Consider the following 288358-nt stretch of genomic DNA (forward strand, 5'->3'; position numbering starts at 1 on the left):
AACAAGAGAAGCCACTGCAATGAGAAGTCCGTGCACCGCTACGAAGAGTAGCCCCCGCTTGCCACAACTAGAAAAAGCCTACGTGCACAACAAAGACCCAATGCAGCCAAAAAAAAAAAAAAAGTCTAGCTAAACTAAGTAGTGCTTTAGTGATACATCTGATTTACATTCTTGCCCCACTTTAAGCCAAACACTTGAAAGTTAGACAAAGACATTTCCATAAAGAAAAGATGCTGAGGAATGGATGGTTAAAATTAACTTTAGGGTCTTCATCTATTTTTATAAGCATACATATATTTACAGATACCAAAAAAGATTAAAAATAAAGGCATCTATTTTCACTGGTAAAAAAAATAAAATAAAATAAAGACACAGGGCACTTAAAAAAATTTCTTTTAACGCCAAGACGCATTTAAAAAAAAAAACCTAATAAATTTTTAATTAGAATTTTTTCCTTTTTTTAAACAGGACAAGTAACAGATTACATCAAAATTCAGAACTTTTCAAATATCTAGTTATTATACACATTCCCATCTGTCTTGCAGGGAGGGATCTTGGTCGGCTTAACAGTTTCAGGTAAAATAAGCTGCATAAAAGTATATATTACAATAATAAATGTACAATGTTTACATGGAATATGTTTTAGAAGCAAGAAAAAGATGCATCTGCATCAAAAGGCGACCTCTTAAAATGCCACAACTTTTTTACATTCACTCCTGTAACAGGTCACAAGATGGGGTCACTAAGCACAGATAAATCACTGTGATGCACATAAAATATAGAAAGATTGGTTATTTTATATATTATATATATATTTATATTTTCACACTTTAGCATCTGAGACATAAACTGAGAATTTAAAATTTATTCTCTTCAGATAACAAATCATTTTTTATTCTTCATAAACATGGTGCCCACAAAAGCACATAGGTAAGGCACAATAGGGTTTTCTGTTACAGAACAGTGTGCATCATGTTTACTTAACCAGAAAACGTGCATTAACTGTGCAAGTTCATGCTGCAAACCCAACACATATACAATTAAAAAAAAAAAAAAAGAAAGAAAACTGAGCTTTAAACAAAATCAAAATTGGTACAATTCCAGCTGTTTCACATATTCATTTGGAGTGACAACGACATATCAACAGGTTATTTTTAAAAAGCCAATTGTTACAAGTAAACTTTGCTCCATAACTATTTTAATCTGAAATCATAAACAGTAATAAGGTAACTTCACTGAAACAAAGTAAATACTGAGGCACAAAGCAACCATCACTCCTGCATTTACTGTACTGCAAACTTTCATGACCCAAAATTGCAAATATAATTTCTCAAATACACATTTTGCTGCAACAATGTGCCCTGCTTTAAACTTGACATACAACAGGGAAGCTAACATCTCATTAAATTATAAATAGATTGGGAAAATGACTTAATCCCAATGGTACTATGTCATAGCCCTAGTATTTATAATAAATACAGCTTTTCACAAAATACTTTTCCAATATCTGCCAATTGCTTTTTTATTGCTCACATAAATTTGAATCCATTACAACTGGTATCGGAACTTTCACACAATATCATACTCAGACATTTTTATATAAAACCTATAAAAGATATTTTAAACTTTTATCTAATACTTCCAGGTGTTTGGCTGTTTGATCTATATGATAGTACAGCCATATGTATATATGTGTGTGTATATATACACATATACACATACATATATATATACATACACACATATATACACATACATATATATACACATTAGATTATGAATAAAATAGGAAGCTTATTTTACTGCTTTAATGCAGACATCCTCACAAAACAAGACTACTTTCGCCATCACCAGCATTTATACATATATACAAAAGCCAGTTTAAGTACATGTACATCCACTTATACTTATATGTAACCACTAAACCCAAATTGATTTTCCCATATTCCAGCTATAGCAAATGAATCTCTTACAAGCAATAGAAACCTAAGATTAAATTGGGAAATTAACAGTTTTACCACATTAGCCTGTAAGGAACTATGTAGGTGACTGTATACAAAAATTCACAACATTAGTTTACAGGAAATTATGGAAATACAAGAAGCCTTTTCACCATGCTTTTGTGTGGTTATCCAAACACTTCTTGGTGCAAAAATAACAACCACCACATCTGAAAATGCTTAATAAGGTCAATGTTCCTCATGCAAAACTTTAAGTGCATTGGCTTAACTGAGCTCCAAAAACTGAATGAAACAATTATTCTATCTACTCAGCATTGCTGCTTCACTGCTAAGTCCCTTTGGAACCTTAAGATTTCTGGAACGTTCAAACAGATCTGTACTCAATAAAAATATTACATACAAAAAGCATTTAAAAAGGGAGACGAAGCCAAACAGGAATTTTCCTATTGTAAATAACAGTCCTAGGAGTGGAAGAAAGTCTTTTCAGGAACCTCCTTGAGAATTGGCTAGGCCAGTCCGAAGACGAAGATGAGACATAGAGTTCATATGTTTATTTGATGGCTTCAAGGGAGTGTTGCAAGTAAGAGCTTGGGGAAAGCGATGGTGATATCTATCTAGTCGTAAATATTTTACTGTAACCAATTTCCCTGTTGTAAGATAAAAATAATATTTTAGATCTGTATGAATGTGCTTAATAGAAAACAAACTGTGGTAAAAGATATATGGACACAAAACACAAATAAAATAATCTAAAATTATTACTCTAAAAATGCTAACCTAAGATTCTTTAATTTAAAATCTGGTATAGTTTAACAGTAAACCATAATTTATCTTTTCAAAATGTTTGTCATACTCAAATTTCTTACCATCAAACCAAGAGCCATGCAATGCCTTAAAAGCTTTCCCAGCATATTCTGGAGACAGACATTTAACATATACACAACCCTGTGGTATTTTTTAAAAAAATAAAAAGGGAAGAAAGAAAATAAATAGTCTTAGTTTAGTAGTAACGAATCCAAAACGTAGAATTCAATAGTAAAAGTTACTTTACCTCACGTGAATTTTTGTCTACTGCAATGTGAACAATGCCATCATTATCACTGCATTTTTCTAAAATTGCTTCTTGAATTGCCAAATGCCACTGATCCCCTATTTCCCTAAAAAATTAATGAAAACAAAAATCAACAGCCATCATCAAAAAGTCTACAAGTAATAAATGCTGAAGAGGGTGTGGAGGAAAAGGAACTCTCCTACACTGTTGGTGAGAATGTAAATTGGTACAGTCACTATAGAGAACAGTATGGAGGTTCCTTGAAAACTAAAAATAGAGTTACCATGTAAACCTGCAATCCCATTCCTGGGCATATATCCAGAGAAAACCATAATTCAAAAAGATACATGCACCCCAATATTCATAGCAGCACTATTAATAGCCAAGACATGGAAGTAACCTAAATGTCCATCGACAGATGAACGGATAAAGATGTTGTATATATACATAAATGGAATATTAGTCAGCCACAAAAAAGAATGAAATAATGCCATTTGCAGCAACATGGATGGACCTAGAGATTATCATACTAAGTGAAGTAAACCAAACAGAGAAAGACAAATATCATACGATATTGCTTATATGTGGAATCTAAAAAAATGATACAAATGAACTTATTTACAAACAGAAAGAGACCCACAGACAAAGAAAACAGTTATGGTTACCAAAGGGGAAAAGGGCGGAGGGATAAATTAGGATTTGGGGATTAATTTACACACACTATATACACTATATACTTATAACATTATTTTATATATATAATGTATACATAAAATAAATATAAAATAGATGTAAAATAGATAAACAACAAGGATCTACTGCACAGCACAGGGAACTACACTCAGTATTTTGTAATGACCTATAAGGGAAAAGAATCTGAAAAGGAATATATATATACATATATATACACACACATATATATGTATAACTGGATCACAGTGCTGTATACCTGAAATTAACATGATATTGTAAATCAACTATACTTCAATAAAAAGAAATATTTTTAAAGAATGAGCAAAAAAAAAAACCCCAAAACACAAAAGATCTGTTGTACAACATAAAACTTTTACTTTTCAATCATACCTCAATACAGCTGGGGGAAAAAAGAAAAAAAAATCAACAGCTATATTCCTACTCAGAAGAAGTCTTTTGTTTCTTACAATATATATACCCAACTAGAATGGGGATAGTTTAAAAACCATATATTGTTAAAATTAACAGTATATAAATGCTTGTTACTAACAGTAGGTAGATTAAAAAATAATTTGCATTCAGAAGTCCCAGCCCTGCTCTCACTTTCCAGTCTAAGAACGCACACGCTGAGGCACTGAAGGATCAGCCTACTATAGCAGAATAAATGCGCTGTCATTTTTATGTTTAAAATCCTACGTACTTAAAGTCATTTCTCTTTTCTATCTAGACAAATGTTAATAAGCACTTTAATGAGTTATAGTAAACTTGTAAAGTATTAGTTTTTAATGACATTTTCAAATCCTAAACTTAAGGAAAATTCTTAGTATATAGTGTATTCTGCACTTCTTTTTTTCCAAAATAATAGACGTGTGAATATAGGACAAACATTTTGTACAAATAAGTCACCTTACTATTATGAAAGAGTTCTCGCTACAGTAACGCACATTTGTTTTTCTTGTGAGATATAGATGGTGGGTCCAAGGAAAAGGCTGTTACACTTCAAATTGTAAATCTTTATCTCAGGTAATAAAATACTGGACTGGCATAGACTTCCTAATCCCTAAGGTATGAGGTAAGATTCCAAATAGAGGGATCACCACACCGTTAATTGTTTCTACCTCTGCAAAATGGAGGGGATGCGTGTGTGTGTGTGTATACTGACAGTGCTTTGTCGCATTTACAATTTTGCTGTCACTTATTTGGAATCTTACCATATCAACTATTTCTTGAAATAAATGAGCTATCAGATGGGACTTATGGGTATTTTAAATGTAATACAATTTCTACTGTCAGCTTTTTTTAAAAAACAGAATTTGACTTGTCCTATCATTGGACAGATAAGTAGTCACCTCTAGGAAGCAAGTTCTAAAGATTATTACAGCTTATATGTGAAATATTATGGATTCTAAGGCAATAACTTTTGACTGTGCTATTTTCTGGATGCATGTGTTGTTGTAATTACATAGACAGAAAAGTTTCTCAAACAGTAAATGGACAAGTCTTGTAGAGGGGAAGGTATGTACATTTTTGTAGAAAACTTTTTACGAGTAGGATTTGGAAATTTTAAAAGAGCAGATGTTTCCATCTATATTGCCTATTGAGGCAAAGAACGGTGGCAGACATGACTTATACATCTAATAAAGGGTACTGTTGTTTGTCATCATATCTGTCATTAATTTGACTCGAGCATTTATCTGCTATGGGGATTCCCAGTGAATGCAAAGATTTATAAAAGTTTTACAAATCATTATACATCTGTGTCTTTTGGTGAAACCTTTGCTTGAAATTTAACAAAAAAGAAGAAATGAGAAAAACAGAACATTTCGGTAGTTAGAGATTCAGAAGTAAAAGATTTTTCAATTACAGACGTAGCGTTATAAGAGTATCATGCATTTTTCAGCCAAATATTCCAAATAAAAATTACATGTACCTTTCGTCATAATACTTACATAACTGGATCAAACATATTTCGAATCTTTAGACATGGCGTCAAACTATTTGGTGGTGAATTTCTTCTATCTAAATGAAATGCTATAAAAAACAAATTAGTTTTACTATTTTCCATTGTTCCATTTTGTTGAAAAGTATTCAGCCATTCAGTTTATTCAAAAAGTATTCACTGCATACTTTTATTATGAGCCAGACCCCTGGATCAAGGTGAATAAGACAGACACAGTCATTGTTCTCACAGACTTTAGTTTAGTGGGGGAGACAGATGAAAAACAGTGTCACCCAAGAAATCATAATTGTTGTAAATCCTAAGAAAGAAGAGTACAGAAAGCTCTCAGTGTAAGTTAAGCTAATCTGTGAATATCAGGTAACACTTCAAGGAGAAAGTATAATTTATGCTGGGACCTAAAGAATAAATACAATATAAATAGGCACAGTAAAGAGAGGTGTAAAGGACACCTCAAGCAAAGGTGACAGCTTGTACAAAGCCCAAGGCAAGAAGGAACTTGGTATATTCGAGTAACTAAAAGATAGTCACTGTGACTAGAGTGGGGACAATAGAAAGATAAACCTGAAGAAGGGGATGTTGGATTACGGAAGACCATGTAGGCCACATTAAAGCACTTAGACATTACCATAAAAGCGATGGGAAGCCACTCAAATGTTTTAAGGAGAGGAATAGTATGATGAGATCTCTTAAAATTATAAAATTTTTAAATAGAGTGTTATGTGGAGAATCAATTAGACGGAAGCAAAAGTGAATGCAAGGACACCAGTTAGGAGGTTATTATAGTTGTCAAAGAGGGAGATGATAGTAACGTGGATAAGACAGGCCAGCAATGCAGATGGAAATAACTGGACAGAATCAGGACATATTATAGAACAGATTTGACATGACTTGTTTAAAGACTGCACATGTGGGGGCTAAGGGAGAGATTAAGGATGACTCCCAGGTTTATGACAGAACCAACTGAGGAGGGGTAGGTATCATTAAGTAGACAGGAACACTGGAGGAAAGGTCAGTTTGGAGAGAGAAGACATTAGGTTCATGCACATGTTGAATTTCCAGTGCTTCTTAGTAAAGAACACAAGTATACAGCTGGGTATAAAAATCTGAAAACAAGAACAGAAGACTTAGTGCAAGATATAAATTTGAAAGTTATCAACATATATATAAAAAATGAAGTTGCAGCATAAGATCATCTGGGAAGACAGGGAGAATGATGAAAGATGGCCTGGAAAAACCCCAACACCTAGAGGACCAGGAAAATCTAGAAAAGAAGATTTAAGAAAGGGTAAGAGGTAGGATGAATACCAGAAGAAAGTGGCAACCACAAAGCCAAAACAAGAAATTTCCAAGGCAGGCTCCATTGTTAATACTGTTCAGTAAAATAAGGACAGGAAAGAAAAATGCCCACTGACTTTAGCAATATTGAAATCTGAGAGCTGTTTCCTTGAAATGATGGGGATGGAAAACAGATTGGAGTCAGTTGAAGAATAAATGGGAGGTGAAAAAGTAAAGACAGTGAGTAAATTGTTTAATGCCATCTGGCTATAAATAGGTAGACAGCTATAGGACAATGTATAGTGCAACAGTGTGTTTTAAAGATGAGACTACAGTATGTTTAAGTGCTGATGAAAAGATCCAGGAGAGGCAGGGATTTAAAACACAGTAAGGGAAGACACTTGAGAAGACCAGAGGGAATGGGATCCAGAGGGATCCTCTGAAGAGAAGGGCTCGGATCTTTGTTAAGTGAGACGGCTCCTCAATTGCAAGAGGAGGTGAGGATGAGTGTAGATTTTGGTAATTCTATGGATTTGGTGGTGGAAATTTGAGGCAGGTACAATCTGATTGCTTCTATTTGAGTCATCACCTGAGAATTAGAAGACAGAGAAGAAGGGCAAAAGGTTTGAAAAGAGGGGAAGAAATCTAAAATTGTTATTGAGTAGAGTAGGTAAGTGAAGTGACTAGTAAAACATGGTAAGAATAAGAAAGGCAGGTAGTACTGAAGACCTAATTGAGGTTGATTAGTTATAAAGGTACTAGTATGCCAAGTTGCATGATTTTCTCCTGCTATGCTCAGCCATTTGCATATAGACAGGCACAGATAAACAGTTTCATCCTTGGTTGGAATATACCAGGGTAAGATGAAGGACAAGTGATGACTTAAGGGTACTAGCAAGAGTGATTGAAAAGATGGATCATGAAAACTAAGATGCACAGGAAAAGAAGTAAAGATAGGAGAAATGCTGAAGAACTGGAGAAAGTAGGTGCATTGAAGAATCAGATTCTGGAGTTCCCAAATACATAAAGCAGGAAAGTTGAAAGGATGAGTTTATGATAAAGACCAGAGCGTATCAATTAAAGATTTCAGAACTGTCAGTGATAAGAAACATCTGGAGCATAAACGTCCGAACAGTGCCTGATACGGGGTGGAGGAATGGTCACTAGACATGAAAAATCTTTGCCAAATCTCAGATCAAGAAGGTTTGTGAACATCTAGTACCTTCCGAACTTCTCTACCAGTGTACAGATTCTGTTCTTAGATGACCTTTTAGCTGCAGACAATCTGACTTCCTTGAAATTCCAATAATGGCCTGGGCCAGCAGGGGATGAACCAGAGAAAACAGAAGCATTCATACCACCTTATCCTAGCCTAGACCCAAGTTTCCACAAAATAACAGACCTGGGAGAAATTATCCTTGGCCAACTCTAGTCACAAAGTAGTCCAAAAGATCAAATTGATTTTTAAGATATAAGCTTTATCTCCCTAACTAAACGCTAATTACCATGGCCATGTAAAGATACAGTAGTTACTGAATGATACATTTCAAATACCTCAGGAACTACCTTTGGGTCCTTCAAATGAATGTTGTTTATACCAAACACTACATTTGTCAGAAGCATAAATAATTCTCTGGCTCCCCAGCAAACTGGTACTTTAAAATAACTTTAGGGACTTCCCTGGTGGCGCACTGGTTAAGAATCCGCCTGCCAGTGCAGGGGACACGGGTTAGAGCCCTGATCCGGGAAGATCCCACATGCCACGGAGCAACTAAGCCCGTGCGCCACAACTACTGAGCCTGCGCTCTACAGCTCGCGAGCCAGAACTATTGAGACCGTGTGCCACAACTACTAAAGCCTGCACGCCTAAAGCCTGTGCTCCGCGGCAAGAGAAGCCACCGCAGTGAGAAGCCCGCGCACCGCAACAAGGAGTAGCCCCCCGCTCGCCACAACTAGAGAAAGCCCGCGCACAGCAACGAAGACCCAACGCAGCCAAAAATAAAATAAAATTAAAATTTTTAAAAATAAAAATAAATAAATTAAATAAAATACCTTTAGAGATACTAATGTTATATTATCACTGAATTTATATTTAACTACTTTTTAGAAATTGAACTAAAAATTCAATAAGGCTGATTATTTAACAGTTACTTGGGAAAAGTATCATTAAATGACAACAGCTTGTAGTGGTAGTGAACTCAAAAGACTACTGTAATTACCAACCCTCCAGATATGTACCATTTATTTATTTGGCCATGCCGCGCAGCTATGGGATCTCAGTTCCCTGACCAGGGATTGAAATCCAGTGAAAGCTCGGAATCCTAACCACTAGGCCACCAGGGAACTCCCCAGACATGTACCTTTTAAACCACTGCATTTATGAGGGGAGAAACATTAAGCTTGTTAGTAAGTTAAACTATCTGTTCACATAAAAAACCATCAGAACCCTCTAGTATATACCCATTTTTATACAGTACAACATTTGTGCTCAGATATATTTAAATGAAAGCAAAATTTATTTTATGTATTAATCATTTTAAAAAGCTAGGTCAGAGTCATTTAGTTACATTTAAATAGACTATATATTTAATAGCATAAAAATGTAAGTAATATTAAAACTAAATTCTCTCTGTATTAGAGCTATATGTTCTTAAATGAGGCAAAAAGATGTATAACTATCATTAAGAAAATTCCAACAACTTCTCATTATCAGCTTCTTGTAACAATTCTTCTTATGATGAAATTCTTAAAAGAGCTCAAGTCTTTCTTGCTATAAATCTAAAGACTTCCATTTTATCACCACAACCATCCAAAAATTGAATTGGTATACTTCAAGTAAATAGTTACCAAGTGTTCTATCTCAGGATTTTCTGCCTTCAGGCTAAAATTATCTCAGCCATTACACCTTTTTTTCTATTTGCTAAGTAGCAGGTGTCTTACTTTACTCTCAATTCCTTTCTAGGTCCAGGAACCCCTAATCACTGTAACTGTTTAGCAAAGACTGTCAAGAAAAGAGAGATTAAATTTACAATTCTTTACATGGCCCATTTAGAAATATGCAAATTAAGGTAGCTCAGTACTTGGCATATAGTTTCCAAACATTTAATACACTGAAACCTGGATAAAACACTTAATACGTAAAAAGTAGCTAGAGGGCTTCCCTGGTGGCGCAGTGGTTGAGAATCTGCCTGCCAATGCAGGGGACACGGGTTTGAGCCCTGATCCGGGAAGATCCCACATGCCACGGAGCAACTAAGCCCGTGCACCACAACTACTGGGCCTGCTCTCTAGAGCCCGTGAGCCACAACTATTGAGCCTGTGTGCTACAACTACTGAAACCCGCACACCTAGAGCCCGTGCTCCGCAACAAGAGAAGCCACTGCAATGAGAAGCCCGTGCACCACAACGAAGAGTAGTCCCCGCTTGACACAACTAGAGAAAGCCCGCACGCAGCAACAAAGACCCAACGCAGCCGAAAATAAATGAATGAATAAATTAAAAAATAAAACTATAAAACTTCTAAAAAATGTATTAAAAAAAAGTAGCTGGAGATTTTAAAAATATTGTATTAATTCAGGTTGAGTTTTAACTACTACTATAACTGACCTAAAGTTGTATTTTATCATTTTTGCACAGTCTTTTCCTAGCTAAAGATAATGATAAAGTGAAAATAATAGTCTGAGGTTTTAAATCCTAGAGATTATAAAGTGTCCAATTTAACACACTTAAATAAATCATACCACTACTAATTTTTAAGAACATGGATTATCTAGTTGAAAATTGCCTTTGGATTCATCTTGAAAATCTCACTTATTTTAAATATCTTATTTTAAAATAAGACAACTATAATGATAAAAAAAATTCATATGAACAAAAACAATGGCCTAGAACTTCAGACGCATACATGAGCACCAATTGTTAGCTCTATGATGAAATTAGGCTGAGACTCCACATGCATCATTATAAGGCACTAAGGTAATCAGATCTGACTGACAGCCTATGGTTTCATAGGACCCTTCTGCATGTACCCTAAAGCACATAGTTTATGGTTTAGTGTCATTTTGGCAACATAAAAACTTTATTTTTATGCCACGATTATAGAACCTATCACTCAAGCTCTTTGAAAGTGAAAATCAATTACAGAAAATCAGGAAGAGATTGGATTTTATTTTATTTCAATTTCAAAACAATTAACCTACCTTTCCCATATAGTCTATGTTTAGCAAGCATTGATAAATATGCTTTTTATCCAACAAGATTAAAAGAAACTCAACTCATTACTAGTTCTGAAATACAAATTAAACTAGCCATGAGATTTCTTTTTGTAAATAACCATTAAGATACAAAAAATTCAAATGAGGTAACAGTTATCACTTTGGGTACATAAGGCAACCAAACACCAAACCCTCTTATAAACTTATAAATACCTGTTTTTGCAACTATGCAAGCATTAAGAAAAATATGGAACGATACCCACAAAAGCTACTTGGCATGGGATATGCAGGTGGAAGACTCTTAACGAAAAAGAGAAAGGCAAGCAAAAATTGAAAAAAGAGCAGTTAAAAGTTATGATTCCACTTACACATGTTTTAAATACAGAACAAATTACATGTGTCTTATTTGCACAAAAAATCAGGGAAAAAGAATGCAGTTAGATCTTTAATATACTAAGTTGCTTTGGTAAGTGAAAGAGGAAAAAAAATCAAAGTAATGTATCTAGAATTCTATCACAGTGAAGACAAACCATGTTGTTTATATTAGCAAGGAGAAAAGTGGGAGGACATGTAAGAAGCTAACACTGATTCCTTCTATGGGATGGAACTGGAAGGGAGCTCTGCCTTCATACATCTTTCAGTTGTACTATTTTACTTTAAACACGTAAGACTTTTATATTTGAAAAAATTACATTTATATTTTTTTGTTGTCTAAAAATACATACCTTGACCTTGCCACACTTTAGAAGGTATTACTAATATTTTGTCACAGGATGCAGAAGGCTGGATCCACCGCCAAACTAGAAAATCTGCACCACCTATTCTTCGTGTTTCCGTGCGAACTCTAGACTCATTAGCAGCAAGGAAGTCAACAGCTCTATCCCAGACTTTACTCATTTTTCTCCTATCATTTGAAGGAAAATGACAACTTTACTATCATCTTGGCTTGTCATCTTTTTCAAATATTAGTCATTGAAGGTAGTAGTTACTCTTAACGCGGGCTGTTCTTATCACTGCTTATGGAGAAGTTTTTTCCAAAAAGATTTAGATGACTGAACCTCACCTCAGATTGACTATATTTGGAACAATGCACTGGTATCCCCCCCACTCCCCCACCCCCCCGCACAAAAGCTCCACTGGTGATTCTGATGTGTTGCTAGGGTAAGAATGTTGCTTTAGAATGTGACATCATCTTTTATTTTCAAGATGTTATTGCTTAATTCTTTTATTTAAAAAGCTTCATTAACAACAAAAGGAAGTATTCTAAAACATTATTAATAAAACATCTCTGGCTATTCTCTGTCTCTGTTTCCTTATCAAGACAGAATTAAAGGAAATAAGGTAGAGACTGACAACAAAGAATCAAAAGTGTATATTTTGAAATCCAGTTGTCTATTATGCCACTCAAAATCAGGAAGATAATAGATGAAAATTTAGAAAAGAGTTTAAAGTACGAAAATAAAGCCTGTACAATAAAACAGGTCTAGCTGAGAAGGGTCACAACTCTCAGTGTAATTTTCATGACTACAGAAGATACCAACATTCTGATTTACTTCAACTCATAATGTGTTGAACACACCTGTCGTGAGGCTGTATTAAGGAATTTCGCACATGGGGAATAGGCATGTATGGCTGTAAATCTTTATTTTCCTGGCAAGCTTCATTATGACTTCGTAAAACATCTGAAAGTAAATCAAACAAATTTACAAATGAAGCAGTCACTGGACATCATGTCGTTTATCACATAACGACTATCCTAGAAGTAGTTTAGATTTTTACGAATACTATACCTATAATCTTTACCACCATATCATACATCTGCCTTGTTTCTTCTTCCTCTTTTGTCCAGCGATATTTCATGTAACGTAGAACAACGCAAACCATCACTACACCTGCAATATTTATATATTGTGTTTTTAAAACAGTGGTCAATGGCATTCAATAATATTCACTGCAACTTGAAGTTATTTTGTCAGTTGTTAAATGTGGTATTAACAAAATAAAGCAAAAAAAAGCCATTTTGACAGTGACTATTTTAACTGCCATAATGGGATAATGGAATAAGCCTTCAAGACAGTGGTCTGAATTACCTACATGATCAAATTACACAGAAAAATTTAATATTAAACATTTCCCAGAGTGTCACTTAGTATCTCCAGAAAAACCATTTCTTCATGACGCTGACAACTGAACATTTAAATTCTATTATTTTTTTTGAAAACAAAGTAACGTAACTATGTGTCACAAACTTTTTTCTTTCAGCATTAAGCTATGAGAAAAGTGAGTCTTATGAGACTGTAAACAAACTACCTCTAACTTTAAGTAACCTGAATTATTTTTACAGGACTTGGGCAGAAAAAAGAAAAAAAATGAGTATCTCCCAAACTCCTATTATGAATCAAAATAGTCACATAAAATCTAGGAATCTGAATGAAAATTTTAATTCATTTAATGGTATTTTTTTAATTAAAAATAATTTTAATGACGTTAATTTCTAATATAGTATTTTAAAAATAAGCTTAATTTTTGTATCTTCCTGTTCTACTTCCTAAAGTAGATTTCTATCTATGCACTAAATTTGCTTTTTCTGTGACATTCACATGACAAAGTTTGATTCCCACCTCTCCTCACAGCACTGTTTTCTAAACCCTTAGATTGATAAGGACATTATAGAAACCCTCAATATTATTATACCTTACTGAAGACTTCTGGATGTGATTTATAATGACAACTATCACAGAAGTATATTCTCAACCCTGGCATTTGGTGAAATACAGACACAAAAATTCTAGACTACAATGTATCTGCTTTCTCATCCTCACAACTTACCTAAGCATAACAACAATAACCTGTGGGTGACAGTAATAAAAGCACGTCGAAAACGACACCAGAAGGACATCTGTGGTCTTGTGGATTGTAAAAACTGTATATCAGCTATATCTGTCAATTCTTCCTCAGGGCCATAACCAACACATCTATTTAAAAATAATTAAGGGAGAGTTTAGAGTCAAAATCACTTCTTAGACTACAAAATGGACAAAGTGGAAACCAAATCCTTTACCTTATTCCAACATCTTTTCCATTTTCAAAAATCCACTGCAATGAGATGTTAAATATATCTTCATATTCAGGACCTAAATCCTAATAAGAAAAATAGAGAAAATAACTAACTATTCTTAATAATTCACATCCACTTGTTATGGGTAAGCTGTCCTATAAATAACATACTTTAAATAACACTTTAAACTATATAACATAATAAAAATGTATTATTCATTACAGAAAAATGAAAGGAGAAAAAAGAAAAAAGTCACCATTTCCCCACCACCCTAAGATAACCACTGAACATTCTGCTATGTTTTCTTTTCATTTTTTTATTTACAGATTTAAAAAAAAATAATTTTCTTTTCAAGTATCATTGTGATTAAGAGTAAATTAGTCCCCCCCCTTTTTAATGGAACACTATCTGTAGATGAACAAATGACAAATTATTCAGACTTGGATGTTTAACAGCCGTTTTCTCAACAAGTGAATGAAGTTAAGCCCATCAACTCCAGAAAAACAACTGATTGTGTTATCAATGATAAAATTCCAGCTTTCAAGTGAAAAGTAGAATTTCAAGAAATGCGCATCCATTACTATGAGCCTAACAACTTCACAATACTTGAAAACCTTTGCAATGAGACTATGCTGTGATATTAACAAATGTGACTTTTGAGCATGGCATAATAAAATGTGTCAACATTTGGAAGATCTGCATAACCAGTGAACCAATATTTTCCAAATGAACAATCATGAGCTATAAAATCTTGCATGGGTAAAAGATCCATTCTAACTGCAAAACAGACCAAAGGGCTTTAGTATGAAAAGTATGAGTACAAAAAGTTCGCTGACATAGTTTTAAATTCTACATTGCCGCTAATCTTTAAGAAACTACTACTTGTAGAGCTTTGGTATTGAAGAATATCTACAATTATCGGAATAGAGAATTAAAATACTCTTCCCTGTTTTGACTACGTATCTGTGTGAGGCTAGATTTTCTTGAGGTACTTCAACCAAAACAGCATCACGATGGATTAAATGAAGAAGCAGATATAAGAAGTCGGTTATTTTTAATTAAGATAGACATTAAAGAGATTTGCAAAAATATAAAACAATGCCACTTCTCACTAAATGTTTTTATTTTGGAAAATATAGTTATTTTTCATAAAAATACAGTATTTATGTTAACGTAATAAATTCATTATTCTTATTTTAAATGAATAAGTAAATTTTTAAATGTTGTCTTAACTTTAACATGGCAAATATATATCTAAGTATAAATAAATACATATCTAGCCCACAAACAGATGTCATTTAGAATCATCAGTAATTTTAGGAGTGCAAAAAGTTTAAGAATTGCTGAGCATAATGGATTATGTATTTTTTAAATCAAAATATTAAAAACAAAAGTGGTATTACATTACACATACTGTTTTTCTACTTGCTTTTTTCACAGAATGAGGTGGCATGAATGTCAATGTCAGTACACATGGAACAACCTCAATTTTTTCCAGCAAGATAATATTCCATTGTGTGGTTATTTTACACTAATCACCCCCTTATTAATGAACATGAAGTGTTTCCAATTTTAGTATACTAAATAATACTGTAAATAAACATCCTTGAAAATTCTTTCATTCAAAATATTTATTGAGGGCTCACTATGTGGCAGGTACTGTTCTAGGACCTAGAGATGTAGCGCTAAACAAAAAGCCAAAATTCCCTGTGCTCATGGAGCTTGCATTCTATTCAAAAAGTATGTCTTCATGTACTTTTGGAAGTGCAAAAAATGAATTTCTAAAAGTAGAAATAAGAAATCACTTTTTAAAATCCCTTAAAAATGTTTATAAGTAATAGCTATTGAATTTTAACAACATATTCTTCAACAGCTTTGGAAATTACAAGGTTCTCATTTGATCAGTTTACTTCCTAATATGAAACTGGCAGTTATTTTAATATATCAAATTTGAAAGTATAGTAAAGAATTTTATGAAGCAGAACTAATCTTGCTAGGCATCATTACTTATGTGTAACTACTACCAGGATTTTCAGATGCTGAAGATAACTATAGGCTATCTGTTACTTTTTTAAGTGTGATAATTTTGGCAATATTTATAAATATCAAAAAATTGCAGCCAATGTTAGTATTTAATTATTGAGAAATGGTCTATATGTGAGATCACTTCAGTGGGATATTATGAATTTAGAAATGATCATGATGAGAGCTAAATAGCTATATGCTTTAAAAAGTAAAATACAACATTCAACTTATTTATAACTATAAAAGATATATACTCATTTGAGTAAGAACTAGAAAATAACGAAGAAAAAGTGAATTTTGTTTAATATTGCCCCAAGATGTTATGCGACTATACAAAACAATTTCAGGCAATTACTGTTTTAATTGTTATAAAATTAGAAATCACTTTGTATGTAACTAAAAATCAAACAGAATGCACATTCACATACTCTAAAATTAGAGCAGATTCAAGCTTTGATAAAGGAACACCAACAGAACATACTTCTGGTTACACTGCATGGATCAGGATTAGATAAAGCACAAGTTATACAGGATTTTGAAAATCCATAAAGCAATATTAATATGGGTTATTAATATGGGAGCTGAAGACCTTGCGTTGATTCCTCTTTGTAATATATTGGTTTTTAAAAATGATTTTGTACTCATTTAGTTCCTTTCAAAGACTTTATCTTTCAAAGACAAAGACATGAAGCACCCTTGAAAGACGTGGATATTTTTAAAAAATCAATGAAATACATACATTGTATTTAACCTGTATTTACATATATGCTCTTCAGTTTGTATTAATACCTTATGCAGAATATTATGACATGTTTGCATTATTACACAGAACTTAGAAGGCTAGACTATAAACATATGTCAAACAATGTAAAAACAAATAATTTTCCAAGTTTACTAGTTATATAATATAAATATAAAAATTTTAGGAAGCTAAAAACATTATAAACAGCATTACTACCCTCATTAATTATCCTTAAAAATGTACATAATGGTTCAAATTAACAAGGACACCTACTCTAATAAGTTAAGTATGTGGAGGAACAAAGAGCTTAACACTTCTAGTTATAAAATACTAAGGATAGAAAAGGGCATCCGTTGTTATTTTCCCATTTTCTGTTTTCCTTTCCTATGTTAATACCCCTGGATATCCAATGACTACCTGGAATACAACAGAACCATGGAATGTTCCTTTATGAATACAGATTTTCAAAAAACAAATGATAATTTATTTAAAACTTCATTGAAGATTAAAAGGGTGTTGAGTTCTTAAATAAGCTATTACTTCCACAAGTATTCTACATAGTGCTTAGACTTCTACAGTATCATAAAATGGAATTTTTATAGACATAGAAGTTGAATTTTTTTCTGGCTTATGCTAATTAAATAGCTCATGCTAACACTGTAGCATACACAGCATCTACCTGATCTTAAGAGTCTGAAGTGTTTTACTGTTCACTTTTTGGAGCTACCTGGAAAGCTGTAAGGCAGGGGTAGGCCAACTTTTTTGTAAAGGGCCAGAGAGTAAATATTTTAAGCTTTGCAGCAGTATACACTTCTGGTCTCTGTCACTTTTTTTTTTTAAGCAACCTTTAAAAATGTTGTAAAAACACAGCTAGCAGGCCATACCAAAAAATGGCTCATAGGCTGCAGTTTGCCAGCTCTTGAGGTAAGGCATTCCTGTATCATAAAACACCCATTTTCTAATAACTGATGACAAAACTCAGGAGGAAACTAAGTTTTTAATTTTTAAAGCAGGTCTACTATTAACATAATTGCTTATTACTAGTTACTTATAGGCAATAGTTCTAACACACTGCTGATTGCTTCATAGAAATCTTTCTAAATTCAAAGCATGTTTTCCCAAATCTTTAACAAATCTATTTTAATACACTATATGTGTACACACACACACCCCCATGATTCCCAATTACTAATTTACTTATTTTCAAAATAACTAGCCAAAAATGTGTATTTAAAAACCTGTATCAGATGCTTCAAACTTGGTTTACAAAGTACAAAAATAATACTGTTTCATGTAAAAGATTCCGTTCATTAAATAAAGCAACAAAACATTTGTAAGGAGGGAAAATGATACTGGTACAGGGAGAAGTCAAGCAAAGATTAAAAATCTATTGGATATAGTTCACAAATGGATAATTTACATGGTGATAATAGCTACGTGGCTTTCTAGTTAGTGAATATTCTGCCTAATTGTGAGATGATATATGCCATACATTAGATGCTACCTTTAAATTAAGTAAAATATGACACACAGAAATCAATAGTGAGTATGACTTAATTGTTGATGATTCAGTGGAAACTTGATCTTTCACCTGCAAGAATAATGGAAAGAACATGGTCCTTAGAATCAAAGAGGCCTGGAATCAGATCATGACTCCACTACTGAATAGCTATGTGTATAACCTTAAGCGGAAATAAGAGAAAGTAAGTCATTTATGCAGATGCATATACTTTGATCAATTCTTCAGATTCTAAACCCTATTCAGGGTCAGTCCCTTGACCACTCAATAGATGAGGGTAGGGGCTATAAACCCAGGCCTTCCATCTAAGAGGCAGAACAATACAGTGAAAAGAGCAAATACTTTGATTCTATTCACAGTTCCATCACTTACTAGCTGGATGACCTAGTTATTAAACCTCTCTGAGCTTTAGTTCCTTTATAAAGTGGGTCTGATACCACCTACCTTTCCGGATCATTGTGAAATCAAAGGTAACATACAGAAAGTACTAAGATAAATTATACTTGAAATATTATAATTATTATGAAATGTATCCCTCACTCCATTTCTTAGAATACTTATTTTTCCACAAAGACACAATTTTATTAACAGTGATTAGCATTCCAAGCTAGTTCATAAAAAATCTATCCAGCCCATAATTTGGCACATTTGCAGCTATCTTCTTTCCTACTATATTCTTCACAAACCTTAAACATATTGGGTTAAAAATTAAACAGGTCTTGAAAGTGACCTAGGAAATGAACCACCATCCATTACATCATTCTATTGTTAAGTTATCATACAAAGCTCCCACCATTTAACTTAAAAAGCAATCTATGTCTTTTCATGAAAATATAGTGCCATGTACTTCCTAAATGTTCCACCAGAGGGACCTCTTAACTTTTTACAAATCAAAACAAGCTTTCAATCTCAAAAATGATGAATAAAAAGTTCGAGAAAAACACTGGAGAAGTAAGAAAAAGTGTTTAAGTTATTTAAATTAACTGTCACATTTATTTAAATTTCCTTTGAAGGAGAAAGTGGGAGCAATAAAATAAAAATAGAATGTAAAGAATCAAATTGAAGAAAAATTTTAAACATTTTTACTGAGGCTTATTCACTCATTTTACTCCATCAAACATTTACTAATACTGTGCTTAAAATGCACTAGAAGTTGGGAAAAAAATTAGCTTATACTGTAGGAGTGCTACATATTCTCTGGTTCATTTACTCCTGAATGCAAAAACTTAATTGTGTTGCAGGTGAAACCATAGTACAAATAAATAAAAGGTACAATAGGTCTCTCTCCACAAGCAGAAAGCCTACAATATATATATGGTCATCATTATTTGATACCAGCTTCATAGTGGGGTTCTTCCATACTTATTCTAGAACTTGGGTAAAATAAAATATCAATTTTGGATAGATTGTGCTAAAATTATCATTAAAAATTAGAAATTAATTTGGCAACATATATCAAAAGCATTAACAAAAGTTCTTTGAACAAGTAATTTCATTTCCAGGACTATTTCCTAAGGAAATGATCACAAAATCAAGTACTATAATGCAAAAATTAAGGTGCTTTCATAATACCAAAAAAACCACAAACCAGTACAATACAATCATGTAAAGAAATATTATCCAGTGATAAAAAGAAACAATTTTTAAAAACCTGAACAATGACATGGGAAAACACTAACAACTTTAAGGAAAAAAATATGTAAATATTTATAATATGACATATTTATAATATTTATAGTGATACTAATTTTGGGGAAAAAAATATAAGACTAGAGAAACATGGACCAAAATGAGTGGCTAACCTTAGGTGGTGAATTTGAAATGCAATTTTCCTTTTATTTTCTGTATGAGTTAAATCATAAGCATGGGTTAATGTTATACTGAAAAAATAAGCATTATTAAAAACAGCACCTAAAAGCTTTTATCTAAACCTTAAAACTTTATTTTTTTGGAAAAAACCCTGTTTAATGCTTTTCTTCCTTTTAGTAGCAGTCCAAACTGCATCTTTGGTGGTAACAAGCCATACCAGATTTCACAGCATTTGAAAAGCTAAAAATGGGACTCCAAAAAGAAAAGAAAAGGTTAACACTAACACACACACACACACACACACACACACATATACACACACACCCCTAAATGTATAAGGATATTACCTACATAAAATAACTTCACTTAACTAATTAAGAAATTAATCCAAAATCTTTTGTAAAAATATACGTTAGAAATTCTACTGAATTAAAAAAAAAAAAAAAGGGGCAAAACCCAATCTGAAACATAAAATAGTCCCAGAGAAAAGATATTAAAATCTTTTAAGACCGGAATTCGTTAACATCACTTTTTTTTTTTTTAAACTCAATACCGGCAGTTCCCAACTAACTCATGCATGGGTGTATCCATTAACTCCTTTGCTGCCAGTCTTTAATCGAACTAATCTCTTGTACCCTACTGCTGCCTGGCTTAGACTCCAACTTGTCCCAACCCTGGTTCTGTGTCCTTCTTTTTACCTTATCCAATCAAATGGCTGGGGACGGGAAAGAGAGGCAGTTAATCATCCTTCCACACCAACCCGACTCTTCTTCAGCTCCAGCTTAACTACTGATCAAGCCCTATCCTGTTCCCAAGCCCTATCCCATCCAACCCTTTAGTCCTTCCTTCAAATACAATTCAGTAGATTTTAAGAGTCTTGAGGTTTGTCTGAAATGTAAATTAATCCTGCTCCAGGAATTTATGACCAATGATAACAGATATCTGATATCTGTGCCATTACCTCTCTGAGAGATTCAACTGGGAAAAAAAAGAAGAGAAAGCAGGAGGGAATCACTGGTTGGGATCAGTTTTTCCCACTGCTAAAAGTAAAAACACTTTCAAATCATAACGAATGGCTTGCTGGCTTTGGATTCCCACATGCTATGCCCTCTTCCTGGAATATTTGATTCTATGTTCCCTTTAGCCTACTCAATCCAATCCCTTCTTTGCCCCCACCCCCATAATCCATCTAGCAATTTTTCCATCCCTTAAGACAAAGTCCCATAATCGTAAGCCCTCCTTATTTAGACCTTTTTGGATCCTAGTCCTTTAGGTATCCAATCTATTAACTATTACGCTATCCACGAATCTGCCTGTCATCAATGTTCTCATCTAGGTCAAAACTGAAAATGAAGAAAAGAACAAGGTTGAGAGACAAATCCTGCAGCATGTTATTAGAAAACTCTCTTCAGAGTGACACTGGTTTAATTAGTTAGGAAACACACAAAAAAAGATATAAAATTTATTGGAAGTTATTATAATCATCAGGCACTGACCTAGGTACTTTATATTCTCACAAGTCTCCCAACAACTCTGACAGGCATTAATAAGAACAGTCCCACTTTCACACTGAGATACAGGTACAGAAACGTGAAGGGACTTTACCAAGACACACGGCTTCTATGAGCCAGTGCTAGAATTGGAATCAACGTCAAATCTCCATCATATTATTCTGTCTCAACATCTTTTAAGTATCTACATATAAGTTATGAATTAAGTATCTACATATAAGTTATGAATTAAGTATCTACATATAAGTTATGAATTAAGTTAAAAACTGAGTCCATATTTCTCTTTTTTGACGAGCATATCATGGCAGATTGTCACTAAAACCTCGCTGAAAGCCTTAGAACTATACTACATTCTAAATTAAAAAAAAAAAGAGGGGGTGACGTCAGCAAGATGACAGAATAGGAAGCCCCAGACCCTCCTTCCCCCATGGAGACACAAATTCAACAATACGCAGCCCAGTTCCCATTGTAAGAAATCTAGAAACCGGTTAAGAGCCTCCTGCACCCCAAGCATGTGCAAAACTAGCTGCATGAAAGTAGGAAAATTCATAACACTCACTCACCGGAGCCCCTTCCCCTGGCATACCATAATGTGATCTGGAGAAAATTCCCAACTCCTGGCTTATCTTTGAGGAGGGAAAGAGAAGACTGGAACATATGCCCAATGTTCAGACTTTTCAGGGGCTGCCAGAGGGACTGGCTTCTGTCTTGCTTGAATTTTAGCACTAATAGCTAAGGGCACCAGGTTGGGGGCTGCCAAGAACAAAGGCAATGAACGAATACACACTCACTTGCCACTGCCCCTCCCTGCAGCTCAGTGAAGAATAAGTGGCAGAAAACCCCCAACTCCTGGTTTCTCCCCGAGGAGGGAAAGAGTTGGAACATGTGTCCAATGTTTCAGTTTCTCAGGGAGCTGCCCAAGGGACTGGTTTCTGTATCACCTGTTTCAGAGCCCTGAGATCTAACATAGTCTAGATGCCTGGGGGTTGCTGAAAATAAAAAAGAGCTGGACAGCTTCGTGCTGTTCCAGAGGACCCGCAGTATAGCAGACAGACACCAGAGGGAGCAAGAGATTACAAGCTCCAATAAAAAGAAACCTGCAAAATCTCTCTAGTTGGGAATATACACCCACAAGTCCAGAAAAGATGCATCCACAAAAAAGGTTTGAGGGGACCCCAGAATCTCTATCTGAGCTCAGTGGTAAAGGTCTTCCCCTGCATGAAGGCAGTCTGTAAAGACTGGGAGATGTGGCTGTGTTTTCAAATGGTAGATCCCAACACAAGGTAACAAGGCACACAAAGGAAACAAGGAAACACGGCCCAACTAAAAGAACAAAATAAATCTCCAGGAACTGACCCTAAAGAAACTGAGCTATGTGAATTAATAAAAATCTAAAAATAACTGTCTTAAAGATGTTCAACAAGCTCAGGAAAACAATGCATAAATAAAATGAGAATATCAATAAAGAGAAAACACTAAAAAGAACCAAACAGGAATTTTGAAGCTGAAGAATACAATTACTGAATTGAAAAATTCACAAGATGGGTTCAAAAGCAGTCTTAAATCAAGCAGAACAAAGAATCAAGGAACTCAAAGATAAGTTGTTTGAAATTATCCAGAAGAACAGAAAGAAAAGAAAATGAAGAAAGGCTTAAGGGACTTATGGGACATTATCAGTTAGATCAATACATGCATTATGGAAGTCCCAGAAGGAGAGGAGTGAAAGGAGCAGAAAGCTTATTTGAAGAAATAATGACCCAAAACTCCCAAATCTGGGGAAAGAAATGGACATTCAGATTCAAGAAGTCCAACAGCTTCTTATGGGATACAGCAAGGGCAGTTCTAACAGGGAATTTCATAGTGGTAAATGCATTACCATTACTACATTAAAAAAGAAGAGACTCTCAAATAAACCACCCATCTTTACACCTCAAAGAACTAGAAAAAGAAGAATAAATTAAACCCAAAGTTAACAGAAGGAAATGATAAGGATTAGAGCAGAAATAAAATAGAAAAAAATCAACAAAACAAAGAGGTGGTTTTTAGAAAAGATCAGCAAAATTGACAAACCCTTAGTTAATAAAAAGAGAGAGAAGCCTCAAACAAAATCAGAAATGAAAGAGTAAGTATTAAAATTGATGTCAGAGAAATACAAAGGATCATAACAGACTACCATGGACAATTACTCACCAACAAACTGGATAACCTAGAAAAAAAATGGATAAATTCCTAGAAACATATAACCTATCAAGACTAAATAATGAAGAAATAGAAAATCTGAACAGACCTATAACTAGTACAGAAACTGAATCAGTAATCAAAAACCTCCCAACAAAGAAAAGTCTAGGATTCAATGGTTTCACTGGAGGATGCTACTAAACATTTAAAAAAGAATTAACACTTAAGCTTCTCAAATTCTTCCAAAAAATTTTAAGAGGAGGGAACACTTCCACACTCATTTTATGAGGACAGCATTACTCTGACACCAAAGCTGAACGAAGACACTACAAGAAAGGAAATACAGACCAATATCCCTGATGAATACAGATGCAAATCCTCAACAAAATATTAGCAAACTGAGTTCAACAGTTTTAACAACACATTAAAAGGATCAGACACCATGACCAAGTGGGATTTATTCCAAGAATGCAAGGATGGTCCAACATACAAAAGCCAATCAATGTGATACACCACATTAAAAGAATAAAAAATTAAAAATCACATGATCATTTCAATAAATACAGAAAAAGTATTTGACAAAATTCAACACCTTAAATTATTAAAAACACTTGACAGATCAGGAACAGAAGCAAATTACCTCAAAATAATAAAGGCCACATATGAAAAGCCAATGTCTAGTATATACTTAACTGTGAAAAACTGCAAGTTTTTCCTTGGAGACTAGGAATAAGGCAAAGATGTCCATTGTTACCATTTCTACTCAATATAGTACTAGAAGTCCTAGCTAGGGCAATTAGGTGAGAAAAGAAAACGCATACAAATTGGAAAGGAGGAAGTAAAATTATCTGTTTGCAGAAACACGATCTTATACGTAGAAGACGCTACAGACTCCACAAAAAAACCATTACAATTTAAGCAAATTCAGCAAACTTGCAGGATAAAAAAATTAATATAAAAAAGAAGTTGCATTTCTATACACAAAAATGAACAATCAGAAACGAAAATTAAGAAAATGTTATTTACAAGAGCATCAGAAAGAATAAAATACTTAGGAATAAACATTACCAAGAATGTGATAGACTTATACACTGAAAACTACAAAGCACTGCTTAAAGAAATTCAAGACACAAATAAATGAAAAGGCATCCTGTGTTCATGACTGGAAGCCTTAATATTGTTAAAATGTCCATACTACCCAAAGCAATCTACAGATTCAATGCAATTCCCATCAAAATCTCAGTAGCACTTTTTTGAGAAACAGAAAGATCAATTCTAAAATTCATATGGAACCACAAAGGATCCTGAATAGCCAAAACAATTTTAAGCAAGAAGAACAAAGCTAGAGGCCCCATACTTCCTGACTTCAAAACATATCACAAAGGTACAGTAATCAAAACAGTACGGTACTGATGTAAAGAGAGACACATAGAACAATGGAAGAAAACAGAGAAAGTCTCACATATATGGTCAACTGATCTTCAACAAGTGTGCTAAGAACACACAATGGGAAAAGGATAGTTTCTTCAACAAATGGTGTTGAGAAAACTGGATTTCCACATGCAAATGAATGAAACTGAAGCCTTATCTTACACTACACAAAAATCAACTCAAAATGGATTGAAGACTTAAACAAGACATGAAACTATAAAACTCTTAGAAGAAAATACAGGGGAAAAGCTTCATGATATTGGTCTTAGCAATGATTTTTTAAATATGACTTGGCAATGATTTTCTGGATATGACACCAAAAGCACAGGCAACATAAGCAAAAAGAGACAAGTGGGACTACATCAAACTAAAAAGCTTCTGCAGGGCAAAGGAAACAATCAACAGAGTAAAAAGGTGATCTGTGGAATAGGAGAAAATATTTGCAAACCAAATATCTGATAAGGGTTAACATCCAAAAGTAAATAAGGAACTCCTACAAGTCAATAACAAAAAAATCAGATAACCTGATTTAAAAAATGGGTAAGGGACCTGAATAAACATTTCTCCAAAGAAGACATACAAATGTCCAATAGGTATATGAAAAGATGTTTGAAATCACTAATCATCAGAGAAATGCAAATCAAAACCACTGTGAGATATCACCTTACACCTGTTAGCATGGCCATTATTAAAAAACAAACCAGAACCAAAAGAAAACAAAATAAGAGTTTTCAAGGATATGCAGAAAAGGGTACCCTTGTAAATGTTGGTGGGAATGTAAAATGGTGCGGCCACTATGGAGACCAGTATGGAAGTTCATCAAATTACTAAAAATAGAACTATTATATGTTCCAGCAATCTCACTTCTGGGTATTTATCAAAAGAATTGAAAACAGGATCTAAGAGATATTTGCACTCCTATGTTCACTGCAGTATTATTCACAATAGCCAAGAAGTGGAAACACCTAAATATTCACCAGCATATCAATGGATAAATAAAATGTGGGGTATATACAGTGGAATATTATTCAGCCTTAAAAAAGGAAGGAAATCCTGTCATATAGTACAATATGGATGAACCTTGAGGGCACTGTGCTAAGAGACATTAACCAGTCACAGAAGGACAAATACTGCATGATTCCATTTTTACGAGGTATCTGCTGTAGTCAAACTCACAGAAGCAGAAAGTGGCATGGTGGTGGTCAGGGGCTGGGAGGAGGAGGAAAGGGGGAGTTGCTGTGCAATGGGTACAGAGATTCAGTAATGCAAGATGAGAAAGTTTGAGAGATCTGCTGCACAATGATGCATATATAGTTAATAATACTGTACACTTTAGGGTAGATCTCATGTTACGTGTTTTTTTACCACAAAAAGGGGGGAAATGAAGTTTGTATGACATCACTTGTTCACAGTGAATGGATGCTAACTTCTAGGGATCAGCATTTCCATCTGCAAGTACTCACATCTTTATGGAATTATCTTTATGGAACTGGATTAACATCAAGCTCCCCAATATGGTTTTCAAAATCCACTATCCCCTTTTTGGAAATCAGAGTGACACCTGTCCATCTTAACCTTCTAGTACCTTTCCTTTTATCTAGGATTTCCTAGATTACTTACAGTGGTATAGAAAATACATCTGCAAGTTCTCTTAGAACCCTGAAATAAAATTATCCCGGGGCAGAAGAACTGAAATAAATGACAATGGTTAGATGCTTACTTGCTTTCTTATATGCTACTTACTTATCTCAATTTCTCTCTCATCAATGGTGTTTGCACCCTTTCCAAACTAATGTGCATTCTCTCACAGAGAATGTTCTAAAACAAACTAAAACAGAAAATGTTGAGTAATTTTGCTTTCTCTATCTGCTCACATTACACCAAACAGCAGGCCCAAGCTTGTAACAGTACAATTAAAGTAATCAAATGCATGGCACTGTAGATATAAGTTGTGATGATTTACATAAACTTTAAGAATAGAGCTATTAAAATTCTAATTTCACTGCTTACTTTCAAATATGCAGCTGCCTCTTGGACAGAAAGTGTTCTCTGACTAGAACTGCCACATTCATGATCTCCTGGAAAGATTAGCATATTATTAATTTTGAATCAGTACTATGTTAAACAGAAGAAAACAAATATGATTAATCAAACTAGTTTTACAAATTACACAATTATAGATTATATTATTATAATCAGTAAAGAAAGAAGATAAACACTCAATTTTATTTTCTAGAAATAAATTCCAATAGGCAATATAAACAAATATTTTTATATCAACCACAACCTTTAAATGTATTTCAGTCTAGATAGAAACATACATTCCTCTTACATTCCCAATGAAATTGTTAGCCAGGGGTAGGAACCGTGTCATGCTGATGCCTATCCATAGATCTTGGCACAAAGAAAGCCCTCTATAGATGTATTATTTTTCAAGGGGGAAAATTCATTGTGCTAACTCATACATCTATTAACTAAAGCTAATAATTCAAGAGTTCAAGTAAGTTTGAATTAAAATGTGCATTTTCGGAGTATTACTAAGCCTATCTTTAGCAAGGAGTATGCATAACTTAAAAAATTATTATAACACAAGTCAACAGGGAAATTAGAAGCTTCTACCTATAATCCGGTTTCTACAAATACGTGTACTACATACAAAAGTTTGGAAAACTACATTTTCCTTTTCTTGTACCTATTTATAAAAGAATCCAAAGCCTTTTTTTTTTCAGGCTATCTGTGGTTATTAGAGATCAATTATCCTTACATTGAACTTCAATTTTAAGTTTCTCCTACTTGTTTCTTTCAAGTACTTTTTAAAAAAAAATTTAACATAAAAGTACAATAATTAAAGTAAAATCCTTGGCAAATTTTTCTATCATAAAAGCAACCACGTTCCTATTTATCAGTTTTGTTCAAGTAGCCAGATTTTAATGGTCATGGTTGTAAAACAGGTAGAAATACCTATTAGATATGTAAGTCTTCAAAATTTATCATCCATCCTCACAGATTCTGATTCCACAGATCTACAGCAGAGGTTGGCAAACCCACAGACCAAATCTGGCCTACCACAGGTTTTTATAAATGAAGTTTTATTGCAACACAGCCACGCTCATTCATGTATTATCTATGGCTGCTTTCAGGCTCTAACAGCAGAAATGAGTAGTTGTGACAGAGACAGTCTAGCCCGCAAAGCCTAAAAAATCTACTATCTGGCTCCTTCACAGAAAAAAGTTTGCAGACCCCTGCTGTAGAGGAAGGAATCTATATCTTTAAAAGCACCCCAGACTATGCTGATCTAACACACTTCATAAAACACTGCTATAGAGACAGCTATAGAAGCTTGTAGCAGCAACATGAGGAATTCCATGTAGATTATATACTTCATTTCTGGGTGCTACAGCATACCAAATAAATGTCATCAGTTTGCAGCATATGTATATAACAGTCTGTCAGTCAATGCAAAGAAGACTTTTAGTGATATACACATAATTATTAGCCCAAAAAAACTGACCAGAATTAAGGACCCCCCCCAAAAAAACAAAAACAAAGATTGGTGAGAGCATGGGGAACTGTCAGGATTCTCAACGCTTCCATTCGACCAGAGAAGTTCCACATTCACCTACTAGGTTTCTACCAATGATCTAGTTTCTACAAAAGGATCTGCTACAAACAAAAGTTTGGAACACTACATTTTTCTTTTCTTGTAACTGTTTATATGAAGAGAATCCAAAGTCTCTTCTTTCAGATTATATGTGAAATAACTGAAAAAAGTTAAAAGGTAATAAACAGATAAGGTGCTACTACAGCTTTTATAGATGCTAAACTTCATGCCAATTCACCTATATTATTCTAATTGCAGATATGTTGCATACCTGAGAACTCCCAAAGTCTTACTAAGACCAGAATATGAGGAAAATGCGATGTTTCAGGAGAAAAAAATTCTGTAATATATTTACTTTATCCAAGGAAATGACACCTATACAATCACCAAAGGAAAATCTGCACTTTTATATTTAATCGAGGATTTTAGTTAATCCACTGCTTACCCAATTTAACTGATATATAAGCTTTCAGAATTTTGTTATTATCAATGCAATAAAAGAATGTGATGACTTTTACTATAGAGTATATATCTATATTTCATCGTATACATATGGCAGGCAGGAAAAAGGGCTTGATTAAACGTATCTATACAGATAAAAACCCACTCCATATAAGGACTAAAAACTTCTAAAGAGAAAACACCCCACAAATATAACATAACAACACTGAACTTGGGAAAAACCATTTCTACTGATACTGCATGCTATATATGCAAATTAATTTTCAAAACAATTTTAGAGACTATGAATGTTAAAACAATTACCTGCAAGCTGTGCCAATCGATCATGAAGCTTGTATAAAGTGTTCATCATAAGATTTTTCTCACTTTCCTAAATTTAAAAGAAATTATTATAAAATATCCGATTCCGGGGGGAAAAATGCACCAATTAATAATTTTTATTCAAAAAGAAAAACAGTGAATGAATTTAAAAACCATAGAAGCTACATAATCTGAAAGACAAATTCATATTTAAGCAACAGCTACCATATTTTAAAGAAACCTTAATCTAAGAATCTAAACTATCACTCTAAATATTTTACCTTCTTGAGGATGATTGGGAAACTGGCACTAAGGTTAGTGCTAGAAAAGGTCTCATATACAACAAACTCCCCCAGCCACCAAAACAATGCTCCCAATCCCCCTCTATACAATGCAAGCTCATGTGTATTTTTTTTTTTTTTTTTTTTTTTTTTTTTTTTTTAAATTAATTTATTTATTCATGGCTGTGTTGGGTCCTCGTTTCTGTGCGAGGGCTTTCTCTAGCTGCGGCAAGCGGGGGCCACTCCTCATCGCGGTGCGCGGGCCCCTCACTATCGCGGAGCACAGGCTCCAGGCGCGCAGGCTCAGCAACCGTGGCTCGAGGGCCCAGTTGCTCCGCGGCATGTGGGATCCTCCCAGACCAGGGCTCGAACCCGTGTACCCTGCATTGGCAGGCAGACTCTCAACCACTGCGCCACCAGGGAAGCCCCTCATGTGTATTTTTATGAGACTGTTTTCTTCATGTTTTGTTTTAACCTGCCTCAACCACATAATAAGGGAATGAGTAGTGACACTTCAATTAAATTAACCCTCAACCCCTCCTAGGTCCCAAAGTGGCCCTGTATAAATTTAAGAACCATTAAAGTGAAACAAACATTTAATGAGCATCTACTAGGAGTTAAGAACTGTTCTCAGCAAAGCGAGAAACCCAGGGAACAAGATGGTTCCTGTTCTCAAGGGCCAAAAACATACTAAATGTTATATTATAGTTGCAAACAAGGTACAATGTAAATACAGAAGATGGAGGGGAGGGAAGATCCATTTATGGAAGAGGGAATATCTGAATCAGGCTTCACAGAAAGAACAGAATTGACCAGCATTCCAGGCAGAAGGAACAGCATGGGCCTGAAGGAATAAAAGCTTTGGTTATATTTCTTACATAACCAGAGCCTACTTTAACTCAGCAAACTACTAGAAAAGTAGTTTGGAATCAATGGCTAGAGAGCTCTAGATACCAAGACAAAGAGTTTGACTTCATTCTGAACATTTAGGAGAAGAAAAGTAAAACAGAACTGTGCATCAGGAATATTATTCTGACCATATGAAAGGAAACCAGAGTGGAGACTACTGCAATGTCTAAGCACCCTGACAAGTAGTCTAAAGCAATGAGACCTCAATTTAAGAGCAATCACAATTAAGAGAAACTGATATAAGCAACGGGGGAGGGTAGGTTAGGAGAGCGGGTAAGAATAGCTTATCACACTATTTGAAATAAATTCATGATTTATGAGGGGGCTATGTCTTTATTATTTCCTTTCTCCTTAGGTTTCTGACAAAATAGGATTACTGTATGAATATGACCAGGAACAAATTCAGACAGGATAGTAAAAAAGCTGGGAAAGTAAGATTCATATGCCCAATGACATGTAATCTCATCCATTTGTTTTCACGCTATATGTTCAAGGACAGAAGAGACAAGTCTGCACACTATGGATGGCATGCTTCTATCAATGCAGCTTTAATGAGTGGTACTAGGAAGAGAAAAACTCATCAAAGGCTCCACAATCCTACCACCAGAGTCCCTGGCTTTATGTGAGATGGTTGATAGAGGTAAGTGACATTCCTTCAGCTGACTACTTGCCTTCCAACCCATTTGCTTTTTACCCCCTCAACTCTATCTCAACCTGATTCAGAATCAAGCCAGTCCTTATCACATAAACTTAAAAATCCAAACTGCAAAAATTAGACATCAAAAAGTAACTGCAGGGGTTGAAATTCAAGATTCTGAAAGCTATGCATCTGTGATAGATTAAACCACAAAATCGTTTTTTAATAAATATGATCAATATAACAAGATGAGGAGTTCCAATGATAGTGTAGGTTGTGGACTTGACATATAAAACCAAGGTAAATCTGATTAAGCTTCAGGACTAAAGTAGTTGAGAGTTTTGAAGTTTGTTTCCTTCCTTAACTGGAAAAGAGACCGATTCCCTTTTCGTTTTGCATGTCCTGATCATGCCTATCCCCACACCCCTTTCAAAACCAAAACTAAATCCAAAAATTTGACACTGTCCTCTGTGATTACATCTTTAATGAACGTCAGAGGCCTGGGAATAAACTTCATCTTTTGATTCACATATATCAACCCTGGACTAGGACTTCCCTGGTGGTGCAGTGGTTAAGAATCTCCCTGCCAATGCAGGGGACATGGGTTCGATCCCTGGTCTGGGAAGATCCGACATGCCATGGAGCAACTAAGCCCGTGCACCACAACTACTGAGCCTACGCTCTAGAGCCCACGAGCCACAACTACTGAGCCCGCGCACCACAACTACTGAAGCCCGGGCACCCTAGAGCCCGCGTGCCACAACTACTGAGCCCACGCGCTCTAGGGCTTGCGTGCTGCAACTACTGAGCCCACATGCTGCAACTACTGAACCCGTGCGACTAGAACCCATGCTCCGCAACAAGAGAAGCCACCGCACTGCAACGAAGAGTAGCCACCGCACGGCAACGAAGAGTAGACCCTGCTCACCACAACTAGAAAAAGCCTGTGTGCAGCACGAAGACCCAATGCAGCCAAAAAATAAATAATAAATAAATACATTAAAAACAACAACAACAAAAACACTGGACTAGACAAGTAGAAGAAATAACAAAACCTAATCATATGTAACTGGATCTCATACTGGATAACATACATGCTATTACATTCGCATACAATGCGTTTAAACGCCCCAAAAGCTCAGCTATAATTTTTTCAAGAATTATTTTTCCAATGGCAACTCATTCAAAATGACCATCTATATATTACAAGGGTGTCAAGTGCCATCCAAATGATCAACTAAATTATGATCTAAATAGTTTTTATGGACATTTTATTAATGGGAACAAACCAATTTTGAGAAATAGAAAGGTTCAATAATCTTTAGCACCAATATGCTAAACTAGAAGTAAATCTGAAAAGGGTGTAAATCAAATGTTAAAGTTACTTTCTTACAGAAACTTATATTGGCTTATAGTTTCATTACAAACTTCTTCCATTCTGTCTGCTTTCCAGATTGCCTCCTAATATTCAGCTTGAAATGTGTCTACTGATCACCCTGAAAACAAGTTAAAGATCTACAAATAAATCCATATTTAAGGTAAGTTTTCAAGTAACCTTCCATTAAACAAAAATAATTTTTTAATTTGAAATAGCTACCTTCTAACTGCATGTTTTGGTAAGCTCCAGATTTTCTTTTACTAACACAAATCATTCTCTGAAGCAAAGTTCTCATTCTTGGGGGGAAAAACCAAACTGTAGGGTGACCCTACCAAATTTTCTCACACATTATCACCTTTAAATATTTCCTTCTTGTATCTCAGCCAATTTCCTCCTCAAGGATATTTTCAATTTTTGTATCAAGTCCCTGATTAAATGATACTAATGGATTTTAAACACTTAGCATAGTGCCTGGCACAGAATAAACACTTAACGTAAGTTAATTGCCATTATCTTCATTACAATTATTATTATTATTTAGAGATTAGGAACTTCAGGTTCCCCCAAGGGGAAAATTATACAGAAGAAAATAAAGTCTTGTCTTTTCAATGTTCAGTGAGTATACTGTGCAAATTTAAATTATGATGCCAGCAGCAATGTTATACTTAATATGATAAAGTCAACTTTTTTAAAAAAACAAGTATCACCACAATAGAATACTACAGAAAATAATCATTACTAACAATCTAAAGTAACAGTCTATGGATCTGATTACACATTATTACATATCGTTTAGTACAACAAATAATGTTTTCCGTACAGGTCTGTATTACTGTCAGTTCCTATAATAAAAAAAAAAAAATTTAACAACTAATTGTGTATTATAATATAAACTCAAATATCATAATCTTTGGAGTGCCTATGATGATGAATGGTAAGTGAAAAATATTTTCATGTGAGTAAAACTTAGGTTAAAATTAATATTATAAATCCTTTAAAAATAAAAGGAATCATAAATAAGTTGCATAAGACTCTAAATCCTTTGCCTTCCTAACAGTTGAAAAGGCATGCCAATGAGCAAAAAATTGAAAGAGAACAAAAGGAGGGCAAAAAAGACAAAAGCTGCTAGGGTACCCAACAATTAAGGAAACAGGCATACTTTTAAAGGTAAGACCAGATCCCCAGATGACATGCCACTGCCATTTTACTTGGCAGTGGCTTTTACCTCAAAGTGATAAACAGGTCAGCTCTTAGGTGGAAATCGGTGTCAGATTTAATTATACTGTGGTCAAGGAATACTCAAAAATAAGAAAATCTATTGCCTTTAAAATTACTACTTTTTAGGTGATAGTCATCCTACTACCTTTATCATATAAAACATGAGACAAAGTATCAGTATTAAGATTTTTTACTTACTTTTATGTTTCCAAATGTTTCATCAAAGGGGTTTTTTACTATCAAGGAAAGAAAAAGAGAGAACTATTAGCATCATTTAAGAATGAGAATTAGAATCCCCCTAAACAAGCCCTCGGAAATGCCAACATGTACTATGCTAAAACTGAATGTAAACATGCAAACAATATATAAACAAACTGATGATAATAAAGGTTGGGGAACTAATTTTTCAGACTTACTATATTTACCATTCTCACTATGATTTTGTGGTTTGCTCTATAATACTTAGAGTGACTTGGTTCAAGTCCTAGCTCCACTACTTACTAGCAACGTGACCTTGAACTACTATCTACTTAGCCACTCTAAGTTGTAGTTTCCTCTTCTGTAATGGAAGGATGTAATGATGATACCTACCTTATACAGTTGTGAGGATTAAATAGATAAACCATATAAAATGCTTGGCATAGTGTCAAACACTTAATATATGTTACCTATTATCGTTACTATTAATGACTATCATTTCTTCACCTTAACTTGGTTTCTCTTCAAAATATAGACTAAAGGCAGTTACTACTTGAGGAAATCTATAAGATGCTTTAAAACTGAATAATTCATTTAGAATTCTTACTTCCAATGATTAAAAAACAAAACTTCCTAGTCCTTGCTAACATCTGGAAAAGTGGCAAGAAACAAATATACACATCAAAGTAGCTAAGAATAAAGTCTCAGTATTAAACAACTTCTTACTTCTAATAAATATTATAAAGAAAGGATTTACCACTTTCCATCCAACCTCCATACACCCACCCTCCCCCAAAAGATACAAACAAGTTCATGGCTGATTATGTAGCATCTCTCTGGTTATTACTTAGACTCTCCTCCTTTTCCTCTATTTTAAAATTGCATGCAAAAATATTCAAAGCTTTCAGATACCTGGATCTCTATAAGCCAGGTCACAACTAAGACTAACTGAGCCTACAAAGTAGTTCACACTGACCAGGTTTCCTTTCTGAGGTGCTTTTCTATTTTTATTTGAGAAAACAGGAAGTCCCATAGGAACCAGGAACTGCCTGATTCTAAGAAAGTTCATGTGTGAGACCATTTAAAGTTAAAAGGTACAATAAAAAAACAAGGCAAAAATGTATTCTGCTATCATCTAAAGGGATTTGGTAATGAATTTTCAGACATCAGTTTTCTATAAAGCAATAGGGTTTTCATGCTGAGAAAGAAAAAATTTTGAAAAACAGAAGATCAAAAGTACTCAGTAGGGGACTAGGAAGAGGAATATAGCTTAAATAAAATGTTAAGAATCAGAACATGCTTAGACTAAAAAGATACTTTTTAATAACACTAATTTTAATTAATGTAAAATGTGAACAATTTAAAATAAAGCCATATTTAGTTCAATCTACTACCAAAAATGCTTTTGTCAATCTACTTAAAATAAATTGGTCAAACAATACTAAACAATGAGTATTTTATTTGCCCTCTATAAGAGTAATTCTAAAAAATATTAAAACATGCAATCCTAAAAACAGGTTTTAATATCTATGAAGAAAGGCCATGAGAGGACCATTTTTTGACTGCTTACAAATTTGTTTCTGTCAAAATTATTAAATGGAAAACTAGCTCTTCAAATATCTCTATGAAAGTATTACTGTAGATTGTGGATGCTCTGCCACTAGACTGCTCTACTATGAGTTTCTCACGACAAGGGATCACGTGTATTCACGTTTGTATGCTTGGAGCCAAGCATAGTACTGAACATACAGTCAGTGCTTGAAAAGTACTATTTGAGCTGTCTAGGCTAAATCTGCCCTTCTTTACTCTACTCTATGTGTTAACACTGAAGCAAAAGTGTTAAACTCTGCAGGAAGCTGGAGAAGGGTATGTTCTGAGTAACTGGGAAGGGAGAGGAATAGGATAACAAAGAGAAAGCCAAAGAGCAGAACAGTAATTCTATTGAAAAACACTGCTCTGCCATTTGTATCTTTCTAAGTTTCTGCCTCTTGTCTAATAGGCTTAGATACCCGAGAGTGTACCATATCTGAAAGCCAACAATATACATACCTACTGATAAAAAAATGTTCCCCAACTTCCTGTGACAACTGTCACCTATTAAATTCACAGACGGACCTATTAAATTAACAAAAGTAAATGTAGTCTTGAGGTTAAGTTTAGAAAGGAAATTCCATCTAAAAACAGCAATTTTAGCAAACCAAAAGCATTTTTATGCATCTAACTTTTATTCCCCTAAATCATTTCAGTATTTCTAAAACTACATCAGTACTTTTTATCTCATCCACATTACCTACAATTTTTAATGGATACAACAAATATTGTTACCCCTAGTGAAAACATTCCTCCCTCCCCCTGCTAACTAGGCAATTGTAGAGAAGAAACCATATTCCAAAAGCAATCTACAGCAAATGCCACCTCATTTTTTAGCCTCTTTTCTAGGGATGGAAACTGAGAGTAAATTACAGTTCTTATCTCTTATACTAAAGCAATGATAATGCCAAGTTGGTATTTCAAACTTATTGTCCTCCTATATCCCCTACACCCCGAACAGATTCTCATTACTGCTTTTTCGCAAATTCTCTTGGTGTGGCCATTTCTCCTTCATTTTTCTTGTTCAGATTATTTCAAACCTCAAATATACCAAACTTTTTTTTATAAATGTCCTTAAATTTTGACTTCTCTTCTTTGGACTATCCTAATAATTGTAAAAATCAAAGTCCTAAAAATATTTCTTTAATTATACTACTAGACCCCTCAAAATCGTCCAATGATTTCTCATCACATTTTGCTTCAAGGAACTAATTCTAATCTTGTGATACTTTCCTACTTACTTTCAAGACACATTGTTTCCTCTCCTTCTCTAAGCCTCTTTCTCTCACATAAATTGCAAAAAAAATGTTACTAGTTTTACTGATCCTTTCTATCAAGTGTAAACTTTTTTCCATTCTCTTAGGCTGAGATCAAATTGTCAACCATTATGAATTCCCAGATAAAAAGGAAAAAAATGAAGTATATTATAAATGTACGTACATTGTTTTTTTAGACATAATGCTATTGCACGCTTAATGGACAGTATAGTGTAAGCATAACTTTTACAGGCACTGGGAAACCAAAAAACTCTTGTGACTCCCTTTATTGCAATATTCACTTTATTACAGTGTCAGGAACCAAACCTGTAATATCTCCGAGGTATGCCTGTATTCGCAAAGTATATGTTTAATGTTGACCAAATGAACTGATGTCCTCCTCAGGAAGGCCCCATTTTGGTCACTCAGTGGCAATAAAGGGAAGAAAAGTCTGTGGTGACCAAAGTTCTTTTACAGCGCAGAAAGAAAGATAAAGTTTATTCATTTAATAAGTATTTATTGAATAGTTTGTGCTAGGCACTGGAAATGTGGCTGTGAATAAAATAAATAATATCTCTGCCCTCAAGGAGCTTATATTGTAGAGGAGTTAGAAAAGGCAATGAGCAAATACACTTTTAAAATATATAGTATGTCAAATGGTTCTAAATGCTTTGGAAATAAAACAGCAGGAATGGTGCTAGACATGTGAGGGAACTTCTATACTGTTTTCCATAGTGACTGTACCAATTTACATTCCCACCAACAGTGTACAAGGGTTCCCTTTTCTCCCCTTTTCTCAGATTGCATTTGAATAGAAACCTGAGAGAGCTGAGAGAACAAGCCATGGACTGTGAAGGAAGAGATTTACAGACAGAAAGAACAGGAAGTGTATGGGCTGTGAAGTGGCAGCATGCCTGCCATACTACTGGAAATAGAGCAGTGTGGATGAGAGGGCAAGTAGCAAGAAATGAAGTCAAACTGGTAAAATTATTTAAGGGAGTTGGTAGGTAAGATAATGTAGAACCTTGAAGACTTTTTATATATTACTCTGAGCAAGAAACCTCAGAGAATTGGAAACATGTTATCCGGCTTATGCTTTAAAAGAAAGACACATGTAATAAGTGACAGGCCACTCTCTGGATTAAGTTTAAGAGTCCTAAACATTTAGATAATGAATGATCTGCTATTCATGAACCAGGAAAACTGAGGAAATAGTACATTCAGGGTACTTTCCTCCTGCTTTCTCTACATCAGCACAGCCAACTGCAGACAGCCTCAACATTTTTCTGTTCTGAATACTTGAAACTACTATTAGCAGTCATATAAAAATATTCTGTCAGAAAGAACTGAATAGACATTTTTCTAAAGAAGATATACCTGGCCAACAGGTACATGAAAAGGTGCTCAACATCACTAATCATTAGGGAATTGGAAATCAAAACCACAGTGAATTATCACCTCATACTTGTTAAAATGGCTATCCTCAAAAAGATGAGATAACAAGTTTGGTGAGGGTGGGGAGAAAAGGGAACCCTTGTACACTGTTGGTGGGAATGTAAATTGGTACAGTCACTATGGAAAACAGTATAGAAGTTCCTCAAAAAATTAAAAATAGAACTACCATATGATCCAGTAAAATCCCACTTCTGGGTATACATCCAAAGGAAATGAAAACAGGATCTCAAAGAGAGATCTGCATCCCCATATTCATCGCAGCGTTATTTACAACAGCCAAGATATGGGAACAACCTAACTGTCGATGGGTGAATGGATAAAGATGATGCAGTACGTATATACAATTCAGCCAGGAGACAGAAGGAAATCCTGCCATTGGCAATAACACGGATGGACCTTAAGGGCATCGTGCTAAGTGAAATAATTCAGACAGAGAAAGACAAATACGGTATGACATCACTTATATGTGGAATCTAAAAAGTCAAACTCAGAGAAACAGAGAGTAGAGTAGTGGTTACCAGGGGCTGGGCAGTGGAGGTAATGGGGAAATACTGGTCAAACGGTACAAACTTCCAGTTGTAAGATTAACAAATTCTGGGGATTTAATGTACAGCATGGTGATTATAGCTAATAATACTGTATTATAAACTTGCAAGTTGTTAAAGAGTATTTCTTAGATGTTCTCACCACAAAAAAGAAATGATAATTATGTGACAGGATGGAGGTGGTAGCTAATGCTATGGTGGTAATCATTTTGCAGTACATAAATTTACCAAATCAACATGCTGTACACCTTAAACTTACACAATGTTATATGTCAATTATATCTCAAAAAGCTGGAAAAAAATTTCTGCCAGAAAGGCTCTGAGCTTTTGATCTTTCTGATCTTCTTCAAGCCTCAATGTTTTTCCTTCTCCTTCATTCTGTCTTTAAGGTCCAGTTTGCAGCTCTCCTGCAGTCATGAAGGATGCCTAACCACTGCAGCTTATCAGGACCTTCCTCTTCTCAGAACGTCCATGTATTTACTCTCAGTATCCCACTACCTTAACTATTTGTTGTTGTTTCCTCCACCAACAAGACTGCAAAATCTCTACCTGCTTTGCAGATACTGGGTGCTAAATATATGCCGAAAGAATAGAAGCTTGAAGTCACAGTGCAGTCTCCTAGAATACCAGCTTCACCAATGCCAGAGGGGTACTATAGTCCTGCTTACTCTACAAGATTCTCCTTTGAATAAAAAGGAAATAATATTTCTTGAGCTCTTGATATGTTCCAGGAATACTGATGCCACGCTTTTAGAAGGTAGCTCATTTCATCCTTACACCACTATTTTACAGCAGGTATTACCCCTATTTTTATGGACAGAGAAACTGATGCATGATCCTTCAGGTAAATGCAGTTTAAAGAGCTGGGATTCAAAAAGATGGGATTCAAACCTATGTCTGACTCCAAAGCCTGCATTCTTTTCATTATAGAAAAAACTACAGAAAAGAAAATATTTATTCTATTTGGTTTAAGGAAAACATTCTTCTCTAGAACTTTCAGGTTTGGAATCATTAAACTTTAATCTCCTTATGATGTAATGCATGAAAAATGCCCAAAATCGGGATAAGGAGGAAAAGACACTGCTTTTGGGAAAATACACTGATGTCTCTTAGATGAGGAAAACTCTTCAAAACCAAGTTCTCTAATTGTAGTCTAGAAAAGATTTTCCATGACCTATCAAAACGTAAAGTGTCTGATGACCACCACGGGCAGCATTAATCATTGCCCTTCTCTCTGCTGCCATGGCACTTTGTTCTTAACACTGCTATAAAACTTACCACAAGGCATCGGCTTTAAAAAAAAATCATAATTTTCTAATTTAGTACCATACCACATCTAAACAATATTTTGGCTTCATCTGGTAACGTAAGATACTCACAAACATATATAAAGTTGCCTACTAAGTGTCAGGCGTTATGCTGGTTGCAGGATATTAAAAAATGAAAATATATAAGCCCTGAACTCAAGAGGTTCAGTCTGGAGGGCAGTAACTCTGCAGATATGTTCTTTCAAAGGCAGTCTCTTGTAATTCTAAAAGTCTATGACCTTAAGGCTAGGTTTTAGTCTTTGGAAACTTCAAGTCATCTAGTCAATTAAATTGAGTTGCCTAAATGACCAATTATCTCTCTGAGTTGTACCTTTTTGTAAACAGACATTCAAATTCTCAAATCCCATCTTCTAGCATTAATGGTTTAAACAGAGCATAATTATATGTGAAGAAGTGGGGGGTAAGGGGGAGGGCAAATGTTTCCAACAGCTGCAGAACACTGCACCTGTATGGCCAACACTTCTGCATTTCACTGCCAGCCAGACTGATCTAAATATGGACAGGGTGAACAAGGCAGTACATTCTTTTGCAACACAGCACGCTGCCCATTTGTTCTCTGAAAGTTCACCTATTGTTTCATGGCTCTGCCAAATATGTGGTCATTCTAAAGCACAGGAACAGTTCACTTGAAGTGTACTTATTAGTAAACTACTGTGAATATTGAGATTAAAACAGCAATCAAAATAGACAAAATTATATGGACAAGCACTGTCTACTACAAAACTTGCCTAAGGTAAACTCTTTGTTTTTTTGTTTTTTGGTTTTTTATTATTTATTTATTTATTTATGGCTGTGTTGGGTCTTCGTTTCTGTGCGAGGGCTTTCTCTAGTTGTGGCAAGTGGGGGCCACTCTTCATCGCGGTGCGCGGGCCTCTCACTATCGCGGCCTCTCCCGTTGTGGAGCACAGGCTCCAGACGCGCAGGCTCAGTAATTGTGGCTCATGGGCCTAGTTGCTCCGCGGCATGTGGGATCTTCCCAGACCAGGGCTCGAACCCGTGTCCCCTGCATTGGCAGGCAGATTCTCAACCACTGCGCCACCAGGGAAGCCCCTAAGGTAAACTCTTATACCACCTTGTTCTACTCATAAATAACCTTTCCGGGGTCTGGGCAAGATGGCGGAAGAGTAAGACACGGAGATCACCTTCCTTCCCACAGATACAGTAGAAATACATCTACACGTGGAACTGCTCCTACAGAACACCCACTGAATGCTGGCAGAAAACGTCAGACCTCCCAAAAGGCAAGAAAATCCCCACGTACCTGGGTAGGGCAAAAGAAAAAAGAAATAACAGAGACAAAAGAATAGGGACGGGACCTGCACCTGTGGGAGGGAGCTGTGAAGGAGGAAAGGTTTCCACACACTAGGAAGCCCCTTCGCGGGCGGAGGCTGCGGGTGGCGGAGGAGGTAAGCTTCGGAGCCACGGAGGACAGCGCAGCCACAGGGGTGCGGAGGGCAAAGCGGAGAGATTCCCGCACAGAGGATCGGTGCCGACCAGCACTCACCAGCCCGAGAGGCTTGTCTGCTCACCCGCCGGAGCAGGCGGGGCTGGGAGCTGAGGCTCGGGCTTCGGTCGGACTGCAGGGAGAGGACTGGGGTTGGCTGCGTGAACACAGCCTGAAGGGGCTAGTGCGCCACAGCTAGCCGGGAGGGAGTCCGGGAAAAAGTCTGCAGCTGCCGAAGAGGCAAGAGACTTTTCCTTGCCCCTTTATTTCGCGGCGCGCAAGGAGAGGGGATTCAGAGCGCCGCCTAAACGAACTCCAGAGACGGGCGCGAGCCCAGGCTATCAGCGCGGATCCCACAGCAACAGGGGTGCAGAGGGAAAAACGGAGAGATTCCCGCACAGAGGCTCGGCGCCGAGCAGCACTCACCAGCCCGAGAGGCTTGTCTGCTCACCCGCCGGGGCGGGCGGGGGCTGGGAGCTGAGGCTCGGGCTTCGGTCGGGTCGCAGGGAGAGGACTGGGGTGGGCGGTGTGAACACAGCCTGAAGGGGTTAGCGCACCACAGCTAGCCGGGAGGGAGCCCGGGAAAAAGTCTGCAGCTGCCGGAAGAGGCAAGAGACTTTTTCTTGCCTCATTGTTTCGCGGCGCGCAAGGAGAGGGGATTCAGAGCGCCACCTAAACGAACTCCAGAGATGGGCGCGAGCCGCGGCTATCAGCGTGGACCGCAGAGATGGGCGCGAGCCGCGGTTATCAGCGCGGACCCCAGAGACAGGCATGAGACGCTAAGGTTGCTGCTGCCGCCACCAAGAAGCCTGTGTGCGAGCACAGGTCACTCTCCACACTGCCCCTCCCGGGAGCCGGTGCAGCCCGCCACGGCCAGGCTCCCGTGATCTGGGGACAACTTCCCCGGGAGAACACACGGCGCGGCTCAGGCTGCTGCAACGTCACGCCGGCCTCTGCCGCCGCAGGCTCGCCCCGCATCCGTACCCCTCCCTCCCCCCGGCCTGTGTGAGCCAGACCCCCCCTAGTCAGCTGCTCCTTTAACCCCGTTCTGTCTGGGCGGGGAACAGACGCCCTCAGGCGACCTACATGCAGAGGCGGGTCCAAATCCAAAGCTGAACCCCGGGAGCTGTACGAACAAAGAAGAGAAAGGGAAATCTCTCCCAGCAGCCTCAGAAGCAGCGGATTAAAGCTCCACAAACAACTTGATGTGCCTGCATCTGTTGAATACCTGAATAGACAACGAATCATCCCAAATTCAGGAGGTGGACTTTGGGAGCAGGATATATTAATTTTTCCCCTTTTCCTTTTTTTGTGAGTGTATATGTGTATGCTTCTGGGTGCGATTTTGTCTGTATAGCTTTGTTTTCACCATTGGTCCTAGGGTTAGGTCCGTCCGTTTTTTTTTTTTACTTAAAAAAATTTTTTTTCCTAATAAATATATTCTTAATAATTTTTTCCTTATTTTCTATTTTTAAAAAATTAAAAAAATTTTTTTAATAAGTTTTTTCATATTATTCATTTTAAAAAATTAAAAATTTTTTCTTAATAATTTTTTTCTTATTTTTTATTAAAAAAATTAATAAATCTATTTTTTAAAATTAAAAAAATTTTTTTCTTAATAAATTTATTCTTAATAATTTTTTTCTTATTTTTTTATTATAATAGCTTTATTTTATTTTATTTTATCCTCTTTCTTTCTTTCTATTTTTTCTCCCTTTTATTCTGAGCCGTGTGGATGAAAGGCTCTTGGTGCTCCAGCCAGGCATCAGGGCTGTGCCTCTGAGGTGGGAGAGCCAACTTCAGGACACTGGTCCACAAGAGACCTCCCAGCTCCACGTAATACCAAATAGCGAAAATCGCTGAGATCTCCATCTCAACATCAAGACCCAGTTTCATTCAACAACCAGCAAGCTACAGTGCTGGACACCCTATGCCAAACAACTAGCAAGACAGGAACACAGCCCCATCCATTAGCAGAGAGGCTGCCTAAAATTATAATAAGGCCACAGACACCCCAAAACACACCACCAGACGTGGACGTGCCCACCAGAAAGACAAAATCCAACCTCATCCACCAGAACACAGGCACTAGTTCCCTCCACCAGGAAGCCTACACAACCCACTGAACCAACCTTAGCCACTGGGGACAGATACCAAAAACAACGGGAACTATGAACCTGCACTCTGTGAAAAGGAGACCCCAAACACAGTAAGATAAGCAAAATGAGAAGACAAAAAAACACACAGCAGGTGAAGGAGCAGGGTCAAAACACACCAGACCTAACAAATGAAGAGGAAATAGGTAGTCTACCTGAAAAAGAATTCAGAATGATAGTAAAGATGATCCAAAATCTTGGAAATAGAATAGACAAAATGCAAGAAACATTTAACAAGGACGTAGAAGAACTAAAGAGGAACCAAGCAATGATGAAAAACACAATAAATGAAATTAAAAGTACTCTAGATGGGATCAATAGCAGAATAACTGAGGCAGAAGAACGGATAAGTGACCTGGAAGATAAAATAGTGGAAATAACTACTGCAGAGCAGAATAAAGAAAAAAGAATGAAAAGAACTGAGGACAGTCTCAGAGACCTCTGGGACAACATTAAACGCACCAACATTCGAATTATAGGGGTCCCAGAAGAAGAAGAGAAAAAGAAAGGGACTGAGAAAATATTTGAAGAGATTATAGTTGAAAACTTCCCTAATATGGGAAAGGAAATAGTTAACCAAGTCCTGGAAGCACAGAGAGTCCCATACAGGATAAATCCAAGGAGAAACACGCCAAGACACATATTAATCAAACTATCAAAAATTAAATATAAAGAAAACATATTAAAAGCAGCAAGGGAAAAACAACAAATAACACACAAGGGAATCCCCATAAGGTTAACAGCTGATCTTTCAGCAGAAACTCTGCAAGCCAGAAGGGAGTGGCAGGATATACTTAAAGTGATGAAGGAGAAAAACCTACAACCAACGTTACTCTACCCAGCAAGGATCTCATTCAGATTTGAAGGAGAAATTAAAACCTTTACAGACAAGCAAAAGCTGAGAGAGTTCAGCACCACCAAACCAGCTCTACAGCAAATGCTAAAGGAACTTCTCTAGGCAAGAAACACAAGAGAAAGAAAACACCTACAATAACAAACCCAAAATATTTAAGAAAATGGGAATAGGAACATACATATCGATAATTACCTTAAATGTAAATGGATTAAATGCTCCCACCAAAAGACGCAGACTGGCTGAATGGATACAAAAACAAGACCCATATATATGCTGTCTACAAGAGACCCACTTCAGACCTAGAGACACATACAGACTGAAAGTGAGGGGATGGAAAAAGATATTCCATGCAAATGGAAATCAAAAGAAAGCTGGAGTAGCAATTCTCATATCAGACAAAATAGACTTTAAAATAAAGACTATTACAAGAGACAAAGAAGGACACTATATAATGATCAAGGGATCGATCCAAGAGGAAGGTATAACAATTGTAAATATTTATGCACCCAACATAGGAGCACCTCAGTACATAAGGCAAATAATAACAGCCACAAAAGGGGAAATCGACAGTAACACAATCATAGTAGGGGACTTTAACACCCCACTTTCACCAATGGACAGATCATCCAAAATGAAAATAAATAAGGAAACACAAGCTTTAAATGATACATTAAACAAGATGGACTTAATTGATATTTATAGGACATTCCACCCAAAAACAACAGAATACACATTTTTCTCAAGTGCTCATGGAACATTCTCCAGGAGAGATCATATCTTGGGTCGCAAATCAAGCCTTGGTAAATTTAAGAAAACTGAAATCGTATCAAGTATGTTTTCCGACCACAACGCTATGAGACTAGATATCAATTACAGGAAAAGATCTGTACAAAATACAAACACATGGAGGCTACACAATACACTACTTAATAACGAAGCGATCACTGAAGAAATCAAAGGGGAAATCAAAAAATACCTAGAAACAAATGACAATGGAGACACGACGACCCAAAACCTATGGGATGCAGCAAAAGCAGTGCTAAGAGGGAAGTTTATAGCAATACAAGCCTACATCAAGAAACAGGAAACATCTCGAATAAACAACCTAACCTTGCACCTAAAGCAATTAGAGAAAGAAGAGCAAAAAACCCCAAAGCTAGCAGAAGGAAAGAAATCATAAAGATCCGATCAGAAATAAATGAAAAAGAAATGAAGGAAACAATAGCAAAAATCAATGAAACCAAAAGCTGCTTCTTCGAGAAGATAAACAAAATTGATAAACCATTAGCCAGACTCATCAAGAGAAAAAGGGAGAAGACTCAAATCAGTAGAATTAGAAATGAAAAAGAAGAAGTAACCACTGACACTGCAGAAATACAAACGATCATGAGAGATTACTACAAGCAACTCTATGCCAATAAAATGGACAACCTGGAAGAAATGGACAGATTCTTAGAAATGCACAACGTGCCGAGACTGAACCAGGAAGAAATAGAAAATATGAACAGACCAATCACAAGCACTGAAATTGAAACTGTGATTAAAAATCTTCCAACAAACAAAAGCCCAGGACCAGATGGCTTCACAGGCGAATTCTATCAAACACTTAGAGAAGAGCTAACACCTATCCTTCTCAAACTCTTCCAAAATACTGCAGAGGGAGGAACACTCCCAAACTCATTCTACGAGGCCACCATCACCCTGATACCAAAACCAGACAAAGATGTCACAAAGAAAGAAAACTACAGGCCAATATCACTGATGAACATAGATGCAAAAATCCTCAACAAAATACTAGCAAACAGAATCCAACAGCACATTAAAAGGATTATACACCATGATCAAGTGGGGTTTATTCCAGGAATGCAAGGATTCTTCAATATACGCAAATCAAGCAACGTGATACATCATATTAACAAATTGAAGGAGAAAAACCATATGATCATCTCAATAGATGCAGAGAAAGCTTTCGACAAAATTCAACACCCATTTATGATAAAAACCCTCCAGAAAGTAGGCATAGAGGGAACTTACCCTAACATAATAAAGGCCATGTATGACAAACCCACAGCCAACATTGTTCTCAATGATGAAAAACTGAAACCATTTCCTCTAAGATCAGGAATAAGACAAGGTTGTCCACTCTCACCACTATTATTCAACATAGTCTTGGAAGTTTTAGCCACAGCAATCAGAGAAGAAAAAGAAATAAAGGGAATCCAAATTGGAAAAGAAGACGTAAAGCTGTCACTGTTTGCAGATGACATGATACTATACATAGAGAATCCTAAAGATGCTACCAGGAAACTACTAGAGCTAATCAATGAATTTGGTAAAGTAGCAGGATACAAAATTAATGCACAGAAATCTCTTGCATTCCTATACACTTACGATGAAAAATCGGAAAGAGAAATTAAGGAAACACTCCCATTTACCACTGCAACAAAAAGAATAAAATACCTAGGAATAAACCTACCCAAGGAGACAAAAGACCTGTATACAGAAAACTATAAGACACTGATGAAAGAAATTAAAGATGATAGAAACAGATGGAGAGATATACCATGTTCTTGGATTGGAAGAATCAACATTGTGAAAATGACTCTAGTACCCAAAGCAATCTACAGATTCAATGCAATCCCTATCAAACTACCAATGGCATTTTTCACAGAACTAGAACAAAAAATTTCACAATTTGTATGGAAACACAAAAGGCCCCGAATAGCCAAAGCAATCTTGAGAAAGAAAAAAGGAGCTGGAGGAACAGACACATGAAAGAATGCTCAACATCATTAATCATTAGAGAAAGGCAAATCAAAACTACAATGAGGTATCATCTCACACCGGTCAGAATGGCCATCATCAAAAAATCTAGAAACAATAAATGCTGGAGAGGGTGTGGAGAAAAGGGAACACTCTTGCACTGTTGGTGGGAATGTAAATTGATACAGCCACTATGGAGAACAGTATGGAGGTTCCTTAAAAAACTAAAAATAGAACTACCATACGACCCAGCAATCCCACTACTGGGCATATACCCTGAGAAAACCATAATTCAGAAAGAGTCATGTACCAAAATATTCATTGCAGCTCTGTTTACAATAGCCAGGACATGGAAGCAACCTAGGTGTCCATCATCGGATGAATGGATAAAGAAGATGTGGCACATATAGACAATGGAATATTACTCAGCCATAAAAAGAAATGAAATGGAGGTGTTTGTAATGAGGTGGATGGAGTTAGAGTCTGTCATACAGAGTGAAGTAAGTCAGAAAGAGAAAAAGAAATACAGTATGCTAACACATATATATGGAATCCAAGGAAAAAAAAAGGTCATGAAGAACCTAGTGGCAAGATGGGAATAAAGACACAGACCTACTAGAGAATGGACTTGAGGATATGGGGAGGGGGAGGGGTGAGATGTGACAGGGTGAGAGAGTGGCATGGACATATATACACTACCAAATGTAAAATAGATAGCTAGTGGGAAGCAGCCGCATAGCACAGGGAGATCAGCTCGGTGCTTTGTGACCACCTAGAGGGGTGGGATAGGGAGGGTGGGAGGGAGGGAGATGCAAGAGGGAAGAGATATGGGAACATATGTATATGTATAACTGATTCACTTTGTTATAAAGCAGAAACTAACACACCATTGTAAAGCAATTATACTCCAATAAAGATGTTAAAAATAAATAAATAAATAAATAAATAAACAAATAACCTTTCCATGTTTACCCCACTTACCTATCTGGATTTACAGAGGTACAGACCTAGATGGGGATAATCAGTGCAAGAGAAGGGAAGGAGGGCAAAAACGCAAATACTTCTTTACTTCTCATATCCTACAGGACTCCCAACTTTTCACTGGCGCTATTTTGAGAGGCAACAATCCTGTGCTGCTTCCAAATAAGCTTTCTTAAAGAATAACAGAATATACAGAGTGATTTTATAAAATAAAAATAAAAAGGGCTTTAAATGTGGTTATCAAAGTACTAAGAATATAGTGAAAACTGAAATAATGTATCCAAGGAAATAAAAGGTCAAAACTCATAATTAAATTGGCAATAGCCTTATTATTTGATTGGTTCTTATCCTTCATCTCTATATGATAAGGAACATTATGGTCTCTTTCAACCTTGTGGTCATTTGAAAGTCTCACATTTGCTCACCATAAAAATGAAGACTTCCTTGGAAAAAACTGATAACAGACTGTAATTGAAATTGTTATTAAATTTTTGTTTAATCTTCATTCAAGCACTAATTTCACATTATAATTGTACCCCAAGTTTGGGATCTCTGTAACAAAAGCTGTAAGAAAGACTTCTAACCATAGACTGTTCAACAAGTATTAATGGAGCATATTCTATACTCCATGTTCTGAGAACATGCTGCATACGGAGTAGTGGAGATAAACGAGTAGCTATGATATAACAGCTATATATACATGGCTATAATATATATAATAAAAATAGCTATAATATAATCAATACCTTAGAGTTTAGAATAGAGTGCTTTAAGAATTCAGAAGGGGATAAATAATTTCTGTGTAAAATAGATCTGAGCCTTAAAAATAAACCAAGAGTAATAAAATGGAATGTACTAGAAAATGCAACATTAATATATCTCAAAAATATCATGCTGAGTGAAAAAAGCCTCACAAAAGAGTATTCTATGAATCCATTTATATGAAGTTATAAAACAGGCAAAGCAAATCTATGGTGAAAATGATCAAAACAGTGATGGAGTATTGACTGGGCAGGAGGAAACTTACAGAGGTGACGGTAATGTTCTATATCTGTAGGGATTTAAGTTACACAGCTCGAAGCGTTTGTCAAAATCATCTGATGGTACGTTAAAGATTTGTGCATTTGACTGCATGCAAATCTTACCTAAAAAGAAAAAAACATCTCACTCTAGTTAATAATATACACGAAGTATGTAAGGGTGGAATATCCTAGTATCTTCAATTTACTCAAATATATTTTTTAAAAAAACAGAATGGTGGATGGAGTGATGAATAAGATATATAATAAAGCGAATATAGGAAGTGTGTAAACTGTAGACTAGGTGTGGGTATGAGTGTTCACAGCACAATTCTTTCAATTTTCTGTTTGAAATGTTTCATAATAAAATGGTAGGGGAGGAAAAGTATAAAAAAACAAAACGATGAATATTCGTTGATGGTGCTAAAATCATATCAGAGAACTGGTAAAAGGTCACTTCAATTCCTAGATACATTAGGTTAAACCCCAATTTTAAAAGCTGCAGCTTATTGTACAAGAAAAAAAATTTTTCTTCCTTACAAATCAGTCTAAATTCTTAACAAATTGAAAACTGAAAAAGAAAATTTCCTCTTCTTTTGCAAAAAACTAGAAGAGTTACTGTAACATAAGGGGTTTTTTGTTTTGTTTTGTTTTAGAAAGACCTGGCTATTATAGTCTTAGTTTTAAAAATTCATATAATTCACATTTACAAATATGCGTTTATCTTTTTTACTAAAATAGTGTCATAAAGTTGGCAGATAGGGAAGTAGCCAAAATGTAGGAGCCTGTGTCTAGTAATTTTTAAAAAGTAAATGTTTGACAAACATTCACGATTATTTTCTAACATGCTTAACCTACTGAGTTGGAGATAATTCATCTACCAATGATTTTACAAGACTGGCTTCATTTACCTAAAATAAAATTAATACTATCGGGTTGGCCAAAAGGTTCGTTCAGTTTTCCCATACGATGGCTCTAGCGGCACTTAGCTGTCTTTAACTTCATTCAAAACAATTTTGTTAGATTGCATTGTGACAGCTGTCATATCAGCGTGCATTTAAAAAGAAACTTATCAAAATTGATGAATTTCTGTGTAGCCATGTTTTTAATATCGAAGATGGAAGAAAAAAGCAACATTTCCTGCATATTATGCTTTATTATTTCAAGAAAGGTAAAAACGCAACTGAAACGCAAAAAAAAAGATTTGTGCAGTGTATGGAGAAGGTGCTGTGACTGATCGAACGTGGCAAAAGTGGTTTGCAAAGTTCTGAGCTGGAGATTTCTCGCTGGACGATGCTCCATGGTCGGGCAGACCAGTTGAAGTTGATAGTGATCAAATCGAGACATTAACTAAGAACAATCAATGTTACACCATGCGGGAGATAGCCCACATACTCAAAATATCCAAATCAAGCGTTGAAAATCATTTGCACCAGCTTGGTTACATTAATCTCTTTGATGTTTGGGTTCCACATAAGTTAAATCAAAAAAATCTTCTTGACCGAATTTCCGCATGCAATTCTCTACTGAGTAATGAAAACATTCTGTTTTTAAAACAAATTGTGGTGGGCGATGAAAAGTGGATACTGTACAATAATGTGGAACGGAAGACATCATGGGGCAGGCGAAATGAACCACCACCAACCACACCAAAGGCCGGTCTTCATCCAAAGAAGGTGATGTTGTGTATACGGTGGGCTTGGAAGGGAGTCCTCTATTATGAGCTCCTTCCGGAAAAACCAAACGATTAATTCTAACAAGTACTGCTCCCAGTTGGACCAACACGATGAAAAGCAGCAAGAATTAGTCAACAGAAAATGCATAATCTTCCATCAGGATAACGCAAGACCACATGTTTCTAGATGACCAGACAAAACTGTTACAGCTTGGCTGGGAAGTTCTGATTCATCCGCCTATTCACCAGACATTGCACCCTCGGATTTCCATTTATTTCAGTCTTTACAAAATTCTCTTAATGGAAAAAATTTCAATTCCCCAGAAGACTGTAAAAGGCACCTGGAACAGTTCTTTGCTCAAAAAGATAAAAAGTTTTGGGAAGATGGAATTATGAAGATGCCTGAAAAATGGCAGAAGGTAGTGGAACAGAAGGGTGAATACGTTGTTCAATAAAGTTCTTGGTGAAAATGAAAAATGTGTCTCTTATTTCCACTTAAAAACTGAAGGAACAAACTCAAAATGGATTAAAGACCTAAATGTACGGCCGGACACTATAAAACTCTTAGAGGAAAACACAGGCAGAACACTCTCTGACATAAATCACAGCAAGATCCTTTTTGACCCACCTCCTAGAGTAATAGAAATAAAATCAAAAATAAACAAATGGGACCTAATGAAACTTAAAAGCTTTTGCACAGCAAAGGAACCCTTAAACAAGACGAAAAGGCAACCCTCAGAATGGGAGAAAATATTTGCAAACGAAGCAACTGACAAAGGATTAATCTCCAAAATATACAAGCAGCTCATGCAGCTCAATATCAAAAAAACAAACAACCTAATCCAAAAATGGGCAGAAGACCTAAATAGACACTTCTCCAAAGAAGACATACAGATTGCCAACAAACACATGAAAAGATGCTCAACATCACTAATCATTAGAGAAATGCAAATCAAAACTACAATGAGGTATCACCTCACACTGGTCAGAATGGCCATCATCAAAAAATCTAGAAACAATAGATGTTGGAGAGGGTGTGGAGAAAAGGGAACCTTCCTGCACCGTTGGTGGGAATGTCAATTGATACAGCCACTATGGAGAACAGTATGGAGGTTCCTTAAAAACTAAAAAATAGAACTACCATATGACCCAGCAATCCCACTACTGGGCATATACCCTGAGAAAACCATAGTTCAAAAAAGATACATGTGCCGCAATGTTCACTGCAGCACTATTTAAAATAGCCAGGACATGGAAGCAACCTAAATGTCCATTGACAGATGAATGGATAAAGAAGATGTGGCACATATATACAAAGGAATACTACTCAGCCATAAAAAGGAACGAAATTGAGTTATTTGTAATGAGGTGGATGGACCTAGAGTCTGTCATACAGAGTGAAGTAAGTCAGAAAGAGAAAAACAAATACTGTATGCTAACGCACATATATGGAATCTAAAAAAACCGGTACTGATGAACCTAGTGTCAGGGCATGAATAAAGACGCAGACATAGACAACGGACTTGAGGACACAGGTCGGGAAGGGGAAGCTGGGATGAAGTGAGAGAGTAGCCCTGACACTACCAAACGTAAAATGGATGGCTAGTGGGAAGTTGCTGCATAGCACAGGGAGATCAGCCCGATGCTTTGTGACGACCCAGAGAGGTGGGATAGGGAGGGTGGGAGGGAGGCTCATGAGGGAGGTGATATGGGGATAGATGTCTACATATAGCTGATTCACTTTGTTGTACAGCAGAAGCTAACACAACATTGTAAAGCAATTATACTCCAATAAAGATATTAAAAAAAAAACCTGAAGGGACTTTTTGGCCAATCCAATAAATTAGCAAATTAGATCACTAGCAAATCAAAATATCAAAATATTACATTTAAAAGACTTTAATGAGTCAGTCTATTCCTTCTAAAAATTAATTCTGATATCTTAATAGAGCATCCATAACTCAAAGAATATCTGATAGAGTTACTGATTCCTGAATCTGACTAGCAAATAAAAGTGAAGTTCCCATTCAAAAAATGTTTAATCCAAAAGAAGACTTAGACTTTAAGAAAATATCAACAGCTTACTCTAAAATAAACTATGAAGATAATAATGAATTTCTCCCCACATCAACAAACATACATACACACACACCCCTAGTCTCAAAACCAGAGGGAAATGATTAGGCTGCTGATCATTCATCATCCTCCATCTAATTTCATCAGCTAAAGACACTCCTGCAGTTTACCCAATATTGGGAGGAAAGACAGTATAAGAACACATTCAAATAAAGACAAAGCAATATGTCTACTTAAATTATGGGAGCTTTATACTGCCCAAGATCCAAAAGTTTGAGTGATCTGCTTTTTCAGTACTTTCATAGTTTCTTCTTGAAAACTCTTTTGCATATACGTCAGTTAAAGAATTATGCTACTGCATGGTGACAAATGAATAGAAAAATAAAAGTAAGTCAACCCACAAAGGTTAGAAACAAACCTATAAATAATAGCAAGCATCTGTGCAACAGATATCTTGGCACCCAAAGGAATTTATGCTAATGCAATACTGCAATTTATTAAACATGGTGACAGCTCACTGTATTAAGAGATTTTAAACATTAACTGTTATACACTAGAGACTGGCTATAACACTTCCTCAAGGTTTACATTGCCAAGAATACAAAAGAAACTGTGTTATAAAGAGGGCTGTTCTGAAAGAATATTGCTAAAAGAGAATTTAGAGATCCAAAAGGGATCTGTGATACATCGTGCAACCCATCTCCAGCACAATACAATAAAGAAACATGCATTTCCCAGAGAATTAAATTCATGAGGTCTTCTACTTAGTAACATTCTCAATTACAATGTGTGTGTTTACCATTTTAAATGACTAGGGATAAACACTACCACCACTTTAGTTTTGTGTAGCAGAGACATTATGCAAATAAGAAAACTGGAGAGAGAAAAGCTACAGTGCAATGAAAAGGTGAATAGAAATGAAAAAAAAAAAAGACAGTAGTTCTTATTCCATTCATCAAACAGGGATAAGGAGCATAGCTCTGATAAAAGGGAAGAAGGCATTATATGCATAGACAAAGAACAGAGATTAAAGTATGACCAAAACTAACATATAAACTGAATATGGAGCTAAAAGAAAAAAATATATATATATCCCTAACATTGACTTTATGAGCAACAAGCTTAAAAGTTACATCTTGACTTTTAGCTATGGAAGAAACCAGACAGAAATGAAAAGTCATTTGGGGAATAGAGGAATTTATCATCATTAGGTTAAAAAAAAACAAAAAACAACACATTGGGTAAAACAAATATAAGCAGTTATGACACGTGGTAAACTAGGCTAAATGAGACTTTTTTGTTGGTTAAAATATATTATATGAAACCTTAAGAGTAAAACCCATGCTTCCACATGAACACAATGAACAGAAAGTACAACATATGCTGGAATCATCAGATTTTCACCTAACGTCTACTTCTAAAGTAGCAGAAAGAGACAATAGGAATAAATGTGTGTGAACAAATACTTAAGGGGAAAAAAAAAAGGCATGCACTTCCCCACAACTGTAACTGTTACAGTCAATAGGCATGTGCCCTAGACAAAGCCTGAGATGGGAGATGCGATATTGCCATTCCCTCAGCTGCTCTCAATTTCCATGTGGCTCATAACTAAGAATACTTAAAACACCGAGTATGATTCTAATGTTTAAAGATGTACTATGTTCCTTAGTGCTCCATCAGGTACTAAAATGGTCTATTCTTACACTGGAATGGGGTGGGGGGGAAAAACTGGCCTTCTTGAGAGATCACACGGCAGCCTCTAAATCTAGGGGACTTTTCAACAGCAGTTTTGAACACACAAATTTTCCTTTATGCTCTGATTTCAAAAACCTAACTTCATAGAACTACTATATACTAGAGCTGGAAATTTGAAACTGTCAGTAACAAAACAATTTTCTGAACCAAGTAAATAAAACTGATGCTCTCATACCCATCTAGTAAACATTCAAGGTATCTTAAGACTCCCATATTATGACTAATTTTAAGCTTATTTCCCCACACACCATCTCTTATTTGTTAAATTCTCTTCAACAAATATTTTTGAACAATCAAAAACCAGGTGCTAAGGAATACAAAGATGAAAACTCATACTACCTTCCCCAGAGCAGCTGACAATGCAGTGATTCTCACTATTTTGGAGGGTCAGAGACCCTTGAGAAATGGATAAAATCTATGGACCCTATCCCCAGAAAAGTGAATACACTTTCAAAAATTTGCATAAAATTTCAAGGAGTTACTGTTCACCTGGAGGCCATTTATGGCTTCTTTAAGATTCAGGGACCACTGGGGTTAAGAACTCCTGGTCTAGTAGACTTTTTTGTAAGACTTTTTTAGGGGGTGGTGAGGATAATTCCAAAGGAAATCAAAAAAAAAAAAAAAACAGGAGATGATACAGAATCATGTAAAGAGTATAGTACAGGGAAAAAGATCCCATACCAGAAGTCAGATTATCGGTATTCAAATCTTGGTTCTACTACTTACTGACTTTAGACAAGTTTCTCCTAAACCTCAGTTTCCTCATCTAAAGGGAATGCTAATAATACCTGGCTCTTAGGATTGTTTAAGAATTAAGTGCAATAATTGCATGCAAAATTTAGGACAGTGCCAAGACAGAGGCACACACACAAGTACAGACCCAGAGCCCTTTGAGTTGAATTGATTTCCTAAAGTCTTTACAGTCCTAGCCCACATACATCCTCAGAGTAAACCCTGTTTCTTAAGACTGTCTTTATGACCAAAAGAGCCCAACTAAAACATCATCTTCTCTCAAACGCCACTGCACAAAGTAGCTAGTGACTTCTAAAAGTCCTTTAAACTCTAAGGTGATCGTATATGGCAAAAATGTTGACTTTAAGTTTATCTACTTTTATTTATTCAGTGTAACCTTCCTTCTTCCTTCCCCCAGAACCAGAATTTATTAACAAAAATAGCCAAAAAAAAAAAAAAGTATGGCAACAACCCTGTAGTAAACTGGTAGAAAAAAAGTCTTGTAAATTAAAGCACAAGATAACATATTTACATTCATATTGTGTCTGCTCTAGTTAGCAAACTGACTTGCCAGAATTTTGATTTACTACTTTAAGCTGTTTTTTTTCCCCAAATTGTACACCCTACTATAGGCTATTTAATCTTGCTTTTTAAACATCAAAATCCGTACACCATGGATTTACAAAATCCATTACAAAATTTATTACCAAAAGAGAATTTTAAAGAAGATAGGAAGTGTTTGCTTAAAAAAATAAAATAAGCAATCTAAACCAACCCAACAGAATGTTGTATTCCTATTTTTTTTTAATGTATTTGGACTGATATTCTGCCTACAACAAAATTCAGGCAAGGACACTAAATCACTCTAGTTTCTCTCATTTTCTAACTCAAATATTACAGAATTTTTTTAAAAGGTACTAAATATTTTCAAAGTAATTGGATGATTATCTTTATCCTTTTTCCTTCTTGGATGACACAGTATTAATATAATTTATAACTTTAATATATTAATTTCAACCTAGTATAATTTTTAAACTTTAAAATACAAATTAAATTTTTTTAATTTAAATAAAAATTTCCACTAAGTAATGTTTACTTCTGAAGTTAAGTCATTTAGATGAATGAAAAATATCTTTTCACACTGAAAGGCAGTGAGGTAAAATGGAAAAAAAAACTCTCTGGAGCAAGGAATACTTGTTCCAAAATTTATGACTTGTGACCTTAGGCAAGTCACCCTCTCTGAGACTCTATCTAGTAAACTAACATAAAATGGGATGTTTTGTGACTATGCATACCAATATGGGGAGAAAAGAGATTAATAAATCTTAGCTTTTTTTTTCTTTTCCCAATCCTTGCATGAAATTAAAAAATAGACGGCACTCAGTTTACAAAATAACACAACATACCACTACTCCATTCCTCATTCGTCTATGCCATGGAGCTACTGGGAAGAAATGACAGAGTTCTCAGAAAATCTGTGAGTTAGAAAGAGACGAAATGGAAGACCCCAAGGCAAGGCTCCCTGCCAAAAACCTTCTTATAATACCTGAATTTTACACTAAATGCCAAAAATTTCACTAATCAGAGAGAGAAGCTGGGTTAACTAAGATCTTGTATTTAAAGTGCAATCACCTCTGAGACGATTAAAGGGCTTTTACCAGTTGATAGGTTGGTCAGTCAGTCATTTAAACATTACAACTGATTTCCCAACATTCACTATGATTGTCTTGAAAACAAATTCTAAAATATAACCAGTATATACAATTTCCTTATAGCATGCTTTAAGCAGTGTTTCTTCACTTTTTAAGTAAAAGGACTTCTTCATTTATATCAAGATGTTCAGATCCCCAAAGTAGTATTTTTAGTATTCACATACTAAGAAAATATGACAAAATTCTACCATGAATATATAATTTTTTTGTATTCTAATCATAGCAGTATTGATACGTAGTTGAAAAATAATAGAACAATATGAGAAGGGCAAATCATTTGTTAGGTCCTCAGACAATACCTTGTAATGCGTGGTGTTCCCAAAATGTTTTTCAGCGCATAAGTTGAGCACTATGGACCTAACTTCTAACTGAAAAATGTAGGCAACCCAACTAACTATACATATAAGGATGAAGGATGATTTAGGGAAGCTGGGTTAATTTCTGATTCCATATTGGCTCAATCCTCACTAAAGATAATCACATTATCAAATTTTATCATAAAATCACATCATTTTTATTATCAGAATTCTATAATATTGTGAATTAATTCAATCGAATGGGTTTCTCTATCATTTAGCTAAAAGTACCTGAACTGAGAAAATAAAGAGTTCCAATTTGGTAAAAGGGTAAGAGGGAATGCAAGAGAGAAATGCAGTATAGTACAATGGTTAGGGGATGAGCTTTCAAGTCATACTGCCACAGTTCAACCAACAAAAAAACGCCACAACTCCCCTTTCTGACCTATAACCTTGGACAGAGTGATTAGCCTAATCTTCCATTACAGATTCTTCATTTATCAAATCATGTAAAAAATGCTTAAGACTTAAATGCTTAAGTGTAAACATTTATGTTTATACTTGCCAAGCACCCAGTAAGTAGACCTACTATTTATTACAGAACATTATACTACATGAAGTCAGTCAGACAGAGAAAGACAAATTCTGTACGATCTCACTTGTATGTGGAATCTAAAAAAAAAAACAAACTTGTAGAAACAGAGCAGACTGGTGGCAGCCAGAGGTGGGGGGTAGGGAGGTGGGTGAAATGGGTGAAGGTGGTCAAAAGGTACAAATTTCCAGTTATAAGATGAATAAGTCCTGGGGATGTAATGTACGGTGTGGTGACTATATTTAACAATACTGTACTGTATAAATGAAAGCTGCTAAGAGAGTAGGTCTTAAAAGTTCTCATTACAAGAATATAACTATATATGGTGACGGATGTTAACTAAACTTATTGTGGTAATCATTTCACAAAACATACATATATCAAATCATTACGTAGTACACCTTAAACTAACACAATGTTATATGTCAATTATATCTCAATTTTTTTAAAAAAAGAAAAAATTTGTAGTACTGAGCACTTAGATGTTTAACCAAGATCACAGTAGAATGCCAAGTAGCTTAGGCCAGCATAAGAACAGGAATTAAGAGACAGAAAAGTATAAGAAGAGAAAACATAAAAAGCCAAAAATAAACTTGCTTCCTCCTAATCCAACTCCCACAGAACATGACCCACACTCTGAGGACCTAAAACTTACACCAATACTATACTAGTACTAAGACAGGATATGTTTTTTTTAATTGAAGTATGGTTGCTATACAATATAAGCTACAGGTGTACAATACAGTGATTCACAATTTTTAAAGGCTATACTCCATTCACAGTTATAAAACACTGGCTATGTTCCCTGTGTTGTACAATATATCCTTGTGGCTTATTTTATACATAATAGTTTGTACCTCTTAATCCCCCACCTCTATGTTGCCCCTCTTCCCTTTCCTCTCCACTGGTAACCATTAGTTTGTTCACTATAACTGTGAGTCTGCTTCTTTTTTCTTATATTCACTAGTTTGTTGTATTTTTTAGATTTCACATATAAGTAATATCATAGAGTATTTGTCTTTCTCTGACTTATTTCACTTAGCATAATACCCTCCAAGTCCATTTATGTTGTTGCAAATGTCAAAATTTCATTATTGTTTATGGCTGAGTAGTATTCCATTGTATATATACATATACGCCACATCCTCTTTATCCATTTATCTGTTGATGGACACTTAGGTTGCTTATATTGGCAACTGTAAATAATGCTGCTGTGAACACTAGAGTGCATGTATCTTTTTGAATTAGTGTTTTTAAAATAGGATATGGTTTTAAATAGGCTTCTATGGGCTAGCCTGGGAACTTAGAAACAGTGTAGTTAGATATGTTCCAAGTTCAAACAACTATTTTACACATGATCTGGAAGATAACCATTCAAAAATTAAGGACTGTCCATTTTTTTCTTTTAGAAGTAAACAGCTTGTCTTTGTGAGCAAACATTCTCTATGAATCTAAACATAATTCAAAGAAATTACTCAAATTCATTAATGTTGCTAAGTATAAATCCATCATAAAATAACACCATGCAAAAGAACTGAGATAATTTTTATAATTCAAAGAGCATGATGAATAAGACCATCCCAAAATCTTTCTCAAAGTGAGGTACTGAAACCTTTAAAATTTTTTTTACTACAACAAAAGTTTTATTAGTCATCCTGTTTTCATTTTTCTCAATAGTAGCTGACTTTCCCCTTATCTCCCAAAACAGTCATGTGCCAGAATCAAAAGGTCATCCCTCCCTCCTACGTGTCTACTTTGAAGAGCTATACAAAGCAGTTTACAACAGGACACGGTGAAAAGAATATAAAGGAATATTCCCAATTAGAAATATAAGTAAGAATTTAGGGGATACCTCTTCCACTTTAACCTAAAAATGCTCTGTATTTATATTTTAAAACAAGGACTAATTAAATCAAAAGTCACTGCAGTGAATCAAAAATAACTGAGCAGTGAAGAACTAAATCTCATTCACCAACCTGCCTTAGGTAAGTGGCCATGCTTTAAAACAGTGCAATACAATGAAAAGGACAAGAATTTTGGGGTCAGACTTGGTTTTAAATCCCTGCTCTCCTACAGACTACCTGTTTGACCTTAGACCTTAAACAAATTAACATCTCTTATACCTCACTGTATTTATAAAAGGAGAAGAGTAAAATCTGCATCATGGAGTTATTATAAAGATTAACTGAAAATATTATAGAGAACACAATGCAAAGCACATTGTAAGATTCAAAAATTAGTAGCTGTTAGATCTCATTAAACCAACAATATAACTCCATAACTCAGGGCAGTCTAGAGCTGCGCTATCCTATATAGCAGCCACTAGCCACATGTGGCCACTGAGCACTTGAAATTTAGCTAGTCTGATTTGAGACAGGCTGTAGGTATAAAATAGGCTGTTAGTACAAAAAAAGAATATAAAATATCCCAATAATTTTTAAACTGATTATGTTGAAATGATAATATTCTAGATTACCAGATTAAGTAAAATCTATTATTAAAGTTAACTTCACCTGTTTCTTTTTACATTTCAATATGGCTACTGGAAAAACTAAAATTACACATGTGGTTTATATTTCTATTAGACAGCTCTGGTCTGAAACCACATCTTTGATACAATTTCAAATGCAAAATGAGATGAAAATTTCATTATGTGCTTCATATGAATTATCTAGGAGACTGAAGATCCTAACGTACTTTAAATTCCTTATAATTTAATTAGCATGATTTTAATGTTTATCAAATTCATTTTATTATTTCATCCCCCCCCAATTTCTTGATCACCCCCACTCAATCTATTGCCTATTCATGGGGACACACCTCACCTTCCCACTTTACCAATAATAGTACTCATGGTATCTTACAAACGGGATGAAGAACAGCATGTGACAGGCCATTCTTCTCTACCAGCTGCAAGTACTTTCTGTCCTTCAGATAATGTTAACAGAAGACTCATCCATATTCCTAAGAAATGTTTTTCTGTCTCAAATTCACTACTATATTTTGGATTAAAGCAGTGTATCCCATCTCTGTCTTTCCTATCAGCAAGTCTACCTTCTAGCGGTCCAGGAGGCTAAAATCTAGTTTCAAATTGTGCTTCACAATCTATTACATTAATATAACTGCAAAGATAGAAAATTCTTTTTCAGCACCTAGAGATAAGGCACTAACTAGGTAATGTAAAAAGATGATTCCTTTTATCTGCTCAGACAACTTGAGAGAAAGCTTAAAAAAATACTGATAAGAACTATAAATTTAACCAACTCTTCCATTACTTATTAACATTACCAACAGGACATGTCATAGTGCTGAACACGTGCTGTTTAAATTAAACTACTATAGCTGGGAAATTCTAACTTACAGCATTAAAAATATACATTTATACATCACTTCTAATTTCTCCAAAGCATTTCCATAGACATTATCACATCAGTTCCCTACAAAAGTCACTGGTTGGAAGTAGAGCTGATTTTACTATCCCCTCATTTGACAGATGCAAAAACCAAAGCCCAGAGGTCACAAGCGATTTACCTGCCGAAATAAAGTTAGTAGGTGAGAAAAGATACCTAAGAAAATCTATGGCTTCCCAGTGGCTAAGACTGTGGACCCTTAGTCAGATCATGGGTTCAAATGCTGGCTTTAAAACTTAGTAGCTGTGGGATCTTAAGTCACACCTAACCCTATTCCCTCTATATTTCAGTTTTCTCATGGAGATAACATTGATAGTTTCCCTCATGGAAATTAATATAAAGGTGCTCACACACAGAAAGTTCTCAATAAATGCTTTTATCATTTAAGGCTTTAGAATCTAAAAGAAGGGACATTTAAAGGTGATTTTCTTATTTTAAAAAACAAAGTAAGACTTTTGTCATAAGCATAAGAACATTTCTAGAACATCTTAAACCACAATCATAAACATTTCAAATTGATAATATTTTCATTTTTGACAAATTCATTCTTCATGTCTCTTCCTTTTTTACTCCTTAAATTACTTCTAAAATCCTGTAAGAAAAGAAACTATTTCTTTTGTAGTAAACTTTATCATAGGGCATACTCAAATTTGCAGAAACTAATTTTTAAAGTCATGTTTCCCGAGTCACAATGGACAAATCTGAAACAATGTTGCACAGTAACCAAATCTCAGTTCTGAAGGCTAGCTAGTGCATTTTAGGAAAAAGAAGAGAATGTTGGGGCTGGGAGGGGGAGGGAGGCCGCGTGCTGGGGAAAGAGTATCCCTCCTACAGTTCTAGAAAGTATATACTCATCTTCCGGTATCACATAGTAGGCGCTCAATAAATAATTTATGAGTGAGTAAATGGATGAATGAACAGGAGAACTAAATCAAGCAAGAAAGCATTTGTGTTACCAAAGTAGGTGTCCTTCTAAACCCAGAAGTCATTACCAAGGTTGACCAAGGTTCTAAGCCATAGCCCAGGGACTGGAAGAAACAAATATTCTAAGATTTCCTCCTGCTAATTAATTTCAATGACCCTCTTTATATGTGTTTAAAAAATTATACCTAGGTTGACATGTATACACTGATGTGTATGAAACGGATGACTAATAAGAAAAAATAAATAAAAAATAAATAAACATTAAAAAAAAATTATACCTAGGTGAATTCCTACAGAGCAAAAGCTTCCTTTATAAGTATAACGTGCTTTCAGGAATTAGCCACAATCAGCAAATTCCTTTTGTACATATATACACACATAAAAGGGGTCTCTAACTGCAAAACAAAATTGATGTTCTATGTGTTAAAATGCCCATTGCTCCTAAAGGATTTTTTTCCATTCATGTATATTCAGGACAGGAGAGCAATTGTTGGTGTATACTTAATCACTTATCACTCAACTTGCAGTTTTGCACCCAGCCTTATTTTAAATGTTAGCTTGCCATTTGATATCAACATAGCTATAAAGATGAATTTAGAAGTCATCTTGCAAAAACATTTTAAGCAAAAAACTATGACATAGAGCAATAACTCTGCTACCCAGGCAAAACAAGTGGTATAATTTTAAACTCTATACCTCTAGAAATAAAGAAAAATAATTAAGACCTTGTAAAAATAATAATGATGGCTTCAATGTGACAGACTTGTTATCCTAGTTTCAGATATTACCTGTTAGTATAAATTTTCACAATCTTTTTAAAAGCTAATTTCCTTAGAAATATATTTTCAAAAGAATGATGTAAAACATGTAAAATTTAACTATAAAATGTTAGATAAATATTAAAACCTAAACACTTCCTTCCTAGTCAACTCTCGTTTTGTTTTGTTTTTTAAAGATTTTATTTATTTATTTGGCTGTGTTGGGTCTTCGTTGTTGTGCACGGGCTTTCTCTAGTTGTGGCGAGTGGGGGCTACTCTTCATTATGGTGCATGGGCTTCTTATTGCGGTGGCTTCTCTTGTCGCGGAGCACGGGCTCTAGGAGTGCGGGCTTCAGTAGTTGCAGCACGCAGGCCCTAGAGCGCGCAAGCTTCAGTAGTTGCGGCACATGGGCTCAGTAGTTGCAGTGTGTGGGCCCTAGGGAACATGGGCTTCAGTAGTTGTGGCACTCGGGCTCAGTAGTTGCAGCGCACGGGCTGAGTTGCTCCGCGGCACGTTCAACTCTTATTTAAAAAATATTTTTGACAGTGATGTTAATAAAGAATATTAATTAGATCAAATTTTACATATTTTTTTTAACTATCACTTGTGTGATTCAGGTTAAAAGATGCATTATTAAAACAGCAAAATCCAAATATACTGCTACTGGTTCACTTTAAAATCTGTTAAAAATAAATTCTGAGTATGAAAGTCAAAATATAAAGTTATGAGACAATACATGTTATAATAATTTCTACAATTAGTATTGTGCTGGATTCCCAAACTCAATAGTAGCAATTTTTAGTGTATAATAAATTAATACAGGATTAGAATAAAGATATACCATTAGTAATATGCTTTTCATAAAGAAGTTACTACTACTTGCTTACCATATATTTTACAGATTTCCAAAAGTTTAAGGTATACTTCATTTTTTATTTATTTATTTACTTATTTAATTTTTGGCTGCGTTGGATCTTCATTGCTGCGCACAGCCTTTCTCTGGTTGCAGCAAGCGGGGGCTACTCTTTGGTGCAGTGCGCAGGCTTCTCACTGTGGTGGCTTCTCCTGTTGTGGAGCATGGGCTCTAGGCTCGCGGGCTTCAGTAGTTGCAGCACGTGGGCTCAGTAGTTGTGGCGCACTGGCTTAGTTGCTCCGCAGCATGTGGGATTTTCCCAGACCAGGGCTCAAACCCATGTCCCCTGCATTGGCTGGCGGATTCTTAACCACTGCGCCACCAGGGAAGTCCAAGGTATACTTCATTTTTAAACTCTTATAAACTAAATATCTCTTTGCACTGACGTTATAACCTCTTTGCTCTGAGGTTCCTTTTATTTATATAAAATATTTTTCAGATAGGTAAATATACAGAATGATTAGTGAGCGAGGAGAAGCTATTTTAAAACTTCATAACTCTACTGAGTAATCATAAAATTATCTAATTTTTTAAAACATCCCTGAAATTACAGAATGCTTCATTCCCATTGAAACAAATATACGCATAGGGAAAATACATTCAAAGCTTTTTTAAAAGGTGCAAAAAAAGGGAGAACAAATGTACTAAAAGATTTTTACATCTTGAAAATGAACAATGGAAAACCTAAGTTTTAAAGTGGTAATGCAGGGGACTCCCCTCCCCTGGTGGTCCAGTGGTTAAGACTCCGTGCTTCCAACGCAGGGGGCGTGGGTTCGATCCCTAGTCAGGGAACGCCACGTGGCCAAAAAATAAAAATAAAATAATTTTTAAAAATTAAAAAAAAAAAAAGTGGTAATGCAAATCAGAGGACCACTATCCCCACCAGTCTGAGACTATGCAAATCTTTTAAAAATTAGAAATAGTATCATATGCCTTATAGTTTTACATGCTATATAATTTGTATTATATTATAGCAGACTGTCCTCCTCATATATCAATGAATTAATTAATCTAAAACCTTATAGAAGGATAAACAGTTCCACATGATTCCTAATCGTCAAGTAAGTACAAATTTGTACTTTCTTGTACTAACGTTAGGTTTCAAAGATTATCCTTGGCAATTCTAGGATTTCATGCATTAAGCAGCTTCACCCATCCACATCTTTCATAATTTCCTGGATAATAATAATAGTGGAGAACATATACAGAGCCCTTATGTACTTGCACATATTAAAAGGCAATCTAGCAGGGTGGTTAAGTGCCACTATCTGAGTCCAAATACTGCCTCTGCACGCATGACCCTAGGCAAGTTATGTAACTTCTCTGTGTCTCAGTTTCTTTATCTATAAAATGGGATAAATACCTGCCTCATGAAGATTACTTGACAATTATAATTGTTTAGGCTCAGTGCCTGGCACAAAGTGCTACATAAGGGTTAGCTGCTGTTATTATTATTCCTATGTGTCATGTGCTGAGTCGAGTACTTTACATGCATTATTTCATTTAATTCTGACTTAACTCTATTTTACAGATGAGAATATTGAGGTTTACAGGGGTTCAGCAACTTGCCTTTAATAAAAAAGCTAACAAGAGGAAGGGCCCAAATTCAAACCCAGGTTGCCTCTTTAATGATCCAAGCCCTGATATCTATGCCAATGTTTCAAACTAGGCTCCATGAATACACTCATAGGGAACTTACAAGTTTTTACTCTGATGATTTTTATTTTAAATTATGCTAGAGATAATTTTCAGATGAAAGACATTTTTACATAGTAGATTTTAATTTCTCAAATCATTAGACTGGGATATGCAATCCCCTGGTATTCCCAGGAATATTCTGAGAGGTCTAAGAATTTTTTTGTTCTTACAAAGTAGTCAACTTCTCACTCAGCTTTCATTCTTCAAGAATGAGGGCAACAACTACTTTTCAAAATCCTTATGCCCATTTCATTACAGATTCAAAGTTTTGACCTTTTGGCTAGTCTACTTGAAAAAGTAAAAATACAATTTTTTAAAAACTATGGTACCTTTTGCAGCACTCAGTCTTGTCTTTAAGAACGAAACACCCACACGAAAAGAAGAAACAAATATTAAAAAGGTATCTATTCCTTTAGTAAACAGTACTTTACTTTCACATTAAGCATCAGTTTCTCATCTTTAATCCAATTATATAACTACAATAGCCTACAGGATATTGCTACTTGAATAACTCAAAAAATAAGCCCCAAATAAACTCATTTTCTCTATGCAGCCTTTCCCCCAAAAAGACCCCTTTTCAACATCTCTAATTCCTGTCAATGGTATTACTGTTCTCTCAGTCATCCAGGCTCATGACCCTGTGGTCAAGAGAGAGAAATGAAAGAGCCTGTGCTCTTTTCCAGTGTACTCAATTCCTCCTGTAGGAACATTACCTCAAGGAGCTGTAATCTATCTGGCACAGTGGACATACACAATTATAAACATGAAATAAATGCTGTGAAGGATGCATAAGATCTTCTTTGAGTAGAGAATGATGGGCCAAACTCTAGGGTAAAGAGGATAGGGAGACAGAGAAGACATCCAGAGGTGAGACTTTTAAGAACGAATAGCAGTTAGTAGAGAGGAAGAAACAACCTGCACATGCACAAAGGCACAAAAATCTCAGTGACATATTCAGTGAACACCAAGTAGTGTTCCAGAAAGTTCCAGTTTTCCAGAAAGTAAAGTGTGATAACAGGGACTGCTAAGAAATGAAGCTAGAAAGAGCAGGCATACTTAGATCATGAACAGTTTAGCCAAGGAGTTTACATTCTATCCAATGAGTAAGGGAAAGCCACTGAGTAATTTTAAGCATGAATGAATTACTGCATTCTTGTTTTAGAAATATTGCTCTGACACTGAAAAACAGACGGGAAGAGCTACAGCCGAGAAGCACGGACAACTGTTAGAAGACTGCTAAATCAGTTCAGGCAAGAGACTAGCCTAAAGCAGTGGGGAATGGAGAGAAATAGACTGAGTCAAAAGATAGGTAGCAGGTAAAACTACAGAATTTGGTAACAAGATAGACTGTGCTTTGAGGTTTGGTAGGAAGATGGAGGAAAGGAAGGAATCAAGGCAAATTCAAGGTTTTTAGCTTCAGCTCTGGGTGGATGGAAATGCCATTAACTAAAACAGGGAACAAAACAGGAGAAACAAGGTAAAAGGAAGTAAAGCTGATGAGTACAGATGGTGTTAGTACTTCTGGTACCTCCAGAAGAAATTGTCTAACAAATGGTTAAGTCTAGAACCCAAGAGAGAAAAATTTAAGATGAAAATATAAAATTGGGAGGTATTAGCCAGTAGAGTGGATGAAACTGCCTAGGAAAACTGTACGAAAGGATAAGAGTTCCAGAGACCATCAATATTTAAAACACAGGCAGACAAATAAATGAAAAGTAGAAGAGAGTGGTGATACAGAAGTTTGGAAAGGAGAGAGTTTCACAAAGAAGGGAACTGTCAGTGTACTGAATGTATCAAAGAGGTGAAGAGAACTTTAAAGCTTCTCTCGGTTGGCAATTAAGTAACTGGTGACAGAGAGGTTACAGAGGAATGGATGGTAAAAAAAAAAAAAAAAGCTAAACAGACAGGGGTTGAGTGAATGGCAGGGGAGGAAAGAGTAATCTTGGCTGAGATGAGACTAAGAGCTAGAGGAGAACAGAGGGTTAAAGAACATTTTCAGGATGGCAGAGATTTTAGCATTTTTATCGGACTAGAAAGGGACCAGTGAAATGTGAGATTTTTAAATTATGCCTTTGTACTTAAACTTACTATAAGGAAAGCTACCCATTATACAATACTAAGTGAAAAAAGAAACTGAAGAATATATATAGTAGGATGTTACTTAAAATAAAATTCAGACTCTGTTTTATGCCTTTCAAGTTACTACCATTACCATGTGTTAGCAACTATCTGAAATTCTTATTTGTTTAGTTGTCTATCTTCCCCCCTAGAATGTAAGCTCCATGAGAAGAGAGATTTCATCTGCCTTGTTCTCCACATATTCCTGCTGCTTAAAATAGTGCTTGGCACATAGTAGGCACTCTACTGTTGAATGAAAATGTGTATGTGCACACACACATACATATATATGAATGCATGTATTTACATGAAAAGCATAAAGAAAGTTCTAATTTATTATTTGAACTTATTTATGCCAGGGGTGAGTGTGAGACTAGGAGGAGAGGTAAACAATACTGATTCATTTTTTGCTTCATAGATCTCTATTCAAATTTTCTACAAAAATCACGTCTTTTGTAACTGAAAAACAACTTTTAATAATGATCAGATGAGCCTAAGAAAGTTAATCTATTCTGCCTCTCTATGTTCTTTTGGTGGGTTGTCTTGATCTAATCTGACTGCAAGCTGATCCTTGAGCTGTTTTGGTAGGGCGGTTCAAAGTTAGAATCTTAAACCTTAGAGCTGGAAAGAACGTAGACATCATCTAAGCCAACTCCCTAGTTTTACAGATGAGAAAGCAGACACTCATAGTAATTTAATAAAAGTAACTTAATTAATAAAATTAGGGTACTGATGAGAAGTTTTTAAAGAACAAATGATTAGGAACTATTTAAAAAGCTAATCTATTACATGCTATACATAATTTAAATGGTAACTAATGAAAGCTTATGAAAGCTTACTCTCACATATAACCTACAATCTTCTGGTGAAATTATTACTCAAAGTAAAACTATTTCCTTAAGCACACTATTTGACCAATGAACCCTACAGTTAAGCACTGGCTAACCATTATAATATGACAAAGGATTCAGAATACATAAATATAGGGAGTGAAGTTATTCACCGTTAGGTGTGCAAACTAACTGAACTAACAGGCACTTCTTTCTACCAGGATACACAATAGGTCGAGTATATAATACATTTAAGGATTCATCACACTTTGACTCAAATTTCTGTATTAATGTCTACAATGTGTATTTAATAGAATTTAATAAAAATTAAATGTTGAATAGGTAAGAAATACACTACTAAATATTTACAGAAATGACTTAACTATTTCTCTTTACATATATACTGTAGTTTACCAGGAATACAACAAATTTTATCTAAACTTCTGAATATCACTTTAAGCTTGTTTACAAACTATCTCATTTGATCCTCACAACAACCCCATAGACAGCAGAAATTATTACTCCCATTTAATATGTAAGAATGAGGCTCAGAAGTTAACTTGACTAAGGTCATTTTGACAAGTCCTAGGACCCAGATCCTCTACCTCTTAGCCACTGTTATTTCCATCACCCAAGCTACCTCATATTTACCATTTATTAAAGTGCAAACCACTTTATAATTTCCTTCCTTCCACAATGGTGGAGGTGGGGGGGGAGGCAGGTACCTAAGCCCTAGCAATCCTATCCCTTTCTATTCCATTTGAAAGTTTAGTACTTAAGAGAATATTAGCCATTCATCTTAATAGTGACAAGAAAGATGTGACAAGTCACCTTAGTTGAGAATTGTGCACATCAGTAATTCTGTATGAAATCCTACCAAGTACTCAATTATTTTCTTAATTCTAATAAAAGTATCCTCTTATTTAGAAAGCTCTCTATAAACAACACCCAAAGTAGTATAGGCTTAATAGCTGAAAAAAATCTGAAACCAAATCTTAGTCCTATCACTCACTAGCTGTTCAACTGTGGGTACATTTCTTAACTTCTTTGAGTCTCACTGTCCTCATCTCTAGAGTGACGATGACACCATCTGCCTCTGTGAGTTGTTGGGCAGATTGAGTGACAATATGTGCAAAGCCTTTAGTTCTTAGAAAAGGGCCAGAACAGACCAGGTTCTGTTGGAGAAACAAACATGCAGGAAGGCACTACTCATGGGTAATGTCATTTATGCGAACTTTACTAGTATAACTTCTAGTGTGACCTTATTTCTTGTCTCTCTCTAATATCTGGGGCAGGATACAATATATCACTCTTGCTCCCAGGGTACCAATTTACAGTGAGTGCTGGATTTCAGCCCTCTTCTACATCCTCTAGTTAAGGAATATCATAATCTATTATTTGACTATCTTAGAATTGGCTATACCAAACCAAAGCTTACACTATTTTCACTCCACTCTTTATGTCTGCTAACTGCATCATTCACTATTTTGAAATAAAGTAAGAGTAAGCCAATTTTATAAATACAAATCATGATACAGCGAATTCATGTTGGGTGAAAAGGGCAGGAAGTTTCAGGGGGCAGGGGGAGGGGAGAAGGACCTAACACTGAGAAATTATGTATTCAGCAGTCCATCATGCACTAAATTTACTTTCTCTCTTTTAATCTTCCCAGGCATCATTCTAATCAAGATTAGCATCGTTTTACAGATTTTGCAAGGGAAGCTTAAACTCTGGCTCACTCCCCCTTGCTCAAGGTACTATAACCTACAGGAAGGCCCTTGCTCAACTCAAGGCCTTTCCTCCTCCTCTTGTAATCTCTGCCCAGAATGCTCTCCTGTCTCCTACAAGGCCGTCGCCTTCTCCTGCTTCAGGTCTCACTTCAAATAGTTCCTACTCTCTCTATCTCTAAAGTAGAATACACCAGTTACTCCATCCTTATTTCCTTCATAGAACACAAAGCCATCAGTATTCATCTTCCTGTGCTGAAGGACAGCATAGATGATGCTGGCTTAATGAATGAGTGAACACACCTGCCTACAGACATTTAGCAAGTAAAAGGCAGGGCCTGGAGACCAATCCAGATTAATCTGACTGCAAACCCCTGCAGTTCCCTACCACTATTTTTTTTCACTGGTGGAAGGGGAGGTGCTTCGGGCTGGGAAATCAATGTAGAGGTATGCCTTCCTACTTTCTATCTGTATTCATTCACTGTAAAGAAATTACAAAACTACCTACACATATACTTAATACTACAAAACATTTAACCAGAATTTCAAGAGATCTTACATTGCCTTTTAGAACCACAACTCAATTTGGGAAAACAAAAACAAACCAACAAAAAACCCACTGCATTTATGATGCCCCTGAACAAAATACCTCCAAACTGTTGAGTAATTGGATTGGCATCTCCACATATGGTTATTTAAGGCCAAAAGAAAATTTAACAGACTTGCTTGTAATATTTTGTTCTTTTATAAGAGGTTCTGAATTTCCCCGTACTTCATACAGAAAAATCTTAAAACCAGCCATGGGATTATCATTCTTATCATGGTAATCACGTTCTTTCTTAAAGAAAGATGATACGAATGCACTCCATCTGTTGTGTTTCACTATCAAACCATGTTCTTGCAGACAGAAGTCACCTCGGGTAAAACGCCCAGTGCGGTGAGAGCCGACCACTAACACCATTCCCTTTGTTGCCTTCCCCACGGGGTTTAATACTTACTGCTGAGTCCTCCATCCTCGGAGACTCCTGTCCCTCTCATTCCTAGGTAAGTCAGTCCCAATATGAGGAAAAATAGGCAGGCAGCAGTTAAGAGAAACATCGACAAGTAGTGGGCACTGAAACCCCCAGTTGGGGACACCTCCTCCCGTTTAAATTGCTGGAGAAGTTCCTCCTCAGGTTCGGAAAGCTTCGGTTTGTTATATGTATTCTTCAGGTAGGTATGATTGGAGCCCGTATGATTGGAGTGATTGATCCTGAGTGAACTAGAGGCGGCCACCGCCGCACTGGGAGGGAGGCTGTTGGAAAAAATCCTGGGGGAGTCCACGCCGAAGGCCACACCGCCGATATGATTATTGGTTTTAAGAAGGGAGCCTGCGGACGAATCCAAGGTTGAGTCCACGTCCGCGAGCGGTGGCTGCAGGAGAGGGGCCAGTTTCTTAGCGTTAGCGCGGTATCTAGGAATGGGGCTGGAGTCCAGGGGATCAAACCCTCCTCCCTGCTCCGCCGCCGCCGCCGCCGCCGCCGCCGCCGCCGCCGACTCTTCGACGTTTCGGCTCCTGTCTAGACTCCCGGCGGCCGCCGCCCTGTCATTCATCGAGATTCCTCCCCCTCCCTGAACTGAGGTCTCCAGTCGGCCGCCGGCCGATTTCGCAGGCAGCGGAGAGAGAGGCTTACTATGGCCCCGCCTGGGCCGATGCCGGGAAAGGGAGTCGTCCTTCAATACCTGTCTGCTGGAGGCCACGTCGTCGTCCTCCTCTTCTTCCGAGTCCGAATAGTTCTCCCGGCAGCTGTAGGGGAGAAGCCGGCTGCCATTCACGGTCCGGCCGGACCACAGCGGCTCCTCGGCCTCCGGGTCCCTGTCCTCGCCGTCTTCTCCCTCCTGCTCCTCGTCGTCCGCCGCCCCATCTCTCCCCGACGGGCTCGGCAGCTCGGCAGCCGCCGGCCTCCTGGCCCCCCACCACGAGTGGGGCTTCCTCCGCTCGACCGAGTTGCTGTTAGTCACCTCGCTGGAGGCCAGGGGCGCCGACGTCGGTTTGAGCCCGCGATACTGGAGCGGAGCCCGGTCTTTCCTCCCGCCGCCGCCGCCGCCGCCGCCGCCGCCGCCGCCGCCGGCCTGGTCCCGGGGACTGGCCTCCACGTCCGACTCGTCCGAGCTGAAGCCCAGCAATACTTTGCTGCCAGCCGTGGGGGCGGCCGAGGCGCCCCCGGGCCCTCCCAAGGGGCTCTCCGGGCCAGAAGCCGAGATCCGGCCCAAGCCCCCAGGAGTCCGTAAGTAGGAGAGGTCGCCTGAGACCTGCCGGACCCCCATCCCCACGGCCGCCGCCGCTGCTCCCGCGGCGGCGACCGTGGCGGTTGCCGTGTTATTGTTATTACTGTTCCGTGTCTTGGTGCCGCGGCCCCCGGACCGGTGCTGCTGCTGCTCTTCCTCTCGAAGCTTCTTCAGCTTCTTGAGGTAGACCGGGCGGGTGCTCTCCGTCACTGGGCCAGGAGATAGGCCGTAACGGCGGAGCTGAGAGAAAAGCTCCTCATCCGAGAGCTGTTGAGGCGCCGAAGCCGCTGCTGCCGCCATTTTCTCTCCAGGGTGTTTTACAAGCTCCGCGCTACCGGAAGTGACGCGCCGCCCTAGACCCTGAACTAGACCGGACTGCGTCGCCCTCCCAGCGCCACTGGCGCCTTGGCCAATGGGAGGCGCGGGAGGAGCTCACCTGAGCGGGAAAGGGCCACCTGAGTCGCGCGCGGCAGAGACTTATGCGCTTTCACCTCGGGGTGCCAGCGCCTTCTTCCCCTCCCTTTCTGTCACCTTCTCCGGCTGTTCTCCGCCCTGCCCTTCCCAGCGCCTCTCCCGGGAACTGCCTCTCGCCAAACCACACCTTGACCTCTTCTTCCCAGGTTCCTGCCACCGGGCAGTAATATTGAAGGGAAAACTGAAGTTCATGGCAGTAGTTTTCTTTCATCTTGATTACCGCTGCCAAGGGGAGCTTAGAGACTTAAAGGAATCTTGATGGCCAGACGATTGGTAATTTCCCTGCCTGACTCCTGGTACTCTCTTTTCGCTTTGTCTTTCCGACTGACTTACCAAAAAAAAAAGTGAGTTACTCTCGCTTCTCATTTTGAGAAGCCTCTCCTCTAACATTCCAAGGAAAAGATAGAGTAAACCAGCCCCAATACAGTTTTCTTCAAGAGTAATGGCTATTCGTTCCCTAGTTAGTTGTAAGGTATTATCGTTTTTCCCCTTTTAAAATCTGATAACCTTGGTAGGTCGTCGTTTTCGGAATTGAAAGAGCCAATCACATTATATGACTGAAAAAAAGAGAACGTGCCATCCTGCTTATTTCCTTCTTAAGACCTTTCCAACCTATAGTTATTTATTTATTTATTGCTAATGAGTATTTTTATGCATTTGTTTTCCTATTTTTAAATTTATTTATTGTCTTATCCCTTTGAACTGTAAGCTTTATGAGCAGAGGAACCTTGCTTCACCGCTTTAGTGCCTGACACTTCAGGCACGTTCAGTAAACGTTTGTTGAACTAATTAATGAATTGCAAAGCTAGGATAGTGTGAGATGAGTATTTTGACATGGGAGTGGTGACAGATGAAGAGGAGAAACCTTCACACACAGTCAAAAAAACAGAAACGATTAAGACCTGGATATCCAACCCCCTCATTTATAGACTGGGAAATGAATCTCAGAGAGATGAAATTTTCCCAGTTTGGTAAAGATCGCTTCCCTTTTCCTCCAACACTGGCAGAGCTGACACTTCTTGAATACTTAAACCCTAGCAGGTACATGGCAGCACCTAGCACAATATCTGGCACACTATGATAATTTTTGTCAAATAAATTATTTTGCCCTATTACATTATACACATCTGAACGGAAAAATATGTTAGTCAAAAGTATAGATACTAGCTTTTCAACATCCTGAATCCAACAGCAGAATAATACTCAGTAAGCTGAACTTTTGACTTTTCTTAGCAAAAGCTTGCCGTCTCCTCAAAAATACTCTTACGTGGACGGGCACTTCCTTGTCCTTTATCAGCGGACTTTAAAATCTACAAATATTCCTGAATTCTAAGAATGTTAAGTACTTGAAAAAGCACTTGACATAGAGAATTTTAGCCACTATGATGATAATGACCCCAAATTTATTACCATAATTGTCTGGGTGGGGAATCAAATGATTACAAACGTATTAGACCTGTGTCTCAGGATAGCAGAGGAGTTAAGCTGTGAGTCTGAAGTTAAGCAATACTGGATGGGGACCCAGCCCTGTCGCTTACTTTCAACATTTGTTCCATACCCTACTGGCTCTCCAGGTAGGAATCATAGAAGTCAGCCTCTGATTTTCAGGAATCTTTTGATCTCCTATAAGGATTTGCAGACCATTTTTATTTCTGCCTGTGACTTAGGGCAAGTTATTTAATCTTTCTGAGCCTTAGTTTCTATATAAACAAAATAGAGATGATGAACCTTCCTCAGAAGGCTATTTTAAGGATTAAATGAGAATATGTCTGCATAATTCCTAGCACCACACCTAACACACAACGTACGTTCAAATGTTAGCCAGTAATGTACAGCCAAGCATTGTGTGTGTGTTTGGTAGCATGGCTTCTGAGAGAGAACTCCATGTAACAGCAGTTAAGGAAAATACCACTGCACAGACAAAAGTAGAAATGGTGAACCTTTGCCCAAGGCATCAAATAATCACATTTAGTAATTAATGAAGACAAAGGTGTTTGGCACCCATGGTCCTTGGTCGTTTTAGCCCTTGGGGGCAGAAAGATTTGGAATGAACTAGGAACCAAAGGTCTGGAGTCTCCAAGTTATGGGACTTAGGGAAAATCTTAGGTTCTCAGAACCTCAATTTATTCTTTTCTAAAATGCTGATAATATTGTCTATCCTTCTTGGGCACACAATTAATATTCAATAAGTATCTGTTAAGAATAATGAATGAATACTGTATGTCAAAATTCTGTTCAAATACATTGTTTACATGCTAGGTATTATAGCCAGATATTCACAACGATGAAAGCTACAATTGGTATAAACTTTATACTTTACAAAGAGATTTTATATACATGGTCTCATGGAGTCTACAAGAAACCTTTCCTCCTTAAAGATACTGAGGGCATGATTTGTTGCATGGAACTATGTGGGGTTATAATTACCCTTTGAGTGTTTGAGCAGATCTTATACTTTCTCAGGAGAACCTTCACTGACTCAGCACTGTCACTACCTGCTTCCAAACTTCTCCTTATTTACCAATGGATCTTACTCCTGCTTCCAGATTGGCTAACTTTTAAAACACAAGCCCCTAAATTAGCAACCTGCACCCATGGTCTACAGGGAATGCAATCTCAAACTCATTCCTGCTCTACAGCTTTCAAAATTTTGACTAAGGGAAACATTTATGAAGGATTATAGAAGGATAGGCAGTCTATCTCTTCCTCTGTATGTTTTTTTTTTATAAACCACTTTATTGAGATAATATATCACACAATTCTCCCATTTAAAGTACACAATTCAGTGGTTTTTAGTATATTCACAGACTTGTGCAACCAACACCAGAACCAATTTTAGAACATTTTCATCAACACAAGAGATAATCCCACCCCCCCATAAGCAGTCATTCCTCATTCCTGTCACCCCAGTCCCTGGTCACCACTGCTCTGCTTTCTGTCTCCATGGATTTACCTCTTTGGGTCATTTCATAGAAATGGAATCATTCAATACGTGGCCTGTCGTGTCTGGCTTCTTTCAGTGAGACCATGCTTTAAAGGTTCAGCCATGCTGTAGTGTGTGTCAGTATTTCATTCCTTTTTTTTTTTTTTTTTTTAGTATTAGTTTTGTTTCTTTGTTTCTTTGTTTGTACTGCAGGTTCGTATCAGTCATCAATTTTATACACATCAGTGTATACATGTCAATCCCAATCGCCCAATTCAACACAGCACCATCCCCACCCCACCGTGATTTTCCCTCCTTGCTGTCCATACGTTTGTTCTCTACATCTGTGTCTCAACTTCTGCCTTGCAAACCGGTTCATCTGTACCATTTTTCTAGGTTCCACATACATGCGTTAATATACGATATTTGTTTTTCTCTTTCTGACTTACTTCACTCTGTATGACAGTCTCTAGATCCATCCACGTCTCAACAAATGACTCAATTTCGTTCCTTTTTATGGCTGAGCAATATTCCATTGTATATATATACCACATCTTCTTTATCCATTCGTCTGTCGATGGGCATTTAGGTTGCTTCCATGACCTGGCTATTGTAAATAGTGCTGCAGTGAACATTGGGGTGCATGGGTCTTTTTGAATTACGGTTTTCTCAGGGTATATGCCCAGTAGTGGGATTGCTGCACCATATGGTAATTCTATTTTTAGTTTTTTAAGGAACCTCCATATTGTTCTCCATAGTGGCTGTATCAATTTACATTCCCACCAACAGTGCAAGAGGGTTCCCTTTTCTCCACACCCTCTCCAGCATTTGTTGTTTGTAGATTTTCTGATGATGCCCACTCTAACTGGTGTGAGGTGATACCTCATTGTACTTTTGATTTGCATTTCTCTAATCAGTAGTGATGTTGAGCATCTTTTCATGTGCTTCTTGGCCATCTGTATGTCTTCTTTGGAGAAATGTCTATTTAGGTCTTCTGCCCATTTTTGGATTGGGTTGTTTGTTTCTTTAATATTGAGCTGAATGAGCTGTTTATATATTTTGGAGATTAATCCTTTGTCCATTGATTCATTTGCAAATATTTTCTCCCATTCTGAGGGTTGTCTTTTCGTCTTGTTTATGGTTTCCTTTGCTGTGCAAAAGCTTTGAAGTTTCATTAGGTCCCATTTGTTTATTTTTGTTTTTATTTCCATTACTCTAGGAGGTGGATCAAAAAAGATCTTGCTGTGATTTATGTCAAAGAGTGTTCTTCCTATGTTTTCCTCTAAGAGTTTTATAGTGTCTGGCCTTACATTTAGGTCTCTAATCCATTTTGAGTCTATTTTTGAGTATGGTGTTAGGGAGTATTCTAATTTCATTCTTTTACATGTAGCTGTCCAGTTTTCCCAGCACCACTTATTGAAGAGACTGTCTTTTCTCCATTGTATATCTTTGCCTCCTTTGTCATAGATTAGTTGACCATAGGTGCGTGGGTTTATCTCTGGGCTTTCTATCCTGTTCCATTGATCTATGTTTCTGTTTTTGTGCCAGTACCATATTGTCTTGATTACTGTAGCTTTGTAGTATAGTCTGAAGTTAGGGAGTCTGATTCCTCCAGCTCCGTTTTTTTCCCTCAAGACTGCTTTGGCTATTCGGGGTCTTTTGTGTCTCCGTACAAATTTTAAGATGATTTGTTCTAGTTCCGTAAAAAATGCCATTGGTAATTTGATAGGGATTGCATTGAATCTGTAGATTGCTTTGGGTAGTGTAGTCATTTTCACAATATTGATTCTTCCAATCCAAGAACATGGTATATCTCTCCATCTGTTGGTATCATCTTTAATTTCTTTCATCAGTGTCTTATAGTTTTCTGCACACAGGTCTTTTGTCTCCCTAGGTAGGTTTATTCCTAGGTATTTTATTCTTTTTGTTGCAATGGTAAATGGGAGTGTTTCCATAATTTCTCTTTCAGATTTTTCATCATTAGTGTATAGGAATGCAAGAGATTTCTGTGCATTGATTTTGTATCCTGCAACTTTACCAAATTCATTGATTAGCTCCAGGAGTTTTCTGGTGGCATTTTTAGGATTCTCTATGTATAGTATCATGTCATCTGCAAACAGTGACAGTTTTACTTCTTCTTTTCTGATTTGGATTCCTTTTATTTCTTTTTCTTCTCTGATTGCCGTGGCTAGGACTTCCAAAACTATGTTGAATAATAGTGGTGAGAGTGGACATCCTTGTCTCGTTCCTGATCTTAGAGGAAATGCTTTCAGTTTTTCACCATTGAGAATGATGTTTGCTGTGGGTTTGTCGTATATGGCGTTTATTATGTTGAGGTAGGTTCCCTCTATGCCCACTTTCTGGAGAGTTTTTATCATAAATGGGTGTTGAATTTTGTCAAAAGCTTTTTCTGCATTTATTGAGATGATCATATGGTTTTTCATCTTCAATTTGTTATTATGGTGTATCACATTGATTGATTTGCCTATATTGAAGAATCGTTGCATCCCTGGGATAAATCCCACTTGATCGTGGTGTATGATCCTTTTACTGTGTTGTTGGATTCTGTTTGCTAGTATTTTGTTGAGGATTTTTGCATCTATATTCATCAGTGATATTGGTCTGTAATTTTCTTTTTTTGTAGTATCTTTGTCTGGTTTTGGTATCAGGGTGATGGTGGCCTCATAGAATGAGTTTGGGAGTGTTCCTTCCTCTGCAATTTTTTGGAAGAGTTTGAGAAGGATGGGTGTTAGCTCTTCTCTAAATGTTTGATAGAATTCACCTGTGAAGCCATCTGGTCCTGGACTTTTGTTTGTTGGAAGATTTTTAATCACAGTTTCAATTTCATTGCTTGTGATTGGTCTGTTCATATTTTCTATTTCTTCCTGGTTCAGTCTTGGAAGGTTATACCTTTCTAAGAATTTGTCCATTTCTTCCAGGTTGTCCATTTTATTGGCATAGAGTTGCTTGTAGTAGTCTCTTAGGATGCTTTGTATTTCTGCGGTGTCAGTTGTTACTTCTCCTTTTTCATTTCTAATTCTGTTGATTTGAGTCCTCTCCCTCTTTTTCTTGATGAGTCTGGCTAATGGCTTATCAATTTTGTTTATCTTCTCAAAGAACCAGCTTTTGGTTTTATTGATCTTTGCTATTGTTTTCTTTGTTTCTATTTCATTTATTTCCGCTCTGATCTTTATGATTTCTTTCCTTCTGCTAACTTTGGGTTTTGTTTGTTCTTCTTTCTCTAGTTCCTTTAGGTGTAAGGTTAGATTGTTTACTAGAGATTTTTCTTGGTTCTTGAGGTAGGCTTGTATAGCTATAAACTTCCCTCTTAGAACTGCTTTTGCTGCATCCCATAGGTTTTGGATCGTCGTGTGTTCATTGTCATTTGTCTCTAGGTATTTTATCAATATGTATGTTCCTATTACCATGTTCTTAATTGTTTTGGGTTTGTTTTTGTAGGTCCTTTTCTTCTCTTGTGTTTCCCACTTAGAGAAGTTCCTTTAGCATTTGTTGTAGAGCTGGTTTGGTGGTGCTGAATTCTCTTAGCTTTTGCTTGTCTGTAAAGCTTTTGATTTCTCCATCAAATCTAAATGAGATCCTTGCCGGGTAGAGTAATCTTGGTTGTAGGTTCTTCCCTTTCATCACTTTAAGTATATCATGCCACTCCCTTCTGGCTTGTAGAGTTTCTGCTGAGAAATCAGCTGTTAACCTTATGGGAGTTCCCTTGTATGTTATTTGTCGTTTTTCCCTTGCTGCTTTCAATAATTTTTCTTTGTCTTTAATTTTTGCCAATTTGATTACTATGTGTCTCGGCGTGTTTCTCCTTGGGTTTATCCTGTATGGGACTCTCTGCGCTTCCTGGACCTGGGTGGCTATTTCCTTTCCCATGTTAGGGAAGTTTTCGACTATAATCTCTTCAAATATTTTCTCTGGTCCTTTCTGTCTCTCTTCTCCTTCTGGGACCCCTATAATGCGAATGTTGTTGTGTTTAATGTTGTCCCAGAGGTCTCTTAGGCTGTCTTCATTTCTTTTCATTCTTTTTTCTTTATTCTGTTCTGCAGCAGTGAATTCCACCATTCTGTCTTCCAGGTCACTTATCCGTTCTTCTGCCTCAGTTATTCTGCTATTGATTCCTTCTAGTGTATTTTTCATTTCAGTTATTGTATTGTTCATCTCTGTTTGTTTGTTCTTTAATTCTTGTAGGTCTTTGTTAAACATTTCTTGCATCTTCTCGATCTTTGCCTCCATTATTTTTCCGAGGTCCTGGATCATCTTCACGATCATTATTCTGAATTCTTTTTCTGGAAGGTTGCCTATCTCCACTTCATTTAGTTTTTTTTCTGGGGTTTTATCTTGCTCCTTCATCTGGTATATAGCCCTCTGCCTTTTCATCTTGTCTATCTTTCTGTGAATCCCTCTGTATGTTTTTAATATTATCTCTGCCTTAAGCCTGCTGGTCAGAGACCAGTGAAGCTTGAACCACATTGCTAATACCATACTCCCCCTGGTTCCCAGTTAAAATACCTATTGCCATATTTCCCTTCATAGTCATGACATCAGCCTTTATTGAAGGACCTTCTAAAGAATGATATGACATTCAGCATTATGTTCAGAGATATTGTTAAGGGTTTATTTCCTTAGAGAATGTCCTTTCAGGCCTCAGTATTAGAAATAGTTGTACTTTTCCAGACAACTCATTTGTTTGGGTTTTGGATTGGTTTTGCTTTGTTTAATGTATTTATTATTATTTTTTTTTATTGAGGTAAAATTCACATAGCATAAAATTAACCATTTAAATTAAACCATTTAACCATTGGTTAAAAAATTAACCAATGCACGATTGGTGGCATTTCGTACATTTACAAAGTTGTGCAACCATCACCTCTAGTTCCAAAACATTTTCAACATTCCCAAAGGAGACCCCATACCCATTATGCAGGCATTCCCTATTTCTCCCCCTCTTCAGCCCCTGGCAACCTAATCTGCTTCTTGTCTCTATGGATTTGACTATTCTGGATATTTCATATAAATGGACTCATACAATAATGTGACCTTTTGTGTCTGACTCCTTTCACTTAGCATTTTGAAGTCATCAGGATGTAGCATGTGTCAGTACTTCATTTCTTTTTATGGCTGCATAGTATTTCCTAGTATGGATATACTACATTTTATAGATAATTCATCCATTGATGGAAATTTTGGTTGTTTCTACCTTTTGCTATTGTGAATAATGCTGCTATGATGTACAAGATGTACAAGTATCTGTTTGAATACCTGTTTTCAATCATTTTGGGTGTGTACCTAGGAATTTCAGTTCATATGGTAATTGTATATTTCACTTTTTGAGGAATCACAAAACTACTAATTTGTTTTTAACCTTATGGATGGATGCTGTTGGTTTGCTGACTTGCCATGTTTCCCTGTTTGAGATGACAGCTAGGAAATTCATACTCAAATTTGTGTCCCAACTATAGCAAGTGTTTAGGGCTCCATAGCATATATTTAAAAAATTAATCCCATTGCTAATGCCATCTACATTTTCTGACTTTATATTCATGTGCCTCATTTTAAAAAAGTGATTGCAATTTTATTTTCTCTTCCAAAGATGATATGCATCTTTTTAGCTGTCTTTTAATTATTTGGGGAATACCATATAATTCCTTTGACAATCCAAAGGGTAGGTTTTATTAGTTTTCATCTTTTACAAGTAAAGAAACTGAGATTAGAAAAGTTACTTGATTCAAGTCTCAAGAACCAGATGGAAAACTGAAACCCATGACCTCAGAGTCCAAATTTCATGTTCTTTCCACTACAGCACACCACTTCTTGAATACCTTTCTTAATTCATACAGTAATATGTGTAAAAATAAACTTAGTTCCCTCTTTTCTCACCCATCCTAAAGAGGGAGTAGTCTGTAATGAGGTGAGGAAGAGGACAAAAGCTTTTACAGTTGACCTATTTCTTAGTTTTATTTCTACATGCAACAACTAGAAAGAAAACTCAGAAATATAAACTGATTATTTCACTTAACTTTTTAGCAGATCAAAGAAGTAACACAGTATCATAATGATGGTATCACTTAACTTCTCTTAAAGTGCCTCAAGGATGTCTTCACTGGTTCGATCTACAAAGTTCCTGATGTTTATTTTTCTTTTTAATTGCTTAACTTTTATTCAACACCAACAGTGATTCTAAGGAAGAAGCCAGAATAAACAGGCTGAAAATACAACATGGTATTGAGAAATGTTAGATAAAATTCTTATCCTATATTGCTGTGAGAATTAGCCAAGAAAGTTTCATAGCAAAAGCATCTGTTTTATTTTTATAATATAATTATAATATATAATATATATAATTATAATATAATTATATATAATATATAATATATTATTAATAATAATAATATATTACTATATATAATAATAATATATTACTATATATAATATATATATAATAATTATCAAAATATATAATATTTTGATAATTATAATCTACTCTGTGCAAGAAGGTGAATTGCTAAATCATATACTGGGAGTCGTAGAGAGTATTTCACATTAATATGTGAGGGACAAGGGTCTAAAAGTTATGAGATTTGAGTTCTATTTCCAGTTCTGCTCTTAATTAATTGTAGTAATATTTTACATTTTTTAAATTGCCTCATAATCAGTAGCGCCTTTTCATGATCTCATTTGATCTTTCCACCAACCCTAATAGGCAAGCAATTATAATCCTTGTTCTGTAGAGGAGAAAACTAAGGCTTAAGAAAGTTTGATCATTTGTTCTTTATGAGAGCTTACTAGATGAGATCCAAAACCATTCCTAGATTGTCTCACCCTAAGTTCACTGTTCTTTCCAGCCCACCACAATGCCTCACATGAGTTGATTGTACTTCACAGAATGAGTCATTTAACCTTTTCTCTTTTAGTTTCTTCATCTGTAAAATGAAAAAGTACGAATACTTGACCATTAAGGTCTCTTACAAATTCAAAACTTTCTGAAAGTACTTTCTTAAAATACTTCTTATTGTACATTTTTATTAGACTTATTTATATACTTGACTTATTTTTCCATGTTCTTTGAGATAAGGATCTGTGTCTGATTGAAATTTGCATCCTTCCAAGCTCCTGGCTTATTAAGTGATACCACATGTCACAAAATAGTATTAGAAAGACGTTGAGGTGACACACAAAGAAGAAATACATTAGGGATAAGACTCGTATAGGATTATCTAGAAATAGTAGAGAAATGTGAGTCTACAAATTCAGCATGAAGTTTAAGGAATACACCTGTAAAGAGGCTCATGACCCAGGCTGCTCTAGAGATTTGGTTTCCTTAAGCAGCAAAAGGCATCTTAACGCCGAAGTTTTCTGTCCCACATCATATAAGCAATGGTGTAAAGAGATCTGAACGCCTCAGTTTATGATTATCTATTCTTTTCAGTGCAATCCTTTAAGTGTTGTTTTATTTGTTATACAGGAACTTCATAGGAGATAGGCATAGAGAATCATCAGGTTTGTGTTTTATAATACTTTCAAACTTTGGGTTATGTATCCTTTGATGTTTCTTATCCATCCTTCCCAGAAGCTTAAGCATGGAGAGAAGGGATAACAGGGGAAGAGGACCACTTTTAGTTTTTGTTGATGGGATGGAAAGCTTTGTCTCCCATCACTCATGACTGAAACTTGTTCCTGACCCCTGCTTGCCTCTAAATAAGATCATTTCTGGCCACCCATACAAGAGGAACATTTCTTCTTCTTCTTCTTTTTTTTTTTTTTTCTTGGCTGCATTGGGTCTTTGTTGCTGCGCACAGGCTTTCTCTAGTTGCGATGAGCGGGGGCTACTCTTCATTGCGGTAGGCAGCCTTCTCATTGTGGTGGCTTCTCTTGTTGTGGAGCATGGGCTCTAGGCGCATGGGCTTCAGTAGTTGTGGCACGTGGGCTCAGTAGTTGTGGCTCGCGGGCTCTAGAGCGCAGGCTCAGTAGTTGTGGCGCACGGGCTTAGTTGCTCCGTGGCACGTGGGATCCTCCCGGACCAGGGCTTGAACCCGTGTCCCCTGCATTGGCAGGCGGTTTCTTTACCACTGCGCCATCAGGGAAGCCCTGCAACTTACATTTTTGGTCAATACTTTATTTGTGCAATTCAGATGTATGTAACTCCAATTCAGGCATTTTCCCTATATCAAATCAATGAATGTCATGCCGACTTTTCAGTTGCTCATGTGTATTTTGTCAGGTCTCTAATTAAGACTACAGGGTTTGTTCATTCACTTGTTCAACAAATATTTATTGAGTGCTTATTGTGGGCCAAACATTGTTCTAGGTGATGGAGATACTACAGTGAACAAAATAACATCATAGACCTTACATTTTAGCTCAAGAAGATAGACATTAACAAATAACATGTAATGGGTCAGTTAATGATAGGTGCTAAGAAGAAAAACAAAACAAGGTAAATGGGATAGGGCGTAAAGGTGACAGGTGGATGATGCTATCTCATGTGGATGGTTAGGAAGACCTTTCTGATAAAGGGCCATTTGTGTAGGCATCTGAAGGGAATGGTAAGTACAAAAACCCAGAGTGAGAATGTGCAAGGTGGGATCCTGCTTTCACAGAAAGGAGACCAGCATGGCTGGTGAAGAGGGGTGGGGTGGGGCATGAGCCATGGAAGATGAGGTCAGATCAGCGGTGGAGAAAGAATGGAGATCTTGTAAGGCCTTTTAGGCGATGGTAAGGACTTTGGATTTCACTCTGGGTGAGATGAGAAGCCAAAGTAGGGTTTTGAGGAACAGAGCAAAGTGCTCTAATTTACTTGTAAGACCTGTTGTGTTGAGAATAGACTTTAGGAGGGGAAAGGGAAAGAAAAGAGATAAGTTAGGAGGCTATTGCAAAAATCCAGGTGAACAAGATTACGGGTTGGAACATAGTAGTAGGGGGTGGAAGTAAGAAGCATTGGGATTCTGAATATATTTTAAAGGTAGAACTAAGCAGGATTTACTTACAGATTGGATGTTGGATATGATAGAAAGGAGTCAAGAATGACTCCAAGTTTTGGGGGCTGAGTATCCAGAAGAAAGGAGCTGTTATTTACTGAGATGTAGCAGCTTGGAGATACAATATTTTTCGGGGGGAGTCAAGAGATTCATTTGGATATGTTATGTTTGGGATTTCCAAGTAGAAGAGTCTGATAAACAGATGTATTATATGAGTCTGGGCTAAAGTTATAAATATGGGTATCAGCAGCATATGGATGGAATTTAAAGCCATGGAAAATAACTAGATAGAAAAGAGGAAATGTAAGGGAACTGAGCCCTGAATTACTGCAACATTTAGGGGATGAGAAGATAACACGAAACCTGCAGAGGAGACTAAAAACAAGCTGGTGGTGTGTGAGATAGAGAAAAACTAAGAAAGTGATGTCTTCGAAGGTGCTAAGCCAAATTTCCGAAGATTCTCCTCATCTACTCTCGCTGTGGATAATGGACTCTTCCCATGAAGTCCTAAAGTTGATTATTGCCCCAAAGTTAAGGAACTCAAATATAAACCTGAGTAAATTTATAAGTAATTAAACTAAATTAAGTAAAACTAAATTAAAAACTAATAAATGTTTATAAAGTTTCATACAGTAGTGAGATTATGAATAATATAATATGAATTTTGCTTTAATCATTTTAAATGTTTAATCACGTTTTTAATAAAAATTAGCTTTGTAAAAGAATCTGAGGTAATGTCCCAACTCATCTTTCTCTTCTTCGTTCATATTAACTTATGTTCCCTTCTTAGCATTTTGACATTTTTGTGTAAAAGTCCAAGTGGTGCATTTTTTCTAAAGGAAAGAAGAAGTAATTGATGGCTAATGTCTGAATCATTTAAACTTCTTATAAAAAGATTAACTATTTTTATTTAAACAAGATGCATTATTGTTATTAAAGTCTTTAGTACCCATGGGTTTTGGGTGGGGTCTGAGCTACAAAACTTATATTCAGTAAGTAGAAAATTCTTTCTAGTTTAGCCCAAGTGGTTCTTTAATTACTTACCTAAACTTCTTGGTTTCAATTTGGTGTTTTAGGACTCTTTTAAAAGGCTTTAGCTCTTACAGGCCCTGCACCTCTGCTCCTATTTGAAATGCAGCATGAATATCTTAGTCATTATAAAAGCCACCAGACATGTACCTTAATGAAGACAAATGTGCAAGTAAGATTTGTGTTATTCTTGAGTGTGGGCCAGCATGACAGCTTTTCAAAAATTCAAAAGCTGAGAGGGATCTTAGAAAGTATGTAGGCAAATCCTATTGTTTTTAGGTTAAAAAAATAAAGCCTATATTGTTTGTCCAAGGTGCCTGAACTAGTTAGTGAGAAAATGAAGGTTAGAACGCAGGCATCCTAACTTCAGACCAGCTCTCTATACTATGGAGCTATATTTTAAGGGGAAAAAAAAGTAACAGGATAAGAGAAGAAGCTTAGGAGTTCCCTGGTGGTGCAGTGGTTAAGAATCCACCTGCCAGTGCAGGGGACACGGGTTCGAGCCCTAGTCCGGGAAGATCCCACATGCCGCGGAGTAACTAAGCCCGTGCGCCACAACTACTGAGCCTGTGCTCTAGAGCCTGCGAGCCACAACTACTGAGCCCGTGTGCCACAACTACTGAAACCCGCGTGCCTAGAGCCCGTGCTCCGCAGTAAGAGAAGCCACCGCAATGAGAAGCCCACACACCTCAACGAAGAGTAGCTCCTGCTTGCAGCAACTAGAGAAAGCCCGCTCACAGCAACGAAGACCCAACGCAGCCAAAAATAAAATATAAATAAATAAATAAATTTATATTAAATAAAAAAGAGAAGATGCTTGTCTGATGGTAACTTGGTTAAGGGTCTCTGGCCATTTTTCTTATTTTATATCAATACTCCTTTGTCACTGCCATGATCTCACTGAACAACCCTATTGAATGGCAGAAGCAAGTTATGATTCTCAGTTTATATAGGTGATGAAGTTGAGGCATAGAGTTTCATTCACTTCTCCAAGATCACAAAGCTAGTAGATGTGACAGTACCTAGGTCTTCTGAATTCTATTTAATTTTTCTTTCTATAATTAATCATATCAGGAGAAATATTTAAATATCTAGCAAAATAATCTCAGCAAAAAAACAAAACAAAACAACAACAACACTTTCGAGGTGCATACCAGTTGGAAGACAAGGGGGACAGGCTGATGATGGAAAATGTAATGGCTGAAAAAATAGTAACATCTAACAGTGTTGCCATAGTAGCAAAACTGAGCAATTAGAAGCATCGATGCAAATGTCTTTGAACAAAAAGAATCAAATTCTATGAAAGAAGTAATTTTTGGTCAGTCCTTACATTGTTTCAAGATACCAACTGCACAAATGCAAAGATGAGAAGATTTGAATTAACATCAATTTCTGGGTGAAGACATGGGAATTTTTGTTCATTAAAAACAGAATGGATCCAATGTTATGACACGGCTGCCAAAAAAGCTATTGTAACCCTACGTGACAGTGATAAAAGGATGTATGGAGTAAAATTCGCTGGTTATACTAAAATTGTATCACCATGTTAATCTTGGTGCCACATTTTAAGAAGGACACTAAAAACCTAAAGTTCGTATAAGAGGCTGACCAGAATGGAAGTCTGGAAGCCATTTGAGCCATTGAGGAACTTTTTAGGAACTAGGGCATTAATTTGAAAATAAGGAAAATTAAGGGTTCTCTAAATTTATTCATTCACTCAACTAAAATTTATTGAGTGCTTACTACATGTCAGATTAGGTAGGGCCTTTTAGGTGACTGCAAAGACTTTGTCCAGTTTCTGCGTGAGTTGGGGAGCCATGTGGAGGATTTTAGATAGAGGAGTGACTGTATCTCACGTGTTTTTGAGGCATCATTCTGGGAGTTATGTTGCAAAATAGGCTGTTGGGGGTGGGGCTAGGGTGGAAGCATGGAGACAAATCAGGTTACTGAAATAATCAGGCAAGAGCCGATGTTGTTTGGACGAGAATGGTGGCAGTGGAGGAAAAGAGAAGTGATTGGATTTAGGATATATTTTGAATTTGGGATATATTTCATATATGTGAAGGGGTTTTTTAGGTTAAACTTAATTTAAATCTCTGTGTCTCCAGAAGATAGCACCAGGATCCATGGATGGTGTTGGGAGGGGAAATGGGAGCAGGAGGAGGGGATTTGCCAATTGACAGACTTTTCAATGGCAGAGAGAAGTGGGGGGGGGGGGGCAGAGCTGGAACATGAGTCTCTCCCTCTAATGTCATAGCATTTTGACTCAGTGTCACAGAGGGAGACAACATTCATAGCTGTGAGAAATATTATAGAATTTCAAAAGTTCATGAAATTAGCAATATAAATTGCAAAGCATAAAACTGCTGTTATATTTGTTCCACAATAGTGTAAAAACAATACATTTTTTACAAAATATAAAAGGAGAAGAAAGACTAGGACCCACCACTTTCTTAAAGAGTCACTTGGAATTACTAATAGCAAGTTACCTGCATGACCATCACCACCTCACATGCCCATTCATCCCACAATCATTTTTTGCACTCTACAACTATGAAACATAAGAAGTAACTAATAGGGGAATTCCCTGGCTGTCCAATGGTTAAGACTCAGCGCTTTCACTGCTGTGACTCGGGTTCAATCCCTGGTGGGGGAACTAAAATCCCGTAAGCCATGCAGGTCATGGCCAAAAAAAAGTAACTAATAGAAAAATGAACAGCAAGGCTAAATATAGACGAATATTTCTACCTCAAAATGGTCTGATGTAAAAGTAATTGAAATTGGACTCATAGGACATGAACACCATACCTATGCCATTTGGGGAAGAAGAATTGAAATGTGGGCTGAAAGCAAGTCTAACATAAAAGCAAAGGAGGACTCTAACTAGTAAAGGTATCACAATAATGGACTGATTTTTTTTATTGAAGTGTAGTTGAGTTACAATGTTGTGTTAGTTTCTGGTGTACAGCAAAGTGATTGCTATATATATATATATATATTTTTTTTTTCCCCCTGTGGTATACAGTAGGACCTTGTTGTCTTGTTGTTTATCTATTTTATATACAGTAGTTTGTGTCTGATAATCCCCTTTTGGCCATCTGCATGTCTTCTTTGGAGAAATGTCTAGGTCTTCGGCCTGTTTTTTTGACTGGGTTGTTTGCTTTTAGTGTACAAGCTGTTTGTATATTTTGGAAATTAACCCCTTGTTGGTCATATCGTTTGCAAATATTTTTCTCCCAGTCCGTAGGTTGTCTTTTTGTTTTGCTTATGGTTTCCTTTGCTATGCAAAAGCTTGTAAGTTTGATTAGGCCCCATTCATTTATTTTTGCTTTTATTTCTATTGCCTTGGGAGACTGACCTAAGAAAACATTGCTATGGTTTATGTCAGAGAATGTTTTGCATGTGTTCTCTTCTAGGAGTTTTATGGTGTCGTGTCTTATATTTAAGTCTTTAAGCCACTTTGAGTTTATTTTTGTGTATGCTGTAAGGGAGTGTTCTAACTTCATTGATTTACACGCGGCTGTCCAGCTTTTCCAACACCATTGCTGAATAGACGGTCTTTCCTCCGTTGTATATTCTTGCCCCCTTTGTCAAAGATTAATTGACCATAGGTGTGTGGGTTTATTTCTGGGCTAAAAAATCTAAAAAACAGTGGATACATGTATACATATAACTGATTCACTTTGATGTACAGCAGAAACTAACACAACATTGTAAATCAACTATACTCCAATAAAAATTAATTTAAAAAAATAAGAGGGATTGCTTTTTTTACTGTCCCTTTCTGATATTTCATCATTAGTGTAAAGAAATGCAACCGATTTCTGTATGTTAAACTGGTATCCTGCTACATTGCTGAATTCGTTTATCAGTTCTAGCACTTTTTGTGTGGAGTCTTTAGGGTTTTCTATATATAGTATCATGTCATCTGCATATAATGGCAATTTTACCTCTTCCCTTTCAATTTGGATATCTTTTATTTCTGTTTCTCCTCTGATTGCTGTGGCTAGGACATCCAATACAATATTAAATAGAAGTGGTGAGAGAGGGTATTCTTGTCTTATTCTAGATTTTAGTGGGAAGGCTTTCAGCTTTTCACTGTTGAGTATTATATTGGCTGTGGATTTGTCACAAATGGCTTTTATTATGTTGAGATATGTTCCCTCTATATCCACTTTGGTAAGAGTTCTTTTTTGTTGTTTTTTTTTAACATCTTTATTGGAGTATAATTGCTTTACAATGGTGTGTTAGTTTCTGCTTTATAATAAAGTGATTCAGGTATACATATACATATATCCCCATAACTCCTCCCTCTTGCTTTTCCCTCCCTCCCACCCTCCCTATCCCACCCCTCTAGGTGGTCACAAAGCACCGAGCTCATCTCCCGTTACTATGTGGCTGCTTCCCACTAGCTATCGGTTTTACATTTGGTAGTGTATACATGTCCATGCCACTCTCTCACTTTGTCCCAGCTTACCCTTCCCCCTCCCCGTATCCTCAAGTCCATTCTCTAGTAGGTCTGCGTCTTTATTCCCATCCTGCCCCTAGGTTTTACATGACCTTTTTTTTTTTTTTTTTTTTTTAGATTTCATATATATGTGTTAGCATACGGTATTTGTTTTTCTCTTTCTGACTTACTTCACTCTGTGTGACAGACTCTAAGTCCATCCACCTCACTACAAATAACTCAATTTCATTTCTTTCTATGGCTGAGTAATATTCCATTGTATATATGTGCCACATCTTCTTTATCCATTTATCTGTCAATGGACACTTAGGTTGCTTCCATGTCCTGGATATTGGAAATAGAGCTGCAGTGAACATTGTGGTACATGACTCTTTCTGAATTATGGTTTTCTCAGGGTATATGCCCAGTAGTGGGATTGCTGGATCATATGGTAGTTCTATTTTTAGTTTTTTAAGGAACCTCCATACTATTCTCCATAGTGGCTGTATCAATTTACATTCTCACCAACAGTGCAAAAGGGTTCCCTTTTCTCCACACCCTCTCCAGCATTTATTGTTTGTAGATTTTTTGATGATGGCCATTCTGACTGGTGTGAGGTGATATCTCATTGTAGTTTTGATTTGCATTTCTCTAATGATTAATGATGTTGAGCATTCTTTCATGTGTTTGTTGGCAATCTGTATATCTTCTTTGGAGAAATGTCTATTTAGGTCTTCTGCCCATTTTTGGATTGGGTTGTTTGTTTTTTTGATATTGAGCTGCATGAGCTGCTTGTAAATTTTGGAGATTAATCCTTTGTCAGTTGCTTCATTTGCAAATATTTTCTCCCATTCTCAGTGTTGTCTTTTCATCTTGTTTATGGTTTCCTTTGCTGTGCAAAAGCTTTTGAGTTTCATTAGGTCCCATTTGTTTGTTTTTGTTTTTATTTCCATTTCTCTAGGAGGTGGGTCAAAAAGGATCTTGCTGTGATTTATGCCATAGAGTGTTCTGCCTATGTTTTCCTCTAAGAGTTTTATACTGTCTGGCCTTACATTTAGGTCTTTAATCCATTTTTAGTTTATTTTCATGTATGGTGTTAGGGAGTGCTCTAATTTCATTCTTTTACATGTAGCTGTCCAGTTTTCCCAGCACCAATTATTGAAGAGGCTGTCTTTTCTCCACTGTATATTCTTGCCTCCTTTATCAAAAATAAGGTGACCATATGTGTGTGGGTTTATCTCTGGGCTTTCTATCCTGTTCCATTGATCTATGTTTCTGTTTTTGTGCCAGTACCATACTGTCTTGATTACTGTAGCTTTGTAGTATACTGTGAAGTCTGGGAGCCTGATTCCTCCAGCTCTGATTTTCTTTCTCAAGGTTGCTTTGGCTATTCGGGGTCTTTTGTGTTTCCATACAAATTGTGAAATATTTTGTTTTAGTTCTGGGAAAAATGCCAGTGGTAGTTTGATAGGGATTGCATTGAATCTGTAGATTGCTTTCGGTAGTATAGTCATTTTCACAATGTTGATTCTTCCAATCCAAGAACATGGTATATCTCTCCATCTGTTGGTATCATCTTTAATTTCTTTCATCAGTGTCTTATAGTTTTCTGCACACAGGTCTTTTGTCTCCTTAGGTAGGTTCATTCCTAGGTATTTTATTCTTTTTGTTGCAGTGGTAAATGGGAGTGTTTCCTTAATTTCTCTTTCAGATTTTTCATCATTAGTGTGTAGGAATGCAAGAGATTTCTGTGCATTAATTTTGTATCCTGCTACTTTACCAAATTCATTGATTAGCTCTAGTAGTTTTCTGGTAGCATCTTTAGGATTCTCTATGTATAGTATCATGTCATCTGCAAACAGTGACAGTTTTACTTCTTCTTTTCTGATTTGGATTCCTTTTATTTCTTTTTCATTTCTGATTGCTGTGGCTAAAAGTTCCAAAACTATGTTGAGTAATAGTGGTGAGAGTGGGCAACCTTGTCTTGTTCCTGATCTTAGTGGAAATGGCTTCAGTTTTTCACCGTTGAGGACGATGTTGACTGTGGGTTTGTCACATATGACCTTTATTATGTTGAGGTAAGTTCCCTCTATGCCTACTTTCTGGAGGGTTTTTATCATCAATGGGTGTTGAATTTTGTCAAAAGCTTTTTCTGCATCTATTGAGAGGATCATATGGGTTCTATTCTTCAATTTGTTAATATGGTGTATAACATTGATTGATTTGCATATGTTGAAGGAGAGACCGAAGATATGATCTGTCTTGGAGAATGTTCCATGAGCACTTGAGAAGAAAGTGTATTCTGTTGTTTTTGGATGCAATGTCCTATAAATATCAATTAAGTCCATCTTGTTTAATGTATCATTTAAAGCTTGTGTTTGCTTATTTATTTCCATTTTGGATGGTCTGTCCATTGGTGAAAGTGGGGTGTTAAAGTCCCCTACTATGATTGTGATACTGTCAATTTCCCCTTTTATGGCTGTTAGCATTTGCCTTATGTATTGAGGTGCTCCTATGTTGGGTGCATAAATATTTACAATTGTTTTATCTTCTTCTTGGATTGATCCCTTGATCATTATGTAGTGTCCTTCTTTGTCTCTTGTAATAGTCTTTGTTTTAAAGTCTATTTCATCTGATATGAGAATTGCTACTCCAGCTTTCTTTTGATTTCCATTTGCATGGAATATCTTTTTCCATCCCCTCACTTTCAGTCTGTATGTGTCCCTAGGTCTGAAGTGGGTCTCTTGTAGACAGCATATATACGGGTCTTGTTTTTGTATCCATTCAGCCAGTCTATGTCTTTTGGTTGGAGCATTTAATCCATTTACATTTAAGGTAATTATCGATATGTATGTTCCTATTACCATTTTCTTAATTGTTTTGGGTTTGTTATTGTAGGTCTTTTCCTTCTCTTGTGTTTCCTGCCTCGAGAAGTTCCTTTACCATTTGTTGTAAAGCTGGTTTGGTGGTTCTGAATTCTCTTAGCTTTTCCTTGTCTTTAAAGGTTTTAATTTCTCCATCAAATCTAAAGGAGATCCTTGCTGGGTAGAGTAATCTTGGTCGTAGGTTTTTCCCTTTCATCACTTTAAATATATCCTGCCACTCCCTTTTGGCTTGCAGAGTTTCTGCTGAAAGATCAGCTGTTAAACTTATGGGGATTCCCTTGTGTGTTATTTGTTGTTTTTCCCTTGCTGCTTTTAATATGTTTTCTTTGTATTTAATTTTTGATAGTTTGATTAATATGTGTCTTGGCGTGTTTCTCCTTGGATTTTTCCTGTATAGGACTCTCTGTGCTTCCTGGACTTGATTGACTATTTCCTTTCCCATATTAGGGAAGTTTTCAACTATAATCTCTTCAAATATTTTCTCAGTCCCTTTCTTTTTCTCTTCTTCTTCTGGGACCCCTATAATTCGAATGTTGGTGCATTTAATGTTGTCCCAGAGGTCTCTGAGACTGTCCTCAATTCTTTTCATTCTTTTTTCTTTATCCTGCTCTGCAGTAGTTATTTCCACTATTTTATCTTCCAGGTCACTTATTCATTCTTCTGCCTCAGTTATTCTGCTATTGATTCCTTCTAGAGAATTTTAATTTCATTTATTGTGTTGTTCATCATTGTTTGTTTGCTCTTTAGTTCTTCTAGGGCCTTGTTAAACGTTTCTTATATTTTCTCCATTCTATTTCCAAGATTTTGGCTCATCTTTACTATCATTACTCTGAATTCTTTTTCAGGTAGACTGCCTATTTCCTCTTCATTTGTTTGGTCTGGTGGGTTTTTACCTTGCTCCTTCATCTGCTGTGTGTTTCTCTGTCTTCTCATTTTGCTTAACTTACTGTGTTTGGGGTCTCCTTTTCACAGGCTGCAGGTTCGTAGTTTCCGTTGTTTTTGGTGTCTCCCCCCAGTGGCTAAGGTTGGTTCAGTGGGTTGTGTAGGCTTCCTGGTGGAGGGGACTAGTGCCTATGTTCTGGTGGATGAGTCTGGATCTTGTCTTTCTAGTGGGCAGGTTTGTGTCCAGTGGTGTGTTTTGGGGTGTCTGTGACCTTATTATGATTTTAGGCAGCCTTTCTGCTAGTCGTTGGGGTTGTGTTCCTGTCTTGCTATTGTTTGGCATAGGGTGTCCAGCACTGTAGCTTGCTGGTCGTTGAGTGGAGCTGGGTCTTAACGTTGAGATGGAGATCTCTGGGACATTTTCACCATTTGATATTACATGGAGCTGGGAGGTCTCTGGTGGGCCAATGTCCTGAACTTGGCTCTCCCACCTCAGAGGCACAGGCCTGACACCCGGCCAGAGCACCAAGACCCTGTTATCCACACGGCTCAGAATAAAAGGAAGAAAAAAAGAAAGAAAAAATAAATAAATAAAATAAAATAAAATAAAAAAGTTATTAAAGTAAAAAATAAAAAATAATTATTAAAATTTAAAAAGTAAGAAAAAGAAAGAAAGAAGAGAGCAACCAAACCAAAAAACAAGTCCACCAATGATAACAAGCACTAAAAACTATACTAAAAAAAAAAACAAAACGGACAGACAGAACCCTAGGACAAATGGTAAAAACAATGCTATACAGACAAAATCACACACAGAAGCATACACAAACACACTCACAAAAAGAGAAAAAGAAAAATATATATATATATCGTTGCTCCCAAAGTCCACTGCCTGAATTTGTGATGATTCATTGTCTATTCAGGTATTCCACAGATGCAGGTACATCAAGTTGATTGTGGAGATTTAATCCGCTGCTCCTGAGGCTGCTGGGAGAGATTTCCCTTTGTTTTCTTTGTCCGCACAGCTCCTGGGGTTCAGCTTTGGATTTGGACCTGCCTCTGCGTGTAGATCGCCTGAGGGCGTCTGTTCTTCGCTCAGACAGGACGGGGTTAAAGGAGCAGCTGATTCGGGGGCTCTGGCTCACTCAGGCCGGGGGGAGGGAGGGGTACGGATGCGGGGCGAGCCTGCGGCGGCAGAGGCCAGCGTGACATTGCACCAGCCTGAGGTGTGCCATGTGTTCTCCCAGGGAAGTTGTCCCTGGATCACGGGACCCTGGCAGTGGTGGGCTGCAAAGCCTCCCGGGAGGGGAAGTGTGGAGAGTGACCTGTGCTTGCACACAGGCTTCTTGGTGGCGGCAGCAGCAGCCTTAGCATCTCATACCCGTCTCTGGGGTCCACGCTGATAGCCCGCAGCTCGCGCCCGTCTCTGGAGCTCGTTTAAGTGGCACTCTGAATCCCCTCTCCTTGCGCACCACGAAACAAAGAGGCAAGAAAAAGTCTCTTGCCTCTTCGGCAGCTCCAGACCTTTTCCCGGATTCCCGCCCGGCCAGCTGTGGTGCACTGACCCCCTTAGGCTGTGTTCACTCAGCCAACCCCAGTCCTCTCCCTGCGATCTGACCGAAGCCCGAGCCTCAGCTCCCAGCCCCCGCCGAGCAGACAAGCCTCTCGGACTGGTGAGTGCTGGTTGGCACCACTCCTCTGTGCGGGAATCTCTCCGCTTTGCCCTCCGCACCCCTGTGGCTGCGCTCTCCTCCGTGGCTCCGAAGCTTCCCCCCTCTGCTACCCGCAGTCTCCGCCCGTGAAGGGGCTTCCTAGTGTGTGGAAACTTTTCCTCCTTCACAGCTCCCTCCCACTGGCGCAGGTCCCGTCCCTATTCTTTTGTCTCTGTTTTTTCTTTTGTCCTTTGCCCTACCCAGGTACATGAGGAGTTTCTTGCCTTTTGGGAGGTCTGAGGTCTTCTGCCAGCGTTCAGTAGGTGTTCTGTAGGAGTTGTTCCACACGTAGATGTATTTCTGATGTATTTGTGGGGAGGAAGGTGACCTCCACGTCTTACTCTTCTGCCATCTTGAAGGTCCCCAGGTAAGAGTTTTTTATCACGAATGAATATTGAACTTTATCAAATGCTTTTTCTGCATCTATTGAGATGATCATGTGGTTTTTATCTTTTCTTTTGTTGATGTGGTGTATCACATTGATTGATTTACATACGTTGGACCATTCTTGTGATGCTGGGATGAATCCTACTTGATCATGGTGTATGACCTTATTTATGTGTTGTTTGTTGGATTTGGTTTGCTAATATTTTGTTGAGAATTTTTGCATCTACATTCATCAAAGATATTGGCCTGTAATTTTCTTTTTGGTAGTGTCTTTGTGTAGTTTAGTATCAGGGTCATGGCAGCTTCATAGAATGACTTTGGGAGTGTTCCCCCCCTCAAGTCTTTTGGAAGAGTTTGAGAAGGTTTGGTATAAGTTCTTCTTTGTATGTTTGGTAGAACCAGTAAAGCCATCTGGTCCTGGACTTTTGTTTGCAGGGAGTTTTTTTTTGTTTTGTTTTTTTTAATAATTGGCTGATTTTTGGCAACTTACAAGTATTCTTAGTAATTGATAGAAATATTTTGGTATTGTAATATAATCAAGAGTTTATGATTCAATCAGTAATTTTAAGTTAAGTCTTATCACTGTTATTATACATTTTACATAATCAGAATTATGTTGTAGACGTAAGAGATAGTTTATTGAATCTGTATGTGTCTTTTATGTGCCAGGCAATGTGTAAGGGATTTAATCCTGAACAGAACACACTAACTGTGCCACGTCCTCAAGTAATTTATATTCTGGCTTAGTGGTTCTTAAACATTAATGTACTTGAAAATCACCTAGAGAATTTGTTTAAAATGCAGATGGCCAGCTCCTTCCACTCCTACCCCTGCAGAAATGCTGATTTGGTAGATCTAGAGAGAATCCCAAGAATCTATCTCCATTTTAAACAAACTTCCCAGTAGATTCTAATGCAGGCGGTCCATGGACATCACTCTGAGAAATCCTGGAATATGACAGAGAATGAGGAGAAACGATGGGTCTCTGTCAGCCTCTCGGGGGCAAAAACTGGTGACTAGAATCAGTATGACTACTTACAAACAAACAAGCAGGTATCCTTTGGTGGAAAGATTCTTCATAGTGAGTAGGAAATCTTGGATGATTCTTAGAAAAGGATAACTTCCAATTCCCAGGCTACAGTTTTTCAAAATATCTGACCTTGTGGGGAGCATTTACCCATCAAACACACACCGGACCAATCAGTCCATTTACCAGGTACCCCAACAGTACCTTCTACCTTGACCTGCCACATCCACTGCCTCTAGAGGGATATACAGTTAACTTGCTCCTACCTCTTCCCTAGCTGATTTGACTAAAGGTGAGTAACTCAAAGCCAGCCAATCTACTGGCAGCCAGAGAGCACATTTTTCTCCCTTGGATAATCTGAACTAAGAGACATAGAGTTGTAGTCACTGATTGTATGTTAAGCTAAAAGATCATGAACAGTCAATATGAGATGATTAAACAGAAACCCAGCAAGAATAGAGACCAGAATACATGTGTAGAAAATAGCAGTGAAGCCACAAGAGAGACACAAATATGAAGGAGAACGCTTGACTCCTGAGAGATGGAAAGAATAACCACAGTTCCTGACTTCCCATTTCCCTGCTTTAATTCCCTTGGACACAGCTCTAATTCCTGTCCTTAGTGCCTTGAGGCTTCCTTGTGCTCTTTCAATAAAACTCATTTTTTGAGTCAGCTGGAGTGGGTTCTGTCTATTGCAACCAAATTGTCCCTAACTAAGTTAAGCAGCAACTAGACACTTCAGGGAAAAGCAGCTACCCACTCATTCATATATAGTGTTTTGGTTAGAGATTTGAATTGCAAGCAACAGAAACTCTAAAAGATAATTTAACCATTGGGAGGCTATTGGCAGTGCTTAGACTTGAGATTAGAGAGCCAGATTCTGAGATGAACAATAACCAAGGTAACACAACTTTATCTGAAAGCTGAAAGTGCAGCCACTGTCTCATAACTGCACATGTAGTTGGCATACTACCTCTGTGCTGAATGATGTCTAACTTTTTTTTTTAATTCATGCCACATTCTCTTAAAATTAAAAAACTGAAGAGAAAGTTGACCAAACCTAGGACACATACTTTTGCTGGTTTTATGAGGGCGAGGAAAGGAAAGATTTGCCCTTTGTTTCCAAAGTGGGAGGCAGGCACACAGGTTTTTTTCTTCCGAAAACCATACATCACGGAAGAGATATGATTTCCTAAAAGGAAATTGAGGCCTTTTGTGAGTGGGAATGGATATCTCTGGAGAGATATACAGAGATACTTTGAAACAGAGATAAGTAGCAAAAGACCATGTGCTTACCCTGAGACAGAAAAAATTACAGAGAAATGATTTGGTATTCGACATTAAAAATAAAGTTCTGATGATTAGAAAAATGGAATAGCCAGGTTTGTGAAATAGGGAACTCTCTATCACTCTAACTATTCAAGCAAGAGCTGGATAACCATTAGTCAGTAACATGGAGGGGATTTCTAAATTAGATGACAAATGGGCTCAATGACTTGTCTGACTACTTACAATTCTTAACGGTATATGAGGAAAAATACATATAAATATATATATCTATTTCACATCTTGGGGGTAATGAGTACCGTACATATACTAAATACTTTATGAAGTACCTTTGCCTTTTATTCACCTTGAAATTATTCTTTTAAGCTTTAAACTGCTCTGCTTATTGCCCTGTCCCTGCATCTCTCTAATTGTTATCGCTGAGATAGCTTCACCTTGAGCTAAAGGTATACTCTTGCCCAGCAATTTGGGATCAAACTTGTTCCTAGTCGTAGGGAATGGCAGGAGCCACAAGAGCCCCAGGGCAGAGGTTTACCAACTCAACACACACACTGCATTGCAGCACAGCCTGTCCTGAAGTTGATTCTGGTTCCCTGATAACTAGGGTAGTGCATTGTTTTCTTTGATAGAGACTGTGTCTGGCACACCTGTCTCTCCAGGGTCTTAATTTCTGTCCCTGAACTGGCTGTTTATTTCCATATCTGCCGATTACCGTTTGTTTAAACCTTTGCTGAATGTCTCTCCTGACTGTGTGTATCACAGTGCTGGAAAGAGATGCCACCTGAAGTATTTTAAACAGAAAGGGGTTTATTACAAAGAATTAGATCATTTAAAAAAAAATCACTGGAAGGGCTGGAAGACTGAGTTATAAGCTGAGATCCAGGAATGGCTCCTTAAACATCACAAAACTGATCTCCCAGTGGCGTTACCTCCTCTGCCATAAGCAGGAAGGTGGGGAATCAGGAGTTTGCCACTAGGACTACTAAAGTTAAAAACAAAATAAAACCAACCAACCAACCAACAAAACACTGTAGCTGCAATCCAGAGGTCAGGAAGCTGATTCTACCGCCTCTTGAGAGCCATGAAACTGGAGACTGGACACTGCCGAAAACCCCACAGTTCCATGACTGTGTTTGTCATCAGTAAACAGCCAAAAGCGGCAGTAAGAGGACCTCCACTTTAGCTTCACATTTTCTCATGTGTGTAGGTGTATCTAATTGGTGGAATCTAGCCAACTGTAGAACTCTGATGCCAAGGGAGTCTGGGAAACTTAGTATTTAGCTTTCCATCTACTCAGCACAGAAGGTCACACTAGAAGGAAGTGGGAAGAAATGCCAGGTGCTGTATCCACCACATCATGCCCACGTTGTACTGGAAGTCCTCGCCAGTGTATTAAAGCAAGAAAAATAAATGAAGGGCACACAGTCAGAAAGAAGGGAGTAAAACTAGTCTTATTCACAGATGACATGCTTTAATACAAGGAAAATCATCAAGAACCTACCAAAAAAAAAAAACCTACTAGAATTATTATTAAGTATATATATCAAGATCCAGAATATATGGTCAGTATTTTAAAAATTCAATTTTATTTCTCCATGTAAGCAGTTAACAACTGGAAATTTAAAAATTTTAAATAACAATAAATAATAAAAATAATAAATTTATAGAAGCATTATAAAACATGAAATACTCAAAGATGGATTTTATAAGATATGTGTAACATTTGTACATTGAAAACTATAAAATATTGCTGAGTGAATTGAAAAAAGACCTAATTAAATGGTGAGTTGTATTATGTTCACAAATTGGAAGACTTAATATTAAGATGTACACACTCCTCAAATTTACCTTTAAATTCAATGCAAATTCAACCAAAATCTCAGCAGGTTTTTAAAAAAATTTATTTTATTGAAGTAAAGTTGATTTACAATGTTGTGTTAATTTCTGCTGTACAGCAAAGTGATTCAGTTATATATTTATATACATTCTTTTTCATATTCTTTTCCGTTATGATTTATCACAGGATATTGAATATAGTTGCCTGTGCTGTACAGTAGGACCTTGCTGTTTATCCATTGTATATATAATAGTTTGCATCTGCTAATCCCAGACTCCCAATCCTTCCCTCCCCCAACCCCTTTGACAACCACAAGTCTGTTTTCTATGTCTGTGAGTCTGTTTCTGTTTTGTAGATAGGTTCATTTGTGTCATATTTTAGATTCCACATATAAGTAATATCATATGGTATTTGTCTTTCTCTTTTTGACTTACTTCACTTAGTATGATAATCTCTAGGTTCATCCATGTTGCTGCAAGTGGCTTTATTTCATTCTTTTTTATGGCTGAGTAGTATTTCATTGTATATATGTACCATTCATCTGTTGATGGACATTTAGGTTGCTTCCGTGTATTTTTTTTTTATAAAAGCTTTATTGAGATAAAATTAACATACCTAAAATTCCCCCTTTTAAAGTGTACAATTCTGTGTTTTTTAGTATATTCACAAGGGTGTGCAGCCATCACCACTATCTAATTCCAGAACATCTTCATTACCCTAAAAAGAGACTCCATACCTAGTGGCAATCAATCCCAATTTCCCTCTCTCCCTAGCCCCTGGAAACCACCAATCTATTGATACTTTCTGTCTGTAAAGATTTGCCTGTTCTGAACATTTCATATAAATGGAATCATATAATATGTGGTCTTTTGTGACTGACTTCTTTCACTTAGCCTAATGTTTTCAAGGTTCATCCATGTTGTATCACTACTGAATTTCCTTTTTATAGCCAAATAATAGTTAATTGTATGGATATATGACATTTTGTTTACCCATTTGTCAGTTGACAGAAATTTGGGTTGTTTCCACTTTTTTTTTTTTAACATCTTTATTGGAGTACAATTGCTTTACAATGTTGTGTTAGTTTCTGCTGTATAACAAAGTGAATCAGCTATATGAATACATATATCCCCATATCTCCTCCCTCTTGCGTCTCCCTCCCACCCTCCTTATCCCACCCCACTAGGTGGTCACAAAGCACTGAGCTGATCTCCCTGTGCTATGCAGCTGCTTCCTGCTAGCTATCTATTTTACATTTGGTAGTAGTGTACATATGTCAATGCTACTCTCTCACTTCGTCCCAGTTTACCCTCCCCCTCTCCGTGTCCTCAAGTCCATTCTCTATGTCTGTGTCTTTATTCCTGTCCTGCCCCTAGGTTCATCAGAACCTTTTTTTTTTTTTTTTTAGATTCCATATATATGTGTTAGCATACGGTATTTGTTTTTCTCTTTCTGACTTACTTCACTCTATATGACAGACTCTAGGTCCATCCACCTCACTACAAATAACTCAGTTTCGTTTCTTTTTATGGCTGAGTAATATTCCATTGTATATATGTGCCACATCTTCTTTATCCATTCATCTGTCAATGGACACTTAGGTTGCTTCCATGTCTTAGCTATTGGAAATAGTGCTGCTATGAACATAGGGGTGCATGTATCTCTTTGAATTATAGTTTTGTCTGGATATATGCCCAGGAGTGGGATTGCTGGATGATACGGCAACTCTACTTTTAGTTTTTTGAGGAACCTCCATACTGTTTTCCATAGTGGCTGCACCAATGTACATTCCCACCAACAGTGTAGGAGGGCTCCTTTTTCTCCACACCCTCTCCAACATTTGTTATTTGTAGTCTTTTTAATGATGGCCATTCTGACTGGTGTGAGGTGGTACCTCATTGTAGTTTTGATTTACATTTCTCTAATAATTAGCAATGGTGAGCATGTTTTCATGTGCCTGTTGGCCATCTGTATGTCTTCTTTGGAGAAATGTCTATTTAGGTCTTCTGCCCATTTTTCAATTGGGTTGTTTGTTTTTTTTGTTATTGAGTTTTATGAGCTGTTTGTATATTTTGGAAATTAAGCCCTTATCGGTCATATCATTTGCAAATATTTTCTCCCAGTCCATAGGTTGTCTTTTCGTTTTGTTTATGGTTTCCTTTGCTGTACAAAAGCTTGTAATATGATTAGGTCCCATTTATTTATTTTTGCTTTTATTTCTATTGCCTTGGGAGACTGACCTAAGAAAACATTGCTACAATTTATGTCAGAGAATGTTTTGCCTATGCTCTCTTCCAGGAGTTTTATGGTGTCATATCTTATATTTAAGTTTTTAAGCCACTTTGAGTTTATTTTTGTGTATGGTGTGAGGGTATGTTCTAACTTCATTGACTTATATGGGACTGCCCAACTTTTACAACACCACTTGAAAATCTCAGCAGGTTTTTAAAATAGACATTAATAAACTGATTCTAAAATCTATACAGAAATACAAAGGACCTAGAATAGCTAAAACAATGTTGACAAAAACCCCACAAAGGTGGATATCTTACATTACCTGACTTCAAGATTCTTTTGGGTTCCTGGACCCAATTCCAATGTATGACGTATGTGTGCATGCTGACTGGATAGGAGGAATTTCCCACACAATACCAAGCAATTCTCTGGCATCAACAAGGTGTCCAGGAATTCAACTCAATTCTGACACTACTTACCCAGAGATAGCATCAGATTCCACAGGTAAAGGGCTCAGTCACAGATGACTAACACCTCCCAGGCCCCCTCATCCCCTGCAATTCAGATGCCCCTTGCAAGCCCAGATTGTCACTTGTGCTTCTGACCAACTGGCTATAGATTGGGGGTTCCAATGACTCCCCCCCACCTTGGACTTTAGACACCAGTCACAAGTTCAGGTTGCTACCTATACTTCTGACCAACTGGCTATGGATCAGAGGTTTCTAGGCCCCCTTCCCTGTGTTTGATTAATTTACCAGAGCAGTTCATGGAACTCAAAGAAACATTTTACTTACCAGATTGCTGGTTTATTATAGTAAGGTATAACTTGGGAACATCCAGATGGAAGAGATGCATTGGGCAAGGTATGGGGAAAGGGCATGGAGCTTCCATGCTCTCTCCAGGTGCACGATTCTCCCAGCACCTCCATGTGTTCACCAACCCAGAATCTCCCAAACCATGTCCTTTTGGGTTTTTATGGAGGCTTCATTACATAGGCATGATTGATTAAATCATTGATGATTGATTCAACCTCCAGTCCCTCTCTCCTCCCTGAGGTCAGACTGAAAGTTCCAACCCTGTATTCACATCATTGGTTGGTTCCTCTGGTGACCAGCCCCCACCTTTATGTAATTTAGGGGTATTCCAAAGATCACCTCATCAACATAACAAAAGACACCTTTGTCACTCTCAACACTTAAGTAATTCCAAGGGTTTTAGGAGCTCTGTGCCAGAAATATATATTTCTTATTATAAATCTCAATATCACAAAGATATGTTGTCAAGTTACAGTAATCAATACAATGTGGTATCCATATAAGAGTAGAGATACAGATCAATGGAACAGAACAATGGTTCCAGAAATAGACCCACACAGACTGTCAATTGATTCTCCAGAAAGGTGTCAAGGTAATTCAGTGGGAGAAAGGATAGTCTTTTCAACAAATGATGACAGAGCAACTAGATATCCATCGGGGGAAATGAATTTCAATCCTTCCTCACACCATATACAAAAATGAACCCAAATGGATCACAAACACAAAAATAAAAACTAAAATGTAATACTTCTAGAAGAAAACATAGGAAAATATTTTCATGACTTTTACATATACAAAGATTTCCTAGACAGGATACTGCATAGTATTTAAGATTCAAAGGGATTTGGAGTCAGGTAGACTCTAGTTCTGCCACTGATAATATTTAAGCATTTAGTCTACTTATTTTATTACTCAAAATCCGAGTTTCCTCTTCACTAAGGCTTTTTGTAAGGATTAAATGAAACATTATATGTGAAGTATTTAGTACACTGCTTATTGAATATCATACACCCACAAAATGATACATATTAATATAAACAAAAGTGTTTATAATATAAACAAAAGTCATATTCATGGACTTTTGTAAGATTTACCTAGATTCTAACCTAATTCTGCAATTTTCAAGCATCCCAGGTGAATAACAGAAAGGTAGCAAATTGAAGCTGAGGCTTACATTTTCTTAAGCTGGAGTTCCTAAAGTTCTAGTCATATTTTTAAAGAGTGATAAATTAGATGTCATTAAAACTAAAAACTTCTGCTCTTTGAAGACCACATTTAGTAAAATCAAAAAGCAAACCACAGAGTGGGAGAAAATATTCACAAATACATATATCTGATAAAGAACTTGTATCTCAAATACTTATAATTCAATAAGAAGACAAACGACCCAATTTAAACATGGGCAAAGTATTTGAGCAGACACTTCTCAGAAGAAGATATATGAGTGGCCAATAAACACATGGCAGTATGCACAACATCACTAGTTATTAGAGTAATGCAAATTAAAACACAGTGAAATACAATCACACACCTACTAGAATGGCTAAAATTCAAAGGAGTGATAGCATCAAGTGTTGACAAGGATGTGGAGCAGCCAGTGCTTTCACACATTGCTGGTGGGAATGTAAAATGGTACACCCACTTTGGATAACAACTTGGCAGTTTCTCATAAGGTTAAATATATACTCACCATATAATCTAGCAATTCCACTTCTATATATTTGCCCAATAAAAATGAAACATATCCACACAAAGATTTAAATATGAATGTTAATGACCTAAAGGGACAGGAGAAATCCCCACGTGATTAGGTAGGACGTGAGGGGGAAGGAGAGGAGGAGGAAAAGTGGAGGTAGGATGGGACCGGCACCCCTGAGGGGTGGCTGGGGAAGGGGAGGGGTTCCCACTATCAGAGGGGCCCACCCACAGTGCAAGGATCAGTGGGGACAGGGAGGGACCTTCAGGGGATTGGGGAATTAGAGGGGAACTCAGCCAGTATTTCCCCTGCCCACTTGGGCCCTGGAGAGTCTGCCGGGGTCCTGGGCCTGAACCTCCACCTTCCAGAGCCCCCTCCATCTGCACTGAGCCTAAGCCCTGCCCCTGCACTCCCTCCAGGGCCCTTTCCAGCCACATAGGTCCTGAGCCTAGGCCCTGCCTCCACGAAAGTCCGTGCCCACCACCCCCCACTGCGCCAAGGGCTTTTCCGACCTTTTTTTTTTTTTTTTATTCTTTATTATTGTTCTGCTCTTTTTTTTTCTTTTTTCTTTCTTTCTTTCTTTTTTTTTTTTTTTGCCACGTCACGCAGCTTGCGAGATCCTGGTTCACAGGCCAGGAGTTGGGCCTGAGCTCCTGTGGTGGGAATGCCGAGTCCAAACCGCTGGACTAACAGAGAACTTCAGACCCCAGGGAATATTAATCGGTGTGAGGTCTCCCAGAAGTCTTCATCTCGGCACCAAGACCCAGCCCTACCCAGCTGCCTGCAGACACCAGTGCTGGACGCCTCAGGCCAAACAACCAGTAAGACAGGAACACAGCCCCACCCATCAAAAAAATGAGATGACAAAAAAATATGTTACAGATGAAGAAGCAAGGTAAAAGCCTACAAGACCAAATAAATGAAGAGGAAATAGGCAACCTACCTGAAAAAGAATTCAGAGTAATGATAGTAAAGACGATCCAAAATCTCGGAAATAGAATAGAGGCACGGATCGAGAAGAAATGTTTAACAAGGACCTAGAAGAACTAAAGAACAATAACTGAAATGAAAAATACACTAGAAGGAATCAATAGCAGAATAACTGAAGCAGAAGAATGAATAAGTGAGCTGGAAGATAGAATGGTGGAAATAACAGCCAAGGAGCAATAAAGAAAAAAGAATGAGAAGAATTGAACCTAGAAGAAATGGACAAATTCTTAGAGAGGTACAACTTTCCAAGACTGAATCAGGAAGAATTAGAAAATATAAACAGACCAATCACAAGTAATGAAATTGAAACTGTAATTAAAAATCTTCCAGCAAATAAAAGTCCAGGACCAGACGGCTTCACAGGCTAATTCTATCAAACATTTAGAGAAGAGATAACACCTATCCTTCTCAAACTCTTTCAAAAAATTGCAGAGAGAAGAACACTCCCAAACTCGTTCTACAAGGCCACCACCATGCTGATACCAAAACTGTATAAAGATATCACAAAAAAAGAAAATTACAGACCAATATCACTGATGAACATAGACGCAAAAATCCTCAACAAAATTCTAGCAAACAGAATCCAACAGCACATTAAAAGAATCATACACCATGATCAAGTGAGATTTATCCCAGGCATGCAAGGATTCTTCAATATAAACAAATCAATCAGTGTGATACACCATATTAACAAACTGAAGAATATAAACCATATGATCATCTCAGTAGATGCAGAAAAAGCTTTTGACAAAATTCAACACCCATTTATGATAAAAACTCTCCAGAAAGTGGGCATAGAGGGAACCTACCTCAACATAATATGAAGGCCATATATGACAAACCCACAGCAAACATCATTCTCAATGGTGAAAAACTGAAAACATCTCCTCTAAGATCAGGAACAAGACAAGAATGTCCACTCTCACCACTATTATTCAACAAAGTTTTGGAAGTCCTAGCCACAGTAATCAGAGAAGAAAAAGAAATAAAAGGAATACAAATTGGAAAAGAAGAAGTAAAACTGTCACTGTTTGCAGATGACATGATACTATACGTAGATAATCCTAAAGATGCCACCAGAAAACTACTAGAGGTAATCAGTGAATTTGGTAGAGTTGCAGGATACAAAACTAATGCACAGAAATCTCGTGCATTCCTATACACTAACAATGAAAGATCAAAAAGAGAAATTAAGGAAACAATCCCATTCACCATTGCAACAAAAAGAATAAAATACCTAGGAATAAACCTACCTAAGGAGGTAAAAGATCTGTATTCAGAAAACTATAAGATACTGATCTTTTTTGACCCACCTCCTAGAGTAATGAAAATAAAAACAAAGATAAACAAATGAGACCTAATGAAACAAAAGCTTTTGCACAGCAAAGGAACCCCTAAACAAGACGAAAAGACAACCCTCAGAATGGGAAAAAATATTTGCAAATGAAGCAACTCACAAAAGATTAATCTCCAAAGTATACAAAGCAGCGCAATATGAAAAAAACAAACAACCCAATCAAAAAATGGGCAGAAGACCTAAATAGACATTTCTCCAAAGAAGACATACAGATGGCCAAGAGGCACATGAAAAGCTGCACAACATCACTAATTATTAGAGAAATGCAAATCAAAACTACAATGAGGTATCACCTCACACCGGTTAGAATGGGCATCATCAGAAAATCTACAAACAATAAATGCTGGAGAGGGTGTGAAGAAAAGGGAACCCTCTTGCACTGTTGGTGGGAATACAAATTGATACAGCCACTATGGAGAACAGTATGGAAGTACCTTAAAAAACTAAAAATAGAACTACCATATGACCCAGCAATCCACTACTGGGCATATACCCTGAGAAAACCATAATTCAAAAAGACATACGGGGGCTTCCCTGGTGGCGCAGTGGTTAAGTATCCGCCTGCCAGTGCAGGTGACACGGGTTCAAGCCCTGGTCCAGGAAGATCCCACATGCCGCGGAGCAGCTAAGCCCATGCGCTACAACTACCGAGCCTGCGCCCTAGAGACTGTGAGCCACAACTACTGAGCCTGCGTGCCACAACTACTGAAGCCCGCATGCCTAGAGCCTGTGCTCCACAAGAGAAGCCACTGCAATGAGAAGCCTGTGCACCACAACAAAGAGTAGCCCCTGCTCGCCTCAACTAGAGAAATCCAGTGCAGCAACGAAAACCCAACACAGCCAAAAATAAATAAATTAATTTAAAAAAAAAAGACGTGTACCCCAGTGTTCACTGCAGTACTATTTACAATAGCGAGGACATGGAAACAAGTTCAATGTCCATCGACAGATGAATGGATAAAGAAGATGTGTTACCTGTATACAATGAAATATTACTCAGTCATAAAAAGGAACGAAATTGGGTCATTTGTAGAGATGTGGATGGACCTAGAGTGTCATACAGAGTGAAGCAAGTCAGAAAGACTAAAAACAAATATCGTATATTAACACATATATGTGGAATCTGATGAATACAGATGAATCTATTTGCAGGGCAGGAATAGAGACATAGTTGTAGAGAATGGACATGTGGACAGAGTGGGGGAAGGGGAGGGTGGGACGAATTGGGAGATTATGATTGACATATATACACTACCAGGTGTAAAATAGATAGCTAGTGGGAACCTGCTGCACAGCACAGGGAGCTCAGCTCCGTGCTGTGTGATGACCTAGATGGGTGGGATGGGGGGGTGGGAGGGAGGTACAAGAGGGAGGGATTATATATATAAACATAGCTTATTCACTTCATTGAAACTAACACAACCTTGTAAAGCAACTATGTTCCAATAAAAAAAATGAATGTTAATAACAATTTTATTCACAGTGAGCAAAAACTGGAAACAGAATCTATCAACAGGTGACTATATAAACAAATTTTAGTGGAACTAATGAAATTGGAACTGTATTGGAACTACTCAGTAATTATAAGGAATGAACTATTAATGTACATCAATCTGGAGACATTTGAAAACTTTTCTTTAGTTACAAATGACACAAAAATTACATACCATATGATTCCATTTATTTGAAATTTTGAAACAGGAAAAATAATCCATGGTGACAGAAAGCAGAATCATGTTTATGTTTCGGGAGGGGGCGGTTAGAGAGAAAATGACAGCAAAGGGATATGAGTGAATTTGGAGGGTAATAAAGTTTTTTTAAAAGAATCTAGATGAGCTTACTGTCCTTCAAATATTTTATAGAAAAAGGAATGCAGCAATCCGGTTAGGGTAGCATGAAAAAAAAAAAAATGCAGGTTTGTACGCGGTGCTGTTTACATCCGGGAGCGGGATCTGCCTGGCATCAGGGGCAGCGGTTGCACTTGTCCAGTGCTGCTGTGCAGACACAGCCATGGGTATGCTTGGCACAGCCCATGAAGCAGCAGGAGGGGCAGCCCTTCTTGCAGGAGGTGAGTTTGCAAGAGTTAGCACAGGTGCAGGATCCACCAGTGGAACAGGAGCAGCTAGGGTCCATTTCAAGCCAAGGTGACGCCAGAGGTCCAAAGCAGTGGCAGAGAGGCATTTGGGCTGGTGCAAGGTTTGTACAAAGTTTCCTTTATTTTAATTGGAATAGTAGTTACGTGGGTACGCTTTCATCAAAACGTACCAAACAATACGCTTAAATGAATGTATTTTATCATATGTAAATATCAATAAAGTTGATTTAAACTGTAAAACCCCGAAGTATATAGTATATGTACCTCTAAATATAAAATCTAATTCCCAATTTATACTCCCCTCCCTCAGGAGCACATAACCATATCTTTTTTTTTTTTTTAACATATCTTTTATCTACACTGATAACAATACTGCAGGTGATAAATCCTTTAAAATTTTATTCCATTTGCTACACAGAAAGAGGTATCTAACTGGCTTGCATTGCCCAGATATTAGTGACTTGTCTGAAATGCTAACTTTTAAAGGACAAAGGAAGAGAAACTAACATGTAAGACTAAGAAGGAACAATGAGGGAAGTAAGAAGAAAACCTGTTTTTACAGGAGTAAAGGAAATAAAATTAACATTTCCAGCTCCTCTAGGGTGTTCCCTGTGTCCCTCCCTCTCTCTCTCTCTCTCTCTCTCTCTCCCTCCCTCTCTCCCCACATTATTACTGTCTGTCTGTACTCTCCGAGTCAAAACTTGAGGAGCTATTTTTGGTTTCTCCTTACCCTGATCATCGTAATCGTTTTCAGGTCACTTGCTAATCCTTTGTAATAGTTCCTGCATCAGCATCCTTTCCCTCCTGTCCATTACTTCTGCAACTTTAGTGCATTTGACCTTTTTCTACTCTAAGTAGACCAGCTAGGTCCTTACCTCTAGGCTCTCTTTCCAATCCAAACTATCCTCTGCTCTGCAGTTAATTTTCCTGAAGCACATTTCTATGATGGTGCTCACAGGATCAAGCACAAACAGTAAGAAACAACAACAAAAAATTTCAATGAGTTGCTTACTAAATAAAATCCCGATACCAGCATTCCAGGTCCTCCAGAATTCGGCTGCAATCTGCATTCCTAGCCCTATATTCCATTATTTTCTCACCTCTACTCAGGCTGTACAGTGTAGTGTTTGAAAGCTGCTGTTATCTCTGTATTAACAAAAGTAACGTGGAGAGCCAAATATTTCTAAATAAGCTGTGTGCAAAGAGCAACCTCTGGCACTTCATCAAATATTCAGAAAGACCTTTATTCATATGCCACAGGTGTTTCTGTGGCCTGGTTTTTCTGCAAAGTACATGTTTCTTTCAGGTCTACTGCCATAAAAATTGTGTGTGCCTTGTCTTGTGTTGTTCAGAGACATATTTAGCTAGTTCATTCTCTAAGCAAAGATTTACATATAGTAAATAGCCTTTTGTACTTGAACAAGCCTTGGTTTCTTCAGTGATCTCTTGGTTATTTAGTAACGTATTGTTTAGCCTCCATGTGTTTGTGTTTTTTACGTTTTTTTCCCTGTAATTCATTTCTAATCTCATAACGTTGTGGTCAGAAAAGATGCTTGATATGATTTCAATTTTCTTAAATTTACTGAGGCTTGATTTGTGACCCAAAATGTGATCTATTCTGGAGAATGTTCCATGCGCACTTGAGAAAAAAGTGTAATCTTCTGTTTTTGGATGGAATGTCCTATAAATAACAATTAAATCTATCTGGTCTATTGTGTCATTTAAAGCTTCTGTTTCCTTATTTATTTTCATTTTGGATGATCTGTCCATTGGTGTAAGTGAGGTGTTAAAGTCCCCCACTATTATTGTGTTACTGTCGATTTCCTCTTTTATAACTGTTAGCAGTTGCCTTATGTATTGAGGTGCTCGTATGTTGGGTGCATATATATTTATAATTTTTATATCTTCTTCTTGGCTTGATCCCTTGATCATTATGTAGTGTCCTTCCTTGTCTCTTGCAACATTCTTTATTTTAAAGTCTATTTTATCTGATATGAGTATAGCTACTCCAGCTTTCTTTTGATTTCCATTTGCATGGAATATCTTTTTCCATCCCCTCACTTTCAGTCTGTATGTGTCCCTAGGTCTGAAGTGGGTCTCTTGTAGACAGCATATATATGGGTCTTGTTTTTGTATCCATTCAGCAAGCCTGTGTCTTTTGGTTGGAGCATTTAATCCATTCACGTTTAAGGTAATTATCTATATGTATGTTCCTATTACCATTTTCTTAATTGTTTTGGGTTTGTTTTTGTAGGTCCTTTTCTTCTCTTTTGTGTTTCCCACTTAGAGAAGTTCCTTTAGCATTTGTTGTAGAGCTGGTTTGGTGGTGCTGAATTCTCTTAGCTTTTGCTTGTCTGTAAAGGTTTTAATTTCTCCATCAAATCTAAATGAGATCCTTGCCGGGTAGAGTAATCTTGGTTGTAGGTTCTTCCCTTTCATCACTTTAAGTATATCATGCCACTCCCTTCTGGCTTGTAGAGTTTCTGCTGAGAAATCAGCTGTTAACCTTATGGGAGTTCCCTTGTATGTTATTTGTCGTTTTTCCCTTGCTGCTTTCAATAATTTTTCTTTGTCTTTAATTTTTGCCAATTTGATTACTATGTGTCTCGGCGTGTTTCTCCTTGGGTTTATCCTGTATGGGACTCTCTGCGCTTCCTGGACTTGGGTGGCTATTTCCTTTCCCATGTTAGGGAAGTTTTCGACTATAATCTCTTCAAATATTTTCTCTGGTCCTTTCTGTCTCTCTTCTCCTTCTGGGACCCCTATAATGCGAATGTTATTGCGTTTAATGTTGTCCCAGAGGTCTCTTAGGCTGTCTTCATTTCTTTTCATTCTTTTTTCTTTATTCTGTTCCACAGCAGTGAATTCCACCATTCTGTCTTCCAGGTCACTTATCCGTTCTTCTGCCTCAGTTATTCTGCTATTGATTCCTTCTAGTGTATTTTTCATTTCAGTTATTGTATGGTTCATCTCTGTTTGTTTGTTCTTTAATTCTTGTAGGTCTTTGTTAAACATTTCTTGCATCTTCTCGATCTTTGCCTCCATTCTTATTCTGAGGTCCTGGATCATCTTCACGATCATTATTCTGAATTCTTTTTCTGGAAGGTTGCCTATCTCCACTTCATTTAGTTGTTTTTCTGGGGTTTTATCTTGTTCCTTCATCTGGTATATAGCCCTCTGCCTTTTCATCTTGTCTGTCTTTCTGTGAATGTGGTTTTTGTTCCACAGGCTGCAGGATTATAGTTTTTCTTGCTTCTGCTGTCTGCCCTCTGGTGGTTGAGGCTATCTAAGATGCTTGATGGGAGGCTCTGGTGGTGGGTAGAGCTGACTGTTCACAAGCCTTTATTTTACATAGTCTGCTTAAAAAACCTTGGTCATGCTTTCAGAATAATTTTTTCTGTCTTAAATTATACAATCTTTATTAAATTTAACAAATATTTATTGAGTACCAACTCTGTGAAATATGCTATACAAACAAGGGCCTACAGAAAATTAAAAGATAAGTGGGACAAAACCCTTTAAACAATTTACGATCTGGTAAAAGATCAAGATAACAGATCCTGAAAATCTTTAATTTAAAGAAAAATATTTTCATCACTATTAGAGGCATACAGAATGCTACAGTGGCTTGAAGAACAAGCCATAGCTGGTGCATGAATCAAGGCTTTTTGACAAGGGTGGTTTCTGACAACGTCCTGGAAGGTTAGATAGGATTTGACAGGCAGAGATTGTTCAAGAACACTTTCCAGGCAGAAGAAATATCAAGGATAAAACCAGAGAGTTCAGAAAATGTTTGGGGTTATCAAGGAGGGGTCAGTGTGCCCAGTCAACTGAGCCATAGTGTCCATAAAGGCGGCAGTTGGTGATGTAGGTTAGACCCATGTTAGTAGAAAGCCTGGCATGATGGGCTGACGGGTTTAGACTTATGTTCAAAACAAGGAACCTGTTAGTTAACATATAACAAATGCATGATTGGCACGATGTTTGAGGAGGATTAATCTGTAAGGATAGCAGAAGGGAGAAGAAATTGGAAAATAAGGAGGAAAACTAGGAGTGTAACTCAATACTAGTGAAAAGTAATACATTGGAAGGGGGGAGTCATAAAGAGGAAGGTAAACACAGCGGCATTTTTAAAAGTTTTTTTTTACAGGGCTTAACGATGTAGTAAAGTTAAAGGAGGATAGGGAAGTAGACCGGCATGGACTGTGCAGCTACATGATCCAGGCACTGGGCTCAACTATCTTGCTGAGGGGTGCGGGCAAGGTAAGAGGAGCAGCAAAGCTTTCCAGATTAGGGAATGGGGAGAATGCTTGTTCCATTAACAGGAATTAGGAAATTAGGAGATAGTTTAATTTGGATGTGTTGAGCTCGATGTGCTGGTGGAATATTTAAGTGGTGATTTGTACGAGAAATTGAAAGTAAAACAAGGAAGCCCAGGAGTGGTGTCCAGGTAGGTGACATAGGTTGGGAAATCATCCAGGTAGTTGTGATAGTGAAAGCTGAGGATAAGATCACGAAAAGAGAGCTTGCAGAGAGAGAAGGGCTCTGTGTGGAGTGATAATAATATTAATAATCCTCCTCATCATTGCAAACACTGTTGAAGGATTAGTATGTGGCAAGCATCATGCCAAATACTTTTCATGCATTAGCTCATTTAATTATCACAATAAAGGAATCTGTAAATGTTATCACTATGACTAATTTATTATTAATACACAATGTAAAAGTTAATTTTCCAGAAGTAGAATTCCAGATGATTTCAAGATGTTAAGTAGTGAGGAGGGGGCCATAGAATTGGATTTATTTTCCATTGGAATCTGAGTCTTTGACTTTTTACTAAAAATATTAAACTCATTTACATTTATAATCATAAATCTTACATGCATGTATTTGGTTTTAACATGTAGAAATTCATCTTGAATTAACTTAGGCAAAATGGAAATTCATTGGCTCCTGTAACCAGAAAGGGCAAGAGTGCAGCTAGAGACCCCCTGAGTCAGAGACTTGAGGCTACCACGATCTTCTAGCTCCACCTCCCTTCTTTGCTTCTCTCTGACTACTCTTTTTTTTTTTTGGCGGTGCCGACCAGGGATCGAACCTGCGCCCCCTGTCGTAGAAGTGCAGCGTCTTAACCACTGGACCGCCAGGGAAGTCCCTCTCTGACTACTCCTTGTCCACACATACTTCTCCACCCATCTTCCCAGCTTTATCATCAAAGTTAAAAAAACCCATTTGCACAAGTCCTGTTGAACAAACCCTGGAGAAGTAATATGATGTTCACGGTTTGTGCCAAATGTCTATTTGCCTATGAACCCAACCAGTATACAGGACTGTGTGGTGAGTGGGTGGGGATGATGAGGTTCTAGGATTGACCCAGCTTAAGTCAGATACTCACTTCTGCATAGTCTAGACCAGGTACATAAGATCATGTAAAACGACGTTATCTCCATTTGGAGTCTATGGTTAGAGTGGGGATGGGGGCATGGGGTTCTTTTCTCAGAAACATGCAGAGGTACTGGGCAGAAAAAGAGGTAAATGACCATTTTAATTGTTACAAAAATTAAAAGATCTTATTTTATACTTCCTGGGTTTTAATCCCTTTCCTCTTTTAGACATGGATTGTTAGTTTGTTCTTATTCTCTGCAATAATTAAGAAGGAAAGCATCCTGTTTCAGTTAAACCATTCTTAGACTTTTGCCATCTAATTATTAAAATCAAGGGCAGCATAAGAACTTTACTCCCCATTATGAAGGATGTGAAACCCAGGGCTTTGGTTTCCTTTGGTGAAGCTTCTCCTTTCTCTCCAGTGTTTTTTTTTTTTTGGTGGTGGGGGGAGGGTGTGGTTTCATTTAGACCGTAGTCATAAACTGCATCACTGTCTTCGTGCTAAATAGTATAAATCATCTGTTTCAAGTAACTTTATTTCAAATTTATACACTATTTGTAAAAATTCAACTTCTCTCTAGATATTTAACTTACCTTATTGATTACCCCAATTCCTTTAGCCACCACTTTTGTTTTCTTGAATCTAAATTTTTATTAATATGTTGGGGTTCTGAAGTAGGCCTTCAGGGCATTTATTTGGGAAGACAATCTGGCTTCTGTGTTCTTGGATACCTAAAAATGTCATTCTATGGCTTTCTCACCTGATAATAAATGGCCTAGGTAGCTCAGAATGAATGGAACGTTAATTCCTTTACTTACTGAGTCATGGTCACTGTGGCAACAAGTAATAAGCAAGAACAAGGTTCTTATATTTCAATCCTACTTCACAGAAAGTTAGGCAGGATTATTTTGTCTCTTAACAGAATCTGACTATATCTTTTATTTTACTATGTTCATAGACGAGTTTTCTCATTTAAGATACTCTCCTGGTTAATCAGGAGGGCATTTGGAAGAGATTTTTCATTGTGTCCTTTATCACCATTGTAGGCAGAAGGCGAGGTTAGCTCTGTGATTCTACAGCTGGGTTTGGCAGCTTCAGAGTATGAGCAAAGAAAACAGACATTAGAGATTCCTAAGCTCGAGGTCTGGCCAAACAGACTATGGCACAAGTATACGTATCGATGAGACAGTCCAGTCTAGTGATCAAACGAGCACCACTGGCATAGCGTCACACGGGGTAGGGAGATAAATGAAGCTGCAGCCTGTAGATATGCTGAAAGAACAGGCAAATGTAACACTTGAATTTATTATTTGGACAAATAGGACGTTCAGTAGGAGTGAAAGAATGGGATGATTAGGATGCTGTGATCAGAGAAGGAAATGTCAGAATTGGAAATCTGATCGCATCTTAGTTGCTCATATCCCTTTTAATTCAGCATTTCAGGTTTATCCTACATTCATATTTTATTTGAATCCCTCAGTCATTATCAGTTTGATGCCATTAGTCCATTATTGGGTTGTCTTTCTTCCCATTGTATAATTAAAAAATAATTTTATCTCTGGCTCATACAAATGTGGGATTGCTTATTTTCTGTAAGCTAGATTCCTAAACAGCCTTTCCAGTTTTCTTTATGGAAACATACTGTAATTAAGAGTCAGGGACAAGATACCCATTTTCCTGTCTAAGAATAATGCCACCTCTGTTTTAACCATCAGCTCTGGCTTTTGAATGTTCATTCTCACTGTAACTAATATGCCAAAACTTTCATAATTATGCGTATGCAGGGAGAACAATGTGCACGTCTGTTCTGAAGTAGAGAAGGATTAGAAGGATAGACTAATGTTAACTCCAGCTTAGTAAGCACATACTTGCTATTCATGTCACAGAGCATTCAGACTCTGATGAAGACGCTTTTCGTGATTCCCTGATTACATAATTGAGCTTTATAATTTATGTTCTACTATATATTTTGCAGCAGATTTCATGGACTGCTTGATTGTGGTTGTGACGAAGCCTAAAATCAAATTCTAGTGTTTTAATCCCAAGTCGCGTTCTTTCCACTATCCCACATTGGTCTTTGTGTCTTTTTAAAAAAACTTTATTGAAGTATAGTTGATTTACAGTGTTAATTTATGTTGTACAGCAAAGTGATTCAGTTATACATATATATTCTTTTTCATATTTTTCATATTCTTTCCCATTATGGTTTATCCCAGGACATTGAATATATCCTATGCTATACAGTTGGCCCTTGTTGTTTATCCATTCTACATAATAGTTTGCATCTGCTAATCCCAACCTCCCAATCCGTCCCTCCTCCACCCCCCTTGGCAACCACAAGTCTGTTCTCTATATCTGTGAGTCTGTTTTTGTTTTGTAGATATGTTCATTTGTGTCATATTTTAGATTCCACATATAAATGATATCACATGGTATTTGTCTTTCTCTTCCTGACTTACTTCACTTAGTATGATAATCTCTAGGTTCATCCATGTTGCTGCAAATGGCATTATTTCATTCTTTTTTATGGCTGAGTAGTATTCCATTGTATATATATACCACATCTTCTTTATCCATTCATCTGTCGATGGACATTTACATTGTTTCCATGTCTTGGCTATTGTGAATAGTGCTGCTGTAAACACAGGGGTGCATGTATCTTTCTGAATTACAGTTTTGTCTGGATATGCTCAGGAGTAGGATTGCTGGATCATATGGCAAGTCTATTTTTAGTTTTTTAAGGAACCTCCATACTGTTCTTCATAGTGGCTGTACCAATTTACATTCCCACCAACTGTGTAGAAGGGTTCCCTTTCCTCCACACCCTTTCCAGCATTTATTATTTGTAGACTTTTTGACAATGGCCATTCTGACCAGTGTGAGGTGGTATCTCATTGTAGTTTTGATTTGCATTTCTCTGATAATTAGAGATGTGGAACATCTTTTCATGTGCCTGTTGGTCATCTGTGTGTTTTCTTTGCAGAAATGTCTATTTAGGTCTTCTGCCCATTTAAAAAAATATATTTATTTATTTATTTGGTTGTGCTTGGTCTTAATTGCAGCAGGCAGGCTCCTTAGTTGTGCCATGTGAACTCTTAGTTGTGACATGCATGTGGAATCTAGTTCCCCGACCAGGGATCAAACCTGGGCCCCCTATTAATTGGATTTACACCTGTGGTTCAAAACATTCAATCAGAAAAATACAAATACACTGGCAAATCAAATCCTCATTCAATAAACTACTCTCTCCAATTTCATCTCAATTCAAACCTTATACAAGCACATCCACACAAAATTATAAAAATTGTGGGCATTCACTAAGTATGGTTTTATATCTCATTCTCACTTAAACGTTGCTTTATGAGCGTTCCCTAGGTTAGTCAATACAATTATGCAGTTAGCCATTCATAGCTGCCTCATATTCCATCTTTTCCCTTGTGTTGGCCATGCACCTTGTTTCTAATGTTTTTGCTGTTGTAAATTATGCTGCAAACAACATTCTTGCCCCTAAGTCTGTGTCTGTACGTTTGATTATTTCTCAAGGATAAATCCCTATATCAGCCAGGGTTTTAGCAGGGAACTGATGGCATATTCCAAATGTTTAATTCAAGAGACTTTCATGAAGGGACTGATGACAAGAGGTGTGGGCAGGGTTAAAGAATCAACAAGGAATGGTGAAGCACTCAGGGACTGGCAAACACACCCTTCCCATGCCTAACCAGACAGAGAAAAGGGCTACAGTGTCACTGCCTCACAAAGAAAGTCTCAGCTGAGCAACTAGGGCTACCCCACAAGGAACCGTGGCCTTAAAGCTGTACTTCTCAAAGTGTGGTCCCTGGACCAGTAGCATCAGCAACACCAGGAAACCTATCAGAAATGCAAATTCTCAGGCCTTACCCTGTCCTACCAATTTGGAAACGAGGCTTCCAGATGATTCTGATGTGTTGAAGTTTGAGAACCACTGGCTTTAAAGAACAAAGTTGCTCACAAAACCATGGCAGCAGTGAGGAATCAGGTGGTGGGAAGTAGATGTCCCCAGATCTCCCATTTTCTGTCCTCTCTTCTCCTTTCAGTGCTTTCACTGGCTAAACCCAACTAGAAGCTAGAAAGCAAGGGAGCTCAGGGATCTTTCCCTAGACAACATAGAGTAGGACCAAAAAGGGTGGAGTGGTGACATGGAGGGACAGAAGGAGGAAAACCAGCCAATCCCTATACGTAGAACCACTGGAGCAAAAAGGTAAACATTTTTATACCTTTTAATACATATTAGCAATTTTTTTTCATAAAGTGCTCATAAAACATTTTTACCAGCAGTGGCTATGACTGCCAGTCTGGTGGAATTCTTGCTAACTCTGAATATGAGTTTTAAAAAAAGTCTGTTCCAGTTTTGTCAATTTAAAATGGTATCTTGGTTGTGTTTTAATTTGCATTTCTTCATTTAAGATGAGATAATTTTTTAAAAACATATGCTTGTTGCCATTTGCATTCTTCCTAGTTATTATCTATTTATGTCCTTTGTCCACTTTTCCATTAGGAAATTTTCTAATTCGATAGAGCTCTTTTTTGATACTAAGGTGATTTCTTCTATGTCTGTCATATTTGTCGCAGGTATCTTTCTCAGTTTGTCATTTGTTTTTTATTTTGGATATATGGAAATTTTACATCGTCAAATTTATTAACCTTGTAACTTGGCTTCTTGGCTTGGCTTGGATTCTCTATCAGTTTCCTATCACTGCTGTAACAAACTGCCTCATAATTAATGGCTTAAAACAATACAAATTTATTATCTTATAGTTATGGAGGGTAGAAATCCAAAATGGGTCTAATTGGATTAAAAGCAAAGTATAGACAGGGCTGTGTTGCACCTGGAGGCTCTAGAGGAAAAACCGCTTTGTTTTCTCATCTAGCTCCTAGAGGCTGCCTGCATTCCTTGGCCTGTGGTCCTCTCCTCTCTCTTCAAAGCACATCACTCCAATCCGTGCTTCTGTTATCACGTCTCTTTCTCTAAGTCTGACTCTCCTGCCTCCCTCTTTCACTTACAAGGACCCTTTGATCACATTGGGCCCACCTGGATAATCCAAGATGATCTCACCACCTCAAGATCTTTAACTTAATCACACCTGTAAAGTCCTTTTGCCATGTAAGGTAACATGTCCAGAGGTTCTGGGGATTAGGACATGGACATCTTTGGGGGCCATTATTCTGCTGACCACAGTTCCTACCACCCCATTCTAGCTCCTGCCCAGAATGGTCCAGTGTAGAAACCCACCTAGGTACATTGCCCTTATTCTCCTTCAAAGAATATTTTCCAGGCACTCTTTCCAGGTTGAAATAACCTTTTGTTCAAAGACCGTTTTATTATCCCCTTTCTTTTGTAAATCACCCACAGAATCTTAAAGTATCTGTTGACTGACAGTTTTCTCCATAACCCAAAGAGCAGTTTCTATAACCAAATTCCCCATATTCAGAGCCTGTTTTACTTCAGCCTTACCATTTGGCTGAATCCCATGAACTATACTGAATAACTAAAGCTAATTCATTTGTGAAGCTAATCATCTGCCAAATATTACACTATCTCTTCTACTTATGGTCACTTCCAATTTGCATCACACTTAAAGCATTAAAAAGTCATTTTTAGAGGAGTCCATCATATTCCAATATTCATGATTTAAGAAGTAAATCCCTATTCATTGGAATGAACATTTCTTTTTCACTCATTTACACTGTGCTTAGTGTTAGTGTTAGAGATACAGACAAAAATAGGACATCAGGACTTCTCTGGAGGTCCAGTGGTTAAGATTCTGTGCTTCCACTGCAGGGAGTTTGGGTTTGATCCCTGGTCAGGGAAGATCCCACATGCCGCGCTGTGTGACCAAAAAAAAGCATATTATTTAAAAAAAATAGGACATCATCTTTGCCCTCAAGGTCAAGGGGAAAACATGGTTCCAATCATATTTTTTAAATCAAAAATAAAATCAGAAGTTCATATGTTTGTCTTTTTTCTTAACATGTAAGCTCATTGAGAACTTAGATTCCATGTGGTGTGTATGTATTTGTATAAGTACATTCATATATGTACTATATATTCTGAAAAGAGAATATGGTATAGTAAATAAGACATGGGTTCAAATCTTGGCCCTACCCTTTATTTGCTCCATGATATTATATGAATAATTTAACCATGAACCTTAGTTTCCATATTTGTAAAACGTGGGTAAGAGTACCCACCTCACTGGACTTTGTAAGGATTAAGTGAGAACTTTAACATATATAAAGCATGTAGAATAACATGTGTGGGTGGAGTCAGAATGTAGGGATGGTTTCCTTATACTGCAGAGAGATTAAGAGCAAACACTCTGGAGCCTGGCTATTTGGTTTAAAATCCCAGCTCTATCACTAACTAGCTGTGTGACCTTGACTGTCAAGTGGGGATAATCATCGTTATTATTAGAGTCATCGCAAAGATTACATGAGTTATATACGCTAACACATGTAGAATGCTTAGACGTGTGCTTAAAACCTGGTAAATACCATATAATCGTTGGCTATAATTATATATCTCCCTAAACTTTTAGTTCCTCAAAATAAAATATTACAGATATATTAGTTATATTAACTAATACAGTTCTATTAATTATATTAACCAAACTTATGGTTTCTCAACGTAAGGTATTACAGCTATTATTACAGTGTAATGAAAAGACAAGTATAATGGGTTGACCCACATTTATAAACAAGGCTGAATGAACAAGGTAGTACTGCTGTGAGATGGTATCTTCCTCTGTGAAATGGTTACACTAATCTTTGCCTAACACAGGATTCTTTTGTCATCAACACTAAGAAATACAGGTATCACAGACGATCTAGGTTTGAATCCTGATTACTGGATATTTTACCTTGGATGAGTCCTTAACCTCTTTCTTTCCCTTCACTATATGTAAAAATGTTTAATGGAGAGAAGTGATTTCTACAGCCCTCACCATAGTTCTTCCTAAGGTGGGGGAGAGCTGTTTTCATTTAGGAAAATACATTAACAATAATTGGGAAGTGCAAGTGGGATCTCAGAGCATGTACTGAAAGGGGAAATTTTACCTAAACTGTGCTTAATGGAGAGGTAAACAGATTAGAGATGAGGGAGAACATGAGGGAGGGAAGAGAAGAAAAAAGGTGAGAGAACAAGGCTGGTGCCTGGGGAGAAAGCTAGCCAGTGGGAACTGTAGGGTGAAACAAAAGGAACTTTAAGGAAAAGAGATGTCTAGTATTTAAGTCTATGTTTGCATTTCTTTGATGTAAACACCCTCTCCTTCCCCAAAACTTCCCTGAAGTCTGACCTGTCTGTTCTTACATGTAAGTGAGTCAGTGGGGAAGAAAAAGCCAGCATAGGAAGTGCAGCCTACCCCATAGTCACTTCTTCCTGATACTTGTGTGGAGCTTAAGATCATCATGTGACAATGACAATAAATTTGGAGTTTCAGGTGGCAACAAGGAGCAAAATACATGGTAGTCCAATGAAGTATCTCTTCTATACCATATTCTAGGGATGTGACCTTAGAAGGAGGGAAGCTGTGAAAAAATTACCAATATCTATTTTCTAGTGTTGTGGTAACGGTTAACTGTAAAATATGTCACACATAGGGTTCCTATATAGAGCTTTTTATTTTCTCTCTGTCTTAATTGATTCAACAAATACGCATAGAGTGCCAAATAAGTGCCAGGCATGATCCTAGGTCCTGGGAATATAGCAGTGAACAGAATAGACAAAATCCCTGCTCACAGAACTTAGTTTTGGGGAGTGTGGAGATAGGGAGAAGAGAGAGTGTATTAAGTGCATAAGCTATGTCAGATGGCGATAAAGGCTACTGATCAAAATGAAACAAGGAGGGGAGACAGGGAGTGTCAGAGCAGGGTGGAGGAGGATATGGCTTTAAATAGGGGGGACAGGAGACTTCAATGCAAAGACAAATTTGAGCAAAGGCCTGAAGGAGGGGAGGGAGCAAGCCTGTGGCTGTCTAGGAGAAAAACATTTCAGGCAGAGAGAATAGTTGATATACAGACCTTGAGCAGGGAGTGTGATGGATGGGTTGGAAGATCAGTGTGGCTGACTGAAATGAGCTAGGGAAAAGTTGTAGAAGTCAGAGAGGTAGAGAGTGTACGTGTTGGGTACAAGCAAAGGTTCTGAACACTGACTGCACGTTAGAATCACCTGGAAAGCCCCAGCTTGATGCTGCCAGCCCTGATGTTATTGGGTTGGGATAGGACCTTAGCATGGGTAGGTTTCAAAAGAGCCCCATGAGATTCTGTTATGCAGCCAGGATTGAGAACCACTAATGTGAACAATGTAAGCAACTGAAAACTTCTTCCTGTGATAGAAGGGAGGCTTCTGCAAGGTTTTGAGCTGCAGAATTACATGTTCTTTTTTTATTTTTATCCTTTTTATTTTTTTTTACAGCAGGTTCTTATTAGTTATCTATTTTATACATGTTAGTGTATATATGTCAATCCCAATCTCCCAATTCATCCCACCACCACCACCTCCACCCCCTGCTTCCACCCCTGGTGTCCATACATTTGTCCTCTACATCTGTGTCTCTATTTCTGCCTTGCAAACCAGTTCATCTGTACCATTTTTTTAGATTCCACATATATGCATTAATATACGATATTTGTTTTGCTCTTTCTGACTTACTTCACTCTGTGTGACACTCTCTAGGTCCATCAATGTCTCTACAAATGACCTAATTTCGTTCTTTTTTATGGCTGAGTAATATTCCATTATTACTTATTATATTGGGGCAAATGTGTCTTTTTGAATTATGGTTTTCTCTGGGTATATGCCCAGTAGTGGGATTGCTGGGTCATATGGTAATTTTATTTTTAGTTTTTTAAGGAACCTCCATACTGTTCTCCATAGTGGCTGTACCAATTTACATTCCCATCAACAGTGCAAGAGGGTTCCCTTTTCTCCACACCCTCTCCAGCATTTGCTGTTTGTAGATTTTCTGATGATGCCCATTCTAACTGGTGTGAGGTGATACCTCATTGTAGTTTTGATTTGCATTTCTCTAATAATTAGTGATGTTGAGCAGCTTTTTATGTGCCTCTTGACCATCTATATATCTTCTTTGGAGAAATGTCTATTTAGGTCTTCTGCCCATTTTTTGATTGGGTTGTTTGTTTTTTTGATATTGAGCTGCATGAGCTGCTTGTATATTTCAGAGATTAATCCTTTGTCAGTTGCTTCGTTTGCAAATATTTTCTCCCATCCTGAGGGTTGTCTTTTCATCTTGTTTATGGTTTCCTTTGCTGTGCAAAAGCTTTTAAGCTTCATTAGGTCCCCTTTGTTTATTTTTGTTTTTATTTCCATTACTCTAGGAGGTGGGTCAAAAAAGATCTTGCTGTGATTTATGTCAAAGAGTGTTCTTCCTACGTTTTCCTCCAAGAGTTTTATACTGTCTGGTCTTACATTTAGGTCTTTAATCCATTTTGAGTTTATTTTTGTGTATGGTGTTAGGTAGTGTTCTAATTTCATTCTTTTACATGTAGCTGTCCAGTTTCCCCAGCACCACTTATTGAAGAGATTGTCTTTCCTCCATTGTATATCCTTGCCTCCTTTGTTATAGATTAGTTGACTATATGTGCGTGGGTTTATCTCTGGGCTTTCTATCCTGTACCATTGATCTATATTTCTGTTTTTGTGCCAGTATCATTTTGTCTTGATTACTGTAGCTTTGTGGTATAGTGTGAACTCAGGGAGTCTGATTCCTCCAGCTCTGTTTTTTTCCCTCAAGATTGCTTTGGATATTCGGGGTCTTTTGTGTCTCTAATCACAAGTAGTGAAATTGAAACTGTGAGTAAAAATCTTCCAACAAACGAAAGTCCAGGACCAGATGCCTTCACAGGTGAATTCTATCAAACATTTAGAGAAGAGATAACACCCAACCTTCTCAAACTCTTCCAAAAAATTGCAGAGGAAGGAACACTCCCAAACTCATTCTACAAGGCCACCATCACCCTGATACCAAAACCAGACAAAGATACTACAAAAAAAGAAAAGTACAGGCCAATATCACTGATGAATATAGATGCAAAAATCCTTAACAAAATACTAGTAAACAGAATCCAACAACACATTAAAAGGATCATACACCATGATCAAGTGGGACTTATCCCAGGGATGCAAGGATTCTTCAATATACACAAATTAATCAATGTGATACACCATATTAACAAACTGAAGAATAAAAACCATATGATCATCTCAGTAGATGCAGAAAAAGCTTTTGACACAATTCAACACCCATTTATGATAAAAACTCTCCAGAAAGTGGGCATAGAGGGAACCTACCTCAACATAATAAAGGCCATATATGGCAAACCCACAGCAAACATCATTCTCAATGGTGAAAAACTGAAAGCATCTCCTCTAAGATCAGGAAAAAGACAAGAATGTCCACTCTCACCACTATTATTCAACAAAGTTTTGGAAGTCCTAGCCACAGCAATCAGAGAAGAAAAGGAAATAAAAGGAATACAAATTGGAAAAGAAGAAGTAGAACTGTCACTGTTTGCGGATGACATGATACTATACATAGAAAATCCTAAAGATGCCACCAGAAAACTACTAGAGCTAATCAATGAATTTCGTTAAGTTTCAGGATGCAAAATTAATGCACAGATATCTCTTGCATTCCTATACACTAACAACGAAAGATCAGAAAGAGAAATTAAAGAAACAATCCCATTCACCGTTGCAACAAAAAGAATAAAATATCTAGGAATAAACCTACCTAAGGAGGTGAAAGACCTGTACTCAGAAAACTATAAGACACTGATGAAAGAAATCAAAGATGACACAAACAGATGGAGAGATATACCATGTTCTTGGATTGGAAGAATCAATATTGTGAAAATGACTATACTACCCAAAGCAATCTACAGATTCAATGCAATCCCTATCAAATTACCAATGGCAGTTTTTTACAGAACCAGAACAAAAAATCTTAAAATTTGTATGGAGACACAAATTATATGTTCTGATTTAGACTTTAAAGAATCCCTGGCTTGAATATGTATGCCATCCAGTGATATTCAATGTATCTTTTTTTTTTAACATCTTTATTGGAGTATAATTGCTTTACAGTGTTGTGTTAGTTTCTGCTGTATAACAAAGTGAATCAGCTATATGCATACGTATATCCCCATATCCCCTCCCTCTTGCATCTCCTTCCCACCCTCCTAATCCCACCCCTCTAGGGAGTCACAAAGCACCAAGCTGATCTCCCTGTGCCATGCAGCTGCTTCCCACTAGCTATCTATTTTACATTTGGTAGTGTATATATGTCAATGCTACTCTGTTACTTCATCCCAGCTTACCCTTCCTCCTCCCCATGTCCTCAAGTCTATTCTCTACGTCTGTGTCTTTATTCCTGTCCTGCCCCTATCTTCATCAGAACCATTTTTTTTTTTAGATTCCATATATATGTGTTAGCATACGGTATTTGTTTTTCTCTTTCTGACTCACTTCACTCTGTGTGACAGTCCAGAGTGTAGTGAGGTCCATCCACCTCACTACAAATAACTCAATTTTGTTTCTTTTTATGGCTAATATTCCATTGTATATATGTGCCACATCCTCTTTATCCATTCATCATCAGTCAATGGACACTTAGGTTGCTTCCATGCCCTGGCTATTGCAAACAGAGCTGCAGTGAACATTGTGGTACATGACTCTTTTTGAATTATGGTTTTCTCAGGGTATATGCCCAGTAGTGGGATTGCTGGATCATATGGTAGTTCTATTTTTAGTTTTTTAAGGAACCTCCATACTGTTCTCCATAGTGGCTGTACCAATTTACATTCCCACCAACAGTGCAAGAGGGTTCCCTTTTCTCCACACCCTCTCCAGCATTTATTGTTTCTAGATTTTTTGATGATGGCCATTCTGACCAGTGTGAGGTGATACCTCATTGTAGTTTTGATTTGCATTTCTCTAATGATTAATGATGTTGAGCATCTTTCCATGTGTTTGTTGCCAATCTGTATATCTTCTTTGGAGAAATGTCTATTTAGGTTTTCTGCCCATTTTTGGATTGGGTTGTTTGTTTTTTTGATATTGAGCTGCATGAGCTGCCTGTATATTTCAGAGATTAATCCTTTGTCAGTTGCTTCATTTGCAAATATTTTCTCCCGTTCTGAGGGTTGTCTTTTTGTCTTGTTTATGGTTTCGTTTGCTGTGCAAAAGCTTTTAAGTTTCATTAAGTCCCATTTGTTTATTTTTGTTTTTATTTTCATTTCTCTAGGAGGTGGGTCAAAAAGAATCTTGCTGTGATTTATGTCATAGAGTGTTCTGCCTACGTTTTCCTCTAAGAGTTTGATAGTGTCTGGCCTTACATTTAGGTCTTTAATCCATTTTGAGTTTATTTTTGTGTATGGTGTTAGGGAGTGTTCTAATTTCATTCTTTTACATGTAGCTGTCCAGTTTTCCCAGCACCACTTATTGAAGAGGCTGTCTTTTCTCCACTGTATACTCTTGCCTCCTTTGTCAAAGATAAGGTGACCATATGTGCATGGGTTTATCTCTGGGCTTTCTATCCTGTACCATTGATCTATATTTCTGTTTTTGTGTCAGTACCATACTGTCTTGATTACTGTAGCTTTGTAGTATGCTAATCAATGGATTTGGTAGAGTATCAGGATACAAAATTAATGCACAGAAATCTCTTGCATTCTTATACACTAATGATGAAAAATCTGAAAGAGAAATTAAGGAAACACTCCCATTTACCATTGCAACATGAAGAATAAAATACCTAGGAACAAACCTACCTAAGGAGACAAAATACCTGTATGCAGAAAACTATAAGACACTGATGAAAGAAAGTAAAGATGATACAAGCAGATGGAGATATATACTATGTTCTTGGATTGGAAGAATCAACATTGTGAAAATGGCTATAGTACCCAAAGCAATCTACAGATTCGATGCAATCCCTATCAAACTACCAATGGTATTTTTCACAGAAGTAGAACAAAAAATTTCACAATTTGTATGGAAACACAAAAGACCCTGAATAGCCAAAACAATCTTGAGAAAGAAAAATGGAGCTGGAGGAATCAGGCTCCCGGACTTCAGACTATACTACAAAGCTTCAATGTATCTTTTAAACCATTTAAAAATCTCTCTTGAAACAGTCGCGTATAAATTAAAACGAATAAAACCACGTTTGTGTTCATGAAAGTATTTGACACAAGTAAGTGTTAGTGTATTACCATGTATGAGTATGGTTTCATAAAAATATAAGATATAAACATTATAACAAAAAATGCTTCATGTTTAAGGTGGTATATATGGTAAAAATTCTCTTAAGTATTATCCTTCAGTTTCTGTTGGAAATTTATTGAATGTTACCCAGTGAATTAGGGAAGAATATGCATAGACTTGTGAATATGAGAATAATAGCTTAATGCTTATCTACAAAATCTTGTCTGAGATTGGAAATTATGTCTACCTGTGATAAACTGTCTGAAACTCCTGTAAGGATGATAAATAATAATGGAGAAGATGGAAGTTAAATGACAAATCTTTTCTATACTGGGCTAAATGCCGTTTATAGCAATTCTCTGTGAAATGTTTTATTGTCATGTAAATTATATGCCATTTTCAATCTGGCAGTTTCCAAATTGCTTCTCTTTTTTGCAAAAAAAAAAGAAAAAGAAAAATATTCTGTTAATAATGGAAGACATTCTTTTCTGTTCTGGAGGGTTTGAAGATAATAGCTCTAAAATGTGAATTGCAATACAGTGTTCCAAATATGTAGTAACTCTGGGAACTCTATAAAAGTGAAATCCACCCACAGCTTTCCAGAACCTAATATCCACATTCACCAGGGGAATTATTAACCTTCTCTAATATCCCTAAGTATCTTTATTTCAAAAATATGTATTATAATCATTTTAAGAGAAATTAAAGTAATTGAAAAAGGAAAAAGTATGTCTCGATAGTACTAAAGCTGGTAATGCAAACCCACAGCATAAGCTATTTTTGTTTCAAAATGGGTAAGTGAAATAAGGGATGGGTATATTGTCTACACAGAAAAAAAAACAACTTTGTTTTAACACATATTTCTCTTCTTTCAATTTTTAATGTTATATTTGAAAACTGTCAAGCATATTCAAAAGTAAATAGAATAGTATAACCAACTGGCATATAGCCATCACCCAGCTTCAACAATTATCACTAATATTCACTATCTTGAAGTCAATTTTCTCTGATACTCATAATGCCTCTATTTCTTATGAATAGTTTTTCCTTGGTATACATTTTTTTCAATCCTTTTCTTTTAACTTACCTGAATCTTTATATTTAAAATACTATTTTTGTAAGCAGCATTGTTGAGTCTTCCTTTTTAAAATCCAATCTGACAATCTCTGCTATTTAAATGGGGTATTTAGACATTTATAGTTAATGTAATTAAAGATATAGTTAGCTTTAAGTCTACAATTTTGCTATTTGTTTTCTACTTGTTATATTTGTTCTATATTATTTTCCCCCTTTTATTTATTTATTTATTTATTTATTTATTTTTGGCTGTGTTGGGTCTTCGTTTCTGTGCGAGGGCTTTCTCTAGTTGTGGCAAGCGGGGGCCACTCTTCATCGCAGTGCGCGGGCCTCTCATTATCATGGCCTCTCTTGTTGCGGAGCACAGGCTCCAGACGCGGAGGCTCAGTAGTTGTGGCTCACGGGCCTAGTTGCTCCGTGGCATGTGGGATCTTCCCAGACCAGGGCTCGAACCCATGTCCGCTGCATTGGCAGGCAGATTCTCAACCACTGCGCCACCAGGGAAGCCACCCCCCCTTTTAGATTGAGTATTTTTAGTATTCTATTTTATCTCCAGTATTGTTTTGTTAACTATACCTCTTTGTTTTATTTTTTAGTGTTTTTTCTAGCATTTACAACATTCATCTATAACTAAGCACAGTCTACCTTCAAATAATATTGTACCACTTCATATATACTGAAAAACATTATAAGACTATACCTCTGTTTTCTCCCTCTCATTCTTTGTACTATTGCTGTCATATGTTTTACTTTTATGTATTATAAACTTCACAATACTATTTTTGCTTCAAAGAGTTAATTGCTTTTAAGGAAAATTTTTTAAAAGAAAATATTATTTTATATTTATCCACATATTTAGCTTTTCTGAGTTCCATCTTGTATAATCTTCCTTTCTTATTTCTTGTAATGCAAATTTTCTAATGACAAATTTTTTTCAACTATTGTTTTAAAAGTTTTCATTTCATTTTTAATTTATTGAAGGACATTTAAATGAATATAGCTTTCTAGGTTGCCTTTTTTTCTTTCAGCATTGTAAAATCCATTTTTTTCTGCCTTGAATTGTTTCTAAAGAGGTCTTAAGCTTATTCCTCTATAAGTAATGTGTCTTTTACTCTCTGCCTGCTTTAAAGATTCTTCTCTTTATCACTTGTTTTCAGCAATTTTATCTTTATTATAGCTGCCATCTCTCTCCTCATTATATTCATGTTTTTCTTTAAACTCTTGAGCATATTTAAAGTAGTGCTTGAAAATACTTATCTGTGAATTCCATCATTTCTTGATCTTTTTCTATTGATTCATTTGTCTTCTGGTTTATGTATTACCTTTTCCTGCTTCTTTACATGCCTAGTAATTTTTTATTGGATTCTGAACATTATGAATTTTAGGCTTCAAATGTCTGGATTTTAAAATTTTTCTTTAAAGAGTGTTGAGTCTTGTTCTGAAGGAAGTTAACTTACTTGCAGATTAGTTTGATCCTTTTGAATCTTGTTGTTAAGCTTCATTAGAGTCGATCTAGGGTAATTTTTATTCTAGAGCTAGTTTAACCCTACCGTTAAAGGATTATCCTTCTGGGGTCTCCACCAAGTGCCTCAGTGTTCACCGAAGTCTCTACAGTTTGATTCGTTGGAAATCAAATGTCTCCCTGCTTTGCATGAGCTCTGGGAACTTTTCAGCTTATTGCTTTTGAGTAGTTCCTTAACCAGCCTTGTGAAGTTTCCCCCTATGGATTTTCATCTTAGTATTCAGAAACAGACTCAAGGAGACTTCTATGAAGAATTCTTAAGCTTTTTTTCCCCCATAATCTTTCTTCTAAGTTCTTTGCTTCACAAATTCCAGCTGCCTCGGCCTCCTCCATCTCTGTCTCCTCAGAGACTACCTTGCTCTGCTTGGATTCCCTCTCCCTACTCCATAGTCAGGAAAGTGCCTTCAGAAAAACAGCCAGAGTGATCATTGAGCTTAAATAATTTGTCTCCTTTCTTTTAGGATTTACAAACTTTAACACTTCCTATCATTAAATGTCTTCAAACAGATTTCTTATATTTTGTCCACTTTTCTAGTTGTTTGCAATAGGAGGACAAGTTCGGCACCATTTACTCCATCATAGCATCAGGGGAAGTTTCAGTTCCAATAATTATCTACTCATGGCCAACCTTATTTTGTCTATACCTCCACCTCCACTCCCACCCCTCCAATTTTAAGTTGATGGTGGATGGGACAATTCCAACCACAATTATGAGTAACTAAAATAGGAGTACCACTTGAAGGTTGATGGTGTACCACAGATGCTAGAATGTACAGTGTGAGCATTGGAACCTTCATCTTGACTTCAAATCCATGGTTCAGCTTACAGTCAGTAGAGGTACATTTTGGTTTTTGTTTTTAAGTCATTTGAATTCACAATTCCAAGTCAGTTATTGTGAAGCAAATTTATTAAAGTGGCACTTATTTAGTTCTCCTTTTAGAAAGCCAGCATACTGGATATGAATTACAGGTTCTTAGCACAAGTATCAATTAATGATTATCTAAATGTTATATTCTTGTTACTTATTCATATAGCTTAATTGGTTAAATAGTTGTTAGGCAAGAAAATTTAAAAAGCTAGTAATTCATCATTTTGACATCTGTTCTTTGGATATTATCCAAATTAAGGCATTTATTAGGTAATGTTCCTTCCTTAACCATTTTAATCACCCACAATAAGTGAACTAAACATTTCTACCTGTTAAAATTTCCCAAAGCAGTTTCAGAAGGCTGCAGAATACATACTGTTAAATGGCAAAAAGTCTTTAACACCCCAGCCAAAATGCTGACCAATTGTAAACATCTTATAAAAATACAAGAGACTTGTATTTTCTCTCAGTAGAAGTGACATTTTAGTACACTTTTCTTCTAGGAAACAAAAGCAATTTTTTTTTTTTTGCATTCTTTGTAAACTCAGGAGGTAGTATAATGTGAGTCCTGGTATTTTATTTTATTTTACTTTATTTTATTTTATTTTAGAGTTGTAATATAGCAATGAATGGAAAAGCTTAAGAATTCACAGCATTCTTCCATTTAAGCACAAAACTAGTGAGGCAGTATGGTGTAGTAAATATTCACTAGAATTAGTGGCTAGGTTTTAATCCTAACTGCCAATAACTTACTGGCTTTGATTGAGCTATGGTTCATTCATTGTCATGAATCCTATTAAAAAAGAACTTATATCTCTCCACATATCTGATACTATTCACAGGAGAGTGATAAGAATGAGTAGTTCAGTCACTAGAGATGTGAACTGTGGGAGCATAAATATCATCAGAGTGTCTATGGCCTAGTTCAGTGGTTCTCAACACTAAGACCCAACACTACCATTTTGGTTGTTTTATTTTCTGTGTTATTGTTTGTGGGTTTTTTCCCCAAGTTTTTAAACATTTTAAAAATTATATACAGGGGCTTCCCTGGTGGCGCAGTGGTTGAGAATCTGCCTGCCAATGCAGGGGACACGGGTTCGAGTCCTGGTCTGGGAAGATCCCACATGCTGCGGAGCAACTAGGCCCGTGAGCCACAACTACTGAGCCTCCGCGTCTGGAGCCTGTGCTCCACAACAAGAGAGGCCACGATAATGAGAGGCCCGCGCACTGCGATGAAGAGTGGCCCCCGCTTGCCACAACTAGAGAAAGCCCTCGCACAGAAACGAAGACCCAACACAGCCAAAAATAAATAAATAAATAAATAAATTTTAAAAAAGAGAGAGAAGGCTGTCTTTAAAAAAAAAAAATTATATACAGCAAAATTCAATTTTTTTGGTATACATGTCTATAACGTTTGACAAATTCATGCAGTCATATAGTAATCACTACCATAGTCAAGATTCAGAACAGCTAACATTGCCCCCCAAGAAATTCCCTCATGATGCCTTGTTGTAATTAAACCGTCCTGGAAACCCATGGCCTTTGGTAACCATTGATGTATTCCCTGATTTTCTAGAATGTCACATAAATGGAATCACATAGTATATAGACTTTACAGACTGACCCAAAGCTGCCTTCTGTTATTCCCCCTTTATGATCCTTAAATAGAATCCAAATGGATGCTTGCATCTACTTTAATGAAAAGTTTGGTTTCAAGGGAAGTAAGAAGATCAGAAGCTATTATATATAAAAGTACAGGAAAATGAGAAAAGCAGAGGTATGATGTGATTTTTTCCAAAACGTGGATAATTCTTGGTAAAGATCCAAACAAAACCAAGTACAAACTTACTTTTCACAGAATCTCACTATTCCCAGTAGTTGCATTTCTGGAAAATTCAGTGTATATTAAAAACTGTATGTTTATATGTAAAATGGAGCTAGGTTTCTAGGTTCAGATAATTATAAACAGGTTTTCATCTACATGACTCTCCAATGGGGTCATCAAAAGATGTGTAGACTGTGGGACAATTCATGTGTGGTCCTGTCTCGTGCATAGCAGGACATCTACTATCCCTGCCCACACCCTGTAAGAGCCCAAAGTGCCCTCTAGTCGTTGTAGCAACCAAAAATATCCCCACAAGGCATTTCTAAAATGCTTCCTAGTGGGTGGCAGTTGAGACTCACTGGCCAAGATGAAGTAACTCTCATGCCATCCAATACTGTCAGCTGGGATCAATGTTCACCAATCTTGTGATTACCAAGTGAATTCTGCAGATATCTTCATACTAGGAAAGGGAAGTCTTGGAATGCTGACTTTTGTATTCTAGTTTCCAAAAATAGATTCCCCCTGTTAGAGATTAACAAATTATCATTTTGGTTTATCCCACTTCTGTTTTGAGTTTGTTTATCCTGAAACAGTCTCTGAGGACATGATCAACTTGAAAGTGACAAAATTGAGATTTGTCTGCCCCAAATTAATTTCCTATTTTGTGTTAACTCTGCCAAGGAATTTTTCCCTCATTAGGTCTTACTTTCACAATTAGCTGATCTCCCTTGAAATTTTGAATGTGTCCTTTTGAAAATTCACAAGTGCATATTTTTAAAGGTTACTACAGGCCAAATGCTATTCAGTATTTTACCTAAATGAAGCCAGTCACATAAACTGGCATTGTTTGATTTTGATTATTCCCATGAACGGAAAGAATATGTATCATGTTCAGATGGTCCAGAGAAAAATGCCTCAGGAAACTTGAGTATTCTCAAGAATGAGTGCAAGATAGAAGAATTCAACCCTCATTGTGATTATCAGTTATTAATAAGGCAACTTCCACAATATATTTTATAAAAAGCCTTGGGAAAAGTTTTTTAATTATGAAGATAATTTTTTCATATGTGAGAAGAGTTTTTAGAGTCACAGTGTTTTCTAAGATGCTAGTTGATGCTGCTAGGGTTGCACAGATGATGAAGCTAGACCTATGCCCCCCATTGTCTATTAATGGTAAAGTTTTTATTGCCATAACCAAAGGGCAGAGCAAAATTTCCTCTTGGGCACAAGTTATATGGCTTCATGTAAATTAGTGATAAATATTCAAGGCATTTGTGCCATTAGAATAACCTCTGTTAAAAGTAAATTTTTGCAGACAGCCTGTAGTAACTTGGAAGAAGCTAGTAATTTACAAGAGGGAACCAACCAGAGCCATGTGGATCCAAATATTTCCTTAAGTCTTTCAGTGTATATTTTGCAGACGTTCATGAAGTACCTATTATATTTCAGACGCGTTAAAGTGCCAGAAGCATTCCTTAAACTAAATCTGAGTTGAAGTAGCTAATCAAACAAAGTGTCCTCAAATATTCATTGGTGGGGTGTGGAGCAGTGAGGAGGCTGTCTTGTTTCCACAATCCATATTTTTTCCATAACTCTACATTGCCTCCCAAGTGGCACTAAAAACCCAAAGAAAAGGTGAAATTTTGTGGGAACTATAAATATATTGTAAACAAGGCTCCAAACAGCATGTAATCCCTTGGTATTCTTGCATAAATGAGCGTGGTCTTTGTAAAACCTGATTTTAATCAAGATTGTTGATAGCTAACCTCACATAATGCTATGGCAGACTCCAAAACAGTCATCATTCATGGAGGTACATGACATTTTGATTCAATCTCTTTGCTTGAAAAAAAAAGCCATTAAATATTTTTCAAGCACAGTGAACTAGCTTTACTACTTTTTCTTATTAATACAGCTTTATTTTAAAAGATTTAGATAATACAACTAAACAAGATAAAGTGAAAATCTGTAGTAACGTAATCATTTAATCACTGTTAACATAAGTAGTGTCCAGATGTACACAAATATGTTAACATGCATAGACATATTTTAAACCATTCTGTAATTATACTATTGATTATACCACAATCATTCATGCTTTTTTCATTTAAAATAATGAGGATTTCTTTTAATGTCAACAAATTCCATTAGAACCCATTTTAACTTGCATCGTGGCATTCTACTGTGTGCTTGTTTGTTCAGTTTTGATGGGAATTATTTCTAATTCTTTAATATAGTAAAGTTCGTCAAGAACATTCTTGTTCATATACATTTTATGCACATCTAATTATTTCATAAATTCTCAGAAGTAAAAATTTTTGTTAAAGAGTATGCCTATTGGGACTTCCCTAGTGGTGCAGTGGTTAAGAATCCGCCTGCCAATGCAGGGGACACGGGTACGAGCCCTGGTTCAGGAAGATCCCACATGCCATGGAGCAACTAAGCCCCTGTGCATCACAACTACTGAGCCTGCGCTCTAGAGCCCATGAGCCACAACTACTGAAGCCCGTGCGCCTAGAGCCCATGCTCCACAACAGAAGCCACCGCAATGAGAAGCCCGTGCACCGCAACGAAGAGTAGCCCCCGCTCGCCACAACTAGAGAAAGCCCATGCACAGCAACAAAGACCCAATGCAGCCGAAAATAAATAAATTAATTAATTACTTTAAAAAAACCTGCTTTAAACAAAAAAGAGTATGCCTATCTAAAACATCGATATGAGATTACATATTGCTCTCTGGAAAGATTGCACCAATTCCTACTCTCAACAACAGCGAATGCTATCAATCATTTTCCTCTAATGAAAGGTAAAGGGAAATATCTCATTGTTTTTATTTGTATTTCTGCGATTACTAGTGAAGTTGGATATCTTAAAATGTTAAAGAACCATAGTTTTAAAAAAAATTTTTATTGAAGTATAGTTTATTTACAATGTTGTGTTAATCTCTGCTGTACAGCAAAGTGATTCGGTTATACATATATGTATTCTTTTTCATATTCTTTTCCATTATGGTTTATCACAGGATATTGAATATAGTTGCCTGTGCTATATAGTAGGACCTAGTTGTTTATCCATTCTATAGATAATAGTTTGCATCTGCTAATCCCAAACTCCCAATCTTTCCCTTCCCCACTCCCTTCCCCTTGGCAACCACAAGTCTGTTCTCTATGTCTGTGAGTCTGTTTCTGTTTTGTAGATAGGTTCATTTGTGTTGTATTTTAGATTCCACATGTAAGTGATATCATATGGTATTTGTTTTTCTCTTTCTGACTTACTTCGCTTAGTATGATAATCTCTAGGTCCATCCATGTTGCTGCAAATGGCATTATTTCATTCTTTTTTATGGCTGAGTAATATTCCATTGTATATATATACACCACATCTTCTTCATCCATTCATCTGTCGATGGACATTTAGGTTGTTTCCGTGTCTTTAAATGGCCATAGTTTTTAATTTATTTGTATGTGTATGTCAATTACGTGGAGCTTTGCGCATATTTGCCATTTTTCTATTGGGATAGTCGTCTCTTTTAAAATTTTGGCATGAATTGTCTTATATTAAGGATTTTAACCCAAAATTTTCCCCCCAGGATATCATTTATCTTTCAATGTTAAATATTTTTTATATCCCTGAGATATAGATTTAGATATGGTTGTAGATATATAGATACATATAGAGAGAGATACGTATCTATATGCATACAGAAACCATGTAAAGATGAAGATATATATGTACGTATATCTTTTACATGTGTCTTTGGTACATATATATGATATATATCCTTGTATATCTTTGGTGTGTTTGTTTAGAAAGATTGCCAAACGCACACCTAAATTTTTTTCTAAAATGTTTAGAAACTATCACATGCAAGATTTCCTTTTCCCAAGTGGTATACAAACTAGATGTCTTCCCCCCACCCACCAGCTCTTTGCCATCCCTCAACCTCACCAGACAGAGAAGGACTCAGGGAAGGAAGGAGTGAGGGTTACCTTGTGGTGGTAGCAGCCCCATTCTTACTGGCCCCAAAACAACGCTGTCAAAAGGATGAGGGAGAATGGTGTGTCTGTGCCTGCTCTAGGCAAAATGGCCATCATCAAAGCTCTATGTCAAAACTGTCCTGCTGCTTTTTTGAGGCTCATTCTGAATGAAGCTCCTTCACATAGTACTTCTGTTACCCATGGAATTTTCCGTTGCTTTAGGAGTCTGTGTTCTAGGATGTCTGTGTCTGTGATGACTTTCTGGATGTAGGAATGGGTCAAGGACTAGAACTCAGATTAGCAAATAAGCTGGAGAGAAGAATCAAGGGAGGAAGGTTCACAGTGTTCTGGAGACTTCAGAGATCAGTGATCACAACAAGAAAAGCCTCCCACTCCTCTGTCCTGAGGATGGCCTCAGATATACAGGTGAGCGAGCAGCTCCACACCCAGGCCTTGAGTCTTGGCTATTCAGACCACTGCTGCTGGAACTCATAAAATACCTGCTACGAGTGGGGCTTTTCAGGTTACAAAGTGCTTTCATGTGAACTATCCAGTTATTGTTGAAACAACACATTTGTATTCTGAGTTCCTTTTCAGCAATTCTGTCTCTTGCCTGAGAAAATTACATTCCTGGATGGGTCCAACCTTTCTGTCCATCTCTCAGTCAACTCCCAGCTCCTACTTCATATCTCAATGCCTTCGTTCCTGACACAATTTCTCATACAGGGAATGTTTTCCTAGACTGTCTGGGAGGAATTTTAATTAGGGATTTCATTGGGACCTGACTCTTTAATAATTTAAAAGGCCACAGTCATGTGCTGTATGTGACATGGACACAGACTTGGAATTAAACTTGCCTGAGGTATTTCCTTAGCTCTGCTGAGTTTTAGCTGTGTGACCTTATACACAGTACCTAACCTCATTGAGCCTCTTATATGAATATGCATAGTGACCCCCTGACAGAACTTTTGTGAGGAGTACATTAATAAAACCAATGCCTCTTACATAGAAGTGACTAATGTGACTGTTAGTGTCCTTCATTCCTTTCACAAGAATCCATAACTACTATTTTAGCAATAATTTTCGATATATAAGTAACTTTTTTGTTATAGAAATGTTAGAAAATAATGACGAGCAAATAAAATTAAAACAAGCAAAAAGAAGGTAAAAGTAAGAGGAGAAAATAAAAACTTGAGATAGCTACTATTAACATTTTAAGGTTACATTAAATATTGAAATATGCACATTGTTATGCAACCATCACTATCTGCATCCAGAACTTTTCATCACCCCAAACTGAAACTCTGTACCCATTAAACAATAATCCCTCATTCTCCCTCCCCTCCTGTTATCCACTGTTCTACTTTCTGCCTCTATGGATTTGCCTACTCCAGGTATATCATATTAGTGGAATCATACAATATTTGTCCTTTTGTGTCCGTCTTATTTCACTAAACATAATGTCTTCATGTTTCATCTATGTTGTAACATGCATCAGAATTTAATTCCTTTTAAGAAATTTGTTAATATTCCATGGTATGTTAATACCACTTTGTTTATCCATCGAAGGACATTTGGGATATTTCTACCATTTGGCTATTGTGAATAATGCTATAAACACTGGTGTTACTGTTAACATTTTGAAGTATTATCCCTGCAGTCATGTATTTTCACACACACACACACACACACACACACACGTTTTAAGTAGGTTCCCACAGTACGTAATATTTTTCATGTGATTTTTTTTCATTCAACAATATATCATAGATGTTGTTAAATGTGATTATGCAACTTTCCAATACTCCTAACTGTGCATAGTTTTTTTAAAATTTGTATTTAAACTAAAACTGATGATTGGACATTTAGGTGGTTTCTAGTTTTTTACTACTATATGTAAAATAGCAGTGAACATTGTAGTTAAGTTTAAACATTTTTCTTTATGCTTTCTGCCTTAAATACCTCCTTTTCTCAGGTAAACACTAACTCATATTTTTTTATAGTATTTTGTTTCCTGTTTTATATTTAAATATATATAAATATTTACATTTATACATAAATATACTTATATGTATAACCTATCTGACACTTATTTTGGAATATGGTATGAAATAGAGATCTTTTATTTCCCAGCAGAAACCAGTTGCCTCAATATCATTTATTCAATATTCCATGGTTTTCCTGCTGATATTCTGAGTGGTTGTATCTAGTCTGCCTCTCCCTACTATATAAGTACAGGATTGTTCTGGTTATTCCATTGGGGCAAGTTTCTCATTTCTCATTAACATTTCAGAGCATTTTTATATTATTTTTGTGTGTTTATGTTACACATAATATATTACACAGAAACATTCTTTTCTTGGGGTTATTTTTCTCATTCAAAATTATATTATGAGCTATCAGAAAGTATTTGGAAATGTCATTTAAAAAAACATTTCTTAGACTTTTATTTTTGAAAACAGAAAAGCAAAGAGAAGAAAATTTAAATGGCTCATAGCATGTTACCTAAGTAATTTCTATTAACATTTCAAAAAGTAGAAATCAACTATATGTCTAAAAAATTTCAAATAATAGAGAAAAATAGAATTAAAAAATCCTCTCTCCCCAAACTCTTCCTAAACCATAGTTCCTTTCACCAAAGGAAACTAGCATCAAGTTTCCTATGTATTTTTCCTGCAGATAAATTTATGTGTGTGTGTGGCTGGCTATGTGTGCACATGGTGATGATATCTGTGTTTTTGTATGTACATGTACATCTGTGTTTAAGTGTTTGTGTGTGTATTAATTTTTTATGTACACTAAGGAACACATACTACAAACACTGCTTTGCATCTTGCTTGCATCTTCTTCACTTCATAATGAATCTTGGAGAACTTTCATAATCAGCACAGAATTTCTTTTTTCTGGATAATGGCTGCCTGATATTCCACTGAATACTGTACCATACTTTGACTACTTTCCTATTAATGGATCTTTAGATAGTCTCAAGTTTTTTGTTTCTTTGTCTTTTACCATTACAAAGAGAATATCTTTGTAAATGTATTTTGGTGGTGTTTTTCCATGTATATTCATGGAATAAATTCCTAACAGTGGAATTATTGAGTCAGAGGATATATGCATTTTGAATTTTTGATGGATATTGGAAAATTAGAAATTATTCTCCGAAACGGATAAGTTAACATGTTCATTAATAATATATGAGAGTATCTGTTTGTCTACTTTCTTGACAATACTTTATATTCAGTAATTTTAAAATTTATCAAATTTTTAATTTATCTAATTTTATATTTGTCAATTTTTATATTTTGGGCATCAGTAAAATAAAACAATATCTCATTGTTTTGGTTTGCACCTCTTCCATTATGAATGAAGTTAAGCACCTTTTAGCCTTTTGTATTTCTATTTCTGTGAAACAGAAATCTATATTGTTGTCCATTTTTCTACTAGCTGATATGGTAAGCATAAGCATTATTGGTAAGGATAAGCATTTTGGAAATTTGAAGATTATCCCTCTGTCTGTCATATGTTTGCAGATATTTTCCCCAGTAATCTGTTTATGGTGTAGCTATTTTTATATTAATTGCTACATAGCTATTTAAAACATTTTTTCCGGCCAAATTTATTTATCTTTTCTTTTATGGCTTTCAAGTGTCTTGCTCAGAAAGGTCGTTCCCATTCTAAGCTTATACATACATTCACCTATGTGTTCTATCTTTTATAATTTTGTTTTTTATATGATATAATAATTTTTAGTAAATGTTTTATTGAAATATACACATAGAAAAGTGCACAAATCATAAATTCGTTCAATGTAACGAATTTTCACAAAATAAACATTCCCATGTAGCAAACAACCAGATCAAGAAACAAAACATTACCAGCACCCTGAGGCACCTTTTACATCCCCTTCCAGTCATTACTCCCCTCCAAAGGTAACCCCTTCATTATCTTGACTTCTAATATTAGTTTTTCCTGTTTGGGGAATTTTAGTAAATGGAATCATGCAGTATGTACCCTTTCGGTTTATTTAGCTCAACCTGATGTCTGTGAGAGTCATCTGTGTTGTGTGTAATTGTAGTTTGCATATTCTCATTGCCGTGTAGTATTCCATCGTACCAATAATAATAATTTATTAATTCATTCCACTGTTGATATTTGAGTTGTTTCCATTTGGGGGCCAAGATAAATAGTGCATGTCTTTGGATGGATAGGTGCACTTTTTTTTTTCTTGGGCTTATCCATAGGAGTGCAATCACTGAGCTTTACTAGCTATTTCCAAACAGTTTTCCAAAATGATTGTACTAATTTACACTTTCATCAGCAGTATAGGTTTCACTTCTTCACCAACTTCATATAGTCTTTCTTTTTTAATTTTAAGCATTCTGATGGCAGTGAACTGGTTTCACTGTAGTTTTAACTCTGATTGCTAATGAAGTTCAGCAGCTTTTCATGTGTTAATTGGCCATTTAGATATGCTCTTTTGTGAAGTGCTTATTCAAGCCTTCTGCCCATTTTTCTACCGGATTGTTTAACCTTTTTCTTATGAATTTGTAGAAATTCTTTATATATTCTGGATAAGAGTCCTATATGCCCAAGTATCTTCTCCTACTTTATAGCTTGTCTTTTCATTCTCAATGCTATCTATTGATTTAAAAAGTCTTAATTTTAATATCACCTAATTTACCAATTTTTTCTTTTATGGTTAGTGTTTTTTGTGTCCTGATGAAACATGAATATTTTTTATTTCTTAAAAATTTTTTAAACAGATTTAATTAAATGCAGTTGCCATATAATAAACTGCACATATTTAAAGTATATGATTTGTTCAACTTTTGGGAGTGATGGATAATGGATTTTATCTTGACTGTGATGATAGTTTCATGGTTGAATACATAGGTCAGAACATTAATTTTAATAGTTCAATAATAATTCCTCTTATGAAAGTATTCTAATTTGTTTTCCATTTCTCTAATATTGGGCAGTACAATTGTTTTCCCTTTATTCCCAATTATAAAAAAAATAGTGCTGTTAAATGTCATAGGGATGAAACAGCATGGATGAACAGAAAATAATGGGTATGGTTTGTGGAAGACAAGATATGCTAGGTTGCTTGGCAATGCCATCATGTGAGGAAAGAAGAGCAGGAGTGTTACATGCGCTGATGAGGAATCCTCAAGCTGTGCTGTGCTTCAGTAATGAGCTGTCATGGGTTGTGATGTACAGTTCTTAAGTGATAAAGTATGCAAGCAGCATAGCAAGAAGTGCTGGCCTAGGGTGGTGACAGCTGCCTACTTTGAGAGAAACTGACTGAGCAGGAGAGAAACAACCTTTCTTCTTCAAAGTGGTTTTTAATTACAAGAGCATCTGCCCATTAAAAAAAATATCAGAAAATATTTGTGCATAAAGTGAAAAATCATTCCCTCATCCCAGTCTCACTCCTCATAGGTTACCCTTGGAAATATTTTGGTATGTAACCTTTTAGACATTTTCTCTGCATGGTTTTATATACATATTCACTAGATAGATAGATAGGCAGATAGATATTGTGTTTGGTTTTTTAAAACAGGGCTGCATTAAAACAAGGCTTGGCAACTTGCTCTCTTTACTTGCTATCTTGTGTCTTGTGGCTCCCTTTCCGTACCAGTGTGCTACAGGGGTGCCTGCTCCCCTCTTTCTCCAAACGCAGCTCAGGGTGCAGCTGATATGCCCTAGTCTCGGTCCCAACACCTGTCGTCACCAAAATAGCTCTGGCGGAGACCACAAGGCAGAGTGGCCAGCAGGATGGCAGTTTGCTGGGGTGAACGGGTGGCTGGGCAGTGGCAAGATCCTCCTCTACAGCAGGCTTTGTCCTTGTTCCCACACAACTGCACTTCCAGGCTGAGGGATGGGTCAGCCCCCTCAGGCACCTTCCCACTCCCTGTCCCATGGCCTCTCCTCCAGGCCATGAGTAGCGAGTAGCAAACTTCTGGGCCTCCAGAAGCCCAGCAAGTCAAGTAAATGAGTGGAGCAGGCTGGAAAGAAGAGTATTGTAACTGTACTTACACCACTACTCACACACATCCCCTTGGAAGGGAATATGGCCAGATGTCTCAGTTTTACTTGAGAAAGCCACAAGAAGCCAAAAAAAAGCCTCGAGAACCTGAAAATCCAAATTTTTATGAGAAATCCTTTGATTTTCAAATGTCAGCACTTTAGTATTTTTGTTATTGGAATATAGTTGATATTTACAATGTTGTGTTAGTTTCAGGTGTACAGCAAAGTGAATCAGTTATACATATACATATATCCACTTTTTTTTTTAGATTCTTTTCCCATATAGGTCATTACAGAGTATTGAGTAGAGATCCCTGTGCTATACAGTGGGTCCTTATTAGTTATCTATTTTCTATATAGTAGTGTATATATGTCAATCCCAATCTCCCAATTTATCCCCCTTTGCCCCCCAGGAACCATAAGTTTGTTTTCTACATCTGTGACTCTATTTCTGTTTTGTAAATAAGTTCATTTGTGCCATTGTTTTTAGATTCCACATATAAGCGATATCATATGATACTTGTCTTTCTCTGTGAGGCTTACTTCACTCAGTATGACAATCTCTAGGTCCATCCATGTTGCTGCAAATGGCATTATTTCATTCTTTTTAATGGCTAAGTAGTATTCCATTGTATATTTATGCCACATCTTCTTTATCCACTCCTCTGTCAGTGGACATTTAGGTTGCTTCCATGTCTTGGCTATTGTAAATAGTGCTGCAATGAACATTGGGGTACATGTATCTTTTTGAAATATGTTTTTTTCCGGATATATGCCCAGGAGAAGGATTGCTGGATCACATGGTAGTTCTATATTTAGTTTTGTAAAGAACCTCCATACTGTTCTCCATAATGGCTGTACCAATTTACATTCCCACTAGCAGCGTAAGAGGGTTCCCTTTTCTCCATGCCCTCTCCAGCATTTATTGTTTGTAGATTTTTTTGATGATAGACATTCTGACCAGTGTGAGGTGATACCTCATTGTAGTTTTGATTTGCATTTCTCTAATAATGAGTGATGTTGAGCATCTTTTTGTAGTATTTTAGTATTTTTGAATGTATCTAGGTCTACCATTTATTTTTAAAATAAACTTTACTTTTTAATTTTTTAAAATAAACTTTATTTTTTAGAACAGTTTTACATTTACAGAAAAATGGCAACGATAGCACAGAGTTCCATAAATCCCGCACCCAGTTTTCCTTCAATTAACATTTTACATTAATATGGTATATTTGTCACAGTTAATGAGCCAATATTGATACATTATTATTAATAGTTTATTCAGATTTCCTTAGTTTTTATCTGATGTCCTTTTTCTGTACCAGAATCCCACCCAGGATACCTCATTACATTTACTTGTCGTGTGTCCTTGGGCTCCTCCTGGCTGTGACCATTTCTCAGACTTTCCTTGTTTGTGATGACCTTGACAGTTTTAAGGATTACTGGTTAGGTATTTTGTAGAATGTCCTTCAATTGGGTTTTTCTGATATTCTTCTCATGATTAGACAGAAGTTATGGGTTTTTAAGAGAAGACCACAGAGGTGAAGTACCATTCTCATCACATCATATCCAGGGTACATACTATCAACATGACTTATCACTGTTGATGTTGACCTTGATCACCTGGACAAGATCACCCATGTCTGTTAGGTCTCTCCACTGTAAAGTTACTCTCTTTACCTCTTTCCATATGGAACTCTATGAAAGGAAGTCACTATGCGTAGCCTACACTCAAAAGTGGGGAGTTACGCTCCACCTCCTTGAGGACAGTGTCTCTCCATAAATTACTGAGAATTCTTCTCAGCACAATTTCCATAACCAACTCCTACTTCCCTTTTTGGCTTCATCCATCCCCCTCTCCCCCACTCCAGCCTCATCACACTGCAGATCAGTACATGCAGGTCCTGGATGGTACCATTCCTTCTCTCATCTCTGTTCTCACTATTGCTGGACATCCCTTGTCTCTCTCCCTTGCATGTTCAATTCCCCTTTAACCTTCAGAACTGCTTGCTCAAGTACCCTGGCCCCTAGGAAGTCTTACCAGAACCCAGTCTGCATTAGGGGACTTCTCTCCCAGTCCCAAAATACCCTGTGCACATCCCCATCCTGGCATTCATTCTTCTTTATTGTTCATTCTTAACAATCTCCCCTGTTAGACTGAGAGTTCAAGAGCAGGGGCTGTCTTTTTACTTGCCTTCCTATCCCCTGTACCTGTACAGTGCATACATCAGACACACAGTCAGTGTTTTTTTGAATGAATGAATGAATGAATGAACTAAAAAACTTTCAGAATCCCAGATATGAGATTTCTCCTTTGAATTTCCAGTCCTTTTGTCTTGTCAACAATCACTGTATTCTGCCTTGAATTACGGTTACTTGGGTACTTATCTTATTCATTTTAATAGCTCCAGTGGTCTTCAAGGGCTGGGATCGTGTTTTGTTTCTCATGTAGTTTCGTGATATTTTTCACCGGCTTTGTCTTTCCTGTTGTTTCTAGGACAGTGTCTTGCACAAAATGGGTGTTTAATAAATATTTGTTGAATGAGTGAATGAGTTAATGAACAAATACATGAAGTTGCCTGCAAATGTAATTCACAAGAATGAATTACACAAGGAAAGGAAGGATAATGGACTGGAAAAATAAATGGTAGGATTTTCAAACTAAATGAAGTTAACTCGCAATACCTCCTAGCATATTATTTCCAACATTTTATCATGTGCAAATAAATATTGTTGCATTTTTATTTGAGCAGAGAAATTTTAAAACATGGCTTTTTTCTGAATGAAAAAGCCTCTTTGCTCTTTAACAATAGAAGGGCGAGTCCAGCCTGATTCAACTCTTATTTGGACCTTCCCCCCAAAGATACACCATATTACTCTTGAAAATAGCTGACTGGTTCCTTCCTTCCCTTTAAAAACCAAAAGAGCCCAAATCCAATATTTTTAAATAACACTTTTCTCTATCATAAAATGTAATTTTTCTAAGTGTCCACTGCTGGGGAGAAGCGAACAGAGACCCGTTGTTCTGGAAAGAAAAATTCCTTACAGCACGATATACTACCAGCATCACCAACACCAAATTCAACTGTTGCAGAAGGACCTCACTCAGAGGAGGGTGAATTAGGAGAGAATTTAGTCCCTCTTTTTCTCTACATAAAAAGTAAATTTTATGAAGGCTATTTCTCAGTTAGTATTTGATTAGAACAACCTGTAGAGGGAGTCCTTGCATCAAGAGCCGTAGGGGTTTGAACACTACTGAGGGGAAAAAATATTTTCAATTAAAACGACAACTTTCTGGAGTAAAGGAAAATGTCCACTGTGTTGCAAAATTATTATCTTCAACTGGGGGACAACTGGCGTTACAATGCTAAAGTGCTTTAAGGGTTGCAGAATGTATATGAATACATTACATAAATGAATATTCACTGAAATAAAAACTCATGAAATCTTTGAAAAGAGGTAAATATTATTGTAAAGAAGAATGGCTGTGAAGCTTTGGATGCAAACAGACTTAATTATGATTTACTTATCAGTGGAGGTATAGTGGTTAAGAGAATAGGCTTTGAAACCAGAGTGCCTGGAAATTTGAACCCTGACTCTGCCCCTGACCCAGTAAGTAACCATAGTTACCACTGGGTAACCACAGTCAACTAACTTACTGGACCTTTTTGAGCCTTGTTTCCCCATCAATAAAATGGGAATAATAATAGTACCTATTTAAAAGAGTTGTGAGGATTAAGTAAGCACTTTAAAGTACTTTTACAATTACAGCACAAAGTTCAAATCCATTGTAGATTTCGTCTAGTTCTTTTCAAAGATCAACAGTTGCACAGTTGAAAATATTTCATAATTGGAAATACATATTCTGTTCTTTTTAGTAACTTCTCATGACCCAACGCTTAGCTGAATTCATGCACGTGTTCCGCTTCTCTTCCGTTGTTGCCGGTTTGCTCTCCCCTCTTGAGGTATCCACTATTCTGCAAGGGACTGAGTGAAACAACACGCCCAGCCCCAGATGCTCAGTCCTTGGGACATTTGTCCAGCATTCGGATGCCAAAAAATACAGAAGTAAACAACTCTTTTCTGAGTCTGAAATCTAAGTTAAAAAAATTTTAAAAACCTTTGCTTCCGTTTTCATTGCTCATCCAAGGGATTAGGCAGGGGGTAAAACAAATCCTCTCTGCTGGGGTCGAGTCGGTGTGGTTGGGCTGGAGCCCACTGCCAGCCAACTACTCTTCCCACAGGCAAGGCCAGATCCTTGGTGTTGCTCTAAAGCGCCTGCGATTTCAGTACCAGCGCGGCACGCCTCCAAATTTCTTAAAATAACCGGCAACTATGAAGATATTCACAACTTTTGGGAGCCCTACCCCAGCAGGTCAGGTAAGCCTGTCATCCAGAGCTCAGGGAACTCTTCCAAGTGCTTCCGGTGAGCAGGGAGAAGAGCCTCCACAGCTGTTAAAAAGCATCCTCCACGGTGTCAGGCAAGTGAGGAATGAAACCCCACGGCCCCGCCAACCTGAACGCCAGCCATCAGGGCACCACTGGACGGTCGCGTCTCGGGTTTTAAATGGATGGGAATGCACCGTGTCAGGCTACCGCGGATGGGTGAGGATAGGGTTTGCAGAGGGAGGAATGACAGTAGCGGAAAGGGAGAAGTGGAGGAATATGCGCCTTCATTTAGCCCCGGGGTACAAATGGGAGTTATCGTCATCATCATCTGCGCTCAGTCAAGCCCTGTGAAGTCCGTTCACCCCACTTCCCTCCATTCTTGCCTCGTCTGGCCAGAGGCAGAAGCGAGGGACGTCCCAGAGTCGCCTTTGAGCGCCCTTCTCCGCATCTCCCTCCACCACGTGCGCCTTTCGTGCGTGCTCCCACGCGGCGCACAGCGGCGTGGACGCGGCCTCCGGGGTCCCGCGCCGCCCCACCCCCGCGCGTCTCCCCAGCGCCGCCCAGTGGCGGCCGACTGGGCCGAGTGCCTCCTCGTTCGCCCCGCACTTGCGCCGGCCCTTTCCGCTCTTCCTCTCCTGCTGTATTTAACCCTCTGACTGTTGGCCTCGCTCGGCGGGCTGGCATCTCCTGCTTTGCCAGTCTTGCGTCTCTGCTCTCCCCTCTTCCTCCTGCTCGCCCCACCCCTTGCCCCGCTCTCGCCGGTTCTTCCACTCCCTTCTCCTCTTCCTCCTCACGCTCACTCGCATCAGAGCCGGGAGGCTACACGCCCAGCTGACTACGCGGGAACGGCTCCGGTTGAGAGACAACTTAACGGCTGCAGGTTGGGTAGGTGCGGCAGGAGTTTCAGCTGCGAGAGCCACCAGCCAGGAGGTCCGGAGTAGTATGGCCCGGAGAAGCGCCTTCCCTGCCGCCGCGCTCCGAGTCTGGAGCATCCTCCCGTGCCTGCTCGTGCTGCGGGCGGAGGTCGGGCAGCCGCGGGAGGAAAGCCTGTACCTGTGGATCGATGCTCACCAGGCGAGAGTGCTCATAGGTAAGGTTTCGCGCCTAACACGGGAGCTTCTGCTTCTTCCCCTGCCTGGGTCTTCACTCTCTGTCCAGCTTTTCCATTAAAGGAGGAGAGATGCATACATTTAGTATGTTTTCAAACCTTAATTTCCAAGGAAGATTGGTCGCCCCCTTTTAATTAGCTATTTTCTATCTAAAAGCGTAGAAACTTTTCTCTCAAGAAACCTAAGCTGATCTAGTGTTCTGATCATGCTGTTGCTAGTTTTTACAATCCTACGTTTTTAGGTGGACCCAGCATTTGCTAGCACCAGTTAACTCCACGTCCACTCCTTTTCCCTGAAAGCATGCGTCTTTGGCATCATTCTTATCACCCACAGGAATATCAATTGGTACGAAGGCAGGTGCCTTGTGAAAAGAAATGACCCATTACTAATTCTTTGGTGTTCTTTTTGCGTGCAAGTTCTTATTTGGATGCTTTTAAGTCCAGCTAGTTTGATAGTTTTATTTGTTTTTTTTAAACCAGGATTTGAAGAAGATATCTTGATTGTTTCAGAGGGGAAAATGGCCCCTTTTACACATGATTTCAGAAGAGCACAACAGAGAATGCCAGCCATTCCTGTCAATATCCATTCCATGAATTTCACTTGGCAAGCTGAAGGGCAGGTGAGTTATGTTAACCAGAAAGGTTGAAGAAAATTACCCTTTAATATTTACAGCACCTGATGGCAGGTAGAAATTATACTATATAGTGTGTAGTCGGCTACATTTTTTTTTTTACAGTTTTTAAGAGTGATTTCTCATCTGATCTCCAAAGCATATAAAGAGTTAACTCCCATTTATTTAAACATGTCACATAAATTAAAGATTCCTAAAAGAAAGGGGTAGGCAAAGTGCCTAAGGTCACTATTTTGATAAGTCTCAATGTCTTCAGGCTGCTGGAAATATAATGACCTCAAATACCAACATTACTTTTTTTTCTGTGTTCACTGACATTGAAATTTAACATAATATTTAAGACTTTTTTCTGTAGTATATACCAACCACCTGTGACATTGTTTACACTTCACAACAGATTTTAAAGTCGATAAGTATTTTTGACATTGTGCCTTTGAAAAAAATTGGTACGTTGAGTGTTATTCACTGGAATGATGTGAACACTATATATTTCTGGCAAGAATTCACAGACTCAAAAAGTGTCATATAAGAATGTTTGTAACATATTGCAAACTACTGTTTTTTTAAATACTTTCATATGGAAAAAGAAAACTACACTATATTTTTATGAAGTGTTCCTTTTATTTCTTAGCACATTAGCATCTTTTGTATGTTACCTTTTGTAAGGTTCAGTATTACATAAATGACCTCTAATTTGGGAAAGAAAGGGAGAATAAACATTATGTGAGTTTAGTTTCTTTTGTGCAGTTGGAGAATTTACTGTAGAGGACAAATGGTAAGTAAGAAATTCTTTTGCTCATTAGTTGGTAAAATGTGTCTACTTATGAAAATCATTGTAATTATAATTAAAGTCACATTTTCAGGTCTTTTTATTCTAAAACTGTTTAAATGGATATCTTCATAAAGAATGTGATCCAGAAAACACTTTATAAAAATTAGCTATTTTGAATTGAGACACCACTAGCGTTCCCTCTAATTACCTGTTGTAGTATGGGCGTGACCATTTTAGCTGCCTTTTTTTTTTTTTTTTTTAAAGGTATGAAATTAAGGCCTGGGGAATTTTTTTTAATTTTTTATTTATTTTTATTTATTTATGGCTGTGTTGGGTCTTCGTTTCTGTGCGAGGGCTTTCTCTAGTTGTGGCAAGCGGGGGCCACTCTTCATCGCGGTGCGCGGGCCTCCCACTATCGCGGCCTCTCTTGCTGCGGAGTACAGGCCCCAGAGCGCAGGCTCAGTAATTGTGGCCCACGGGCCCAGTTGCTCCGCGGCATGTGGGATCCTCCCAGACCAGGGCTGGAACCCGTGTCCCCTGCATTGGCAGGCAGATTCTCAACCACTGCGCCACCAGGGAAGCCCCCTTAGCTGCCTTTTTTCCTTTAGGTTTGTTCTCTCATTTTTCCTTTCTAAAACAGATCAAATCTAGACCCTTCAACACTTCCATTGTCATAAAGGAATAGATGTTTTGGATCCACCAAAGTTCCTAACAGGAAGGTCATCTATTCTAATGCCCCCATTCTGCAGATAAGTTCACTGAGGCTCCTATTGCTCTATAGGGAGAGTATTCCTCTTTTTTTTTTTTTTCCTACAGTTTCCTCTTCATAGATACTTTATGGACAACTAATTTTGAAATATTATGAAATCAGTAATAAATCAGTGAATGACCTTTTATTATCTCCTTTTCTTTTTCACCTGAATCTATTGTGTTTGACCACTTGTCAGCTGGGATCAATATTTTTAAAAAGAACATTTTCTTTACTTATAAAGAAAATGGATTTGTAAGAACCATTAGAAGGTAGTTTGACTTGCACCCCTCCCTAGCTGAAAGGGTTCAGTAACTGCACTTGAAGTAGAAAATGTCAATAGCTCTGATTGATTGATTGATCAATTTATTTATTCTTCCTATGAGTTTGTCTTCTGAAGAACGGAATTTGAAGCAAAGGCTTAAGTTCCATGCTGTCTCCCCTTTGCAAACGTTGGCATATTGTTGAGTACAAAATGGATTGCGTATCAAACAATCTCAGGACTATTTCTTGTAGGGGATTAGAGAAGATGGTAGAACTGGCATGGAGATGAAGCTTCTAGAATCTTTCCCTCTCTTGTTTAGGTGTTGATTACCCATGTGGATTATGCAGGCCAATATTAGCACCTCAGTTATCTTACTCTCTATGTCCAGTCTGCTCCAGATAGGTTACCACAGGTAACTGTGTGAAATTTGGTATGTTTTTTTTGGAGCAGTGTGGGGTACTGGGAAGGGGGAAAGGATTGACACAATGCCAAACAGCAAGATGTTTTAAAATATTATTTAAATTTGACTAATGCCAATAAAGTTCTGTGATTCCAGCACCATAATTTTTGAAATGCATGGAAATTTTGAATATGGGAAAAATGACTTCAACACCAATTAAGTATTTTGAAAGGCATCTTTGGCTAAAGCCAAACCACATCAAAATATCTACATGGAAAATGAAAAGTTCATTCCATTATCTAGTTATTTCATTCAAAAGAATATCAAACATTTAGGGATTTCAACACAAGCAAAATGCATAGCTGATTAATGAAATTTTAAACTTAATATTTAAGTGTTTTGGAAACATGTGGAAAAAGTTAAAATAACTTTAGGATTGAAGATCTAGCAGAGGCAGTAGGTGTTATCTACTTCCAATAAAGTATTGTCCAGTAACCCAAGGGGTTCTTGGAGCCATTTAAAATAACTTTCATGTCCTACTTCAAACAAATGCAAATAAAAAGTACAGTGAGAATCATTTCCTCACATCACATTGGTCAAGTTTTTTAAAAGTGTTTTTAGTATGTGGAGAATTATGCATACTTATTTGTAGCTGATGCGTATGTTAGCCTTTCTGCAGGGCAGTTTGACTTTGATGGCAAAAGGCTTGACATAGATCCTTTGACTAGAAAATTTTACTTCCAGAGATTCCTCCTAAGGAAATAATCATGGCTATGAATAAAGTTTTTGGTGCAAGCCTGTTCCTGGTCATGCTATTTATAAAAGTGAAAAACGGCAGAACCTAGAGGTCCGTGATAGTGGCAAGAAGCATTAATAAGAATATTCTAGACATCTACTCAATGCTATGGAAGGATGTTCATGACAAATTAAGTCAATCATCTATAACACTATATTCTGTTTGGTTCCATTACAAAATATGTGGGGAGACATAGGAAAACATGTCTGATAAAGGTCTAATCCTCCAAGGTGTTCACATTAGTTATATCTACATGTATTATGTTTTGGTTTTTCCACAGTGAATGTGTATTGATTTGTAATTTTTAAAATTATTTTACATTAAACGTGTAAAAAGTTGTACTTTAGAGTTTAAAATTGTACGATGTTCTGTATTGTAAGTAGTTTATTTCATTTATTATCCAGTATCATTTATCCACTATATATCACTCACAAAATGGTAACAGAATTTGATTTCATGGCCAATTGTAACCTATGTAGCCCAAATTTGCTAATGTTTACCTTATTCTTACCTACCAGTTTCTTGTGAAATCTTCAAAAATCTGCTTTGCAAAGCTTTCCTGCCTGAAATCCAATTCCCTGGCCTCTTCCTCTCCCTGTAATCCTCATTTTCCATGGAAAACCCTGTCTCCACTTTATCTGCAATTTGAAATATTCGTTTTCTGACATGCTCCTTCTCAAGGCTTTTTTTTTTTTTTTTGGCTGCACTGGGTCTTCGATGTGGCCTGTGGATTCTTCTTTGTTGTGGCGTGTGGGCGTCTCTAGGTGTGGCACATCACAAGCCTTTTAGATTAGAGAAGAATTTCTACTACAGAGGCTTAGGCTTAAAGGATTTTTGGTAATTAAAGTGAAAATGCTCTTTATTACTGTACATAACTTATAATAGTTGATATTTTTCAATGAGGTATTCCTTATTCTAATTTTTCCCTAAATTTGAGACAAACAACAAGGACCTACTGTATAGCACAGGGAACTATATTCAATATCTTGTAATAACCTATAATGGAAAAGAATCTGAAAAAGAATCTATATATCTGAACCATTTTGCTGTACACCTAAAACTAACACTATATTTTTTTTTCTAAGTGTGCACTACAGTATTTTATTTTATTTTTTTTTGACAGCTTTATTGGAGTATAATTGCTTTACAATGGTGTGTTAGTTTCTGCTTTATAACAAAGTAAATCAGCTATACATATACATATATCCCCATATCTCCTCCCTCTTGCATCTCCCTCCCACCCTCCCTATCCCGCCCCTCTAGGTGGTCACAAAGCACTGAGCTGATCTCCCTGTGCTATGCGGCTGCTTCCCACTAGCTATCTGTTTTACATTTGGTAGTGTATATATGTCCATGCCACTCTCTCACTTCATCCAGCTTACCCTTCCCCCTCCCCGTGTCCTCAAGTCCATTCTCTATGTCTGCATCTTTATTCCTGTCCTGCCCCAGGTCCCTCAGAACCATTTTTTTTTTTTTTTTTTTTAGATTCCATATATATGTGTTAGCATACGGTATTTGTTTTTCTCTTTCAGACTTACTTCACTCTGTATGACAGACTCTAGGTCCATCCACCTCACTACAAATAACTCAGTTTCGTTTCTTTTTATAGCTGAGTAATATTCCATTGTATATATGTGCCACATCTTCTTTATCCATTCCTCTGTCGATGGACACTTAGGTTGCTTCCATGTCCTGGCTATTGTAAATAGAGCTGCAATGAACATTGTGGTACATGACTCTTTTTGAATTATGGTTTTCTCAGGGTAAATGCCCAGTAGTGCGATTGCTGGGTCGTATGGTAGTTCTATTTTTAGTTTTTTAAGGAACCTCCATACTGTTCTCCATAGTGGCTGTATCAATTGACATTCCCACCAACAGTGCAAGAGGGTTCCCTTTTTTTTTTTTTTTAACATCTTTATTGGAGTATAATTGCTTTACAATGGTGTGTTAGTTTCTGCTTTATAACAAAGTGAATCAGTTATACATATACATATGTTCCCATATCTCTTCCCTCTTGCGTCTCCCTCCCTCCCACCCTCCCTATCCCACCCCTCTAGGTGGTCACAAAGCACCGAGCTGATCTCCCTGTGCTATGCGGCTGCTTCCCACTAGCTATCTATTTTACATTTGGTAGTGTATATATGTCCATGCCACTCTCTCACCCTGTAACATCTTACCCCTCCCCCTCCCCATATCCTCAAGTCCATTCTCTAGTAGGTCTGCGACTTTATTCCCGTCTTGCCACTAGGTTCTTCATGACCTTTTTTTTTTTTTCTCCTTAGATTCCATATATATGTATTAGCATACTGTATTTGTTTTTCTCTTTCTGACTTACTTCACTCTGTATGACAGACTCTAACTCCATCCACCTCACTACAAATACCTCCATTTCATTTCTTTTTATGGCTGAGTAATATTCCATTGTATATATGTGCCACATCTTCTTTATCCATTCATCCGATGATGGACACTTAGGTTGATTCCATGTCCTGGCTATTGTAAATAGAGCTGCAATGAACATTTTGGTACATGACTCTTTTTGAATTATGGTTTTCTCAGGGTATATGCCCAGTAGTGGGATTGCTGGGTCGTATGGTAGTTCTATTTTTAGTTTTTTAAGGAACCTCCATACTGTTCTCCATAGTGGCTGTACCAATTTACATTCCCACCAACAGTGCAAGAGGGTTCCCTTTTCTCCACACCCTCTCCAGCATTTATTGTTGCTAGATTTTTTGATGATGGCTATTCTGACCGGTGTGAGATGATATCGCATTGTAGTTTTGATTTGCATTTCTTTAATGATTAATGATGTTGAGCCTTCTTTCATGTGTTTGTTGACAGTCTGTATATCTTCTTTGGAGAAATGTCTGTTTAGGTCTTCTGCCCTTTTTTGGATTGGGTTGTTTGTTTTTTTGATATTGAGCTGCATGAGCTGCTAGTAAATTTTGGAGATTAATCCTTTGTCAGTTGCTTCATTTGCAAATAGTTTCTCCCATTCTGAAGGTTGTCTTTTCATCTCATTTATGGTTTCCTTTGCTGTGCAAAAGCTTTTAAGTTACATTAGGTCCCATTTGTTTATTTTTGTTTTTATTTCCATTGCTCTAGGAGGTGGGTCAAAAAGGATCTTGTTGTGGTTTATGTCACAGTGTTCTGCCTATGTTTTCCTCTAAGAGTTTGATAGTGTCTGGCCTTATATTTAGGTCTTTAATCCATTTTGAGTTTATTTTTGTGTATGGTGTTAGGGAGTGTTCTAATTTCATTCTTTTATAGGTAGCTGTCCAGTTTTCCCAGCACCACTTATTGAAGAGGCTCTCTTTTCTCCATTTTATATTCTTGCCTCCTTTATCAAAGATAAGGTGACCATATGTGCATGGGTTTATCTCTGGCCTTTCTATCCTGTTCCATTGACCTATATTTCTGTTTTTGTGCCAGTACCATACTGTCTTGATTACTGTAGCTTTGTAGTATACTGTGAAGTCTGGGAGCCTGATTCCTCCAGCTCTGATTTTCTTTCTCAAGGTTGCTTTGGCTATTCAGGGTCTTTTGTGTTTCCATACAAATTGTGCAATTTTTTTGTTCTAGTTCTGTGAAAAATGCCATTGCTAGTTTGATAGGGATTGCATTGAATCTGTAGATTGCTTTGGGTAGTATAGTCATTTTCACAATGTTGATTCTTCCAATCCAAGAACATGGTATATCTCTTCATCTCTTTGTGTTATCTTTAATTTCTTTCATCAGTGTCCTATAATTTTCTGCATACAGGTCTTTTGTCTCCTTAGGTAGGTTTATTCCTAGGTATTTTATTCTTTTTGTTGCAGTGATAAATGGGAATGTTTCCTTAATTTCTCTTTCAGATTTTTCATCATTAGTGTATAGGAATGCAAGAGATTTCTGTGCATTAATTTTGTATCCTGCTACTTTACCAAATTCATTGATTAGCTCTAGTAGTTTTCTGGTAGCATCTTTTGGATTCTCTATGTATAGTATCATGTCATCTGCAAACAGTGACAGCTTTACTTCTTCTTTTCCAATTTGGATTCCTTTTATTTCTTTTTCTTCTCTGATTGCTGTGACTAAAACTTCCAAAACTTCGTTGAATATTAGTGGTGAGAGTGGGCAACCTTGTCTTGTTCCTGATCTTAGTGGAAATGGTTTCATTTTTTCACCATTAAGAACAATGTTGGCTGTGGGTTTGTCATATATGGCCTTTATCATGTTGAGGTAAGTTCCCTCTATGCCTACTTTCTGGAGGGTTTTTATCATAAATGGGTATTAAATTTTGTCAAAAGCTTTTTCTGCATCTATTGAGATGACCATATTATTTTTATCCATGTTTGTTAATATGGTGTATCACATTGATTGATTTGCGTATATTGAAGAATCCTTGCATTCATGGGATAAACCCCACTTGATCATGGTGTATGATCCTTTTGTGCTGTTGGATTCTGTTTGTGAGTATTTTGTTAAGGATTTTTGCATCTATGTTCATCAGTGATATTGGCCTGTAGTTTTCTTTCTTTGTGACATCTTTGTCTGGTTTTGGTATCAGGGTGATGGTGGCCTCGCAGAATGAGTTTGGGAGTGTTCCTCCTTCTGCTACATTTTGGAACAGTTTGAGAAGGATAGGTGTTAGCTCTTCTCTAAGTGTTTGATAGAATTCGCCTGTGAAACCATCTGGTCCTGGGCTTTTGTTTGTTGGAAGATTTTTAATCACAGTCTCAGTTTCAGTGCTTGTGATCGATCTGTTTATATTTTCTATTTCTCTCTGGTTCAGTCTCAGAAGGTTGTGCTTTTCTAAGAATTTGTCCATTTCTTCCAGATTGTCCATTTTATTGGCATATAGTTGCTTGTAGTAATCTCTCATGATCCTTTGTATTTCTGCAGTGTCAGTTGTTACTTCTCCTTTTTCATTTCTAATTCTATTGATTTGAGTCTTCTCCCTTTTTTTCTTGATGAGTGTGGCTAATGGTTTATCAATTTTGTTTATCTTCTCAAAGAACCAGCTTTTAGTTTCATTGATTTTTGCTATTGTTTCCTTCATTTCTTTTTCATTTATTTCTGATCTGATCTTTATGATTTCTTTCCTTCTGCTAACTTTGGGGTTTTTTTGGTTCTTCTTTCTGTAATTGCTTTAGGTGTAACGTTAGGTTGTTTATTTGAGATGTTTCTTGTTTCTTGAGGTAGGATTGTATTGCTATAAACTTCCTTCTTACAACTGCTTTTGCTGCTTCCCATAGGTTTTGGGTCATCGTGTTTTCATTGTCATTTGTTTCTAGGTATTTTTTGATTTCCTCTTTGATTTCTTCAGTGATCTCTGGGTTATTTAGTAGTGTATTGTTTAGCCTCCATGTGTTTGAATTTTTTACAGATTTTTTCCTGTAATTGATGTCTAGTCTCAGGGCATTGTGGTCGGAAAAGATACTTGATATGATTTCAATATTCTTACATATACCAAGGCTTGATTTGTGACCCAAGATATTCTCTATCTTAGAGAATGTTGCATGAGCGCTTGAGAAGAAAGTGTATTCTATTGTTTTTCGATGGAATGTCCTATAAATATCAGTTAAGTCCATCTTGTTTAATGTATCATTTAAAGCTTGTGTTTCCTTATTTATTTTCATTTTGGATGATCTGTCCATTGGTGAACGTGGGGTGTTAAAGTCCCCTACTATGATTGTGTTACTGTCGATTACCCCTTTTATGGCTGTTAGCATTTGCCTTTTGTATTGAGGTGCTCCTATGTTGGGTGCATAAATATTTACAGTTGTTATATCTTCTTCTTGGATTGATCCCTTGATCATTATGTAGTGTCCTTCTTTGTCTCTTGTAATAGTCTTTATTTTAAAGTCTATTTTGTCTGATACGGGAATTGCTATTCCAGCATTCTTTTGATTTCCATTTGCATGGAATATCTTTTTCCATCCCCTCACTTTCAGTCTGTGTGTGTCCCTTGTAGACATCATGTATACAGGTCTTGTTTTTGTATCCATTTAGCCAGTCTGTGTCTTTTGGTTGGAGCATTTAATCCATTTACATTTAAGATAATTATCGATATGTATGTTCCTATTACCATTTTCTTAATTGTTTTGGGTTTGTTACTGTAGGTCTTTTCCTTCTCTTGTGTTTCCTGCCTCGAGAAGTTCCTTTAGCATTTTTGAAAGCTGGTTTGGTGGTGCTGAATTCTCTTAGCTTTTGCTTGTCTGTAAAGCTTTTAATTTCTCTGTCAAATCTGAATGAGACCCTTGCTGGGTAGAGTAATCTTGGTTGTGGGTTTTTCCCTTTCATCACTTTAAATATGTCCTGCCACTCCCTTCTGGCTTGCAGAGTTTCTGCTGAAAGATCAGCTGTTAACATTATGGGGGATTCCCTTGTATGTTATTTGTTGTTTATCCCTTGCTGCTTTTAATATTTTTTCTTTGTGTTTAGTTTTTGATAGTTTGATGAATATGTGTCTTGGCGTGGTTCTCCTTGGATTTATCCTGTATGGGACTCTCTGCGCTTCCTGGACTTGATTAACTATTTCCTTTCCCATATTAGGAAAGATTTCAACTATAAGCTCTTCAAATATTTCCTCAGTCCCTTTCTTTTTCTCTTCTTCTTCTGGGACCCCTATAATTTGAATGTTGGTGCATTTAATGTTGTCCCAGAGGTATCTGAGACTGTCCTCAATTCTTTTCATTCTTTTTTCTTTATTCTGCTCTGCAGTAGTTATTTCCACCATTTTATCTTCCAGGTCACTTATCCGTTCTTCTGCCTCAGTTATTCTGAGTTCTCGGTTATCCCTTCTAGAGAATTTCTAATTTCATTTATTGTGCTGTTCATCATTGTTTGTTTGCTCTTTAGTTCTTCTATGTCCTTGTTACATGTTTCTTGTATTTCCTCCATTCTATTTCCAAGATTTTGGATCATCTTTACTATCATTACTCTGAATTCTTTTTCAGGTAAACTGCCTATTTCCTCTTCATTTGTTTGGTCTGGTGGGTTTTTGCCTTGCTCCTTCATCTGCTGTGTGTTTCTCTGTCTTCTCATTTTGCTTTACTTACTGTGTTTGGGGTCTCCTTTTTGCCGGCTGCAGGTTCGTAGTTCCCGTTTTTTTTGGTGTCTGCCCCCAGTGGCTAAGGTTGGTTCAGTGGGTTGTGTAGGCTTCCTGGTGGAGGGGACTGGTGCCTGTGTTCTGGTGGATGAGGCTGGATCTTGTCTTTCTGGTGGGCAGGACCGCGTCTGGTGGTGTGTTTTGGGGTGTCTGTGACCTTATTATGATTTTAGGCAGCCTCTCTGCTAATGGGTAGGGTTGTGTTCCTGTCTTGCTAGTTGTTTGGCATAGATTGTCCAGCACTGTAGCTTGCTGGTTGTTGAGTGGAGCTGGATCTTAACGTTGAGATGGAGATCTCTGGGAGAGCTTTCGCCATTTGATATGTGGAGCTGGGAGGTCTCTGGTGGACCAGTGTCCTGAACTCGGCTCTCCCACCTCAGAGGCACAGGCGTGACACCCGGCCAGAGCACCAAGACCCTGTCAGCCACATGGCTCAGAAGAAAAGGGAGAAAAAAAGAAAGAAGGAAAGAAGGAAGGAAGGGAGGAAGGAAGGAAGGAAGGAAAGAAAGGAAGGAAGGAAGGAAGGAAGAAAGAAAATAAAGTTATTAAAGTAAAACATTAAAAATTATTAAAAATTTAAAAATTAAAAAGTAATAAAAAAGAAAGAAGAGAGCAACCAAACCAACAAAAAATCCACCAATGATAACAAGTGCTAAAAAACTATACTAAAAAAAAAAAACGACAGACAGAACCGTAGGACAAATGGTAAAATCAAAGCTATACAGACAAAATCACACAAAGGAGCATACACATAGATACTCACAAAAAGAGAAAAAGAAAAATATATATATATCTATATGTAAAAAAAAAAAAAAAAAAAAGGAGAGCAACCAAATCAATAATCTACCAATGATAATAAACTCTAAATACTAAAGTAAGATAAACATAAAACCAGAAACAAGTTAGATGCAGAAAGCAAACCCCAAGTCTACAGTTGCTCCCAAAGTCTACCGCCTCAATTTTGGGATGATTCGTTGTCTATTCAGGTATTCCAGAGATGCAGGGTACATCAAGTTGATTGTGGAGAATTAATCTGCTGCTCCTGAGGCTGCTGGGAGAGATTTCCCTTTTTCTTCTTTGTTCGCACAGCTCCTGGGGTTCAGCTTTGGATTTGGCCTTGCCTCTGCATGTAGGTCGCCTGAGGATGTCTGTTCTTCACTCAGGTAGGATGGGGTTAAAGGAGCAGCTGATTAGGGAGCTCTGGCTCACTCAGGCTGAGGGGAGGGAGGGGTACGGATGCAGGGCGAGCCTGCGGCGGCAGAGGCCGGAGTGACATTGCACCATCCTGAGGCGCGCCGTGCATTCTCCTGGGGAAGTTGTCCCTGGGTCACGGGACCCTGGCAGTGGCAGGCTGCACGGGTTCCCGGTAGGGGCGGTGTGGATAGTGACCTGTGCTTGCACACAGGCTTCGTGGTGGCTGCTGCAGCAGCCTTAGCATCTCATGCCTGTCTCTGGTATCCGTGCTGAAAGCCGCGGCTGGTGCCCGTCTCGAGCTCATTTAGGCGGTGCTCTGAATCACCTCTTCTCGCACACCCTGAAACAATGGTTTCTTGCCTCTTAGGCAGGTCCAGACCTTTTCCCGGACTCCCTCCCGGCTAGCTGTGGCGCACTAGCCCCCTCAGGCTGTGTTCACGCAGCCAACCCCAGTCCTCTCCCTGCGATCCGACCGAAGCCCGAGCCTCAGCTCCCAGCCCCCGCCTGCCCCGGCGGGTGAGCAGACAAGTCTCTTGGGCTGGTGAATGCCGGTCAGCACTGATCCTCCATGCAGGAATCTCTCCGCTTTGCCCTCCGCACCCCTGTTGCTGCGCTCTCCTCTGTGGCTCCGAAGCTTACCTCCTCCGCCACCCGCAGTCTCCGCCCACGAAGGGGCTTCCTAGTGTGTGGAAACCTTTCCTCCTTCACGGCTCCCTCCCACTGGCGCAGGTCCCGTCCCTATTCTTTGTCTCTCTTTTTCCTTTTTTCTTTTGCCCTACCCAGGTACGTGGGGAGTTTCTTGCCTTTTGGGAGGTCTGAGGTCTTCTGCCAGCGTTCAGTAGGTGTTCTGTAGGAGTTGTTCCACATGTAGATGTATTTCTGATGTATCTGTGGGGAGGAAGGTGATCTCCACATCCTACTCCTCCACCATGTTGAAGGTCTCCCCACAATATTGTAAATAAACTACACTTCAGATTTTTAAAAAAGCTGAATTTGGGTGCTACTGACTGGAATCATTCACAAAGAAACAACTATCCAGGCAAAGTTCTCAGGCTTTCCTTATACTTGATTTTGTATTATTATTGTTGTTCTTTCTTTTTTTTTTTTTACATCTGTATTGGAGTATAATTGCTTTACAGTGGTTATTCTTGTTATTTCTGGCAGTTTTCAATAATTCAAGAAGTTTTCTTTAATTGATAGGTAGCTAGTAAAGTTTATGAACACATTTAAATTAACCTCACATGTTGGAAAATATTTCACTTTCTACACTGTATCTTGAGTATATCTAATATTTTCTATTTTCAATGATCACACATCGAACAAAGGAGCATGTTTCTACAGTTTAACCCAATAAAGTCAATTGTCCACAGTATACATGTGTGTATCTGTATCCAAATTCAGCTTTAAAATGAGGAAAGTACCACTGGAAAAAAAAAGTTAGAAACAGGCCACTTTGCTGACAACTGACTCACAGTTTTGCTAATTTTTTAAAAAATAGAATCACTCTACTGACATGTATGTGTAAGATCAACTGGATAATCTAGTTTCATCATTCAAATACCCCTAAAGCTCCAGATAGCTTGTTTTTGCAACGTTATGTTTGATATGATGTAACACTGGCCCCCTTAAACTAGCTGCAGTTCGAGGTCTCAAATTTCCCCTTGGACTGGTTGAGTTAAGGAGACCTGTATTGAAATGGCTTTTTCTTCCTTTCTCCCCTTGACAAAAATCAAAGAAAAACAATTGAGAGTGAATTTTCATTCAAGTACTTCCTCTCCCTCTTCAAAAGAACTGCCAAATGCCCTTAAACATCGCCTCCCAACTCTGAAGTTATGGTAACACTTATTATTATTATTTAAATCCCTTAATGTGTACTGTCCACATTTTTTCCTAATGGAGTTATGATTGTGTTGGTAGTTACAGCCGAGTAGTTGCATACCTTTGTACTCCTGGGGTTTGCCGTCATACCTTTGTGGTGGTTTTATGTCATGAAATGGAGGAAATGCCTCGTTTTTTGACCCCTGTTCCATGGTTTCAAAGTGGGAATGTGAATATGTTTACATACTGTGAGCATGATTTTTTTAAAGGAAAGTACTTATATCAAAAGCACAGCTTTAACAAACCTCCCTTTATTTTTTTTTAATATTTGATGCATTTTATTCCACTCGAATAAATCCATTTTCTACAAAAAAAGAAAAACACAACACAGCTTTAAACCTTTAGTGTTTAAATTCTGCTATGCCGTAGTATTTTGCATTGTGGTGTTGTGGACATGCCACAAGGGAATCAAAGAGTAATTCTGCAGAGGGCCCATTTCATTTAGCAAAGCAGGCATGTGCTAGCCATCTGTCGTATCTGCTGATAGAAAACGGCAGTAAGTTTCTCAAACTTTTGCAAGGAAAAAAAAAAAAGGCTTTATAGCTTAGAGGAGATGAGTTACAAGGTACCTTGTAAGCCACATCTGGTTCTAGAGCGATTTACATGGTATAAATGTAAACTGTGCTTTGTCTTCCTTACACAGTGGTGTAAAGGCACGTAAACAAACCCTTTGCCGTTATCCTCTATCTTTATTCCTGACTTTTAAATGGTTGCACCAGTAGAAATCTTTTAAATCATTGTGGTGAAGTGGAAAGGAATGATGTTCAATAAAGCATTTTGTTTTGGATTAAGCTCATTTAACTTAAATGTCCCTAATGAATAGGATGGGTGTCGTGAGGAAAAAACTTTGGGGATTGAGAGTATAGTGAAAATGCTTTTCATCCTTCAGCCGGATCTCTGGAAGAGGTATTGTCAGATCAGGGCTTCTTTTGCTGCAGTTTTTTAGCCAGCTTTCTCCATTTGCCAACCTGGGATGAACTTGGTTACATTCCCCTGAACCTTAGTGGACGGGGAGTTGTTCTCCCATGCAGGAGAACATGTTCTCTGCCTTCAGCACACAGTCAGTCAACAAACACAGACACTCAGTCAGTCACAGGAGCATACAAGGAGGAGTAAACATGGTCCCTGCCCTCAGGTAGCTCACAGTCTAGGAAACAGATAGCCATCACACTCAGGCAAATGAGGTTAGAAAGTCTAAGACTGGCAGAGAACACAAAGAAGGCCACACTTTTCCCTGTCTGGAGGAGGAAGGGAGCCAGGAGCCGAGCATGTGATGTCCGAATTCATTCCTGCAGAATGAGTAAGCTTTCATCAGACCAGCAAGAGAGGAAAATGCCTTCCAAGTGAAGAGCTCAGCATGTTCAAGTGCATGGAGGTCTTAAAGGGAAGGCATGTTCTAGGTGATCACGATGGACCTTGTATCTCATCTGCGAGGTAAGGGAAATTCAGTGAAGGGGATGTCAAGGTCAAACAACGGAGAAGGGTTTTGGGGGAGGAGAAGAAGGTGGAAACAATTCAGGGAGGTTTCTGTCTTCTCTACTGTGAAGAGAATGGACTCAACATTTTGCAGCTTTGTCCCAGGGAAGTATTAAGTAATCTTTGGTTTCTCTGTCGGGTAGACAGTGGCTTTTCTTTTCTTTTTTAAAAATGTATTCAAGTATAGTTGATCTACAATGTTGTGTTAATTTCTGCTGTACAGCAAAGTGATTCAGTTATACATACATATATATGTATATACATTCTTTTTCATGTTCTTTTCCATTATGGTTTATCACAGGATCTTGAATGTAGTTCCCTGTGCTATACAGTAGGACCTTGTTGTTTATCCATTCTATATATAATAGTTTGCACCTGCTAATCCCAAACTCCCAAAACATCCCTCCCCCAACCCCCCTCCCCCTTGGCAACCACAAGTCTGTTCTCTATGTCTGTGAGTCTGTCTCATAGATAAGTTCATTTGTATCATATTTTAGATTCCATGACAGTGGCTTTTCTACAACTACCATTTAGCTCTTCTTTCTTACTAAACTTTTGGAAGAGTTTGCAATGATTAGTCTCAGCTCCAGGTTAAATTTTTTTAGGTGATTAGGGCACAGAACTATAAAAAATCACTTATGTGAGTGCATAGGAAAAATTTTTTCTAATGGAATCTAGAACTTTGAACTTACTGTAAAAGGATGCTTGAGTAAAGAAAATAATGTTAATTTGAAGAAGAATTGACTTAGCATCTATTCTCAACTCCCATACTACCTTTCTGATTATCAAGAAAACTTTTCTAAGTATCAAGAAAAGTATAATAAAGATACAGAAATTACACTTGGCAGGTGATCTTTCAGTTAAAATAATGAGAGGTCGAACACTGGAAATGGGTTAATTCAAACTAAGCCTGCTTCTTCACGTACTTGATTTTCTTTCAAAACCTAATAGTTAAAACTCTAAAGTCATAGGACAAATTCTCTTCTTCCCTGTTTTCCTCAGGTAGAGATATGGCTGTCTGTGCCTCTGAGCTGTACATTTTGTCTTCTTTTTGGATTTTATGGATGAATCTGATTAAAGAATCTTGGAAAATATCAGGCATCTTTTGAAACCCATTCACCTGAACAGAATCTCATAGGGCAGCAGTGTGTTGTGGGCCTGGGACAAGGGGACAGATTTGGGGAGTGAGTTCTTACCTGGCAGTGATGAGAGAAAGGACGTGAACCCAGTCCTTGCGTAGCTGCTCTTGGCCAGAACTTGGATCATGCACTGCGTGCAAAACATGATTAAGAACCAAGTCCATGCCCTTGAGAAAATTAGAAGCTAACTGGAGAGGCAGCTATATATAACCAGATCATCTTAATAATTCCTGGTAAGTGGTATTGTAGAAGTACTGAGGCATTCCCAGGTTGGAATGAGAGTACACAGGAGAAGTAACTCCGGCACTGGGTCTGACTATAGAGTTGGACAAGCACAAACATGGAGGAGGGGATGATTTTAGGGAAAGGAGACAACGTCAGACAAGGCAGAGAGACCAGAGATACGTTATCTAGGGAACTAGTACTTTGGTGTGGCTGGAGTGTATATGCAAGGTAGGAAGTAGAGAGGAAGGCAGGGGGTAGGTCTAGATGACTTTGTCCTTCATGTTAAGGCATCTGAGACTTACTCTATAGGCCGTGTTGAGTCAGTCTGTGAAAAAGTATAAAGCGGAGGACAACAGAGTCAGAGTTACAGTCTTTAGGTCATCCTGTCAGCAGAATGGAGGAGAGCTTTGAGGGGAGTTGACAGCAAGGAGAGAAATCAGAGATAATGAGATACAAGATCAAGGATGAAGAGAAGGGAAAATGGATTGGGGAAACATTCAAGAGATAAAAATCTGAAAGTCTTGGTGCTAAGAATAAGGAGTGCCTCATTTCCTCCACTTTCTGGTTCACTAACTTGGCAGTAGCCCTGTTAGCCTTTCTGTCCCTTACCCCCAAGCTTACCCTTCCTGCCTCAGGGCCTTTGCACATGAAGTTTCCTCTGCCTAGGTGCACTCCTGCCAGATTTCTGTGTGGCTTGTTCCCTCGTCTCCCCCATGTCTGATCAAATGTCACCTCCTCTAAGAAACTTTTCCTGACTGCCCCCTCTAAAACAAGAGCTACCCACCGCCCAGCACTCTGAGTCTTCTGCTCTGCTGCATATTTTTCCATGGCACCTAAAATAATGATAATACTTGATTATATTGGATTTTAATTGTTTGACTCTCCCAATAAATGTAAGTTCATGAGAGCAAGGACTTTGTGTCCTATTCACCATATAACTCCAGGTCCTGGAACATGTCCTGATACACAATAGGTAGTCAATAACTATTTGTTGAATGAATGAATATACTATTGTTCCCATTTGATAGATAAAGCAACTGAGACACAGAGGAGCAAAGGAAACACAGGTAGCAAGGGACAGAACTGGGATTTAATCCTAGGCAGGTGAGATCCAGAGCCCTTGCTCTGATAAGTGCTAAATAGAGGTATGAACACAGAGCGAGCTCTGGGAACACAGAGGAGGAGCTAATTTTGGCTGAAGAAGTAGGGGAAGGCTTCACCAGAAAAGATACAGTAATCGAACTGGGACTTGAAGACTGTGTATGAGGTGGTTTAATCAGCTGAGATGGGAGCAAGGCACAGGAAAGAGGGCTATCACAGGCAGAGGCAAAAGAGTTGTGAAAGTGCATTCTGGGAGAGGCTGATGGTGCCCGAGACTGAGGGTTGATGAGTGGAAGGGAGAATATTGGGGGCTAGGGATGGTGGGAGATGAGGCGATAAGGCTGGATATTTGGTAAGGGCCAGATGGAGAAACACTAGAACCCACAGAAAGGTCACTTGACCCAATTCTTAAATCTATAATAAAAGCAGTTTAGATGACCTCTAAACGCCTTCTGAATTCTGAAATGTTATGATTCTGTGTCTTTAGAACATCTTCAGTCATTTAATATTAATGGTAATATCTTTATACAAACTGTAACGTCTGTCTCTAGATTTTTTTTAAATCAAGGCAGAAAGATTCTTCCTCCAAAATGGTCTTGTTGTCAAATTTAAAAAGATTCATCTGAGAATCCTTTCTTTATCCTATGTTAATAATAACAGCCAATACTTACATAAAGCATACTCTGAACTGGGCACTCTTCTAAGCACTCTACAGATATTATCTCATCAGATCCTCACAACAGTCCTGAGGTAGATACTATTATTATCCCCAATTCATAGATGAGGAAACTAGGGCATAAGGAAGTCAAATTACTTGCCCAAGACTATACAGCTAAGAACACTTATGTACACATTTATATACTTCAGAGATCTTTCTTTGATGATTTTTGGAATATCTTCTCATTCCAAAAAATAGCAATTCAAAGAACACTTATCAATGTTTACATGTCATAGGTTCTGAGAGTACAAATTTTGATTGATCTAACTGCCTTCTAGGAATTCACCAGCTGGTGGTGAAGACTGTGACATCAAAAAGGCAATCATAATCATTGTGATAAGTTCTCAGGGCCACCATGTACAGCTGAACAAGGTTTTTCATTGCATGAGGGAACCTGACCAAAGAGGCGGGTTCAACCTGACCAAGCTGAAATCCAGCCCGTGTTTCACTTGTCAAGTCTTATAGCCTGACACAGAGCTGCCTCTGCCTGGGGCGGGGTTGGGGGGGGGCACTTATACCTAATTTGCACAGAGCCTTCATATGGGCTAGCTGTAGCCCCCATTAAATGCCCTAAGAAAAGTGCTACTGGAGCATAAAGCCAGAGGATTTTGCCATTGATCAGGTAAATTTGCAGTTGCTTATATTCTGGAATAGACATCACAGAGGAGGTAACATCTAAACTGGGTCACAAAAAAATGTTCAGTAGGCAGAGAGTGGCCAAGGCAGGTAGGGATTGGATGGGCATTCTAGGTCTGCTGAATGACCTGTGGGGAGGCACACAGGATTGAGAATCATTGGTGTGGTTGGAGAATGACAATTAGTTCAGAATGGTTAGGGTTTATGGAACAGACCTGAAGAATATAGATCTAAAAAAGTAAGTTTAGGAAGATTATGATGACTTCTGTATGCCATAGCTGACTTGTATTGTAAAAAGTGGGGAGCCATTGAAAGTTTAAAAGTAGATGATAATGTCGTATCTGTGTGGAGGATAACTTCGGTGGCAGATGGAGGATAGATGATGAAGTACCTGGCTGAGGACAGGAGCCAGTTAGGAAGTTACTTAAGACACCACAAGAGGTGATGAGGATATGAACTAAGGCAGGTAATTGGGGGAGAGAGGGAGGAGAGAGGAAGATACCACTGAGAGGTCTCTCTCGGTGTAATTGACAGGACTTATTGAATGTGGGTATTACGGAGATGGGGGAATAGAGGATGACTCAGATGGTTGGGCGGATAATTATGTCTTAACTGAGAAATTAATTACAGGAGCAAAAGCAGAACAGTTTGAGGTACAAAGACAGTAGGGTCCATTTGGAAATTGCTGAACATGAAATTTCTGCTGAACCTTTCAGATGGCAAAGTCTGGTGTGCATTTGAAAACTGGAGTCTAGAGCTAAGACTTGAGGAATAGAATAGAAATACTGATTTTGGAGACTTTGGAACCTTCTTTTCTTCCTCCCTTTCTTCCTTCTTTTGACCTCAACTCAATAAATATTTATTGGGGGCCTACCTAATGCCAAAGCATGTGTTGAATGCTTAAAAAAAAAATAAATGTGAATTGTATATGATGCTTGCCTTCAAGGTGACTACAATCTGGTACAGAAACGGATATGAACCAAAATAACAATAATACAATATCAACCATGTAATAATGCAATATGAACAAGATTCTATGAAAGTACTGAAGAAGGGATCATTACCTCTGTTGGGAGACGAGTGAATTAGCAGCATAGGGTCCCCAGTGTTCTTCAGGGCATAGCCTGAGACCTGTGAAACTAAGATATGTACATTTGGAACAGCTTCTCTGCTTAACTTCATGGCTTTTATGTACTTGAGATAATTTGGCCTAATGTATTCTGCCTTCCACTTGCCATATTTTTTTTTTTTTGAAATGACTGCAACAAATGTCACTATACTGCTAGGTGATAGCGTAAGTCAGCTCTCCCAAATTAAACATTTAAAACTACTTTTAGGAAACTATCTGTGGGAGCTTAAGATACACCTGAATAAACCTCCAATGTAGGACTTGTTAGGATGCCTCATTTCAAAGGGTTATTTCAGTACTGGTCATGGATGCACCACTGGGAGGATTCATAAGTCCAAGTAGGACATCGCCTAATCAAGGCAATAACCAGATGGGTCTCCAATAGACTTGTAAAAGTACTTTGGTATTTATTTGGGTTTTGAGTACTTAGTGAAGTCATCTGATTTCTATCATTTGTAAATTCAATCAATATTCCTATTTCCAGTTGGAATCTGATTAGGATTTGAGAGTGTATTATGTTGCCGTCACTTACAGCAGTAGCCAGTAGCCAGCAGATGGCAATGTAAAGGTTACTCCTTTGTGAAATTTTTCACCCCAATACTTTTAAAGGCTGTAGGGGTGCTCTCTGTATAACAGAGACCCATTTTGGACAACTATGATCTTTATGTAACTCATTTCAGTAGATCTTTAATATATTCAGCAAGTGAGAAAACAACTTGCTCAAATTCAGTGCCCCTGAAAACTTTAAAACTCATCCTATGTTTGAGAACTCATCCTAAATAACTAAAAATGTGAATGATTTCATTATACACTGATTACCCATTTCTTCCTTTTAAACAGTTGCTCAATTTCAGGCAGGAGTCAAGCTTTGAGTTACGTGTCCGTGTTCATCCAATTTTTTCTTTGCTTTCTCTGGCTGTATCTTTAGATGTCACAGAATAGAGCTGGAAGAGATCTCAGAACTCATCCGTCCCATGAATCCCATCCTTTCTTTGAAGCATCCAGGAATCGTGGTCGCTCAACCTCTAGTTGAACATGCTCAGTGGCAAGGAACTTATTAAGGCAGATTTTATTTAGTAATTTTGATTGTGTTAATTATAGAAAGTTGTTCTTCGTAATAGGCCAAAACCTGTCTTCCTGTTGTAACTTGAATATACCAAGACTCTACCAGTCTATGGACTCGAATTTGGTGAGTCCTACTTTGCATTTATACCCTAAAATTTACTGACTTGTCCCCTCCGTTGCTGATGTAAGGCCTCTGGTTCATTTACTCCTACTTCTCCCCTAGCAAAGACCAACTATTTCTGTGAGTTCTTGGAAAGGCTCTACCCATGCCATCCTGGAGGGGAATGTCTTGACCTCTGCTGCTGCAGTGTGGCACTGTGAGAAGTCTGCTTCTCAGGTCCAGGTTCAGCCTCTCCCTGCTCCCCAAGCTATACAGACTCAAAGGGTCAAGCTGGGCTATATTCTCCACAAGGCTTACAGCCTCAGAGCAGCTTGGTGTTCTGTGCAAAAATGAGGAATCTACCCCTGTCCGCAGTTTGGCATTGAACTTTGTCACTTGCTACTTAATGCAGCAAAACTTAAGACCCTGACATCAACTGAAGCCACCAATATTGAGTTCCCGCAGCCCATGCCATTTAGAGAGTCCTACTTTACAAGGCAAGTAACAAATCATCTAAGTCAAGATCTAGTTCAGATGCCAAATAACACTTGACCCTAGACTGGCTGAATGTCTTTGGTTCCCAAAGTTTGATCATTAAACTTATCTGATTTCTTGGATATCTGCAGCATTGAGTTTGGAGAGTTATCATTGCATGTCCTATGTTGTCCAGGGTTTGAGGAAACATTACTTGTTAACTGAGGGAGAGTGTATGAACTGATACAGCTCTCCTGAATTGAGGTAAGAGGTTGTTCTATCATTCTGCTAATAGTAGTGACACTTTTCTGTATTGCACTTAATAGTTTAAAACATGTTTTCATTTATATGATCTCATTAGGTTCATTCAGTCCTCCCAATAACTGTGAAAAAATCATGCATCAGTGAAACTGTAGATAACCAAATGTGAGGAATAACTATGATAATTTGCAATGAGTGGCCTTTAGCCAAAAGTAAAATAATTCAAACCTAATCTTTAATAGCTATGCATTTTTCTATAATACACAGAAGATTTGTGTGTTTGTGATTTTGTAGAAAGGCTTCTGCCTTTCAAAAAAAATAAATGAGGCCCCATGCAATAAATACTATTTAAATTATAAGGAAACATTTTCAGTGGAAAATATAAGTGAGTTATCATTCCATTCCATAGTAAGTGTAGAAATAATTACCCTTCTTCTGTTTCCTTATTTGGTATTTCAGATATTTTTTGCTATCAATTCCTTGAGAAACTCTGCATACCCAAGACTTTTCTAGAATGGTATTTACGTGATTGTAGAAAGTTGTTCCCCGGTATAAAACACTTCAGTTTTTAAAAGGTAATCAAATCTGCCCTGTTGAGTGGAACATGCGGCCAGGACCAGGGCGAGAGAAGTAAGGCACCCAGGGTGCTTGTTGAACCTGGCAGTGAGTGCCTCCATAAATTTGTGCTCTGGGTGCCTTGCTTACCTCCCCCTAGTCCAGGTCCTCAACACACTGAAGAATACGATGGATGATGGTTGCTTTAATGTGTCAACTTGACTGGGCCACAGGGTGCCCAGACATTTGGTCAAACATTATTCTTGATAGATCTGTGAGGGCGTTTTGGATGAGATTGACATTTGAATCAGTAGACTGAGAGTGTGCGGCCCACATACATTGGGCCATTGTGTGTGGGCCCCATCCAGTCAGTTGAAGGCCTGAATAGAACAAAAAGGTTGACCCTCGTGAAGGAGTAAGGGGTATGGGGAACACCTCCTACCTGCAGCCTTCAAATGGAAAGATCGACTCTTCTTGGGTCTTGAGCCTGCCTTCTTTCAGACTGGAAACATTGGCTGTCCTCATTCTCAGGCCTTTGGACTCTGTCTGGAAGAACACCACTGTCTCTCCTCGGTCTCCAGCTTGCTAACTGTCAGCCTCCAAAATCATATGTACCATCTATCTAACTATTTATCCTTTCGGTTCCTTTTCTCTGGAGAACTCTAACACATCAGTTTTCTGTGTTAGCTGCCTAACAGTGGGAGAAGTTACCATCAAAGAGAGGCAAATGGCAGCCCGGGCCAAATCTTGATCACTTAAACTCCTGGGGCCTTGGTTTCTTCAAGTACTAAAAGAAAAGAATTAATTTACTTCGTACAGTGGCAGCAAAATGCAGTTGCAGAATGTGTACAAAGTACTTGACACATAGCAGACACTGAAAAAGTAAGGTCTTTTCTTTCCTTTGTATTAATGAGCTGTTAGTGCTAAATGGGAGCCATCAGGCCAAAGGAAGGTAGTGGGTCAGATCCCAGGCAAGGGAGTGTACTGGCAGGATGCCCAAATGCCACTCCAAGTGATGGTGTCCAGCTCTCTGAACGCAGAGGGTCACACTGAGCTGGCCTCGGGAGGCCTGGCTTCCTGCCTGCCTGGCTCCTACACCATTTCCCTGGGACCTCAGAGAAGTATTTCATTTTCTTTCTCATCTGTAAAATAGGAGGGTTCCTTTCAGTTCTGAAATGTCTGTGATTTATTATTTGTCATTACCATTTCCGCATTGTTCATGGTTTTGTGTCTGAATTCAAACCCCAGGAAGAAAAACAGTTTGGACAGTACGGTTTATTGTATCAAAAAAATAAACTTTGAGCAGAATTAACTTTTCAAAATCCTGTTTGCCTTCATAAGGCTGATCAAATCTCCTAAGATCGATTTTAGACAATTTTTCTCTGGTTTTCTTATTAGCTTGGTGTCAGTCCATTCAGTTTGACCGACTTTTGGAGTTAAACTCTGAGGCAGGTAAGGCAGGACAGCTATGTTACTAATATTTATCCTTTAAGACCTTCTCCGAATTGTAGCTCCTTTCTGGGTATTCATAACATTTATTGCTGCCTTGGCTCTTTACAAAGAAGCGAGGAATCAGCTCTGAGATGTTGTCTCTCTGTTACAAATTGAGATTTTTTTTTAATTGCGAGCTGTCTTTGTAGTGATTATGACTTGCGAAACCCATTACTCACTCAGGAGCATAAACTGAACTTCATTAGAGTTTGTAGTACTTAATTTCCTGGGTATAACTGTTTCATTTTATGAATCCTTACAGAGTTTTATTTTAAGTTCATTACTTTTTTCCATCATAAACTAGTATACCCTCTAAAAATTTTTGGAAAATACAGAAGAAGAGAAAGAAGAATGGGGAAGTCATGTATAGTTAAGAAATGTTAATATTTTGGTGTTTTTTCATCCAGTTGTTTGCACTGAAGTAATGATTTGTGTCCTTTTTTGTTTGTTGTTTGCTTAAGGACAGTGGGGCAGTTTCTCGTGTTATTACGTTTATTCTCTGGTTTATTTAAACATTCTCCTATTTTGATTATGTCTTTAGATAATTTTTCACTATATAAATAATACTGTGAAGAGCAACTTGATGACTAGAAGTTTTTCCATATTAGGATTAATAATATTAATAATAGTTCCTTAGGACTGAGTTCCACAAGTGGAATTTCTGAGTCAAAGTACCTGGGATCATTGTACAGGCTCTTGGCACATACACTATTGCTGAATGGCTTGCACTGGCTACTCCATACTTCCAACAGAATTATGCAAGGGTGTCCTTTTCAGTATTCTTTTGTGGCTTATTTCTAAACCTCCAAATGAAGCTTTCCAAACGGTACTGATGGTTGTTGATTTGTGCCTGCATTTTGCTAAGTTCTGACTAGTTCATCTAGTGGGAATTTCATACTGTAGGGGGCAGTGGGGGATCAGTAAGTGGGTCTCGCTTCCATACAGGGATGTTAAGTCCGCCAAGGTAAAAAGCTCTGCCTAGGGATGATTATTAATTGTGAAAATAGGACTCTTCAGATATATATTAATTATAAATTATACTTCTAGTCTACAAATACAACTGGTGGGCGATTTCTAAAGAATAAAACAGGTAATTCCTTTTTAACATAGCAACAGAATACATTTTCTACTAATTTTAAGTGAATGTGGATAAATATGTTTCTCTTTGTGTTTCATATACACATTTAGACATATTTATCCAGAAGTATTTTTGAAATAACAGTGATTGGAACATTTATTTTTGCATGTATACTCTTCAAAAATTTTTTTAATATATTAAGTAATTTATTCTCCCAACACTCAGCGGTATAATTTTCTCACTTTTGACAGGAACAAGGCAGAGAGGGATTAGCAAGTAGATCAACTTCAAAGCCTAGAGAGTTATTGTCATCAGTGGCTAGAAGATAGCACTTCTAAGTGCTATCTTTCTAAGAGGAAGAATGTTGTATTTTGCTCCATTTATCAAAATAAGGGAATTCTTATGGGTGTTCTGTAAAAGGGAGGACGTATTACTTTGTAATCAGAGCTGAACATCCAAGGGGGTAGAAGGGGAAAGAGAGTAGAAGGGGAGTATTTAAGAGAAAGTCCTCAAGCAGCTAAAGAGATGGTTTCACTTGATCCAGCAGTCTTGATATCTGAGTAAATACTCTGCATTTTAGCCTTTGAAGTGTCTGTTAACTTCTGCTGAATTTGCTCTCTGTGGAATAAAATATTCAGGGGGGAAATAAAGCCTGGTAGGTAGACTCAAATTATTGTTTATAAATTGCTGGCTTCTCTGCTGCTGAGCGTCTTCTGCAGCCACTTCAAAGGCAGGGCCCTCACATGCTTCTTTGAGTGACATCTTCTGCCGTGAACACGTGGTGAACAGAAGGGAAATGGGCAGGTCTGATGGAGGTAAATCATTCTCAACCATCCCATTGGCTTGCCCTCAGTAATCTCATCAATTGCTTCTCAAAATGTATCTCTGCACTTTGAAAACATCAGCTATTGATAAAAACAAAAGTGTCATCCAAGGATGTCTGTTGCTGCGAATGTCCAGGTTTCATATGCTTCTGAGGTTACTCTAATGAGTAATGAGTCTTAGATCACTAAGAGCACAGATCTAATATGCCAAGACTTTAACATTGAGAACCAACTCTTTATTGAGCCCAATTCTCCACCTGGCTATCTATGCAGAATGAACTACATTCTTCCCAAATGCTCGGACTCTATGTTAAACCTTAGAAGAATTTGTCAAGGGCTGCCTCCACTTAGAATTATAAACTCTTAAAAGGGAGGGAGTCTTAAAGATTCCTTCAGACACCTTCCTTTTCAGTTAAGAAAACCAGAGATGATGACTGACTTTCTGAGGATCACAGAGAAAGCTGGCCACAGAACTGGCAAAAGAGCACGTATCTTCTGACAGCCAGAGCAGAGCTTTCCATTTTGTTTTCGTCTGAATGTTTAAGCTGTGAGAAGGTGTAGCATCACCACATCACAATTCAACGGTCCCATAAAATGTGGAAGGAAAGAATTGCCTACAATTTTTCTCCTGGAATGGAGCTGAGGAAGTCAGTTGATCTGTTCTTGTGTTTTCCAGTCCTGTAAGCACGTGCGCATACACACACACACACACACACACACACACACACACACTTTAATGTTCAATCTGGGGGCAATAGCTGGATGGGATACTTATGGGCACCGCTCAGTTCTGGCCATGGTATTTTTTACCCAGCGCAGTGCCTAGGACGTGGTAGATATTTAACAATGGTAGTCCCCCAAATCTCAGGCTAATGTCAGTGTGGGGTTTTCCCCTTTAATTTCAACATTAGCATAATGGAAATGGTTGGTAGGGAGGCAATGTGGTATTGTGGAAAGCATGCTGGGCCAGACCTGCCTGGATGGGCCTTGGAACTATAACTTAACCTCCATGGCCTTCAGTTTCCCCATATGATCTCCTAGAATTTTCCAGCTCTAAAATGTCACCTTCTACCATTTTACCTTAGAGGAGCTTTGTGAAGCCTGATCTGTTTACAAAGCTCTCTGAGATCCCGAATTGTGGAAATCCCAACAGCATCAAAAGGAACTACAGATACAGATTTTTCAATGAGAGTTGAAAAGTGTTTAATAGTCGGATAATATATATCTTTAAAAATAGCACTGTTTTTACATGACTTTGAAAATTTGGCCTGGGTTCATAGATTGGCTTTGTCTTTTGTCCACTACCTAAGAAGGAAGAAAGACATTATGTTAGCACAACTTGTACTGACCCTTATGTTCTGTTGTCCTCTCAATTCATTTTAGAATGCTGGCTCTTTTTTGGGTTTAGTTCTTTCCCCTAGAATCCACTGATCTTAGAATTACAGCTTCTCTCCCTTTCCTTCCCTCTTCCATTTAATAAACATGATTTTTCCCCATGGTATTAGAACTTCTATTACTTTAATTTCCTCTAATAGTATGAACCAAAGTGATATGGCACAACCAGAGAAAATTGAGGGAAAACAATAGAGATAGAAATACATAAGAGATAATGCCAAGGTGATTCTTTAAAAAAAAAAAAAATGCTGATGGAAAGAGTTCTGTGGGAGGGAGATAACTCAGAAATAAATGTTATGGAAGGTTTGATTTTTTTTTTTTAGAGCAAAGCAATTTTGGAGGAATTAGAAAGAGTGATACAGAGTAGCATGAACAAATGATAAAGTTTGGGAGTGGAAAAAGTCGAAACAGGAAGTAGGCAAAGCACCAGTCCAGAGCATGAGGAGTGGGGAGGAAATGTTGACAGGGAGGCTGCTTGTGAATGAAGAGACTTTCAAGGTCAACTGTAGATTAGTAGAGCTGGAAGGAATCTCAGCCTCTCATAGGAAGCATGCAGGGCAGATCTTTAAGCGCCTTGTGTAAGAACTCACCTGTCATTTTAGCTATCCAGACTTTCATCATGTTGATGGCACTCACTTTCTATCCATCCAGAATCTTACTTGCTACAGTGAAATCTCATTTCATTTTGTTGTTCCTTTAAGGACTTGAGAACAGCCATGTAGCAAAAATTCACTGAAATCAGAGACTGGTTTTCCAGACTGATATGTAAAACAAAAACAAAGAACAAAAACAAACAAACAACAACAACAAAAAAAACCTACCAAGAATTAAAGACAAAAACGAAATTAGAAAAGTAATCAATCTGGATACTTAATTTTCAAAAACAGTCCTTCATAAGCCGTTTTAAATGGTTTTAATAAGCTTTTGGTATGTTTCTCTGAATCCTTGGGATTCATTCATATCATTTAAAATAAATACTAGTATTATATCTAATGCATGGCATGAAGTAAGGATTTTACACACAATAAGTTTCATAAAAAAGTTGACTTTTTTCAGATAGCATAAAATTGCTTACTCAAATCCAGGTTATGATAAACTATGGTTTTCTAGATTGATCTGCCTAGTTTCAGTTACCCCAGTATGCTTCAGTGGTTGGCATATTTTTTTTTAGTTTTAATAGTGTTGTATTTTAATTGGTTAAGATTTGGATATTTCTGTCTTCTAGAGTATTAAAATCTACTTAATTTAAGAAAGTCTGCAGCTTTTGTGAGCAACTTCACATTTTGTTTATAAAAGTCACTAATAAGAATATCTAATAGGTTGGTTTTCCAAGACCAATCTGAATGAAACACTATCCAGTATGCAGACCAGGCTGACATAGGTTTATGCTTTGGGTGTGGCTCTTAATTTGATTGTTTTGTCATCCCACAGAATGGTAGAAAGGCTGGACGTCCCAGTTGTGGGAAGGACTCAATAGTAATTTTGAAATAGAGGTGGACTCTCTCCGTTGCTTCTTGTCCTCTCTTTTGAGGAAGGACATCAGCTTAGTCAGGCACTGTTTGTGTCATGTGACTCTGTGTTGATGTTATTCTTTTAGGTATTAAAAGAGATATTGATGCTGACCAGTCTATAATTTCCAGAGCCATCCTTTTTTTCCCTCCTGAATACAGGAGACCCATTTCTCAGTGCTTTTCAATTTCCACATATTCACACAAATCATGATTCAGATCATATCAGCTCTGCTGATTTGCATCCATACAGTTTTCCCATTGGCCTATTTCTTTGCCTCTTTATGTAACGTGTTATCCTCTGTCACAACTAGGGACCAAAACTAGCTCACTGATATTTTCTTAAAAAACAGTCAAGCTGAAGATGTTAGAAACAAAAAAGCCTGATCCTTCTTCCCTTTGATGTTACTGGTCTTCTTTGGTCATCCCTTTGTGTGTGTGTGTGTGTGTGTGTGTGTGTGTGTGTGTGTGTGTGTGCATGCACACAGATATTTGAATTTACTTTTATAAAATGATGTTGGACCATTGAAAAGAGATTGGTAAATAGTTATGGTCTCAGCCTCTAGGAATTATAAGCAAATAGATATGAAGCCAAATATCACATTTCTCTGTAGATGGGTACAATGAATGCATTGTGAGTCAGTAATTCAAATTTTAATTTGAAAGCTGGTAACATATTTGCAAGTGGAGAAGTTCTATATAGTGACAGTAGAGTTACAAAGATTGAGCAGTGCTATTTTGAACTAAGGACTCTAAAGGCATATACATTTGCTGGAAATTAGGTTTCCAACTTTCAAATATGTTCCAAAAGAAAAAAATTGTGATAACAGGTAACAAAACTGAATAGGTGACACTGGGGCAGGGGTAGTAATAGTTGTGAGGGAGGGGGTCAAGATGCCAAAATAATTCCTTTGATGTGTCCTCTCTTTACTTTATATACTTATCTCTCTTTAAAGGTCTGGTGTTTAGTACAAAAAGATGGGGCTAATCTTTCTTTGGATATCTTTTATTCTGTCATTAAGTGTTCCTTCAATTTAGACTTCTTCTTTGTCCCTTACATAGATCAGAAAACTCTGTTTTGGGGGTTTTTGGTTTGTTTTTATTTGTTTGTCTGTTTGTTTTTAGCTGCCATGGCCCTGGATTAGGTACTTTTCTTCCCAAATCTTCTCTTCTCTTGCATGCTTACTGCCCTTCCTCCCAAAGTGAAGCTAATTAAGCTACACTAAACACCCACATTTTAAATTTAGTAAAAATGTAATTTAGTTCAACGAGAGAGAGAGATAGAAGTAAATATAAATCTTAGATAATGTAGATAATGACATAATGGCTTCCTAGCCAGGTGCCAGTCATTTGAGAACTTCACATGAGAGCATGCCTTTTGCTAAATGAATATATTTTCCGTTTATATTTTAACGGTGATTTGTTGGAAAAGTCTTTTATTCCCCTGATATATTTTTTTAAAGCACACAAGTCATGCAATTAAGTAAAAAGTTACTGGCTCTGATTAAATTGCTTTGCACAGATGAGTGTCTATTGGATTTGGGGGAAGTATCCTTTTAAGCTTTCCAAAAAATCCTGCCCGTTAGGTACCCACACACTAGCTTAAGGGCCTGAAGAGTTCAAGGCTGAACTCTTTTCAGTAGCTGTGAAAAGTTTCATGGCCTTTTAAGAAAGTTCAATGGCTATGTTTGGGGAAGAGATATATGTATTATGCAAGACTGATAGCTAATGCAGAGATTGTAACATATGGAATTCATAAAGGTCCAATTACAGGACCATCACTGTTTGCCATGGTTTTAACTTATGTAAGTTATTGATTATACTTTCATGAGATCATAATCAAAAGGTTATTCTTTGGTAATGGTGTGTTAGAAGAGCTTTATCCTGAACTTCAAAGCCGTCCTCTGAGCCCCAAGAACAAAGGCTTAGAAGTTTGAACCAGGCCCAGAATCAGTCTGTATGAGTTAACGATGTCCCAGACCATCCGGGAGCCGAATCGACCCGTCCACGTGCGTGAACTTTCTCTCATCACATCAGATCAACAGTCATCACTAAAAGATGACAGTTGATTCAGCTTTAATGTGCCTTTTTTTTTTTTTAAATGAATCAGCTTGACTAACCATGGTGTCTGCTCGCATCTGCCTCAAACTGCTTAACTGTAAAGCACTGTCATTCACTGTGCTTTTGGAAAAGAGTGATTATCATTAACTAGGTTTACCTCTAGGAAGAGGAACTGCAAGTACCAAATAAATAATCTACAGGAAATAATTTTTAGAAATGAGAAAGCGAATATGTAACATAGCAATTAAAAAGTAACAAGGGAAGGTTCAGATTGGCCCTAATATTCTGACATGTTTTAAGTGGGCAAAATAGAGAGGCCGTGAGGTTGGCTAATATTCAGATGGAAAATATGCTGCCCTGTCTTTGGCTCTTAAAAATCCTCCTGTAAGAATCTAAGGGCTTAAAACTATTACACTAAATAAGCAAAACGCCACAGAACTATCTTTTTCACAACAGCACCTCCAAACTTACTATGTAGGCTTCTTTCTCCTGAGCCTTTGGATGAATCCTCAGGCAGATCCTGGAATTTCGCTAGTCAGCCAGAGATATAAAATGTCCTCTGAGTACTTTAGTGCTAAGACTATTCTCATTTCAGTAATTAAACTATCCATTTCTGTATAGTAGTAAAAATTCTGATCTTTATTCATAGTTAAAACTCCTCTCCTCCCTTAGCTGTGACCTGGAAGGCACCATGGCTGACTCTTCTCACTAGACCACTTCCCACTCCTCCAAGGCTAGATTGGGGCAAGGGGGTACAGGTGGGGGTGGGGGGAGCATGAAGAAGTGAGAGGAGACAAGAGGCAGGGTGTTGATGTCACCCACAGTGTTTAACTCTGGCCCCAGAGGATGTTTAGAGCTGATCTTGTTCTTATGAGCAGCTTTCCTGGGTTCCTCCACTGGGAGGATCTGACCCCTTTGCCTGTGACAGGGCAATGCTTCCCCTCCAGCTAGGGGGGCGGTTTATGAGCACATAATGAGCACATAATCACAGTGCCCCATCCACTCTGGTCTTGCCACCCTGGCCTCCGTGCTGTTTCCTCATTGTCCCAGGTACCATCCCACCTGAGGGACTTGGCACTAACTATTCCTTCTGCTGGCTTGCTCTTCCCCCAGATATTTGTTCAATTATTTACAAGTTTTCCTCACACTCATATTCACCTACTTGTATTGATATAGAACCTTTTCTGACAAAAACAACAGATAAATTTTTTTTTTAAGTACTGGTTTAAGTCAGTAGTATTTATTGCCTACATTGTCTAGTGTATAGTACAGTGTTAAACAAGGCAAGAGCTACAGAAGTCTTAATTTTTGTCTTAGAGAAACTCTGATAGTAATACTATTTGCCTGAACTTACTTAAGAATATAAGAGTACCGTCATCCCTCGGTATCCACAGGGTATTGGTTCCAAGAGCCCACACAAATACCCAAATCCGAGGATGCTCCATCCCTTAGTATATAAAGTGGCTCAGTGCAATGAATACAGTTGACCCTCTGTATCTGCGGTTTCGCATCGGCAGTTTCATCCAATTTGAATCCATGGTTGGTTGACCGGCTGTATTTTCTTCTGCTTAAATTAAATTCAGTGTTTTATCCCATACAAACAATTTCCTATATTACCATTTGAATGGAAAGAAATCAGACAATAGGTAAAATGTTACTGTGGTTAAATTATACTGTGCTTATGTTTCCAAAAGTATGTTTGATTTTCCTGTATCTTGCCTTTTATCCTAGGGATCAATTTCAGCCAACAGCTGTGATGATGGCAGAGGTTTTAAAGTAAATTAATTCCAATTAATTAATAAAAACGTTTCCAAATTGAAACATGAACAGAAGAATAGGTCATTGTATTTAGCGTAGCTTTCTTTAGTTATTCCTTCTTTCATTTATCCTATGAATATTGATTGAGCACTTTCCATGTGGCAGGCACTGCACTAGGTGCCAGGGATGCAGCAGTGAACAAAAGAGGTAAAGTGCTGGCCCTCATAGAGCTTACTTTCCATGTGGTGAATAGGAGACATAATTTTTAAAAGTTTAAATGGACATATATCAAGTGATGATAAGTGCTATGTGGAAAATTAAAGCAGAAAATAAGAATATGCATGGTGGGTATTGCTATTTCAGAGACGATGAATGAGCCAGGCTGCTTGGATGACATTTTACTTGAAACCGGAATAAAATTCAGGGAGCAAGCTGTGCAGATATCTGGGGCAGGAGCATCACAGCAGAAAGAATAGTTAGTGCCAGGCTCCTCAGGTGGGAATATACCTGGCATGTTAAGGCAACAGCAGGAAGCTAGTGTGTCTGGAGCAGGTGGGGAGCCTTAGTTACAAGCATCCAGCCAGAGGGGAAGCATTGCCGTATCGCTTGGGATGTGTTATTCTCTGTGAATTGAAGCTTATTCAGTCAACATAGATGCCAGTATGAGACTTCATTTTCTTTTTTAAAAAGCTTTTATTATGGAAAATGTAAAAAAAAAATACAAATATAGACAGAATAGAAAAATGAACACCCATGTGTCTGTCACCCAAATTCAAGAATTACTAACTCATGGCTGGTCTTGTTTCATCTGTACTCCCCACCTACTTCCCCTTCCCATAGTATTTTGAAACAATTTCAGGTATCGTATCATTTCACCCACAAATATATTTAGTATGTATCTATAAAGATAACTTTAAAAACCCCACACTATTAAATTATTAAAAATAATTCTCTAATACAAACAAATATCCAGTTAGTGTTTAAATTTCCAACTATCTCTCATAAACATCATACATTTTTAAAGGTTTGTTTATTTGAATGAGGATCCAAAAATAAGGTCCACATATTGTGATTGGTTGATAAGTCTTTTAGGTCTCTTTTAATCTATGTTTTCCCTCCATTGCTCTCATTTTTAAATTTCTTCAAATTTTTGTTGAGGAGACTAGGTTTCTGGCATATAGAGTTTCCCATAGCCTAGATTTTTCTGATTACATCTCTGTGGTGTAGTCATACTTGTTCTTCTATCCTCTAAATTAATAGTTTGAAAAGACATTTCTAACTTGTTTTAAAGCTAAAGAAATAAGGTAATTGCAATTTTGCCTACATAGGATAACCTGAACTGTAAACCTATGTCTGCAATAAGCATAAAAGGAAAAGTGTTTTAGACAATTTTCACAGCCACTGCTCTCCTTTCGAACTCTTCTCCCTATAACCACAGCACATGGCTGATGTCCTTCGGGACTGTGAGAACCCTCTAGATCACACTCCTCCAGCCCCAAACACCCAGAAATCCTCAGGCTGCTCCGTTCTACCTATGGGTTCTCCCACTGTCTAGAAACTGCTGCCACACCCCATCAATAAGGGACTTGCGTATTAATCCTACTATTTGTTGAATGCTTACTATGTGCCAACATTGGCTGTGTACTTTACACACATTATTTATTTTAATCCTTGCAACAGTGCTATAAAGCAGGTTCTGGCCTCCCTTCAGTTCCTCATGCTTGCCAAAGTCCCGTCAGAGCTCACACACCTGATCTTTCCTCTGCCGAAAATGCTGCTCCCTCTTTCACCTGTTTAACTTCCGTGCATTCAGCAGACCTCAGGCGAGCCTTTCTTGACCCCAAGCTAAGTCAAATTATGTATTCTCAAAGCTCTACATACTTCTCTGAAGTACTTTATCACAGTCTTAATTATTTGATTAATGATCAGCCCCCTTCCAGCCTGCAAACTCCATAAGGACAAAAACTAGATCTGTTTTCACTCATCCTTGGCATTGTAGGCATACACAAAGCCTAGTGCCTGGCACACTCAATACATATGTGTTGAAATGAATAAGAAGCTAAGATTTTGCCCAAGGCCAGCTAGTAAGTAGTGGAATTAGAATTCAAGCCAGGTTGGTCTGACTGTAGCCCAAGTCTCACCCAAATTCACCCCAGCGTCTGGATGGTGTTATTTGGACTGCTAGCTGTCTCAGTGGAGAGCCAGCTCAGGAGCAGCTTAGTTTTGTGTGTGGCCTCATTGTCACCTGTTTCCTGCTGACTTGTGATTGGAATTACAGTCTACCTCTCTCAATCAAAGCTTCACAAGTATACTGGGGCTTCTGTTTCATTTAAAGTCAGAAATTTCATGACTTGGACTAGACATGGTAAGACATGATTTACCTGTTATTTTTAAGGAGATGACTAATTGGACTTTAAGCTTGTATCTGTTTTTTTATAATCATTTTTGAGCCACAAAAAATATATTAGTCACCGGGGATTCAAATAAGAACAGACAAGATCCTCTGCCTAGAGGAGAGTGGGAAGACAAGTAAATAGATTGTTAGCATAAATACAATAGTAAAGATAAGGAAGAGTACAGGAAAGAAGCATCTGGAGTGGAAAAGTTTTACCAAAGAGGTGACATTTCACCTGAGTCTGGAGAGGTAAGTCAAGGTGGACTTTGCTTGGTGGACAAGGGCAGGGGTAGACATTCCAAGTGTAGAGGAGGGAGCAGGGTTCATGAGAGAGCATGGCAGCTTAGTGGATTCAAAGCTTGCTGTGGCCGGATCAATGCCTTGTGAGGAAAGACATGAGAGAAGAGGCTGGTGGGCAGAGCCCAATACAAAGCTGTAGCTAAACTCCTCCTTGTGGTTAGAAATTATTAAGGGTTTTAAGTAGGAGTGGTGATGTGGTCCAGCTGGCATTCAGGAGGAAAAACTGGATGATAATGTGGATTGGAGGGGATACATCTGGAGGTCATTCATTAATAGGAAGATTTGTTGAGGGACAATTACAGGAGCATGAGTGAGAAATGTCTGAATTTTGGTCGTAACAATGGGAAGGAAAGAAGGAAATCGATTTGAGAAATCAGTGAAAGTTTGTGGAGGTGGGTGTTGAAAGAATAGTCTAAAAAGACTGCCACGTTTATAGCTTGGGCCATTGGTTATAGAGTGCTTGCTGTCTAAAGACATATAAGTGAACAGGTTCATTGGGAAGATAATGAGTTTGGTTCAAGCATGTTAAGTCCAAGGGTAGATGTCTGGTAGACAGCTGTTGATATGAATCTAGAGCTCAGAAGAAGGGTGAAAACTGGAGATAAAAATTTGGAGATCATGGAAATGTAGGTGTAAATCGAAGACATAGAAACAATTACGATACCCCAAGAAGAGAGCAGAAGCAAGAAGAGCAGACCAGAAGTTGTATCCTGGAAACATCAACCTTGAAGGCAGTGGTTCTTAACTTTTTTTTTTTTTTTTTTTTGAGTCATGGACTCCTTTAAGAATGTGATAAAAGCTAGGGTCTACTCTCCCCCCAGAATAGTCACATACATATAAACACAAAAGCTATGGATTCTCTAATGGTGTGTGGGCCCACATTCCAAACTCGTTGTAAGGTGCAGTTATAAAAAGAGAAGCATGTGAAGGTCATAGAGAAAGACTGATCAGAGAAGGAGACAGAAAACCCAGACTGTTGCTATGTGTAGGTCAAAGAGAGAGAGAAGTTGATTGTGTTAAAAAACTTAAGAGAATACAGGAGAGAAAAGTGCTCAATGGATTTAACAACTTGGAAGTCATCAGTGACCTTTTAGGAAAACATTTTAATAGTAATGAGAGAAAAAGCCATACTCTAGTGAGCTGAAGACCGATGGGTAAGAAAACCAAGGCCACAAGTATAGCCTCCTCTGGAAGCATCATAATAACGGGAAGGAAGAAAGATAGCCTGGTAGGCACAGGGTTGGGTTTTTAACCTTTTCATCACATTATTATAGATGAGAGAAGATGACATTATTGATGGAGCCAGTCTCAGAGGATGTGGGAAGGAAGCAGGATGGAATGTGGATGTGGCCTATTTGTAGGTAGACAGAAGAAAGTTGAGAGAATTCCTATCTAGCAGTCCTGTTTTCATTGTGGATAAGATATTGTTGTCAGTTGAGTGAAGACAGCAGGAATGGGGCAGAGGACTGGGGGAATCTATGGAATTCTCCCAGTGTAGGAGAAGGGAGAAACTAGGGATGTTTAAAAGAATTGCTCAGGGGTCCCCGGAGACGACTGGAGTTGGCCACATAGATTTAGCCAGTCCTCAGATTATGGGTTTTCAGCATCAGTAGTCTCCAGGAAATTGCTTCAGTTCTGTTTCTCTTTTTCTTAAAGAGGGATGATTGGTGCATGGATGACTAACAATTTTATAACAGCAAATATCCAGAGGAGCTTAGAAGATTTAAAAGGCTAATTGTGCTGTATGTTCGAGGCAATGGCTTTTTCTGAAGTATAAAAAAATTTATAGTGGTGACTATTATTTGAATCTTTTGCTAGTAAGACTAGTTCTCTAAATTTTGGACTTTGAAAATCTAATTATGAGGTTACAGATTTTTTTTCTCTTTGGCTCTTAGGTAGGAACAGAACAACTGGCCATTGGAGGATATCTTGTCACATAGTATTCTGATATATGAAATTGAAATGATATGAACAAAGAAGTCAAATTAAGGCATATCTCATAACCATTAACAAGTTAGTTTAATGCATTTTTTTAAAACATAAAGTTAAGGGAGAAAGTCTGTTTTTTCTGGTTTTTATCAAAGAAGTTAATACTGTCCATGTGGATTCAATTAAAAAAAAAATTAAAGAATTGCAGAAGCAATTCTTTACCTGAAGCTTAAACTAAGAAAAATATGACCTAATATTAAATATTTCAAAAGCCATCACTGAGACTATCTCCTGACATTTCTAAGTCCATTAAAAATTTCAAACACTTTTTATCAATAGAATGTAATAAATATATACCTCTAGAGATAAATTATAAAGAACTCTGAAAGAAATGGAATATTAACTTTGCCTCTTTTGAGCTACTTATATGTACTACCCAAATTTATTGGTACACTTTATAAGTGTCATTCTGCCCCCCAAAAATGTGATACGCTGAAATATACCACCAAGTGAATTATGTGAAAGAGAATAAGGGGATGAGATACTGATGAAGAATAAACGAGGTATAAGGGTACTTGCACAGTTTCTAAATTATTATTAGAAAAATAGCTCTTAGCACATTCTCTCCCACCCACTGCCTCCGTAAGTGAATACCCGATGACTGCTTCTGAAGCTTTAAGAAAAGAAATATTCAAATATAAATCTTGAGATGTGAAGGAAAAAATAGAAAAAGTAATCCTTTTCCTTTGTCAGAACTGAACTCTCCCTCTCCCATCTCTTCCAGAACACTTGCATTCATACTGCTGCTTTATTAGCCCTTCCATGGTCTCCAATAATTATTCTTAGTGTCCAGGAGACATTGTAGCTGTGCTCCTGAGTTCCTCCACACTGGTTTTTTACCCCATACCTCCTGTATAGACTGTCCCTAGCCCTCAAAGTGCCAGCTGCACCATTTGTAATGATGTTTTCTTTCCTCAGTCCCTTACCTTACCCCACGCAATATTGCCCAATACGGTCCTTCTTCCTACTGCCCAGTTTTTAGGTTGGCACTGACCCATAACTTTGCAAATGCTTGAATTAGGGCAGGCTTATTCTGAGAAGGAGGTACTCGTCCCAGAGGCTTGAGGAATAAAAAGAAATGAAGCTTTCAGAAACCCCACTGCTGTCGATGATCTCAGAGAGGCAGCAGTGAGCGGTCCTGAAGAGAGATCTTAGTTCCGTGCCCAGGAATTGAACCTGGGTAGCCTGGATGAAAAAAAACCAGGAATCCTAGCTGCTGGACCACCAGGGGCTAGAGGCTAAAGACAAAATTTCCCTGGCTCTTATCCCCATTTGAAAGCAAGAATGTTTCAAGGAGGTAAAAACAGGTACAAAGTTTATTATCAGAGACACAGTGTAACATGTAGGAGAGCACACAGATAAGGAGTTTGTTTATGTAAGACAGAACCAAGGCAGAAATACACACCCAGAGAGAAAGGGTATGGGCATCCTTCCTAATGCGGAGGAGTGCAGTAAGTCAGAAGCTAGGCAGACATCCATACCCAGAGAGAAAGCGTACGGGCGTCCTCTCTAATGAGGACGAGCGCGGTAAAGAGGTGATTCAAATCACTTATATAGGACAGTCCTTCCGGGTCTTTGTTTACCTTTGGACAATTATCTTGTTCTATTTTCCACACTTGACTGGTCCTAGGATCCTCCCCAACATGTGTGCGCAAATTTTTGCTAATATGGATCCCACCGCAGAGGCCTGTGGGGCGTATGTCCACACTTATTATGAGGGTGGCGCCCCCTCCCTTTTTCACCCCCAAGGAGCTTTCCTGTGCGTGTGCAGACAGGGAAGTTTTCCTTGACCTCGGCAGTGGTCATCTTATCTCTTTACTTCAGCAGAGCTCAGCTTCTGGAGTCTGGTGAGAACAAAGCTTCAATTTTACTCCACCTGACAAACACCAGCCATCCAGCCCAGGGGCCCATCTGTCTCCTACCCTACCAACATTGCTCTTTCCAAGGAAAATTTTGGCAGTCTGGTGAATGTGTGCTGAACGGGGCTGTATTTTGTTTAGAGCCTACATGGTCTTTATACTGATACCCTTTTTTTCAGTCTTCAAAAAAACTTTAAAAAAACCTTTTCCATTCTCTAATGCTTTGCTTTTCTGCTGCCTTGTTATACCCCTCCCTCAAAAAAATTAAAAAGAAGACAAAACCTAACTTTTCATTTTATCTAATACAAAATAGCAATATAGCTCTCTTGCATTGCTTTCCTGTCTTTAGGAATCTTAAAAGAGAGTGACTAGCCAGGGATTTGTCAGATAACCGGGTCTGTTTCTGGTTTGCATGAGCGATGATGGTTCCAAACCCTAGGAGGAAAAAATGGAAAATGTCTTAGATATTTCAGATTCATGTGAAGCCAAACTGTGTGATCTCCTGCCAGTTTTAGTTTACAAAACTCTTGTGGTCCCGGGTGTGTTTACTTGGACTTTAAGTTTTACTATTACCATTATATTCCAATAACTTCACTCCCTCAACCAGCCCACTGACTGTGGTCTACTCTAGTGTGTATAAAAACGATTACTAGAACAGAAGAACTAGGCTGATTGAAATTCTCTCCTTAAAAATGTTAATTTCAATGTCAATTTAATCCAAGCCAGCGACATAATTAAATAACTACTCTGCATGAGAAGGTGCTTTTTCTTTTTGTTGTTGAAACAAGTTCCTCTTAGGGCCAGTTTCAAAAGAAAACAGGAAAAAAGTCATTGTTGATATTTCAGTGACATTGGCAATTGCATATTGTAACTTACAGAATGCAAAATTTATGTAAATTTATACAATTTTACAAAATTTATAAACTTTTAAAATTATATAAATTGTATGTCATTATAATTATATATATGTAACTTATAGGAGAGATGCAAGTGGGAAATATGAACCAGAAGAGCATTGGACAGTCATGTTTCAGAACTGGACCTTGTTTACACGATTTGCTTATATTCCTTTTAGGAGCCTGATTGCCAAGGTTTTGTCCCCAAACAAGCATAAAACGGTTACAAACTATGCCCAGATTGGCTGGATATCAAATGTCAATGTTTGTTTGATTGCTCTTTTCTTCTAAAATGTTCTCTATTCTCTATGTATGCTGGGGTGACTGCCATACAGCAAAGTAAAAGAGAATCTTTTGACCCATAAAAGTAATTTAGCAATTGCCAAAACAGAGAAGCTGCTGCCTATCAGTAGAATCAGAGGCTAATGCCACTTCACCACCACAATGTGTTCTGGAACGCAGTGGGCTTACACATCTGGATGTTTCTTGGTAGGTCATTCATTCATTCAGCAAATATTTATTAAATACCTTGTGCTGTGCACAAGGCTGAGTGAATCTCCAACAGAGTTTTAGAAGAAAAATATAATCCCATCCTCAACACAAAGAATCCAAAATGTATATGAGAATACATGATATACACATGTGAAAAGTTTCATAATAATACATGGCGGTACATGTTTAAGGGCCAGGCTGGCTTAAGTCCTATCACAGGTCAGTATAGGCCAAAACACTGGAATACAGGTGTGGCTCTGGTATGTACAGAGCAGGCCAGTTGAGCTCCATCAGTGTATCCCTGTTGGGGAGTAGTAAGAAATAAAGGAAATGTGGAGCCAAATTGTGGAGGACATTCAAACAGGCTAAAGGCCTTATCCTGGAGATAAAGAGAGACAGGAAAGGATTGTGATGTGGCAAAAGTGATACTAATTCAAAAAGATACATGAGCCCCTATGTTCATAGCAGCACTGTTTACAATAGCCAAGACATGGAAACAACCCAAGTGCCCAACAGATGATTGGATTAAGAAGGTGTGGTTTATACATACAATGGAATATTACTCCACCGTAGAAAAGAATGAAATACTGCCATCTGCAGCAGTGTGGATGAACCTAGAGAATATTATGCTTAGTGAAATAAGTCAGACAAAGAAAAATACTTTGTATCACTTATATGTGGAATCTAGAAAATAATACAGGGACTTCCCTGGCGGTGCAGTGGTTGCGATTTCGCCTTCCAGTGCAGAGGGGGATGTGGGTTCAATCCCTGGTTGGGGAGCTGGGATCTCACATGACTCACGGCCAAGAAGCCAAAACATAAAACAGAAGCTATATTGTAACAAATTCAATAAAGACTTTAAAAATGGTCCACATCAAAAAAATAATAATACAAATAAATGTATATACAAAACAGAAACAGACTCACAGATATAGAATACAAACTTGTGGTTACCAAAGGGGCGAGGGAAGGGGGGAGAGGCAAATTAGGAGGATAGGATTAAGAAATACAAACTACTATATATAAAATAGATAAGCAACAAGTATATACTGTGTAGCACCAGGAATTATACCCATTATCTTGTAATAACCTATCACGGAATATAATCTGCAAAAATACTGAATCACTATGTGGTACACCTGAAACTAACACAATATTGTAAATCAACTATACTTCAATAAAAAAGTGATGTTTTCATTAGATATATTGGCTTATGTTATGGCAGATATTTTAAAGAGGAAGGATATTTCAGAAATGTTACAGTAATGCCACCTTGAAGAAATAAAGGTTGGGTGAGGGTGAGCAGTGGGAATGAAAGGAAGAGACAGAATCAAAAGAGATTATGAAAAGAGAAAGGATAAGATTTTGGTGTCTGGCTATCGGGAGAGGCAAGAAACAACTCTAAGGTTTGGTGCCTTTATTATGGAAAAATGATAATACTGTGGACAGATGCAAAGAAATCAGGTGGGGATGGTGCTTTGTGAATGAGGCTCCGTGCTGACACAGCATGCCATGACGTGGTGTGAATGGTTCGCGCTGAGCATCATTGCTCAGAAGGAAATATTCAGTACTTCAGTCTGTGAAAGTGCAGGAGTTTTATGGCAGAATGTAAAGAGTGAAGAGCTGAGGCTTGAGTCCGAATGATTTTCTGAGACTGTGAGCTGAGAGGAGACTTAATAAGGACATGCAGGAAAGTCAAGATGTGGGAGAAGAATCAGCGGACTGTCCCAGAATCCAAGGATAAGGAGTTGTGACGTTTGAAGGATGAAATTTTGCAGAGAGGTAACAAGAAGAATGCCGAGGAAGAACGTGAGATCTGGCATTTTTGGTCTAGACATTCAGGTGTCAGATTATTTTAAGCATTGGGCATGCTTATTCGTTTTGTTTGGGACTTCAGCATTGAACTCTTTTCCTTTCTTGCTTATTTTAGATTTCTTCTTGCATTTCACATACCGTGTAGGAGCTATTTTATATCCCTTTAGTAATTCTCATGCTCAGGGCCTGGCTAATCTGAACATACTTGTATGCTATAATAGTAGGTTGTTGTGACAATTAAATGAACAGTGACTAGAGTATAATGAACACTCAGCAAAAATTATTTGTAAAATTTCAAACTCTATGGCAGTATATTCTGTATTTTTTAAATATATTTATTTATATTTTTTATTTTTGGCTGCGTCGGGTCTTCGTTGCTGCGCGCGGGCTTTCTCTAACTATGGTGCGCGGGGGCTGCTCTTCATTGCGGTGCGCGGGCTTCTCATTGCGGTGGCTTCTCTTGTTGCAGAGCACGGGCTCTAGGCACGTGGGCTTCAGTAGTTGCAGCACACGGGCTCCAGAGCGCAGGCTCAGGAGTTGTGGCGCACGGGCTTAGTTGCTCTGCGGCATGTGGGATCTTCCCAGACCAGGGCTCGAACCCATGTCCCCTGCATTGGCAGGAGGATTCTTACTCACTGTGCCACCAGGGAAGTCCTGTTCTGTATTTTTAAATCACCTGAAATTTTTGGAGGGACAAATACGATACCTTTATTGTTTAAGTTTTCCCATGAACACAGGCCAACATCGTAATACATGAAGTTAAAAGAGGTTTGAGAGACATGGTTTTATGAAGAACCTTTGATTCTTAACTCAGAGGTTCCTGCAATTATTGTGCTTATTAGATTAAGTGTACACCATAAACTCAGAACTTCAAAGGTGGAAAAGAAATACTGGATTCTCTCCATTCCTTCCAATGGTTAATGCAATTCTCTGCTTCCTTTCTCCATGTCTACCCAAAAATGAGTGCCAGAGCAAAGGCCTTATGAGTTATCCCATTTTGCTGTTTAAATGATGTCTTCATCTCTTCTGGAAGGAACAACTCTAATATTCAGCCAAGTTGCTTGGAAGCAAGTTAAACGGCTTCCAGCCCTCCTTTCTTGATAATATTTGGGTGTCTTTTATACCTCTCTATGAAAAGAAAATTTACTGCATGGCAAACCAGGCCAGCAAGATTTCTCAGCAACTTAATTTAGAAGTGAATTATTCTTCTGAATAGACCCATTCTTTGTTTGAATACAAGGCAATCCTTTCATGTGTTTCCCAAATAAGCATCCTAGTTACCGCTACCTGAGTTTCCACTAGTGTCATTCAATGTAACAGAATGTAATTTTTCCTAATAGAGGTTTTATGCTCTCCAACATGCCACCTCCTTATTGCAGTTCATGCTCTGAGTTACTTTTATCTCAATAATAAATCTGCAATTTGTGAAACTTGTTCCCAAACTTTAAAGCTAGCTCTCTGTTCTCTTTGGCATAGAATTTAGGTTTTATTTGCCCCAAAATAAGTTTTTCCAGGAGAGAGGTTTGGGACTAAGAATGTTTATTATAAATAAAGTAAAAACAGAAAGTCCTGTCTAGGAGTTATAATATGACATTAATAAATCTATCACCTCTTTCATCAGCCATTTTCTGTGATTTTGAGGGAAATATTTAAGCCCTTAAGCTAAATGAGGAATATATTTCATCTCTACCTCATGGTGATGATAATTTATTTGTAAAAATATTTATATGGTATTGGCGGTTTTGATAGATTGCTTTATAATGAAAAGGTGAAACTTTGAAAGAAGTCAGTGTTGAGATCAGACAAAGGGTTGGTCAATTTCTAAGTGGTTTTCAAGTTGGAGTTTTTAAGAAGGCAGTGGACATGAACAATGGACAAAGTCCTTTTGAAAAATATATACCAGGTATGAAGAAAATTATATACTTTAGAGATTATAGCATCATCATCTCTAAAAAGAAAGCCAAATAAGTAAAAAGGTTTTCTCTGGCAGCTGCCTTTGGCTGATAAGATCCGAAGAAGAAACTGTTTTGACCAGTTCCTTGTGATAGTGTTAGAACTGTAGTAGAAAAGCCATGATGTTTACTGATTCTCAAAGAAATCAAAGGGATACCCTAAAACCTGTAGTGTAAAATTTGTGATTGATAAGATCAGAGTATTGGCTTGCCAGAGAAGTTCATTAAACCTAGCTGCATCCTGTGGCGAAGCCATGCCAATGCTAATTATAAACTCTCTGGAACTGAATATAGCGCATTTGTGCTTCCCAACCTACTTTACGTGACCACACTCAAAAGCAACAACAGGAGACCCAAAGGTTCTATGAAGTTATATTTCTGGACTGAGTGAAATTCTTTCAGTCCCACTTTCTGTGAACATCATCAAAAGCTTTTGAAAGAGACATTCAGGATCTGCTTAAATACCAAGTGTTGTTTTCTGGAAGCACACTTTCAGGGAGACTGCAAGAGATTTAAATACATTGTTACGTGAGCGTGGCCCCACTAAACAGAAGCCCAAGAAGAATATTTCAACTATGATCAGAGATTTATACAAATAGAGCCAATGATTATCATCAGCCACACAGAACTGAAAGCAGGGTATGTGATTAATGTCTGTTGTTAAATAAGTGTATTTATTTCACTATAAAAGGCATGGAACCACATGTAGAAAATTTGGAAAAGAGAGAAAAAGGAAAAAAATCAGTTACTATCAATCCTACACAGTCATGCAGGGCAGGAAAAGAGACGCAGACGTAGAGAACGGATTTGTGGACACAGGGTGGGAAGGGGACGGTGGGACGAAGTGAGAGAGTAGCATTGACATACATAACACTACCATGTGTAAAATAGACAGCTAGTGGGAAGCAGCCACATAGCACAGGGAGCTCAGCTCAGTGCTCTGTTATGACCTAGAGGGGTGGGATTGGGGGGTGGGAGGGAGGCTCCAGAGGGAGGGGATACGTGTCTACATACAGCTGATTCACATTGTTGTACAACAGAAACTAACACAACATTGTAAAGCAATTATACTCCAATTTAAAAAAAAAATCCTACAGTCATTGTTTTAATCTTGGTGTCTAGTCTTTCATCCTTTTTCTTATTAATGCAAAAAAATGATTTTAAAAACTTACTGAAATTATAGTAGTTTTTATAAATGCAATTTTAAAATACATCATCCATGTAAACACAGATTTAATTTATAACGTGAAAGGTATAATTATGGAGCAGCAAATGATAACATTATGTGTTATTTGAAGCAATACAGCTACTGAAATGTTTTATTTTCAACATATTTGCACTGTCCATTCAGCTCTTTTCCATTGTTAAATGTACTATAAATACAAATATTTTGAATATTTTGGCATGTGGAATTTCACAAGTGGTTGTTGTGTTATTGTTGCTAGCTGATATTACTGTACTTGGTAATATAAATAACCAAAAGTTATTAATTACAAGGGCATACAGTGCTAAATCCCTTCATAATACCAACCGTGATATGCTTTAGAACAAAAAGGGGAATGACAAATATTATCTAGTAAAGTATAGAGGGAAGCACAGCTGGTAGAAGTCATTTACAACACCTAGATTCACGAAACGCCATCTAAGGAGTAGCCCACTTTTAATAGTCGTTGATTTTCCTGAAGGGACATAAATAATGTTTTCTTTTTCAAAGGAATTCATTCCAATTGAATGACCTTTCCTGATGACACTCCTTTCATCAGAATTCTTGCAATCCTTCCCTTAGACAGGGTAGAAATTAACTGTCTTATGACCCTTTATCCTCAGGGCCCTCCTAGTGAATGAATTTAGTAAAATTAATTCACACAACTCTTTTTACCCACCCAGGGAACCTTTCACAGTGGTCTTCTGGAACCACTGACACAATTCAAAGAAGCGGTTGCAGAGGGAATTTGGTCAGTGAAGGTGCCCCTTTTGACCTAGTGAAACCTGCAAGTGCTTTTCAACTCACTCCAGGCATGGACAGTGTCCCTATAGCTGCTGAGATTACCCTCTTGCATTATCACCCTCATGGTAAAGTCCTTATTAATGCCTAATACATTTTTATTGTGACTTAAGGCAGAAAGTTGTGTCAATGTCTACCATATATCTCATATCTTGCACACTGGAAAATAAATTTTATACTGCATATAAGAAAGGCTGTATTCTTTTTTAAACCTCTTCCTAGCCCATGTTTATATAATCAACTTAATTAACCCATCCAAATTCTGGATATCTCTACAGATAACTGCAGAACCACTCAATCTGCCTATCTTTCATTTCAGAATCTGTGCTATTTATTGATTGTTCTTTATTCCTAAGCAAGAACACACAGTTTCCATCACAAACCGTTTTAATAATCCAGCTGAGAATCAGTTAAGCATCAAAGCTCTACAGTGAGATTATACATCACTACTTTCAGTATTTCATGGCCATTCAAGTAGCAAGAATCATTTTCTCAACTAGACTCAGTGGGAAAATGAAAATGTTTACAATGTAAAGCTTTACAGCTTGTCATATTGAAGAGGTGGTTTTTACATTTTTAGACTTCTCTCTCCATAATTAAATTGAAATGTTAAATATAAACCTTCCAAAGGGAATGATACTGAAAAATAAATGTTAACACCAAGATAATTAAATTTTGGACTTTCATGTCTTCTTTTGCCAATAGGTTGCTGCTTTCATTATCACTTATTTATTACATCTTTCCAAATTCTGGTCAAAGACTCACGTCAGATTTGAAAAGAATTAAAGAATGACCCAAGAAGCTGAGATGGATTTTCTAAGGGCTAGTTGAAGATTGTTTTGACATCACCTGTTTCCTTAAGAGAAGTTTTCTCAATCCTTTTAAGCTAAAAGGCTACCTTGTGAATATCTTGGATATGTGTTATTAATATTTTTAAAGAATCACTTCTCTCCAAGCAGAGTCTAATTCTAGAGTTCTAAAACCCAGAAGAGAGAGTTATGCCTACACAATATTTTAAGTGCCGTGTGCTCCAGAATTCCTGTAGCGAAAAATGTCAGTCTTCCATCAGAGGGATGATGAATTGAGAAGTGCCTTCCCACTCTCTGTGGTTTCCATGGTGCTGACTGTCAATGCCTTTTGTTGTAGGCAGAATACTTCTATGAATTCCTGTCCTTGCGCTCCCTGGATAAAGGCATCATGGCAGACCCAACCGTCAATGTCCCTCTGCTGGGAACAGTGCCTCACAAGGCATCAGGTGGGTGGTCTTTGCCTCAGAGAAAGGTTTACACTTAAAATATAATAGCGATGGGAATAATATTTTAGATCCAGATGTCACCCATCAGAGAGATTACAGAATGTTTTCCTGAAGAGATCTATTGATTTTAGGGCAAATCAGTTGTTATGTCCCTATTTCCTTTGGGCAAAAGATTAGGATAGGCGTGAAGAAATGGAAGTTTTAGAATTTCCTAAAAACTCAGTTCATAAATGATTCCAGATTAAAAAAAGAAAAGTCACTATGTGAGATATACTTGGCCAACAAATGTGAATTAATGTAGTACATATAAATGTGGCAAAGATGCAAAGTAAGTGATCGAGAGAGAATGGGACAAGTCAAGAAAAACATCCCCTAAATGAGCATTGTATTGAATAGGAATTTGAAGTAGAGAGGAGACATAGAAAAGTCGGAGAAAGGGGTTCAGTCTTTAAGATCTAATCATCCTTCTCTACTAAGAAAATCCAGTATGCAGTTATTTGTTTAGAACTTTTCAACTTACAAAACACCCGTTCATGCATTATCTAATTTGTGTTCTGGGAGGGAGTCAAGGCCTGAATTACAGCTCCATTTTACAAATTAGAAAATTGAGGCTTGTGAGGTTTAACTGACTTTTTCCAAAGTCATGTATTAGTAATAAGCAGTGGAGCTGAGACTAGAGCCTAGGTTTTATGACTTTTAGAAAAATACAGAGATAACTTATGTTACATTGAGTATATATATTTTTTACATAATTGTAGTAATATTATATATTTGGTCTTGCATAATGATTTTTTGGCTTTTAACATTTTAACATAAGCATTTTCCCATATCATTACAGATTTTTCCAAAAGTTATTTTTAATGCCCTTATAATATTCTGTTTTATGAACATACCGTAATTTATTTACTCATTCCCTTATTGTGTTACTTAGATTGTTTTTAGGGTTGGCATACTAGAAATATCACAGTAAACATCATTTTTAAAGTAACAGATGGTCAGTAGCCCTGTATGTCTTATTCACCATGACTGCCAACACAGGGCCCAGCATAGGACAGGCTCTCAGAAAATACTTGTTGGATTCATGTGTGTAGCAAAATCTTAAAGTTCATCTCATTATTTTGTTAAGAATAGATTCTTAGATGTGAAATTATTGTGTCAAAGGATATGAACTGTGAACTTTTTAAAAGGCTCTCAAATTGCCAAAATGCCAAATTACTTTCCGCAAAGGTTGTGCCTATTTGCACCCTGGCTAGCAGTGTTGGAGAGTGCCTGACTTACTAACTTCATCAACATGTGTTATTAATCATGTTAGCTGTTTTGCTGACTTAAAAAGTGAAAAGTGGTTTCTCAGTGTTCTTTCAATTTGATTTTTTAAATTCCTATGAGGTAGGAAGTTATTTTCTTGTATCTATTAGACAGTGTAAATGTCTGTGTGCCGTGCTCATTTTCATATTGAAATACTGTGGTTCTTCTTATTAATTTGCAAAGCTCACTATAAAGTACTGACTGTTGATTGCAATTTTTTCAATTTATCTTTTATTTAATTTTTTTGAGGAGGGATATGCAGAGGCTTTAAAATCCTGTGTGGTCAAAACTATCTTTTCCTTTGTGATGTTTTTCCTATTACTTTTATGCTTGGAAATTAATTCCTATTCCAGAGAACCGTTAGGTGATAATTTACACATGCTTCTAATATTTTATAAAAATTTATTTTGGCAGTAGTATGAGGTAGGGCTCAACCTGAATTATTTTTCTGAATTGTCGACTTTTCCAGTGTAAGAGGTTGGACTGACTCAAGATATGCTCTTTATTTTACAATAAGTTTTTTATAGATAAGAGTTGGTTTTAGAGACTACTGTTTGTTCTAATATTATAATATTTATAGTTTTATAATATATTAAAATAATTGATAGCACAATCCTGTGTCTTAAAAAAGAAGATTAGTCTTATTTTTTAGAGGAACATTAGAATAATTTGTCAGACATCAAATGAAGATCTCGTTAGGAGCTAATTTTTTTTTTTCCATTAGGGTTTATTATAGGATATTGAATATAGTTCCCTGAGCTATACAATAGGACCTTGTTGCTTATCCATTTTATATATAACAGTTTGCATCTGCTAGTCCCAAACTCCCCATCCATCACTCCCCCACACCCCTCCCCCTTGGCAATCACAAGTCTGTTCTCTATGTGAGTCTGTTTCATATATAAGTTCATTTGTGTCATATTTTAGGTTCCACAGATAAGTGATATCATATGGTATTTGTCTTTCTCTTTCTGACTTACTTCACTTAGTATGATCATCTCTAGGTCCATCCATGTAGCTGCAAATGGCATTATTTCATTCCTTTTTATGGCTGAGTAATATTCCACTGTATATATATACCATATCTTCTTTATCCATTCATCTGTTGATGGACATTTAGGTTGTTTCCATGACTTGGCTATTGTAAATAATGCTGCTATGAACAAAGGGGTGCTTGTATCTTTTCAAATTAGAATTTTCTCTGGATATATGCCCAGGAGTGGAATTGCTGAATCATATGGTAGATCTATTTTTAGTTTTCTGAGGAACCTCCATACTGTTTTCCATAGTGGCCGCACCAACTTACATTCCCACCAGCAGTGTAGGAAGGCTTCCCTTTTCTGCACACCCTCCCCAGCATTTGTTATTTGTAGACGTTTTAATGATGGCCATTCTGACTGGTGTGAGGTGGTACGTCATTTTAATTTTGATTTGCATTTCTCCAATAATTAGTGATATTGAGCATCTTTTCATGTGCCTGTTGGCCATCTGTATGCCTTATTTGGAGAAATGTCTATTTAGATCTTCTGCCCATTTTTTGATTGGGTTTTTTTTTTTTATATTGAGCTGTATGAGATGTTAGTATATTTTGAAAATTAACCCCTTGTCGGTTGCATCATTTGCAAATATTTTCTCCCAGTCTGTAGGTTGTCTTTTCATTTTGTTTATGGTTTCCTTTGCTGAGGAGGTAATTTAAATTGATGAAATAATCAGGAAATCAGGCACCCTTACAGAGTCCATTTTCAGGTTGTAGTTATCTACTACTTCCAATGTGTCTGTATTGCCACATCCCAGCACTGTAAGAGTTGGAGGCTAAATAAGCACAGAGTTTCTCTAATTTCCTGGCATAGGTGCCCATGTGGGTATAGACAGGAAGAGTGTGAATCTGAGTTTCTCTTGGGTCATCCCAGTGCTGCCGATATGACTCACAGCCCTCCCAGAGGATTTACTTCCAATCCAGATGGGTTTAGGTTCTAGGAAGCTCCTATGAAGGAAAAAGGCCTTGGGTTCTGGAGATACATGCACCTAAGATTTGTAGCCTCAAGGATATGAATATCCCATTCCAGATACATGGGCACCCTAATTCCGCTCAGATGATAATGCTAGTACTATTGCATACTGCTACATCATGGAGACAAGAAAGTTCTTAGAATATGTCCACCAAATTCTTGGAATAGGGCATTACTCAGTCTCATGCCATGTCACTTGGTCTTCCTTTTTAGTTGAAGATAATTTTCTATAAAATTTTTCTTGATCATATTTGTTCTTTTTCTTAAGAAGTGGTCAGGAGTAAGATGAATACATAACATGTCTCTCAATTTCCATTTCATATTTTTGAATTTTTCTTTTGTCTTTTTCTGATTATTAAAGAAGTACAAACTCATTTAGCCCATTAAAAGGTATTAATTAATTGCACAGTTATACCTGCTTAACTTAAAATAAATCTTGAATCTTTGGATTTCTAATCAAATGCTTATATCCAAAATCTTCCCAGTTTTATCAATTTTTTGTGTCTAGTAAAAAAAAGCTTACTGAAATTCTACTTCTTAGGATATTGAGGCAGTAAGGTTTTGAATATATGATATGAGAATATTTTAATAGGTCATGTTTAGAGAAAACATCATTTGCTAATAATTTAGAATCTTTAATAAAATGTAGAGGAAAAAATGGATGATGCTTTGGGCAAGGTGAGACTAAAAAGAACAAGCCTGGGATGAGGTGACCCATGCACATGTGTGCGCGTTTATACACACACACACACACACACACACACATTTTACACGGACAACCCCCCCTCCCCCCACAGAGATTTTTGGAGGCAGATGTAGGATTTGTTTGCAGAAATGCAGGTGCAAGAAGTTTATGGGAATTTTAGTTCATTTCAGGGCAGTTATTCATTAGCCTCATTAAGCTCAGTCCCCCCAGCGTGAGCAGTGAGGGTAACTTGAATTATTAAAAAGTAACCAAATCAGTGTGTCTTGCTCCTAAGCATCCAGGTAGCGTTCATTACTCTGCTGGTCTATTTAATACCCTCAAGCTGCTAAGGTGTTCTTTTATCCTACAGACTCCTATATGCCTAAGCGTTGCACGAAAAAGAAATCTCTTGATCTTTAACAGTTATGAAGTGCCTGCTTCTGGCATCTGAAGAGAACAAAAACAGGAAATACAAACTGCAGGGTGGTTCAGTAAAATTCCTGAGTTGGATAACGAAAAACAGTTTCCATCAAGCCAAGGCTTTACCTGTTGGAACACTCTTTCTCTGTCATCCCATGAAACCAACAGAGCAGGGGTGTTTCTCAACCAAGACCGTCAGGAATCCAATGTGTAGAAACTGTCAAATAGGTGTTAATGCTGGGAGGACCATCTTCTTCCTGGTGACCCCCATCCTTAGCAGAAAGTGAAGCCCAGAGTAGGTACTCAGTAAATATTTGAGAATGAATGGATGACTATTTGTGTTGGATGATTTATATTCATGGAACAGTTTATAATCATGTGGTGTCAAGGATGAGCTCTCGCCCACCTTATTCATCTCTTCCCTTGTTGTGAGGCAGTGGTTTGCATGACCGAGGCTGAGGCTGTATGAGCACCATGCTGGTCTCAGTGTGGAAGAGGTTTTTTTTTTTAAACACCTTTATTGGAGTATAATTGCTTTACAATGGTGTGTTAGTTTCTGCTGTATAACAAAGTGAATCAGCTATAAATATACAATTATCCCCATTTCTCCTCCCTCTTGCGTCTCCCTCCCACCCTCCCTATCCCACCCCTCTAGGTGGTCACAAAGCACCAAGCTGATCTCCCTGTGCTATGTGGCTGCTTCCCACTAGCTATCTGTTTTACATTTGGTAGTGTATATATGTCCATGCCACTCTCTCACTTCGTCCCAGCTTACCCTTCCCCCTCCCCGTGTCCTCAAGTCCATTCGCTACGTCTGCGTCTTTATTACTGTCCTGCCCCTAGGTGCTTCAGAACCTTTTTTTTTTTTTAAGACTCCATATATATGTGTTAGCACACGGTCTTTGTTTTTCTCTTTCTGACTTACTTCACTCTGTATGACAGTCTCTAGGTCCATCCACCTCACTGCAAATAACTCAATTTCATTTCTTTTTATGGCTGAGTAATACTCCATTGTATATATGTGCCACTGCTTCTTTATCCATTCATCTGTCAGTGGACACTTAGGTTGCTTCCATGTCCTGGCTACTGTAAATACTGCTGCAATGAACATTGTGGTATATGACTCTTTTTGAATTATGGTTTTCTCAGGGTATATGCCCAGTAGTGGGATTGCTGGGTCATATGGTAGTTCTATTTTTACTTTTTTAAGGAACCGCCATACTGTTCTCCATAGTGGCTGTATCAATTTACATTCCCACCAACAGTGCAAGAGGGTTCCCTTTTCTCCACACCCTCTCCATCATTTATTGTTTGTAGATTTTTGTTTGATTATGGCCATTCTGACTGGTATGAGGTGATACCTCATTGTAGTTTTGATTTGCATTTCTATAATAATTAGTGATGTTGAGCATCCTTTCATGTGTTTGTTGGCAACCTGTATATCTTCTTTGGAGAAATGTCTATTTAGGTCTTCTGCCCATTTTTGGATTGGGTTGCTAGTTTATTTAATATTGAGCTGCTTGTAAATTTTGGAGATTAATCCTTTGTCAGTTGCTTCATTTGCAAATATTTTCTCCCATTCTGAGGGTTGTCTTTTCATCTTATTTATGGTTTCCTTTGCTGTGCAAAAGCTTTTAAGTTTCATTAGGTCCCATTTGTTTATTTTTGTTTTTATTTCCATTTCTCTAGGAGGTGGGTCAAAAAGGATCTTGCTGTGATTTATGTCATAGTGTTCTGCCTATGTTTTCCTCTGAGAGTTTTATAGTGTCTCACCTTACATTTAGGTCTTTAATCTATTTTGAGTTTATTTTTGTTTATGCTGCTAGGGAGTATTCTAATTTCATTCTTTTACATGTAGCTGTCCAGTTTTCCCAGCACCACTTACTGAAGAGGCTATCTTTTTTCCAGGCTGTCTTATTGAAGAGGCTGCCTCCTTTATCAAAGATAAGGTGACCATATGTGCGTGGGTTTATCTCTGGGCTTTCTATCCTGTTCCATTGATCTATATTTCTGTTTTTGTGCCAGTACCATACTGTCTTGATTACTGTAGCTTTGTAGTATAGTCTAAAGTCAGGGAGCCTGATTCCTCCACCTCCGTTTTTCTTTCTCAATGTTGCTTTGGCTATTCAGGGTCTTTTGTGTTTCCATACAAATTGTGCAATGTTTTATTCTAGTTCTGTGAAAACTGCCATTGGCACTTTGATAGGGATTGCACTGAATCTGTAGATTGCTTTGGGTAGTATAATCAGTTTCACAATGTTGATTCTTCCAATCCAAGAACATGGTATATCTCTCCATCTGTTTGTATCGTCTTTAATTTCTTTCATCAGTGTCTTATAGTTTTCTGCGTACAAGTCTTTTGTCTCCTTAGGTAGGTTTATTCCTAGGTATTTTATTCTTTTTGTTGCAATGGTAAATGGGAGTGTTTCCTTAATTTCTCTTTCAGATTTTTCAACAGTAGTGTATAGGAATGCAAGAGATTTCTGCACATTAATTTTGTATCCTGCTACTTTACCAAATTCATCGATTAGCTCTAGTAGTTTTCTGGTAGCTTCTTTAGGATTCTCTATGTATAGTATCATGTCATCTGCAAACAGAGACAGTTTTACTTCTTCTTTTCTGATTGGATTACTTTTATTTCTTTTTCTTCTCTGATTGCTGTGACTAGAACTTCCAAAACTATGTTGAATAGTAGTGATGAGAGTGGGCAACCTTGTCTTGTTCCTGATCTTAGTGGAAATGGTTTCAGTTTTTTACCATTGAGAACGACGCTGGCTGTGGGTTTGTCATATATGGTCTTTATTATGTTGAGGTAAGTTCCCTCTATGCCTACTTTCTGGAGGGTTTTTATCATAAATGGCTGTTGAATTTTGTCAAAAGCTTTTTCTGCATCTATTGAGATGATCATATGGTTTTTATCCTTCAAGTTGTTAATACGGTGTATCTCATTGATTGATTTGCGTATGTTGAAGAATCCTTGCATTCCTGGGATAAACCCCACTTGATCATGGTGTATGCCCTTTAATGTGCTGTTGGATTCTGTTTGCTAGTATTTTGTTGAGAATTTTTGCATCTATGTTCATCAGTAATACTGGCCTATAGTTTTCTTTTTTTGTGACATCTTTGTCTGGTTTTGGTATCAGGGTGATGGTGGCCTCGCAGAATGAGTTTGGGAGTGTTCCTCCCTCTGCTCTATTTTGGAAGAGTTTGAGAAGGATAGGTGTTAGCTCTTTTCTAAATGTTTGATAGAATTCACCTGTGAACCCATATGGTCCTGGGCTTTTGTTTGTTGGAAGATTTTTAATCACAGTCTCAATTTCGGTGCTTGTGATTGGTCTGTTCATATTTTCTATTTCTTCCTGGTTCAGTCTCGGCAGGTTGTGCATTTCTAAGAATTTGTCCATTTCTTCCAGGTTGTCCATTTTATTGGCATATAGTTGCTTGTAGTAATCTCTCATAATCCTTTGTATTTCTGCAGTGTCAGTTGTTACCTCTCCTTTTTCATTTCTAATTCTATTGATTTGAGTCTTCTCCCTTTTTTTCTTGATGAGTGTGGCTAATGGTTTATCAATTTTGTTTATCTTCTCAAAGAACCAGCTTTTAGTTTTATTGCTTTTGCTATCGTTTCCTTCATTTCTTTTTCATTTATTTCTGATCTGATCTTTATGATTTCTTTCCTTCTGCTAACTTTGGGGTTTTTTCGTTCTTCTTTCTCTAATTGCTTTAGGTGTAAGGTTAGGTTGTTTATTTGAGATGTTTCTTGTTTCTTAAGGTAGGATTGTATTGCTATAAACTTCCCTCTTAGAACTGCTTTTGCTGCATCCCATAGGTTTTGGGTCATCGTGTTTTCATTGTCATTTGTTTCTAGGTATTTTTTGATTTCCTCTTTGATTTCTTCAGTGCTCTCTTGGTTATTAAATAGTGTATTGTTTAGCCTCCATGTGTTTGAATTTTTTACAGATTTTTTCCTGTAATTGATATCTAGTCTCAGGGCATTGTGGTCGGAAAAGATACTTGATATGATTTCAATATTCTTACATATACCAAGGCTTGATTTGTGACCCAAGATATTCTCTATCTTAGAGAATGTTGCATGAGTGCTTGAGAAGAAAGTGTATTCTGTTGTTTTTCGATGGAATGTCCTATAAATATCAATTAAGTCCATCTTGTTTAATGTATCATTTAAAGCTTGCGTTTCCTTATTTATTTTCATTTTGGATGATCTGTCCATTGGTGAACGTGGGGTGTTAAAGTCCCCTACTATGATTGTGTTACTGTCGATTACCCCTTTTATGGCTGTTAGCATTTGCCTTATGTATTGAGGTGCTCCTATGTTGGGTGCATAAATATTTACAGTTGTTATATCTTCTTCTTGGATTGATCCCTTGATCATTATGTAGTGTCCTTCTTTGTCTCTTGTAATAGTCTTTGTTTTAAAGTCTATTTTGTCTGACATGAGAATTGCTATTTGAGCTTTCTTTTGATTTCCATTTGCATGGAATATCTTTTTCCATCCCCTCACTCTCAGTCTGTATGTGTCCCTAGGTCTGAAGTGGGTCTCTTTTAGACAGCATATATACGGGTCTTGTTTTTGTATCCATTCAGCCAGTCTGTGTCTTTTGGTTGGAGCATTTAATCCATTTACATTTAAGGTAATTATCGATATGTATGTTCCTATTACCATTTTCTTAATTGTTTTGGGTTTGTTATTGTAGGTCTTTTCCTTCTCTTGTGTTTCCTGCCTAGAGAAGTTCCTTTACCATTTGTTGTAAAGCTGGTTTGGTGGTGCTGAATTCTCTAAGCTTTTGCTTGTCTGTAAAGCTTTAAATTTCTCCGTCAAATCTGAATGAGACCCTTGCTGGGTAGAGTAATCTTGGTTGTAGGTTTTTCTCCTTCATCACTTTAAATATGTCCTGCCACTCCCTTCTGGCTTGCAAGTTTCTGCTGAAAGATCAGCTGTTAACTTTATGAGGATTCCCTTGTGTGTTATTTGTTGTTTATCCCTTGCTGCTTTTAATATTTTTTCTTTGTATTTAATTTTTGACAGTTTGATTAATATGTGTCTTGGCGTGGTTCTCCTTGGATTTATCCTGTATGGGACTCTCTGTGCTTTCTGGACTTAACTATTTCCTTTCCCATATTAGGGAAGTTTTCAACTATAAGCTCTTCAAATATTTTCTCAGTCCCTTTCTTTTTCTCTTATTCTTCTGGGACTCCTATAATTCGAATGTTGGTGCATTTAATGTCCCAGAGGTCTCCGAGACTGTCCTCCATTCTTTTCATTCTTTTTTCTTTATTCTGCTCTGCAGTAGTTATTTCCACTATTTTATCTTCCAGGTCAGTTATCCGTTTTTCTGCCTCAGTTATTCTGCTATTGATCCCTTCTAGAGAATTTCTAATTTCATTTATTGTGCTGTTCATCACTGTTTGTTTGCTCTTTAGTTCTTCTAGGTCCTTGTTAAACGTTTCTTGTATTTTCTCCATTCTATTTCCAAGATTTCCTCTTTACTATCATTATTCTGAATCCTTTTTCAGGTAGACTGCCTATTTCCTCTTCATTTGTTAGGTGTGGTGGGTTTTTGCCTTGCTTCTTCATCTGCTGTGTGTTTCTCTGTCTTCTCATTTTGCTTAACTTACTGTGTTTGGGGTCTCCTTTTCGCAGGCTGCAGGTTCATAGTTCCTGTTGTTTTTGGTGTCTGTCCCCAGTGGCTAAGGTTGGTTCAGTGGGTTGTGTAGGCTTCCTGGTGGAGGGGACTAGTGCCTGTGTTCTGGTGGAGGAGGCTGGATCTTGTCTTTCTGGTGGGCAGGTCCACGTCTGGTGGTGTGTTTTGGGGTGTCTGTGGCCTTATTATGATTTTAGGCAGCCTCTCTGCTAATGGATGGGGTTGTGTTCCTGTCTTGCTAGTTGTTTGGCATAGGGTGTCCAGCACTGTAGCTTGCTGGTTGTTGAGTGGAGCTGGGTCTTGGTGTTGAGATGGAGATCTCTGGGAGATTTTCGCCGTTTGATATTACGTGGAGCTGGGAGGTCTCTTGTGGACCAGTGTCCTGAACTTGGCTCTCCCACCTCAGAGGCACAGCCCTGGCGCCTGGCTGGAGCACCAAGAGCCTGTCATCCACACGGCCACAAGAGTCTTCCAAATTATTCTCCTCTGGATATCAGTCGGTAAGGTAACTGCTGGTCATCACAATGCGTATTCAGAAAAATCCACGTTTTACTCCTGTGCTCTTTTTCTTGTTTTTGCTAGCAATTAATATCATGAACAGGATACCCATTCACAAATGACAAGTTCACCATAAAAGCAGATAATTCCATACAGCTCTTCCCTACAAGACTGCCTCCAGTTAGTTCTCAAAGTGCCCGATTGTTCGGTGAAGATACAATCCAGGTGCAGAGCAGGGGAAAAAAAAGAAAACTGGGAGAAAAAAGAAGAGGCAGATAGAAAAGGAGAGACTGATAGAGGAGAGGGCAGAAAAAAAGGGAAGACATTTTTTAAAAACAAGGAAAGAAAAGGCCGGTAAGTGAGGAAGTCTGTGAGCTCTACGACAAGAATCGGAGTCTTGCTTTTTGCAAATCTTCTGTATCCATGTAGCCTTTCAGATCCCCTTGGTCCCCAAGTAAAATTTCCAGATCCGGGATGCAGCCATAAGAAAGAATCCTATGTATATTTCACAAGTATCCTGCAATAACAGATCCAACGGGGTTTTCCTTGTACAGTCCTTTGCTTCGTTTTGAAATGGAAATCCCTACTATGGATTTTTGTATTTTGTAAATTTGCATTTTCATATATACGATTTCATTAAACCAAGGTTTTCATTGGGGACAATTATACTTTGGGACTTCAGAAACAAGTTTGTTTTTTTTCTCTCTTTTTATCTCTGTTAAAATATCTGGGTTTTTTCATCATTTAATTATTTATAATGCTCAGATCTCAAGATTCAGGAGAACTGGAAACCCATGTTATTTGGAGAAGAGCACAGTAATGAACACTGACAATGCCAAAGCCTTGAGAGTGGTTTCTGGTTGCCAAGCACGTTAAGAAGATTGTATGACCAACTGGTGTGCAGTGCATTATGGAAAAGAACACACTGATTTCTAGTTCATTTCTTCTTGTAAAACTAGGGGAAAGGTTTATGAAAACTCTGAAGGGAAAGGATTTTTCTTGGCATGGTACGATTTTCCCAAGCTTGGCAGTAACCATAACCTGCCATACAGAAACAAAATGAAACAGAATTTCATATGTATACCTCTTAGCAATATTTGTTCTATTCATAAGGAAGAACTGGAGTCTAGTGGATCAGCTAGATCAGTCTTCTCCAGTGGACACGTTAGGATAATCCAGTGGATTTCAGAAATTTATGAAGTCAGCCTCTCAGCCAATGACTTGAGACAATTTCCACCCAATGATTTGTGGGTATTTCACAGCTGAAGTTGTGGACAACTCCTCGCCGTCTCTGTACAGCAACACTATTAGTTCCCACTCTCTGCTTAGTCTACACCTACATACCCCAAGTGATCATCAGTTTCACTAAAAAGAAGTGGCTCCTCTTTAGGAACCTAAACCATTAGATATGTCTATTGTGAGATTACTTCATCACAGCAAACTCTCTTCTAGATCCCCAAGATATGGACACTTCTCAATATTAACAAATAGCCTGAGAAAATATTAAATTTATTAACTCAGTCCAATGATTGGGGTCTAGTCTGAGTTGTAGAATTTTTCCAAAGAACATATTTTGTCACTTTCAAGCACACAGAGTAAAAATAAACCAGTGGGGTGTTGCTTATAGGGCTTTATTTAATAGATTCTGCAGTGTTAACTTTTAGCTCTTTTTGAATTATATGGAGGCTGCTGAAGGTGTTCACAAAGTTTCTTCCCCTAATTAATCTATTGCTACCTTTACTTTTTAGAGAACATTTTACCATCTTTTTTTTCAAGATGGTACAAGTTCAGACTATGAACAAAATATCCCCAATTTCATATTAGTAGGGTACAAATTAATGAGGGTCATTAATTCTCCACTCAGCATGATGTACACGTTCTGTGGAGAATGCCCAGATAATCAAAATACAGTCCCTACTCTAGTGGAGATACAAGCATATCTGATAACAAAATGTGAACATTTTTGCTTTGTTCTTTGTCTCTCTTACCAAGATTTCTGTAAAACTGGGATCAACTAGATAAACTGTTTCTCCATACCTTCTTTTTCTTTAGTTGTTCAAGTTGGTTTTCCATGTCTCGGCAAACAAGATGGAGTGGCAGCATTTGAAGTGAATGTGATTGTAATGAATTCTGAAGGCAACACCATCCTGCAGACTCCTCAAAATGCCATCTTCTTTAAAACATGTCAACAAGGTAATCAGTGATGGTGATTCCAGAGAAGGCTCATAAGGCTTCCAGGTGTGATTTGGGCCAAAAATTGTAGCTAGATAGATAGATAATTATTTTGTATAATTAAAACCACACCAGTGGGAGGAGGGGTAAACGCAGGGTCCAGTAATAGTACTAAGACAGACTTTCTCTGCTTTGACTGCACTCACAATTTTAGGAACTCCAGTACCCTTCAAAATGCCCTGTCTTCCACCTCTCTTCTTTCCCTCCTCCAACACAATCTTTGGGAGTCCCCAACCTCATAGCAAGGGTGTCAGTCATCACCAGCAACTACTACGACCCATACCCCCTGCCAAAAGCTTGGTGCTTTTGATTTCCAAAGATCACGCCAGTGATCTGCAAAGGTACCTCTCCACCACAGCCCCGATACCCAGTTAAGCATGAAGGCTTTCCCATGCTGTCTCCTTTCCCATCCTGATACAGGCTCTTCCAGCACAGAATTTAAGCTCTGGAGGCTTTCAGTGCCCTAAAGATGTACCAAAAGGTCATTCCCCCCTCTGAAAATGAATACTGAGGGCAATATCCATCATTCTGTTTCAGTGTGAATTTAAGGAGGTGCAGTAGATTGATGGGTGGGAGGAAGGCAGAACATAAAGCTTGCTTTGCCTTCTTCCACGAGCTCCCTACTGTTGGAAGTAGGATTGAGAGGCAGTATCTTACTTTCATGAAGACTTAGTGAAGTACAGGCAGTGTAGAGAGAATGAAGTGGAAGTACTGGTATTCAATAAATTATGATAATTGGTGTGCTGGGGAAAAAGTGACCGTTAGCCTCTTCATGCTCCCTGTAATTCACTCAACATGATTTGAAAGCTTTCTAAATAAACCTTGTTTCTCTTTGGTGAAGCTGAGTGCCCAGGAGGGTGCCGAAATGGAGGCTTTTGTAATGAAAGACGGGTCTGCCAGTGTCCTGATGGATTCTACGGACCTCACTGTGAGAAAGGTAAGAACAGAGACAGCCAGCTTCCCTGCTTGCTTCCTAATGAAATGGGTGTTACACAGGAGCCCCACATGTATTTTTAACACATCACCTGAAATTATTTTTCTGGTCACATTGTAAGAATTTGTGCAGTCTTAAAAAGCCACAGAAAAGCTATTGGAAAGTATTCTTCTAGGAGTGGTTTTCTGTTAAATCCAATGTGTGGTGACAGGAGCAGAAAACTGGCACAGTGTCTACATTCTTTGTGGCCACTTTCACTCTCCTTCACCCCCCTCCACAATTCACTATTATATATACTATGCTTTAGCATAATCTTATGAAAGTTTTGAGGTTTTTTCCCTCCACTAAAATCGGTTTTAAAAACCTAGTATTATGAGTGATTTGAAAGTATCTACTCCAATTAAAAGTAGCTTGTTTCACAATTAAGCCTCCACCTGAGTTATGAAGGTACTCTAGGCAAAAAAAAAAAAAAAGGATGAAAATCATTTGTGTAGTAAATATATATATTTTGGTGAAATTACTACTAAGAAAGCTATATAAAAAAAGAGATGGACATGAAAATGTTTATTAACCACAAAGGTGTCTAAACCACAAGCTCACATATACTGAGCTTATTTGACCAGAGTAAGCAAAATATTTTTCATCTTCAAAAAATAGATTTTTTACTTGTTTGCATTGATTTTTTTCTTTATTTTATTTTATTTTCTTAATTGAAATATAGCTGGTTTACAGTGTTGTTAGTTTCAGGTGTACAACAAAGTGATTCAGTTATATATATATATATATATATTTTTTTTTTTCAGATTCTTTTCCCATATAGGTTATTACAAAATATTGAGTATAGTTCCCTGTGCTATGGAGTAGGTCCTGGGTATCTAGTAGTGTGTGTATCTGTTAATCCCAACCTCCTAATTTATCCCTCCCCCACCTTCCCTTTCTCCTTTGGTAACCATAAGTTTGCTTTCTATGCCTATGGGTCTGTTTCTGTTTTGTATATAAGTTCATTTGTATCTTTTTTTTTAGATTCCAAATATAAGTGGTACCATATGATATTTGTCTTTGTCTGTCTAGCTCACTTCATTTAGTATGATTATCCCTAGGTCCATCCATGCTGCTGCAAACGGCATTATTTTATTCTTTTTATGGCTGAGTAATATTCCATTGTATGTGTGTGTGTGTGTGTGTGTGTGTGTGTGTGTATGTATATATATATATATATATATATCTCACATCTTCTTTATCCATTCAGCTGTCGATGCACATTTAAGTTACTTCCATGTCTTGGCTATTGTAAATAGTGCTGCAATGAACACTGGGTGCAATTTACATTCCCACCAACAGTGTAGGAGGGTTCCTTTTTCTCCACATCCTCTCCGGCATTTATTATTTGTATTATTTTTGATGATGGCCATTCTGACCAGTGTGAGGTGGTACCTCATTGTAGTTCTGATTTGCATTTCTCTAATAATTAGTGATGTTGAGCATCCTTTCATGTGTTTGTTGGCAATCTGTATATCTTCTTTGGAGAAATGTCTGTTTAGGTCTTCTGCCCATTTTTTGATTGGGTTGTTTGTTTTTTTGATATTGAGCTGCATGAGCTGCTTGTATATTTTGGAGGTTAATCCTTTGTCAGTTGCTTTGTTTGCAAATATTTTCTCCCATTCTGAGGGTTGTCTTTTCCTCTTGTTTATGGGTTCCTTTGCTGTGCAAAAGCTTTTAAGTTTAATTAGGTCCCATTTGTTTATTTTTTTATTTCCATTACTCTAGGGGATGGATCCAAAAAGATATTGCTGCAATTTACCTCAAACAGTGTTCTGCCTATGTCTTCCTCTACGAGTATTATAGTATCTGGTCTTACATTTAGGTCTTTAATCCATTTTGAGTTTTTTTGGTGTATGGTGTTAGAGAATGTTCTAATTTCATTCTTTTACACGTAGCTGTCCAGTTTTCCCAGCACCACTTATTGAAGAGACAGTCTTTTCTCCATTGTATAGTATTTCCTCCTTTGTCATAGATGAATTGACCATAGGTACATGGATTTATTTCTGGGCTTTCCATCCTGTTCCATTGATCTTTGTGTCTGTTTTTGTGCCAGTACCATACTGTTTTGATTACTGTAGGTTTGTAGTATAGTCTGAAGTCAGGGAACCTGATTCCTCCAGCTCCATTTTTCTTTTTCAAGATAGCTTTGGCTATTCGGGGTCTTTTGTGTTTCCATACATATTTTAAAATTTTTGCTCTAGTTCTATGAAAAATGCTGTTCGTGATTTAATAGGGATTACATTGAATTTGTAGATTGCCTTGGGTAGTATGGTCATTTTAACAATATTGATTCTTCCAACCCAAGAACACAGTACATCTTTCCATCTGTTTGGGTCATCTTCAGTTTCTTTCATCAGCATCTTATAGTTTTCAGAGTACAGGTCTTCTGCCTCCTTAGGTAGGTTTATTACTAGGTATTTCATTCCTTTTGATGCGATGGTAAGTAGGATTGTTTCCTTAATTTCTCTTTCTGATCTTTAATTGTTAGTGTATAGAAATGCAACGGATTTCTGTGTATTAATTTTGTATCCTGTAAATTTACTGAATTCATTGATGAGCTGAGTAGTTTTCTGATAGTGTCTTGAGGATTTTCTATATATAGCCTCATGTCATCTGCAAACACTGACAGTTTTACTACTTCTTTTCCAATTTGGATCCCTTTTATTTCTTTTTCTCCTCTGATTGCTGTGGTTAGGACTTCCAAAACTATGTTGAATAAAAGTGGCAAGAATAGACATCCTTGTCTTGTTCCTGATCTTAGGGGAAATGCTTTCAGCTTTGCAATGTTGAGTATGATGTTAGTTGTGCATTTGTCATATATGGCTTGTATTATGTTGAGGTATGTTCCTTCTATGCCCACTTTCTGGAGAGTTTTTATCATAAATGGATACTGAATTTTATCAAAAGCTTTTTCTGCATCTACTGAGATGATCATATGATTGTTATTCTTCAATTTGTTAATGTGGTGTATCACACAGATTAATTTGCGGATATTGAAAAATCCTTGCATGACTGGGATAAATCCCACTTATCACCGGGTATGATCCTTTTAATGTATCGTTGGATTCAGTTTGCTAGTATTTTGTTGAGGATTTTAGCGTCTATGTTCATCAGTGATATTGGCCTCTAATTTTTTTTGTGTGTGTGGTATCTTTGTCTGGTTTTGGTATCAGGGTGATGTTGGGCTCATAGAATGAGTTTGGGAGTGATCCTTCCTCTGTAATTTTTTGGAATAGCTTCAGAAGGATAGGTGTTAACTCTTCTCTAAATGTTTGTTAGAATTCACCTGTGAAGCCGTCTGGTCCTGGACTTTTGTTTGTTTGGAGTTTTTGCATCACAGATTCAATTTCAGTACTGGTAACTGGTCTGTTCATATTTTCTATTTCTTCTTGGTTCAATCTTGGGAGATTGTACCTTTCTAAGAATTTGTCCATGTCTTCTAGGTTGTCCATTTTATTGGCATATAGTTGCTTAGTCTCTTATGGTCCTTTGTATTTGTGGTGTCAGTTGTAACTTCTCCTTTTTCATTTCTAATTTTATTGATTTGGGCCCTCTCCCTTTTTTTCTTGATGAGTCTGGCTAAAGGCTTATCAATTATATTCATCTTTTCAAAGAACCAGCTTTTAGTTTTATTGATCTTTTTTATTGTTTTCTTTGTCTCTGTTTCATTATTTCTGCTCTGATCTTTATGATTTCTTTCCTTCTACTAACTTTGGGTTTTATTTGTTCTTCTTTCTCTAGTTGCTTTAGGTGTAATGTTAGGTTGTTTATTTGAGATTTTTCTTGTTTCCTGAGGTAAGCTTGTATCATTATAAACTTCACTCTTAGAGCTGCTTTTGCTGCATCCCATAGCATTTGGATCATCGTGTTTCCATTTTCATTTGTCTCTAGGTATTTTTTGATTTCCTCTTTGATTTTTTCAGTGATCTATTGGTTATTTAATAGCATGTGTTTTTTGCAGTTTTCTTCTTTTAGTTGATTTCTAATCTCATGCGTTGTGGTCAGAAAAGATGCTTGATATGATTTCAATTTTCTTATATTTACTGAGGCTTGATTTGTGACCCAATATGTGATCTATCCTGGAGAACGTTCATGTGTACTTGAAAAGAATGTGTATTCTGAGGCTTTCAGATGGAATGCTTTATAAATATCAATTAAGTCCATCTGGTCTAATGTGTCATTTGAGACCTGTGTTTCCTTATTGATTTTCTGTCTGGATGATCTGTCCATTGATGTAAGCGGGGTGTTAAAATCCCCCACTATTACTGTGTTACTATCAATTTCTCCATTTATGTCTGTTAACGTTTGCCATATTATTGAGGTGCTCCTATGTTGGGTGCATATATATTTACAGTTGTTATTATCTTCTTCTTGGATTGATCCCTTGATCATTATGTAGTGTCCTTCTTTATCTCTTGCAACAGTCTTTATTTTAAAGTCTATTTTGTCTAATATGAGTATTGCTACTCCAGCTTTCTTTTGATTTCCATTTGCATGCAATACCTTTTTCCATCTCCTCACTTTCAGTCTGTATGTGTTTCTAGATCTGAAGTGGGTCTTTTATAGACAGCATATATACAGGTCTTGTATTTGTATCCATTTAGCCAGTCTGTGTCTTTTGGTTGGTGCATTTAATCTGTTTACACTTAAGGTAATTATCAATATGTATGTTCCTATTGCCATTTTGTTAACTGTTTTGGATTTGTTTTTGTAAGTCTTTTTTCTTCCTTTCCTCTTTTGTTCTCTTCTCTTGTGATTTGATGACTATCTTCAGTGTTGTGTTTGGATTCCTTTTTCTTTTTTTTGTGCGTATATATTATAGATTTTTGGTTTGCATTTACCATGAGGTTTTGATATATCAGTCTATACACATACACAATTGTTTTAAGTTACTGATCTCTTAATTTCAAATGCATTTCCAATATCCTGCATTTGTACTCTCCTGTTCTCACGATTGCTGGTTTTGATATTGTATTTGTGTGCAGATGATTTCCTACCTTTACTGTATGTTTGCCTTTACTGGTGACCTTTCCCATTTCATAATTTTCTTATTTCTAGTTGTGGCCTTTTCTTTTCCACCTAGAGAAGTTCCTTTAGCATTTGTTGTAAAGCTAATTTGGTGGTGCTGAATTCTTTTAGGTTTTCCTTGTCTGTAAAGCTTTTAATTTCTCCATCAAATCTGAATGAGAGCCTTGCTAGGTAGAGTATTCTTGGTTGTAGGTTTTTCCCTTTCATCACTTTAAGTATACCATGCTATCTTCTTCTGGCCTGCAGAATTTCTGCTGAAAAATCAGTTGATAACCTTATGGGGATTCCCTTCTTTGTTATTTGTCGCTTTTCCCTTGTTGCTTTTTATATTTTATCTTTATCTTTAATTTTTGTCAATTTGATTAGTAGATGTCTTGGTGTGTTCCTCCTTGGTTTAATCCTTTATGGATCTCTCTGCACTTTCTGGAGTTGGGTGACTGTTTCCTTTCCCATGTTAGGGAATTTTTCAGCTATTATCTCTTCAAATATTTCCTCAGGCCTTTTCTCTCTCTTTTCTCCTTCTGGGACCCATATAATGCAAATACTGGTGCATTTGATATTGTCCCAGAGGTCTCTTAAACTGTCCTCATTTCTTTTCATTCTTTTTTCTTTATTCTGTTCCACGGCAGTGATTTCCACCACTCTGTCTTCCAGCTTACTTGTACGTTCTTCTGCCTCATTCATTCTGCTGTTGATTCCTTCTAGTGTATTTTTTCATTTCAATTATTGTATTCTTCAACTGTTTGGTTGTTTTTTATATTTTTGAACTCTTTGTTAAAAACTCTTGTAACTTCTCGCTCTGTGCATCTATTGTTTTCCTGAGTTCTTGGATCATCTTTACGATCATTACTCTGAACTCTTTCTTGGGTAGATTGCCTATCTCCACTTAGTTGGTCTTCTGGGGTTTTATCTTGTTCTTTTGTCTGGAATATATTCTTCTGCCATCTCATTTTGTCTAAACTTCTATTTGAATTTTTATATATGTGGTAGGTTAGTTATGTTTCTTGACCTTGGAGAAACGGCCCTCTGTAGGGGATGTCCTGTGTGTCCCAGAAGTACACTCCCCTCTCATCGCCCAGGGGCCAGGGACCAGGGACCAGCTGGTAGATTCTGACCCGTGTTTGTGGACTCAGTTCTGCAGCCTGCTGGATCATAGTATTCTTGCTTCTGGTGTCTGCCCCCTGGTGGGTGAGGCTGGTCTAGAAGCTTGTGCAGGCTTCCTGGTGGGAGGGGCCAGTGCCTGCTCACTGGTGAGTGCAGCTGGGTCTTGGCCCTCTGTTGGGGAGGGCCATGTTAAGGGGTATGTCTGGAGGCGGCTGTGGGCTCAGGAAGTCTTTAGGCAGCCTGTCTGCTGATGGGTGGGGCTGTGTTCCTACCCTGTTTGTTGTTTGGCCTGAGGTGTCCCAGCACTGGAGCCTACAGGCTGTTGGGTGGGGCCAGGTCTTGGTGGCAAAGCCTCCAGGAGAGCTCATATCAATGAATACTCCCTGATACCTCTGCCACCAGTGTCCTTGTCCCCAGAGTGAGCCACAGCTGCCCCCCGCCCCTGAAGACCCTTCAAAACTAGATGAGTCTGGCCCAGGCTCCTATGAAGTCATTACTTTTGCCCTGGGTCCCAGTTACACAAGAACTGGTGTGCACCCTCCAAGAGTGGAGTCTCTGTTTCCCCCAGTCCTGTGGAGCTCCTGCATTCAAGCCCTGCTGGCCTTCAAAACCAACTGCTCTGGGGGTTCCTCTTCCCGATGTCAGACCTCCAGGCTGGGGAGCCTGATGTGGGACTCAGAACTCTCACTCCTGTGGGAGAACTTCTGCAATATAACTATTCTCCAGTTTATGGGTCATGCACCTGAGGGGTATGGGATTTGATTATATCACGAGTGTGCTCTTCCTACTGTCTCGTTGTGGTTTCTTCTTTATGTCTCTGGATGTAGAATATCTTTTTTGGTAGGTTCCAGTCTTTTTATCGATGATTGTTTAGCATTTAGTTGTGATTTTGGTGTGCTCGTGAGAGGAGGTGAGGTCAAGGTCCTACTCCACCATCTTGTCCTGACCTTCATCTGCACTGATTTTGAAATTGGAAGATTGAGGAAATAAGGCAAGAAAAAATATTTACAGTCTTAAGAAGACCACATCTTAGTTAAAATAATGATTCTGGGCAAATTTTAATTCTCTTCTATGAAATTGGTTGAAAAATAGCCTATTTACTGCATAAAAATAATTTTTAATATAGCAAACTTCTATCTCTAAAGAGTGACTACTTTAGTGTCAACTACAAAGCTTGAAAATACAGACCTGTTGTATTATTGACATTTCCAAAATGGTCCTGCTTGCAAAACCCTATTTGGTCTTAATCAAAATTCTCTCTCCCCATTAGCCCTTTGCACACCACGATGCATGAACGGCGGGCTTTGTGTTACTCCCGGTTTCTGCATCTGTCCACCTGGATTCTATGGAGTCAATTGTGATAAAGGTAACTTTCTAAGAACAAGGTTCTTTTTACTTTTTAAATGTTTCATTAAAAGACGTATATTTACTATATCATCACTCTTCATAACAGCTCTGTAAATAGGATGTACCACTTCACTGGCTGCTATAACTTTTTTGTTGTTGTTATTTTTTATATAAATTTATTTATTTATTTATGGCTGTGTTGGGTCTTCGTTGCTGTGCACAGGCTTTCTTTAGTTGCGGCAAGCGGGGGCTCTCTTCGTTGCTGTGTGCAGGCTTCTCATTGCGGTGGCTTCTCTTGTTGCGGAGCATGGGCTCTAGGCATGCGCGGGCTTCAGTAGTTGTGCCACGCGGGCTCAGTTGGCTGCTATAACTTTAACCCCAAATTTTAGTGTAGCTTAACACAGTACAAGTTTACATTTGCTCACAGAATGCTCCAGTGCAGGAATACTTGGTCAGTGGGCAGGGCAGTTCTTCTCCATGCAGTGATTTAGGGTCCCAGGTGCCTTCCATCAGTGGTCCTGCCTAGAACTTTGGAGCTCTCCAGATCCAGCCAATAAGCAGAGAAAGAAAGACTGGAGTAGGTACTGCTTAAAAAACAAACAGAAAAACAAAACAAAGAAAAGCCCAGAAGTGACCTACAAAACTTCAACACCTATTCCATGGATAGGAATTAGCTCCATGATCCTACCTGGATGCAGGCAGGAGAAATGTCATCCCTGGTTGGACAACCATCTCCCAATGACAACTTTATGGGAGGGGAGCATGGATTTTTATGAACAATTAACTGCTCCTTCCCCATTGGGGTTTTGGTTATGTCCCAAATTAGTTTTATGGGTGAGCTTCAAAGACTGAAATGAAACAATCTCTTCCAAATTGCCTGACCTAGAAGTTCACTGATCCGAATTTAATTCTCTGCTCACAGATCACATCCCTGAAAGATCAGGATCCTCCTTCCTATGATGCTGCATCATAGCCAGATTTTACTCTCAGAAAGTGGATTCAAATGTGGCTCTAAAATAGTACTGAATGATTCATACTCTTTACAGGACACCTATCTATTTTGCACAGTTCACATCTTTTATGGAAAAAAATTAAATTATATCCTTAAAGTGTATGTATTTAATGAAATTATCCTTGTGTCCAAAATGCTAATTGCATGAGTAGGGCACTGTTTTTTTTAAATAACTACTTGCCTCAAAATAAAATGATGTGTTATTTTAGAGAAGTGTCTCTTTAGTGATAATGCAGATAGCACCAGTTAAGATTGAAATGAGCAGCTTTTTAAAAAAGAAGGAAAAGCTAAAGGAAAGAGCCCTTAATATGAGTCAGAATAATCATTTATGGTTGTCTGTTATTTTATGATATACAAAGTACCTTCATACAATTACCTAACTTTACTCTCAACAATCTTTTTTTTTTTTAATTTAATTTTATTTTATTTATTTATGGCTGTGTTGGGTCTTCGTTTCTGTGCGAGGGCTTTCTCTAGTTGTGGCAGGCGGGGGCCACTCCTCATCGCGGTGCGCGGGCCTCTCACTATCGCGGCCTCTCCTGTTGCAGAGCACAGGCTCCAGACGCGCAGGCTCAGTAGTTGTGGCTCACGGGCCCAGCCGCTCCGCGGCATGTGGGATCCTCCCAGACCAGGGCTCGAACCCGTGTCCCCTGCATTGGCAGGCCGACTCTCAACCACTGCGCCACCAGGGAAGCCCCTCAACAATCTTTTGAGATATGTAAAGCATCATCCATCTCAATCTCAGCTAAGCAAAATGAGGTTTATAGAGCTTGAGTAGCTTGGCCCAAATTCACACCCTCCACTGTACCATGTTGCCACTCAGGCTACCTGTTTCACATCCTAGATCCTCTACCAGTGACTGCTTCTGGGCAGAGAACCTCATCTCTGTGGGCCATGCTTTTCCCAACTCTAAACTGGAAATTAAGCCATTGACGCCTGGTTCCCCCACCTCTATGCTAAATGAGATCATGTGTGAGGGCATCTCTACCTTTTAGTTGTAAGTGATCTTCTAAAACTATAGCATTGGAGTGAAAATAATTTTAAAATTTTATGTTCATAAAGATTAAGCACTAATGACACTGATAATAATAGCCAGTGAATAAAATTCTTTCCTGTGAAGCTTCTTTGCATTTGTCTAAATGTAGCCTTCAGCATCTCTGCTACTTCAAAACTGGGCAGAAGTTGATTCTTGAAGCAGAATTAAACTCATATCTCAAAACTATTAGGAAATAGAGCAAATCCTTCAGAGACTTGGATGAAGAATGAATGTATTATCAGATTTAGAAAGACCATCTGGAAGGCCTGCTTACGTAGATGAGGCTGTTACTGGTGCATCTGCACCGTGGACTGTCAGTTGTAATGTTTTTCTTACACTATGGTGTCACAAACGCTGCATGGTCCCTGTTGAAGGAAAAGATCTATGTGTATTCCCGTTTCTTTTACGTTTGTAATATTTTACCTTTCAGATGAAAGATTTTCTTACTTGTTAGACTCCAGTAACTTTTTTTTATTCTTTTGGAAAGTCTGTTGAAATTCCACTTGGTTTCCCCAGAGATCTGGGAACATTAAAAAATAATGTTTTTTACTCCCTCAACAAAAAGATGCATTTATTAACCAAGAGGGAGTGTAGAGCTTCTGAAAAATGGTTTAATTACTGGCATGGAGCTAGACCTTAGCCCTACATATTTGAAGAAACACTAAAGATTAACTTTTATTGGCTCTTGGGACATCTGTTGCAAACTTTAACAGTTGAGTAGTTAAACACTGGCCTAGCAAACCCTCAGCCCCAGTGAAAGTTACTTGGTGTCTCTGGCTCATTTTCTGAGTCAAGAATCATTGCACATGGGACTCCCCTGGTGGCACAGTGGTTAAGAATCCGCCTGCCAATGCAGGGGACACGGGTTCAATCCCTGATCCGGGAAGATTCCACATGCCGTGGAGCAACTAAGCCTGTGTGCCACAACTACTGAGCCTAAGCGACTAGAGCCCGTGCTCCACAACGAGAAGCCACCGCCACAAGAAACCCGCGCACCGCAACGAAGAGTAACCTGTGCTTGCCACAACTAGAGAAAGCCTGCACACGGCAACGAAGACCCAACGCAGCCAAAAATAAATTAATTAACTAATTAATTTAAAAAAAAAAAAAAAGAATCATTGCACAACAGAAATGTAGAGAAGCTTGGTCCAGATGGTAAAGTATTATGCAAATACTCAGGGTGTGGCCAAATTCAATAATCAGCTTTGTCATATTCTGTAACTTTTGATTACACTCCCAGGTTCATTGCATTCTACACATTAGTAAGGGATAGTGCCCAGAGGGCTCCAGCCAAGTGGACACAGGTCCTGACGTTTTCTCATCTCTTCTTATTATCCCCAGGAGAAACAGGGACAAGTGGGGAGACAGGACATGCTCACAAAAACAACTGTCTTGTGCTCGCTTCAGCAGCACATGTACTAAAATTGGAATGATACAGAGAAGATTAGCATGGCCCCTGCATAAGGATGACATACAAATTCGTGAAACATTCCATAATTTTTAAAAAAAACTGTCCAGCCCTAACAATACTAGCAGCAAGTAGCAAAGAGGAAGTCCAAGAGCTGATTCTCCTAAATCCTAAGTTCTATACCCCAATGCTGCCGCTCCCCTCTACATCAGGAGACTTGATTTTGCCAAAGCAAGTACAGCATGGCCTTAAGCTGAGAGGTCCTTATGATGTTTAACAAATAGCTTTATCATTTAAGAAGCATGATATTCATAGAATATTCCAGTTGGACTTCTTTTCCACAAAGAAAGCATACACTTAGAACTTTTGGATTTCCTTTCTGATTTTCTTACCGAAAGCTTATTCCAGCTTTCGTTCATCTATAGCCAACTTTGGCCTGTTTTATATAGGACAAGAACAAATAGGCCATAAAACTGGAATAGCTGAGAATCCAAGTTCTTATTTTCATCTCCTTTATAGAATGAGCCAACTTGTCTATTTTTAGATATTTGCTCTCCCCCGTCCCCATTTCTGTCCTCCCTCTATTTTAGGTGCCAGTGAGTGGTGAAATTTCAGAAGCTGACTCTAAGAGAGAGGGTTTAGTATGAATCACAAACAGTATGATTATTACCTGGAAAATCTAGTTAATTGGACTCCCACAGTAATATACCCACATTCTTCATCCCTCCAGCTCATGCTGCCGCCACTTCCCTGCCTGTGGGACCCGCAAGGGGCAACAGTCTGTCTTTTCCTGAATATAATTACTCCTTCCTGCAAATGTCAAAAAAGTCTATTTTTTAAAAATTCCTGTTATATAAGATGCATCTCTGTTCCTCTTATTCAGAAAAGAAGTTGCTTTCTCTTTTGTCTGATCCCAATATTTATGACTTCTCTCCCTTTTATCTATTCCAAAGAAAGTTTTCTCCTTTTACTCTTCCTTCATCTTAAAAAATATTTTCTTGGGTTCATAGAGTTCTTCTCCTTTAAGAGCATAGATATTTATAAGAAAATAAAAAAGATAATTTTTTTTTTTACACACGTTGCCTTTTTTCACTAAGAGGTAAACCCCTAGAGGTGGGTCCTGTGTAATGTGTGTGGTATCCTGTTATGTTGCTGGAATCTGCAAATGGTCAAGCAATTCCCTACAATTCCTGTATGTGTAAAGTGGCTTGTTTTATTAAATAAGTAAATGGGCAAGTAGCAGATGCCTAAGAAGAATCACTTAGCCTTAATGAAATGTTGTTGTTGTTGTTAGATTTAAGCTACTATCTAATGCAATACTCTGTTTTCATTCTAACAGCAAACTGCTCAGCCACCTGCTTTAACGGAGGGACCTGTTTCTACCCTGGAAAGTGTATTTGCCCTCCAGCACTTGAGGGGGAACAGTGTGAAATAAGTGAGTATTGACCCTCATTGTCTTTGTTTGGGGGGTAAACTTAGAAGCTCCATCTAACCCCTTCGTTTTATTGATGAGGAATCTGAAGCTCAGAGACAATGAATAGCTTGTCTAAGGTCTCAGGCCAGTGGTTTCTTTTTACTAGATTGAGCCGCCATCTGTTTTGGCTAAAGGTGGGCAAAGAGTGACATAGCTCAGCACAGATGACTCAGAGCAAATGCTCTCTGACTCAAGTTATCTGGGTTTGGGTTATTCACCATGTTGCGTTGTTTCTTCTTAGTGATTTTTGCCCCTTCTCATTGTGCAGAGCCCATAGTTTCAGCCTGGAAATGTAGATCAGAGCTTTAGGACAGCTGGAATTTGTTCACCTGCCTGCAGGCATAGAGAGTTTTTTCTCTGGCACTCACTGCCACATTTCCTAACCAGACGGAGTCTAGTAACTCATCTCAGAGAAAAGGATAGACTCAAGAAAAAAGAGGGGAAAAAGAAGTGCAGAGCAATAAAAACAAACAAACAAAAACCTAATAGCACATTGCAACAACATGAATGAATTGCACAGATGTTATGCTAAGTAAAAGGAGCTAGACACAAGAAAGTGCATGCTGCATGATTCCATTTTTATGAAGTTCAAGAACAGGCAAAATAATGGATGATCATAGAAACAAGAATAGTGATTGGGGGCACAAAGGAACTTTATGGGGTGCCAGAAATGCTCTATATCTTGATTGAGGAAGTGTCTCATGAGTGTTTATTTATGTAAAAAACAAAAAAAAATAGTTGAGCCATAAACTTAAAATCAGTGCACATTATGCCTTCACTAGATGTTTGTCATGCTTTGATACCAAAAAAAAAAAAATGTAAGGGTGGAATGTGGTAGGTAATCATTGTTTTGGGAATCAGGATACCAAACTGCTTGCCCTGGCCCTGTCACCTCCCAGTCACGTCACTGAAGCTCTCTGCTCAACTCAGAAATGAGCCAGCCCCACTCTCAATTGCTCTATGACCCAGAAGACAGATAACACCGAAGCCCCGCTCGGGAAGGAGCAAAAGGAATGTGAGTGAGCACGTCTGCTAAAAGTGCTGTGTCCCTGGCTTTCTGGAAGTTCTGGAATATGGCATTTTCACCTCCAGCTATATTGTATCCATAAAACACCACTGTGTTTGGTACAGCCATAGTTTTTGAAGTTGTACTGTGTTCAAAATTAAATAATACTGACTTCCTATTTTAACTTTCAACCTCTAATTTATTTGTGGGTTTTTGTAGTTTAATAAGTAGTAGCTGAAGTGACGGTTTTTTATAGAGTTCAAATGAAGGACCTCTGAAGTTTCCATAGGACATGTAATTAATTGTCAGGACGTGGTTTCTGCTCTTATTAATTACCCTGCCCTGATAAAGATATCTCTGAGCTCACTCCCCTCAGTTTTCTTCCCATACTTACTCTCAAACTTCGCATATTTAGTTGGTTCATGTTTATGAATCTTTGTTCATGGGTTCATTTCTCTTCATGTAGATATCTGTTTCATGCCCTTAGGTTTATGACCTTTCCATTGGCAGAAACTGTTTTCTATTCTTTTTTTTTTTTTTTTTTTTTAACTGCACCACAAATGTGGGCCTTTTGAAAGCTCCTGATTATCCCCGTCACAAGTTATACTCAAATCCTTTTAGGAAATTTTTTGTTTCTATTACAGGAACCAAATTACCAGGAAAAAATTAAAATGGGTCTTGAGTTGAAAAGTGCCTCTAGTGTAATAGAGACAAAAAGTTGAATTACGTATCCTATTTTTAAATCGAGATACAACTCAAATACTGTAAAATTCACTATTTTAAAGTATATAATTGAATATAGTCACAAAGTTGTGCAGTATCGCTTCTCTCTAATTCCAGAACATGTCATCATCCCCCAGAGAAGCCCTGTACCGACCAGCAGTCACTCCTCACTGTCCTCTTCCCAAGCCCCTGGCGTCCACTAATCCACTTCCTGTCTCTTTAGATTTGCCTATTCTAGACATTTCATATAAATAGAATCATCCAATATATGGCCTTTTATGTCTGACTTCTTTCACTTGGCATGTTTTCGAGGTTCACCTACGTTGTAGCATATATCATTACTTCCTTTTACTTGCTAAAGAACATTCCATTGTGTGGATATACCAACCACATTTTGTTTATCCATTCATCAGTTGATGGGCATTTGGGCTGTTCCCACTTTAGGACTCTTACGAATAATAGTGCTGCTACGAACATTTGTGGACAAGTTTTTATGTGAACATGTTTTCAGTTCTCTTGGGCATATACCTAGGAGTAAAATTGCCAGACCACATGTTAACTCTTTAATTTTTTGAGGAACTGCTGAACTGTTTTCCAAAGTGGCTGTACCATTTTACATTCCCACCAGCAATGTACAAGGGTTCCAATTTCTCCATATGCTTACCAACACTTGTTATTGTCTGTTTTTTTAAATGAAATATGTATTCTGATGCTATTTATATTTTCATTTCTCCTGGCCTCTATCAGAATTGATATCTTCTCAAACTTCATTCTGACTTGACTGTGAGATATACTTGCAGTTTAACAAATAAGACCATGGTTAGAAGTATCTAGATGTATGTACCTATGTTTATCTTGTTCTTTAAGGATCACAGACTTTACAAGAATCTTTAATGAACCTTCAGTTAAAAAGACCAAATTATTTATACTGTACTATAAATGTTTTTTTAATACCTTAATGGGTTCTTCTTATTATAAAACTTATCTGTATAAAATATTCTCCATAAAAAATTAGAATATTGGATAAAACAATTAAAAATCACTCATAATTCTAAGACCCAGAGATGACAGTTACTGGCGCTTATTGTAAACTATTTTTATCTTTTTTCTATGTGAAGGATAGTCACAAATTTAAGTTACCTCACAATCTGATGGGCAGAGGAAGTTTAATATCTTTATTTTGTCAATACCTTATCTCACTGTTCTCACTGGTTAGAGTTAAAATTCAGATTGTTTAGAATTAGTCAAATCTGTTTGTCTTCAGGCAATATTTAGTCTCATTTGGGTAAAAATGTGTAATCGCTCAAGTTGACTCAGTTTACCACTGTCCAATGGATAGATTGGTTGCAAAATATTTTCAGGAAAAGGAAGTCAATGTTACAGACACTTATAGAATTTGTAATTTTAAAATAATCATCTCTTCATGATGTTTTGGCTCCATGAGGTTTGATCTAGGAATGGCCTTCTAACCGTCACTGGCGATCATATTTCTGTGGTGAGATAACCAGGAGAGAACGTCCTCCTTCCTGGCTTCAGTGATCCTAAGGGTCCTCACTTCCCTCTTGCCAAGAAAACAAAAAGATCCTTGGAGTCAATTAAAAGATTCTCTCCTGGGGCTTCCCTGGTGGCGCAGTGGTTGAGAATCCGCCTGCCAATGCAGGAGACACGGGTTTGAGCCCTGGTCCGGGAAGATCCCACATGCCGCGGAGCGGCGAAGCCCGTGCACCACAACTACTGAGCCTGCACTCTAGAGCCCACGAGCCACAACTACTGAAGCCCGTGCGCCTAGAGCCCATGCTCCGCAACAAGAGAAGCCACCGCAATGAGAAGCCCGCACACCGCAATGAAGAGCAGCCCCCGCGCACCACAGTTAGAGAAAGCCCGAGCGCAGCAACGAAGACCAAAAAAAAGCAGCCAAAAAGAGAAAAAAACAAATACCGTATGCAGCCAAAAAAAAAAAAAAAAAAAAAAATTCTCTCCATCAATCATTCTCTGCATTATCCCTGGATACCAAGTTCACATCTCATAGAATATGGGGAAACTTTGGCTCTCCAAGTATTTCACAATAACTCCTCTATCTTTTCTGCCATATAGCTATTGTCCCACATCTTGCTTACTTGAAAAAACCCAGTGCATTGCAGAGTACTGTGATATCCAATTTTGTGCATATGATGGGGACAGATGTTTCTCTGATGCAAATGGAAATTCAGAATTAGGTATTCCTTTCCTTAAATTAGAGTTGGGATCTTGACCAAATAGTAAATGCTATTATTTGTATCCAAACCTATCAAAAAGTACACTTTTGGATTTTTAATGGTCCATAAAAAGGTGGCATTCTAATATTAAGATTGTTTTAATACACGTTTCTAGAACATCCCTGCGTCAGAAGAACCTACAGGTCTAATGGCATTCCAGGTTCTTGAGAGACTCTAACATCTCAATATTATGTCTCTATTATCTCCACAATGACTAAATGCTGCTTTGGTTGATTTATATATGAAGAAAGTCATTTTTGGAGAAATAAAAAGAGAAGAAAGTGTTTTTAGCAAAATTATTTTCATATGGGATTCACTTCATGTTTGTCAAGCATAATGCTTGCCTGGAAAAAAACTTCAGCCTTAGGATGGCAAATTCTAGATTGCAGAGGGAGAATTAATAGCTTCAAAAGTAAGAAAGAAGAAAAATATTATATAATTTTTACATCTAAGGCCCTATTACAGCTCTAAAATCCTGTGATTCAAAGATCTGTGAAAAGACTAGCAATACTCATTTGGCACAGAGATAAAAGAAAGAATGATGTATCATTAGGATCTAAGACATTCCAGAAAAATGCACAGGTGTGGAATCAGGCACCTTTTGTGCCCCACCTCATATCCTTCTCAGCCAGCCTTTCACCCCAGCCACTGCTATGACCTATTTTGCACAGACATAGCCTAATTGCACCTTAGCTGTGTCACACTTCTCTTGCTTTCCACCCAGAGACTCCTGAGTACTAAAAAAAAAAAAAAATACAATCTGCACTCACACAGTCACAGAATGGAAACGCAAGAAAGTTATTCCATGGGGTGACCTTTGATCAGTGGGAGACAAGTACAGATGAATAAATGCTCCCCTCTTCCTTCCTTCAGTCAACTTGAAGGTGCAGTCAGTCTACCTGGCTCCTCAGAAAGACGCTGCAGGATAGAGCCCAGTTGCCCATAGTGATGACCAACCCACAAACATATTATACTTTTGTGTTGGCTTTCCCTCCTTCGCTGTTTTACTCTCCCCACACCCCATTCCTGATCCCTAGGATCACTTCCCAAATAAACTCTGCACGCAGGCCCTGCTTTCTGGAGAATCCAAGGCTAAGACAGAAGTCATCATGTCCAGGTATAGGCCTGCTTTCAGAAAAAGTGACATACAAAAATCAGAACTCAGAAAAGATCAGTTAGGGCATCATTCATATCTTCATTTTTCGTATACCTTAAATTACAAGCGTTTATGAATCAGTTAAAACATTATTCTGTTTATTTAAAAAGTAATATGAATACATTTGAACAACATATTCATTGTAGAAGATACATATCCAGAATCATAAGTAAAAATACTAGCCTGTTTGTTCCAAAAGCGAGACTCAAACAGTAACAAAAGCCTGGGTAGATCAGAAATAAGTGGAAATAACTGCTACTTAAAAGGCTTGATCCTCTCAAAGCCTTGCAGTTCCTTTGAAAAAATGTAATTGCCTCTGAATGAAGCACAGAGTTCCTTGCTTATTTGCATTCTTCTCTATCTCAGGCAAATGCCCACAGCCCTGTCGAAATGGAGGTAAATGCATTGGCAAAAGTAAATGCAAGTGCTCCAAAGGTTACCAAGGAGACCTCTGTTCAAAGCGTAAGTACCCCGTACACATAGTCGATCTTGTGTCACAGGATAATTAAACTAGTAGGAGTCTCGATCTCTTCATAACTTCTGTACCTACTGCATGTTGCTTGGGCATCACAATTAACCTTTCTTCACTGACATATGTTTCCTTGAAGTAGACCAAAGACGTTGTATGAAATCCATGCACGTAAAAAAAACTTAGACACATTCGCACACACAACCAAACTTTTTAACTCTTAGGAGTTTTCTTAAGGAAGATGAACTTCCATTGCCCAGCAGTTTCAAAGTCCTCCTGAGCGTCTTTTGTGAATGAGAAGCATCAAGTCTAGTTTAAGATTACTCTCAGGACTGTTTCAAAAAGTCCAAAACTGACTTCTAGCTGGAGACTGACTTAGAAGGAAGGAAAGAAAAAAAAAAATTAAGGGATGAAGCCAAAACTAACACATTCTAAAGAACTGCAGGAAAAGCAGCTGCGTAATTCTGTTGACAAATGAAAGCTCAGGAAACATTCTATCTCCTTTGACTCTAGCTGTCTGCGAGCCTGGCTGCGGTACACACGGAACCTGCCACGAACCCAACAAATGCCAATGTCAGGAAGGCTGGCATGGAAGACACTGCAATAAAAGTGAGTGCGAGCCGTCTGGGGAGCCAGCCTTTTGCATGTCTATTTCCTGGCTCCAAAGGCGGATGGACAAGCCTAACTCAGCCCTGCTTTCCTTTTCATAAAAGCAACTTCTCCTCCGCTGCCTATTCTCCCCCATGCTTCTCTGCATGCCACACCCCGCCCCACCCTGTACTCTCTAAACTTTAGAGCCTAAGCTTTAGAGTATAAAGAGGAAAGAAAGCATCACTGTAAAATAGCACCACAAATATCTTCCAGGTTAAATTAGTACTACGTGGTGATTTGGTAATACGGTATGTTAACTGTGATAGAAATAAGTAAAAGTAAGATTTTAAATCAAATGTAGATCGGTATCTACATGGTTCTGATTTTATCATTCACAATTGATCAGTCAGCATATAGAACATGAAGAGTTCTGCTCTGTAAAATCTTTAAACTGTATTGGTTATGGTATGCTTTAAATGGGTTCTTTTGTGGGAGAGTAAATGTCTGTGAAGCACAGGAGAGATGTTATCATGGAGTTGTGTTTTTTCAAATTTATTGAGTACCAAAAATGAGCTAGCTATAGGCTAATAAACCACTGACCTATTTTATACACAAAATGAAAGTTGCTAAATTCAATCATTCCATTTTGATTGATATGCTAGGCATGAATCCAGGCACTGGAGACATACCAGTGAACAGACAGAAAAGGCCCTTCTTGGTAGCACCCAGGTTCAAGAGGGAGGGACAGTCAATCAGCAAGTGAAGGAAATAAATAATGCAGTTTCTGCAGGTTCATCCTGCAGCTTGAACTCAGTCTCCTGAGTATGGACCCACTGGCCATTTTCCTTTGAGGAAAGAAAGGCTTCATTCAGTCATACAACTCCCTTGATTAACAGACATCCAGATTGTGTCTACCAAATTGTGTCTCCAAAATAATGTACACAAATTGAACAGATCACTTTCACATCAGATGTTTTTCTAAATCAGTGGTCTCCAAAGGGTGATGCATGTAGCCCAGTGAGTGTGGAATGATCAGCTGGGTGCTGAGGGAAAATATAGTTTGAAAACATTTTTTATATTTTATATTCTTTTATTACATTTATGTATAAATTTTATAAGTAATTTATATATAGTTATATATCTCAATCTCTAATTTCTAATTTTTGTACATATTTTATAACTCACATTATATTATTCTGATATGTATATATATCATTTATGTGTAGGTATACATGTTTATTTGTTTATTTTAAAGTATACTGGTGTCTGGTCTAGGCTAAGCCATTGATTTGAGTCTTTTTCACCCACTGAATTGGCTGGATGGTAGATTGAATTGGCTTCAGGTGGGCATAGCTTAACAAGAAGTGGAGCTCCTCTAGAAAAGCGTTCCGTTACCGAGGTGGGAATGATTGAATTGTATTCCTGTTAGGACATACTTGGTGGGAGGACCTTCTTGGGAGTAAAAGACCTATAGAAAACTAACCATTTCTGGAGCCATTTTGGAAAAGAGAGTTAAACCAAACCCTTTACGCCACCTTTAACTCAGGATACAAACTGTGCAGTTTGTCCCCAAATCAGAGTAAGTTTCCAGAAGTCCTTGGGCCTAGGGATGACCTGAAGTGAGACCATACGTCCCAGGACTCAATTACAAAGGTCTTCTGGGACTCACATTTGGGGCCTGGTGACCGCCAACGATGATGGGAGGGGAGTACAAGAGGCACTGTTCCTGCTGATACACCCGGTCGCTCTTCCAGGAAGGAGGCAAGTTAGGGGCCCTCATGCATGTAGTTTAGATGAGCAATTCTGACAGGTCTGCCAGCCACCAAATAGCACTCCCACTTGTAGACTTTGCTGCTGAAAGCTTTTGTCATCTGTTCCTCCTTCAGATCCAGGCATTGCATGTCAAGAAGATGCCTTGGTGTTTGATTCAAATGCAAACGTGTTTTCCGGGAGAGGCCCCCCCCAGCCATTCTGTACATTGGCTGAGAGAATCAGGCTGAAAGAATGAGGTTTATTTTGTTTAAAGGGAGGGGACAAGGAAGCCCTGAGGCACAGAGTTCTGCTAAGAACAGACCCCCAGCAGGGTGACACGCTGAGAGGTCCCAGGCACCCAGACATCCTACTTGGGAGGAGGACACTAGAGACAGACTGCCCGGCTTAGGCTCCCCTCACCAGGGAGGCGTGGCCTTCATGGGTGGCAGGGCGAGCAGCAGGGTAGGGATTTACTCCAGCGAATTGCTGGCTCATTGTTCTGGCTGCGCCGTGAGCTGCTAGCCTTACATACTGACAATTCAGAGAGACACATTCAGGAACAAAGTATTCTGTTCTCAGTAGTTACTCAATGGCATGCTTGCATTCATTTATTTATTTATTTGGCTGCGCCAGGTCTTCGTTGTGGCATGTGGGATCTAGTTCCCTGACCAGGGATCGAACCCAGGCCCCTGCACTGGGAGTGCGGAGTCTTAGCCACTGGACCACCAGGGAAGTCCCCCCATGCTTGCATTTAAAAACCACAAGGAAGGGACGTCCCTGGTGGCACAGTGGTTAAGAATCCGCCTGCTAGTACAGGGGGACACGGGTTCGAGCCCTGGTCCGGGAAGATCCCACATGCTGCAGAGCAACTAAGCCTGTGCGCCACAACTACTGAGCCTGTGCTCTAGAGCCCGCGAGCCACAACTACTGAGCCCACATGCCACAACTACTGAAGCCTGCGCACCTAGAGCCCGTGCTCCGCAACGAGAAGCCACCTCAATGAGAGGCCTCTGTGCAACGAAGAGTAACCCCCGCTTGCCGCAACTAGAGAAGGCCGGCGCACAGCAACCAAGACCCAACACAGCCAAATAAATAAATTAATTAATTAATTAAGTTAAATAAATTTTACAAAAAACCACAAGGAACAAATGAAATGCCAAACTTGACTCTAATGCACAGGAAGATGGAGGCCTATTTTTAAAGTGTGATTGCTGTTTTGGATCAGTTTTAGGAAATCAGTAGAAGTGAGTCAGTGCCCCAAGCATCTCCAGAAGTTCACAAGTAATAAGAAAAGAGGCTTCAAGTTGTGTAACTCAGTGTTACACTCCACTTACAATGAGCTGGAAATGCTATTGATAGATGCCCACCTTCACCAAAACTCACAAATCCCCACTGATAAGGAGTCAGTTCAAATCATAACCTTTCTCTAACATGTGTACTGGAGTCCTTAATTCTTATAAAATTCCTATTTTGTGTAAACGCAATAGCCACGCCTAATCATGTGATCTATATGAAGAATGGGGGTTGTTACATTGAACTAGGTCAATATAATGGAGGCTGGTTTTACAAGGCAGTGAAAGGATCAATGACCAAGTCCTCTGCAGAAGCATCCCTGCTATTGAGACCTCAGTGCTAGATCCTTACCAACCCTTGGGTGGAGAACATCCTTCCATTCAATCACATTCATCCAAAGTTTGCATCAAGAGTATCTGCATGGCCAAAATACATAGTGAATCAGAGATTCAGTGGAAGCCAGATTTGAACGGAGTTAGTAAAATGGATTTCTTTTAACAGAGATCTTGAACCTGTAACATCTCTTCATTCAGGTAGCTTTTTGTGATTGCTGTGGTCTTTCACTCTGGGTTGAAAAGGGAAAATGGATTTCATTTGAATGATTAATAATGAATCTGAAGAGCCTGTTTTTGTAGTTTCTTTTCTTTTAAGCTGTGAATAATTTTGCAGGGTACGGAGCCAGCCTCACGCATGCCCTGAGGCCAGCAGGCACCGGGCTCAGGCAGCACACGCCTTCACTTAAAAAGGCCGAGGAACGGCAGGACCCACCTGAATCCAATTACATCTGGTGAACTCCGACATCTGAAACGTTTTAAGTTACACCAAGTTCATAGCCTTTGTTAACCTTTCATGTGTTGAATGTTCAAATAATGTTCATTACAGTTAAGAATACTGGCCTGAATTTTATTAGCTTCATTATAAATCACCGAGCTGATATTTACTCTTCCTTTTAAGTTTTCTAAGTACATCTGTAGCGTGATGGTATAGATTTTCTTGTTTCAGTGCTTTGGGACCGATTTTATGTTATGTAAGTTGTTCAGGTTAAATTTTTGTCTTTTCAGTGTGTAGTTGGCAGATAGTTTCCAAAAGTACAATGCATTCATGATGTCGAGGGGCTGGGCAACATTAGAGAAGATAAATGGAACAAAAATGCATAAATCACAAGGGTCTGGATGAAGCAGTTAAAAGTGCTGAAGTTATAGCATTTCAAATTATATTGTCATGTACTTTACTTAGACATTTGTCACATTTTTTAAATTCCCCTTATTTCTAAACTCACAATACATTTTGACCTTACCATGATTCCAGAGAATTCAGTATTGAAAAAAAAAAAAAAAAGAGAAAGAAATAACACTGTGGTAGTGGCATTTAACGATATAATATATTGTAAACACAATAAAATAGGGAATATAATGTATGAACTTTTGGCATTGGCTTGAAGCAATATAATATATTGTAAACAAACACAGCTCTTACATAAACATTTTATACTGTTTGTATGTATAAAATAAAGGTGCTGCTTTAGTTTTCTGAGTGTTGTATGGAGTGGTCTTTGCATGTGTTTGTTATTTTATGAAAATAAAGTTGGTTGCAATTGAGTGGAAGTTAAAACTTTGCAGTATCACAAAAAAACAGAAGATGTTCTTTCCCTGACTCTGTCCTAGCTCTCCAGCCTCATCTCTCCCTCCCAGTTCTGTCTCTACTCCAGCCATGTCACACTACGCTCTGTTGTCAGAGCCTGCAACACTCCTGTTTATGTCAGCTCCCAGCTTAGTTGTCATTTCTTTCAAAAAGTCTTTTCTAACTAGGATGTGTTAAATATCCCTTAGTGAAGATTTCCTAAAGGTGTGAAAATGTTGCAAATAAAAGTGCTACCAGTTGGGAATTATTCAATAAATTGGTGCAGCCACTATGGAAAACCGTATGGAGGGTCCTTAAAAAACTAAAAATGGAGTTACCATATGATCCAGCAATCCCACTCCTGGGCATATATCTGGAGAAAACCATAGTTCAAAAAGATACGTGCACATTCTTAGCACTATTTATCAATACAATAGCCAAGACATGGAAACAACCTAAATGTCCATCAGCAGATGAATGGACAAAGAAGATGTGTGTGTGTACAGACACACACACACACACACACACACACACACACAGTGGAATATTACTCAGCCATAAAAAAGAATGAAATAATGCCATTTGCAGCTACATGGACCTAGATGGACCTAGAGGTGGTCATACTGAGTGAACTAAGTCAGACAAAGATACGATATCACTTATATGTGGAATCTAAAAAAAATGATACAACTGAGCTTATTTACAAAACAGAAACAGACTCCCAGACTTAGAGAACAAACTTATGGTTACCAGTGGGGGAAGGGTGAGGGGAGGGATAGACTGGGAGTTTGGGATTGACATGTACACACTGCTATATTTAAAACAGATAACCAACAGAGAAAGACAAATAGCATATGATATCGCTTATATGTGGAATCTAAAAAAATGGTACAAACGAACTTATTTACAAAACAGAAATAGAGTCACTGATGATATAGAAAATAAACTTATGGTTACCAAGGGGGTAAGGTGGGGGGATAAATTGGAAGATTGGGATTGACATATACACACTACTATATATAAAATAGATAACTAATAGGGACCTACTGTATAGCACAGGGAACTCTACATAATACTCTGTACTGACCTATATGGGAAAAGAATCTAAAAAAGAGTGGATGTATGTATGTGTACAGCTGGTTTGCTTTGCTGTGCAGCAGAAACTGTTACAACATTATAAATCAACTATACTCCAATACAAATTAATTTAAAAATAAAATAGATAACCAACAAGGACCTACTGTATAGCACAGGGAACACTGCTCAATATTCTGTAATAACCTAAATGGGAAAAAAATTTGAAAAAGAATAGATACATGTATATGTATAACTGAATCACTTTGCTGTACACCTGAAACTAACACAACATTGTTAATCAAATATGCTCCAATGTAAAATAAAAATTTTAAAAAGATGTGATATATATATATATATATATATATATATATACACACAATAGAATATTACTCAGCCATAAAAAAGAATGAAATAGTGCCATTTGCAGCAACATGGATGGACCGAGAGATTATCATACTAAGTGAAGTAAGTCAGACAAAGACAAATATCATATGATATCACTTATATGTGGAATCTAAAATATGATGCAAATGAACTTATTTACAAAACAGAAACAGATTCACAGACATAAAAAACAAACTTACGGTTACCAAAGGGGAAAGGGGGAGGGGGAGGGATAAATTAGGAGTTTGGGATTAGCAGATAAACACTACTATACATAAAACAGATAAACGACAAGGTCCTACTATATAGCACAGGGAACTATATTCAATATCCTGTAATAAACCATAAAGGAAAATAGTCTGAAAAAGAATATATATATATATATATAAAATATCTGAATCACTTTGCTATACATCAGACACTAAGACACACTGTAAATCAACTATACTTCAATTTTTTTAAAAAGTGCTACCATTTATTAAGAACCTATTGGTTCCCAAGAAAAATACATGTTACCTTACAACCCTACGGGGCAAATATCATTACACCCTTTTACATATAAGAAAACTGAGTCATGGAGATAGGAAGCAGTTTACCCACGATCACACATGATAGGGACGGTTTTGAATCCATGTCTTCTGCCTCTGAAGCCTTAACACTATGCTGTTCTTCCTCCCTTCCTTTTCTCAGCAAATACAGCAGAACACAAAACTCTACAAATCCTAGGTAGCAACTTTCCAACATATTTTATTCTCCTCATTCTCCCAAGGGAATGTAGACCTTATTTTATAGATAGTCTAAAGTCCACAAGTTCTCTTACACCAGGCAGGGGCATAATCAGATGTGTGATTTAGGGAAGTGACATGTGTCATGGGAAGAAATCAAGGGAGAGGCTGGAAGCAGAGTGACCGTATCTTGTTACGGTGCTAGACCACAGCGATCTTTCTCCTCTAACTAGCCAGAGCCCAGAGTGTCAGCCTGTGCTCACAAAGACTTGGCAAAGCAGGCCAGGAGCCAGGGAGCTAACCTTGAGAATCCTAATATGAGAACTGACTTATTTATTAAAGACTTTTAAATAAAAAGTCCAGATGCATGATTATAAGGATCTAAAAGGTGGCAGAATGTTAAGTTTGGGGACAGGATAATAATAATAATAGTTGACACTTAGGTAGTGCTTAGTTTATTCTGAACACATTACTTGTATTAACTCATAATGAATAACAGAATAGTGGGGAAGTTAGACCGAAGGCATGGTGACAAACTGCAATAGTCTAGGTTGGTCATCTCCAAACGATTTTGATTGCACACTCCAGTAGAAATTTTTGAACACATAGTCCTATATATGACTATTATTTATTTACATATATAACTGTTCCAATATGTACATCATAAAAGCCAGAAATGTTAAAAGAGGTAAATTCTACACTGTTGGTGGGAATATAAGTTGGTGCAGCCACTGTGGAAAACAGTATGGAGGTTGCTCAGAAAACTAAAAATAGAGTTACCATATAATCCAACAATCCCACTCCTGGGCATATATCCAGACAAAACTATAATTCAAAAAGATACATGCACCCCTATGTTCATAGCAGCACTATTCACAATACCCAAGACATGGAAACAACCTAAATGTCCATTGACAGATGAATGGATAAAGAAGATGTGGTACATATATACAATGGAATACTACTCAGTCATGAAAAAGAATGAAACAATGCCATTTGCAGCAACATGGCTGCAACTAGAGATTATCATACTAAATGAAGTAAGTCAGAAAGAGAAAGACAAATACCATATGATATCACTTATATGTGGAATCTAAAATATGACACAAATGAACCTAACTATGAAACAGGAACAGAATCACAGACATAGAGAACAGACTGGTGGTTGCCAAGGGAAAGGGGGTTGGGGGAGGGATGGATTGGGAGGCTGGGGTTAGCAGATGTAAGCTATTACATATAGAATGGATAAACAACAAGGTCCTACTGTATAGCACAGAGAATTACATTCAATATCCTATGATAAATCATAATGGAAAAGAACATTAAAAAAAGACTATGTAGGGACTTCCCTGGTGGTCCAGTGGTTACGACTCCACACTGCCAATGCAGGGGGTGCGGGTTCGATCTCTGGTTGGGGAACTAAGATCCTGCATGCTGCACGGCACGGCCAAAAAAAAAAAAAAGGAATGTGTGTGTATATATATACATATATATATATATTAGTGAATCACTTTGCTGTATAGCAGTTATTAACACAACATTGTAAATCAAATACAGTTCAATAAAAAATAAATTTATAAAGGAAGAGGTAAAAATATATGTAACAGCTCTAATACTTTCTTCACTTACCCCAAAAGATAGCTTTATGTACACCTGGAGTACACACACAGCCCCAGGAGACTTCAGGTAAAGGGGAGAGATAACAGGATCTGAAATGTCTTTAGTGTCAGAGAGGAGAGTTTGGACTCAAGAGAAATTTCAAATCTAAGCAGGGGACTGGATGACTGATCAGATGTAAGGGTTAAGAAAAGAGAGGAATCTGAACAGTGACGCTAATGAGCAAGGAGGAACAAGTGTGAGCAGGGGTGAGGGTTTCCAGATATACTCAGTTTGGTTTTGAAGATGCTGAGTTTAATGTGCCTTTAGGACATCTTGGTGGAAATGTCTGCTACGGCATTTGGAAATACAGTTAGGAGGTTAAGCCAAAAATTTGTTGACTATTAGTCATATTATAAATGAATAATACTAGTTATATATTGAATTACTTTTAATAAAAATATACATAATAGCTTTATTTGGTGAGGTGCAGTATGAGTCACTTGTATTTTATTGTGTTTTTAGATTCTACATACAGTTAACATCCTTTGCTGCTTACCTATGTATATGTTTACTTATATAACAGTAAGGTCTTTACTATTTGGCAAATTGATTGAGCCCGTCCTTCATCCTTCCCTCCACCATATGTATTATGAATCTTCATCCTTTGGTCACTTTGTCAATTTATGTAGAATCACAACAATGGAGGTCAGCTCTTGAAACGAAGGCCAATAATATGGGGTATGAAATAATTGTTGTTACTCTTATGAAGTTACCACGGAAGAGGAGGAGGGGGAGGAAGAAGATAAAGAAGAAAGAGGAGAGAATATTAATATACCTAAAAAATAATTTAAAAGTTGAAGTAGGATGGAGTGAAGGCAGCCTGAGAAGATGTACACCATTTGGCAAGATAAAATAAGTACGAGAAATGAGGCAAGAGGAAATAAAAGTTAGACAGTAAAACGGATCCAGGAGTGAGCTTAGGACAAAGGCGTACAGGGACTTCTTCACACTTGGGAGAGATGGACTGCATACTTAGCTCTAAGCTCTGCTCCAGCACCTCAAAGAGGAAACCATGGCTGGTTATGAGTCCCAAAGACCATAAACACAGAAACTAAATAGTTGCTCAGGGGAAGTTAAACTATACAAGGAATTCACATTAGGACTTGATCAAGACATGTAGGTCTGTGGGAAAGCTACTTTTTGGCATACCTTCAAGCTGACAGTCTTTAAAATACCTCTTCCACATTTATTTACAGAGGAGCTGCATGAATAAAAGGTTTCTATATAAAGGTTGCCGACAGGGTTCAGCTTCTCATCCAGTATCCCAGGCAATTTTTCTCTGACTCCAGAATTCTATGCCCCACCCAGAAAACAAAAGCTCTCCAGTTAAATCCAGCCAAACTACTCAGAGGGAAGATTATTGGGCATACTGTTACTTGATCATACCCCTTGAAATTCTTAACACCTCTGCAAGTGGCTTCTCAAAGTATTCCCTTCAACCCTATACAGTACTCCTCCTAAAAGGAGTTTCTTTGTTTTTGTTTTTTGATGCTTTTTATTTTATTTGGCAGTGCCATGCGGGATCTTAGTTCCCTGACCAAGGATTGAACCCACACCCTCTGCAGTGGAAGTGCGGAGTCTTAACCACTGGACCGCCAGGGAAGTCCCAAAGAAGTTTTATTAACTAGATTTTTTTTTCTCATCTCATCCCATGTCCAGTGAGCCTAATGACACAATCTGAGCTTGATATGCTAGGCATAGCCCCAGATGAGCCAGGCCTTATACCAACTCCAATTGAGAGCAGAGAGCAATGTCTCCTGTGGGTTCTCATAATGAGGTCAGAGTGTCACGTAATACAAAATGCTCTCAGTAATACAGACAGAGTAACAACAGATAGGCCTGTTTCTTTCCACATTCTTCAAGAAGGCACAGATCATCACAATAAGGTACAGTTTAATGAAAACTTTTCTACCAAAGTAGGAGAGAGGAAGGGGCTATTGGAGGAGAGCAATTTTTAAATTGGGTAAATGAGAAACACGGCCCTTTCAAAGAATTTCCTGAGGCAATGAAAAAGAAAAACAGAAAAGGAAAGAAAACAAATGCCTATCCAAAGAAAGGAGTTTCATCATCATAATTTTAGGCAGTTTATGCAAGTGGTGCAAATATACAAGTTTAATAAGCATATTGAATAAATGTCCTCCATATGGCTCAACATAAAGAAACAGAAACCATGTATAGGAAACTGACATCATAAAACAAAGTATTCAGGTGTTCAGCAAGATTTTTTTGTAATTCTAATGTAAACTCCAAATGTAAATTGATTTTGCACCTGTTTACTGGTTTATTATCAGTAAGAGTATAAAAATTACAAATGAAAAATAATTTGTATTAAGCATTGGCATTATGGGATTGTTCCTTGGTAACATGTTTCCCTTCCTAATCATGATTGGCTTGCACAACTGTTGAAATTACCTGGTACGTTTTGAAAATTCAAACAAAGAAGAGCTACTCTGAGATGACAAATAATGTAAAAAATCCACAGGAGAATCATTGAAAGTTGGTTCACTGCAGGGTGAATCCTTAGCTTCCTGCTCCAGTGGACAGGACACTGGACAGTCCAGCCTTGAGCATGGTCTTCAGGCTGGATCTGGGGCCATGGGTGGGAGAAAAGAGCAAGAGGAGAGCAGAGAGCCTTAATCAACCGTAATCCAGGGGAAGGACCAGCTAGGAAATTTGAGGGGCTCAGAGCAAAGTGAAAATGTGGGGTCTCTGTTCAAAAAGTATTAAGACTATCAACATGGTGACAACAGGGCACTGAACCAAGCCTGGGATCCTTCTTTGTGCGGAGCCCCATGCAACTGCACAACTCAGACATCCAGGAGCAAGGCCTTAGGTCCATGGACAAGGAGGTTCAAATAAAATGCAGGACATCAGCCCCTCCTTAGACACTGGCCAAATGAGCTCTTCCCTTTCCTCTCCTTCTCTCGACTCCAGAACCCAAGCCTCAAGAACGAAGGACTCAGTAGCTATCAAACCGAAGTCAGTGACCATTTACTGAATTTCTCCTGCATTAATATCACAAACACAAAAACAGGAAAGAAATTAGAGGGCAAATTAAGGGACACATATTTATTGCTTTATGCTTCAGTCCAGTCAAGTTCTTTGAACTTCAGTTCCTGCTTGAGAAAGAGTTTGTAGCTTTAAGTTTACAGCTCACGAGGGAAAGATACATTTCAGAATTCTGTGAATAATCCATTTTAACCAAAAAGATAATCTTGGGTTTTTCCAACTTATAACTGGTGTTCTTTATTGGGAGACAGAAAGGCAGAAACCTGGCTGGAGATGGGATCTTAAGCCTTGTGATAGAAATTAAGTCCATCTCCACCCATGGAAGCTTGATTCAATGAAGAGCCTTTATGACACTCTCCAGAAACTCCAAAGACAAATGTCCCCAGAGTCCAAATTAGTCTTGCCTCACTTCAGGGAAACACCCAAAAACTAAAAAGCAAATCTGTCGGTTTTTTTCCTACTTTGTAAAGATCAATATTTACTCAGAGTTTGCATTTGAGCCTAAAGCTTAACACACTTTGGGAAGAAGCAAATGCTGCCTCTGCAGAAGCAAGCCAGCCGCGGGCACCTAGTCCACTGGGCACCTCGTTGAATAATGAATCCTTGGCTAGTGTCACAAGAGCTAAACCCCCAGTATCCTACTGGAGTTTTAAAGCTGCTTTGCTTTTTAGTCATTTGGATCTTCTGCCCTGGCGTATTTGGATTACGTACTACCTTGTTTCTAAACCAAAACCAGACTGAGAAGGCAGCTTCAGAGTAACCAGCCGAGGTGAGCCTTAAGGCTGCAGCCATCCTGGCTCCACATTTAAGCCACCCTTGAAATGAGGATGTGAACACAGGTTATTCCATGACAACTTGTCTCGATATAGGTGGCTAAAAATGTACTAAAGGAAATTACTGCAGCGTTTGCGCCTTTAGAAGAAAAAAATGACCTTTAAAACAGACCATCAGGTTGAAATATAAGCAAGTTGTAGCTTCCTTGGCTTTGCCGGGTGTCCACACTTTTATGTGCGTGCCAACCGGAGACGGACATTCCACGGAGGGGTATTACTGAGAGTCCTGGCAGAATGGGGTAATAGAAGAACTAACAGGGTGGCTTTCTGGTAAATGAACATTAGCCCAAGACAGAAGTAGCATGCCAAAGTTTTTAGGGGACCTTTCCATGGAAGTTTTGGTTCACAGCATCTCTGTGAGGGGGTTATTAGTTCAAAGGCGAAACTGAGGCTAGGGTTTGCTGAAGATCATAAAACAATTTAGAAGCAATAATAACAATCCTAGTTGTGGAGATTACAAAATCGTGTCCTGGAGGACACTGGTTGCTCGAGATGTTTGTAGGAGTTACATGAAAACAGGATTCTGGGGTCAAATAAGTCTAAGAGATGGGGAGTGACGCTAAATTAGGGAGTTGTCTCTACAATAGCCCTGCTCAGAGCTTGTACTGCTGAGCCTCGTACATCTCTGAGAGGGGATTAATATGCAGCATTCCCCAAGCTTATTTGATCAGAGACCTTTTTCCCCTAAAGCATTTCCCAGGAATAAAATTCCACACAGCACACTTTGGGGAGCAAAGCCATGAAGTTTCTGGAGGCAGGTCTTTACCACACCCTTTTTTTCTTCAGAATTTTTTATGTTATCCTATCTGTTTGAAGGTAATCCAAGGAAAACTGAAATTTGTAGCTCGCAATACAAAGAACTTTCAATTTAAATTGTGAATCAGTTGGTTCTAGGTAATTTGCTTATTTTCTCCCTATGTATTCCAGAATAAATTGATCTGTTATATTCTGGTTTTACTCATTTAAAGGAGTATTAGAAAACACTTTCATTACTATAAGTACTTTTAAACTTTATTTTTTTTATTGGAGTATAGTTGCTTTACAATACTGTGTTAGTTTCTACTGTACAGCAAAGTGAATCAGCTATACGTATACATATATCCCCTCTTTTTTGGATTTCCTTCTCTTTAGGTCACCACAGAGCACTGAATAGAGTCCTCTGTGCTATACAGTAGGTTCTCATTAGTTATCTATTTTATACATAGTATCAATAGTGTATATATGTCAATCCCAATCTCCCAATTCATCCCACCCCTCCCCTTTCCCCTTTGGTATCCATATGTTTGTTCTGTACGTCTGTGTCTCTATTTCTGCTTTGTAAATAAGATCGTCTATACCAATTTTTTCAGATTCCACATATATGCGTTAATATACGATATTTGTTTTTCTCTTTCTGACTTACTTCACTCTGTATGACAGTCTCTAGGTCCGTCCATGTCTCTACAAATGACCCAATTTTGTTCCTTTTTATGGTTGAGTAATATTCCACTGTATATATGTACATATACATGTACATATGTACATATGTATATATAGATTTAAGTTTACAATTCATGGAACTAGTTTCATCAGCAAAAGGATAAATGGATACTTATCATGAATTACTTTTCTAAGTATTTAAGTAACATCCAACATTGAGGGAGCCCAGGTGAGTTACCTAGCGAAAGCACTTTAAGTCAGCTGCCTTTGGACTGTGTTTATGGTGATTCATCAATTCTTGATCTACACATTGCTTTTTTTTTTTTTTTAAATAGATCTTTACTGGAGTATAATTGCTTCACAATCCTGTGTTAGCATACATATATCCCCATATCCCCTCCATCTTGAGCCTCCCTTCCACCCTCCCTATCCCACCCCTCTAGGTCATCACAAAGCACCGAGCTGATCTCGCTGTGCTATGCTGTTGCTTCCCACTAGCTAGCTATTTTACATTCGGTAATATATATATGTTGATTCTACTCTCACTTCGCCCCAGCTTCCCCCTCCCCTCACCGTGTCCGCAAGTCCATTCTCTACATCTGCGTCTTTATTGCTGCCCTGCCACTAGGTTTGCCAGTACCATTCTTTTTTTTTTTTAGATTCCATATATATGTGTTAGCGTACGGTATTTGTTTTTCTCTTTCTGACTTACTTTACTCTGTACGACAGACTTTAGGTCCATCCACCTCACTACAAATAACAATTTCATTTCTTTTTATGGCTGAGTAATCAAAACTACAATGAAGTATCACCTCACACCAGTCAGAATGGCCATCATCAAAAAATCTACAAACAATAAGTGCTGGAGAGGGTGTGGAGAAAAGGGAACCCTCTTGCACTGTTGGTGGGAATGTAAATTGATACAGCCACTATGGAGAACAGTATGGAGGTTCCTTAAAAAACTAAAAATAGAACTACCATACGGCCCAGCAATCCCACTACTGGGCATATAACCAGAGAAAACCATAATTCAAAAGAGACATGCACCACAATGTTCATTGTAGCACATCACTTCTTAAAAACCAGTCAACTTTAAATCAGAGATGGAGGTGGTGGGAAGAGAACAAAAGGTCGCCATCTAAAGACTAATAGAGAGACAGACTGGGAATAAAGAGCTACAACTCTGCCACTCTCTAGCTAGGCTTCTTACCCAAGACCCCAACTATGGTACATCTTAAGCTAGATGTTGCCCTACGCATTCCCCTCTCTGGGCCCTTTCTTTATTCTTAAAGAGCCCTCAAGCCCAAAGTGGTCTGAATGCATCAAGCATTCTGATAAAGAGATCGAGAAGCTACCATTTCCTTCATTTTGCTACCAATTCAGTGCTCTTCTTGGGCGCTCACGTCCTTAAATTTAGGTCTCTCCTAACAGCGATTAATCATGCGTGGGGACAAGACAGGATCCTAGGCTAGTGCCAGGGCTTTTCCAGGATAATAAATAAAAATACCTAACTTCAGCCTTTATAGTTCTTTACATACATTAATTTAGGTGAGCTAGAGTCAGTTTATACCAGTTCCCGAGGGAGTGTCAATTGTTAAATTTTTAAGAAATTTATGAGCCAGTTGTTAAACCCAGCCCATTATTAAAAATTAAATTATATAAATACAATTAAATAAATTATTAAAAAAACAAGGTTAAGAAATACTTAAAACTAATGTCTTCCTAATTATTTTACTGCATTTTACTATTATCTACATTCTTGGGTTTAAGTATCTATTGTATCTGTATTAGAGGAAATATTACATCATGGTGTGCTACTGTGCATCTCTTCCAACTTCTACCTTCAGTGATGCTACTTTGATAGCTTAAAATTGTTCACGAAGGTAGTACTTATACCACAGAATTTGGCAAATATTACAAATCGAGAGAGCTGGTTGTTAAACTGTTACTGTTTAATCCTCACACAAACCTTATGAGTTATGTACACTTATTATTCCAATTATACAGATGACATGCCTAGAGCCACACAGCTAGTTAGTGGCGGAGCCAGTATTCGAACACAGGTTCCAGAATCTTGCCCTCCCGATGGTTACAGGCAGTAAAACTGGTTTGGACACAACATAAAATAAAGTATATCAAGCAATGGCAGATATGTAATTTCATTCCAGATGGAAAGGAAAACATATCCACTATAAAGGAAAGTCAGTCAAATAAAGCTACTAGAAATTCAATGGTTGAAAATTAATGACTAAATGAGTAAATGAATGCATTTCATTCATAATAAAGGCTTACTCCAAAGGAAATGGAAAACTCTTTGTCTCCTACATCCAAGACTATGTTTACGATCTCCAGATATGCTGTGTTTCAGCTTTTACTCCTGCTCCATTCAGCTACCATTTTTAGCAAATTGTATTTGTTTCCTGCAGATGCTGTAACAAATTACCAAAAGCAACAGAAATTTATTCTCACAGTTCTGGAGGCCAGAAGTCCAAAACCAGTTTCAGTGAGCTGAAATCAGATGTCATCAGAGCCTCACTCCTTCTGGAAGATCTAGGAGAGAAGCTGTTCTCTGCCTCTTCCAGCTTCTGGTAGCTGTCAGCATTCCTTGGCTTGTGGCCCCTTATCTCTCTGCTCTGTGTTCACATGGCCTTCTCCTCTGTGTGTCTGTGTGCAATCTCCCTCTGCCTCTGCCCTCTTACAACAATACTTGTGATGGCATTTAGGATACACCCAGATATTCCAGGAGGAGCCCCTCCTTTCAAGACCGTTAACTTAATCACATCTTTTGTCATATAAGGTAATATTCACAGGTTCCAGGAATTACAATGTGGATATATCTTTGGAATCACCATTCAGCCCACTACAGCAATCATCATTAATGACCACAGACCTACTCTATGCTGAGAGTTATGGTTACACAGAGCTACAGGCAGGAGTGCTGTCCCCTAGAAGCCTATAGCCTGTAAAGGGAGACAGAACTCATATGAAAAAGTCAATCACAGGGAACATAAAATGGTGCAGCTGATGTGAAAACAGTTTGGTAGTTTCTTAAAAAGTTAGACATAGACTTAATCATATGATGCAGCAATTCCACTCTTATGTATATGCCCAAGAGAAATGGAAACATATGCTTATTCAAGGACTTACACATGAATGTTCATAGCAGCCTTATTCATAATAGCCCCAAAGTGTAAACAGCCCAAATGTCCATCAACTGGCAAGTGACAAACACAATGTGGTGTGTCCAAACAATAGAACACCATTCAGCAATAAAAAGAAATGAAAAACTGATACATGCTACAACATGGATGAACTTCATGCTAATTGAAAGAAGCCAAACACAAAAGACCAACTTTGCATGATTCCATTTATATGAAATATCCAGAAAAGGCAAATCTATAAGAGATGGAAAGCAGATGACTGGTTGGTCTGGGCCTGGAGGGTAGGAAACAGGGGTCAACTGCCAATGGACATGATCTTATTGGAGTAACAGAACTGTTGCAAAACTAGATTTTGGTGATGGTTGCCAAATTCAGTAAACTTACCAAAAACAAAACAACAACAACAAAACCATTGACTTGTACAGTTAAAATGGGTAACTTTCATGGTATGCAAATTATACTTCAATAAAATTATTTGTTTAAAGTGAATATAGCACAAGGCCACATACAGTAAAGGTAAAGTGAGTGATGGAAAGGTTGAAAAAAGGATATGAGTGTGGAATATGCGTGTGTGTATGTGCTGTATGTGTTATCTTGGGCTGGCAGACAAGCACAGATGGACCCAACCAGAGGCGCAACGGGAAAGATCAGGTTCAGGTCTGGCCCCATGGCCCACAGTGTCATTCTTTCCTCTGCCCATTTCTTGACCTCCTGCTTGCTCACCCTTGGCAGGCTGCCTGGAGACCCAGTGGTCTGTGGCCCAGTGGACTTCCTGAGCCTAGCTGGACTCAAAGGCCAGTGTCAGCAAAGCATGTCACCACTCTCCACTCCCACATACCTAGCTCTCCATCAGGCTGGCTGGGGCCTCCTCCGTCAGAGAGGGGACTTTGGGAGTGAAGACCTGCTTAGCCTGCAATGGTCTAGTCCTAGCCTTCCAAAGCACAATGATAACACCTTTCCATGTCCCCTTGGATCCGTCCCACATTATTTCCTATGGGTTTTCTCACAGGGAGATTGACAGGAAGCTCTGAGCTGGTTGTTTACCTCTGATAATGATGGCTTTCCATGTATTTAGGGATCAATCAGGCCCCCTAACCTAACCTTGGATTAACCATCACACACCAGGGGTACACATAAATGACAGAAAATAAATAAAAATGAATGAATTCTATTTTTGAGAGTTTGAAACCTTCCAACTTAATAGGAAACAGAGTGGAAATGGGAATGATATCCTCTTGTTCTTTCAAACATCTCTGTGTCTTAGGGTCTTATAGAAAGCAGATTCAAAATAGATGCTTATTGGATTGATTAGTTCAAAAGAAACAATAACAACATTCCCTTTTTCTAAAATTCCAGACTCGATTTTGGAACCAGCCAACTCCCCTTTGGAAATCCAACAGAAAAAAAAGTAATTCATTGAAAAAATAATAATAGGTTCCTTCAGGAGACAATTCCTCTGAGAGGAGGCATGTATCTTGCTCCAGCTGGTATTTTCACATGTAAATGATTTCTTAAATCATTCAAGACATAATGACAAAAATGCCATTGACCTTTTCCTTTCTGCTAAGGTAACAAGAAAATGGCCTTGGAGATAAACTCTAGAAATTTTTCTTTCATACGACTATTAGTGTTCTTTTTTAATCTCTGAAAGACCTAGGACAGACTTTAGAAATTAGATACCTTCTGTCAAATTGCAGTCTAACAAGATTACAGGTTAGTCTTGGGTCTCAAGTCACATGTTATAAAGATGTGAAGGTCATCATTTGGAAGAAATACAGTTTGTAATATGTACTCTGATAGTAATCTCTCTGGGGCCCCAAAATATGATGGTAACTACTTCATAAGGTTGGTGAGTGGATGATGCAATGTGCAGGGATTGGCACACAATGTAGTACCCAATCAATGACTGTGGTAACAGTGGTAATCACCCTTTAAATATAAATAGAAAGAAGAGGAAAGGTAAATAGCCAATAATCATTTGAAAGGTAAAGGCAGATTTAAACCAAAATTTTCAGCCACTCCAGCATAGTACTAAGAGTTAGAAAAATTGTGAAGCAACGGGAAAGCCCATCCACTGCTAGTAGGAATATAAATTAATACAACCAAATTGGAAAGGAGTTTCACATTATCTTGAAAAGTTCAACATACACATCCTCGATGACCCAGAAATTCCACTCCTAGGTACATACCCTACAGAGATTTTGTGTATAACGCCTCAGCGATCATGAGCAAGAATGTTTGTAGTAGTGTCATTTATCACACCAAAGAGTTAGAAACAATCCTACTGCCCACTGAGCTTGGATAAATAAACAGTGGTATATACACACAAGAGAATAGTATATAGCAGTAAAAACAAATGAACTGTAGTTGTTGAATTCAAACATTTTATTTTACTTTATTTTTTTAATTGTTTAAAGTTTTTAATTTCTAGTAGGAAAACATTATCTGAATGAATACCCTAATGGCAAACCACTGTAAAATATTTCAGCTGCATTTGGGGCAGAGGGGTAGGGATTATCCTCAAAGCACCCCAGCTTTCTTCATGAGAAGGTCAGAGGTACACAGTTTGTATTACTGTGACATCCATTAGGTGATCTAAGTTGCTTTACCTTCAGCAGGGGCTTTATTTGTCAGAGGGCATTATGCTTGACCTCCAAATTTGGCCGACAATTTACTGATGAGATTCGTAACCTTTGGGTTGCTCTGATATTTTGACATATTTGCTGGGTTCTGAGCCACATCCTGGAAGGCCACCATAACTTCTGGATTCCGCATGGCTGCAAGAACCTCTGGATCACTAAGAATTTCATTGAGCCCAGGCATTCCTGCCATTCCAGGCATGCCCCCTCCCATTCCAGGCATTCCTCCAGGAAAATTACCAGGATTCCACCTGGAAAAGAGCCATACTGAGCTCCTGACTGTCGTCTGGCTTATTCCTCTCTCTGGGCTCTCTCATGTTCTTCCCGAGCCTTCTTGACCCTTTCTATTCTTTCTTTGATCTCTCGCCCTTCATGTTTTCGCTCATACTTTCTCCGACGTTCAGCAATTTTCTGGGCCCTTGGTTGAACTTCTTTCATAATTGCACTAGCATCTTCATCATAATCCAGCTTACAGGCAAGGGCAAGATCATGGGCAGCTTCTTCCCAATGGCCCAAAAGTCTTTGCGCTTTTCCTCGCCACTTGTATGGCTGAGCTGAATCAGGATTTCTTTCAATAGCTCTGTCACAGTCTCAGATGGCAGCATTTGGCTTCTGTAATTTGATGAAGACACTGGCTCTTGGCATACAGAATGGCCAAATGAGGATTTAGCTTGATGGCATCTGTGAACAAGTCATGGCTTTCTGTAGTTCACCATCATTTAGGGCATCAACGGCAGCCACTTTTTAATCATTTGCCTAATCCATCATCTCCTCAGTTATCTCTACATTTTCATCTTCCATTTCTGGAGGGGCATCAGTGTCTGGTTCATTCACACCTTCATTGTCAATTTCTAGATCACTTTCCTCACTTGATGGTTCATCTGTCTTTATGTTTTCCTCCACCTTCTTACTGTTTTTTCTTCCTTGGTATTTTCTTCCAATTTAGTTTTATGAGTAGCAGGTGGTATTTTACCCCCCATGCTCTCCACCCACTCCCTCAGGAAGCACATTTCCTCGGTGTGCAGAACGCTCGGGTCCTGCTTGCACATTTTCACGAAGGCTCGAGGCTCGCTCACTTTGTGCCGGTCCACTGTCCGGAGGCGGCGGGAGGTGGCGGGCGCGGCGGAGGCTGCGGCCAGATTCCAGCAATCAAACATTTTAGAAACACAATGTTGAACTGCAGTATGACTCCATTTTCAAAACAGACAAAACTAAACAATATGCCATTGGGGACACACAAAAAAGCAATGGTTTCTCTGTGAAGATGTTGAGGAATGGGACTGGGAGGCATTCAACTGGGACATTAGGATTTCAAAAGAACTGACGATGTTCTATTTCTTAAACTGGGCGGTGGGTTCAGGAGTATTTTTTTTTTTCTCTAAATATATTCTCTTGTGTGCACAAATTATTCCTAATAAACATGAAAATAAATCTTAATATTCACTACAAAAAATCAATAAGGAATGTGATCAGGTGATCCCCCAAAGAAATCAATAACTAATAAGCTGATTTTTAAATATTCAAACTTACTAGTCGTCAAATAGTTGTAAAATTTTTTAACATAAAATTTTAAAATGAGTAGTGTTCTTCAGCACTCAGGTTAACAAAGATTTTTTTAAATAATGCTTAATGCCTGTGTTAATGCAATGAGATGGACATAGTTATACTCTGCTGGAAGCGTAAATCAGCACAAGTTTTCTAAAAAGCTGTTTGATGACATATATCAGAAAGCCTTAAAAGTTGTTCCTTTGATTCAGTAATTCCATGAAATCTCAGAAAATCACAAGAGATTGATACAGAGATTTAGACTCTATATAGCATTGTACACAAGTAGCCAAAAATGCAAAAACATTTATACATTCATGCAACAAATATTTATTGAGCACCTACTATGTGCCAAGTAGTGTTTGGGGCACCTGCAATACACTGGTGAACAAAATTGACAAAAATCTCTACCCTCATGGAATTTACATTACAGTGGGAGGAGTAGATAATAAATGGTAAACTTAGTAAATAAAGTAAAATAGTACATGAGAAAATAATAGACGCTGTGAAAAAAAAAAAAGACAAAGCAGAGCAAGATAAGAGCAATCAGGAGTGGCTGGAGGCAAGACAAAAAGGAACAGTTTGCTTCAGTAAGAAGATGACGTCTGAGCACAAGATTCTAAGGAGGTGAGAAATCTGGGTAGTGGGTCCTTGGGCATTCCAGGCAGAGAGAACAGCTAGTGCAAAGGCCCAGGGGCACAGCTTGTCTGGCAATTAGAAAAACAGTAGGGAGTCCAGTGGGGCTGGTGTGGCCTGGGCAGGGAGAGGAATAGGAGATGAAGCCAGAGAGGTAAGAGTTGGGGGCAACCTTGAAGGGCCTCAAAGGCCATCATAAGGATGTAAGCTTTTACTCTTAGCAAAATGGGGAGCCCTTGCAGTGTTTGGAGCAGAGAGCTATGATACGACTTATATTTTTATAAGTTCAAACAATGTTCATACAATAGAGCAATGACTAAATAAATTACAGTAAGTCTTTGCTTGTTCAGAGTAGGAACTCAGAAAGTATTTGGAGAACAAATGTACATACTAAAATATTACACAACCATTCAAGATTGTAACTGCAGTGAATATTCAGGGACATGGAAAAATTCTTATCATGCATATTAAATGAAAAAAATATGGTTAAAAAATTATGGTTCCAATTTTGAATAGATAGGTAGGTATGTAGATAATTGATAGATAAGGGAAAGAGAAATAGATTTTTTAAAAAAAACTATAGGGAGATACCATCTAATACAAAATGGTTTTAAGTAAGTGGTGAAATTACAGGCATTTCTATAGTATTTGTTGTATTTGGGGTATTTCTGGATGTTTTAAGAATAATAATGTATTACTTTTATAATCATAAAAAAAATAAATTTATATTTTTAAAACCTACCATAAGCATATGGTATTCTTTGTAATTTCTACGCTGAATGTCAGGAAATATATCCATTGATCAAAATTATTAGATTTTTTTCTGGGTTCCTGGGAAAATGGAAGGTATTTGATATTCATTGGCTGAATTTAACAGCAGGCAGCCTGCAGTTCATCAGTGAGGCTGTCACCAGTAGTTCAATAAATCCATTGGAATCACTACAGAAGAATTCTAATGGGATCATGGAAACAATTTGGCTGGTAGAAAACAAATGATTAAAAAGTCATTACATTATCTACACAGGCAGAAGAATTGCCTAATTTAACCACGAAAGTCACTACAAAAGACCAAAATAATTACACTGTAAATGGATACCCCAAATAAGGGAATCATTTGATTTTAATGATATCCAGAGAGAAAATTATAGGTGCGGGGTGAATTTGCCAGAGCTGCGTAGAACAGCTCATTAGCGCCTTCACTGGATTCAATCGACTGCTCATTTGAATCTGAGGCGCCCATTCTCCCTCATGGGAGCCCCTTCTTGTTAATTTCATTTTGGTGTCTGGGTCTGATGTCTTCAAATGCCTGAGTCTCACTGAAGGCATGCCAGAGGACAGATGAGAAGCATCTCCTTTTAAGTTCCTACCAGGCTCAGTTTGTAGCAGGATATCAGCCTCTGTGGCCAAGAACATGTTGAACCACCAGAAACATGTAGTAATTTGGTCCATGAGGCATATGGAGTGATGAACCAAAAAAGAGTCCTTAAGAGAACCAAAAGTGAGATTCCCATGAAACATTTGCAAAGCTCCCAGAAACATGCTTTCTCTCCCTCAAGGGAAGGTTCCATGTCCACTATTTCCTGAGGAGCTGGAGGGTGCCCCGTGTTCAATAGAATCTTCAGATCCAAAGTGTCTTACCCAGCAAAGGTGGCTGCAGAAGTAAATTGTTGCTCATTTATTTAATCATCTGACAGATATTCATTGAATTCCTACCATGTATCATTTAAGGATGAATAAGTCCCTGCATTAAAAAGCGAATCATTCAGGGACTTCCCTGGTGGTGCAGTGGTTAAGAATCCACCTGCCAATGGAGAGAACACGGGTTCGAGCCTTGGTCCAGGAAGATCCCACATGCCGCAGAGCTACCAAGCCCATGCACCACAACTACTGAGCCTGCACTCTAGAGCCCGCGAACCACAACTACTGAGCTTGCGTGCCGCAATGACTGAAGCCCGCACACCTAGAGCCCATGCTCCACAACATGAGAAGCTATCACAGTGAGAAGCCTGCGCACCTCAACGAAGAGTAGCCCCCGCTTGCTGCAACTAGAAAAAGCCTGTGTGCAGCAAGACCCAATGCAGCCAAAAATAAATAAATTAATTAATTAATTAATTTTTTTTTTAAAAAGTGAATTGTTTAGAAAGGAAAGCAGACAATAGCAAAGATCAATAAAACTAAAAGCTGGTTTTTTGAGAAGATAAACAAAATTGATAAACCATTAGCCAGACTCATCAAGAAAAAAAGGGAGAAGACTTAAATCAATACAATTAGACATGAAAAATGAGAAGTAACAACTGACACTGCAGAAATACAAAGGATCATGAGAGATTACTACAAGCAACTATATGCCAATAAAATGGACAACCTGGAAGAAATGGACAAATTCTTAGAAAAGCACAACCTTCCGAGACTGAACCAGGAAGAAATAGAAAATATAAACAGACCAATCACAAGCACTGAAACTGAGACTGTGATTAAAAATCTTGCAACAAACAAAAGCCCAGGAACAGACGGCTTCACAGGCGAATTCTATCAAACATTTAGAGAAGAGCTAACACCTATCCTTCTCAAACTCTTCCAAAATATAGCAGAGGAAGGAACACTCCCACTCATTCTACGAGGCCACCATCACCCTACCTGGGTTTGGGATGATCTCACACATTGTACCTTACTACTCGGGAAAAAAAGAGCCTTTCGGATATATGGGTATGGTATGAGCTATAATATCAATTGTGTTCTTAGGTTTTATTGTATGGACCCATCACATATTCACAGTAGGTATGGACATTCATACATGAGCATACTTTACATCAGCTACTATAATTATTGCCATCCCTACAGGGGTAAAAGTATTTAGCTGATTGGCAACATGTCATGGAGGCAATATTAAATGATCACCGGCCCTGATGTGAGCCTTGGGTTTCATCTTCCTTTTCACAGTCGGTGGACTAACAGGTATTGTCCTAGCTAATTCATCATTAGACATTATACTTCATGATACCTACTATGTAGTCGCACACTTTCACTATGTGCTCTCAATGGGAGCTGTTTTCGCTATCATAGGATTTGTACACTGATTTCCACCATTCTCAGGGTATACACTCAACTTGACATGAGCAAAAATTCACTTTGTGATCATATTCGTGGGTGTCAACATAACCTTCTTCCCATAACATTTCCTAGGCTAATCTGGCATGCCTCGACGATACTCTGACTATCCAGACGCCTATACAACATGGAATACCATCTCATCAATAGGCTCATTCATCTCATTAACAGCAGTCATACTGATAGTCTTCATTATCTGAGAAGCATTCACATCCAAATGAGAAGTATTAGCAGTAGAGCTGACTATCACAAATTTAGAATGACTAAATGGATGTCCTCCACCATATCATACATTCGAAGAACCAACCTACATTAATCTAAAATAGTCAAGAAAGGAAGGAATCGAACCCTCTCTTATCGGTTTCAAGCCAACATCATAGCCACCATGTCTTTCTTCATGAACTAGGTATTAGTAAAATTTTATATAACTTTGTCAAAGTTAAGTCACAAGTGAAAATACCGTATATCTCTATGGCATACCCCTTCCAACTAGGTTTTCAAGATACAACATCACCCATCATAGAAGAACTGCTACATTTTCACGACCACACACTAATAATTGTTTTCCTAATTAGCTCCTTAGTCCTCTATATCATTACACTAATACTTACAACTAAGTTAACACATACTAGCACAATAGATGCCCAAGAGGTGGAGACTATTTGGACTATCCTGCCAGCCATTATCTTAATCTTAATTGCCCTGCCATCATTACAAATTCTTTATATGATAGATGAAATCAACAGCCCATCTCTTACTGTAAAAACTATAGGCCACGAATGATACTGAGGCTATGAATACACTGACTACAAAGACCTAAACTTTGATTCCTATATAATCCCAACACCAGACCTAAAACCAGGAGAACTACGACTACTAGAAGTAGATAACCGAGTAATTTGACCTATAGAGATAACAGTCCGAGTACTAATTTCCTCCGAAGACATACTACACTCATGAGCCGTACTCTCCTTGGGCCTAAAGACAGACGCAATCCCAGGGCACCTAAACCAAACAACCCTAATATCAACATGACCAGGCTTGTTCTACGGACAGTGTTCAGAGATCTGTGGGTCAAACCACAGCTTCAGGCCAATTGTTCTTGAACTAGTGCCCCTAAAATACTTCAAGAAATGATCAGCGTCTATACTATAAACTCATTAAGAAGCTAGATTAGCATTAACCTTTTAAGTTAAAAATTGAGAGCCAAAGTTCTCCTTGATGACATGCCACAACTAGATATATCAACATGATTTGTTACTAGTTCATCTATATTTCTAACACTATTTATTATATTTCAACTAAAAATCTCAAAGCACATCTACTACCCCAACCCAAAATCAACACTCATTAAAATACAAAAACAATATGCCCCTTGAGAAACAGTATGAACGAAAATCTATTTGCCCCTTTCGTAACCCCAGTAATAGGCATCCCTGTAGTCATCCTGATCGTTATATTCCCAAGTATTCTATTCCCAACATCAAAACGACTAATTAATAATCGCATAATCTCCCTTCAACAGTGATTAATTCAACTCACATCAGAGCAAATAATAGGTATTCATAATCATAAAGGACAAACCTGATTGCTAATACTAATATCACTCATTCTAGTTATCGGCTCAACCAATCTTCTCGGACTATTACCCCACTCATTTATACCCACCACACAGCTCCCAGTCAATGTAGGAATAGCCATCCCTCTATGAGCCGGTGCTGTCATTACGGGCCTCCGTAATAAAACAAAAGCATCCCTAGCCCATTTCTTACCACAAGGCACACCCACTTTCCTCATCCCTATGCTAGTAATTATCGAAACTATTAGCCTATTCATCCAGCCAGTAGAACTGGCAGTACGACTAACAGCTAATATTACGGCAGGCCACTTACTAATACACTTAATCGGGGAGACAACCCCCGTGTTAGTAAGCACCAGCACATTCACAGCTCTTATTACATTTACTATTCTCACCCTACTCACCATCCTTGAATTTGCTGCCGCTATAATTCAAGCCTATGTATTTACCCTCTTAGTAAGCTTATACCTGCACGACAACACATAATGACCCACCAAACCCACACGTATCACATAGTAAACCCCAGTCCTTGACCCCTCACAGGAGCTCTTTCAGCACTTCTCATAACATGAGGCCTAATCATATGTTTCCACTTCAACTCAATAGTTCTCCTAATACTGGGCCTACTGACTAATATTCTAACATATATCAATGATGACAAGACATCATTCGAGAAAGCACTTTCCAAGGCCACCACACACCAACCGTCCAAAAGGGACTTCGATACGGAATAATCTTATTTATCGTATCAGAAGTTCTACTTTTTACCGGCTTTTTTTGAGCCTTCTACCACTCAAGCCTCGCCCCACCTCCTGAACTAGGTGGATGCTGGCCACCAACAGGCATTCACCCCTTAAACCCCCTAGAAGTACCACTCCTCAACACTTCTGTGCTATTAGCCTCTGGCGTATCCATTACCTGAGCCCATCATAGCCTTACAGAAGGAAATCACAAGCACATACTCCAAGCCCTTTTTTTTTTTTTTTGTTTCAATAAAACTTTATTAACAAAAACAAGTAGGGGGCCGGATCTGGCCCTCGGACCCTAGTTTGCTGATTTTAATGACTCAAATGGCTTGAACAGAGTAATTAATCTTCCTGCTGATTTGGGGGGACATTCGGTTGCTTCAAATTCCATCCCAAATTTATTTTTAGAGGCCCCCAGGTCAGCTAAGATGGGATGCAGGGCTCCTTGTTTGTTTATTCAGTGATGAGCAAGCACTCTAATGAATACTCAGGTGTGATCTAACCCAGGCATTCTTCCTCAGCATCCTTCTCAACCCAGCAGACCCAGGAAGGTTCTGTCCATGGATCGGAATGAGATGCAAGACACAACTTCCCTGCTGTCTTGACTTGGACTGAACCTTGAAGGTTTCACTCCCACATCTGCCAATATTTATTTTTCTTTCTGGAAGGATTTTTTTTTTTTTTTTTTTTAAACATCTTTATTGAAGTATAATTGCTTCACAATGGTGTGCTAGCTTCTGCTTTACAACAAAGTGAATCAGTTACACATATACATATGTTGCCATATCTCTTCCCTCTTGCATCTCCCTCCCTCCCACCCTCCCTATCCCACCCCTCTAGGTGGTCACAAAGCACCGAGCTGATCTCCCTGTGCTATGCGGCTGCTTCCCACTAGTTATCCATTTTACATTTGGTAGTGTACATATGTCCATGACACTCTCTCACCCTGTCACATCTCACCCCTCCCCCTCCCCATATCCTCAAGTCCATTCTCTAGTAGGTCTGTGTCTTTATTCCCATCTTGCCACTAGGTTCTTCATGACCTCTTTTTTTTTTTTTCCCTTAGATTCCATATATATGTGTTAGCATACTGTATTTGTTTTTCTCTTTCTGACTTACTTCACTCTGTATGACAGACTCTAACTCCATCCACCTCATTACAAACACCTCCATTTCGTTTCTTTTTATGGCTGAGTAATATTCCATTGTATATATGTGCCACATCTTCTTTATCCATTCATCCGATGATGGACACCTAGGTTGCTTCCATGTCCTGGCTATTGTAAACAGAGCTGCAATGAATATTTTGGTACATGACTCTTTCTGAATTATGGTTTTCTCAGGGTATATGCCCAGTAGTGGGATTGCTGGGTCATATGGTAGTTCTATTTTTAGTTTTTTAAGGAACCTCCATACTGTTCTCCATAGTGGCTGTATCAATTTACATTCCCACCAACAGTGCAAGAGTGTTCCCTTTTCTCCACACCCTCTCCAGCATTTATTGTTTCTAGATTTTTTGATGATGGCCATTCTGACCGGTGTGAGATGATACCTCATTGTAGTTTTGATTTGCATTTCTCTAATGATTAAAGATGTTGAGCATTCTTTCATGTGTCTGTTGGCAATCTGTATATCTTCTTTGGAGAAATGTCTATTTAGGTCTTCTGCCCATTTTTGGATTGGGTTGTTTGTTTTTTTGTTATTAAGCTGCATGAGCTGCTTGTAAATCTTGGAGATTAATCCTTTGTCCGTTGCTTCATTTGCAAATATTTTCTCCCATTCTGAGGGTTGTCTTTTGGTCTTGTTTATGGTTTCCTTTGCTGTGCAAAAGCTTTTAAGTTTCATTAGGTCCCATTTGTTTATTTGTGTTTTTATTTCCATTTCTCTAGGACCTGGGTCAAAAAGGATCTTGCTGTGACTTATGTCATACAGTGTTCTGCCTATGTTTTCCTCTAAGAGTTTGATAGTGTCTGGCCTTACACTTAGGTCTTTAATCCATTTTGAGTTTATTTTTGTGTATGGTGTTAGGGAGTGTTCTAATTTCATACTTTTACATGTACCTGTCCAATTTTCCCAGCACCTCCAAGCCCTTTTTATTACAATTACCCTCGGTGTTTATTTTACACTCCTACAAGCGTCAGAGTATTACGAAGCCCCCTTTACAATCTCAGATGGAACCTATCGATCAACTTTCTTCGTAGCCACAGGATTCCACGGACTGCAGGTAATTATTGGGTCTACTTTTCTTATTGTTTGTTTCCTATGCCAACTAAAATTCCACTTCACATCCATCCACCACTTCGGCTTCGAAGCTGCTGCTTGATACTGACATTTTGTAGATGTTGTATGACTATTTCTTTACGTATCTATCTATTGATGAGGCTCATAGTCCTTTTAGTATTAATTAGTACATCTGACTTCCAATCCGCTAGTTTCGGTACACCCCGAAAAAGAACAATAAACCTAATACTGACCTTACTAACAAACACAATACTAGCCTCATTACTCCTACTTATCGCCTTCTGACTTCCTCAACTAAACCCTACGCAGAAAAAACAAGCCCCTACGAATGCGGATTTGACCACTATAGGATCCGCCCGCTTACCATTTTCCATAAAATTTTTCCTAGTAGCAATCACTTTCCTTCTTTTCGACCTAGAAATTGCCCTCCTACTACCCCTCCCCTGAGCAACCCAAACAAACAACCTAAAAACAATACTTATCATAGCCCTATTTTTAATTTCATTATTAGCAATTAGCCTGGCCTACGAATGAACTCAAAAGGGGTTGGAATGAGCTGAATATGGTATTTAGTTTAAAATAAAACAAGTGATTTCGACTCCTTAGATTATGGTTAAACTCATAACTACCAAGTGTCCCTAGTACATCTAAACATTATTATAGCTTTCACTATATCCCTTGTAGGGTTACTAATATACCGGTCCCACCTAATATCCTCACTACTTTGCCTGGAGGGCATGATACTATCACTATTTATCCTAGCAGCCCTGACAATCTTAAACTCACATTTCACCTTAGCCAGCATAATACCACTCATCCTACTGGTACTCACGGCCTGCAAAGCAGCCCTCGGATTAGCCCTATTAGTAAGAGTATCAAACACATATGGGACCGATTACGTACAAAACCTCAACCTTCTCCAATGCTAAAATTTATTATCCCCACAATCATATTAATACCTCTAAACTGGCTATCAAAAAGCAACATAATCTGAATTAACTCCACAACCCACAGCCTATTAATTAGCCTTACAAGCCTACTTCTTCTTAACCAATTCAACGACAATAGCCTCAACTACTCACTAATATTCTTCTCCGACTCCCTCTCCGCACCATTACTAATCCTAACAATATGACTCCTCCCCCTAATATTAATAGCCAGCCAATCCCACTTACTCAAAGAATCACTAATCCGAAAAAAACTATACATCACAATACTAATCATGTTACAAACACTTCTAATCATAATTCACTGCCACAGAGCTAATCCTATTTTACATTACATTTGAAGCCACGATAGTCCCTACCCTTATTATCATTATCCGCTGGGGTAACCAAACAGAACGACTTAATGCAGGACTTTACCTTCTATTCTACACATTAATTGGGTCACTCCCATTGCTAGTGGCATTAACATACATACAAAACATCATAGGCTCCCTAAATTTCCTAGTACTTCAATATTGGACCCAACCACAATCCAACTCCTGATCCAACATCTTTATATGATTGGCCTGCATAATAGCCTTTATAGTAAAAATGCCGCTCTATGGCCTCCACCTTTGACTACCCAAAGCACACGTAGAAGCCCCCATCACAGGCTCCATAGTCCTTGAAGCCATACTACTAAAACTCGGGGGCCACGGCATGCTACGAATCATGTCAATACTCAACCTCCTAACAGAATACATAGCATACCCTTTCCTTATGCTTTCCTTATGGGGAATAATCATAACTAGCTCTATTTGTCTAAGTCAAACAGACCTAAAATCACTCATTGCCTACTTCTCAGTCAGCCATATAGCACTTGTTATTGCAGCTATCCTCATTCAAACCCCTTGAAGTTACATAGGGGCTACCACCCTAATAATTGCTCACAGCCTCACGTTGTCTATATTATTTTGCCTAGCAAACTCAAATTATGAGCGAACCCATAGCCGAACTATAATCTTAGCCCGAGGCCTGCAAATTCTCCTCCCACTAATAGCCACTTGATGACTATTAGCAAGCCTAACAAACCTGGCCTACCCCCAACTATTAATCTAATCAGAGAACTGTTCGTAGTTATATCAACTTTCTCATGGTCAAATCTCACTATTGTCCTAATAGGAACCAATATTGTAATTACAGCCCTATACTCCATGTATATACTAATCACAATGCGGCAAATGTACACACCATATCGATAATATTATACCTTCCTTCACACGAGAACATGCTCTTATAGCCCTCCATATCCTACCACTTCTACCCCTGTCACTAAACCCTAAAATCATCTTGGGTCCCCTATACTGTAAATATAGTTTAAAAAAAAACACTAGATTGTGGATCTAGCAACAGAAGACTAAGACTCCTTATTTACCGAGAAAGTACTGCAAGAACTGCTAATTCATGCCCCCATACCTAATAGTATGGCTTTTTCAAACTTTTAAAGGATGGTAGTTATCCATTGGTCTTAGGAACCAAAAAATTGGTGCAACTCCAAATAAAAGTAATAAACCTATTCCCTTCTTTTGCCTAATCACACTACTAGTACTAATTATTCCAATCATGATAACTAGTACAAACTTCTACAAAAATGATAAATATCCATCATGTGTAAAAAATACCATCTTATGTGCTTTCATTACCAGTCTAATCCCAACAATAATATTCCTTCACACAGGCCAAGAAATACTCATTTCAAACTGACACTGAATTACTGTCCAAACACTTAAATTGACACTTAGCTTCAAAATAGGTTATTTCTCAATTATATTCATACCAGTGGCATTGTTTACCACATGATCTATCACAGAATTCTCAATATGATATATACATTCAGATCCTTACATCAACCAGTTCTTCAAGTATCTACTTCTCTTCCTTATCACCATACTAATCCTTGTTACAGCCAACAACCTCTTCCAACTTTTTATTGGATGAGAAGGGGTAGGAATCATATCCTTCCTGCTCATCGGATGATGACATGGACGAACAGACGCAAACACAGCTGCTCTTCAAGCAATCTTATATAACCGCATCGGAGATATCGGATTCATTATATCAATGGCATGATTTTTATCCAACACAAATGCATGAGACCTACAACAAATTTTCATACTCGACCTAAGCCCTTTAAACCTCCCCCTCACAGGACTCCTACTAGCCACAGACAGAAAATCAGCCCAATTTGGACTTCACCCCTGACTCCCCTCAGCAATGGAAGGTCCTACCCCAGTCTTGGCCCTATTCCACTCAAGCACAATAGTTGTAGCAGGAATTTTCCTACTTATCCGATTTTACCCTTTAACAGAAAACAACAAACTCATTCAAACAATAACGCTTTGCCTAGGAGCCCTTACCACCCTATTCACAGCCATACGTGCTCTCACCCAAAACGACATTAAAAAAATTATTGCCTTCTCTACCTCAAGCCAATTAGGCCTAATGGTCGTAACAATCGGTATTAACAAAACTCATCTAGCATTTTTACATATTTGCACACATGCTTTCTTTAAAGCCATACTATTCATGTGCTCTGGATCCATTATTCACAACCTAAACAACGAGCAGGATATTTGAAAAATAGGAGGCTTATTCAAGACCTTACCCTTCACTGCAACAGCCCTTATCATTGGATGCCCAGCGCTAATGGGAATACCTTTTCTCACCGGTTTTTACTCTAAAGACCTAATTATCTAAACCGCCACCACGTCTTATACCAACGCCTGAGCCCTATTAATAACTCTAACTGCTACCTCCCTCACAGCCATCTATAGCACTCGCATTATCTTCTTCTCATTACTGGGACAGCCCCGCTTCTCTCCTTCAGCTCCTATCAATGAAAACAACCCCCTCTTAGTTAACTCCATCAAACGCCTGTTAATCGGAAGTATTTTTGCTGGCTTCGTCATCTCCAACAACATCCCTCCAACAACCATCCCCCTAATAACTATACCTTTGCACTTAAAACTAACTGCCCTTACAGTAACAGCTCTGGGCTTCGTACTAGCATTCGAAATCAATCTTAACACACAAAACTTAAAATATACTCACCCCTCAAACTCCTCTAAATTCTCCACTCTCCTAGGATATTTCCCCACCATAATACACTGCCTACCTCCCCATCTAAACCTATTAATAAGCAAAAAATTAGCTGCCTCCTTACTAGACTTGATCTGACTAGAAACTGTCCTACCAAAGACTACAGCCTTCATTCAACTAAAATCCTCCACACTAATCTCAAACCAAAAAGGCCTTATTAAACTATACTTTCTATCATTCCTCATTACCATCACCCTCAGTATACTCCTATTTAATTACCCCGAGTAATCTCCATAATAACCACAACACCAATAAATAATGACCAGCCCGTAACAATCACCAACCAGGTACCATAGCTGTATAACATCGCAATCCCCATAGCCTCCTCACTAAAAAACCCAGAGTCACCAGCATTGTAAATAACCCAATCCCCCAACCCATTAAACTTAAACACAATTTCCACATCCTCATCCTTCAAAATATAAAACACCATTAAAAACTCTACTATCAACCCTAAAAGAAATGCCCCCAGTACAACCTTATTAGAAACCCAAACCTCAGGATATTGTTCAGTGGCTATAGCCGTTGTATAACCAAACACAACCAATATCCCCCCAAAATAGATCAAAAATACTATCAGACCCAAAATGAACGACCAAAATTTAACACAATCCCACACCCAACACCACCATCCACAATCAACCCTAAACCCCCATAAATAGGCGAAGGTTTTGAAGAAACCCTCACAAAAATAATACTTAAAATGAATACAATATATGTCATCATTATTCTCACACAGACTCCAACCATGACCAATGACATGAAAAATCATCGTTGTCATTCAACTATAAGAACACCAATGACCAACACCCAAAAAACCCACCCACTAATAAAAATCCTCAACAACACATTCATTGACCTCCCTACCCCATCAAATATCTCATCATGATGAAATTTTGGTTCCTTCCTAGGCATCTGCCTAATCCTCCAAATCCTAACAGGCCTATTTCTAGCAATACACTACACACCAGACACAACAACTGCCTTCTCATCAGTAACACATTTGCCGAGGCGTCGACTATGGCTGAATCATTCGATATATACACGCAAATGGAGCTTCCATATTTTTTATCTGCCCTTATGCCCACGTAGGACGCGGTCTGTACTATGAATCCTACACCTTTCAGGAAACATGAAATGTTGGAATTATCCTACTACTTATAGTCATAGCCACCACATTCATAGGTTACGTCCTACCTTGAGGACAAATATCATTCTGAGGCGCAACTGTCATCACAAACCTACTCTCAGCAATCCCATATATCGGCACTACCCTCGTCGAATGAATCTGAGGCGGCTTTTCTGTAGACAACACTAACACGATTCTTCGCCTTCCACTTCATTCTCCCTTTCATCATCACAGCACTAGCAGCCGTCCACCTATTATTCCTTCACGAAACAGGATCCAACAACCCCACAGGAATCCCAGCCGATATAGACAAAATCCCATTCCACCCTTACTATACAATTAAGGATATCTTGGGTGCCTTACTATTAATCTTAGCTTCACTAATATTAGTCCTATTCTCACCTGACCTGCTAGGAGACCCTGACAACTACACCCCAGCAAACCCACTCAGCACACCACCATATATCAAGCCAAAATGATATTTTCTATTCACGTATGCAATTCTATGATCAATCCCCAACAAGCTAGGAGGAGTCTTGGCCCTGCTGCTCTCAATCCTAATCCTGGCATTTATTCCAATACTCCACACATCCAAACAACGAAGCATGATATTTCGGTCCTTCAGCCAATTCTTATTTTGAGTACTAGTGGCAGACTTACTAACACTAACATGGGTCGGAGGACAGCCCGTGGAACACCCATACATAATTACTGGACAACTTGCATCCATTTTATACTTTCTTTTAATCCTAGTGTTAATACCAGTAATTAGTCTCATTGAAAACAAGTTCCTAAAATGAAGAGTCTTTGTAGTATAACACAATACCCCGGTCTTGTAAACCGGAAAAGGAGAACAACATATCTCCCCAAGACTCAAGGAAGAAGCACTAAACTTCACTGCCAGCACCCAAAGCTGAAATTCTATATAAACTATTCCCTGAAAAAAGTATAGTATAAGACATTCATAAAACTACAGTACTATGTCAGTACTAAAAATAATTCATTCTACTACATACATGCTATGTGTACCGTACATATTTGTTACCACCACATAACTGCTATAATGTCTTTTTCCCACGTATGTATACATGTACATCGTATGTATAATCGTGCATTACATTATTTACCCCATGCCTAATGAACATGTACATTCTATCATTAATATTACACAGTACATATATATTACTGATCGTACATAGTACACTAAGTTAAATCAATTTGAACCAACATGTTTGGTAACCCTGTCCATTAGACCACGAGCTTGATCACCAGGCCATGTGAAACCATCAACCCGCTTGGCAGGTGTCCCTCTTCTCGCTCCGGGCCCATAGCCTGTGGGGATTTCTATCAGTGAACTTTATCAGACAATCTGGTTCTTACTTTAGGGCCATCTCATCTAAAATCGCCCACTCTTTCCCCTTAAATAAGACATCTCGATGGGTTAATGACTAATCAGCCCATGCTCACACATAACTGCGGTTTCATACATTTGGTATCTTTTATTTTTGGGGGGGAAATTGCTTGGACTCAGCTATGACCTTAAAAGGTCTTAACGCAGTCAAGCAAATTGTAGCTGGACTTGTATGTATTTGTTATTTGGCTAGAGCAACCTACGTTGTGCAGTCAGTTAATGGTTACAGGACATAGCACTTCACTATTCCCCCCCTGGCTTAACATAGTTATATATCATAATGAATCAACCTCCACCCCCCCTCCTATCATACCAATGAGCTATTTAGATATTCACCACCCATATAGACAGACTTCCCCCTAGATTCGCCAACCATCCTATCAAAAATCTAATACTAAATCTGACATAACCACATAATACAACCATACAAACATCACTTACGTGCAGCAAGTTAATGTAGCTTAAACATCTCATAAAGCAAGACACTGAAAAATGTCTAGATGGTCTCACCAGCCCCATGAACATAAAGGTTTGGTCCCAGCCTTTCTATTAGTTTTTAATAGAATTACACATGCAAGTATCCGCACCCCAGTGAGAATGCCCTCTAAATCACTATGATTAAAAGGAGCAGGTATCAAGCACGCCACACCAGCAGCTCACCACACCTTGCTTGACCACACCCCTACGGGAGACAGCGGTGATAAAAATTAAGCCATAAACGAAAGTTTGACTAAGCCATATTAACTAGGGCTGGTAAATTTCATGCCGGCCACCGCGGTCATACAATTGACCCAAATTAATAGAACTACGGCGTAAAGCGTGTTAAAGAACCATACAAGCTAAAGTTAAACCTTAATTAAGCTGTAAAAAGCCATAATTAAAACAAAAATAAACTACAAAAGTGACTTTAATATATTCTGATCACACAATAGCTAAGACCCAAACTGGGATTAGATACCCCACTATGCTTAGCCCTAAACCCAAATAATCATAAGAACTAGACTATTCGCCAGAGTACTACTAGCAACAGCTTAAAACTCAAAGGACTTGGCAGTGCTTCACACCCCTCTAGAGAAGCCTGTTTTATAATCGATAAACCCCAATAAACCTCACCAACCCTTGCTACTCCAGTCTATATACCGCCATCTTCAGCAAACCCTAAAAAGAAGCAAAAGTAAGCATAATTATGGCATATAAAAACTTTAGGTCAAGGTGTAACCTATGGGGTGGGAAGAAATGGGCTACATTTTCTACACCAAGAACACCCTTTATCCACACTAAAGTTTTTATGAAACCTAAAAACTAAAGGAGGATTTAGTAGTAAATTAAGAGTAGAGCGCTCAATTGAATAAGGCCATGAAGCATGCACACACTGCCCGTCACCGTCCTCAAGTGCCATGACAAAACCACAATCCATCAACACATGCTAAACAATTATACGAGAGGAGATAAGTCATAACAAGGTAAGCATACTGGAAAGTGTGTTTGGATAAAACAAGACATAGCTTAAATAAAGCACCTAGTTTACACCTAGAAGATTTCATGATCTATGTATGTCTTGAACTAAACCTAGCCCACACCTTTCCCACCATACTAACACAAGCTAGTCAAATAAAACATTCACCAGACATCTAAAGTATAGGAGATAGAAATTTAAACACTGATGGTGCTATAGAGAAAGTACCGTAGGGAATGATGAAAGAAATATTAAAAGTAATAAAAAGCAAAGCTTATCCCTTGTACCTTTTGCATAATGTCTTAACTAGTAACAATTTAACAAAGAGAACTTAAGCTAAAATACCCAAAACCAGACGAGCTACTTATGAACAATTACTAGAACAAACTCATCTATGTGGCAAAATAGTGAGAAGATTTATAAGTAGAGGTGACAAGCCTAACGAGCCTGGTGATAGCTGATTGTCCAGGAAAAGAATTTCAGTTCAATGTTAAATAATACTAAAAACCACAATAAGCTTCAACGTATATTTAAACGTTAGTCTAAAAAGGTACAGCTTTTTAGAAATGGATACAACCTTGACTAGAGAGTAAAAGGAAACAATACCATAGTTGGCCTAAAAGCAGCCACCAATTAAGAAAGCATTCAAGCTCAACAACAAAACACATTTCAATTCCAATACTAAGTAAATCAACTCCTAGCCTTATTACTGGACTAATCTATAAGACTACAGAAGCAATACTGTTAACATGAGTAACAAGAAATATTTCTCCTTGCACAAGCTTACATCAGCAACAAATAATATACTGATAATTAACAGTAAATAAATATAATCCAACACTAAACTGTTTATTAAAAACACTGTTAACCCAACACAGGCATGCACTTAAGGAAAGATTAAAAAAAGTAAAAGGAACTCGGCAAACACAAACCCCACCTGTTTACCAAAACATCACTTCTAGCATCACCAGTATTAGAGGCACCACCTGCCCAGTGACAATCGTTAAATGGCCGTGGTATCCTGACCATGCAAAGGTAGCATAATCATTTGTTCTGTAAATAAGGACTTGTATGAATGGCCACACGAGGGTTTTACTGTCTCTTACTTTCAGTCAGTGAAATTGACCTCCCCGTAAAGAGGCAGGGATAACAAAATAAGACGAGAAGACCCTACGGAGCTTCAATTAATCAACCCCAAAACCATAATCTTAAACCGCCAAGGAATAACAAAATTTCACATGGGTTGACAATTTCAGTGACCTCAGAGCACAAAAAAACCCCCGAGTGATTAAAGCCTAGACCTACTAGCCAAAGCATAATATCACTTATTGATCCAAAAAATTGATCAACGGAACAAGTTACCCTAGGGATAACAGCGCAATCCTATTCTAGAGTCCATATCGACAATAGGGTTTACGACCTCGATGTTGGATCAGGACATCCTAATGGTGTAACTGCTATTAAGGTTTCATTTGTTCAACGATTAAAGTCCTACGTGATCTGAGTTCAGACTGGAGCAATCCAGGTCGGTTTCTGTCTCTTACGCATTTCTCCCAGTACGAAAGGACAAGAGAAATAAGGCCCACTTTAAATAAGTGCCTTCAAAACAATTAATGATCTAATCTCAACTTAATAAGCAAGCACAAACTAATCACCCAACACCAGGGTTTTGTTGGGGTGGCAGAGCCTGGTAATTGCGTAAAACTTACACATTTATACTCAGAGGTTCAAACCCTCTCCCCAACAAAATGTTTACAATTAACTTTTTTTTTTTAAAAACATCTTTATTGAAGTATAATTGCTTTACAATGGTGTGTTAGTTTCTGCTTTATAACAAAGTGAATCAGTTATACATATACATATGTTCCCATATCTCTTCCCTCTTGCATCTCCCTCCCTCCCACCCTCCCCATCCCACCCCTCTAGGAGGTCACAAAGCACCGAGCTGATCTCCCTGTGCTATGCGGCTGCTTCCCACTAGCTATCTATTGTACATCTGGTAGTGTATATATGTCCATGACACTCTCTCACCCTGTCACATCTCACCCTTCCCCCTCCCCATATCCTCAAGTCCATTCTCTAGTAGGTCTGTATCTTTATTCCCGTCTTGCCACTAGGTTCTTCATGGTCTTTTTTTTTTTTTTTTTCCCTTAGATTCCATATATATGTGTTAGCATACGGTATTTCTTTTTCTCTTTCTGACTTACTTCACTCTGTATGACAGACTCTAACTCCATCCACCTCATTACAAATACCTCCATTTCATTTCTTTTTATGGCTGAGTAATATTCCATTGTATATGCTGATCATTCCTATGCGCCTAGCCGTAGCATTCCTGACACTAGTAGAACGTAAAATCCTAGGCTACATACAACTCCGAAAAGCACCAAACGCTGTAGGCCCTCATGGCCTACTCCAACCCTTTGCCGATGCAATCAAACTATTCACTAAGGAACCCCTACGACCGGCCACATCTTCCACCTCCATATTTATCATTGCACCCATCTTAGCCCTAACCCTAGCCCTCACAATATGACTCCCTCTACCCATACCATACCCCCTCATCAACATAAACCTAGGAGTATTATTCATACTAGCAATATCAAGTCTAGCCGTATACACCATTCTATGATCTGGCTGGGCCTCCAACTCAAAATACGCATTAATTGGAGCCCTACAAGCAGGAGCACAAACAATCTCATACGAAGCAACACTAGCAATCATCCTCTTATCAGTACTCTTAATAAATGGATCCTTCACCCTGTCAACCCTAACCACAACACAAGAACAACTATGACTAGTCTTCCCATCATGACCACTGGCCATAATATGATTTATTTCTACCCTAGCAGAAACCAACTGAGCCCCCTTTAACTTAACAGAAGGGGAATCCGAACTCGTATCCGGCTTCAATGTAGAGTACGCAGCAGGCCCCTTCACCATATTCTTCTTAGCAGAATATGCCAACATCATTATAATAAATATATTCACAACAATTCTATTCCTAGGATCATTCCACAACCCCTACACACCAGAACTATACACAATTCACTTCATTATTAAAACACTGCTACGAACAACATCCTTCCCATGGATTCGAGCATCCTACCCTCGATTTTGATATGACCAACTAATACACTTACTCTGAAAAAACTTCCTACCTCTAACACTAGCCCTATGTATATGACATGTGTCACTATCCATCATAACAGCAAGCATCCCTCCACAAACATAAGCAATATGTCTGATAAAAGAGTTACTTTGATAGAGTAAATAATAGAGGTTCAAACCCTCTTATTTCTAGAATCATAGGAATTGAACCTACCCTTAAGAATTCAAAATTCTCCGTGCTACCACATTACACTACATTCTACAGTAAGGTCAGCTAAACAAGCTATCGGGCCCATACCCCGAAAATGTTGGTTTATATCCTTCCCATACTAATAAGTCCCATTATCTTTATTATTATCCTAACAACTGTCATTTTAGGAACTATAATCGTAATTACCAGCTCTCACTGACTGCTAGCCTGAATTGGGTTTGAAATACATATAATAGCCATCATCCCTATTATAATAAAAAACTTTAATCCACGAGCCATAGAAGCCTCCACTAAATATTTTCTAACACAGGCCACTGCATCCATATTACTTATAATAGCAGTCATCATTAACCTGTTGCATTCCGGCCAATGAACCATCACAAAACTATTCAACCCAACAGCATCCATAATAATAACAATAGCACTAGCTATTAAAGTAGGACTATCCCCCTTTCACTTTTGAGTGCCCGAAGTAGCACAAGGCATCCCCTTAACAGCAGGCCTAATCCTACTAACATGACAAAAGCTTGCACCCCTGTCAATCCTATATCAAATTTCACCATCAATCAATCTAAATCTAATATTAGCCCTATCCATACTTTCTATTCTAATCGGAGGTTGAGGTGGATTAAACCAAACACAACTCTGAAAAATCATGGCCTACTCATCAATCGCCCACATGGGATGAATAACAGCCATCTTACTGTATAACCTAACCATAACCATCCTAAACCTACTAATCTACATCATAACAACCCTCACTATATTCATACTATTTATTCAAAGCTCAACCACCACCACACTATAACTATCACACATGAAACAAAATACCTGTCACCACAACCCTCACCATACTCACTCTACTCTCAACGGGAGAACTCCCACCACTATCAGGATTCATGCTTAAATGAATGATCATTCAAGAAATAACAAAAAATAATACCATTATCCTGCCTAAACTCATAGCCATTACAGCACTACTCAACCTATACTTCTACATACGGCTCACATACTCCACAGCACTAACTTTATTCCCCTCTACAAACAACATGAAGATAAAGTGACAATTCAACTCCACAAAACAAATAACCCTTTTAACAACCATAATCGTAATATCCACAATACTTCTACATCTCACACCAATACTGTCAATCCTAGAATAGGAATTTAGGTTAGACCAGACCAAGGGCCTTCAAAGCCCTAAGCAAGTACAATTTACTTAATTCCTGCCCAATAAGGACTGCAATCAGTTGAATGCAAATCAAACACTTTAATTAAGCTAAATCCTCACTAGATTGCAGGGACACATTTCCCACAAACTTTTAGTTAACAGCTAAATACCCTAATCAACTGGCTTCAATCTACTTCTCCCACCGCGAGAAGAAAAAAAAGGCGGGAGAAGTCCCAGCAGGGTTGAAGCTGCTTCCTTGAATTTGCAATTCAAAATGATCATTCACCACAGGACTTGGCAAAAAGAGGGCTCAACCTCTGTCTTTAGATTTACAGTCTAATACCTGCTCGGCCATTTTACCTATGTTCATAAATCGCTGATTACTCTAAACCAACCACAAAGACATTGGTACCTTATACTTACTATTTGGCGCCTGAGCCGGAATGGTGGGCACTGGCCTAAGTTTATTAATTCGCGCTGAACTAGGCCAGCCAGGCACACTGCTCGGAGACAACCAAATTTATAATGTGGTAGTAACAGCCCATGCATTTGTAATAATCTTCTTTATAGTCATACCCATTATAATTGGTGGGTTTGGAAACTGGCTAGTGCCCCTAATAATTGGGGCACCCGATATAGCTTTCCCCCATAAAATAAAATATAAGTTTCTGACTACTCCCTCCTTCTTTCCTATTACTACTAACATCATCAATAGTCAAAGCCAGTGCAGGTACAGGCTGAACTGTGTATCTACCCTTAGCAGGAAACTTAGCACATCCAGGAGCTTCAGTTGACCTTACTATTTTCTGTCTACATTTAGCTGGTGTATCCTCAATTCTCGGGGCTATTAATTTTATCACTACTATTAGCAACATAAAACCACCCACTATAACCCAATTCCAAACACCACTATTCATATGATCAGTTCTAATCACAGCAGTGATTAGACAGAGATGTCACAAAGAAAGAAAACCAGACAAAGATGTCACAAAGAAAGAAAACTACAGGCCAATATCACTGATGAACACAGATGCAAAACTCATCAGAAAAACACTAGCAAACAGAATCCAACAGCACATTAAAAGGATCATACACCATGATCAAGTGGGGTTTATCCCAGGAATGCAAGGATTCTTCAATATACTCAAATCAATCAATGTGATACACCATATTAACAAACACAGATAAAAACAATATGATCATCTCAATAGATGCAGAAAAAGCTTTCAACAAAATTCAACACCCATTTATGATAAAAACCCTCCAGAAAGTAGGCATAGAGGGAACTTACCTTAACATAATAAAGGCCATATATGACAAACTCACAGCCAACATCATTCTCAATGGTGAAAAACTGAAACCATTTCCTCTAAGATCAGGAACAAGACAAGGTTGTCCACTCTCACCACTATTATTCAACATAGTTTCGGAAGTTTTAGCCACAGCAATCAGAGAGGCAAAAGAAATAAAAGGAATCCAAATCAGAAAGGAAGAAGTAAAGATTTCACTGTTTGCAGATGACATGATACTATACATAGAGAATCCTAACGATGCTACCAGAAAACTACTAGAGCTAATCAATGAATTTGGTAAAGTAGCAGGGTACAAAATTAATGCACAGAAATTTCTTGCATTCCTATGCACTGATGATGAAAAATCTGAAAAAGAAATTAAGGAAACATTCCCATTTACCACTGCAACAAAAAGAATAAAATACCTAGGAATAAACCTACCTAAGGAGACAAAAGACGTGTATGCAGAAAACTATGAGACATTGATGAAAGAAATTAAAGATGATATAAACAGATGGAGAGATATACCATGTTCTTGGATTGGAAGAATCAACATTGTGAAAATGACTATACTACGCAAAGCAATCTACAGATTCCATGCAATCCCTATCAAACTACCAATGGCATTTTTCACAGAACTAGAACAAAAAATTTCACAATTTGTATAGAAACACAAAAGACCCTGAATAACCAAAGCAATCTTGAGAAAGAAAAATGGAACTGGAGGAATCAGGCTCCATGACTTCAGACAATACTACAAAGCTACAGTAATCAAGACAGTATGGTACTGGCACAAAAACAGAAATATAGATCAATGGAACAATAAACCCACGCACATATGATCACCTTATCGTTGATAACGGAGGCAAGAATATAAAATTGAGAAAAGACAGCCTCTTCAATAAGTGGTGCTGGGAAAACTGGACAGCTACATGTAAGAGAATGAAATTAGAACACTCCCTAACACCATAAACAAAAATAAACTCAAAATGGATTAAAGACCTAAATGTAAGGCCAGACACTATCAAACTCTTAGAGGAAAACATAGGCAGAACACTCTATGACATAAATAACAGCAAGATCCTTTTTGACCCAGCTCCTAGAGAAATGGAAATAAAAACAAAAATAAACAAATGGGACCTAATGAAACTTAAAAGCTTTTGAACAGCAAAGGAAACCATAAACAAGACAAAAAGACAACCCTCAGAATGGGAGAAAATATTTGCAAATGAAGCAACTGACAAAGGATTCATCTCCAAAATATACAAGCAGCTCATGCAGCTCAATATCAAGAAAACAAACAATGCAATCAAAAAATGGGCAGAAGACCTAAATAGACATTTCTCCAAGGAAGATATACAGATTGCCAACAGACACATGAAAGGATGCTCAACATCACTAATTAGAGAAACGCAAATCAAACCTACAATGAGGTATCACTTCACACTGGTCAGAATGGCCATCATCAAAAAATCTATAAACAGTAAATGCTGGAGAGGGTGTGGAGAAAAAGGAAGCCTCTTACACTCTTGGTGGGAACATAAATTGATACAGCCACTATGGAGAACAGTATGGAGGTTCCTTAGAAAACTAAAAATAGAACTACCATATGACCCAGCAATCCCACTACTGGGCATATACCCTGAGAAAACCATAATTCAAAAAGAGTCATGTCATATATACACTACCAAATGTAAAATAGATATCTAGTGGGAAGCAGCCGCATAGCACAGGGAGATCAGCTTGGTGCTTTGTGACCACCTAGAGGGGTGGGATAGGGAGGGTGGGAGGGAGGGAGACGCAAGAGGGAAGACATATGGGCATATGTGTATATGTATAACTGATTCACTTTGTTATAAAGCAGAAACTAACACACCATTGCAAAGCAGTTATATTCCAATAAAGATGTTAAAAAAAAAAAAGAAGAGTCATGTACCACAATGTTCATTGCAGCACTATTTACAATAGCCAGGACATGGAAGCAACCTAAGTGTCCATCGACAGATGAATAGATAAAGAAGATGTGGCACATATATACAATGGAATATTACTCAGCCATAAAAAGAAACGAAATTGAGTTATTTGTAGTGAGGTGGATGGACCTAGAGTGTGTCATACAGGGTGAAGTAAGTCAGAAAGAGAAAAACAAAATAGCATATGCTAACTCATATATATGGAATCCAAAAAAAAAAAAAATGGTTCTGAAGAACCTAGGGGCAGGACAGGAATAAAGACACAGAGGTAGAGAATGGACCTGAGGACATGGGTATGGGGAAGGGTAAGTTGGGACGAAGTGAGAGAGTGGCATGGACATATATACACTACCAAATGTAAAACCGATAGCTAGTGGGAAGCAGCCGCATAGCACAGGGAGATCAGCTCAGTGCTTTGTGTTCACCTAGAGGGGTGGGATAGGGAGGGTGGGAGGGAGATGCAAGAGGGAGGAGAAATGGGAATATATGTATATGTATAGCTGATTCACTTTGTTATAAAGCAGAAACTAAGACACCATTGTAAAGCAATTATACTCTAATAATGATGTTAAAAAATAAAAAAAAATTTTAATTACAAAATAAAGGCAGAGTCTTCCTCTGCTCTCACTGAAATTGTTAGCCACATCTTCAATCTTCCTCAACCCAGATGGATCGACCAGGGTTACTTGAAATCATACTAAGAGTTACATGGTAAATACTTTTCTGAAAACTATAATAAAAAGAATCAGATCTTTCTCCTTACTGGTCTGAAAAGATATCTCTTTCTCAGTTATAAGTCAAAAGATATGGGTGAACTATCTAAATAGAATATAATATGCTTTTAAAACAATTATGCTGAACACATTTTTTTCTGTGCCAAAATTTAGGAGAAAGCTCTCCTTTTCTTCTATTCCCCTTCCCCTTCATTTTTCTCTCCTGACTTTCCTGAAGAATTCAATCCTAAAGCCATTAGGTGGGGCAGACCAAGGTGGGTTTCCACACTGGCAATGGGAGTGGGACAAGAGCTGCAGAGCCCAGAGCACAGTGTCAGAGTCTAGGTAGGATGAGAGGGCACCACACATGGAGGAAGCTACGTCAGGGTGTCAGAGCCCAAGTGCGGTAAGGAGGGTATCCACATGCGGGGGCAGTCCAGCACAGAATGGCAGAGCCTGTGTGAAATGAGGGGCAGCACAGATGGCCAGAGATAGAGCAGGGGAGGGGGGCATACAATGTGAGGTGGTTCAGCGTAGATGTGAGAGCCCAAGCAGGGCGAGGAAAGGTCACATGGAGGGGTGACCCAGCAAAAGGTGTGGGAGTCCCAGCAGGGTGTGAGGGTGTGGAGGGGGACCCTATAGAGGAGGAGATGGCGGTGGAGAAGGGAGGTTGGTTATCGTCAAGGAGCTAGATCAAATAAGCAAATATATTAAAGATAATGGGAGTCAAGTCTCTCATTGTCAGAAAAGGAAACTACAGATATGAAGCTTGTGATGTTGGTGTCAGACTAGAATCAGAGGTATGGACGTGAACTCACGGTTTTCCGTATATAAAGCTAGTCATAGAAATAAAGATTTCTGTGTGTGTGTGTGTGTGTGTGTGTGTTATTGTTGTTCCCCACTGGAGCAGGGAAAATACAAGATGTGCTTAGAGTATCTTATACCAGGAAACAAAAGTACTCAAAGAATGATGAAGACGTGTCAAAAGGGCACAGAAGCCAACTTGAAGGAGGCCCACTGATCACACCGAGGGACAATGAAATTAGAGCTTTTAAAGAAATAATGACAGCAATGCATTATAGCCCGCTAAATAAAGATGACAGAAACCATACATACTTAATTAATAAAAGAATAAATTGAAAGTTTGATGATGAATGGGATAGTTACATAGTTTCAAATTACCTCCCCCCCCTCAAATACCCATAATTATAAGTAACTATATGGTGGAGAAAGCAGGCACACACCACTCTAATCAAGTAATCAAAGTGAACATTACCAGTCATGGCACAAATTAAAATCCTGTGCCTTCTGATAGGCTGCAATGAGTGGAATATAGCCTCGTTTCTGCAATATCACTGCCAAAAATGAATAACCCAAATCTAATGATGAGAAAACAGCAGAGATACTCAGATTGAAGGACAATCTACTAAATAACTGGCCTATTATCTTTTAAAGTGTGAAGGTCAGGAAAGTCAAAGAAAGACTGAAGAACTGCAGCTGAATAAAGGAAACCAAAGAGGCACAATAACTGAATGCAATGCATGGTTCTGAACTGGATCTTTTCACCGGCAATAAAGGGCATTATGGAGACAGCGGGTGAAACTACAGTGGAGGCTACAGTTCAGATGGTAGTGATGTACCTGGTAATATCCTGAATCTAATGGTTGTACTATGGCTATGTAGGAAAATGTCCTTGCTGTGTGTAATACCCACTGAAGTATTCAGGGATGAGGGCCATCAGGTCGGCATCTTATTCTCAAATAGTTCAGAAAACAATGTTTTTATACCATAGTTTCAACTTTTCTGTAAGTTTATGGTTGTTTCAAAGAAATTCTAAGTATTTTTTTTTGCGCCAGGGCAAATAGGTCCTATGGTGACAACAAGGCTCTCCTGGAAGCGTCAGGGTGTCTCGCTGCTCTGTCCACTGTGGGTAAGACAGAACTTCCCAGGGCAGTTCTTTTGGCTTTTCCAAAAACAGCTGGGTCTTTGTACTTGAAGTTAGGCTTTCTCTCCATCATGGAGCCCTCGTTCTGGATGACTTACACTTGTAATCAACATGGTTTCTCCAGGCTTGAAAATCCATCCTATGCTTAAGAGAACTTAGAACACAAAAAGCCAGGCACCTGTCCCTTAAGTTCCCTTGCCAAGGTAGTGCTGAGAGGTTGCCACCAGCTGACCTCTATAAACTGTGTGGTTGCAGCAGCTCACTGGTCAGGAGCCAACGCCTCCGAAGGACGACAAATGGTTGGTGCTGGGATACCAGAGGAAAGCCATTCCCTCCTTTTGTTTCATTGAAAAAAATATTTATTAAGTACTTATTATGAGCCAGACATTGTGCGCAAAGCAGGGGATAGAGTGTGAATAAAATCACAATCCCTCACCTCAAGAAGAGTACAACTTGGGTACTTTTTAAAGAAAACATTTTTTAATTGCACTGTAACGTATACACAAGAAAGCACACAGATCATAATTGTACCACTCAGTGAATTTTCATAAACCAAACACACTTGTGTAACCAGAACCCAAATCAAAAAAGAGAACTTTACCAGTGCCCAGAAGTTTCCTTGCTCTTTCCAATCACTAGCACTCCTTCCCTGACCCCTAGCCAAGGTTAAGCACTCTCCTGACCTTTAACAAAGCCAAGTTTTTCAGAAAGAAGTTCACTTTTCAAGGAGATTTAAGGGAGGAAAACTAAGTACTGGTTTTTTCCAGAACGGAGCCTCTCTTTCTGGGGAACAATACTAACATCGTACTCCCTATGCTTTACCAGATTCTCATTCTCCGTAATGCTACAAGTTGCTGATTAATGGGTGGCAATTTGAGTTTTGCCTCGAATGGATCTGGACAATAATTCCCATATGAAGAGTTTGAGCAGGGCTGCTGAATACAGCTGCCAGCAGGGGCACCTGCTCAAATCCAGCCTGGCCCCTTTTGCCAGACCAGATGGAATATGGAGGGATACTGCGTGTCCATCTCACACAAAGGCCTAGTGGCAACCCTGAGTGTGCGAGTTGTTTGGGTTGGGAAAGTGAATGGAGAGGCAGAGTGACCTTTATTCACGGATCCAATGGCAAGTCATGGGCTTGCGTGAGTCTTAGGCGTCCCAAAAGGAACCTAGCCCTGGCTTCTTTAACAGGAAGCCTGAAGGGATGCCGCCCCAGTTTCCCATGGTGGTGCTGTGCCCGTAGGACTGCTCACTTTTATAGTCGGTAGATCCCACGTCTGTCTCACAGACTAAGTTGATGTGTCCTTTTATTGGTGTAACATAAAGTCCATAGAGCTCAAGAAGAAGTAGGCGCATAGACTCAGCTAGGCCAGTTAAAGCATCTCTAGTTCTTTTTAGAAATTTTGAGCAATTGGAGGGCTGTCGAACTCACAACTGTGGAACTCCTCTCATCCTGAGGGCTACCCAGGGACAAAGTCCATTCCTCACTGTGGCTGTAGTTCCTTCCCTCACCAATTCCTTTCTCATCTCCTCCTCCTTTTCCTCTCATTTTGGCCAGATTCTCCTTTTCACTTTTCTCTTCCTTTCTTTTTCCTTCACTCTATATTATTTTTAAGGGTTCTACTTGGGCCTCATCATCTGCAATTCCTACTAAGAACAGAAAGAAAGGAAGAAGACTTTCCCCCAGAAGAAAGGCAGGCAAGAGAAGCACACGCCTATGGATGGCAATGTTTGTCACAGGTCTTTTTTTTTTTTTTTTAATAAATTTATTTAGTTATTTAGTTATTTTTGGCTGCACTGGGTATCCGTTGCTGTGTGCGGGCTTTCTCTAGTTGCGGCGAGCGGGGGCTACTCTTTGTTGCGGTGCACGGGCTTCTCATTGCGGTGGCTTCTCTTGTTGCGGAGCACAGGCTCTAGGCACGTGGGCTTCAGCAGTTGTGGCATGCGGGCTCAGTAGCTGTGGTTCGCGGGCTCTAGAGCACAGGCTCAGTAGTTGTGGCGCACAGGCTTAGTTGCTCTGCAGCATGTGGGATCTTCCTGGACCAGGGTTCAAACCTGTGTCCTCTGCATTGGCAGGTGGATTCTTAACCACTGCGCCACCAGGGAAGTCCCTGTCACGTCTTTAGCAAATAAAAACTAGAGACATATACTGCTATTTTAGGAAAAGAAAATTTTCTCCTCTAATCTCTTAGGGTCTCCAGCTGGGTCTAATTAAAGAATTAGAAGGACAAAAGATAGATTAATAGGGAAAAACCATACAAGTTTCAATTTCTTTTTACTTGTACATCGGAGCCCTCACAAGAGAAATGAAGACCCAAAGAAGCAGCCAAAGCCGAACACTAATACATTAAGTTGGACAATTAAGGTGGAGTAAATTGTGAAAATACGACAAGGCAAAGGGGCTTGGGCTAGAGTAATTAATTGCCGAGGAGTGATTAGGAGGATGAGGATGAGCTTAATAGGGTTTGTTTGAACTAATTTCTCCCCATCCCTGGTGATAAGAATGTTTCTTTCCTCCTGATATATGCAGGACATCTTCCATATGTGAGTTTCATCTCCTGCTTTCAGGAAGAAAAAGGAAGGTAAGAATGCCCTTCCGCTGTTTCTGAAATGCCTTTAACTCAATATTTTGAGTTAAAGGCAAGAGCAGAATATTTGGGGGTCGTGTGTTCCGAACTCTTTCACTATATAAGAAATATTTTATATGAAATTTTCCTTTTCAAGAGAATTTTGAGGAGGTTGCCAGAAAGGGTGACTAAGAGACACAAGATAAAGCCATAGAATATTATATTTGAGGGCATAAAGAACTTAGAGGGTTCTGAAAGGTCATCCAACCCAATGTCTTCATTTTACAGATTAGAAAGCAGGTCCAGAGATGCTATCTGATTCGCCTAAGGTTGCACAAGTAGTGGCAGAAGCCCACATCTGCAGTCTCCCAATTCGGCGCTCTTTCCCTCGTGATTGTTCTTGTAAACTGGTAAAACACACAGAAGACTCATCCTAGGTGTCCTGCTTAGTGGCAAGCTCCAGCAAGTTGAGAAAGGAAGAATTACAGCATTTGCAAAAGCAGCCATCAGAATTATTCCAGCTTCAGAAAGCAGAATACAAAAGAACCCTCTCCCTTACTACCTTAAATCACGGGCAGCACATTTCGTGAGATTTCCCTAACCTACTTGTTTTGGAAGTGTTGAAACTTTTCTGATGAGTCCAATCTTTTGTCTTCCTGTGGTTTGTTTGAAATTCATTACCCTCTTTCATCCCCTATGATCCCTTTTTCTCCCTCCTGTTCTCCACCCTTCCACTCCAACCCACTCTCATGTCAAATCTGAAGGATCTTAAAGGGAAATATCACAGTCACCAAGGACTTATCATCACCAAGATTGATCCCATATGGTGTCTACAAAGATGAGGGGTGAGGCTACATTTCTCATGGACTCTACAGGGATGATGTGGGAACACAATTTCTTTCACTCTTCATTCCCCATCCCTGAGATGAGCTCAGCCTGCTAGAACCAAGAATTTCTACTCTCCTGGCTTCAATAGACCTTCTAAGTCATGCTTTTTCCATTTCTTCAACCGTGTTTCAAGAGCAACAGGATTCAGAGGTTTGAAAAGCTTTTAAAAATACATTTCATCTGATCCTGTGCTGACAGAATTCATGCTCCAGTTTATCTTTGAGCTCTTGCCTACTCTTACTAAATCAATTGTTCCTTTTGTGTCTATAAATTATATTTGGATTTTTTTTTCCTTCCTCTAGTTTGTTTAGTTTCCAGGACAGAAGAAATCTCAACTCAGGCTCTAATTACAGCTCCAGTATTAATCTGTCATTTGTTTCCAAGATGTTTGAAGAGGTGTCTCACAGAGTTCTTCCCTTTCGAGCCGGCTTCTCAGTATGTCTGGAGATTTCCAGAAGCGTCTTCCACTAGCCATGCGTTGATGTGGAATCTGAATGTTTTCCCCAAGGTGATGTGCTACAACAGAGGCAGGGTGGCACAGAAGAGTCAGCACAGGAAATTCCGGGCTAGGATGGCATCCAGCCATCCCCTCCAACATTACCCCTATGGCATTGGTTCCTGAAGCAGCTTGTCCTCAACTACAAAATGGCAACTTAATGATGTTTTGAGTTTGTTCCTTTTAAAGAAAGAAATGACTTACTGTTTGGTTTCTTCCCATGGTCTTTGTTTCTCTGGCTGTGTTTGGAGAAGCCAGGAGAGCCTGGCTAAAAAAAGGAAGATCTGTCTGGCTCGACTAATTGCTTGCCCAGTTACCCGAGCATTAGGGCTCATGCTAATGACCACACTACTGAAGAGCCAGCCAGCAATGGACATGAAAGAGAAAGGACACATAAAAGCAATTCTGCTCCAGTAAACCATTTCATGGCATTCAAGGGGAGGAAAGACAAACAAGTCAAAATACAACCTTAAAATGTGCTCAGCAAGAAACAAACTGCCCACTGGGGGCCTTTGGAACTTTGCTCTCATGCAAAGCTCAATTATACAAATTGAAGTACTGAGTTATTGAAAGTCAGGAGGTAGTGGAAGAGAATAGGCACTCTTGCCCTATAGAGTGCAGCTCTGAAAAAGATTTATCACATAGCTGATCGACTTGCCATATGTTGAGGACATAATGTTAATTTTATGAATTCTTTCCCTTTTTTTCCTCACATGCCAAAAAAAGATTGTCATTGTGGTGATGGGAAAATGTCTGTAATAATTTTAACACATGTAAGATTACCCAAGAGGTGTAGCGTATTTTGATGGTTTCAGAATTTCATTAATCTGCCTTCTAGGAATGTGATATTTTACAGATTGTACTTGTACACAGTACAAAGACAGAGCTAATTCTTAACAGACGCTGAAGAGCAATCTTCTCTTTCCAACATGCTCCTCACATTTCTCTAGTTGTTCAAACAGGAAAGTAACTTGTTAGATGCTCAGCTCCTGGCTTCTTATCCAGATCCCCTTCAGAAAACAAGTAATTTCTGCTCAAATAAAGTTTTTATATAAGATGGGATTCAGGGCCAGACATTGTATTAATCAATTAGACAGGACTGACACCTGTTAATTTCTTTTTGTTAGATTTGCTATACAAATATCAATTTCAAAGATATAAAATATAAATCACTGAGTTGAAGTGTCTCTGTGGGGTCGGCCAGGAAAAATCCTGCAATAAATTTCCTAGGATGGCCATTTACAGCTATCTCCTTTACCTAAATATTAAATACGAACGTTGCTCTTTTTTAGGCAAAAACATCTGTTACCATGAGCCCCTGTGCTTTTGAGCTAAGTGCCATGTTAACCTGCTGACTTCTTTATCTCCTGGAATGTGATCTTTGAGTGACTTATGGAATCAAGGCACAATGTTGAATGAGTATCTTCTTGCTCCAGCCGGACTCTTTGAGACTTTGCCAACAGAACAAGCGTGGATCTGAATGGAAACTGGAGATGTTTCGCTATAATTCAGGACTAAGTGCAACCCTTGTCTAGAATTTAGAGATATGTAGAACTGCAAAAGAGAATTTAGCCAGTCACCTTGTTACTCTAGGCCCATGCTCAAATAAATCCCACAAATTTCTTTTTTTTTTTAATTTTTTTAAAAACACAGCAACACGGATGGACCTAGAGATTATCATACTAAGTGAAGTAAGCCAGACAAAGACAAATATCATATGCTATTGTTTACATATGGAATCTAAAAAAAAAATGATACAAATGAACATATTTACAAAACAGAAATAGACCCACAGACATAGAAAACAAATTTATGGTTACCAAAGGGGAAAGGGTGATGGAAGAGGTATAAATTAGGAAGTTAGGATTAACAGATACACACTAATATATATAAAATAGATAACCAACAAGGACCTACTGTATAGCACAGGAAACTATACTCAATATTTTGTAATAATCAATACGGTAAGAGAATCTGAAAAGGAATATATGTATATGGTATATGTGTGTGTCTGTGTGTGTGTGTGTGTGTGTGTGTGTGACTGAATGACTGTGCTGTACACCTGAAACTAAAACGATATTGTAAATAAACTATACTTCAATAAAAAAATTTTTCTAATTTAAAAAAAAAATCAGTAATTATTAAATGCCTCCAGTGCCAGCAAAAAAGAAGTATTAAACACATCTTGGCTGAAGGAGCTAAAAAGTTGATGGTAAAATGAGCTATATAAAATGATTACAGATGATTACATGATCCTACACCACTTTCATAAGCTCTCTTACTGCAGTCACTACTGTTCCTTCTCCAGGAATGCTGGTCTCCTTGCTGTGTGTCAGTCACACACTTACCTTAGGGCAACTGCTCTTCCCTCTGCCCGCAATGCTTATTCCCCAGGTACCCAAATGACCAGCTTGGGCACCTCCTTCAAACCGATGCTCAATCTCACCTTCTGAATAGGGCCTACACTGACCACTCTATTTAAAATTGCATCCTGCCCTCCAGCCCCACACTCCCGACCCCACTTCCCCTGCCCTTCTTTTTCTTTTTCAGTAACATTTATGAAGTTTTAATATACTATATAATTTACTTATTTTCTATGTCTATTCGTTCTCCCCTCATTAGAATGTAAACTTCACAAAGACGGAGGTCTTTGTTTTGAGCGCTGATGGAGATGTACAAGATTAACCTTGTTTCCATGTCTGCTAACACAGCATCCATTCTACAGCTCATGGATCCAGGAGTAATTTTAACTTTCAAGTCTTATTACTTAAGAAATACATTTCATGAAGCTATAGCTGCCATAGATAGTGATTCCTCTGATGGATCTGGACAAAGTAAATTGAAAACCTTCTGGAAAGGATTCAGCATTCTAGATGCTATTAAGAACATTTGTGATTCATGGGAAGAGGTCAAAATATCAACATGAACAGGAGTTTGGAAGAAGTTGATTCCAACCCTCCTGAATAACTGTGAGGGGTTCAAGACTTCAGTGGTGGAAGTAACTGCAGATACGGTGGAAACAGCAAGAGAACTAGGATTAGAAGTGAAGCCCAAATATGTGACTGAATTGCTGCAATCTCATAATGAAACTTTCACAGATGAGGAGATGCTTCTTGTGGATGAGCAAAGAAATTGGTTTTTTGGAGATGGAATCTACTCCTGGTGAAGATGTTGTGAAGATTACTGAAATGACAACAAAGGATTTGGAATATTGCATAAACTTACTTGATAAAGTAGCAGCAGGGTTTGAGAGAATTGACTCCAATTTTGAAAGAAGTCCTACTGTGGGTAAAATGCTATCAAATAGCACTGCATGCTACAGAGAAATAGTTCATGACAGGAAGAGTTAATCGATGTGGCAAACTTCACTGTCGTCTTATTTTAAGAAACTGCCACAACCTCCCCAACCTTCAGCAACCACCACCCTGATCAGTCAACAGCTGTAACATCAAGGCAAGACCTTCCACCGGCAAAAAGATTATGACTCACTGAAGGCTCAGATGATGTTTAGCATTTTTTAGCAATAAAGTATTTTTTTAAGTTAATTAATTAATTAATTTATTTATTTATTTTTATATTTATTTTTGGCTGTGTTGGGTCTTCGTTTCTGTGCGAGGGCTTTCTCTAGTTGTGGCAAGTGGGGGCCACTCTTCATCGCGGTGCGCGGGCCTCTCACTATCGCGGCCTCTCTTGTTGTGGAGCACAGGCTCCAGACGCGCAGGCTCAGTAGTTGTGGCTCACGGGCCTAGTTGCTCCGCGGCATGTGGGATCTTCCCAGACCAGGGCTCGAACCCGTGTCCCCTGAATTGGCAGGCAGACTCTCAACCACTGTGCCACCAGGGAAGCCCAGCAATAAAGTATTTTTAATTAAAGTATGTAGATTGTTTTTTTTAAGAAATGCTATTGCACACTTAATAGACTACAGTAATGTGTAAACATAACTTTTACATGCACTGCAAAACCAAAACATCATGTGACTCACTTTATTGTCTTATTTTCTTTATTGTGATGGTCTGGAACCAAACCCACAATATCTCCGAGGTATGCCGGTACCAGAAATGAACAAGTGGAATTTGAAATTAAAAATACAATATCATTTACATTAGCACCCCAAAAATGAAATACTTAGGTATAAATCTAACAAAATATGTACAAGATCTATATGCGGAAAAACACAAAACTCTGATGAATGAAATCAAAGAATTATATAAATGGAGAGACATGCCACGTTCGTGGATAGGAAGGCTCAATATTGTCAAAATGTCAGTTCTTCCCAACGTGATCTATAGATTCAATGCAACCCCAAGGAAAATCCCAGCAAGCTTTTTTTTGTGGATATTGACAAACTGATTTTAAAGTTTATACAGAAGGCAAAAGATCCAGAATAACCAACATAATGTTCAAAAAGAACAAAGTTGGAGGACTGACACTACATGACTTCAAGACTTACCATAAAGCTACAGTAATCAAGACAGCATGGCATTAATGGAAGAATAGACAAATAGATCAATGGAACTGAATAAAGAACCCAGAAATAGAACCACATAAATATAGACAACTGATCTTTGACAAAGGGGCAAAGGCAATACAATAGGCAAAAATAGTCTCTTCAACAAATGGTCCTGTAACATCCACATGCAAAAAAAAAAAAAAAGAATCTGGACACAGACCTTACACCATTCAAAAAAATTACCTCAAAATGGATCATAGACCTAAATGTAAACCGTAAAACTATAAAACTCCTAAAAGATAACATAGGAGAAAACCTAGATAACCTTAGGTATGTTAATGACTTTTTAGATATAACACCAAAGGCATAATTCATGAAAGAAATAATTGTTAAGCTGGACTTCATTAAAATTAAAAACTTCTGCTCTGTGAAACACAATGTTAAGAGAATGAGAAGACAAACCACAAAATAGGAGAAAATATTTGCAAAAGACACATCTGATAAAGGACAGTTATCCAAAATACACAAAGAACTCTTCAAACTCAACAATAAGAAAACAAGCAACCTAATTAAAAATTGGGCCTTAGATCTTAACAGACAGTTCACCAAAGAAGAAAAACAGATGGCAAATAAACCTATGAAAAGATGGTCTACATCATATGTCATCAGAGACATGCAAATCAAAACCACAGTGAGATACCACTAAACATCTTTTAGAAAGGCCAAAATCTGGAACACTGACAACACCAAATGCTGACAAGGATGTGGAGCAACAGGAACTCATTCATTGCTGGTGGGAATGCAAAGTGGTACAGCCACCTTGGAAGATAGTTTGGTGGTTTCTTACAAAACTAAACATACTCTTACCATACGATTCAGCAATCAATTTACCCAAAGGAGCTGAAAACTTTATGTCCACACAAACACCTACACACAGATGTTTACAGCAGCTTTATTCATAATTGCCAAAACTCGGAAGCAACAAAGATGTCCTTCAGTAGGTGAATGGATAAATAAACTGTAGTATACCCAGAATATACAATGTAATATTATTCAGCACTAAATAGAAATAAGCTATCAAGCTATGAAAAGACACAGAGGAAACGGAAATGCATATTACTAAGTGAGAGAAGCCAATGTGAAAAGGCTACATACTGTATGACTCCAACTATATGACATTCTAGAAAAGGCAAAACTATGGAAATAGTAAAAAATCAGTGATTGCCAGTGGTTGGCAAGGTGTGGGTGAGGGGGATAAATAGGCAAAGCACAGAGGATTTTTAGGGCAGTGAAAATACTCTGTATGACACTATAATGATGGATACATGTCATCATAATTTGTCCAAACTCACAGAATGTACAACACCAAGAGTGAACCCTACCATAAACTATGGACTTTGGGAGTTTATGATATGTCAGTGTAGGTTCACTGATTATAACAAATGTAACATTCAAGTAGGGGATGTTGATAATAGGGGAAGTTACATATGCGTAGAGGTAGGGGGTATATGAAAAATCTCTGTACCTTCTCTCAATCTTCCTCTGAACCTAAAACTGCTCTAAAAAATAAAGTCTTAAAAAAATTAAATGTAGCCATTAAAAAAATACTTCCTTAAAAAAATCCCTCCTTACAGATACTTTTTTCTTTACATTTTCTTCACTATATGTGTGTTTGCATATGAAATGCCACCAAATATGAGAACCACCCCTTCACCTGTATGTGTGGTGAAAGTAATGACTTCCCTTTTGAGTTTTCTTACTTTCTTTGTTATTCTTCATTAATAAAACCCTCATATTTAATTAACAGAATACTTAAGCTTCAGAATATTGAACATAGCTACACCTTATAGGTATATATGTAACAGGGCATTTGGAATAGGCTGTCCTCCTCCTCTAAATATATCTATTTGCTTTCTATTGTAACCTTGCGAACTTTTGTCTGAAACTTGTCTTGGAACAAGAGTTTGGAAAGAGGTCATCAGAAGACTGCCCAAAAGATCAGAGCTTCCAAAAGAAGAAGTCAACAATCGAAAGGATGGTTTGGCGTCTGCTTTCCATCCAGCCCCTTGGACTGAGTTTGAGGCCCAGTGGTTAGGGAGAGAAG

At 38.0% G+C, this 288358-nt stretch overlaps 3 protein-coding genes, 1 non-coding gene and 5 pseudogenes across 6 annotated transcripts; 6 read left to right on the plus strand and 3 right to left on the minus strand.

Moving 5' to 3' along the window:
* Positions 1-1405: 1405 nt before the first annotated feature.
* Positions 1406-73602, minus strand: LEMD3 (LEM domain containing 3). Of its 2 annotated transcripts, XM_061204993.1 has the most exons (13): positions 72020-73602; positions 34412-34449; positions 29794-29860; positions 27438-27505; positions 14216-14295; positions 13984-14129; positions 12945-13046; positions 12734-12836; positions 11880-12058; positions 5655-5736; positions 3013-3118; positions 2828-2906; positions 1406-2608 (listed from the first exon to the last, which is right to left on the minus strand). In XM_061204993.1, the coding sequence occupies exons 1-13, from the start codon at positions 73587-73589 to the stop codon at positions 2445-2447; spliced, it is 2784 nt and encodes a 927-aa protein (XP_061060976.1). In that variant the 5' UTR covers positions 73590-73602; the 3' UTR covers positions 1406-2444. The 2 variants fall into 2 exon arrangements, with proteins under 2 accessions (XP_061060976.1, XP_061060977.1); XM_061204994.1 differs by lacking the exons at positions 27438-27505; positions 29794-29860.
* WIF1 (WNT inhibitory factor 1) lies at positions 73260-233989 on the plus strand. 2 transcript variants are annotated; one of them, XM_061204996.1, is made up of 12 exons: positions 73260-73288; positions 148551-148686; positions 149576-149785; positions 150284-150423; positions 197425-197533; positions 210166-210306; positions 211187-211282; positions 218724-218819; positions 223596-223691; positions 229237-229332; positions 229853-229948; positions 233645-233989. In XM_061204996.1, the coding sequence occupies exons 3-12, from the start codon at positions 149638-149640 to the stop codon at positions 233764-233766; spliced, it is 1140 nt and encodes a 379-aa protein (XP_061060979.1). In that variant the 5' UTR covers positions 73260-73288; positions 148551-148686; positions 149576-149637; the 3' UTR covers positions 233767-233989. The 2 variants fall into 2 exon arrangements, with proteins under 2 accessions (XP_061060979.1, XP_061060978.1); XM_061204995.1 differs by lacking the exon at positions 73260-73288 and adding an exon at positions 146931-146953.
* Positions 110225-110395, minus strand: LOC133101661 (metallothionein-1-like). Its single transcript, XM_061206646.1, has one exon. The coding sequence runs from the start codon at positions 110393-110395 to the stop codon at positions 110225-110227; it is 171 nt and encodes a 56-aa protein (XP_061062629.1).
* Positions 222243-222349, plus strand: LOC133101869 (U6 spliceosomal RNA). The gene has a single exon (XR_009702756.1). It is a non-coding gene; the product is annotated as a U6 spliceosomal RNA (small nuclear RNA).
* Positions 233990-249502: 15513 nt separating the features above from the next.
* On the minus strand, positions 249503-250658 carry LOC133101663 (hsc70-interacting protein-like; annotated as a pseudogene).
* Positions 250659-255261: 4603 nt separating this feature from the next.
* Positions 255262-255927, plus strand: LOC133101266 (cytochrome c oxidase subunit 2-like; annotated as a pseudogene).
* Positions 255928-256177: 250 nt separating this feature from the next.
* LOC133100919 (ATP synthase subunit a-like) lies at positions 256178-256855 on the plus strand (annotated as a pseudogene).
* A 4049-nt stretch (positions 256856-260904) lies between these two features.
* Positions 260905-263669, plus strand: LOC133101664 (NADH-ubiquinone oxidoreductase chain 5-like; annotated as a pseudogene).
* Positions 263670-264240: 571 nt separating this feature from the next.
* LOC133100863 (cytochrome b-like) lies at positions 264241-265370 on the plus strand (annotated as a pseudogene).
* The last annotated feature ends 22988 nt before the right edge of the window (positions 265371-288358 follow it).

Source organism: Eubalaena glacialis, chromosome 11, assembly GCF_028564815.1.
Source record: "Eubalaena glacialis isolate mEubGla1 chromosome 11, mEubGla1.1.hap2.+ XY, whole genome shotgun sequence".
NCBI classification, from domain to species: domain Eukaryota; kingdom Metazoa; phylum Chordata; class Mammalia; order Artiodactyla; family Balaenidae; genus Eubalaena; species Eubalaena glacialis.

What these genes read in the sequence shown, in the direction of transcription:
- LEMD3 (XM_061204993.1), bottom strand. Translation starts at nt 73,589, where the DNA reads ATGGCGGCAGCAGCGGCTTCGGCGCCTCAACAGCTCTCGGATGAGGAG. An exon ending in GGAAAAGATGTTGGAATAAG is followed by an intron (nt 14,130 to 14,215) that starts GTAAAGGATTTG and finishes ATTTTTAAATAG; the next exon opens with ATGTGTTGGTTATGGCCCTG. An exon ending in TAAAGTGTGGCAAGGTCAAG is followed by an intron (nt 5,737 to 11,879) that starts GTATGTATTTTT and finishes TGTTTTTTATAG; the next exon opens with CATTTCATTTAGATAGAAGA.
- LOC133101661 (XM_061206646.1), bottom strand. Translation starts at nt 110,395, where the DNA reads ATGGACCCTAGCTGCTCCTGTTCCACTGGTGGATCCTGCACCTGTGCT.
- WIF1 (XM_061204995.1), top strand. An exon ending in CTTGGCAAGCTGAAGGGCAG is followed by an intron (nt 150,424 to 197,424) that starts GTGAGTTATGTT and finishes CTTTTGTTGTAG; the next exon opens with GCAGAATACTTCTATGAATT. An exon ending in TGGAAGACACTGCAATAAAA is followed by an intron (nt 229,949 to 233,644) that starts GTGAGTGCGAGC and finishes ATAATTTTGCAG; the next exon opens with GGTACGGAGCCAGCCTCACG.